Raw genomic sequence first — 271,725 nt, forward strand, 5'->3', positions numbered from 1 at the left:
ACAATGCTTGATAACATGAGATAATATGATAATATGCTTGAGAATCACATATTTGAAAATATCATTGATTTCATATCTAGCTGGGAGATAATATGAAATAAATTGACTTGCAACATAAACTGATTGAATGATTTTCTAGATATGAGTCCTCAGATTTGAAACTTGGGCTCTGATACCATAATAGTTTTTATGAATATGGAGATTTTAGAGAGAAACCTGAATTTGATATTCTTGAATAATGAAGAGGCTGCTTCAGATGCTACCCTAGCTACTGTATCTCTTACAATATATAGTAGAGACTGACCAACTATGGAGGGACACGTGCAGCTGGTCTAGTGAACAAGGCGACACAGCATGCAATACAACATAATCTAGCTAAGTTGAACTAGAAGACACGGCAGCTAATTAATACAATTAAGACAACAAAATTAAGACAATGCTAATTTAAACCTTGTTCTCATAATAGCCCCGGCCTCCGTCATCACAACCCTTCCTGATGTTCAGGACATGCGACTATCAAGACCAGGGGATTTTTGTTTTCATCGTTTCCCTATTAATGCAAACACGACTGAGCTTTCACCTGAATCTGATGCCCACGTTGAACCAATCCACCAGCAACATCAATATCTCAACATTGTGCCTCCAGCAGAACAATCAGTAGATGATGATTTTTACGGTGATCTTCCCCCCATCATCGCAACCCTTCCTGATGTTCAGGATATGCGACAATTAAGAGCCGGGGGTTTCTGTTTTCATCGTTTCCCTATCAAATGCAATCATCACTGATCTTTCACATCTTGACGGTGGTGGACGATGGCGGTGAGACCGGTGACACCTAAAAAGTTCTTGAAATGTAGAGAAATGTAAAGAAAAATTCATATACCTGCCATAGACTCATAGCACTAGGAAGTCCCACTCACTAAATGTGTACAGAACAATGTTTTAAAAAGCGAAGGCGTACCCTAATACGTTTTCTTGAGAGTCTTGAGCCTTAAAACTTGAGGCGCATAAAACGTATGCCTTATGTTATAAAAAATTAGTAGTTAAATGTGTAAATATATAATTATAGACATACAAAAAAGAACAAATATACATAAGAACTTACCAATTTATTGCATTTAGATATAATGAAATTCATAATTCAAACATTTTAGATAGGTTTCATCAAATTAAACACATTATATAAATAAATATAAAAAGATACCTAAAAAGATTATTTTCTAAGGCGTAGTAAAATGCGTAAAAGTCATGAAAAACGTAACATAAGGCGTAAAAGACGAGCCTCGGTGTCCAGACCGAAAAATATAGGCATTATGTAAGTAGCTTTAAGATTTTTAAGCCTCAAACAAGCCTTGAGGCGAACTTTTTAAAATATTGGTACAAAACGATGTAGCGCAGAAGTGTTTTATATAACTTTCCACAGTCTTCATAGCTGGAGTTTTGTCTAACTAGAATTTATCGTTGCAAAAATGACCAGCTAGTCGAGCCAATCTATAGTTACGTACATTTGCCTCATGTTGCATTTCAATGGAAATCATCAACAATGCGGCCAACCTCATAGCTAGCTTGCATCATTGTGACTAGGCAGTAGGCATTTACAGTAGGCAAGGGTAAAATCAACATAAAAGTGTGTAGCATAATCACTTCCAAAAGTTACCTCTAATACTTCCAAAAGTATCCATGTATAACCGCAAACCAAAGCAAGAAATATGGGAGCGAGCAATGTCAACAACAGCCGTGACCTCCTATCTTAATAACCCGTCAGGCCCCGTTCACATCAACATAAATTCTTTGATTTTTCCGGCTACCGGTAAAGTTGAGTACTTGACAACAGCAACAATGGAACAATGATGGGAGAAAATATTCCTTCTCCATAAAAAGTGATGGTTTTGGAATAATAATCTTGCCATTTCCACAAATCGCTGTACTTATTTGACGCTATATTCCCGAGTTCCTTCTACACTCGTTTGACGTTTAAGATTATATTCTCTCAAGGTAGATAGTTATGCCTGATCGAGTCCCTATTATTTTAACAGTCTGTCCCTATACTGTCAGACTAAACTAGCTACCCGTAATGCTACATTCCTACCCATACCCCGAGCTTAAGAAAATGAAGGGAAAATTACTTGCATGGTTTCTGTTGATGATTCAATCAAGCTTGGCTATCACAAACAGCTCTTTCAGGTTGGAACATCATCTTGACGATGTAAACGTCTCAATGCTACAAGGACAAGAAATTATTCATGGTAAGAATCAACTGTTAATTTATATAAGTTTGTCTTGATTTTTTGGAGGCAGATACCTAATGCCAATCAAAAATCTTAATAAAGGTGAGCATACTGTTGAAATCGTGAGGCTGACTGAAGTCAATGAACCAGAAGAACATTATGGAAGAGGAAGCAACAACAACGAAGGAGACTTGGTTGTTTTAGTAAAGGGACAGAAAGGGAATGGTGGTGCAAATGCTGCTAGTCGCCCCCGTCAAGAGAAGAGTAAAGCAACATTTCGCCCTTCTCTCTTCGTAAAAATCATGTTGAACGTAATTAGCTTCAGTTTGGTTCTTATTCTTTCCTTCAAAGTACTCTGAGATGTTCCTATTGATAGTCAGTGTGAGCTTGTTACGAAATTTTCTCTCAGTAGTCGATTGCTTTTGGAGCGATCTTAATAATTAAGCTGATCCCATTTTGGGTGTCCTTAATGAATCAACTTAGTCTTGGCCTCCTGGGATGGTCTGTTCATGTTTTGTTTTAGAGTTTTTATATTTAAATTCATTGAGGAAGCAGGACTGGCGTTTTGCTAGCTACTAGCTTTTATCTTGTGAAAGTTTTCTAAAAACTATTGTGGATCAATGTTTCCTGGCGATTTTGCAGCTTTGGCTATTCATGTATTTTCCATTAATCAAACCGATTGGTTGTGTGCATTTTGCCACTTTTATTGCATGTAATATTATGTACCCTCTCTCATCGAGAAAGGAAACCCTTTTCTTTTAAATTTTCCTGAGAAAGGAGAAAGTAAAATAATTCATTAGAAGCATTAGTTAAATATTGTAAAACTGAATATATAATAACTGATAAAGGATTACGTAGATGATCGATCGATAAAGGATTTCTCAGATTATTATCTGCAGGCTTATTTTCCAGCAATTTGGAATGGTGCATGGTTTTCTTCACTTTATTTTTGTTCTTCTTTTTCCCACTTTGGCATATATATCCCTAAGATTGGCATCAATTAATATACATAGCTACATATTGTGTTCTCTCCCCCCTAGTGACAGCATACTTAACTAACCTCGTGGAATTTCTCCAACAAACTAGCATGCGTCAGCTCTATCTCTATAGCTGGGTATTTCTCAATTACGGGCTCTAAATACTAAACCCACGGCCACATCTTCAAATTTCTCTATAGATCGTCTCATTATATAGTAGATCGACATGCATGGTGTTTACATATATATATGTAGATTAATTTCAACTTTGTACATTTATAAATATAAATTTAAGTAGTTATATTTATATATCATCTATCTAAATCACTCAAAATCAATTATTGAAGTTACTCACAACAAAGAAAAATTATAGAAATAAACCTTACATAATCTATTACAAAATATGGTAAGTTATATGTATATAAGATATGAAAAAGTATTTTAAAAAATCAATTAATAAAATGGCCTAAATTGGCAATATAGGGCGGGCTTTTAAAGTAGGGCCGGAAGGTAGGGCCGGATTCTATTTTTTAAACTCTAGCGCTACCCTATTTGAGAAAGGGTTGGGCCAGTCCTACCTTAAAAGAGGATCAGGCCAAGCTTTGGCCGTATCCGATAGGGCGGGTTTAGACCCAAATGCCAAATGATGACCCCTAATCAGGACCCAACAATGATGTGAGAAAATATGCCATCCTCCATGAGAGAAGTCCATCTGGTTTTGTAATATTTCTGCCATTTCTAAAATGCTACTTATGTTTAACGCTATCACTCACTCACTTCTACATTTTTTTGAATAGTGGCGTAGCCAATAATTATGTTGATACTAGTCCACTAAAATTTTTTTCATATTATATATATGTACTACCACTATTATGTTGATACTTGTCCTCTCTAAGATTTCACATGCATCACATTCAAAGGACAAAATAAATTAAAATTAATTATCTAGGATTTTATGTATCGAAAAAAATGTAATATTAATTTAGTCACTTTTAATAATAATAATAATAATAATGAAAATTATTGAGCATGTTGGTCCCACATTCCCACAAATATTCAAAAACCAAACAACTATCCTTGAGACAAGGAGGCTCGAACCGGTGAAGCAAATCAAGCTCACCCACTGGGGCAAATTGATGCATGTACATGTGTGCTAACTACGGAATAATTTTACTTTACTGGTGCACGGTAGGCTCTAACGTGGCTCCGCCCTTGCTTTTGGGAATGGAATTATACCTGAATTGTGATTGATGTGCCAGCTTGTTCACTTTTATGATTCTCTCAAGCTACAAAGTTATGCCCGATGCCCTAGCAAGCATTACTGTCCCTATCCTACCAAACCAAACTAGCCAAACTCCTACCCTTACCCCAAATTTGAGAAAAATGAAGAAAACATTACTTCCATGGCTGCTCTTGATGATCCTAACATCAAGCTTGGCTCTCACAAATAGCTCTTTCCTGTTGAAACATCATCAAGGTGACGTTAACCTCTCAAGGCTACAGGGACAAGAAACTAATGGTAAGATTCAATCCATGCTAACGTTAACCTTATACCATTCCAAGATATTATAACTAAAGTTAGGGATGCATTATGCATATGAAGGTGTGAAACTTAATGGATCAGAAGGAAATTATGGACGAGAGACAAACAAAGACCAAGGAGATTTGCTTGTTTCAGAAAAGGGACAGAGAGGGAAAACAGGAGTTTTTGGTGGTGGAAATTCTGCACATCGCCCCCATCAAAAGAAAAGTAGTGCAACACCCCGCCCTTGTTATATCATCGCAGAAACCACGCTGTACGTAAGCTTCAGTGTGGTTCTTATTCTTACCTACAAATTGCTCTAAGATGTTCTGTTTGATTCGGACACGTCTCTGTGTAGTCAGTGTGAGAGCTAGTTATGAAATTTTCTCACGGTGTGATGAGAGAGATCGTTTGTTCAGCTTCCGATTTAGAGTTTCTTTCATTGGATCAACTTGGTCTTGGGAAGGCCTTTAGAGTTAGTGTTCGTTTGAACTTTGAAGAGTGTTTATCTCTCTCTTTATTGAGGAAGCAGGACTGGCGTTTTGCTACTAGCTTTTATTGTGCAAATTTTCGAAATATTATTGTGCATGAACTGGTTACCTGATTTTTCTATTCATGTGTATTCCATAACTCAAAAGCGATTGTTTAATATGTAATATTATGTAGTCTCTCCCGTCGATAATGAAAACCGGTATGAAGAAAGTATCGTGAAAGTGATTAAATGATTAATACAGGAGCAGGACTTCATCATGCCCTATATTTTTACCAAGGGAACTTCCGTAGAGGGAGAACCCTATCTGCAATACTACTTCCATGAGACATTGGCACAGACTGATCAATTACTTAAACTTGGTTATCATCCATACAAAATTTCAGACATATCGGACCAAAATCCGACGAATCATGTAAACAACTAATACTACAACTGCTGTTGTAGCTGTAGCATTATTTTACTTAATGGAAACCCAATATCAATTAGTAACGCAACTGTTTTCAGAGTCATTAATATGTGCACAACATTTTCCCACTTCGGGTATAAGAAATGACAGTATCATACTGACTTGAACCAAGTATGAGGATAGAAACACTAGGAGAGGAACATAACCACATACAGAAAAATTTAGCAGACCTGAAGATGTCGTACAACAGCTTCAAAAATGATATCTCAGCCATTTTGTTACCTTATATGTCATACAACAGCTTCGAAAATGATTTCATATGTTCCGCTTGCAGGGAAATGGCAACTGATAAACTCCCATCATTAGTTGCACTTGGTAATACGAACGCCAACCCCTCGTATCCGATTCCCCCAGGTCCCATGAAAATTGGTCGACCCCAACCAAAATCAGCGTCATGGATAGGCAGCCTAACCCAGCTAGTAATACCAAGATTGGGACACCTAAAAGTATGAGCCCCACGGACAAGTGCTGATAGATCAGGCTGAAGCTCAAGGTAGTCAAGAGCAGACCTAAGATAATCATTGTCCATACGCACCAAAGCATTGTGAATCTTGCTTGCTGCATACCATGTTGGTTTTGATCGAAGATCCCCAGCTAAAGCAATCGGCGTGGCTGTGAAAATCACATTGCCAAAGTAACCAGGTGGGAGTGGGGGTTGCAATCTAGACCGACCATCAGTAGCAATATACAATTTGGTGTCTTGATCATCAGGGAGGTCTCGCGCCTTGCATGCACATCTCCAAACATGACCTGCCAACATCTCATATGAACTATAGTTGACAGTGTTGCCATCTTCCTTAGACTTGGCCTTCAAAGTGTTGAGTTGTTCACGAGTCAGTCTAAAGATGGCGATCAATGTCTCCTCCGCACCAGGTTTTGTGCTTTGCTGGGAATTTTTCATGGGGGGAGCAGGTTGATATTCAATGTGATAGAATTCAGGTTGGGGTGGGTCTCGAGCACGCAGCAATGTCCTGTCGATGAATGGTGGAATCGTAAGGTCAAGACCTCTAGCCATATCAGACCATGTATTCACAAAGTGGAGACCAGAAAATCCATCTGCAACATGATGTTGCATGCCAACACCAAGCGATACTCCACCACATTTGAAGTATGTCACCTGCACAGAAAAATTCCGGACCTAGTAAGCTTATCTATTTAATAATCCCCCAACGTTGAGTTCAAGGTATATTCTTTCAATTCACCCAGAAAATGCATAAGCACTTGAAATCTATGATGAACAACCTACTGTACGTGTAATTCTAAAACCCCATATATACAAACGTTACATCAACATATAATAGGATGACCATAGTTGGTGCCAAAGGATGATCTTATCGCAATGGCAAAATGCCAAACTAAAAGGCAGAATCCTGCTATGCCTATAATGAGCATGGCATTTCATCCATACCAACATTCCAAGTTCTAAGCAATGCCCTGAATATTAAACAATATATACATGTACTTCTATGCATATAACAAATAGAATAGTCATTAATCCTATTAGAAAAAGGAAAGAGGATGATAATCAGTAATTTTTGCAAACAAGGGCATAAGCTAATGTGTAAACAGATTAACATATGCAGATATGCTCACAGGTCATGAGTCATGACCATATGCATCAGCACCATATATATTTTGCAACTGGATGAAATAATGCCGCTGTATAAATTTCTGTCCCAGTACGCACACACAACAAACACCAAGCAGGTCAACTTCAATCATCTTAACATAGATGTCGATAAATCTTTTTATGACTCCAACCTAACTCTTTGTATCTGAACCAAACTAGCTAATTGATTGATATATTTGTAAACCTGAACTTTCATAATACTATAAATACCAAAACTTTCATAATACTCTTGCTGTTACACCATCATTTCCTAATCCAAACTGTTACGATTGACGTACATATTCTGATTCATCATTGAATCAAGACTGTATGGACACTATATGTAAACCATGTTCAAGTAAAGTGGTCATACCTAACGGTCTCTAATAATTAGATCTACAATAAGATTTAACAGTAGACTAAAGATAAAGAACTAATGATATATATATATATATATATCGTTGCACATACATATCTTTTTTTTATTTTTGTGGTTACAGACTGGATCAAAAAAGACCCAAACGCTGCAACAGATGTATATCGTTGCAGTTTTTTTTTTTGAAAGGGGTTTGAAACCCAGCTTAGATGGGAGGCTCATCCGTTCAATGTTTTCTTTTATCTTACTTGATTTGAATGATTTCTACTTGGTCAAAGAATTGAATTGATACACTGTCACAAAATAGTATCATCACCTGGAATCATGCAACAAAGTCCAACGTGTGACATATTCAAACTTAAAACATTCATTTAATCTAACCCCCGTCAATACAAGGCCGCTACTTAACGTTGAGGAGAAAAAATTGCTAGGTCAACTATTGAAATATTCAGAGAAGAGTTGAAATCAATAATATATCGACCTGTAAAAAGAACTTTGATCTGATATTGAAACTTTTGTTTGACTCGAAAAAATTGAATTTCTTTAGCTTACAAAAATGCAAGACAGGAAAAAGTCTGGTCCAAGTTTTAAGCTATTTCCTGAAAATTGAATGGAATGCATGACGTTCCAATAATTCTTCCCAATAATTCTTCCCATGTTGTCTAGAACTGACTCCTTAATTTAATCATTGAATTGCCAAACACATGTTCTGAAATGGTGAAACCATTTGGATAAGTTTCAGTAGTTGGCATTGTACATGTAATGAACTAATGACTAGTTTTGCAGCAAAATCTGGCCAAGATCAACAATAGTTCTCTACATTTAGAAAAGACAAAGATGAACCCAACGTCAACAGACCAATCAGGTCCTTTGCAGAAACAAAGAATAAACAAAAAAAAATTATTTATTTCATATATCACTATCTTCTAGTGCTTAGTTCTATATGATATTGGCTATTAATTACTTTCTAATGTGACCCGGCACTAGAGGTCACACCAGCATGCACACGATATTCTCTAAAGCAAAACGCCAATATTCCAAGAACATATTCTGAAGAGCCAAACGAAACTAGCGTGCTGATCAATCTCTATATATCTACCAAAGTTTCATGGATTTTAGCTTCTAATTAATTTAGGGACATAGAGTGTAATAGGCTAACATAATTTAGTAAACGTTCACTAAGAACTTATACTTCGATCAGAGTATTTAAAATTCATATGAATCTTCAATAAACTATAAATTATTCAGAGACTCTCAGTCATCATATTCTAACAGATTAGCAACAACAAGATTTAAAAAGCTAAAAAAAAACAACAAAATTTAAGAGCTTGAATATTAGAAAATCGACAGAACAAAAAAAAGTAATATAAAATTAAATATTAAAAGTCGAGTGCTTAAACAATATTCAATAGGTTGTGTTAAGCACACTTTGTGACTGCTGGCCAACTTTGTATGAAAATATGAAATCAAAATTAACTTGGTGACCAACTTTGTTCTACATTCTACAAAATTGAAAGTTTTGTAGTCAATAATATCAAAAGAGAAAATTACGATCAGAAATACGGAACACGTAAATACCTGCAAGACGAGGAGCGGATACGAAGAAATCCCAGCGGCGTAGTCAACAGTGGGGATGAGCTTCCGGAGCTCCAGCGTCGGAGAAAAGTCGCCAAAATCATCGATCACAGAGCTAGTCTCAGCGATGACAAACAGCACGCCGGCGCCATTACAATCGATCTCAATACGACCGTCGTCGTCGCGCTTCAGACGCCCCGCCATGGGGTAGAACGGCACCAGGGCCTTCGACAGCGCGTGTTTAAGCACGCGCGGCTCAAAGAAGTTGGATGCACCGTTGGGGCGATAGAAATAGACACTCGGGGTGTGAATACTGGGAATCACAAGGTCGACGTTGGAGTTCCACAGCGACCGCGGCTCCGTGGTCTCCTCCGCCGGCTTGACGATCGTCGACTCCTTAATTGTCACGTTCACCACCGCCATGTTGTTGGGTTCCGATCTGCTACCAAACATATTCAAGTGATCCAACATTAGTTACTATATCACCGGTATCATTGAAATGCCATTATGAATATAATACAAAACGTAGCCATCCACGAGGAAACCGTTTGATTACCGCAAATGATGGATTTGAAATTACCTGAGAGACAATATGGGAGATCAGGGTGGCTGTAGCAGAGGCAAGAATATAGAAACTTCAGGTGAGGGTGAGGAACACGAGGGAGAGAAGATAACGGGAGAAAAGAAGAAGAAGAAGAGGGTCAGAGAGAGAGGAATGGAGATAGAGTTGATATGAAGCAAGAAGCACTATCTAAAAAGTGGTAAGTGAATGACAATGCCCCGGAGCATATCTGTCACTCACCTACCGCGCCTGCCAACTTTCCCTCTCATCGGAATTATATATTTACTTTCCAAAGAGAAACGGTCTTCCCAATTTTATATTCTCCACGTACAATCAGATAATATAATGAAAATAATTGTATTACCCTAAACTCTACATATTTGCTATGCCTAAGTTGCACAAGTTTGGACTCAATTCCTAATCGACACAGCAATCCTGTACTGTACAATCTGTAACTGACAAATTTTCATGTGAAGTATTATAGAAAACATTAACAATTTCTTTAAATTTATTTAATTCATTCATAATCACCCTACCAAAGTACCAATATATAAAGTGTATTTAATTTAGGTAGCTAGTCGGTTATGTACGTGCGTTAATGAATTACTAAATTAGTTACACACTCAATTGAGCAATATTACAACTAAGATTCACGAGGATATCCCAACACAATTAAACTCCTGGCGTATAACTATTACCCTAAACGCATATGGGAGTTGAGAGTCAATATTTGAGGTTACACGCCAGGTTACCTTACCCGCTTTACCGCATCCGGATTACAAGATGTACGTTATACAAAATTCGAAGAATAAAAAAGTGGACAAGAAATTGAATTGCAATTAACAAGACTTCTCTTAATATATATGATGATTATGAAGAGAAAGGGAAGTGATGTGACTGATTAGAAAGAAGGGTATTCAAATATGAATGTATGATATAGGAAGCAAGAGAGAGTTGGTAAGAAAGGGACACGCGGCCTCCTGTGATCATTTCTTCAACAGACGGATTCTCCCCGGATGTGGTGTGGTTTTGTTTGCCTTAGTTGGTGAAAGCTTAGGAGCAATACAAAATGGAATGGAGGGAGAGAAAGATCAGAGAAAGTTGGTGAGATGGTGACCCATGAATCCCCCCCTCGATCTCGTTTTGTTTATTTCTACTGTAATCGTAATTAGTTGCACTAGAGATTAAGAGAGTAGAGACTACTCATACTGGTAGTAATAGTAGTCCACCAACCCTTGACCCGAAATAAAACTAAACGACTCGCCCACCTGACCCTGATCGGTGGGTCCCACCCGCGGGGCTGGTGAGTTTGGGTTTGATTACCATCGTATGCTGACGACATGCTGAAACGAGAAATATGGCTCGACGGTACGTTATAACGGCGGTAGGTAGAGGCCGTTAGTTCTGACGCCAGCGTGAATTTTAGGGGTGTCCAGGTGGCGCCTGGCTCTGGCTGTTATACTGTTATTCTGGTCTATTTCAAATTCTGGCTATATCTGAAACTGGTTACAGTTGAGGTATTTATGTCGGTCTGTAATGGCTAAAACATTATAGTTAAAACTAATTATTATGGCAAAAATTTGGGAACAGAGCTCTTGTAACGACCGGACCAGCAATAATTGAAAACCTAGCACAGTGAGCCATTTAAGCTACATCATGTCATCTCAATAACGTATATAAAAGGCCATTCTTCGAACAAGCACATCAAAAATTCACAATCAGAACCGAAGTTTGTGTCTCTTTGGTTTTGATAATGAATCTTTGATTGGATTCATTCTAAGAATTTATCATCAAAACCAAAAAAAAAAAATTGATCTGTGATTGAGAGTCTGTGGGGTAATTTACCCTAAAACATGACATGAATGGGCATATAATCGGGTAGATTGGATTTTATTACAGTAGTTCTTGCTTAAGTTAATTCATGACATGACCAAGTTAACCCACGAAGAGGGAAACTCCATTTCGCTTTAGATCATCCTCACTTCCTCATTGTCATTGTTCAATGTTCATACAATTACTATTTTACAATCAGGGATGGATTATGGATTTTCATAGGCAGGGTCGAGCCCAAGCAGAGAGGTCTGCATAGAGGAGGCCCAAACATAAAGCTCTGAGCTTCCACTCGATCAAAACTGAGAAAAGAAAGACGAAAACCTCACCGGGAAAGGTTAGTCAGAAACCCACTGATACGAAGAACCGATGATAGAGTTGTTGATCAATCGACCTATGTGGGCAGTGGCAGATCCAGGAGATTTTGACAGCCAGGGCAAAATTACATGTCATTTGGAAATGTAATGTACACCAATTAAAAAAAACAAAAAATTCAGTACCATTTAATCAACAATGAGAGGGTAATTGTCCACGACGTGATTTCATATTTTGAAAACGTTGCATTATAGCATAATTACTAACACTATTAAATACATCTATCTCAATATAAACAAGCATACTATCATTCAACCATTGATTTCCCATTTTATTACTTGACAATAAATTAAATCAATAGATCAGTAATCAAACAATTGCTATCGATCATATCAATTTAGGTTTTCATCTAATACTATACATCTAATACTGTAAAACGAAATTCAACAAATTCCATCAAATTAATCCAACTCATAAATCATTCGATCAATCATCAATGTGAGGCTGTGAGGCAACAAGTTAACATTCAAATAATATTAACTAACCAATGAATGAATCCGAAAATAAAATAAAAGAAGGGACAAAATATGATTGATCGATTCGATTCATTTGAAATTGAATCAAATACTTACTTGAATGAATCTAGGGACTTTGGCCTTTGTAGGAGAGATTAAAGTTGAGAAAGTTTTGTCTTTTGGGAATTGGAGTTTGAGATTCTAAGAAGGTGAGGACTGAGGAGGCAGATGAGTGAAAGATGAAACCAAAACTCCTTTTGAGTTCTGAGGAGTCAACAAGTCGTCATCTCCTTTCTTAAACTTGGGTTTTTTTCTTTTGTTATAGATGAAGAGATTTTGACATGTCGTTTTTAAAGAGAACCCAAAATGACATCTTTTTTTGGGCAAATAACAAAGAAAACAAGAAGGGGACTGCTCCGTCGTCTTTTGCCACCATATATTGCCGGATTCTGCCATTTTTGTATGGTTTTCTACAGAAAAATTTCATATTTTATGTCCAACATCTCGAACCCATCCTAGGCCTAAGCTCGCCCACACATGGATCCGCCGCTGCATGTGGGTACATCAAACTTCAAAGCTGTTTATCTTCATGGGCTACCAAACCTATTCCCAAACCAGGTAACCAAAAAACATTTTCTTCCATTTGATTTCATCAACAATTTGCGACATATATCAACTAACACATATACCCATTGAGTTCTGCTATGAAATTAAACTACATTATATTACAACATAGAAAAGAACAATGCATTACTCTAAGACTCTAAGAACAAGAAAAGCTCCTTGATTTCAATTTTCAAGTCAGTAATGTACCTAGGTAGAAGGCTCTGGGCCACTCTGCATCTACACTCGTTTCTGTAGTCTTTAGCAGCACCCTATTTTGTTAAATATATACTAGCTGTGATTCTTTTATTATGTATGATGATTTTGCTACTGTAAGTCTGTAACTGTCTAGCTATATATTATTTCTTTTGAAGTATGGTACTTAAAAGTAATTAATCAACTGGATGTACATTCCCTTTCAAATTCACCCCTTGAGTCAACTCGCAGACCAGTAAAATGTTATGTAATTCTACTTGCTATATAATCGAAAGATAGAAATACAGATTAAAGAAGTACAACAACACTTGGTAGGTGATTATTGAAGATATTGGATGTGTGTATGAATTGAAGACAATTAGTCCACATCCGTGTAATGCATAGTCCACATCCGTGTATTGTGTAGTCCACATCTATATATTGCTTAGTCTTAGAGTAATTATAACATTATCGTTTTGTGTGTATATATATATATATCAGTAAGTGTAGCTTTGCTTCATTCATGAAATATATCAAGAGAAATACAATTGAGTTAAAACTCTAAACTTTCATCTTCTTGTTTCATCTCAAAATTCAACATGGTATCAGAGCAGGTTTCATGGCCTGTCTCTTTTACTCTGCATCTTGGATCAAAGCAGGCTTCCTCATAGGACATGTTTCTACAATCCTGCTTCCGCAAAACTTCATCTTCATCTTCATCTTCCTTCTCCATTAATTCATAATAGTCGGAGAAAGTAACTCTATTTCCATCTATCTCACTCATTCCCGATAAGAAGTAGATTCAAATCGAAGTCATTATCTGATATCTTATTCTTTCATTTTGAAGAGAAATCAAGTTCGAGGTCATACCTCAATCATTCCTGATGAGGAGTAAGCTCAAATCAGAGTTTCTTTAGTTTCTCATCTTTAAACTGAATAAAAAAAAACCCTTGGAATATTCTCCATATTTTAGTTCAAAATCAAGTTCTGATCTTTCAATCCATTTTATTTTTGGAGGTGAGATTTGTTTAGGAGTTCATATCTCCACATTTCATTTTAGCAATTTTTGATTTCTTCTTTTCATGTTGAGAAGAAATCTGTTGTCCATAGTAAAGATTTGATTATTCATCTTATTTTTTTTCTCTTTGGTCGACGAATATATCTGATTCCGACCCCTCCTCTTTTCTTGCCAATGAGGCTCGGCTGATCAGTCCATTTTTAATTCCTGACCCTAGTGTTCTCCTTTGCGCTAACTCAATTTGATCACCTATAGTTCAACCTTGGTTCTGCGGTTTCTCTCGATCCAGCTTGAGGGGGAGAATTAGACCATTAAGGTGTTTATGATCTGCATGGTTATGTAGGGGATGCAAGCGGTGCTGCATACCCTACACAGAAACAAAGTTGCTGTCTCTTTTGTCATTCTGATTTCTTCATCATTCTCGATCGGTTAGGAGGTCATACCTCAAATCATTTCCGATAAGGAGTAGATCCAAGTCGGTCTCATTATTTGATTTCTTCTTCTATCATTGGGAGAGAAATCTATTGGAGTTCTTCCATATAATACTCTTCATTTGTTCATTGTCATTTCATGATTTCCATCTCATTCCATTTTAGAGGAGAGATCGGTTTAGAGTTCATAACTCCTCATTTCATATCTCCTTGGCCAATTTATTATTTCTTCTTTTTGAAGAGATTTATTGTCCATGGTCAAGATCTGATTTCTTTATCTTTCATTTAAAAGGAGAGATCTGTTTAGAGATTTTGTTTTAACCTCATCATTTCTGATGTTGGACTATCAGAGTTATATATATATATATATATATATATATATATATATGTTGGTTCCAATCAAATTTGTTCTCTTCCAGTAAGAAAGCCGAGGTCATATTCCGATTTGGCTTCAGGGGGAGCAATTTTGAGCAATTAACCATTTGAGCAAGCAATTGCTCTGTTTTCCTGGATTGACCTTGCTGCACTAAAACAGAAACTGTGATTGACTCCGACCTTCGAATCCAGTTATGTAAAAACGTACATAAACTAGACATAGAGAGCTTTCCTACCATATATGGCTCATGGTCTTAGGTTGTCAGAGCAGAAAATGGGAGCCATCTAAAGTGGATGGACAGAGCTGCCAGAATTTGTTTAACTTATTCCTATCCATCCTCTTATTCATAACTTCTTTAGCCATACTTTGAGTTTGTTGGTCAAGTTCGGCTATCGTTTTCCTTTCAGCCTTCGCTTGAGGGGGAGTATTGAAGATATTGGATGTGTGTGTTAATTGAAGAATCAATTAGTCCACATCTGTGTGATGCGTAGTCCACATCTGTGTGCTACTTAGTCTTGGAGTAATTATAACATTCTCATTTTGTGTATATATATAAGTAGGTGTAGATTTGCTTCATTCATGAAATATATCAAGAGAAATACAATTGAGTTGAAACTCTAAACTTTCATCTTCTTGTTTCATCTCAAAATTCAACAGTGATCTTCAAGGAGTTTAAGCTTCTTGCAGAAGCAGGCATTCATTCTAATTCAGTTTGAAGTAGAGGCAAAGGGATAAGGAGGCATACTTAGACTGTCACCTTCTCTCTCCAACATTTGAACAACAATGTTCATGGGCGGGCGATCTACTGGATGCCACTGAATGCACCATAGGCCGATGATTGCAAGTTTCCGAGCTACTTTAACATCTCCTTCGTCCTCAATATGGATTCGTAGATCGCTCCCTTGTTCTAAAAGGTTGTAAATCCATTCTGGGAAGAAGACATGACTGGTGGAGTCCTCCATAACCTTAAAATTTTTCTTTTCTCCAACCATTTCAAGCAGCAAGATTCCAAAACTATACACATCCGACTTATACGATACATTTCCGAAGTTCCTAGAGAACACTTCTGGTGAAATGTACCCCCATAGTCCCTCTAGCTGTAGTCATGGATATAGCACTCTGATCCTTAGAACACAACTTGGCTAGCCCAAAATCAGAAACTTTTGGAGTGAAATCCCGGTCTAGCAAAATGTTGTTAGGTTTGATATCAAAATGGAGGATCCTCTGGTCACACCCTTGGTGAAGGTATTCAATTCCTTTAGCTATACCTAAAGCAATATCTTGCAACTTTCCCCAACCAAGAAATGTGTTCTTATCATCTGCAGATGACAGGAAATTCTGCAATGAACCATTTGGTAAGTACTCATAAATCAGCACAAAAGCCAACCACATTGACATGGTAAATTAGACCCATTGTTCCCACTTCGTTAATAAAATCTCCCCCCTCCTCATCTCGAGAATTTTCACAGCAACAAGTAGTTCAGAGGAAAGCTTTCCTTTGTAGACAGTTCCATAAGCCCCCTGACCCAACTTGTCCTCAAATTGATTTGTTATCCTCCTAATATCATCATAGGCATATCTACTGGGTTTGAGAGCCTTGTAATCATCCAAAAACTTTTCAATTCTCAATTGATTTTCTTCTTGTGTTTTCTTAGAACTATACAAGTAGTATATCACGGTAGTCACTCCTATTACAGCCGTAACAAGTGCACAAATGCCTGCAGATATAAATGACACTCACCATTAACATTGACTAGCATCTTTTACAGAACAAATCAATATGAAAAGACTTTCCATGATAGACCGCAGTTCTGAAAAATAAGTATAATGCGTCCATAGACTTACCTAATATCTCTAAGACTCGTCTTCCACGATGAAAACCAGAGTGAGCGCTCAATCTATATAAAATCTCTTACTATCTTGTTGGTTATATATGTACGACCAGACAATTCTGTAAAAGTTAAGTTAGCTAGGAAGCAAGTGAAGAGTGAAGAGAAATGATTTTAGTACCTTTTGGCACATCTAAACATTGAATTTCTTCAGTGGTCCGGTTATCTGCAATTTGCTTCAGCAATCCACATATCTTGCCTATCTCTTCGCAACGTTTGCACGATGGTCTGGACCATTGAAGCTTCACAGGCTGCCACCGAATATCTGGTACTGACATGTAGTCTTCCACCTTGGTACACGACACCAGCTGAGGCATGTAATTAAGCTCTGAACATCCATCCTGAACAGCATACATCTTGCTGGAATTGCCAAGGCAAGGGCTCAAATTCGCCAGTTGACAAAAGGACTGATACTGATCAATGTTTTAAAAAACTCATTTTAAAGTTTGTCTGAGGCTTAAAAGACTTAAGGCTACTTACAAAACGTCTCTATTTTTCGATCTGGACACCGTGGTTTAAAAAACTTACGTCTTATGATACGTTTTTCACATCTTTTATACATTTTACTATGCCTTAAAAATAATATTTTTAGATATATTTTTATATTTATTTATATAATGTGTTTAGTTTGATAAAAATTATCTAAAACGTTTAGATTATGAATTTCATTATCTCTAAATGTAATAAATTAGTAAGTTCTTATGTATATTTATTCTTTTTATATGTGTATAATTATATATTTACATATTTAACTATTAAAATTTTATAACATAAGACGCCTCAAGTCTTAAAGCTCAAGATTCTAAAAAAAAACGTCTTTAAACATTGGTACTGATCCCTTTCATCTGATGTCGGGCAACTGAATATGGTGTAGTTAGTTTTCTGTTGGGCTTCTGAGTATTTGAATGAAGAGGAATTGAGCTCGAAAATCTGTCTGGGAAAGCAGATATCTTGGTAATCATAAAAAGAATCATAGTGAATATCATAAAGACTTATTTCAATTTCCTGAGCTGTGTAGTTAATCCTTTTCACCAAGAACCCATCAGCTGATGATGAATTGATCTGGAGCAGTCTGCTTGTCCTTGGTGCATGATAAATCAAAGCCTGGGTAGCCGCAGTGGGGTAGTTGCATTCCTTTCAGTCGAAATGAAAATCGGGTCACAGGGCCATGGCTTTTTACATCGAACCTCTGTGCAATTTTCTTGGCCAACTGATGCTCCACGCACGACGATATCAGCATCTAGAACTGTGTCTGTGAACAACAAACTGCATGACAAATTGTGAATCACTTCATGCATATCTAATAATTAACAATTTAGCTGAATTAGATACAAAGAGCAGCTCGCTTTTCTTGTTCTTCAGATCGACTTGTCTAATCGTGCTTCACTGATTGTTTCTTTATACCAAGGACCGAAATATCGATACTGCCAAAGTTTTCACATATGGATATATCCCTTATATATCAAATATTTCTTGATGAAATTTTTTGAATATCGTCACGTGTTAGGCAAATTTCAAATAAAATAAAAAATTATTGATTAGAAGAATTGAACCTCTGATCCATCCTTTATAAGAACAAAACTGTAGCCAACTATACTACACCAACTTGTTATATATGACTTTTTTTAATATAGTGCATTTCATGTCTTAACATTTCCCTAAAATTAAAAAAAAAACTGAATTAGTTGTTGAGGAGAATTGAAGTTCGTTCACCTCATTACAATCTTCACAAAGCTATGGTTATGGTCAAAAATGCTTAATCTGAATGAGAACTACCAGTACCACAACCCACAGTCAATTACTCACGACTCTTATGGTTGACATATAAGTCAGTACATGCAAAATTCTAAAATGTATATATCATTTAATGACTATTATTCACAATATACATAGGACTCTACTCATGGACATGATGAAGATAGTGAAAATTTTGTACCTCATAAATCTTCTATGTGGTTTTAAATCACTTATGTAATTTTTTGTTTAATGTATCATATATAAATAAGATGTGATAACCTAGTTTCCCTTTGAGTGCCAAGCCATAACAAATATTTAGGTAGAATTTTAATAATTCTCGACGATTATTTCACCTCAAATTACTACAACTCACTATAAATTTATAATTTTATAATAATTACTTATGACATATGGTAGATAATAATTGATTAACTAAACATCTCTCAAAATTTCATTCAAAATTTTCATGTTTTTATATAAATTTCCATCAATTTACTCAATTATTTTTAAAATCGAAATTTCTAATTTTCAGACTCTCTATATTTCCGTTGTCGCCGAAATTTTAGGTTTTCGCTTGCTTTGTATCCTACGGCTCTACTAAGTTCTGAGATGATGAATACGAATCATAATGTCATCATCTCTCGGCTATGCGAATGGAGACTAAAACCTTTTTTTTCTTATCTTTTTTCTACGGCCTAAATGGTTGATTCGTCAACAATTTGACTAGTCTGCATTTTCGTGTAAGAATTTTCTTTTCCGGGCTGTCCATCTTTAATATTGGATAGAGTCTCTGTAATAACCCGATTTTTCGGAATGATGTTTGGTTTGTTTAATTTCTATTAAGTTGTGAAATTCATTAAAATGAAATTTGGATTGCTTGCAACATTACGAAACTCGAACGGAAACGTTTCGGAACGTTTATTTAGAAAAAACGTTACGTTTCCGCAATATATATATATCGACTTTTATTTTGTCGCTCGGTTGTGAAAACATGCTTCACAAAAATTGTAGAGCTCGTCGATACGAGTTCGTGGACGCGTCACGCGTTCGATTCGGAAATCGTACATGAAAGTTATTAATGTCGGAAGTTAGTTTCCAATTTTGAAAACGAGTATAAAAAAGACTTTTTTCTGATTAGGTTTTCCATTTCTGGAAACCCCTCTCTCTCTCTCTCCTCTCACCGCCTCCCTCGGTTCTCTCTCTCCCCGATTTGCTCTCCCTCTCTAAAAACAAAAACCCAGCTCCGGCAATCTCATCCTCCGCCCGACCGTGTCGCACACCGCCGGCCTAGGAAGCTTCGCACGGACGTCCGCAGCAACCCTCGAGCTCGCCGCACCTTCCCGCGCTGACGTGAGTCTCTCCGCAACAACCCGAGGTCTGCAAGACCCTTCGCCGCTGTCGTGCTTCTCTCCGACGATCTCCGGTGACTTCAAGGCGTGGAATAGATAAGGGTGAGTTGAATTGATTGATTGTGTGGTTGTTTGGTGTGATTTTGTTGGAATTGGATGGATCTGGTACAGATCGGGGGAGGAGAAAGTGAGGGGGGATACCGCCGCCTTAGGCGGCGCGTGTGAGGGCATGGAGGGGTCTAGGGGCGGCGTGAGGTCGTGGGGAGGAAGAGGGAGAAGAATGGAGGGATTTTGGGGCGGCGGTGGCGTGCTACGCGCCGGCCTTAGGCTCGGCGCGTGAGCGCCACGCGCGGCCTGCGGGAGGTGGCGCGTGTACCCCACGCGCCACCACGTGCGGCGGCGTGTGAACAGTAAATTCAAACAGTAAATTGTAAAATTTATTTTTACGGCGGTGAATGTAAAAATGTGATTTACGTACGGTAAATGTAAATTTTATTTTACGTACTGTAAATGTAAATGTAAATGTAAATTACTTTCAGTAAAATGTAAAAAGTAATTTCAGAAGGATAATTTAGTAATTATTATTTACTGAGACAGTATTTACATTTGAATAGTATTCGTACATACAGAAATGTGTAAACAGTATGTACTAATTGATATGGATTTGTACAGAAATACGTGAACAGTAATTTCGTAAAACCAGAAATTGCTGAACAATAACTTATTATTACTGTTTCGGCATTTAAGGTTTACGAAACGATTCTAAATTCTTTTCTTATCTTTTTAAGGTGATCGATAAATCAAGAAAATGAATTATCTTCGGAAATTGTGGAATTACGCTCGAGTTGATAAGGTGAGTAAAATCTCACATATATACGAATCTACCCTAGCGGAGATTCAAGATTTTGCAGAATTTTAAGAATGAAATGTGACATGTATATGTTATAGTGAATTATATATATATTGTATAAATGGTAAATAGGTACATATATATATAGTTTACTATATAATAAACTGTTATGATTTTATCGTGATTATGTCATTTTGATGACGAGAGTTATATATCGAGCGTGTGATTTGATTTGTACAATATGAGGCGATGATTATCGTATGTGGTTTTAACATGGAGTTTGTTAAAACGTTGTCTTCAGACGAGTTTTGTCTTCGGACGTGTTTATGAAATATGACATGTATATGATATAGTGGATTATATATATATTGTATAAATGGTAAATAGATACATATATATATATAGTTTGCTATATAATATAATGTTATGATTTTATCGTGATTATGTCATTTTGATGACGAGAGTTATATATCGAGCATGTGATTTGATTTGTACAATATAAGATTATGATTATTGTATGTGGTTTTAACATGGAGTTTGTTAAAACGTGTTTATGTCTTCGGATGTGTTTGGCATGTCGGAACCTAGCTTTTGGCCGGGCGAAAGTTACGATACAGTTAGAGCTCTAGTCTGTCTGCCGGAGTACTGCATGTGAGGTATCAGATGGGTTATCGGCTCATGAATACTCATATTTTGGATATTGGGTAGCAAAAGGTTGCCCAATATCGGCGGTGTACTACGTGAGGGGTAACAGATGTGTACCACCGTTCATTAGTACCCGTATTATAAATGTATTTGGGTAACCAGAAGGGTTGCCCAATTTCTCATGAGCACTTTCATTTCATATTTTTTTGGGACAACCAGATGGGCCGTCCATTGACTCATGAGTGCATTTATATTTGTTGATTTGTGGATTTTCGTATATATTGATATGCGAGTTATATTTTCGTTTTACTCATACGAGCTGTAAAGCTTACCGGGTTTGTGTTTACATTCCCGGTGCACCAATTCAATGGTGTAGGGGATAATTCCGCAGGTGTTGATTAGTGGAGATCGAGGGACAACTCTGAAGACTCGAAGTTGTTCATTATCCTGCTTGTGGTGAGGTTTTTATTGTGGATTGTGTGAGAACTTGTGAGGATTTATTCGTGGGTTTTGTGAGAGATTGTGAAGATTATTACATTTCCATTTTTATGTAATGTTTGAGTATAAATTTGGTTTGTCTAAGTTGTATTGTGAACTCAGTAATGATCTGTTATGGCATTTAAAATAATTTCGATTCATTGAGATTGTTTAGTGTTTCACGACTTTGAAATTTTAAATTTTTATGCTCGAAATTTTGGGGTCGTTACAGTCTCGAACTTCCCTTTGATGTGAGGCATCGTGACCATCCCATCTGTTATTCGAATTGAACCACATAACCCCCAATAAAAGAAAGCTGACGGAGCTTGATTGTTTTCTGGAGACTCCATGTTATATATAACCATGTCATTTCTATTCACCCCTTATCTTCTCTGTTTCATTTGGCCTCCTTGAATACCATGTCTAGAGGAAATCCCATCTTGATCTCCGTCTTCCTCCTCCTCCCTTTTACAGTTCTTTCACAAACGTCTGAAAATCCGTTAGATAGCTGCACCTCTACTTGTGGAGATACATACATAAGCTATCCATTTCGACTGAAAGGAGACGCTCAAAGTTGTGGGAGCAATAGGTTTGAGCTCTCTTGTGAGGAGAATGCTACTGCTGCAGTACTATACTTGGATTCAGTAAGGTATTATGTGAGGTCAATCCATTACAATAATTTCACAATCCGAATTGTGGATTCCGGTGTTCAGAAGAAGAAGAACTACTGTTCAACCCCACTTTACTCTTTAACCTCCGACAACTTCACCCAAAAGTTTTATTCCGAATATCCCTATGGACTCTCTTCGTTTTACACTCCTTATTTGGACCAAGTGCCACTAATACTCGTGACCTGCGCAACGCCAATGAATTCAACTCTGCTTATTGAAACAGCTTCATGCCTCAACAACACCACCATCAATTCTTGCAAACATTCTTATTTCATGGTTGGCTCCGTAACTTCATTTGATTTGGGGAGAACCTGCGAAGTAACACAAATGCTTTTAGCATCGCCTGCTTCAACCTACAAAAGTTTCGCGTTCCGTAAAATCTACAAGAACATGAGGTCATGTGAAAGGATTTGTGATGAACTAGTGAACGGTTTTGAACTCTCATGGTTCGTGTATGGATGTGGAGAATGCAAAGGTGATGAAGTGTGTGATACGTCGTTCGACGAGCCTATGACTATCAAGTGCACGGGGCCATCGTCAGGTTTGTTCTTAATTAGTATGATTTAATTGATTTCACTTGTCAACTGCCCTATGCTAATCCTATATTCTTTTTTCATCTATTTAGGAGAACGCTGGTATGACCCGATAAAGAATGAGTTTGAAGGCAAGTGCTCTTTGTTCTGTATTTCTTGATGTTCATAAGTTTAACTGTTTATGCAACAAGTGGTTTCGATAAGCTCAATAGTACCAGTGTATTGATACATTATGTAGCGATGCATCAAATAGATTTAGTTCGATAAAATGATACACGAAGAGGATATAAATAGAGTTCCTTAAAAACTGTCTCGTAGGTGAGCATGCCTTGTGCTCTTATATATCTTACTAACTAATAGAGTCGGTCTACCTCTGAATTTAATTAGTATACTTGATGCGAAAGTACACTGATGCACTCTATCATAATGTTTACGCTCATTTAGAAGCTTTAGAGATACTATTCGAGTTAAAGTTTTCTATATCCATTCGTTCATCATTTTTATGATCCAATTTTCCTCAATTGCAGGGAAACTTTTCTTGTACAACTCTTAAGTTTCACGTTCAGCTCATTATAAATGCACCCGTTTATTATGGTAAGAGAGATGGATCTCCAAATCATATTCAAACGAATTAAACATTTGCAGTGACATTCAATAAATAGTTTGTGCTTTGCCTACAATGTATTTTTATTGATTTCTTTCTGTGAACAACAGCACTACCACAAGCAGCTAAGCTTGTAATTGGCCTTCCTTGTTTAACCGCATTACTAATATACATGTGGAGAAGAAGACACTTATCCATGTACGATAATATAGAAGACTTCCTGCAGAACAATAACAATCTCATGCCAGTGAGATACTCTTACTCAGACATCAAGAAAATGACAAAGGATTTCAAGGAAAAATTGGGTCAAGGAGGCTATGGAACGGTGTACAAGGCAACCCTTCGTAGCGGTCGGCTTGTGGCCATCAAGATTCTGGGTAAGTCCCAAGCTAACGGTCAAGACTTTATCAATGAAGTTGCAAAGGATTCATCATGTTAATGTTGTGCAACTGATTGGATTTTGTGTTGAGGGATCAAAGCGTGCTCTTGTGTATGATTTCATGCCTAATGGGTCTCTTGACAAGTACATTTTTCTTCAGCAAGGAGCGAGCTCCTTAAGTTTCAAGAAAATATTTGAGATTGCGCTTGGAGTTGCTCACGGTATCGACTATCTGCATCGAGGGTGTGATATGCAGATTTTGCACTTTGACATCAAGCCTCATAACATTATTTTGGATGAGGATTTCACTCCTAAGGTTTCTGATTTTGGGTTAGCAAGGTTATACCCATTGGATAATAGCATTGTGTCTTTGACCGCAGTAAGAGGTACGATTGGATACATGGCTCCTGAGCTATTCTATAAGAACATTGGAGGTGTTTCCTACAAGGCTGATGTATACAGTTTTGGAATGCTATTGATGGAAATGGCTGGGAGAAGGAAGAACTTGAATGGAGGGATAGATCAGTCAAGCCAGTTTAGTGAAAATCAATGTTTTCAAATGCGAAAGTGAAGGCGAAGACGACTAGGGGTCGCCTCGCTAAGGCGAAACCTCAAGGCGAAAAAGTGACTGTCTTTCCAACAAATATTTAATATATACATTACATTTATAAAAATATATCCTTATAAATAACATACTTAAAAATAACATGAAATTCATTATTTAGTTCTTTAAAGGTTCCAAATACGATTTCAATGACATAAAAGAGTTCAAACATAGACTCAAATTACATCAATGTAAAGAGAACTACACTTCAATCGTCCATATCATCATACTCAAATCTAGTCACACCCACATGAATATCATCACAATCATTGTTGTTGAATGTAGTAGTATGAGGAGGCAAAAAGATCTTCTATCTCATCTTCATCATTTCTAAGTAATGCAGCAAGTTTTTTCATTTTCTGCTTGTTTTTTCCTTTACCTAAAGAGAAAACTTGGAATTAAAAATGGAAGGATACATATATTCTAAAAAATTAAATAATATGCAGATTAGTAAGAAACTACTTACTTGAGCATTCATCACTCTTTCTTTTATTACTTTATCAGTGGAAAGTGGGTAAATTGGCTCATCAAGGCTCATATCTTCATCCAACACAAGCTCATCATCCATGACAGGCTCCTCTGATGGCTCCACAGAAATAGGAACTCGAGTTGAAAAATTTTGTTCATAACAATCAATAGGCATATTCCTTATAGCATCCACCTTAAATACATCCTCTTCAAGCCAAGAAATATCACTTGAGAGAATTGGATCTTCCACCTCTGATATCCATTCATCATCAGAATCAATTTCCTCTACTAATATAGGGTCAAGCTTCTTTGATCTTCTTCAAATATTTCTCTCCCTTAATAAAGAGTTGTACTTCACATAAACCAATGCATTTAATCTTTTGTGTTCAAGTCTATTCCTTTTTTGTGTGTGAATCTAAAACCAACATAAGAATAAACTTAGAAGTATGCAACTTATTATATAGTTGAAGTTTATAATAACAATCAAACACATGACCGTACCGACTCAAAGGTGCTCCAATTTCTCTCACATCCAGATGCACTACAAGTCAAGCTAAGGACACGGACTGCAAACTTCATCAACTCATGTGCTTCTTCTCCAAAACGCTCCCACCAACTTGCTACAAAAAATAAAAATAGCATTATTATTATCTACAAACACTCAAGTATAGACATTTGTATTATAAAAATAACATACGAGGCATTACCTGGATTTCTTATCTTTCTAGAGTGTATAGCAATCGGAGTTCCAAACTCTCCAAGGCATTTGTCAAACATCTCCAATTGAATATCAGCTTTCAAACGATCATCAAAAGACATCATCCGATCCATACATTCATACAATCCCTTCTTCACTTCCATAACATTAGAGAAGTTGTCCTCATAATGCAATTGAGGGTTTAGGTAGTAACCGGCAGCATGTAAAGGCTGATGGAGTTGAGGAGTCCACCTTGCATCAATTTTATTCCAAATTGGTTGATAGTGTCTGATGTTCTTCTTCAAACTAAATGCAATCTTCTCTTTGGCAGCATCCTTCAGTTCATATATGTACCCCATAGCAGGCCTTACTTCAGAATCAACCTCCCTCAAGACACACACTAATGGCAGCACACCTTTCACACAAAAAGTAACATCACTCCAAAAAGTATTCTAAAAAAGAATAATGACACGAACCTGTATTGCTTCATGGCTTTTAACAAAAGGGCCTTCAACCCACTGCTTGCTATTAAACATCATTTGAAGAGGCTGCTTCTGCTTATAGATGCTTTGAAGAGTGAGAAAGGCAGTTGCAAAGCGAGTCACAGCTGGTCGGATTATCTCTTTGTTGCTTGTGAATTCCCTCATCAAAGAAATGACCCATGTGTGACCATAGAGAAATTTAACCACTTGCTTAGCACTTTTAATTGATTTCTCAAATATCGTCATTTTGCTAATATCTTCAAGCATAAGATCAATACAATGTGTTGCACATGGCGTCCACCACAACTTTTCTCGTCTTTGCATAAGCCTAAGTCCCGCATTCTTATAATTGGATGCATTATCGGTGACTATTTGAATCACATTCTCTTCCCCAACTTCTCTCACCACATCATCCAAATATTTTAACATCAAAGATCCATTTTTCACACTACCGGATGCATCAATGGACTTCAAAAAGAAAGTACCAGCTGGACTATTCACAAGAAAATTAAGAAGCACTCTACCCTTTCCATCGGTCCAACCATCCGACATAATGGAACATCCATATTTCTCCCAAGCTTGCTTATGCTCTAACAAATACCTATCAATGTCTTCGACTTCTTCCCTAAGAATCCAAGTTCTTAATTCATGCATAGAAGGAGGCTTAAATCCTACACCATACTTAGCAATGCCCTCTACCATAGCTAACCAAAATGGATCATTAACCGTATTGAAAGGAAGCACTCTAGAAAACATAAAACGACCAACCATTCGACAAACATCTTTTCTTAACTCTTTTTTGTAAGCCTCATTCAATACAGTTTGTTTAGGCTCCGAAGCCACATATTTATCAATCGGTCCTATAACTTTTGGTTGGACAGTAGTACTCCCACATTCTGAACTTAGTTGGTGTTCAACGACATTACTCTCACCACCAATACCTGCCCCTATCTCACACAACATAATAGTTCTCTTATTTTTATCATCTTTAGCATCCTTAATAGCTATTTGAAATTCGTTCTTTACATCTTTAGGGACTTTATTACAAGCTTTCATGCCACCTGAAATGCCTGCTAAATGATGCTTAAGCCTAGAGATAGTGCCACTACATACTTGATTACAAAAAACACATCTAAAATATTTCTCCCATTCCGTTTTCTTTGTATACTTCCAGGCCTTATCTCTTCCATCTTCCCCTTTCCCACTCATCACTAATATAATTACCAACACAATCACACACAAACAACAAAAACCCAATAGTGAGTAAATCAACATAACCATTTACAGAAAACTAAGAGAACTAATAGAGAGTAGCAAAGATAACTAACTTGATAAATACCAAAGCAGGTAGACAAATTGAGGATGGAATTTGATGTGTGCAGACTGCAGAGGCAATGAAAATATTCGGGTTGATTCATAAGTAACAACAAATATTGACCGAATATGATTAGTCTAATTAAAGCATTATATCATCTACATACACCATACCTTAATTACTCTCAGTTCACAAATGTGGCAATAGAGCAGAGAGAATGGATATGTCCATGCGGCTGAGAGAATGGAGAGGCTGAGATAGGTCAAATGGATGTTTGTTTAATTAACATACCAAACGACGGATGATTATAGGTTGAAAGGAAGTTGGTTTAATTAAAAAACGACGGGTCGTTTAATGCATTGATTATATGTCTTCGTCTTCTTCCTTGAAACGAGTCGTTTGGACGGGTCGCGCCTCGCATTCGGATCTCAGCTCTGCCTCACCGCTCCGGGCGTCGCCTTTCCAGCAGCACGTCGGCGTTAGAGCCAACGAGGCTTTTCATCCCCGCCCCGCACTGAAGCGCGCATCGGCGTCGTCTCGGCGTCGCCTTTGACAACATTGGAGAAAATTACTTCCCTTCATGGGTATCTAACCAATTGAATGAAGGAAAGGACATAGAGATAGAAGATGCCACAGAGGATGAGATGAAAATCGTAAAGAAGATGATTTTAGTAGCACTGTGGTGCATACAAATGAAGCCAAGTGAACGCCCTTCAATGACGAAAGTGGTCGAGATGCTTGAAGGCGAACTGGAGAGCCTCCAAATACCCTCAAAGCCTTTCTTATGTCTCCAACAAATCCCAACTGAGGATAGTGGAACACTTCAACTTCAGCAGGTGGATCACTACCGACTGAATCTACAGAGATCAGTTCACTAATCTCATAAGAAAATGCAAGTTAGTTTACTAAGCAATGTTTTTTTTGGTGGACTTATCTACTGAGCAAATGTAGTTCATGCAAGCTTATTTTTGCGAATTATCTACCTTTTCTCGCTTAAGAAAAAGGGATACGAGAGGCAAGAAATGTCCTTACTGCCCCATATTATAGAAGAAGATACAGATACAACAACTGGCGAAGCCAAAACCTCACCAAGAAATCATAATTGAGAAAGACCCAAAAGATCACTATTACAAGACAAAACAATGAAAGGAGTCGTCGCATCCTCATCAAACTAAAGAGAACGAATAGGCAAATATACCATAGTAGTACCATAATTTGTTAGAGCAATCTCTGTTACATGTGTAGAACGAGAATCTGAAAACAAATAAGAGTGCAGACATGTGTACAAATAAAATGTGATTTATTGATAATCAAGCGCGAAGTTACAATTTTTGTGAACTCCTCTGATCCTATCTTCGTAGATAACTTGACTCAAGGGTGACATGCACTTGATCTTGAGAATTGGAGTTTGGATTTGGATTTGATGAAGAACGAGTGATTCGGTAGCTTGATGATTCTTTGTGGACTTGAGTTTGGATTTAGATTTGATGAAGAACGATTGATTTGGTAGCATGATGATTCTTCGTGGACTTGGGACACTTCGGGATTTCTTGAGAGTGATCTTGCTCAAGTGATTTTCTCTCTTCTTCTCCAAAATAAAAATCTACTTCTCTTTATGTTGGAATGAGTATTTATAGTGTCAAGGCTTCTAGTTTATAGAATATTTTTAATGACACTAAAATAATAATATTTATTTAGTTGTACAATTAAATCAATATGTATTTTCTGATTAATTTAAAATTAGTTATGAGAATAACTAAATTAAATAGATTCAAATAATTGATTTAATTATAACCGTAAAAGAATTTATTAATTTAATCAAATGTCCGATTACCATTTCGATAGTCAATGACATTCAATTTCCAATTGAAGTCGGACTCGCGTAGCTTCGATTACGATAATTCGTTTATGTACTGATGCGAGTTTTATTCGGATCCGTACTGATTTTGTTGACTTTTGGGTCACATGTGCAATTTTGTCGGGTTCTTGGTCGATTTAATCATTTAATGAAGATGATTTACTTCATTAAATTTCTTGTGTCTACAAATGCCCCCACTTCAAGTCGTGTTGCAGACATGTCGTCGTCACGTACCGAAAGCACAGCTTGAAGTATGCACTTTGATTTGGAGAATTTGTGGAGCTAGTTTCTGGGGCTCCGCAAATTTTGTAGTAATCTTTCCTTATGACTTCTGAGATTTAGTTTGACATGAAGGAAATTATTGACATCTCCGTCGATTTATTTGATTTGGTGTTGATTGGGTACGGCTTGAGCATTTATTGATGATCATTGATGAATCTCTTCTCTAGTATTGATTGCTAAGCAGTGTTGGTTTTTTTTCTGTCTTTATTAATGTAGCTGCATGTTTGTCTACTTAAGCATGCTTTTGCATTCTGCATGCATTTCCTTTTCACTTTATACAACTTAAATGTTTGACTAATGTCCCATAAAGTTTTATTTAATCGCCAGTGATCTTCTAGTTCAACACACAGAAGAAGAAAAAAAAACCATTTCATTCATTGCTCATTTTTGTTCAGTCTTCATCTTCATCCTTAATTTCTTCAGTTGTTTCTTCTCCGGTGGCATTATAGTACCTCCTCCTGAAAATCATTCATTGTGCTCCTTTACAATCTGCTCCCTCAAAGCCAGAAAATCATTCATCATCTCTCTCAACTTGACTCTCAGTCCACTAGTCACCGAAAGCCTCATCCGATCAACATGGCTTTCTTCCCTGTACAGAGCAATCTCTCGGTTAGCAATGTTAGACTGATCCAGTGATTCCAATCGTGCTTTAATATTCTTTGTTTCCTTAGGATACTAACTGATCGGTTCGATTACTCGAGATCAATATTAACCCTGTAAGCATCGTTAGTAGTATAAAGCAAGAGGGTATCGTTCACAAACCGGGGATCCAACCAGGGTAAAGAATCACAAACATTTAACAACGAATTCATAAGAGTTTAAAAGATTTGAGATATATTTCGGATCAAACATAAAATAAACCTAAACTAATATATACATGTGATCAACCAACCAACACATAAGAAATTACCAAACAAATAACATAAGAACAAAGGTAACAAAATCTACTCTCAATCTTGTTCATGCCGTAAGTATCATAGTTCATCTTAAATTCGATCATGCATCAAGTTCCTACTTGGCTCCTAATACATAGATATTATTGAGCTCAACTACTTGTCTTGTTACGAAATCTAACATACCAATTCATCATGCAATTACGTATCACAAAGAGAAATCAATATGTTTAAAGCACTTATCCAATGTCGAACTTAAGATCATAATCGGTGGAGGAACACAAAGGGGACAAACAATTAATCAACTACTTGTATCAAAATTGTTTTTAACTTTGAATGATTAACATATGCGACATCAACTACTTGTCTTAATCACACATGCAATATAAGAACACACCAAAAATGAATTAAGAACATAAATAAACAGAAACTCATGGCATAAAACCTAAAATCATTGAATAAAAATCGAAAACCTTAATTCATCATGTCATTCGAAAATTACAAATATCTCATAGACAAGAATAAAAATAACTTTAACAAAACCTAAACATAAATCATCCAAGAACAAGAACATAAAAATCCGAAAACTAAACATGAAGATCAAAGAGTTACACTTTATAATTCTCCTCCCAAGGTTCCTTACAGAGGTAGCACGAGATCTTCTAGAGTATGGTATCCTAGGCTCCCAAGCTTTGGACAGAAAATATGGAAGGGTGGTGAATTCGGATTCTATGGTTCTTGGTGAATGAAAGTGTTTGGGCAGAGCTTTGGCAAGTCTTGTGAGCAAGGTTGATGATCATTTTATGTTCAAATGAGGTGCTATATATAGAGGAAGAAACCCAAGGGAGGATGGCCACAAAGTCCACAAGTTGAAACCAAATTGGTTGAGGTTTCCTAGATTCGGCAGATCTGACCTTTGTCCCTTGTTGTGGCCATAACTTTCTCTAGAAAATAGATATTGAGATGATTCCAACTGGAAATTTCAACTAGACTTCCGTGGCTTTTCATCCATATATCATGCAATTTCTCAATCATTCTGAGCTGTCCAGGGGAGCTCGTCAAAGTTGGATGATCTGCAGTGCCAGAATTCTGATTTCTATAAGGATTGCATATCCTTTGCATTAATTGCATATCTTCATCCTCCTTTAATGCTGATTTCTTTTGCACAAATTTCTTCCTTTGAATTAGGGAGGCAGCAAAAGTCTTAATTGTTGCAGCCATGTTTGATTTTTCTTACCTCTCCTCATTAAATTTGCTGCATGTCTTCTTTGACTTTCTTGCCTCTTCTCATTTAATTTGCTGCATGCCTTCTTTGACATTCTTTGGTGCAGGGATTTATGGACATTCTGATACATATTTGTGATCTATATGCAGGAGGAACAAAGTCCCAAGTTTCCCTCATAGCCCTTGGATCAAAAGCAAATCAATGGCTGAGATAATTCCACCGAGTTCACTGGACCTCCGAGTAATGATTTGGTCATCTCTCCTTGTAGGAATAAGATATTGATTTGATTCCAAATCCTACAGAAACTAGACTCAAAATCCTTTTTATCCATATAAGGTACGTCTTCTAACGCAATCGGAGCTATCCAGGGGAGCCCGTCGAAGTTGGACTATGAATCTTGACAGCATTTTCATTCTTGCATTGATTGGGCTTTTAAGTGCAAATCTTCTTCTCCTTTTTCCTTGCGGAACTAGGAAGCTTTCCTTCTCAAATATGGATTGGTATTTCCTAATAAGAATAAGTACGTTAGAAACAAAGAAATACGAAAGCATGAATCCTACTCGAACAAGGAAACATATATCAACAAGGATTCTTAATACTTAGCACGATTTCATCATCAATTCACTTATAATTGATATAAGCTCTACCTAAACAATTATTCATACAAAAGAAACTAAAACATACTAAATAAGATGTAACAAAGAGTAAGAATAGGGCATAATCACATTAAGAACGTCACACTTTGTGCTCCTATCACTAACCATGTCAGCATTAATTCGGTCCCTCAACCCCCTAAGAAATTTAGCACTGTGAGTGGACTTTGTTTCTTCATTCAGATCCTGGAGATCAAGAAGCAGGTTTGTAATTTCTTCCATGTCAGCCTTGATAATCGTCACTTCTTCAAAAAACTTTGCGAGATTCTGTCTTAAGCAGGCTCAAGTTTCCCTATCTCTAATTCAGGCTCTGCTTCAATGTCTTTCATGGCATGTCTCTTCATATCAACGTAACTCAGGAACGACTTGGTCATTAGATCATTCATCTTGCACGCAATTATCGAACACGCACTTGGAACAAATCTTCAATTCCTTAAAATCCAACTTTAAGCTAGAAATGAAATCTCTCCAACTGTTTAGTCTCGCAGAAATCATTTTTTCCAAACGACTAATTTCTCCAGCTTTCTTGAATTTCCTTAAACTTGTAGAAACAGGTGATAGCTGCAACAAACTCGTCCTCTCCGAGTGAAGAATTTTGGGATTGATAGTTGAGGAGCGAAGAGAAACTGGAAGGGGTTTCAGTTTTGTTTTTGGGTTTTCATGTTTGAGATGGTGAGTTTTGTTTGGCTTCTGCGATCACTTTTGTTTGGACTCATCGTCTTCAATACTTGTTTCATGAATTTTTTCTGCGTCTATAATCAATATTATTTCCTGATTGATAAGACTGATGGAAAGTAGTGAGAACAGAGCAGACGCGTAGTACCAGTCATTACATTGACCAATCATGATTAGGGGTCATCCAATTATGTAGTACCAACATTGTTGAAAATGGTGGCATAGTTTAGCAGTATTAAGGCATACATATATACATACATGCATACAAGTAGTGGGTAGGACTATTGGAGCATAGATCTCAATCATTCATCACGTGTAGGCACATGCATACATAAAGGCTTAATTAATGATCTTTGCTTTCAATACTTTTTGTTAAATTTATTTAGGAGTATCATGGTCTGATTTTGACCCTTTTTTTTAAATATTTTTTGTAGGATTTTGACAATAATTTGAGAGTGGCGGTCGATCTAGCCATTTGACTGCTTTCGAAACGTGTTGATTTCCGGCAGATTTGAAGAACGTAAAAGACCTAATCGCTTGACTGCTCTCAATTCATAGACTTGACAGCACTCAATAAAAGCGTTTTAGGCTTTACGCATCACATTCAGCATGGCGGCTTTAAGAAGTTTCAAGGACGTGACGATTATTATCCTCAACGATGTTGAAGATGAGCAACATGATGGCACCACCTTAACTGTATATCCCTCTCTTACTGGGCCATTCGCTTTTAAAGCTCCATTCTATGGTAGCTCAACTCTCGTCTCAGAGGGAATTTAGTAGTGAACCGTCAAGTAGCCAGCTTCCGACCGCCTAAGTCAGGCAATGAGGAGCTAAGTTCAGACATTTTGATGCTGAAGTCTGTACATTGTGACAATGATGCTCCCATGGTGTCATTCAAGCTTCTCAACGACTCTATATCCAACAACTCTGTGCGATGGGGTGCATTTCGAACTATCGGCCGCTTTACCTATACAGAGTGCTACTAGGAGTGGGTAGAAGATGTTTTAAGCCGAAACAAAGACCACATCAAGAAGACGGGCCTCTATCAAGCAGTGTTCGCGTCATTATCCAGCTATGATCGTGTTACTTCCGTTGTGCGAGGTTTTTTGTGAATATTGGTGCCTTGCTACAAACACTCTGCACACATCGCAAGGAGAGATGTATATATCTCTTTTGGACCTTAAGCCTATTGGAGGCTTGCCTATCCTTAGAAGGTTTTATGACGAAATTGTTCCACCCATTGCTGAGTTTTCTGCAAAAAGTAAAGAATAGGATCTTCTCATCCCCAAAAATCTGTCGTTATTTGTTTCTTGTTTACCATAGATTGTGCAAGAGAGAGCGTAGCAACGTGAAGATAACTACATGGATACGGTATTGGTATAAAGGCTAGATGAGATACAAGAGACCTCCTACCAAGAGCACAAGAAAATAAGAGGGACGCGCCCGCTAGTACTTACGATCCATCTGACGCCGTTTTGGGGATTCGCCAGCAAACTCCGGAAGACCTTTCACCATTCGAGGATCTAGGCGTAGAAGAAGCAAACATGAAATATGTTTACCTCTCTGCCTTTTATGCGTGTTGGCTTTGTTTATTCGTATTCCCGAAGAATGATCTAGGTTTTATTCTTCCGGGAGTTTTTAAGATCGCTCACAGACTGGCCTGAGGTCAACACTAATGTCTAGCGGTTCCCGTATTGGCCAATATATATCAGAGTTTGAATACCATATTTGTCTCTAGTGATCCAGGAAGTTGTCCAACTACACTTCCTTTTCATTACTTGTATGGGTGGTTGGGCGAGTATTCCGGCACCCATTTCTTCTCTCGACGTCTAGAAAGCTTCAGGCCCTTGATGGTACATATTTCAGGGGAATTTTTGGCAAGTCATTTCGAGGATGGACATGCCCGTGCCTTGTTTATTGCTTGTGATGATGTTCGGATGGAACGATTTGCCAAAGTTCCAAGTGTGCACAAACTGATCGTTGACACCCACGGAGCCCTTCCTTCGGATTCTGCCTATCTCATTAGCCTTCACTCCAGATTTGTGTCCCTACGGCAAGATAGTTGGTGAGTAGTCGAACCATATAGCCCTCAACGATTCAGCCGACAATTCAAATATGTTCAGGGTGTTCCCGAAGGTTCCCAAAGAGATCGTCGACCCGTACCTTTGGCTCGGACATACTCGTTTTGGGATAGTTTGACGAAGCTTGGCACAAAGGGTGAGGCAATCTTGCCTATGAAAAGTGACATCACAAAGTTTATGGTTAATCTTACATCGAATGGTGATTCAAAGTTCATAACCATGTGTTGAAGAAGCCTATAAAGATAACCATTGTGAATTTTCCATAACAATAGTCTCCAAAAGCTAAAGGAGACGACCGTGTGACAACTCATCTTCAAATTTTGGTTTCTGCCAAAGCTTTGCCCCCGATTGATAACTATGAGGTTCCACCTCCTCCAGTTTTAGAAGAAATCGGAGATTCAGCACATTTTCGCCCCAAGTCGAAGGAGAATGTTGTTACATCCAGAAGGCGTAGCAGAAGCAGCAGTAGTACCCATAGTGACGTGCACTTCAAACGTCAAAAGAGTGATGATGCTGATCCTGGCCCTATTTACTACAATTCCAATGCCAACTTTGAACTTGGCGGCAATGTTTTTGAGGTATTCACTTAAAAATTTTTGTTGTATCTGCTTTTGTACTTGTCCCATTTAGTTATGTTGAATGTATCATATTCTACAGTTCACTTATTGCTGACTTGATCCAATTTTATTCCTCCCAGCTTGAAGATATCGGTTATTTTGATGAAGTCTGCTCAGGTGACGGCGTTCAATTTCCTTTTGAGGAGTGTGGAGCTAACATTCTCCCAGAAAAAGACGTACGTCGAAAGAAGAGTGAACCACAGCCAGTTGACCAGAGAGGTACACGCGAATTTATTTATATATTATTTTCCCGTATTTCTTCAATAATTTATGCTCATTTTTCACCCTCATATATGCAGGTTTGTCCGTGGCGACGGGAAGTACAAAGCCTTCAGAAAGAACAATATTTCCTGAAGCTTCTGTGTGCGATATTGAGGTAGTGGATACAAGTCAATGGCTTTGCGGAAGTTTGTGCAAAGATAGAAGGCGTGATAGCGACGTATTCTCTGAAGATGATTATTGTTGGGAAGAATGAGCTTGTTATGTTGACGAATAAACTTAGCAAATATGAAGTCGACCCATCAACCATAAAAAAAATTGGAGCAGTTGATGACAAGCGCTACCCTATATGACTAGGCAACACTTGCATGCACTCACAAATGCGCCATTGCACAAGTGCCCAAAAATTGGCAGAGACAGTCTGAAATCACGACAGCCCAAGAAATTCGACAAAATAGTTTTGATCGGCGTCAATCTACGCTTGAGTCCCTTGAGAACTTGAAGAAAGAACAACAGAAGATAGAGCAGATGTTGGACTCGCTAGATGCAGACATTTTTCTTCACGATGCAAGACTTGCTGATCTAGAACAGAAGAAGTGCCAAATCCGAGAGATTTCAAAACTGATTGCAACAGAGATTGAAGAGGCAAAGAAGCTGCGAGCCAGTTTTGAAGAACATCATAGTAGCTTCAAGGGTTTGACCTGGATGTGATAGCTGACTTGAATGATCAGGACTTGTTCTTTATTTTTCAATCATCTTGTAATCAATCGATTTTGAAATTCGACTTACTATCAGTGAAATAAGAATTTGCTTTATCATTTGACGGACAACCCCTTATTTTTTTTTATTTTGATGTGACTGAACTTAATATTGTTATTCTTAAGTTGCCTACGTATCATTCTAAAGAAGGAATCAAGTCATCACATAGTCCAAGGGTTTCTTTGTATTTTGTTTTTTGGTGCCTTGTGCAGTTTAAGCTCATGCAGGCGTGAAGCATATTTGACGTTTTCAAGCATGGTACTTTTTCACGAATTTGCCGTTAATGGGACCGATCCTCAAACCATCTTCCGCCACAATTTTGTAAGCTCCATTAGTGTATACTTCTCTGACGATGTAAGGACCATCCCACTTCGACTTGAATTTGGGGCCAGTCTTGTGCGTCATAATGATGAGTCTTCGAACAGCAAGAACTAAATCATCAACTTGACTTATTCTTATGCTCCATGACACATTACTTGGCCTCACTTTGTGTTTGTGAGAGAAAATTACACCTACAAGGAATGAGGAGATGCAAATAAAACTAACATAAATACTAAATACACGATATATCTACCATTAAACCTACCGCCTACGACCATTTTAATCTTTTTGTGCTTCGAATATGTATATACATTTGACACTTTTACTAGTCTCTATGTTTGCTCTTAAACAACAAACAAAAACAGCAAAAATCGCAATAAATAGAAACTAGCTCTTGAACCAAAAGTCAAAAACCCCAAACTCGGAAAGAAACACACAAAATAAGAACTAAAATGGGGGATTATGTGCAACACTGAAAACAGCCCTAATTGCTTCGATCTTCAACAAATTGAATAACAACATAATTCAAAATATATGAAAATAAAAACCCTGAAGAACAAAATTAGTGCGTGGGCGTACCTAAAATTGATTTTTCTCATCTGATCCAAAGCCTTGACGAGGGATTTCCGAACAAACTGCCCAGTTTCTCACGGCGGGAAATATCTGAATTGTGTTCCTCTCATCTAAAATTTCCCTCTTTTTAATTGACACCCAAACCCTGAGTTTGGGCCTAAAAGACAAACCCATTTTTCTGGGCCCATCACCTTCCTCAACCCTCTCTCTCGCTCTCATTCTCTGAAAATGAAAACCCTCTTCTTAAAATGAATATGGAGATTCACAAATTTAGCAATATACTTGGTGAGGTTATTACCATAGACCAAATCTTATAAACAACATGCCGATTAAGGAAGCACTTCTCACTTTTGTTTTATCAAGTGAGTGGAGATATGTAGGGTATGCTCTCACTGTCTCACATCTTTTGTTTGATAAATATTTTGCGTGTGACTCGATACTTCTACAGTTTTACTTAACACTGGCCTCGATCATACACAAGTTCAACTTTCTGATCAAGAACTTGTAGCCAAGAGTGCTATCGATCAATGGTTTCGTCATCTGCCAAGGGACTAAATCAGAGAATTCATACTGGATCATAACCTACGTACACTTCAAACTTGGTTTGTCAAGCTGTCTCTAAACTCTAGATAAAGCATCTAGTCGATCACCTGGTCAATAACCTACGATGCTCGAACTTGAGTCATCTACTCCTTCAACTCAAATACCAATGGTTTGTTTGATATAAACAAACTAAACACATGCAATATATAGTTTCTGACAGGCAATTCAACAAAAAAACATCGAACATATAAAAACATATCACTGGAAGGTGTGTTTATTACAAAGCAGACTGCTTTCTCAATCAGTCATTCTTCTTTGTTCCTCATATGGCGTATAACAACTCTCTGAACAATTCCATGTGTTCAAGTTGCAGACAAAGGGCCACTGATAAGCTCCCGTCGTCACTTGTACTTAAATTGTAGGGCTGGGCATTAACCGATTTGAAATTGATAAACCGACCGAACCGGACTGAAAAAATGGTCTAGTTAACCGAATCATATTAAACAATCTGGAAAATGGCTAAAACCGCACCGAAACCGAATATAACAGGTTTGAAAATGGTTTTGGGCTTCAACCCGACCGGAAAAAAACCGACAGACCGAATTTTTTTAATTACTAAAAAAAGTATAATTTTAACACTGGGGTTTCATTAACCCATTCTCACTCTCTTAGTCTCACTCGGCCGCTTGATCTCAGTCATCTCACTGTGCGAGACCAACTCCGCCTCCACTCAATCTCTTTCTGGCAACTATGCCTCTACTCTGCCTCCATTCCACTTCCTAAGGGTATCATTCTCCATCTCTGATTCTATTTCTCTCACTAGTTCTCTTTAAGTTGAGAGTATTAGTTTGGATTTGGAAATTTTAATGTTAGGGTTTATGAATTCTGGGTTTTCTTCTGTTAGATCCTAAGAGCTTTGCTTATGGGTTTATATAGTTTTTTTTTCGAATTAAGGTTTATGAATTGATTGAATTTTGGGTTTGCTTCTGGGTTTATAAATTCTGCGTTCTCAGTTTATATATATAGTTTTGATTCAAATTTGATTCCAACTGTTATAGTGTTGACGAATCCATCTGCTTGTGCCCAAACTATGAAAATTTGATGTTTGTATCATAATTGCTTCTTTATTTCAAACTATCCGATGGAGTCTCATAATGCTTTATATCAGTTCAATATGGTAATCTATATTGCATACTAGTTGGTGAGCTATACACTATACTAGTTCTCAAGTTTTGTCTCTGTTTGTTAATGCAGCACTGCAACATCTGCATCTATTTACTCATTACATGCTCTTGTTTCTGATTATAGATATGATAAATGATATTCTGATCTCTTTTATTTCTTCTCACTACATTGCTTCTGTTTAATTCTCATTTGAAGGATAGATAGCAACTCTGAGGGATTTGATTCTACTCCTTGTGGGAGCAGCACACTGGAACTGGAACACCATCAAGCACACCTTCATCAACCCAAGTGTCTCGGCTTCTTCCTCCATCTGTTGCTGCTCAACCTTCAGAAACCCAAGCACAAGCCACAACTAGTACTGAGACGCAAGGACAAGGGACTGAAACAAAGAAGAGGAAGAATACAAGTGTTGTTTGGGATCATTTTGTCAAGTTAACCAATCTTGATGGCTCGAGGATGGAGAAGCCGGTGGCCAAGTGTAAGTACTGCCCTACTACTTACCTTGTGCACTCCAAGGGGAATGTGACTTTAACCATGACGTATAACATGCTCAACATCTGCACCAAGTGTCCTCTGTATGCTGCCAATAAGAAACAGAGGTATCTCTCTTTTGATACTCCTGAAAATGAACAAGGTTGTTTGAAATCGTATGTGTATGATCCTGAAGTTGCTAGGCTGTGTTTAGCTAGGATGGTTATTAGGGATAAGCTTCCTTTTAGCTTTGTGGAGAAAAAAGGGTTTATGGATCTTATAAAATCATTGCAGCCACAGTTCACTCCACCTTCCCGTGGGCAAGTAACTAGAGACATTTGAGACTTGTATCAAAGTGCAAAAACAAGGATGAAGAATTTTTTTAATGCCTATGGTCAAAGAGTTAGTTTAACCACAGACACTTGGACTTCAATCCAAAATATCAACTATATGGTTTTAACTGCACACTTTGTTGATGATGATTGGAAGTTGCATAAGCGTATCATTAACTTTGTTGTCATCCCTAATCATAAGGGTAAGACTATAGGGCAGCTTGTTGAGACATGTTTGATAGGATGGGGAATAGAGAAGGTTTTTACAATTGTTGTGGATAATGCTAGCTCAAATCAAGTTGCACTTGATTATATGAGAGAGAAGATAGGAAATTGGAATGAATTTGTATTGAATGGATCATTTTTGCATATGAGGTGTTGCTGCCATATTCTTAACCTTATTGTTAAGGATGGCTTGGAAGAGCTAGGTGACTCAATTAAAGCAATTAGAAACTGTGTGAAGTCTATTAGATCTTCTTCCTCAAGGCTTGAGAGATTTAGGAAGTGTGCTGCACAAGAGAAGTGTGACCATAAGAGTGGAATTATCCCTTTGGATGTATGCACTAGGTGGAACTCCACTTTCTTCATGCTTGATGGTGGTTGGAAATATAAGAAGGCTTTTGCAAGGATGGAGGATGAAGATGAAAAATTTGATAGTTATTTCAGTGAGAAGGTTGGTGGGAAGAAAAGGTATTGTAAAATTTCTCTTTACTATTTTTCTGTTTGATTTTCACTTATATGTTGGTTTATGCAAATTATATATATGCTAGTTAATGGTTGTTACATGTTTTTCTTTGAAGGATTGGGCCTCCTACTTCTGTTGACTGGGACAAGGCACATAGACTTGTGAAACTTTTGAAGATATTTTACGATGCAACAATTCAGTTCAGTGGGAGTAAGGTGGTGACTGCAAATCAGCATGTTTAATGGATATGCACCATTATTGGGGAGTTAGAGAAGTGCATCAACAATGATGACCCTCTCATGAAAAGCATTAGGACAGAAATGAAGGAGAAGTATGATAAATACTGGGGGAAGCTAGAAGACATGAACAAGATATGCCTAATTGCTATTCGGATGGATCCAAGATACAAGGAGTTGTATTTGGAGTATTTCTTCCCAAAGCTACAAAAGGACAAGGCAAGAGTGAAGTTGATGGTTGAACAAGTGAAGCTTATCTTTGGGAAGATGTACTTGGAGTATGCTGATGCTGATCTAGAAGTTGCTCAAGCTTCAATTGAAGCCACAATGCCTCAGATGGACAGTGCGGTTGATAATACAAACCTGGAGGAAAATAGTCATGTTGCAAATATTAATGCATTCTTGAATTTAAGGAAAGAGCAACATGTGGTGGAGATAAAATCAGAGGTGGATAAGTACCTCTTGGAAGCTCCTGAGGATCCTACAAATGCCAAAGTTGATATTTTGGCATGGTGGAAACAAAAGGCACCTAGATATCCCATATTATCTCAGATTGCAAGGGATGTGTATGTTGTTCCTGTCTCCACAGTGGCATCATAATCTGCATTCTCTCTTAGGAAAATGGTGATATATTCATTTAGAGCAAGTCTAACTCCAAGAATGGTTGAATGCCTTGTATGTTGTAGTGATTGGCTCCGAGCTAATAGTGATTCATCTCTTTACAAGGAGCCCACAGACTCTAAGCTTGCTCTTTATGCGGAGCTTAAGAAACTTGAAATAGGTACCTTTCTGTTTACTTATGTGCCAAAACTTAATATTACACCATACACTCTAAAATATCAGTTTCTGATGCTTGTGTACTTTTTTTGGGACTAGGAACTGATGGTAGCACATCATCATCTTGTGTGGATTGATTGGTTGGGAGTGAAGGTCTGAAGTAGTCAAGGTAAGAAGTGATGTACATATGGTTTTCTTGTTAAACTTGAACTGCTACTTATGTTTCATTTGCTTATTTAATTGCTGGTTTGTAACTTAAGTACTTAACAATGATTATGGATTTATGGTTTGTAACTTAATTTCTAAATTGTTGTGTTGGACACTTGAACAATTAGTTATGTTGAATTGTTAATTTGTTATGGACTTAATGTATTGTGATATTCATGTATTGTTATAATTATGTTGAAATATTAAATTGTTAGCTAAGTATGGTAACATATACAAGGCTAAACTTCAAAAATATACATGGTATACATCATTGGGCCATAAGTTTCTGAAATCCCATTTGTTAACCGAAACCGAACCGGTCCGAAATTTTTTTCGGTTTCACTGAATATTTCGGTCAAGATTTCTGAAAAACGGTTATGGATTGAAAAAATGAGAAACCATTTAAATCGGTTTCGACTTCAGTTTGGGCCTAAAACCGACCCGAACCGACATATGCCCAGCCCTACTTAATTGGCAATATGTAACACAACCCTTCATATGCAATTCCACCAGGTTCTAATGAATTCGGGTTGACCCCAATCGAAATCAGCCTCATGGATAGACAGCCTAACCCAACTAGTTATCCCTAGTTTCGGGCACCTAACAATGTGAGCTCCACGAGCAAGGGCTGAAAGATCAGGCGGAAGTTCAAGATAGTCCATGCGCGCTAAAGTATTATGTATCTATAAAGCTTGCAGCGTACAATATCGGTTTGGTTTGGAGGTCACCTGCTATAGCAATCGCTGTAGCTGCGAAGATAACATTAACAAAATAAGGGATAGAGGGCTGCAGTCTGGACCTTCTGTCGGTGGCGACGTAAAGCCTTGTCTCTTGATCATCGGTGAGTTTGCGTGCCTTGGTTGCACATTTCCAGATATGAGCTGTACTTGATAGTGTTAAGTTGCCATCCTCCTTAGACTTGGCTTTCAAGTTGTTTAGGTCGTCTGAGGTCAGTTTAAAAATGGAGACTCTTGTAGCAGTCTCAGCATTAGAACTAGGGTTTGTGCTTTGAGGAGGACTTTGATGGTATTCAATGTGGTGGAATGCAGGCTGAGGTGGATCTCGAGCACGAAGTATTGTCCTGTCAATAAATGGTAAAATCGTAATGTCAAGGCCACGAGCCATATCAGACCAAGTATTTACAAAGTGCAGACCAGAAAGACCATCGGCAACGCGCTGTTCTATGCTAACACCAAGTGCCACTCCACCACATTTTAAGTACGTAACCTGCAAAGATGAATCCAGAAGCATACTCTATAAACCTCACTAATTAAACATCTTATTCTCCAAAATACGATGAACGCGATCTTATCCCCTTAAAGGAGTAAAGCAGTTCAAATACAAGATTTTAGTTATGTTGTGCTGGAATGCATTGATATCATAGCGCCATATCTTATTATAGAAGAAAACAAAATTAAACAACTGAGTAATCCTATATCGGACTTTACTTGGTCCCTCAAGTTTAGAGGCATCTTAAGGCTAATGATAAGGTGTAATCTGATAACATACTGCCTGTTTTGTGGACGGTAATATAAATTAAGATGATCAAAGAACGTAAAAAATAAATTAGCCTCTACATTATTAACTATCGAATGATATAGCTAGCAGAACATGCAACTAAATCCCAATGTTCATCAACCCAATGCAAGTATTAACAGTGCAGACGCCTAGATTCAACACACACTTAAAGGTGACAAGTGGGCCGAAAAGTCAAAACCCGTTATTTAATGAATCGGATTGGGCCTAGATATATTAGCCCACGGCCCGACCCGGCCCAAATCCGTTTTAAGCCTGGCACGGCTCGGACACAATAAATTCATGGGCCGGCCCGTTAAACACATAATTTTATATTATTTATATTAATATTTAAACAATTGTAACAATAAGAATTGAATATTAGACATTTTAAATCAAAATCTCTTGATTATTTCATTATTTTAGTTATATTATTTCACAAAAATCATCAAAGTAGTGATAAAAAAATCATCGTTTTGACATATGTAACGTTTTAGAAATAAGTTTATCAAATGTGTTGTAACATTTTATTTATTTTACTATTCTAAATAGTTAAATAAAATAAATATTCTAATTACACTTTTTTTATGTTAATATGTTAATTGTGTCTTATAATGCTAATGGGCTAGTTCGGCCCGCTTTTTAGCCTGGCACGGGCCCAGATCCAGCCGGGCTTAATGTCATGACCCCAAAATTTCGAGCATAAAAACTCAAACTTCGAGGTCATGAAAAACACTAAAACAATCTCAATGAATCGAAACCATTTTAAATGCCACAGCGGATCATCTCTGAGTTCAAAATACAACTCAGACAACCGATTATTACAAACCAAATTTATAATTCGACATTATAACAAATGGAAATGTATAATCCTCACAAAGAAATCCACACAAAATCCTCACCACATGATGTAAATAAATAACTCTAAGTCTTCTGAGCGGTCCGTCGATTCCCGCTAATCCACACCTGCGAAGTTATCCCCTACACCATCGAATTCGTGCACCGGGATTGTAAACACAAACCCGGTAAGCTTTGCAGCTCGTATGAGTAAAATAACAAATACCACCCGCATATCAATATATACGAAAATCACAAAACATCAATTATAAATACACTCATGAGTCAATGGACGGCCCATCTGGTTGTCCAAAAATATGAAAATGAAAGTGCTCATGAGAAATTAGGCAACCCCTCTGTTTACCCAAATGCATTTATAACACGGGTACTCATAAGCGCTGGTACACCTCTGTTACCCCTCATGTAGTACACCGCCGACATTGGGCAACCTCTTACTACCCAACATCCAAAAATATGAGTACTTATGAGCCGATAACTCATCTGTTACCTCACATGCAGTACTCCGGCAGACATACTAGAGCTCTAACTGTATCGTAACTTTCGCCCGGCCAAAGACTAGGTTCCGACATGCCAAACACGTCCGAAGACAAAAACTCGTCGGAAGACATCAATCACGTCCGAAGACAAAACTCGTCCGAAGACATCACACGTCCGTAGATAAAATCACGTCCGAAGACAAAACATGTCCGAAGACATCACACATCCGTAGACTGGTCCGAAGACACAAAATCACGTCCGAAGACAAAAACGTTTTAACAATCTCCATGTTAAAACCACGTATAATAATCATCATGTCATATTATATAAAACAAATCACATGCTCGATATATAAATCTCATCATCAAAATGACATATTCACAACGAAATCATAACAGTATATAATATCGCAAACTATATATATGTGCATATTTACCATTTATACAAATATATATATTCCACTATATCATATACATGTCATATTTCATTCTTTAAAATTCTGCATAATCTTTAATCTCCGCAAGGGTAGATTAGTAAATATGTGAGATTTTTACTCACCTTCTTTCATGCGTGCAACTTCCACGACACTGAAAGTAATTTCCTCACTCGTTTCGTCAATCACCTAATAGCATGATAAATGCTTAGAAAATGATACGTAAAATATCAGGTGACGATTTCAGTACAGCTAAATGTTGTTCATAAAACATTGTTCACAGAATACTGTTCATGTTTTACTAATCACTGTTCTGGTATTGTTTTTATTTTATTTTTAAACACTGTTCACATTTACCGTTTTTACCAAAATACTGTTCACAGTTACTGGTTACCATGACACTGTTCACAACATTGTTTTACCGAAACACTATTCATAAACACACTATTCAGAGTACTATTCATGTGGTGCCCTTATTCACCGACTGTCACCAATGATCACCAAATTTCACCACCATAATCTAAATGACATTCCTAACAACTTCCTAGTTCACCACAAGTCTAATTATGAGCCTAAACACTTCAATTTAACAAGAACTGAAAAGCCCCAATTTAAAAATCTAGAATTTCTTTTCTTCGATTCTCCTAACACACAACGATTGGGGTTAAATCTTTTGGAGGGTTTGTAGTATGGAAGGAGACCTTCAAAATGAAATAAGAATCGTACCGATTGGTTGCCGGATGAGGGAGATCCGACGAGTTGAAGTTCGGCGAAATATGTTTTTTTGGGAGAACTTCTGGGCTTCACCGCTCCTAAACGGCGGCGAGATGGCGGGTGACGCTACCACCAATCGGCATGGGATGCAGCAACCTTTCAAACGTGACCGGTGCGCCGCTCTATGGTGGCCGGACGGTAGAGATCCGGCGGCCCAAAGTCGGCTGCTCGGGAGAGAAATTTCTGGATTTTTTTGGGGTGAAAAGTGTCGACTAATTCGTATCGACGAGCTCTACGACTATCATGTAAGAAGTTTTTTAAGAATCCCAATGAGTCAAAAGTCAACTCTTAGACTCATTAAATTGAACGTTTCCGAACAACTAATATTTCGAACCCTTTCGTTTTCATTCTCGGCTAATAAAATTGGACAATGACCAACTTAATAATATCCGTGAACTCATTGGAAATTAGATATGAATTTTTTGGGTTATTACACTTAATATTTAAATAAATGAGCTAGCCCGAACCCAACACGATAAATAAATAGGCCGGCACGGGCACAGTTTTGGCCTGCTTAAAATTGGCTGGCCCGACCCGTCCCATTTGCCACCTCTCTACACTACTAGCTAGATATAGTTCCCCAACGGCTACTCTCTTCTACACCTAGTATGACACCATGATCACACTATATCTCTATTACTATAAAGTCAACACCCAAAAACTTCATCAAATTGTGAACTATTAATTTTACCCTTCTCTAACTTTATCCTCACACACAGACATAAGGACAATTATGTAAAATACATTATCAATGTGTTTTACCAAAACTATCTTTCATAAGAAACAAAATTACATAGAATGATGGGTTTTCAAGAATCAAGAAAACACTTCAAATTAAATTCTACAAACATGTGCAATCACAACACGTGCATCGCACGGGCACAAGGCTAATGTTGAATAATTTTGGTAGCTACTTAACACTTATGTTGGTGGTAGTAATAAGGAATACTTGTGTTCATACATGTACGTGTCTTTTATTTTCTTTTATATTATTACTAGTTTGGTTAACTCATTTAGCTATAGCCTTAAGATACATGTAAAACCAAAAAGGCAATAAGATGATATCACAGCAGAGTAGTCAACGGCAGGGATGAGCCGCCGGAAGTCTGTTGTGGGAGTAAAGTTGCCAAAGTCATCCACCTGACAGGACCGGATCTGAGATTTCAATACCTAAGGTGAGATCTAAAAATGGTTCCCGCGTGCTTTAGTACAAAAACAAAACACTATAAATAATCTTGTATTGAATCATACATTCATTCATCTAAATTCAAAAGTCTTAATAATTATTTTTATGTATCAATAATCAATTGCATTAGAGGAGAGAGAGTTAAAACCATTAAAAAAGCTCGGATATCATGTAGTTATTCTTACATTAAATGAATATTACAGTTTTATAGTACAAGCATATGGTTACAAGATCCACATGATTTGCATTACAACTATACAAGATCTCAGTGATTAGCAATCTATATTTAATGATTTGATTTCAAGGCTTGTCCGAGCGGTATGATCTGAGTTCTGATCGCTCTCATGGTTTCCGAAGCTTATGCGCCTATGAGCTGGGGTGTGGGGGCGATTTCGCTGATGGATGCGGAGAACAGCGACTGGGAGACAAATACAGTTGGTCGGATTGGCCCTAGTCGTAAGGGTGCCCCGGGTGTGGCCTACGCGCCCGACACCTGTACGCTCGAAGTGAGGAGTCGCTCTAAAGCAACCCAAAAGTTTTGTTGTTCTTCATATCTTTCAGACCGGAGGCTCTGGATGTCTTGGAGTGCCGCTTCTAGCGCAGTAGCGGGGCTGGGAAAAGGGACCCGAGAAGATTCCTCGGTGTCGTTCATTCGGTTGAACAGGTCGCCGGTTTCATCATCGTTGTCTCAGGGGGACCAGTTTTCCTTGTTCTCGTTTTTGAGAACCATTGTTGAAATTGGTAGAGTTGATCTGACGAGGACTCTCCTTCTAGCTCTAACTATTGCGAGTATAAAATCCAGGGGGTCTTGTTCACTCAGCTTGTATCCAATCTCTGGTACGTTTAATCTGACAAAAACCGGGGTTAAGGTAAAGAGTCAGTGGTGTGTCGGCCTATGACTCTCCGAAACTTAAGTTAGATTCAGGGGTGGAACTCAAGTTCGTAGGTTATTGAGGACTTAGGAATACGTTACCCTTTATAGGAGATTCCTGGTTATTTTTATAGGCGCATTCGGGAAAGTGTTGCTTCCATTTACCCGATTTGGGAAAGTGTGCATGTACATTGTGCTTGTATTGCTTTTGTGAGCCACTCTGGGCGACGCCTTTAGCACCGCCTGAGCCGGAGACAGAGTGACCTGACCCAATGAGCCAGCGCCTAGAACGAGGGGAAATCTCGTCGGGATTACCCCACCGAGGGGAGGTGATGTTTAAGGTAGAGATATAAGTTTTCCCCTATCTGTTAGGTTTTATTTTTATTACAACCTAATGATTAGGTATGTATCTATGTAGATGTTTATATCTCTTCTAAGGATTTATATATCAACTTGTTTGTTAGGTATTCTATTATTCCAAAAATCTCTTTCATAGATTGAATGTGAAATTTATACTGACATGCATGTTTATATCTATTAGGTAACAATACAAAAAAAAAAGTTGAAACCTAGAACAAAAGTTTACCATATCCTTTGTTCTAAATATCTCAATATATTCCTAATATATAGGTAAAATTAAGAAAACGATACGATATAGAGGATATCCTTTCAAGTTATCGGTCAACACTAATTTCATGGTCAAAATATAATATATTTAGTCAACCTAATTTTGACCCAATATATTGGACTTTATTTTATTTTATTTTAAAAAATAATGTTATCGTTTTACTTTTTCGAGAAAATGAAAAATGTTTGAACTTGAAATTGAGAAATCCCGCTTTCATTGGTAGAGGACTGGGGTTAGTTTAGAGGTATGAAACCCAGCCCGGCCCATAAAATCCCGTAAGGCCCAGCCCGTAAAAACCCACCAAGTAATCAAATATTATACATACATTCTATTAGGTTTAGAATAAAAACTATCGCATTATGAAAAGCGACTATATGAAGGAAACTTCTCGGCATCGTCGACACTAGCTGATATGATAATATATTTATTAACCTTATATAAGTTTCATCCAATTCGGACCTCGTCTAACCGTCGGAATTTCCGGAAAACTGAAAACACCACTAATATGTCCTAAGGGATGACCCATTGCCAAGATGCAAACGCCGAAAACCGTTTACATATCTAAAATCACCTAATTTTTGTCACCCATAGTGTGCGGTTGCACCGAGGAAACCTATTTGACGAAGCCCCAGTCAATGAGGTTTTAATATGTCAAAATGCCTCTTTTTTTTATGGATCGTAGGTACGAACGGTCAAACCATGTCCAAAACAGACGAAATTTTTACTGGATCCCTAAATATATATACCGATCATAACTGCTGGTGTCGATCGACATATTTCGAATTAGAGTTGTCGATCGCCGAACTATCAACTAATGTATCATATCCTTTATATTAGATTTAAAATAAAACTATTGCATTATGAAATGACTATATGAAGAAAACTTATCAGGATTGATCGATACCAGCCGATGTGATCGGTATATATATTTAGTGATCCTGTAAAAATTTCATCCAATTCGGACCTCCTTTAATCGTCAGATTTCCGATAAACCAAAAACACCATTAATATGCCCTAAGGGAAGACCCATTACCAAGATGCGAACACCGAAAGCCATTTGCATATCTGAAATCTTCTCATTTTTGTCAGTGATCGTGCGTGGTCGCACCGAGGAAACTCATTTGGCAAAGAGCTCGTCAATGAGGTTTTAATATGTCAAAACTCATCTTTTTTTGTTGACCATAGGTGCGGATGGTTAAACCATCTCCAAAACAGATGAAATTTTTACGGGATCCCTAAATATAATACTGATCACATTTACTGGTGTCGATCGACCATATTTCGAACTAGAGTTGTTGATCGCTAAAGTGTCCACTAATGTATCATAACTTTTACATTAGGTTTATAATAAAACTATCACATTATGAAAGTGACTATATGAAGCGACACTAGCCGATGTGATCGGTATATATATTTAGTGACCCTATAAAACTTTCATTCAATTCGGACCTCGTTTGACCATCGGAATTTCTGGTAAACCAAAAACACCACTAATATACCCCAAGGGAAGACCTATTACTAAGATGTGAATGCCAAAAGCCGTTTGCATATTTGAAATCACCTAATTTTTATCACAGATCGTGCGCGGTCACAACGAGGAAACTCATTTAGCAAAACCCCGGTTAATGGAGTTTTAATAAGTCAAAACGCGTATTTTTTTGTTGACTGTAGGTACGGACGGTCAAACCATGTCTAAAACGGACGAAATTTTTACAGGGTCCCTAAATATATATATCGATCACATCTACTGATGTTGATCGATAATATTTCGAAATTAGAATTTATTTGTGATTTTTTTTAGAATTTTTTTTAAGAATTTTTTTATTGTTCCAAACCCTTAAATAAGAATATTATTTTTTTTAATACAAGCCCACAAGGCCCGGCCCGCTTAAATAAGCGTGTTTGGATCTTTATATTTGTGAAAATACCCGGCCGGGCCGGACCTTACTACATTTAGATTGAACTGGAATTGGAATTGACTTTTGTCATCGTCACATCTATTGAGAAATTAATTGTTATGAAGTACGTAGTACATTATTAGCTCAACCCTTCTTTTTCCTTCCGAAAACGACCTTTGTTGATCTTTTACTTGCAGTAGTATATATGTAATCCAACATTCCTAAGGGCGTTTATATATACTGATATGAGTGATATCTTGATAGTTCAAATCATACATTCTTGAATTTTACTTATTTTCACAGATCGAAGCCCTTCTACCCGAGTACAAACATGCATGCGGTGTAGCCAACTCCAGACCATTGGTTTAACACGACAATTTCTTAAAAGAATAAGATAACAAAACAGACTTAATTAACACAACAACAGGAGATGGGAGAAACAAATTTCGTTAACGGAAAATTGAACTAGTAATTAACGAAGTAACCAAGTCTATCTGGAGTGGGACAAATATAGAGACCGAGACTAAGACCAAGTAAACTAAATAACTGGTTTTGAGAGTAGCTAGGTTGACAACGGCAAATTAGCAGAGGTTCTCTTTTTGTACCAAATTATGTAGGCTTGATGAATTGAGATCGTCTTAACCCTTCACGTCAATCATGCATATAAAAGAGCTCGATCAATGGCAAGCTTCGTTTTAAAGGAGAGTACTTGATATATTAGTCGTCATTCATTCTCAAAATAATAGGTGACTACTAAAATATGAGAGGCAGAGTGCAGGTCGCAGAACAACAATTTAAACAAGTAGTGGCAGTGGCCATAGACAGGGACAAAGGAAGTGAATATGCAATCAAATGGGTCATTGATAGTTTCTTAACCAGGGGCCAAGCTCTCACGTTGGTCCATGTTAGACATCCAATTCCTGGCCAATGTACGTGAATTAATGTCTATCTCAATTAGGTTTTATTGGTTTTAACTCTGAAGTTTTCAGCAATCAAATTCTATGCATGCTCAGATCACGCCTACTTCTCCCTAATATTTTTCATGTTCTCGTAACAATGATGCAGATGCGCCGGCGGAGAATCAGAAGGATCCCAAATCACATGAGTTTTTCCTTCCATTTCGTTCTTTTTGCGCGAAAAAGAATGTGAGTCATGCTTTTCTATAATCTTCTATAACATTTTATCATTATCCATTGTGGTGGCAATTTAAGGTGTACAATACGCAATGGTATAAGTAATTTTGAGTTATTTACATGTACTTTGGACTTGGGGGAAGAAAAAAAATATTTTGTTTAGTTATTTTTCACTATGAGATTGAGAATTATGAAATCATCCATCATTTCGAACTTAAGTTTAGATTGTCAATTTTTTTCACAAGTCTTAGATTCTCAATCGTATTGTACAAAAAATATTGATTAATTAATACTTTATGAATTGATCTACTCCATAGATGAAATGCACCGAAATTGTACTCGAGGACAATGACATACCAAATGCATTGATCAAGTATGTCAAAGCTAATTCAATTGAGATTTTGGTACTTGGTGTTCCAACAAGAGGTGGCATTTTCAGGTACGTACTACCTAAATCCCACTTTTCATGTCTTATGTATAGATAAATTGTAAATATCTTGCTTTTCCAACAGAAATATGAACACAGTTTATTAGGTTTATCCTTCATTTTAGGGTAATTATGCATGAGTTTTTGCTTTAATTTCTCTATCTTAATTGACTAATTAATTACACCAATATTGTTTTGTCAAAGATTCAAACTTACAGATGTTCCAAGCAATGTCATTAAAATGACGCCAGACTTTTGCTCGGTTTATGTCATCACCAAAGGGAAAATCTCATACATGCGAAGCTCCACTGTAGCACCGCCACCGCCTCCTCCGCGTAGTAATCATCAAATGCAGCACCATCCCAGCAAGGTTTCTGAACCAAGTGATTCACAATCCATTCGCACCGAGAGACCTAACAGCGGAGGTGTGCTTGTAGACTAATCAATCAAACTATTAGCTTCCTTACATGCTGCTCACTCAACTGACTGAATCAAGTTTTTCTAATTAATGTTGCATGATCAGAGAGGATGCTTTATCAATCGGGAAGCCAACATTTTGATGAGATCAGGTAATTAGTTTTCATAATAACATTTCATTAATCACTATAGATGAACAATAGGATGTCAACATGAACAATAGGATGTAAAAAGTGCATGATTACTAATTAACCTTAAGAGAGGATGCGCCATTACGCTTCATGTCATAAATGGCATGCTTTCCTATAGAGGAGGAACTCAGTAGTACTGACTGTACGTAATTGCACAAAAAATTATCACACAGGTCACCGTTCACAAGAAGAAGACCTTCGATGGACAGATCATATGACCTCTCACCAGATATTGACATATCGTTTGTGAGTGGTGGAAGACCAAGTGTGGATCGCATGTATCCTTCTTTCTTAGATAGCTTGGATTCAAGGAGGAATTCTCGACATTTGATTAGCGCAGAATCGGAAAACAGAAGCTCTTTGTCATCCAACCTGGCAAGCAAGCATCTTATGGAAATCACCTATCCAAAACCTGAATTTTCATCATCCTCAGTTAATGGAGGAAATTCTTGGTTATCACAAATTAATAATAATAATACTTTGGTAAGTTAGTTCAGCATTATAGATCGAGAGTCTCGAAAGAAACATCGCTTAAATGTAAATTTGTCAACAAAAGTAGTGAATAATTCTTCATTTACCATGCATGAAAATAATAGGAAGATGTGGAGCTTGAGATGAGGCATCTCAGGCTAGAGCTCAAGCAAACAATGGAGATGTACAATACAGCGTGCAAGGAAGCACTAATGGCAAAAAATAAGGTATATCTAATGTGAAATTTTATATCAGCATAAACATTGTTTTCTTAATTTTGGGTGTCGATCACCTTTTGAAAACTTGGTAAATAGTCTTGTGAACAATAATCATTACAGGAAAATGAACTAATTAACCGGTGCAAAATGGAAGAGGGACAAAGATTAGAAGACTTGCGAGTAGCTGAGGAAGCTACATTGGCGCTTGTAGAAAGGGAGAAAGTGAGATGCAAGGCAGCGGTTGAAGCAGCTGCAGCATCTCAAAGGCTTGTGGAATTGGAAGCACAAAAGAGGAGAAATGCAGAACTGAAAGCCCGTAATGAATTTAAAGAGAGGAAGGAGTCATATGGAGCAAGGTCATATGACGTTAGGTACAGGAAGTACACATTTGTGGAGATTGAAGTGGCAACAAGTAACTTTTCTCAAGCTCGCAAGATTGGGGAAGGAGGTTATGGGCCAGTATACAGAGGTGAACTAGATCACACACCAGTTGCTATAAAAGTTCTACGTTCAAATGCAGCTCAAGGACGATCACAGTTCCAGCAAGAGGTTTGTGAGTTTTCACATAAATAAACTTTAACTGATTAATTATCATCTAAAATCAAAACCCTTCTATATGTACATAGCACATTGAAGAGTTAAGCAGTTGCTATCTCGAATGCGATGAATGAATATAGCACATTGCACTAGGAAGACCGGAACGTCAATATCCTTAATAATTCACAGTTATCAAATTTTTACAAGTAAAAAGATGTATAGATCATGTATTGTTACATCCATTTGACAAGTACTTTTGGTTATCCAGATTGAAGTATTGAGCTGCATACGACATCCAAACATGGTTCTACTTCTTGGAGCTTGTCCAGAGTTTGGTTGCTTAGTCTATGAGTACATGGGCAATGGGAGCTTGGAGGATCGTCTATTTCGCCGAGGTAACACTCCTGTTATCCCTTGGCAGCTAAGGTTTCGAATAGCTGCAGAAATTGCAACGGGGCTCTTATTCCTTCATCAAGCTAAGCCAGAACCCCTCGTGCATCGTGACCTAAAACCCAGCAACATATTGCTAGACAATAACTATGTGAGCAAGATCAGTGATGTAGGTCTGGCTAGACTTTTGCCTTCATCAGTAACGGATGCTGTCACTCAGTACCACATGACATCAACGGCTGGAACATTTTGCTACATCGATCCAGAGTATCAGCAAACAGGCATGCTTGGAACTAAATCTGATATCTACTCACTTGGTGTGTTGCTTCTACAAATCATTACAGCCAAGCCACCAATTGGATTGACTCATCACGTAGAGCGAGCCCTCGAGGAGGGAAGAATCAATGAGATGCTTGATCCTGCTGTTCCTGATTGGCCAGTTGGGGAAACCTTAAAATTTGCAAGGCTTTCTTTACAGTGTGCTGAAATGAGGAAAAAAGACCGACCGGATCTTGGGAAGGTTATACTGCCTGAGCTTAACAGACTAAGAGCCATCGCTGAAGATAGCTTGCAATGTGTTATGTTTGGAGGAGGTGGATCAGTACTCTCACCAAATCCAAACTCGAATTCTACCTCACAAGTGAGTTGCATATTATGAAGCTATAAGTATAGTATCTGTATACCTTGAAATATATATATTTTTAATTATGTATGCATTCAAAAATATATGTATGTGTGTGTGTTCTTAACTTCTCGGTTTGTTCCTAGCTAGGATGTCATCAGTCGACCACAATCTGGATATGATAGCTCGAGGAGTCGTACTTCAAGCATATCATCGCATCCTGGAAGAATTAGATGATTCTCAAATATTCAGATATTTTTCCTTTGTTAATGGAAATTAAACTTCTCAACGTACGTTGTTGATGTATTTAAATTCAGATATTCTTCGTTTGACCAATTATTTGATAATCTTGAGAACTTGCTTACGCGAATTCGATTGTAGCTAGCTAGTACGTTCTTACCGCATTAGAAATGTTGGCTAGAGGTTTGCTTGTCTGAGCTTATATTATCTCGACATTAGAAGAAATGCAATTGAATCTGATTGAGTCGTACTATTAACACACATTTTTCCTCTATTGATACACCTTATATTCTTATTTATCTTTCTAATGTAGGAGAATGTTATTAACACACAAATTTTCTCAATTCACAGTTTCAAACACTAATTTAAAGCAACAAACCTTTTTAATTTTTTTTTAAAGAATTAAAGCATCAAACATTTGAAAAGGTATATCAATAATAATTCCTCAATATATATGATGTCAATATCCGCTCGCTCTAGCATCACCTCATAAACAAGGACTGGATTACCTCTTGATCAATAATCAAGGACGGAGCTATGATTTCATAATGGGATGAGTTAGAAAAAATTTACGATTATTTATTAATTATATATAGAAATTTAGGATGAATTAATATTTAAAATTTAAATTTTAACATTAAAATTTAACTTAAAAAATAGTAATTTGATATTGGCTATACTGTCTAACTACGTCCTTATTGATCTTTGCCTGACCTTCTAACCAGATGAGGACACGTGAAAATATTCACATCCTAAGGCTCATACTGCTTTTCAAAGGTAAGGTAACTTATAGGTCAGGAGAGGTTCCGGGTCCCATAAACAGAGAAAAAAAAAGGAAACTTTTATGTGTGACTAAAGTGACAAGAAAGCAGTGTCAAATACCTGCCGCGTGTCCGCCCGTTGGTTTCACCAGACCCATGCCTATATATATCCGATTCCACTTCTTCTCTCTCTCTCTCTCTCTCACTCATCAAAATCCAAAAGCCAAATCATTCATTTGCCGATCAGATCTCTCACTCTTCCTCTTCTCTTGCTGCGATCATCAACCACCGCTCACCCCAATCCGTAAGTTCACCACGAAACCCTATCCCCTCTTCTCTTCTTTCTTGTTTTTCACCCACTCCTTGCTTCTTTTGATTAAGTTTTATGTTTTGTATTGGATCATTTCTGGTTTGTTTGATCCGTTTGGTTGTTAAGAAAACGCAGTAGAATCGTTTGCTTCCGATTCTGGAAAGCTTCCAAGTGTCTGCGATTCAGTTAAATCTTGACAACCACTCGGAGTCTCTCTAATGTGCATGATTGATTGGATTATTAGATTGGTAGGTTTTGGCTCCTTGTAGTTGAATTGAATCGCTTCGGTTTCGCTTAATTAATTTTGCATTGTTTGCATTTATTAGTATTTGTTCTTTAGCTTTGTTAATTGCTTTCTAGAATTGAATATTGAAATCTGTTGAGGGATGTGAAATGACTCAAATGAGGGATTTGAATCTGTGTTGCAGCTGGAAATGGGAATATATTTGAGCGCTCCGAAGACGGAGAAGGTATCAGAAGATGGTGAGAATGATAGACTCCGGTTCGGGGCGTCCTCCATGCAGGGGTGGCGTTCCACCATGGAAGATGCTGTAAGTGTCCTATTTTTTTGTTAATTAATTTAACAGTTCAGCCGAATACTTTTTTTCTGTGATGATAATCGATACAATCTGATTAAGTCGTGGTTGAAGTGATTATCGAGTTGAGCAAGTGCCGTTTAGTATTGACGTAGTACAATATTGCTGCCCCATGGATGCCGGGTAGCCTTGAACCACACTACATTAGTGTTTCCTTTTTTTTCTTTTTCTTTTTTGGTTATTGTGTGTGCTTGCTTTCCATTTTAATCAATATTACTTTCAATTTATGAGGAAAGAGTTGAATCTTTGATAATTAGCATTTATACACATGGTAAATAAGGATTCCTAAGCGTATAAGGATTATTCAACTAGGGGTGGTTGGAGAAAGTCTCATTTGAACTTCTTATATGAAGGAGTGCTATATTTTTTATTCCATAAATGTATTTTCCAGTTCCAATGAGTAATCGATACAACTATGCTGGGGAGAGAGAGAATTTCACTCCAAATGGAGAGTGAGATTCAAGTATTACTCCAGAGTGAGTGAGAGCAAAGGTGTATACCGTGAGTTCCAAGTAACCAGAGATTGATACCAGAAAAAGAACATTAATAAGACTTAAACCATGCTAACTTTTGTCTTTCTTATTGTCTTTGTATTTTTTTGCCCCACTTTCTGAGTTTGTTTGATTTCCCAGTCTAGCGGACTGGGTCATGGAACTCATGGAAGTTGTTGGTAAAGTTGTTGTAATTGAAAAGGTTGGCCTATTAATGCCAAAGGTGCTTATCATGTTGCAGCATGCTGCCTATCCAGACCTCGACAACTCCACATGCTTCTTTGGTGTTTATGATGGTCATGGAGGTTAGCTTTTTAAGTTATGTAGTTGAGTAATGATATTAAAATATGATTATTGTTATTAACGTAGATAAATCATGATCCTTGTTTTGAGAACATATTTGCATTTATATTAAGATTCATTTTGGATTCCCAAGTACTTTATCCAAGGCCAATTCTGAATAAAAACTTACTGAAGTTCTGTGATGTTGAAGCGGCAGCGACTTACATTATTTATTACAATTTTTCTCTTACAAATAGAAGGTTTTGTTTTAGTTCATGTTAAAACACTTGGCTTTTGTTTTTCTCTTCACGATTGCTGACCAGGCATCAGCCTTTATTGTGTTTGAGATGATTCTTTAAAATCTGGTCCTTTTGGAAATAAAAAACCAACCTGCATTTAAATCAACTTTATGACATTTTTTTCTTCAGTTAGTAGGTTTGCTAATCTTAATTTTTGCTATCTTCTTTTGTGGGAGTTTATTAAAATAAACGCAGTCGATAACAATGTTAAGGCTGCTGTTGCATGTAGGTAAAGCGGTGGCAAATTTCTGCGCCAAGTATCTCCACTTACAAGTGCTCAACCATGAAGCATATCTAGCAGGCGATTTAGGCACTTCACTACAGAAATCTTTTCTCAGGTAATCTCACCCTTGTTCAACTACAATTTAGGCATTTCTCAGTGCATGCGTCTATCATGTCATTGCACAAACACAAAGCTGCACAGTGGTGCCATTCTCATGTGAGTAATAGTCGTTAAAAAAAAAATAGAACGCATCATTATATCATATTCATTTGCTTACAGTTTATATCCTGCATCAAATCCTATTCACTAAATAAGCTTTGCTAATGTACTCGATGCTGAGAACATTTTGGTGCTCAAGCTTTTGTTTTGTTTTTTTGTTTAAAAAAAAAACACATCATCTATTGGATGTACCTGGTTATAACAGTCCCAAAAAAAAAAAGAGATTACAGTGACTACGATTGGAGGGTACAAAAAATGTTTATGAAACATGACAGTATTGTGGTATATCCTGGTAGCTGTTCATTTGAAGTAGCTTTTAAAATTTTAATACCTATGATGCCAAGAAAAGTAAGCTCGCCATCTAATTATTAGGATTACATAGTATATTAGAGAAGGGTAGCCATGTAATTTCATTATTTCAGTCCTATATGTACTCTTGTAATCCTACACTTTCCAATCAATTTTGTCCACAATGTAGTTCATAATTCTCTCTGCGTTTCCTTCGTTCTTCTTCGTTTCCTTCGTTCAATTTCAATAAATCCATGAATGTTATCATGGTATCAGAGCCCATGGTCATGATCTATGGCCTTGTGGTTTCTGTATCGTATTGCTTCCGCACTTTTCAATTTCTAGTAGCTTTCAATTCTGGTTTTTCCCATACTGTAAAACCCTAGCCTTAATCCTCTCCGATCTTGTTGAATCTAAGTCAAGCAGCCCCAAATCGAAGAAGCCCATTCATTGCCTTCCGATTTTTGTTTTTCGGTAGTTGAATTCGGCGCTCTCCGTCCCCTTCTTCTTCGCTCTTGGCTGAAACTTCTAGAACCAACTCGGAGCAGAATCCATCACCGAAGAGCTTCCCGGTTATTCTCTTCCTTTAATTCCAGTTTGAGATTTTGGGATCTGCCATCGCCTTTCTATGATGGAATTGTACCGTCGCCTTCACCAGTTTCACTCCTCCATCACCAGCGCTGCCATCTTCGCCAGAGCTACTAGTGGTTGATGTAACCTACGTTGGAATCGAAAATCTCTGATTCAACTTTGCTTCTGTGCTTAGTTGCGAAGTGGTTATTTGCGCCTTCTACTTTGGTACTCTCTACCCTCTTTCTTAATTTTTGGCTATGTGAATTTCGAATTGGTTGAAGTACTTGACGGATGAAGTTAAAAATGGTGGACTGACGGTTGCATACTAAGATGGAATTCGGTATTCTTGAGTGCTATATATGTTTAATTCAGTAGCCCCTAATTCTTAATTGTCAAACTGTGGTCTGAGCACAACTTGTGTCAATCTGGTCTGTTCTCGTGCTGCTCACCCCTGCTTACATCAACTTCTTCAATTTGGTAATCTCTTCCCAATTTTATGCTTCTAGTACTTGAATTGTGGAATTGGAGGTGCAATGATGTCAATTTCAGTTTGATGCTATGATTTCCTTTGCTAGTTGCGTATCCATATTTGGGAGATATTTCCAATCCCATCTCTCTGTATTCTCGCCACATTACTTGTTAAATGATGAATTTTTGGGTGATGGCATAAGGTTGTTTGTTGTTGATTAGTATATTCCTACTGCTACATTGTTGTTTACTGGCTTCTGTATGACAAAAATATGTGGATTGAGGGAGTATTGCCTCTGTGTAGATGTGGATGAGGTAGTATAGCCTCCGTAGATGTGGATGGAGGTAGTACAGCCTCTAAGTAGATGTGGATGGAGGGAGTATTGCCTCTGTGTAGATGTGGATGGAGGTAGTAACCTCTTTATTAAAAAAAATTCACAGTAAGTCAAAATCTAAATAAGATGTAGATGGAGACATTAACTGCAGCAGCTATGTTGTTTATGCAATGTGGTACAAGGGTTGAAGACTAGTTGTTGGTAATCTGGGTTATGGAATAATGCTTTCTTAATTGGTTGTATTGGTACCCGTGGTGAATGAGGGATTGAGTGAGAGATTGGTAGTCTGGTGCTTATTGGAAACTATGTATCTGGCATATTTCTCAATGTTGTGCAGCTGTGTTAGGATTCATGGGTATGTGCTAGTTCTTGCTGTTTGGGAGATGGTATCAAATTTAGTTGTTCTGTTGGTCGAGGAATGAAGGATTTGGCAAGTTGCAGACTGATTTCTTATCCAAGTATTCTCAGTAAAGCGATGTTGTTGTTGTTGGTTATCAGTTAATTTTCATTCTTGCCTGAAGAATTAGTGCTTGAAATTTGTGGTAAAACTATATGGTTGCAACAATATGTTTGCAGTTGGCTTCAGCAGTGTGCAGTCAAATTGAGAAAGATCAGTTTCTAGCAAATACACAGAGATTATCCGAATTCCCAGTATTTTAGTTGATTTCTATGCTGCTCTTCTGCCATGGATTCTCTCTTCTCTGTTATATGATGTTGGTAGAGTCCTCTTGAATCATTGTGAAGTACAGTTTTAGCAGCCTTAATCATGCATTGCTTCTTGCTAATGGTAGCAGTTGAATTGAATATCTACCTTGATCTATGGCTTTCAAGAGATTGAAAAAAGGTGTCAGTATATATATATATATCTTGGTTTCCTGATGTGTGTGCCAGAAATGATACATTACTAGTATCCTACATGCTCTGCTAGGTGTATGGTGCTATATTGTACTCTGTTGCCTTTCAATTCCAACTTCATTAACTAATTAGTGTTGTTTGCATGATCACTGCTTGGTCACGATACTCCTGGTATGACTAGGCTACTGATGTTGAATATGTTGAGCACTGAAGAAGTATCAGTTTTGATGCATGTGGGATTTATATGTTGGTCATCCCTTTTGCTAATTGCCATTTTCTGGAAAGCTAATGCCGACAAGATTTGTGGATGTGCTCATATTGTTACATGGATGTTGGGTTTTGATTTTGGGATTATGTTATTGTTATGTTTTCTTGGTTATTAGCTTTTAGTTGTTCATTGATGCAACCATTATGCTTGATACCCAAGCATATGGTTGAGGGGGAGTATTAGGATTACATAGTATATTAGAGAAGGGTAGCCATGTAATTTCATTATTTCAGTCCTATATGTACTCTTGTAATCCTACACTTTCCAATCAATTTTGTCCACAATGTAGTTCATAATTCTCTCTGCGTTTCCTTCGTTCTTCTTCGTTTCCTTCGTTCAATTTCAATAAATCCATGAATGTTATCACTAATGCTGCTTGTAATTGATGCAGGATGGATGAGATGATGCGTGGACAGAGAGGATGGAGAGAATTAGCTGTATTGGGTGATAAGATAGACAAAGTTTCAGGCCTTATTGAAGGGTTCATCTTTACTCCCAAGGGTGCTGAAGCTAAGAGAAGTGCATTTAATAATCAAATTAATCAGTGGTCTTCCGAGGAGGTAAACCTTTTCTGCAGATAAAAAGTAACACGTAAGCTCTCAGATATATACAAAATTATTTCGTTTTCATAATAATACTCAAGTTTCACCATATACCCAATAAGTGGGCAGTGGAAGCATTGACCCTTTTACCTGAATTTCAGTTGTTATCCTGTAACTTTGTTTGGAAAATTAAAATGTAATTCAAATTGTTACTTAACTACCTTTTGAGTGTTAGGCAGCATTTGTGTGGTCGCTTGATTTTTATGAGAATATAATACGGTGATAGTTTTAGAATGGCATTGTTGTGGTATTTGGAATCAAACTCATAAGTACTTCTCAAAAACATAAAATTTTGTAAATGACTGTTTCGTATCAATTGGGGTAATTGCCTGGGATGGTTCAGTGCTAATTGATCACTTCCTAAATCTGCCTCCATGTATATCTAATAGAACTGAATTAGAGTTACCATCAGACTCATATGGCTGGTATGTATAGGTTTATATAGTGTACATTTGGCTGTGCACAATTACTGTATACTAGTTAATTTCCACGTATACACTGGTTTACGCTATCTAAGAGATGTATTAAGTTCATTACTAAGTTGCATCACAGCAAAGCTTTTCTCTGTGGGACTAGTAGAGGGTTTATAGAGGCATGAGCGTCAGAGAGTTCTGTGCGAAAGTTTAATGTTTTTAGCAAATCTTTTCCATGTATCAAATCTGAGTCCTGTCTGGTGCTCAGTGCTCATTCCATTCAAAAATTTGAAGGAGCCAATTGAAATCTTTTATGGATCATAGTAATCATCATGCAAAGGTTTGGTAAGCTTTTAGCATCTGCTTTGAAAACATCTTCTGCATAATGTTCTATTGAAATACGAGTTTGCTTACATTGCATTGATATTGATATAGTCAAATCTAATGTGGAACATGGTTTATGTGCTTTATGTATGATACATATTTTAAAGTATTCTGTATCCTTAAAAGAAAGCTTTACTCTTGTAATTAGGGACCTCACTCTGATTTTGATGGACCAAACTCTGGAAGCACAGCTTGTGTTGCTATCATCCGAAACAATCAACTTGTTGTTGCCAATGCTGGTGATTCCCGTTGTGTAATATCCAGGAAGGGTCAGGTAATTCTCCCTCTCTATGTAGCATTTCCAAAAAAAATAGTCAAACTTATTGCACTGGTTCAATTTTAATAAATAATGTTATTACCCGCTGTACAAACTTGGTATAGTTGTTATCCTGTTGGATTATTGTCAAAACTGTCTTTTAAAAATAAAAACAATTCTCAGAGCTGTACTGCAATTGGGCAATAATGATTTAGGAAATTTGACGTTTCTCAAAACCTCTGTAATTGTATCTGCCATGGTAAGATATTCATTTGGTGGAACATCCAAGATGCATCAGTACTGGTATTACATATATATGACACAACACACAGACTCATATGGGCCATAGTTGTAGATAGAAGAAGGTGATATGGCAATGGTTAGTTAGCTGCTTTGGTCTGGTAATGTGCTTATCAAGTTCTTTTGGGTTTCAGATTAACTGCATGTGAGCATGTGTTTAATCTGCATGAGTGGTTCTAGAATTTCACAAAGTTATTGTATGAAATACAGATACTCTTAATCTTGTAGAACCTAAGGAAAAGAGGTTCTTATTAATTTGAGCCTGTCATCTTTCATTTATTAAAAATTGCTGGTGTCATTCCTTCAATTTGTGCAAGATTTACTAATTAATAAATGTTTTTGTCCATCTTTACTACTCACCAACACTTCTGGGACATGAGCACTTGTAGCCAAGTGTTATGTTACATGTCCATGATTTTATGTTGATTGCTTTTTGTTTGGTAAGTATATGTCAGAGGTGTTGAACAAAGCGAGGAAGATACTAAAACTGGACAAACAAATTGAACAAATGAACACTTGAATGGTTATGATCCCCAATCTGCGAGGATTAAGTAACCACGATCACTCAGGCCCAAATGCTAGTGTCTAGCCATATATCAATTTGTTTGTTATTGTGGTGTTGTACTCATGAGTGACAATTTGAGTCAGGATGGTGTGATACCTTATTAAAGTTATAAATGCAGGCATATCCTTTGTCTAAAGATCATAAGCCTGACTTGGAGATTGAGAAGGAAAGAATTCAGAAGGCTGGTGGATTTATCCAAGTTGGACGGGTGAATGGAAGTTTGAACTTGTCAAGAGCTATTGGTACATCTGTTTTCTAATTTGGTGAAGAGAAAAATGAAAGTAATTTCCACTCGTTTATTGATGTTAATTTTTGTTGCTTACAGGAGATGTTGAATTCAAGCAAAACAAACAACTGCCTGTTGAAAAGCAGGTCGTAACTGCCTATCCAGATGTAACAAGTGTATGTCATGTTTATTTTTGGCTTTCAATAGTAGAAGTGGCATGAGTAATTCATCTATTTGAAAATTACCAAACTTCTGTTATTTAATTACATGTTTGGACTTTGATTAGTATTACATTTAGTATTCACTAAAATCCATTAACGATTGGGTAATTGTTTTTTTTTTTTTTTTTGGATAATGGATTTATAACTTCACTTTCTTATTTAACTAATTTTCAAAATCCACTTGATGTAGGTGGAAATATGTGATGATGATGAGTTTCTTGTCATAGCGTGTGATGGGATATGGTAAGTCAGCTTCTTGTTTTCTTATACTTACGTTTTGTTAACGTGTGTGCATCCGTCTTAATTGTCCTCTAAACAATGTACGGATAGTTTTCATTTAGTAAATGTCATGCGCATTTTGTGAAACCTTCTTTAGCTTCCAAGATGTTGCATGTCATTATGTGAGCTTCCATATCTGAAATCTATTGAATTTTATTTTGAAGGGTCATTTGAAGGAAATCTTTCTATTCTTAAGTTTCTTCTTCTTATTATCTGTTTACGAGTAGCTGAATCTGAATTGCTATATATCTATCAGTTAATGAAAAGTTTGATTTTGAGTTTGTCACATTCTCCAGAAATCTGAAGTCAATAGTTTACTTAGAGTTATATTTTTCGTTTGTTGAAAGTTATTTCTGGGGAACTTTGGTAGCAAGATGAAGTGAAAACTAAGCTAAATATGTTGCTCAGCAAGAATCATTGTGCCTTGTAATGCCTTTAATTTTATGCATTCTGAGAAACTTTATGCATGGTTGATTGCAATCTCATATATTGTGTCCCATTGTGCATGTCAATTATTTGTTGCCTTCTTGCTATTGTTTCTGGAAGTAGAGTGTTGGGGTAGCATGTATCTTAAACACAACAGTAAGCTATGCTATGTGTTTCTTTGAACTCTTCTTGGAAACTGCATTGGTTTCACGTCATTCTACTTTGTTGAAACTTCGGTGCAACTCTGTAGGGACTGTTTATCTAATCAACAACTTGTGGATTATGTTCGTGAACAATTGAAAAATGTAAGTTTACATTACATATTTTCCCTATCTTCCAACTTTGGAGTTGTTTGGGCAACATTAAATACCTTTTTAATGATGCAGGAAAGTAAACTGTCAGTGGTTTGTGAGAGAGTATTTGAAAGGTGCTTGGCACCCTCAACAGGTGGGGAAGGATGTGACAACATGACAATGATCTTGGTTCAGTTTAAGAAGCATGTTATTTCAACAAGTGTTTCTACTGAGAACAAACCCCTCCCTTCTGATCCATCACCTGAGAAGGCTTCTACAGGGAACAACCCTCTCCCGTCTGATCCATCACCTGAGAAGGCTTCTACAGGGAACAAGCCTCTCTCATCCGATCCATCACCTGCGATGGCTCCTACCGGGAACAAGCCTCTCTCTTCTGATCCTCTATCTGAGAAGGCTTCTACCGGGAACAACCCTCTCTCATCTGGTCCATTGCCTGAGAAGGGCAAAAGCTCGGGACAAGCTACATAGAGGTTTTGCCTAGCTAGTCATCTAATGGCCACTGAAAAACGAGGCATGATCTGAAAGTTTTGGCTTTGGTGATTCAGGAACTATAAATTCATTAGAAACGATTGAATCCTCGACTGTACATGTTCATGGTATTTTGTTTAGCTCGAGTTCTGTACATGTGTCCTGAGAGTGTTGTGTCTGGAACGATATACACTAGTCTTATAATCACTCTACGAAGAAGAACAAGCTTGAAGTGTTGCTGTATGCAAAATTGGTCAAATGATGTTTTTTGTGCCCCAAGTTTGTTCATATGAATCTTATGTTTAGACACTTGGTCAAAACATGTACAAGATTGCAACCGCGTAACTCGAACGCATGAGCCACAACATTCATCCAAATCAACGTTATTCTCACATCTGCAATGCAACGACATTTTCAAATAACAAAATCATTGTGAAACGCAAGAATAAAACTGTAAGAGACGAATAGAGCTAAAATACCAACTCATCAACATAGATCCATTGGAAGGGAAAATTCCTTTCAACTAATTATTATGTAGCCTCATAAACCTTAAGCACATGATTCATGCATCATGTAACCTACAATACTAAAATAATACACACGAGCATGTTTATTGTGTTCATATGGATTTATGGAATACTATAATGTAGCATGTTAAGGGTAACGTATCACACTAATCATTTCTCATTGTTGCGGACAATGTGGACCTTTCCCACGGAGGCCACCGGCACCCCTTATTTGAAGGACATCCCAAATTTGTGACATGGTACCCTCCTATTCCCACGTGCGTGCCACGTGTGAGTCACATATACACCCTAGGGAAACAAGTCCTGAATATTGTTATCTCTTCAAAAAATAAAAATAAATTCCTCAATATTATCCAACAAACGGTACGAGCCACGAGATAAACGCCACAACGCCTTTAATATCGCCACATACAATTCCCCACGTGTCATAGAGCTACGCCATAATTGATTTTGGGTTTTTAACTTCTGGATAAATAGGAAAATTTACGTGGACACGTGGTGAAAGTGAAGCTGCAGTGGGTCAATTTAGATAGAAGCCCCCTAGCCCGTAGATGTAGGGCTATTCTACTTTGATCCGCATAGGTTTCGCATTTTAGCCAACAAGGACACGATTGGGGGTAGTTTCGTCTTTTAATGAAATGACAAAATTTGTTTTGTGCGTAGTTATTGGGTTTTCTAATTAAGGCGGAGGATCGGTTCTTCCTTCTACGTTTCCTGGTGTAATACTTTGACCCAGACGTGTGAGAAAATTGTACAATAATAACTACGATGGTGAGAGTGAGATTTTGACATGCTAATTTTAAATTCTATGACTAATATAATTAAAAAATTATACATAATTGCGCGAATGAAATTACAACGTATGTTTTTGAGACATAAATTTAGAAAAAATTAATATAAATTATAAAAAAAATTATAATGTACGTCTCTTCGGTTAACCATACCAAGTTTACTCACCCTAAATAAAGTCTACTTTGAGAAACATACAAATATGAAATATGTGAGCATACCAAGTACCTGAATTGTTTGCTATCTCATATGACTATTTAGTTCAAATAGGATGCCAAGGTTAAAAAGAGTTACGTGTTTCCCTTGTGGCTTGACAATTTTGGAGTAAAACAAATTCTTCAGTTTGAGTTCAAACTACTTCTCATTCATTGTATTTTTTTTAAATTTAGTACGTTTTCGTAATTTATCTGTCGGTATTTGAAATTAGTTGTGTGAATTTCTCTTTTTTTAACAAATATAAAAATTATTATATGTACCTGATACAAAGTTTACGTAACGTACCATTTTAATGTTATTGGTCCATTTTTATTGTGTTTGTTTCTGATTAGTTACTCATATTTAAATATAGAATAATATAATTGGTTAGGTACATCACATGACAGTACAACGTAATGTTTCAAGTACACAGAATATTTTTCAAACATGGACCGGCTATGCAACTAAGGGAGGCATTTACACGATTGCATTGAACATGTCAACTTGGCTAACATGTCGTTCCCAAATAAGCAACCGAAAAACAAGTGCCAAATCCAAATTGGATAATTATTGGATGTAGCCATCTTGGTGCTAAGTGCGTGTAATTAGGTATATATTTCCTTAAATGGCAGTACCTATCGGTCCTAAATAGAATTTGATTACTACATTTGTTTTCTTAGATTCAGTGCGTGAAATGACATCGTTATGCGTAACGTGTTTATTTTGATTAAAATGGCAAAAACCATTGTTTCCAATGACCGAAGGAAAAAAGACTAGAACTATATGACCAAGAAAATATATATAAGTGATAACTTGAATCGAAAAACTATTCTAGTAAATTTAGATATAATCATACAAAATTCATAAAGTATAAAATTAATTGTAAATTTTAACATCAAATTCATTTACTTAAACCTAGGTAGTACAGACATGACTTTGCCCACATATCGCGTGTCCGGCACGGATACAAATATGAATATGCTCGGACACTAACAAATACGCCAAGACACGCGTATTTCGGATGGGGACACGCCATGGACACACGTATCCTGTTTAGGACACACAATGGATACTCAATTAGAGAAAATCCAAAATTGTGAGCAATGAGATTTGCAACTCCTTAACCACTCATGCAGAATGATTTTTGTTAACATTTAGGCACATTTTAATATATATAGCAAAGTAAATATTTTCAAATTAAATTTTTAATAGGTATATATATTAAAATTAATATTTAATTGACGTGTCTATGTATAAAAAAATTTTAATTTTTCATGTCCGCGTATCGTATTGTTTTTAATATGAACATTTGTGTTCGTACTACATAACTTAAAACAAAATGATGAATCGAGTATAACAACAGACGTATTAGTTTTAGGATGTCGTACCCCTAACATCGCGTATGAAAATATGGAAATATTAGTTGAATGCAACCTTGATGTTGAGACGATGAAAACGATCCATTACAATAACCAAAAAAATAATATCAAGGAGATGCAAGAATGAGATTGAGCTAAGTCACCCCACTATTAATAACCAGAAAAACAAACACCCGGTCAATGACCTCACCCTAACGTATTATGAAAATAATTAAAATTAAAGAAAGGCTGAATGAGTCCATCTCAAGGTAGGACCAAACTGCAAAAAAAATCAAATAGTATGGCCAAAAACGTAAATCTCGAAACATAAAAGATAGGATATTCTCCAAGATAAACCCAACGCCAAAGCAAAGGTCACCAGAAACCAAAACTGACTGAGGCCAAATGAGAAGAGCCAAACTAGATAAGCACTGGTCTGGTTTTCCAATCCGAGAAGGAGAAGAAGGAGACAAGGCACGCCACCCCTGAATCGGACCCGATTGGATAAGGACCTCATTAAACCCCCCTCTCTTCCTCCCTATAAATACACCCCTCTTTGTCTTTGAAAAAACCCCATGCTTTCCATTCTATTTTATTCAACGAATCATTGCGTTACCCAAAAACAAAGAGAAGACCAAACCCCGTCACTCCCATTGTTTATTTGCCTTCATTTGCCTGTTGTTCTGTAAAACCAGATCCTGATATAGCCATTTGGTTATATATAAACCTTTGTGAGATATATACGACCAAGTTGAGAAGGGTTTTTGGTGATTTGGGTTTGTGAGGTTTTGATTGATTTTTGTGAGATTTGAAATGGCTGCTGCTGCTGCTGGTGTTGTTGGGGGAAATGGGTCTTCTTGGATCAACTCGTTTAAGAATAAATCTTCGAGGAACAAGAAGACTGTGAACAGGGCTATGGTGTCTTGTGTTTCTTCTAATGTGATGGATCCGTATCAGACTTTGAGGATCCGACCCGGTGCCTCTGAATCTGAGGTCCGGAAGGCTTTCAGACAGCTTGCCTTGCAGGTTTGATCTCTCATCCCATCTTTAAATTTTTTAGCTTGTTTTTTTTTTAGTTTCTTGGTTTATTTTTTTTATGTGGATTTACAACTAGACGTGATGCTTGTTTTGGGGCTCTGTTTGATGGTTGTGTTTGCTATGTGGTTTGTGCAGTATCATCCAGATGTATGTAGAGGAAACAATTGTGGTGTTCAGTTTCACGAAATCAATGAGGCTTATGATGTAAGTATTCATGATCGTTTCTTCTTGGCATTTTCTTTTGTATTCTCAGCCTTGTGAATTATGATTTATGTGTCGAGCCTGCTGTTTTGTACGCATGCATATAATTCTTAGATATAAATTGCATCACAAAACAGAGGTTGGAGAATTAGGTTAGAAGGTTGTGTTGATTTGTTTCTCCTACTAGTATTTAACGAAAACCTTTGAGGGCATAAATTGGTTGCTGATTTAGAATTATCTAAGCAATTACTAGCTGAGTTTCTTTTAAATTTACATGATCAGTCTTATGTAGTTTGATCTAGTGGTACTCTAAAGGTCGCATCTTTTCGACATAAGTGGATTTTGTTTGTGAAGACGGCTTCTTTAACGAAATTTCTTGCTTAAAGTAGGATTCACCTACACCATCCATAGTTGAGAACAAATTTGATGTAGGATAAGGTTTGTAGCTACTTCTCTGAAAGTAAAGAGTAGGTGGAGTCACAGTAGTACTATGGGACTCATGATCTATATGATTAGAGACATGGAAAAAAGTTGGATTTTATGGACTGTTTTGAAGGAAATTGTAAACCAATGGAATATGGTGGTTTAAGCAATCAAATTAATCGACAGCATCTTTGTGAATGGTGGGGGATGATTAATATTCAATAATGTTAGATGGGACACCACTACATAATTCACAATCAACTAGCAGCATCTATATTTTTAATGTTTCAAGAATTTATTTGTGGTATTAGGTGATTAGGTTCCTGGATAAGTATGTGATTAGGATGTTTTAACAAATAATAGAGTCTGAAAGGAATATAGTGCTCCCTGATTATGATGTTTAACAATTATCTGATTGAAGTTCCTATGATTTGTTTTTGCAGACTGTTATGAGCAACTTGAGAGAAGAAACGACTCCATTACAAATGTATGAGACGTATGAGGAAGGAGAGGATGATTCGATGCGAGGAATGAATGATCCAGATTACGATATGTGGGAGGAATGGATGGGATGGGAAGGAGCTGGTATTAGGGACTACACTTCTCATATCAATCCTTACATTTAAAGAACCAATTGTAATTAATCAATAGATGGTTCAAATCTTCATCCAAATCCATTACAACCTGAACGGTTGTTCCTGTATATAGTCCAAGCAAGGATATAAATATCCTTTTTGTACATATCTCATGCTAGAGGTCTTACCCTGGCAGTTTACAAATGAATGAAATTCTCAAGAACTTCCTTTTACTTGAGTAGTGAACTTGAATACTATATAACTATTGTTCTGCATCACTCGGGTCATTTTCTCTATTTCTAAAAGAAGTTTTGTGTTGTGGGCATCTATCAATTCATCCTGTTCTACTAGAGAATCTTTACCTTAAATTAGTGATGGACATGGCTTATTTGTTTTGTCCTCCCCGCACGGCTTGGTTTTGTGCCCCATAAATTAGTGATACAAACCTGATGGATAAACCCAAGTCATTTGCGGAAACATCTTGTTTGTTCTTGTGAGCCGTGGCTGCAGGATTCACTGTTAAACCTTCATACATTACAACAATTATTTGTTGTTCTGTTTCTTTCATAGTTCAAAACTGGGTTAAAGTGTTAAGCACGGGGAAAATGGGCGTCCAATTTTTGTTTAGTTGTTGCAGATTTTAAAGTGTCTGCACTAAAGGCCATAGGGTGTATCATATACAGTTTTTCTTTTTAATAGAGGGCTTGTGCGGCTACTCTAACGCCTTAATAAATAAAACTGTCGAATACAAAAGGTGAACGTAAGTCTGACTTCCTAATTATAAAGATCTGAAATGATATCAGATCTCTCTACAAACAAATACTCAACTAGGCACCAACTAACAAAGAGTGCGTTGATGGCTACTCTATTTGCTTGAATGTAGCAAACTACTCAAGGGTTTTGAAAGTGTGTTATGGGAGAACAAGAAGGGGTTAATGGGCACATTAGAGTTACTTGCTGATCAGCCACAGTCGGACAAGTGAGGAATTTGTGATTAACCATAAAAGTTTGGGTAAACCCTCAATGCGCTTCCTTCTTATTGTTGTTCGATTTGCCGTTCGTACGCATCATACTGTTTTCTTGAGGCTATAGTGGTTACAGACAGGGTTCAAAAGGTTCCAAAACTTTTATCCATTAACAACCCTAACTAACTCACATACACAATTATATATTTATGCGAGTGAGGTTTGAAAAATTCCCTTCAACGTTTACCCAACATACATCATACACGAACTTGTTTCAGTTGTTCGCACCTGCTCTTGCCATTATTATTCCATCCCCATAACAATATTTCTCTAATCATTTAACCTGGCTATGACGCAAAATAGATAGCCAATCACATTTTGTTCCATTTGGAGGAGAAAGTTTAGAAATTTCTCTTTTTTGGTAATTAAATAGTAGCTGAGTAAGTTACTATCCAAGTCAAATTATGTTTCCTCAAAAGGATGTTTTCACAAGCTTGGATTCGAGCTAGAGATGTCCTATAATTACCAGGAGAGCTCCACTAGATCAAACCAAGTGTAAATTCTCAGAAAGAGGAAAATGGAGCTCGTCGAGTCGTCGATGCTAATAAACAAATAAAAATGTCAGTGAGGCCCAATTGAATGACTTGACCCATAAAATTGGAAAGCAGTCTGAGTGTACGACCAGACAAACCATGAAAGACTGTTATCAAAGACTGTTAGTTTTGTGTCATAATAATTATCAAAAATCAAAAATCAAAAATCAAAATAAAAAATAAAAAAAATATTATGATAATTGATAGGGGATTGCCCTTTTCCATATGATTCTTTGGTTCCCCTCTCTCTCTCTCTCTCTCTCTCTCTCTCTCTCTCTGATTCTGTAATCCAAGGCTGAGAATCTCCCAATCCCCTTGTCCGAAATCTGTTCAATTGAGGATCAGTCTTCACTCTTCAGGTAATGAATTGTATGTATTCACATGGCTATATGCGTATCTGGAGACTGCAATTCAGGTTTCGAAACCGGACTTGAGACGTTCTATTGAGTTTTATGTTTGTTTATGTGGATATTGTTTCGAATTGCAACTTGTGATAGCTGTGTTCTTGGAACATGGCTTAAGAGCTTAAGCAGTAGGTCTTACATTGGTTGGGCAAACTCATATCGTATATCCACATAATTAATGGCGAAAGCTTACGCTTTTACCAACTGTTTATGTCGAAGTAGGAGCGTTTTTCCACTCCCGGCTTGCATTAGTTGTCTTTTTAGGATGATTTCATAATGCTGCATCCTTTTCTTTATATTGTTATGTTTACTGTTGTTGTGTCTTACTTCCTTATGGATCACATAGTATTCTGCACACATTCACTATGAAATTGAGTAGTATTCTAGTACATAAAAAAAAAATACAGAAATTGTAGGAGGTATTTGAAATAACTTTTGTGTGTGTTGCAGCATTTTGGAGCTCATAAAAGATGGACGACCTCAAGGAGCGTCTGCTTCCGCCCAAAGTGCCGAAACCTGCATCAGCTATAAATCTTAGGGAATCAACTTACAGGTCACCGGCATTTGGAAGGCAACCTTTTCATGGAGTTGATGTTTTGGGGCTGAAGAAGCGAGGCCAGGGGCTTCGGTCTTGGATCCGTGTTGATACGTCCGGGAATTCTCAGATTATTGAGGTTGACAAGTTCACCATGATGCGGCGTTGTGATCTACCTGCCCGTGATTTGCGCCTGCTTGATCCGCTATTTGTGTACCCCTCAACCATCCTTGGCAGAGAGAAGGCCATTGTAGTGAATCTAGAGCAGATACGTTGTATTATCACGGCCGATGAGGTTCTGCTTTTGAATTCCCTTGATAACTACGTATTGCAGTATGTGGTGGAGCTACAGAAAAGATTGACAACAAGTGGTGTAGGTGATGTTTGGCAGTCTGATGGTTCTGACATGAGCAGGAGGAGGGGAGGTAGAAATTTTGATAATGTGTTTGGGAGCACATCTCCTGACTATCTGCCCTTTGAATTTAGGGCTTTAGAAGTTGCTCTGGAGGCTGCTTGTACATTCCTTGATTCTCAGGTGTGTAGAAGAGTAGTACAATAATTTAGGTTCTTTATCTCGCATCAGTCATCATTATTAGATAAGTGTGTGATGACTGTTTTTATCTTTAATAAATATCTCTGCCTATAAATTCTATGAATTTATTGAACTCTTCACTATAGTATTAAGCAGATAACAATTATCATCCAATAGCTCTATCATGACATCTGCTTGTTACTTGTAGTTTTGCAATTACTGTTCAGGTTTTAGGTGTCCAGTTTTGATGATTAGTTCGAGATAAATTGGTGCATAAGGTTGTGTGAATCCTTCAATTAAATGTCCAGAAAATTTTTCTGGTATAGGCAAATCCTTCAACGAGAGAGGGAAGGTTTTGTCACGGAACAAGAAGATGAGTCATTCTCTTTTTTTCTTTCACACATTCTACAACCCTATTACACACTTTTTAGGTACATGGGTAAATTTATTGGCAATGATATGCAGGATGCTGAAACATGTTATTGGGGGCAGACGTGCAGTTTCTCTTTTATCAAACGAGAGATTGTCTGCACACTATGCATGTTATTTTTTAAATAATTTTTTAAAATTTTGAGGATAATTGTTTTTATGCATTCTGAATTATTTACTGGTGAATATGTCAGAATCCGCATAGCATTGGCCAGCTTGAAAACCAAATATTGATTTGGGTTTTAGTAGTATTAGTGAATTACACCTGTGTGGAAACAGTCTTTAGCTTCTGCATATGTAGCTTGAACTCGTACATAATTTACTATATGGAGTGGGCTTTCAAATCAGTAGTGAAATTGACAGTCATGGTTTGGTACTGTGGATAGACAGAAGTAGGAGCAGTTTTGACCTGGGGGGAGGGTTGGCTGCGGCGGGGTCTGAAGGCTTTGTGCCAAATATTTTTTCTCTTCCTTGTGGATTCACATTAATGCTCTTTTGGAACTTGGGACATGATATTTTGAACTTAAATAATTGCTTGTTGGTTAAACACTCTGAGTTAGCACCTCATTGGTCAATCTGATACATTGAAGGCAGCTGAACTGGAAATTGAAGCATATCCCTTACTTGATGAGCTTACTTCGAAGATCAGTACACTGAACTTGGAACGTGCCCGACGATTGAAAAGCAGACTTCTTGCCTTGACTCGAAGAGTTCAGAAGGTATGGCATTTATCTCATAATTAGCACCATGCTTCTTGAGATCCAAAAGGGACCAACATTTACTTTAATCTCTGCACATCTGTTTAGGTTCGGGATGAAATAGAGCAGCTCATGGATGATGATGGAGATATGGCTGAGATGTATCTAACGGAGAAGAAAAGTCGTATGGAGGCATCATTTTATGGTGATCAATCTGTGATGGGCTATCGATCGAATGATGGTGCATCTCTTTCTGCTCCTGTTTCCCCCGTATCTTCACCTCCCGATGGTCGAAAACTTGAGAAAAGCTTGAGTATTGCAAGGAGTCGACATGAAAGCATGAGAAGTTCAGAAAGTGCTACAGAGAGTATAGAAGAGCTTGAAATGCTACTGGAAGCATACTTTGTTGTCATTGATAGCACCCTGAATAAGCTGACTTCGGTATGTATGGCACCTTTTCTATTGAGCTTTGGCATCACTATATGTAGCATCGGCATAAGGGTGGTGGAATCTTATGTTATCTCTTTTCATATTTCAGTTGAAAGAATACATTGATGACACTGAAGATTTCATCAACATTCAGCTGGTATGTACCTTGTTAATTTCTTTTCCTCTACAAGTTTTGTTTTTTAACTAATTTATTAGCACATTGGGTATCAACTGACCATAAAGACAAGTGAAAAACATGTCCGGATAAAACTGTGAGTAGGAGTCGTGCTAAATTAATTCCATCTAAAGAAAACATTTCAGGTTAATTGATGGATTAAAAACTCAAAATTACTCAGTAACTGGCATTTTGTTCTTAGTCCATCCATTAGCTGTCCTGCTTTGAACTGGGAATTAAATTTCAGCTTCTTTGATCTAGCTATATTATGGAAATGGATTATTAACATTATAGACTTTTTGGTTTCAGGATAATGTCCGTAATCAGCTGATTCAATTTGAGCTTCTACTAACGACTGGAACTTTTGTGGTTGCAATATTTGGAGTTGTAGCAGGAATCTTTGGCATGAACTTCGAAATCCCATTGTTTGATGACCCTGCAGCGTTTAAGTGGGTACTTGTAATCACAGGAGTAACTGGCATTTGCATATTTTCTGCATTTGTGTGGTTCTTCAAGAATAGAAGACTCATGCCACTGTAGAGATCTAAAATGAAACTTCAAATGAAGGGATCAAAATTAGAAGAAAAGGAAGTGATTACTATTCCCCTTCCACTTCCTAGATTAAACACAAATTCGGCTGGTTGGATCAATTCTTTCATTTTCATTCAAAAATCAACTGGCAGATATCTTCCCAGATATCCCGTCAATCCCTGTAAATTCCTTCAAATATATTAGCTTATAATATAAAATATTTGATTTTTCCATCGGTTTTGGTTTCTTGGACAACCTGTGTAGTGCTTCATTGTTTAAAGTTGCTAGTGGAAACTCAAGAATAAGCAGAATAATATTTATCTGTCTCAACAAGAAAATAACACTGAACCATCAATTGATGTTACTGACCATGTGAACACCATGAGACTTGAAGTTGGAAATGAGCTCCTAATTCATCTTGCTAGTAACCATGCAGAAATACTTGTGTAACAAGTTGAATCCTTCTTATTGGAGTAAAAAAAGTTGTAACCCGTTATCTGAAGGGATTTCCCGTCTCTTTTACTATGATAGATTTACTTCCTCTGTTTTTTGGGTCTGGAAGTAGTAAACATACAGCACGACTCTTCCATCATCGCCGATTCAGAAATTGTGGATACTGACTATTCTTTAACCAAGAATCCCAGTACACATTTCGCCATGGTCAAGTTACCTCATCCCAGTACACAGACTGTTCTTACAAGGAAACTAGCAATACCAAGTCTGTCAAGGCAACCTAAGATGCATTGTAAGACATGACAGTTCCGAACACTAATTGTGAAGAACTGAAGATGTAAAACCCATATAATTAAATTTTTCCAAGAAAATGAAGTGGTAGGCTATCTGAACATTCATACAATATTACCCAAAGTCACTTCTACTGCAGCTAAACACCAAACATAACAAAAGATGCTTGCTTAATTACTTTTAGCTGGTTATTGAAATATATTTCTCGGAGATTATAGTTATACCATAAACAAAAATAGGTAGTCCTTAAGGATTATGAGAAGCCCCTCTTCTGAGGAAAGTGAAGAGAAAACCAATGTACCCCGAACAAAAAGACCTCTTGCACCTTCCAACCACAAAAACTCAAGATGAAAGTTACATGTTGACAGAAACTTTCACATCATTTAGCAGAAGATGCACCACCCGAAGACAGTCGTTGGCTCCTTGCTTTATCAGCCTTTTCCAAGTAATCTTGGTGAGATTGATGCTTTGCCCCTACAGAACAAATTCGTAATAGATTTAGGCTTTACAAGATAAATTGCAACTCCAGATCACAAGTAACACAGATAGCCATAATTAGCAGGTAACTGAACCAAAAGGCTGATGGTGGAGTATGAACTCATAAAAGGAATAATTAAAACACATAATATCCAATAATTGTTTTCCACGGAGAAAATAACATTTGTTTCCATATAAAAAAAAAACCAGTCATGTGGAAAGTAACCGTGCAGAAGTCACTGGCTTCTATTCTTAGTTTGCAACAACAGAGACAAACAACTGCCGGCTTTCCAAAAGATTATATGACAACTTGCGTATCACAAACCTAGAAACATAATTTTAAATTTTATATGAATCATAAAGAGAAAGATTTAATATGTTGAATACTTTGACACAACTCTAAACAATACTACTTTCCTGAGGTCAGATGAACAAGTATGAAAACTCCATTGGAATGTAGTGACATCAATATTTTGAAACAAAGATCTGCATCTGATTACAACATTGAAAAACCTTTAGAATATTGTTTTTTTAGGTACGGATGGGGCCATTAGCCACAAGCAAAAGAGAACAAAGGAAAAACTAGCCAAAGCTACAGGCCATAAACTCCCTAGTTCTACAAAGACCAACAATGTCATCCAGCAAAGCATCATAAACCAACGTAGGAGGGTCATGTAAGATACAACCTTTAGAATGTATAAGATATGACGAGATTCAATAAACAACATGGATTTCGAGATTACTAATGCAAGGAGTCAGGTACAATTCATTGTTTTAGTCTTCTAACTCAAATCTACAATCTGATTGCAATACCCAGTCCCAATCTAAATTATGCAACCTCAATCCCCATGATTGAAACCAATCCCACCCAATTGAGGCCTAATGTAACTGACTTTCAGAAGGAAACTGATTAAACATAAAATCGATAGATAATTCGGATTGTGAAGCTTACTAGCACATGAATGCATCATAAATTCAGTTCAAACAAAAAAATTACATCTTTACCTAATCAAAGTTTAGTTCAGGAGAAACATAAACCCTAAACCCAAAAAAAAAAACCGGCAATTTGACAATATGGTCTAGATTGAATCCGTGGTTCTTTCATCAGTACAAGTAAATCAAGAATCAAAACGGTGCCGTTGAGATGGAAACATAAGAAGAATGAGTAGAGAAAGAGAAATGAAGAAATGAGACCTCGAGTCATGAAGTACCAAGGAACGGCGAAGACGGCGCTGATGAGAACGATGCCGGCGAAGACGTGCTTCTTATCACCGCTGTACAAGTAGTGCTCCATCTTCCCCCTAAATCCCTTTCCAGCTTTGGCCTCGCTGCCGCTAGTCATCTCCTCTCTCTCTCTCTCTAAAGTCTAAACCCCAAGTCTCAAAGGCCCTCTGTCTCTCAAGGTTTTGTTCAGTTTAGTTTGCTGCTGGGTTCTTTGTTCTTTATAAACCCACGTGTAACCACACTTGGCCGCTACCTCCCCCTCTTTTCTTTTATTGTTTTTTTCTTTCATTTTCATATTTTTTTTCGTGTAGATATCCCACACTCACAGGTGTAGAAGCAATCTGGTCATAGTTCTAAAAAGAAATCCCCGCCTAAGCACTAGATGGTCTCACTGTTCCGTTTATAGCCTAGTTTCCGAAGTTAGGCGCTAGGCTGAAAATTAGTCGATTAGTCTGTCTAATTGACCGATTATGCACTATGTCTTATATGTTTATGAAAAAAATTCTAAGAACTCGTTTTCTCATTGTTATTAAGCATTTATTTATATTTTGCGTGTTCTCACCATTTTTGAACATTATAATATCTCTAATATTGTTTAATGTATATAGTTATATCTAATATAAACTATAAATAAATAAATTAAATAAAACTGTCTGGTCCTTTGGGCATTAGTCCCTAGCTTTCCGCTAGACTAGCGCGTAACATAATTTAAAACCTTACTGCTAGCATACGAGCGAGCAAATATTTCGCGTTTGCTCAGCAGCACATAGTTTTCTCTTTTAAAGTGAGAAGTTGTGAAAAAAGACTGATGGAGGAGTGGTGTATACATTTTGAGTTGTTAATCTGATCGGACATCACTCCAAATGTGGACACATGTCAAAATCTTTCATCTTTTTTAATATACAGTAAAAACAACGGTACATGAACATTTGGCAGGGTGTGTGTGCTTACCATTATACCTATTCAGCAAAACTCAATGTAGAGTAAAAAATATACTCATTGTTGAATCTACTAATGCTCTTTGTAACAAAATAATCCAACAGTACTCTTTGGCGTCATCGTAGATGCTCAGCTCAATAAGAAGTCGAAAACAAAAAGGTGAAAACAAAAACCAAAAAGTCAGATCCATCTATCGATCTCAGATGGAATTTAAACCTAACATTGCCACAGTACACTTAAGTCCAAATATGAAAACGTGGTTAAGCCTAATTCCAATGAAGGAGCTGCGCTGCCATGACCATCATTTGCACCAAACCTGAAAGCCAAATAAAGAAGACAGTCCAGATGCACAATCCAGCAAAAATACCACTGAGACTCAAATGACTTGACAACAGGAGAAACTCTACTATTTACTAATGCTGATCAAATCCAACACCCCCTTCTACTCCAAGTCCTAACAAATTCATTTGCATTGATCAGCTATCGAGATTAGAATTACAATGCTATTTTAGTGGGTCAAACTGATAAGTAAACTAGTTACTCTTAGTATCAATAAGAGATGGGTGCATGATGTGTTCACATGTAAATACTTGCAGCAATAAGAAAAATATGAGAACATTCGTTGCAAAGCATGGCTAGCTAATTGTTTGAATGAAGAGTAGTGAAGGATAGGCCTTGATTTCAAAGATTTCTTACATGAAAGTAACTCCATATCTTGATTTCAGCGGGCTACATGTCCGTAGTCCTAAAAGTAGACACTGTGGAAGGTTATGGCTTTGCAACTATATTGCAGCAAAAACATGACCTAAGATGTTGATGGATTTGAGGAACTCGGTAGACGAGCTGGTCCTTGGGGTCTTGGTAAACTTGATTGAATTTCCTATTACATTGGTGAGCGACATAGAATTAATCAAACAAACTAATCCAAGACAAATGAAAGTTTGAAAATAGCATACAAGGCTATGTATAAAGATGGCAAACCTGTGAATACATAAATGAGCGATTGGATATCATCGGAAGTATAAACCGGTGGCCAGGTAGGTGATAAGGCATGGCTTGTCCACCAGAAGCGGTTGGAAACCCACCAGGAAACTGTCCGCCCAGACATAAGGATGATCTACTCAACTCCTTCTCTTTTCCTACTCCAATTGATCCCTATATTCTAACAAATGGTGAGTACCATAGCTAAATATGGTGCTGAACATTTAGATACCAGTACACAATAAGCAACCTGAACATTTTCAGGCACAACTGATGGGTCACTCATCTTATCAAGATGCGTATTAGGTTCCCTAGAATCTGTTAAAGGTGAAAAAAAATGCAATTAGGATAACAAAATACATGACTTGCAATAATCAAAATTACCAAAATAATATATTTAAACTGAAGTACTAACCTTTCCTTTCAGATGAAACTTGGTTTTTCGAATCCTTAGACCCTAGAGCATTCTTCATCTTACCTTTCCCCCGCCCTTTAGACTTCTCAGTTTCTGGGTCCTGCAACTTAATATGCACACCATCTTCATTTGAATGATTACCAGAACCTAAATCACCATTTCGTTTAGTATGGTCTTGTCCAGTATGTTGAAAACTCTTTAATTTTTCCTCCAACTTCAACAATTTGGCTTTGACAAAAGTGTATGAATGCCTGGTCTTTGCACCCTCTGATGTGATTCTATGTGCTATTTGACATAATTCACCAAACTGAGCCATGGGAGACGAGTCCCGATTATACAAAACATGCGAACTTGATGCAGGAGCAAGAGAATGAGTGTGTTCAGCTTCAAATTTAGTAACAACATACTTTTTACTCTGGTTAAGTCTGATCTCAAGCATTGCCTTGCATCCAAATCTTCTCTCTTCTCTCTTTTTCTGTGGACTTCTCTTTTTACAGTAGAAACCTTCGCAAGAGCAACAAAACTCTCTTTTACGAATTTCACCATGTTTGTTCTGATTTTGTCTAAGCTTCCTTACTTTAAACCCAACACTCCTAGCATATGAGCTGTAAAAATGATATGCATCATCATCAGTATCAAAAGTCATGCCTACTTCAGGCTCCCCATATAATACCACCGGTCTTCTGGCCATGTTGGTGTCTCCTGCAGTTTTCTCAGTATCCTCCGCAATATGAACATCCTCAGAGTCAGAGCCTAAGTTGACATGATCAGTAGCTTCTTCAGTGCCATTCGCACTACATTCACCCACTTGATTTTCCATGGTGACAGTGTACAAAGTCTGCGTAAAAACATTGAGCAAGTAGTCAAATACTACAGCATCCTATCTAAGAAAACTAAATTGAATTGACATGGACAGGAAGAGCTATGAACACAGCATAATGACAAAGACTGGCTCTTTTTTTGGTTTCTTTTCCTTCTTGAAGCATCAATTAGACAACAACAATATGATGATCCAAAACAGCAACAGAAATAATGATAAAAGACATGCGCACATTTTGGTAGACTATTAAAACAGAACATTGTGTTCATTAAAGTCTCCGAATAGCAGTGAAATTGGAATTCCAAGGGCCTAAATAAGAGCAAGCAAACGCAGATTATAGAAACAAAAAGAAAACCCAAACAGAAACGATGCCTTCCAACCGATTTGAACGCAGAAGAATACCCAGTACAGTATAGAGAAATCAATCTTGTTTAGTGGGAATTAGATATACAAGATAAAAAGACTAGAAACTGTTTACCTTCCCGTTTCAACTTGCAAAGCTAATTACAGGGAACTGAACTCGAAGAGGGGAGTAATTTGGAGCTTCGTTATTGAAATTTGGAGATGAAGCTCAAGACAGTCTCGTGCTTTATGAGCTTCTGTGTATTGCGAGTTTGGTTCAGCGTAGTTTTTAATCCCCGTTTCTTTGATACGCAGTGAAAATAATTAATTAGGATAAAGATCAGAAATGTTTGTATGCTCTGCTCGCCGTCTATAAACTTTGACCATTGTAAGTCCATATAAAACTCATTGACTTTTAATATGGGCGGCGAAATTTGCACCCTATATTATGAAAAATTAGATAAGTGTTCTGCAAGAATTATTATTCTACCTTTGTATGTGTCTTAGCCTTATTAGGTTTCATGTTAGAGATAAATTTACATCTCTGTAATATATTATGACTTTGAATCCTACGAAATTGTGGTTATGTAATACCTATATATATGCTCCATTATCAATCAATAAACGGTTACGTCAATAAACGGTTACGTTATGTTCCATTACGTTGTTATTATTCTCGTTTTGTTCCTCCTCCAACACGTTATCATGCACTTTGTTCTAAAGTGTCTGAGCGACGAGGCCACCACCAGAAATTCATCCCTAGCCTTGAATTTCTTTCCCCCCCCCCCCCCCCGGCAGCCTTTTCTTTATGGCATCGCTGGAAATTCATCAAATCCGACAAATTGTTGTTGGAAGAGAGAGAGAGAGAGAGAGAGAGAGAGAGAGAGAGAGATCCAAAATCGCAATTACTATGGGCACCCACGTCGAAGTTTTCTCCGTCCCAGCGACCCATGGAGCTCTGCTCCTTCGACGACCCAGCTTTGCAGCTCCCGTACTAACTTCGACACGGATATGCTCGATCCGACCGGTGTCTAACTCCCAGACCCGACCCAGCCCAGCTAGATCTTCTAGGCCTCAGGCTCTCCGAGCCCTATAGCCCCTTGAGTTTTAAACTCTATTTTTCCTTTTCCTATTTATTTATTTATGTTCTTGGCACGTTTTAGTTTCTAACTATATTTCATGTGCTCGTATAGGAAAAATGATCAATCGTCGTACCATTGTGATGACATGCATGCCAGAGATGGACGTTACTCAAGCGCTTTGTATGCCATCAATATGAAGATCGACAAGGAAAAAGAATTCATCAAGCAACTTTCCTACATGATGATCGATTTGCAGAGCAATTTAATTATATGCGGTCTATTTCGCAAACTAACAAGTATGTTTTTCTTAAAGTTACTGCTTTTGAACATATATATATAAATTATCGGGCGCTATTAGTCTTTTTCATGTCTATTTTCCGGCCTTTCTTATAGCGCCGATGAGACCAAAGAGGGATATCATTCCCCTCTTGGTCGATGTTTTTCGTGTGACGGTCCTGGGGGAGTCACGTTATTATTTAAAGGGAAGAAATCGATTTCGTGTGGTCGCTTGAGTGCACCGTTGTTTTGAGTGCGATCATGAGAATCGCCGATATGCATTGATTATTTTGTGACCATACACATCGCGACTATTATTGAATGTTTGAGTTTTCTTAAACTCATGTCTCTAAACAATAATCCCAAGGTTTCCGTACTCATTTATTTAAGTTGAAATCCACTACTATGAAACAACATTATTTGCTGACAAAAGATCCCAAAAATAACGAATTCTATGAGACACACTTAAAGTGATTCAATAACCGTCTATGATGTTGTATTACCAGAGTTGACCTTGATGCATGCTCCACATCCAAGAAAAACATGCCATTTTTGGCACATGTATCTATATCGATTGAGAGAATATTTTGAAATGGAAACACAACATTCTTCCATTATCCAATAAGCAATATTTTTTAGCCTCAGGCTACGGCTCCGCCCAATCCGATATGTAAGATTTTTGTTGCTACGGACTTTTGATTAGTCATTATCTTTTGATTAGTCAATATATTTTGACTATGTTTTCTGCTTACTATTTTTCAAGTATGACGTTGGCATTGCCATGTTTCTTGCTCGACTTTAGCTTAAGTCGTTTATTGGAATTGGAAGTTTGTTTGTGTTGTATTAAAGATTGGCATATTCAATAAAATTTCTCGTATTCCTCGTTTACAAGATGATCTCGTGAGAATTTTATTTTGCCTTGATTTAGCATGAATGGTCAACGTTTGTAACTCATGTGATTTTTAAATTGGTCGCTTTTGGGTTATATGAGACCCCAATTATGGGTGGACACGCAGACCCGAAAACCGAAAAAAACCTCATCCGAACCCAAATCGAATCTGAAATAACTGAGGAGCTTGTGATGCCTCTCATGTTTTCTAATGCCTCCATGGCAATCTCTAATGCCCATCGCTCATTTTGCAAAGCTTGTTCTTTTGATAGATTTCAAGAAAGTCTTTCATTTGCTAAGGCTCTAACCGAGAACAGTTCATTCTTACAAAGTATTTTAAGGTGACATTAGTGGACCCTATCCAACCGAATGCGGACATTTTTCGGTATTTTTATGGTATAGGTTAAGAGCATCGACGCGTTTGTCACACGTCGCTTTGCTTTCCACAAGGATCGATGCATTTGCTAAGTTTTTAGCTATGATCATCATATTAAGGGCTCACCACCCTTTCCATCCTCTCAAATCTATTCGATTGGATACCGTTGGAGAGTTCACCTCCAAGACTTTTGATGATTTCATTTTGCATATCTACTGGGATCGTCGTTGAACATATTATTCCTCATGTTTCTTCATTGCACGATCTAGCAGAGCTCGGACTTGGTTATGAGTACTAACATGCTGATCTTTGCATGAGGATATGTAATGATGTTGCATGCAACGACACTTATTCGTTTCAGACCCACAACTCACCAATGGTTTAGTGTGTACCAGATGGTTACTGGATACGATCCCAACGTTCTTTTCACATGAAACGATTAGGTATTTTGGTTGGTTATGATTTATGAATCACCAACACTTGTCCGCTATTTCCAATCTACAATCGTGGATCTCTATCCTGCGATATCCGCAGACGGTCACTTTGATGTGACATACTTCCGATCGTTAGGGGGAGATATGGAATGCTCCCATTCCAGTTTTAACGCGAGGAATTGACGTTGTGTGACACTATGTCTCATTCAGATCCCGCACTACTCAAAGTGAGTAAAAGTGCAACGCATTATCGACATCCTGAAAGTCAAAGATTCGATGCTCAATGACTTTACTGATATTGCGAAAGTAACGAGATCGCACATAAATGTTGTGATGTGCCGATAAGGTTGGAACTCTTAATATATGAGAGAATTTCATATGACCTGGTCCTAGGATCGTTGACACTATCCCTGACAGTGGTAAGGAAGCCAACGATGGCACCATTGTACGCTGTGGTGTTGTCAGCGCCCGTGGTATTGCACCATAAAACAAGGGCGGCAAACGCAAAGTTGGACTAGTAGGGGTCATAGCTTCGGTCTTGGTTCATACCTAGATGAGGGAGAGACCATTATTCTCTGGAATCAAAACCAGAAAGAAGCGCTGTGCATAAGCCCAAATATTTCGCCCATCATCAACATATATTCTCTAAACATGTGTATCAACTAAGTTTTGTGGGACGCTACAGACTCCTTTTGTTGATGTTAGAGAATAATAGAAATCTCTCAAAATGATTATATAAGTGCGCGCGTGTGTTTAATGGATTGATCTCCAATGATTGATGATGTATTCGCTTATGCTATTATTCCGTTGTAAAATATCAACAATGAACAACTTAACCGAAGTGGAAAGAATCATACAAGCTGAACTAGACTTGTTATATTAGTTATTGTTCGTAAGTGTAATGAGAATGATGAAGTCATGTGATATTTGCAAGACTTATGACGCAAATATTGTCTCATTATCCTAGTATTGACTACGATGAGTTATATTCTCTCGTTATGGAAATAATTATTTTCCCCTATTTGATCAGTAGTAGTGTCCATGAAAACTAATTTGCAGCATATGATAGTGGTCATAACATATATGTAAATGGATCTTGATGTAGATATGAGTGCGTGAGGGACTTTAAATGCCTCCAGACCACGAAGAGCTTATGTAATCAGATTACAACATTCGAGAGAACGTAGTACAATTGGTTGCAAAGAACTTATACCCATACGTGTTCATATGAAAGCCAATTTTGGACTCTATTCTGTCTAAGTAAAGATGATGAAGATACTCAATGAGTTATGGATTCATATATGTAAGTGTTGTTAGGACACTATTGCTTTCATTATGATGTGATTAACTATGCGCCTATATATGGTCATTGGACTTGCATTGCTCATTTGACATGGGTTTAGTTCTACACTTAGTGAACCAACACAAATCATATCCACACCAACGCCACCAGCAGCTCCAGCAACATCAACATATGCCTTGGTGTAGCAGCCGACACTGGTAGTGTAGAGGATGAGTACGGTTCCATCTCAGACCAAAATCAATCCTTCATTGGTCCATTCCCCCATTCCTTTGTGAAAGACACATTGAATGTGACAAATCTGAATTTGTTCAGTCTCTTAGGTCAACTTCAATGAGACCTACACGACATCTCACTCGATGAAATATGGTGAATTTGGTACCATTGGAAGGTCTATGTGTCTATTTTACAGAGACACTAATCATATGTTCATAACTATCGTATTGAGTGAGTTATGACCGTTTTAGCAAAGTATGACAGTTATGTCTGGGAATTTGCAAATCAGTCAACTTCGACAGACCACTGTGAACTGCTCCAATCGAACTAGGTTGTGAAATTTATGTCATTGGAAAGCCACGGGTGTGTATTTTCTAGAACATTTTACAGTTCGCTGATACCTATTATGATGAAGAAGTTATGGTCATTTAAGTGAGTGAAGGTCATCATACCCGAGAATCTGATTTTCATTGCAAACTCTTGTTTTGAGTTGTTATGCAATCTTGTTTCCTAAGATCTAAGTTTGGTTATGTATATCATGTATGATCTAAGGATGTGTGACTAGATTAATGATTAGCCCATGACTACTTTTGAGACGCATGTAATGAACGTTGTATACGTTGTTCTTTGTACTCCATGATTATGACACTAATCAAGGGGAGTTGTTTCGTAGACTTCAGGAGGAGTTTACTTCACATGATGCTATCAAATGTAGATGGTGTGTTGTGCTCTTTTTCCCTTCTATCAAGCTTTTGTTTTTACCCAAGAGGTTTTTATTTTGCTTGACAAAGTTTTTACTGAGGCAACGATGTATGCACCATGCAACCTAGGCATGCGACACAAGAGGGAGTGTTCCGAGAGAATTACTATTTCTACCATTGTGTGTGTCTTAGCCTTATTAGGTTTCCTGTTAGAGATAGATTCGCATCTCTGTAATAGATTATGACTTCGAATCTTACGGGATTGTGGTTGTGTAATGCATATATATAAGCCTCATTATCAATTAATAAACGGTTACATTCTGTTCCATTATGTTGTTATTATTCTTGTTTTGTTCCTCCTCCAACAAAGGAAATTGTAATTGGGAGTGCATATTCCCTTAAAATATTCACATTATTTTGTATATTTACACGTCGTGCACTAAAATTTTTCTAACGTAAACATCTATATATTGTCCTTTAAATGTGGTTTTCGATTTTTAAATTACTTCTTCGGTGAAACGATGACGCTTCACCCATTGCAAGAGTACGTAGACTTAAACAACCCCTCTGTCTCTGATATTAGTGAGTTCGTTGTTTGTTGAAATGATATAAGACATTATAGAGTTTTTGGTAACGTTTCTAGAACGTTTTTTTATATCAACTCTGATTGCCCGGAAAGTTTAGCTTATAAAGTTGAGGAAATATACAAAAACAAAAAGAGAATAAGAAAAAATCGTGAAATGTAGATCAAATGCTCATTTATAAACCAGCTTGTCTTCTTGAACACAAAGGTGAAGTGGAAGTGAGATGGCACTTCCCTCCTTAGCGAGAAGACTACGAACTAAACACCCCCTCTGTCTCTCAATCACTTTCCTTCTCCACCATCCCATGTCGGTGAACCATCTCCCTCACCCATTTCAAAGCCCTCGCCATTTCTCCGCCCAAGTCCTCAGCCACCCAATAGGCTTCAATGGCCAGCGATTCAACCCAGCAGTCACCCACAACTTGGGTCTCACCCACTTTCTTGAATCCCTCAGAAGTAGTGCCAGTTTGGCCAATGAGGCCGAGGCCATGACTTTTCTCGACGAGTCCGGCGTCGAGGCGAAACGTGATATGGTTGTGTTGGCCATTTGGGAGCTGAGGGCGGATTGGAAGTTGGCGTTTTTGGGTTTCAAGTGGGGTGAGAAATGGGGGTGTTGTGATGAAGAGGCGTGTAGTTTGATGGTTTGGGTGTTGGGGAGTCATAGGAAGTTTAGTACTGCTTGGTGTTTGATACGTGACTTGAATCAGGCTTTGATGGATACACGACGTGCGATGCTTATAATGATTGATAGGTCAGGCTTCCACTTTGCTTTCCGGCATTTGAATCAGTTCTGGTTTGTATGTTATATTGTTGAACTTAAACATGGATTATATGTTGTTTAGTTAGCTACATCATGTTCTATGTGTTAACATCATACTCTTGGAGCTTGAATTGTGCACCTAGTAGAGTCGTTATCTTTCGAAACAAGAAAGGCATACAGAACAACTATTTGAGGAATTTTTTTATGATGCTTACGATATAATGTGTGCGCATATCATGGTGTATTCATTTTATCGAGTCATATACTCATATGGAGTTTAGAATTTTAGGATTGAGGAGGTTCTTTTCGCCCCTAGTTTAGTGGTTTCTTGGAGTACTTAGTTTTTAGGATTTAGCATCTTTTATTTTGTGTATAAAAGCTCATGGGTTTCAGAAGTTTAAGTCAGACAATTTGATTTCCGTTTTGGTGTTCATCAGGTATGCATCTGCAAATCACCCAAGTAAGGCCATTAAGACATTTCAGATAATGGAGAAGTTCAGGTTGAGCCCTGATCGAGAAGCATTCCACATCCTCTTGAATGTGCTATGTAAGAATGGAAACATGGAGGAAGCTGAAGAATTCATGCTTGTAAGTAAGAAGTTCTTCCCGCTGGAGGTTCAGGGCTTCAACATTGTTCTTGATGGGTGGTGTACCGTATCTGCTGATATATATCAAGCCAAGAGAGTTTGGAGAGAAATGTCAAAATACTGTATCACACCAGATGCAACTTCTTATACACACATGATTTCCTGCTTCTCAAAGGTTGGGAATCTTTTTGACTCCCTTAGACTGTATGATGAAATGAAGAGAAGGGATTGGGTTCCTGATCTTAAGCTTTACAATTCCTTGATTTATGTACTAACCCGTGAAAATTGCTATAAGGAAGCTCTCAAAGTACTGGAAAAAGTGAAAGAAATGGGTTTGCAGCCAGATGCCACCACCTATAACAATATGATAGGTCCTTTATGTGTATCAAAGAAGCTAGAGGAGGCGCGACACATGCTGAGTGCTATGATAAATGATAATCTCAGCCCAACTGTAGAGACTTACCATGCATTTCTCCAGAGTGCAGATTCAACTGGAACTCTAGAAGTTCTTGATCGGATGAAGAAAGCTAATTTAGGTCCTAATGGCGATACATTTCTTATGATTCTTGAGAAATTTTTCGTATTAGAAAAACCTGGGAAGGCTTTGGAGATTTGGAATAAAATGAAGCACTATGGAGTAGTCCCTGATTCCACACACTACACAGCTATGGTACATGGACTGGCAACTTGTAGGTTGATAACGAAGGCCAAGGAACTTTTGGCTGAGATGACATCCAATGGATTTTCAGAAGATCCAAAGCTTAAGAAGCTCTTGAAGAAGCCAATTGGAGGTAGTGTACAAGGAAAACGGAGAGTAAGAAAACTCAAGCAACCAAAAAGGAATAATCTGAAGCAAGATAGGGTTGTGAGATAGTCAGATAGGAAAGACCAGTCAGTCAAGAAACAAGAACATATCAAGTAAATAGTCTTATCTTAGAACTTAAATTTTGACTGCATATTGAAAAGCTGCAAAAGGTTCTGTCTTGCAACTTGCAGTTACATTTTGCATTTTTTTTTTGGGGAAGACATGGACTATAGTTATTGAAGATTCACCGCCACATCCTCTCCTGAAAACTTTGCAGCTGGTGTTATTGTAGTTTCATGACAGCTGATTGAAGCCAAAGTGGTTTGGTTTTTTGAAGTGAACTCGACCTCTTTAACAATGTAAATCACTACTGAGGAGCATTTGGTTCAATATTGTAGTAGTCGCAGACTTGCAGGACCAATTTGTTTCTCTATGTTCCTGGTACGTATAATCAGAATCCCTGTGGTTCATATGATCATATTGCACTTCTGGAAATGCACTGCTTGTCAATTTGTTCACTGATGTGATTTCTTTGTGTTTGTTTACATGCTTGACGTATACTGATATTCCTTTTGAGCCTTCTTTTGTTGATCTCTCCTTGCTCATACTAAGGGATACTTATTTTGAAATTCTTTGCGTGTTTGGGTTCCCCTACTCCCCCTTGCCACAGTTTTTCTGGGACTTGATAAAAGTCATGAAAACTGAGCTTGACGTTCAAATTATTCAATTGTAACAATTACACAACTTGTAGATGAAGTCACATTGAAGATAGACTAAACCTAGTGTAGTCTGAGTTAAGTGGTTAAGAGTTGGAACAAACCTTAGGGTGGAATATATCATCTGGCGGTTCGCAGTTTCTTCATATTTAATAGGTATTGAGAGAAGAATGAAGACCTGTGAATTATAACTTGTCATTAGAAATGACGTGTTGATGTAATAGTATTAGGTAAGCTTGAACTAGAAGTGCAAAAAATTGACTGTGGTAAATGCTTTTTCCCAAATATATGAACTAGCAGTGTAGAAACTTGATTCTGCGAATTCCAATCTTCTACTAAGCAAGAGGAGAAGTTCTTACAGGCCAGTGCCTTTTCCCACCGAGTCACTGACTGGGCTACATGTTCTTTTTTTGACATGTGGAGCGTAGGAACATGATTATCATTTATATGTATGTGTTGGGAACTTTGTAAACGTTGAGTATACCACTTTTGTGCAGAAACATCATATTAGCTAAACAAATACAAATAGGATAATGCTGGATGTATATGGTTTAACATGTTTGGTTGGAGAGACTCTAGTCCAGTGTTAAAAAGAGTCTTGTTAGTTTCTCCTATTTAACCGTATTACTAACTATACATTTTGTTTATGCTTTACTTCAGATATGAAGTCATGATTACATTACGGTGTCAAAGTCACTAAATTAAGATGGCAATATTGGAAGGAGTACTTACTAGGAAACTGGCCACGCTACACAATGTGCTAATAGGCGGTTGAGCTTCCTTGAGATTCTTTAACTGGTTCACAGAGTCAGAAACCTGATATACTTGTAAGTTAATTCGTTAACATGACTCTAACTTGATGTTTGAACCACTCATTAGAATTGCCTGGCTTGACTTCAAAGTACTTATGTCCCTATTTGCTATGGTGAAGAATGAGTTTCCTTTGCTTTATTTTGGTTCCTCTAGTACAAACTTATAATCAGTTTCTTCTTTTTGGTCTAGTTAATTGATCAACTTGATCATGGAAAAGGGAAACAGAAAGCGAAAAATGGACTGAAAACTAGAAAAGAGAAGGGCATTGGAAGCTTTGGAGCCTCTAGGACCAATCCCACATGTTGCTGAAGGAGAAGGTTTGACCAACCATGAGCATGCATTGAGCCACTCATATGCCATAATTGATTAGTTTGCTTCTCTGTCTTCAATAAGTTTATACTATTTGGTGTGTCTTCATTTCCTATTTGCTTACTGGATTCCTATCCAACCACCGACATCAAAACCAAACAACCAAAATAATTCTGACCCTAAAAAAAGAAGAGAAACACCAAAACAGTGTCAGAAATGCATGGATCTATGATCTTTATAATACAGTATCATATCAAGCCACATCAAAGTAGATATCGTGTGCTGCAAATTGTCAAGGTGTATTATTCGACAGCCTTAAACTACCTATTAGGCATCATAAAATACATCCTCATTCTCTCTTTTCTCCTCTCATATCTGGATAACCTAGATCACAATTTCCTCTACCAACTCTCCAGAACTGGCCAGTCGAGTTCCCTTGATGCATCATTCTGCCGACAGTGTGACGAAACACTGATTTTGCTGTGTATCTACAATGTCGCAAGCCGGTAGTACTCTAGACGATGAAAACTTCGACATGGCAGTACTCAAAACGATGGTAAATTTCGCCAAAATGCGTTTGGTTTTCAAAGTTGAACTTCATGTGAGGAACTAGGAAGCACCAGAACTTCATGTAGTGGTTTCTGACCGCGACAACTCTTTGACCAGAGCTTAAATATGGCATTGGTCAGAAGTTCAATTGTTGGCAAAAGCATTACACACTCAAGTGTGTCTGATGGGCCTATGTAGCGAAAAACTCGGCCGTATTGGGTCCCTGGAGGCATTACTGTGGCCAGGACGTCTATGTTGTAATGACCTGGACTGGAACCATTTCACATGGGCCCCATCATGGATTAGTCCCATGCCGGAGGAATTACCTTCGGTTGTGGGGATACCGCTCGCGCTCGTAAGAGCCACATGAGACTACTATGATTCCTCGCCATGAAATAAAAAAAAAGGAAGCACCACCACTGAAGGACAATGAAGTGTAAAAACTTGCTACTAGTGGCAGCCCCCTCGTTGAAATTCAAATTAGTTTCCCCATTAGGAAATACAGCGCTTAATATATTGAGCGCGCCCAATTGACACTTTAATTCAAAACCAGAGAGCAGTGGACCACTCACCACTAGAGGAAGAACCTCTCTGTCTTCCTCTATCCTACATTATTGTTGTGGCTCCCCACGTTCCACAACCCTCCTTCCTCTTTTGAACTGCCCCCAGCGAATACCCAGTTCCTCCTTCCTTTCTTCAACCCCAGAAACCAGGGAACACAACCCTGCAAGTGATTCTAGTCAGGTACCAATGTTCAACAACTCAACCCACTTCCTCCTCCTTCTCCTCTTCGTCGCCGGCGTTGCCCTCATTGCTCCGGCCATCGCCACCGACCACATTGTGGGGGCTAACCGTGGATGGAACCCGGGGATCAACTACACCCTCTGGGCTAACAACCACACTTTCTATGTTGGTGACTATATCTGTAAGCTGCTGCCTAACCCTCTTTTGAAGTTTCTGTTCTCAGTTGGGACTTTTGTCAAACACCTTGTGTGCTTTTATGCTTGTTTTCCTTAACCCACTTTGGTTTTTCCCTGTTTTGGCTTGTTTGTTTATGTCTCTTATTAAAGATGGAACCTTTCATCTTAAGTTTTGATAGACTGTGTCATGCTATGTAGAAATTGAAATGAACACATTGATTGTGGGAGTTCATTGGCTTGTTTTTCTTGGTTCTTCGTATATATGTGCAGAATCGCTGAATCGGATTTAAAATATTAATCTTGTTGTTCTGTAGCTATTTTCAGTAGTTTATGCTTCATCCTATTAGTTGTGTGTGTATATCTCAGTAAGACACAAATTAACTGCACTTTGGAAGTGAATCGCGCAGTCTGCTATATGTTTTAGCATTTTGAATACTATGATAATTACTAGCTTGAAGTAATTGTTTGTTGAATGCAGCTTTTAGGTACCAAAAGAACCAGTACAATGTGTTTATGGTCAACCAAACTGGGTATGACAACTGCACCCTGGACAGCGCAGTAGGGAACTGGACCAGTGGCAAGGACTTCATACTCTTCAATGATTCAGGGAGATACTACTTCATTTGCGGCAACGGCCAGTGCTCCAATGGGATGAAAGTTACTGTGGTCGTCCATCCTCTGCTCACACCAACAGCTTCTCCATCTGCCAAGAATTCTTCGTCAAACTCCCCTGGCCTGGTGGCTCCCCGACTGGGATTTCGTGTTCTGGTGGCATCCTTGGCAGTGATGTGGTTTGGAGGTGCTTGGGTCTAGTGCTTGTGCCTGCGGTTTGTGTTGGTGAAGCTGTGTAAGTGTACAATTTATTCTTTCGTTTTTTGTTCTTAGATTTATGGTCTTCTCTGCTTGTGTTGTATGTTCTATGGATATTTATCTTATTTGTTTTGGTTGAACTCTCTTAGACATATATAACAATATATTTTACTACACATTAGGCTCATATTTTCCTGTCTTGCTTTAGTCAAACTGTGATGCCACTGTTCTTCAACATAGTCAGCTACTCAGCTTTGTCGAATTGCTTGTGTAGTTAGGGAGTCATTTAGTTGTATATGAATGCTGCTTTGGCAAACCCCAGCCCTGATGGTTAATCTGTTCAGTAAAAATGCGGCTCCCAATGAAATTTGCTTCCTGTAGAACCCTTTGCTTAAGCTTTGCCATAAATACCCGAGCATAAGCTTCTTATACAGGTTCTTAGTAAAAAACTAAATTGGCACACAAATGCAATTTTGTTGCAATATTTTCACCATCCATTGTTTTCTACCTCTAAAGTCTTAATTATTGTCCGTTTCAAACTTTGAAGCGTCGACCGTTTAATCAGCTCCAGTTTAGTGTTTTCTTATTTTATCTTCTGATTTCGACCTCATTTGTTAGGAATTATTTCCAAGTTTTTATTTGTTTTGTAAATCTATTTCACAGTTTGAACTTTGAGAGCATCTCCCACCATAAGGTAAAATTGGTAAGCTATAAGTGATATATGGCTTACCACTTTAGTATATTCCTAGCATCTTTTTTGCCTTTTATTTTTAAGCTCCCACCATAAGGTATAAATGGTAAGGTATACATAGGGTTTTTGGATGACAACGGCTATTATTTGAATCATGATTGAAAAAACGGCTACTATTTTTTTTGTCAACATGTATAACGGCTAGTTAACGGACATTTTTGAAAATTCTATATATTCTTTTAATATTTATGTATTATTTAGTTATTTTACTTTTATGCATCAGTGTGTATGGTACTTTTTCCGAGCTTGGAGGTCATCTCCGAGAAAGTTTTGAAGAGGCCGTTAATTATCGTTTATAAATCATAAGTTATTTTTATACATTAAAATAATTTAACTCAATCATATTCAATATTGGGATCATATGAAAGAGCTCACTGCTAGGTTCGTGATGGTACAATAGTTATTTGTAAAAAAAATAAAAATAAGTGGTATTTATGGAGAAAATTAATATGTAACTAAAATTAAAATGAATATAATTGGAATATTAGAAAAAGTATGAGGATAGATTGGGAAGAAAATGAAAAAATAATAAAAAATATATCTCATTTATCTTACGAAATGGAATGCCATAGATAGCATTCCACTATTCACATAAGGCAAAAAAAATTTTGGGGAAATGGGGGATACCTTATGGTGGGAGGTGGTGGTAAGGTATATTTATGGTTTTACCTTATGGTGGGAGATGGTCTGAAGGCTAATTATCCAGCTTCAATTTTTTCCCATCCCATGTCGATCGAGGAAACTTCCGCGACCAATCAATACAAACCAAAATGGCGTTTGAATAGATTTTCAAAGCTTGACTAACTTCAGTTTGGCTCTAGCGCTTAGCTTATACTTCAAACTAGCTTGACTTTAAGAGCCATATAAGCATTAACAATTGAAACGATAGGCGTTTGCCCAAAATAATTAAAAAAAAAAAACTATTGGTAGGATAACATCAATGGTAAGCTATGAGAATAGTATAGCATTTTTACAGACAACTTCAAACAAACCAAATTGATACAGAATTTCTGCTATATCCCAAATTCTGAAACACATTACAGATCATCTTTTGACCCGATCATAATCATGTTATCGACAACCTTAAACTCTGTCTTGCTTGGATTACTATGCTTGGTCACTACCTCTGCTATTTGTTGTCTATGTACTGTAAATCTGTAATCAGTCCTAACACTGGGTGCATAGCGAGTGAGAAAGCTGCACTTCTTCAGTTCAAGCAAGGACTCCTAGACGAGTGTAATGTTCTTGCCTCTTGGGAAAACAATAAAGCCTGTTGCGAGTGGAGAGGAATAGCATGCAACAACCAAACAGGTCAAGTCATCGTGCTCGTTCTCTACTATAATTCTTCTGATATTTACAATGTTGAAACTCCCTCAAGCGGTGTGCTTTCTCCTTCACTGCTTGAATTGCCATACCTAAGTCACTTGGACCTCAGTCACAATTACTTTGAAGGACTGATTCCCAAGTTTATTGGTTCATTGAGTCAGCTGAAAGTACTCAAACTCGCAGGTGCTAGTTTCACTGGACCTATTCCTCCCCAACTCGGGAATCTATATAACTTGCATACACTTGATCTTGCATGGAATGTTGTCACTTTCAAAAATCTTGATTGGTTAACTCATCTTACATCCTTGAGATACCTAAACATGTCGCGTCTGAACTTTTCTGAGGCTATATATTGGCCACAATCCATAAGCAAGCTGCCATCACTGATAGAGCTTCAGTTACCTTCATGTAATCTTCCTAATGTTGATTTGAAATCACTTCACTTTATTAATTCTTCAACCACTCTTGAAGTCCTTGAGCTCTCTGATAATCTTCTCAACTCTTCAATCTTTTATTGGACAGTCAATGTTAGCACCAAGTTTGTCCATATTGGATTCATGGCAGATCAATTACAAGGTACAATCCCAGATGTTTTCGGAAAAATATGGTTTCTCTAGTATCTCTTGATCTCTCTTATAACCTTCTGGAAGGTGGGATCCCAAAATCCTTTCAAAACATTTGCAGCTTAGAATCACTGAACTTGGAGAAAAATAATTGTCTGACAAATGGAAGACTCTGTAGGAAACTTGGCTTGTTCTACGGGTACCCTGAAGTCATTGTTGTTAAGTGGTAATCCATTTTGGGGGTCCTTTCCTGATCAACTTACTAGATTTGTATCCTTGAGAGAATTATATATTGATGGTACCAATGTGAGTGGATCGCTCCACAGTAGTTTTCAGCAACTTTCTCAGCTACAGTCCTTGGGCTTAGTTTTGAACCAGCTGAGTGGTTCACTGCCAGACTTTACTGGTCTTCCATCACTATGGTTGTTATTTCTTTCCGAAAATCAATTCAACGGATCTATACCTGAGAGTATAGGGCTTCTTTCCAGCCTCCAACATATGAGTAATGCTAAATGGACCACCAATTATGGAACCATTTACGGACCACCTGACGTGGCAGCTGATGTGGCATGCCTACATCAGCAAAATAGAATTTTTGGTTTTCATTATTCTTTAGTTTTTTTATTTCAAATTTTTTTTTCTATTCCACTTTTTTTTTCCTTATTTATCCATAAAACCCTATCTCTTTATATCTTACTTATCCTTTCACACAATACAAAATTATCTGCTTCAACAGACGTTGTTCTACACCCCATGTTCTCCTCTCAACGATTCATCTCCCCCCCCACCTTCTAGTTGATCGAATTCCCAATTTGATTTTGGAATTTTAACGAATACTTTTATCTATTCTAAAAGTTTGTTTTTTTTCTTTTTCATAACATGTTTGAACTTTAGGTTTTGACGGATCGGAACTGGAATTGAATTGGGATTTTCTTGTTTCTCAAAGGGCTAGGTTTTGAGAAACATACTCTTTACTTATTACTATCATACTCATACTTGCGTTTTTTAATTTCTCAAAGGCTTCGTTATGAGTATCATACTCTTAACCTCTTCGCTTAGCTTTTATCGATCATCTCTTTCTCAGTTAATTAGTTTATGAGTTCACAAGCACTGTTACAAGAATTATGTCTTGTAATCAGCCAAAACTTGGTTGGGCATGTATCATATCTTTTGTGGAACCTTAATCAATTTGACTTCAAAACTTTAATCAATTTGTTTGCACGATTGAATGAAAATTTATCATTTAAAGACATACATATATACTAAATGATCCATAATATCCGAAGGGAAGTGGGATTAGATTAAGGACTTAAGACTGCAGAAGATGTCACTATATAAAGTGCCTACCTTGAAACGGTGCAGCTAGACATGAATATAGACCATGAACTAGATATGTTTAGAGTTTTGGTTAATGACATTCTAATGTTAGCAATAAGCTCTTAGGACGTGTAGGATTTGGTACCAAAAGCCATTAGACAATATGAGTCATACAATATACACCTTGTATTGCAGCATGATCTTATTTATACTTCTTAATTCATTTTTTGACAGGTTGCAAACTTATTTTATCCAATGCAAAAATGCATATACATACTCAATACTCAGTGTCTCATGTTACTTACAAAATCCTTCTGTTTCGTATGTCAAAAGTTGTTATGTGAATAAAAAAGACAAAAAAAACATGAAAGAAATCTCTACTATAATCTGAGACAAAAATCTTTCAACTGGGATATAAGTTACACAAAAGAAAATGTAAAAAAAAAACATGAATTCCAGCAAGATCAATTGGAATATGTAAGCTCTGCTCCTGGTCAATGTTGTAATCAAACAAGATCACCTGATTTACCTGCATCAAATCAATTTCACAGCATTATATACAAAAACATTCACACAAAAATAACTTACTAAATAGAGCTTGAACACATATATACCTTCAGTTAGTTTTTTTTTCCATCAAAATGTTTCCAATAGTCTTTTCGATGGTATACGAACTCTTTTGGTATTACCACTTATGGAGGTTGAAATGTCCTATAAAAAAACAAGGACACAATGTTTCATAAGATAAACTATTTTCTAGTCTTAGAAACTACAATCTGACACTACAAAATAAAAGCTAGACATTTTACTTTCATTCTTTCTCCTTCATTATTTTGCTTTTTGCTTGCTGCAGACTTACTCCTTCCATTTTGTTTGTTTTTAACTCCTTTCTCTTGTTCTTTCTCAGAGTCATTCTTTTCTAAGGGTCGGCGACTTGCTATGCTTGAACTCTACAAAAACAAAATAACAATACATGATACATTATTATTCTTGGACAAACAATGTTCAACCTCTGTTTTAAAATAATAAATAAAAGAAATTAAACATTATAAGCTACATACCTTCCGTCCAGATTCTTCTTTAGCACCAGTCTCACTATTTTTCTTCTTTTGTTCTCTTTTTTGTTTCTTTCTTACCTCTTCCTCTACCTTAGACACCTTCCTTTTAGATGGTGGCCGGCCTTTTCTCTTCTTAACCAGTGGAGTAAGTATGTGCTGACTTGGATTTGAAATACCATCAACTTCGCACCCATTAGTATTGATAGGTGACCCAGGCACTGGTTCAACACCTCCACAAGCTTCAGTGGTGTTGGACTCGTGTTTGGATAGTTCATCTTTTATGTTGTTCAAGCAAGACAAAACTATCATACACTTATCTTCAGAATCATACGCTAATTCCTTAATATCGTCAAAGTTCTTTTGCATTTTGTCAAGCCTTTGTGAGTCAGGTCTAGCATCCCATCCGCCATAACTGATTTTAACCATTGTGTGACATCTCTTCACATCCTTTCTCCATCTTTTCATGATATATTTGTCAGGAATCATGGTTTTCTTATGACGAATCAAAACATATATCGCATGTCTGCATAGTATACCTCTAAACTTAAAGAGACAACAATTACAGTGAATATCATCACTTTCTTCGTTGAAACCTGAAAGTGAACAGTTTTCTTCATCTCTTCAACCTTGATATGTTCAGAAATTATGTACTCTGAAACTGAGTTATCCACTTCAACAGAAATGAAGTCACAATACATTTTACCAGTTAATTCATCTCGAAACTCTTTAAACTTTGAAATTGTGTAAATATCGTGTGCTTGTACCTCCATGTCATAATGAGTTGCACCAAGAACACTATATGAGAAACACTTAAAATCTTCATGGTTTTCTTTCTCCACCTTACTTCTCAGTGCATTTTTGTACTGCTCAACAAATTGTTTCAAGGTAGTCTTGGAATTGACATGGCCATCAAAGAATGAATTCATACTTTCACTTCTTTGTGTGGTAGACATTCCTGCCCAAAAATACTCTTTAACAAAACTTGGAACCCAACGAGTTCTCTCCTCAAACATGACATCCAACCAATCAGTTTTCTGCAACTCATACTTCTTAATCATCTCATCCCAACGTTCCTCAAACTCAATACGAGATAATGAATCATAAACTGTGTTTAACAAGGTTATTGAGATAGATTCATATTTTGCATATCCTTTTAACTTTTCAGGAAGTTTCTTTAGTATATGCCACAAGCACCAACGGTGCCTAGTATTTGGGAAGACAATCTCAATGGCGTTTCTCATAGCTCTATCTTGATCAGTAATAATTCCACCAGGAGCATTCCCAGACATGCATGCTAGCCAAGACTTGAATAACCAAACAAATGTCTCTGTATCTTCATTTGAAATCAACCCACATCCTAGCAATATCGACTGTCCATGATGTAATACCCCTACAAATGGAGCAAAAGGCATTTCATACTTATTTGTCAAATAAGTAGTGTCAAATGTAATAACATCATCGAATTCATGGTATGCTACCCTACTCCTTGCATCTGCCCAAAACAAATTTCTCAGTCGACCCTTTTCATATATATCAATGGCATAGAAGAAATTAGCATTTTTAGCTTGCATATCCAAAAAGTAAGTTTGAACTGCACTAGCATCACCTTCCTTCAGCCGTAATCTCCTCATTTTTTCAATGTGATTTCGAGCATCTTTTTCTAAAAATGGTACATTCTCATATCCCCGAGCTTTAACAACAATTGAGTTGTAACTCTTGTTTGTCCTTATTTTAGCAACATCATTCAACTCAAACCTCCTCTTGATTGATGAACTTAATCCACGATTGACTGCGAAATAACGAGACTTTCTTGGACTCAAACCATGATTATGCTCAAGCTTTACAGAATTAATTTTCCACTTTCCATCAAGGGATTTACCAAGTCTAATAAGTGCATTACAATCAGTCTTCACACTTGGACGAGGCTTTAGAGAGTTACTTGTTGTACTTTTAAATTTCCCGGCTCTACCACATGAAATAGTAACATATCTTGTACTCCCATCATCTCCCTTTCTTGATGTTCTCTTTTTGACCGGGAATCCTGATTGCTTCCTATATTTTCTATGGTATTCAAATACCTCGATAGAACTAAAACTCATTTCAACATTGGGCTCTTGCATTGTGTCTTTTCCCTCTTCTTCTTGATTATTGTCTAAGCTCTTTGATGAATCATCTATTTCTGTTCCTAGATCATATATAAATGATTTTCACAAATGTGCCACTAAAAAAAAGACTGTATATTGATAGAAACGTTTTGGTATAGATAACATACCTTGTTCATTAAGGAGATGAATGTTCTCCGATTCGTCTGACAATTGTTCCATTATTTAGCACCTGAAAGCAAGTAATATAATATAAACATAGTGAATACGTACAATAACAATTAATCATATCATGAATGATCACAAATGGACACATTATGCAATTATCTATGATCAGTTTCTAGAGGACAAATGCATAATTTGATCAACCCGTGTAATTCATCTTATGTGTACTTATTTACTAAACTTAAATCATTGGGGTTTAATTTTGCTGTTTTTCTATTGAATGTGAATATGTAGTACGTCTTTGATGCTGGGTAAAAGTCTGATCTAATGATAGAACAAAGCAGTTGATGAAGGCAAGGGTGGAATTAAACGCAGCTATGTTTCATGTAAATAAGAAGGAACAAACCCTAATTATTCAGATTTGAAAAAAAAAGAATCGCATCTATCTATGAAAATAAACGCATCATACATGGAAACCCTAACCATTCACATATGAAAAAAAACGCAGCTATGACGACAAGAACAATTGAAGATGTTTACATGTATAATGAGAAACCTTGCAAGACATAAGAAAAAACATTAAAACCCTAATTCACTTCCACTTTTTCCCGCAAACCTAAATTCCTGATATGTTTTAATAAAAGAAAGACAACTAACCACGTTTAGAATAGGCAAATATGCTATGATCCAGAAAGTCAAAATATTCAGATTACGAAGAATCGATGAGGAGGTGGGAGGATGAGTAAGATTGTTGCTTGAGCGGATAACAGAGAGGGTTTGAAGAAGTACGTACATAAGAAAAAGAGATAGGGCTTTATAGATAAATAAGGAAAATAAAAAAGTGGAATAGAAAAGAATTTTCGAAATAAAAAAAACTAAAGAATAATGAAAACCAAAAATTCTATTTTGCAGGTGGTCCATAGGTGGTTCAATAATTGGTGGTCCATTTAGCATTACTCTCGAACATATGGCTGTTTCTTGGAATTCTGACCGGTTTCCTTACTGAAGCTCACTTCATGAACCTGTTTCGTTTACAGTCATTGTCCTTTGTCTTTCAAGCTGAGCTCCAGTTGGAATCCACCTTTTAAACTTAAGGTTTGGATGTGTCTTCTTGCAAGATAGGTCCAGCTTTCCCTAGGTGGGTTCAAAGCCAGACGGAACTCACTTCTCTCTATATGTCCAATGCAGGCATTTCAGATTCAATACCTAATGAGTTTTGGGATCTATCTTCCACCTTGTTTGAATTAAATCTCTCCATGAACCATCTACATGGGAAGTTACCTGATCTTTCATCAAAAAATTGCGCCTACTTTATATTTAACTTGTCATCTAATCACTTGTCTGGTGCACTTCCCCCATTCCCTCCAAATGTAGTCATCCTTCTTCTCTCCAACATGTTTTCAGGGTCCTTGTTTTCTTTTTGTCCAGCAGAAGCTCAGAGGTAGTCCAATCTCGACCTTTCTGATAACTTGCTATCAGGGGAATTTCCTAGTTGTTGGGTCAAGTATCCAGGATTGCTGTCCTTGAACTTGGGAAACAATAGCTTCTCAGGAAATATTCCACGAGCAGTAGGCTACTTAGAGAGTCTTTGTGGTCTACCTGTGATTCATGTTCTGGATCTGTCTCAGAATAACATATCTGGAGCATTGCCACATTGCTTCCATAACATACCAGCTTACACTTCTATGTCTTCTCAGTAGGAGGATCTCATTACTCTTGGGTTTTTGCAACTGGTCTGGAAAGGAGTAAATATTGAATGGGGAGAAAATCTGAAGCACTTGAGAAGCATTGACATTTCAAGTAATTATTACTTAAGTAGGGATATTCCGGAAACTATGACAAAGATGATGAGGTTAATTTCTCTGAACCTTTCGAGAAATAATTTGACAGGACTGCTTCCAAGTGACTTTGGACAGCTGAAGAGCTTAGAATCTCTTGATTTGTCACGAAACCAGCTATCTGGTAACATTCCTGCAAGCCTTTTGCGCTTAAACTTTCTCAGTGTCTTGAATTTTTCATACAACAACTTGTCAGGAAGAATTCCACTAGGTACTCAACTTCAGAGTAACAACCATGAACTTTGCGAACCACCACAAACTCCACGGTGCCCTGGAGATGCAACAGATCAAGATTCTGGCACCGGTGGAGCTGAAGGGGATAAAACAGAACAAGATGAAGATGGTCTGATAACGTTGGGGGTTCTACATTAGCTTTGTGGTTGGATTCATCATAGGATTTTGGGGATTGTGGCCCTTCGTTACTTAAGCGTTCTTGGAGATATGCCTACTTCCGGTTCTTGAATAATATCAAAAGTTGGAACTGCCATGTATGAGGGCCATTTTACAGAGAAGATTCATATATAAATGGTGAGTTATATTTTTTTTATCCGTAATTATCTGTAGTTATCTGTGTTTCTTACTGTTATTGATTAGGAAAACCGAAAACGTAATATATTTGTATATTGGATTTGATGTAAAATATACAGTATTGAAAACCCTTTTATGATTGTCTATACATTCCAAGATCAATCTGTAGATCGAGTGTCTATACACGAATGATTCCTGAAGTTTGCTTGTCTCCCTTTATAATTGGACATTAATATAGGAACTTATATAATTATGTTTTTTTTCCTTTTTTAAAGATCGGATGATATCTTGGCTTAAATTAATGACTTGTATTATGCGACTGATGCAAGCTTAGGAATTGATACAATTAGTCAGATGTGGAGAATGAGAATGTTTTAATCTGTGGATTTTATTTATATGTTCGGCAGTAATGGCTTCAATAATGTGGACTGCTGGTATATTTCTACTAAGACCATTTGTTTCAGTAGCTAATTTCTGTGCATGCTTTATGATTTATATGAAGCTTTTATCTTATATTTTGGTGTATGAACAGATTTTTAACTTTGTAGTCTCATTTTCGCACCTATATTTTGCAGAAAAGCAAGGATGGAGAAATTAATTCATAACTGGTATGTTTCCGACCTCCATAATGCTGATGACGCTATGGTAGGAGAAAGAGGTTCAACATATTAAGGTTCAACATTCTAGCTGAAGAATCATATAATCAGAAGATATGAAAGAAAATAATCGGTTCGTCCAATCAATAGACCAAAAGAACAATTAAGTTTTATTATAATACTTATTATTATTCAAGATTGTTTACTTACAGTTATCATATACTTCAATTAGTAGGATGATGCTTGAACGGGCCAATTATTCACTCCCAAGTCATGACAAGAGTAATTCATTGGCTAATCTAATGATATCACTTAGAACTAAGCTCAGTTTTCGTCAAGTACATGACTTAGTTCGCTAAATGTAATGATATCAGATGGAGACAATTAAGCCATCGTTATAACTTATTGTGTCATAGAGCTAACTAAGTAGGAAAAACAATGAGCATTATAGAACATATATTTTTTAAAATTTTTGGACATAATCATAGGCAGTGTAGTTTGATTCTTCTGTGAGAAGGGTTTGTTAATTTGGGTTTGTATTTGTTTTCCGCAATTGGGTTGTTTATGAATTGAGTTGATAAACAGTCAATCTTGGTATGTTTTTAACTTCTGTTCTCCGCTCCATTTTTTTTTATAACTACCTCTGCAATTGTTTGTTCCCTTACTGTTTGCTTAGCTCTTTAAGTACAAGTATTTTTTTTTTCTTTTGTACCAGAAAGATCGAATCATACCCCATGACAAGGATAGTGATTTGAAGCCTAAAAATGATAGTTTTCGAAGTCTTAGTTACTTATTGATATTGAGTACTAATATATTTGCATATAGAGTTTTAATGTAAACTTCCTTTATATCAATTAATTATGATCCTTTGTCAATGATAGTTGGAGGAGGAGCAGGTTTAGTTGGAGTTGGGTATGTTACTTTGTTGTAGCTGTAGGTTTAGAGAACTATGGATCGGATTTTTCGTCACTGAGGTATGTTACTTTGTTGTAGCTGTAGTTGTTAACATTTCCAGTCCATGCTTACAACCTGACACCAGAGGGCTGTAACAAATAATGAATAATGTGTAATAATAAAAAAAGATGACATAAGTTCCTATATAATTACATTATCAAAGGCAATTCACATAATAATACCTCGAATTCAAGGTTCACAAAGTGAAAGAAAACTTACCTACGGTATGATTGATTGTGTTTTTGGAATCGAGCCAAACATATCTCAACTTACATGATTTACACCTGGTTACAAAGAATATGATGATTATTATACATGCATGTGTAATTCATTCAGAAAGACGATTATACATATTATGAATATGCTGATGCACATATGTGTGTTCATAATTCATAGAGATTATGAAGTGTTTAATAGCATGCCTTCATTAAAGAGAGAACTGACAGCTATATGTGAAGTGAAGTGTAAAAATTTAGAAGTTCAATTTTACAAATGAAAAAGGAGTTCAGTTTTAATGTTAAACAAAAATCCCTAATGCATTCATCATCTATTACTTAGTTTATATAAAATAGTGTTTACAGATTTTTGGTTTATATTCATAGTCTCAATTTTATTTGGGTGTCCATGAATCACAGATATAGAAAAGGAGAAGCAACACCCTCGGCAATAGAAGAACCATCTCATAAAGAGAAAGTTGTGGATGCAAGTCCAACCATTTGCACGTACAACATTTTTGAAGGTATTGAATACTGGAACATAAGATGTCAAGCAGCATAATGGATTAGTGTTTGCGTGATAAAACAGTTGTGACTGTTTTTTTTCTTTTCTTTTGGATTGACAATCAGTGTATTGGCTACCAGGCTAAGGCATTACCTGACAGTTCCCACTCTCAATTAGCGCTACAGTACCTAGATTAACATTGTCATGTAATAATATCATCATGAAGACAACACGAAGGATGCTATGCTGCATATTTCAATTGTATGCATTTTTCCCTTTTATTTTTGTTATTGTCAGTAGGGAGCAGTTGTATGTAATTAAGATCTGTATAAGTATTTGTTGTTCTCACTTTCAAATTGAGATATGAATTCAATTGTGGGTTTGAAACACATCTGAATTTGTAATTTTAATGGGTCTTGGTTTTTATATATAATTACAATGACACAAGCCAGCGCAAAGCGTGGTCGCCCAACTAGTATTAATCATATGAAACACTACTTTACGATAAAATCAACTTGAAATTTTCTTACATGTCCAAATGAGTCATCTGACAAATTAAAAGCATAAGTCAATTTGAGTTTACCAAACACTCTGTCATTATTTCTGTTATTAACAGCCACTTATATCAGCCAGTTTACCAAACAGTCAGCTACTTTAATTATCAGCCTCTTATTTTAAAAAATCAGCATAAGCTAACTTTTTTTATAATCTCAACTGCACCGAACACAGCCTCTATATGTTGAAAAGACAAAACTAGAACTACGTACAGGTATATGAAGCGCGTGTTTTGTGCTTGAGGCCTCAATCTGACTTCTGCAGAGAGATCAAAAGAGAGAAATACAGTATTTTATCGTGCTTTAGAATCGGAAAAACAAAGAAAAGGAGGGGGCCGGGCTTTCTTCCTGAAGAATGGAGCTATCATGTTGGAACAGCTCATACATGACTTCAATGGAAATTGCAACCCAATTCGGATGTACTCTGTTAAAGAGGTTAGAAGTACAACAAATGACTACAGCTGGGATGGTCTAATCACTCTATTGCGCATCCGGACTAACCGACTAACTCTGTAAAAATCGTACAAAGGAGTGCATATATGAAGGCCAAGATATCCTGGTGAAAACTTTTGAAAACTTCTCAATGCGTAACATGGATCTTGTAGCCTGTAGGGTTAATAGCAAATTAAGTTGAGATTGCTTCGAATATGAGCAATCACAAAAATTTCTTGCAGGTCTTAGGCTGTTGTCTCGAGACTGAGTTGCCAACACTGGTTTTTGAGTTCCCAGCAAAAGGTAATCTCTCTAATTACATACGTAGTGTGAGTGATTCACCAACATGGCCACTTAAGTTGTAGATTGCGATTCAAGTAGCGGATGCAGTTTCATATCTCCACTATGGCACGGCCAAGGTGATCATCCATCGAGATGTCAAGCTGTCGAATTTTACTCCTCGATCTGAGTTTTCCGCAGGCCGATTGTATTAGCTTCAATTCGACGAAACCAAGGGTATAAATGGATTGGGTTTACAAGATGATGGCATGGCTTACCAAGAGAAGACCGAAGAACCCGCCAAAGGTGATGAGATCGCCGGAAAATTACCCAAGGCATCCCACTGTTTCCGATTCGATTCCACCAAATACGATGGAGAAAGGATGATCGAGGTACAAGGTTGTGGAGGAGAAGAAGAGGCGGTCAAGGACCGTAGTGCATGCTCCAGTCTCGCCGGAACGACGGCGGTCAATTAAGGTGAAGGTTTTTGCAGTGGTTCGGTGCGGTCTTGGTGAGGAGGAAGAAACAGAAGAGGAAAAAGAAATGAGGGAGAGAGAGAGCGCGAGGAAGAGAAGAAAAGGGAAGTTGGCCTCGGCCCGGGTCAAGATATTTTGAGTTTTTTTTAAAGCCTGAAAATAAATACCTAAAAACAGAAAATTATTTTTTTAATAAAACACAATTTTAGAAAATCGTTAAAATAAAACCAAGCGTCGGAAAAATATTCCGAAGACATTTCCGAATCGTGGCGACATGTAGTCTAATAACTATATAATAAATTACGTTTTCAACACTTAATATAAATGTTGATTAATTAATCTTAATGTGTCGGGAATCGAGATTAAAAATCTCAGGTCTTACACTCCTAATCGAGAACTACCAATTTGCCATACTAGAGATAATAAATGTTGATAAACACCTCATACAACCCTACTATAGACGGTATATGTTTATACTTTATACACACCTCCTAGAACCCTATAGGAGACTATATATGATTATATATAATAAGTACTCTACTAGCTGGCAAAGAAAATCCCAATTGTCACAGATTTAGATACTAGCTTTTAGGTTTTAGAGCTTAGAGTTAAGCTGTTACGGTTTAGGAAATTTTCAAGGACTCAAAGTTTAGGGTTTACATTTTTTTTTTCTTCATCGAAAGACTTCAAAGGCTTATTTTTCTCATAAATTAAGTAAAATAAACCATTATCATGAGGATAGGTTAGGAAATGATGAAAAAGGATATACATTATTTTGGAGAAATGTTTTGTTTGCATTGTAATATTTAGACCAAATTGAGCATATGTCTTCGTTCACGTAATAGAGCATCACCAATTGTGTCATCGGGTGTTATATTGTGTAATGTTTCCATTTAGAAAATAGTTACATCTCTCCAATGCTTATAACTGATACAACAATATTAATTATCAATTATTTACTAAAATGTCATGTATCTAGTAATACATCCATGAAAAAATGTACAGATTGATAAACCATTTTATAAAATTAATTAATTTTGTGGCTAACATCGCAATGTGGTAGAATTTCGAAAGAAGGGTGAAATAGAGCATGAGTTCTTAATGTGCATAAAACTGAGTGCTCGGTTGTGTATTTTTATTGATAAATTGATTATATTTTACAAATTAAAGTTATTACAAATACAAGGAAATTTGATAGAATATTTTGTAAGTTATATAAGTTGTAATTACAAGAGGATAATTGAGCAACTGTCAAGCGAATTTGATAATAAGTTTATAGAGATCTCAGAATGAGTGTTCGCAATACTAGCTAAAGATGTGACAAGATGATTGAAGATGGTTGCCCATGTCAAAATACACGTGTTTAACGTTTATACATACATGGATCGATCTTGAACGCAAATATAAGGTCATGTCGCTTGGAAGCAAATATAATCTTAATATGCAAACACAACGTAGAAGATGAGATGATAACATCAGTGTTCATGGATCCTCACTTTGATGGAGTTCTTAAAGTTATATCTTAGAGGCATGGGCTTCTCCCTAAGTTTGAGTATGCAGGATCCTTTATTCGAGAGCTGCTAAATCCAGAAAAGCCCAAATATGCGAACATGGTTTTTAATGGGAAGACCAGGTTTATTATACTTCATAAGGGATATGAACGGATCTTGAGTCCACTACGGACATTTTAAAACCACTTTTAATAACTACATTTAGACTCTCTTCATAAAAATAAAAAAACCAGGGGTTTTGAAACGAGTGAAAAATGACTTCTTGAATGCTATCAGCCTAAGCGTCACTCGTAGCAGCACACGGGGCGATGCTTGAATCGCAACAGATTTCTCATATCCATCTCTAATTTTCTTCATTTTACACTTCATAATATGTGCATGATTCAAAACAAAATGTAATAAATATTTTATGGTGATTTGTACTAAAGTAGCCCAGACAACGCCTAGAAATCTCAGGCACCCTCCCTTGTCTCATTACGTTTCTTTATTTGATTGAACTGCTCTAATTTTCATATGTCTATTTTGTCCTTACAGAAACCTTACACTTTGTGACAGTCGACCTGTGCGAAAACTAAATTAGTAGAATCTTAGGTAATGTTCAACAACCGAGCCGTCGAGTGTCCAAATCCAGGCCGAGAAGTAGGGTGATGACATAGATGTTGTAGAGATGAACCAAAAAACAGGAATAAGAGAGAGATAAGGTCTTGAATATATTCGACTTAATCGAGCTTGGAGATGAATTTGGAGTTTGAGAATTAGCATAAGAAAATAAGGGGGGTCACGGGAGCTTCGATTGATACAAAAAATCACTTACACAAAAGAGTTTATGTATCCTCATTCATGTAAAGAGTGCTCAGTTGTGTAATTGGGTGGTATTTTTTTATAATATTCTTTATTGAGAAAATGATTACATGTTTAACAACGTTATTATGAATATGAGAACAATTGATAAAAATATTGTAATAAATGTTCTATTAGTTGTAATTAGAAGGCCACGATCATTAATATATTTTTGTATGTCTATGACTCATTTTCATATTTGAAGACAACTGTGTTGTAAAGGTGGTACAATATAAATAAATAAATATATATATTTGTAACACAGTGCTCGATCGGATAATTTGATGATATTCTTTGTAATTTCATCATTGAGACAATTATTATATCTTTTCATATTGTTACTATAAATATGAGGACAATCAATTAACTTTTTTGTGGTAAATATTCAACAATGTGTAATTACAAAACCATGAATATACCTACATGTTTGTGACTCATTTTACAAATTTGAAGACGAATGTATTGTAGAAATAGTAGAGTGCTAGGTTGTGTAAAAATGTCCTAAAACTATTGTATTCACGTGTTTACCAAATGAATTATGAAATTAACAATGATCATGATCATGATCATGAATGATAATTTTTATCTCATAGTTAATATGTTCATGCTCTTTTTTAAACAAAGTTACTAATAAATGTCAGGAGTGACAACACATGTATTGTTAAATTTGTAAAAAAAAAAAAAAAAGGTGACACGTGTCATGATCTAAATGGATTACCTGATGATTAGTTCCTTAAGTTACAAAGATTATATAAAAATTAATTCAAAATAATGAGCATGTGATATGGTTGTGTGCTACAGCTTATCTCAGCTCGAGAAACTCATTATATGAAATTGCATCGTTCCACACATGAATTAATATTGAATTAAATTATGACAAAAAGATAAGCTACGGACTCATATCCTCTCATCATGAGAAACTACCTCATATTACCTCATGTTTCAATCATGTCTGTCTATAATTTCAATCTAGCGGCCAAGATTAACTTCTCCTTTATTAATTTGTCACTTGAAAATGTAGGAGATCAGCTCTCTAAGCATCTCACGTCTCCCTCCATGACTCTGAAGAGAGAATGTGTATGAACTCAACCAGTCAACCCTACATTCCCAAAAACCATTGCAATTTTGCATATATGAGAAACATGGCCTTCATTTTGAGTTCTATTCATCTTTTCTTTTTTATTGAAGGTTCACCAAAAACAAAACAAAAAAGAGAAACATGGCATTTGAATCAAGGTAGTGGGTTTATTAAATTTAACCCTAGATTTAATCAGAGATCGAATAATCCTTCCATTGGTATAGTTAGACAGTGGACACCATTTTGAGAGAGATCGAGTAATATATCCTTCAATTGGGCACTTGTAGAGTTATAGTTAGTTGTGGGATGAGGGTTTGAGCGATTTCTTCTTTAGGATAAAAGAGCATTGACCAATTTTGTGTTTATATTGATTATTGAGGACAATGCGCGTTTCTCTGTAACGGTGAAGAGATGAGGGAGGAAGAAGCTTGGGATCGTAGTTTGTTGATAGAATTGCAGAGAGAGAGAGAGAGAGAGAGAGAGACCTAATCGCCTATTTCCTCAAGTAACAAATCAAAACGGAGAGAATTGAATATAGGGTTTCTCACAAAAAAAAATCATATTTGAGTGATCTAATTATAAAAAAGTCACCAACAATTTGCAAATTATAAAAAAAGTCATGTTTAAGAAACCCTTAAACCGTTACACACACAATTCACAATAATTTAATAATTACACGAATGTCATTTAGAACAATTGAAGATCAATTCAAGATTTCTGCCATCGCAGAGAGAGGTGTAAGCTAGAACCAATCTGAATCTTTGAGGCGAGGATTGAAGCATGGCTCAGGTTTTGCTACTTCAACATCGTCTGGGCCCGTTCCCAAAATCGCTGCTACTTCATCACCGGTGTCATGCTCACTCGCGTCATGCCCTTGGACTTAGTCCGATGGTGGGAAGGAAATTCAAAAAGGAAACCGAGAACTGGATGGAGCTACAAGTAAATCAAAGATCTCAAATCTGGGCTCTCTATTTTCCTTTTATTGGTGTTCGCCCGGAAGTGTGGAGGCTATCAATCACCGGCGGAACCGACACGGGCTCGTTAGCACAAGGACATGATGACGTCGAGGGCGCGACACTCTTGCTTGTTGGAAAAGATGCGAGTGAGCTTGTCCTTGGCCAGAGAAGATGTAGACTTGGGTGTCCACTGCCGCACTGGAGATGATGCAGACTCTGGGTGCCCATAACAGTTTTTTTTCTTTTCTTCTTCTTCTGCTTCTTCGTCTTCTTCTTCTTGTTCTTCTTCTTCTCACAACATAGTCACATAAAATAGTGTGACATGTTTGTGACAAGTAGTGTGACAGTTAGTGTGATAGGAAGTGTGACAGGTAGTGTGACATGTGGTGTGACAGCGGGTATGACAAGGGGTGTAACAGTTAGTGTGACATGTAATGTGACAGTTAATGTGATAGGTAATGTGACATACGGTGTGACATCGGGTGTGACAATTAGTGTGACAGCGGGTGCGACAAGTAGTGTAACATGGGGTGTGATATGCAGTGTGACAGTTAGTGTAATAGGTAATATGACATGTGGTGTGACAGTGGGTGTGGCAATTAGTGTGATGGGTAATGTGACAGCGGACGTAACAGCGAGTGTGATAGTTAAAATTCAAATGAGAGAAAATGTTGAGAGAAAATGTCTAAATATGCAAAATGATGTTAAAATTCAAAGGAGAATGATATGAGTATGCTTATAATGAAGAAAATAACTATAATTGGAGAGTCTTAAGCTTTGATTTTGCCGGAATAGTTTGGAGCACTACCATAAAAGGCGGCAGCCCCTTGCAAGGGTTTCTACGCCTTGTACAGTGGTCGGTTTGAAGTGGGTATGGTATCAAATGAAAGAGGGGAGAGATATTTCCAACGGTACCAACCACGCTCAAATCTATTATTGGATGACAAAGTTATGGCCAAAATTAGAAGAATAAATAAAAAGAATATTATGATGAAGAAGAAATGACAAAACAGTTTGAAAAATATTTAAAAAGTGACTATTTTCTAATTTTGTTCCAAGCTTATTGATTATTTTCTAATTTCTAGTTAATTGGGATGACATTTTTATAATTGAGAAATAAGTGGTGATCTTTTTGTAATTTATGATGGGAGATAGTATTATTGTATAATTTGCTCTTGAATATAAACCATTAGATTGAAAAAAAAAATAGCCAAGATTGAAGCATGAAACAATATGAGGTACTTTAACATGAGGAGAGGATCTGGAGTCCTATGTGCTATAGCCTATCTGAGCTCAAGAAACTTATTATATGAAAGGAAAATATTTTAGCGTCATAATATGGCGCCAGATCCGGCACCACAATCTCAAGTGGCATGTTACGTCACATTGTTATGTCAGTAATTAAAATAATCACAAAATGTCATTTTTGAATGAAAAGACAATCATATACTAATTAATCCAACGGTTCTATATTATTATAAAAATAATTTATAGTTCTTTTCTATATCATTTATTTTTTCAAAATCATTTTAAAATGTAATAAAATACGTTATATACAAAGTATGCTTGAAATATATAAATATATATGTGTGTGGGGGTGTTTATATGGTAATTGTATTAATTAATTATAGTAATTAATTAATCTTAAATATAAATTAATTAAATAAGAATATCATGAATCTTAACATATTTGTCACTAAAAAGATTATCATAGACATAATTATATTAAATATGGTATTAATTAAGATATGTATACTCTAGGAAAATAACATTTGTTACCTTATATATCCCTTAGATTGATCATACCCTAACAAAAGAGTACTATATTTCAGAAGAAAAAAACAAAAGAATCTTACAAAAAGTTTTTTTTCTGTTGAAGGAAAAACATTATTAGTGTGCATTCGTTAAAGCAAATAAAAAAATGAGTTAATGACGTTTATGGTCAATGGATGTAACGGATCAATCACCATTATGTAGCCTTAATTGCCATTATAATTATCATTTATTTCTATTGTAATCTTGACCCCTATATAAAGGGGATTATCAATGAGATGAGTAGATCATTCCATTTTCTCTACAACACGCTATCAGCACGTTACTTTACCTTTGAGTTTTCAGGCAAAGAAGACTAATTCCCCTTTTGCTTTATTCTGAGTTTTTAGTCCAAAAAAAAAAACTGAAAACCATCGTTTTTTTTCCCGCTCGTTCTGCGACCTCGTTCCGGCCCATCCCGCTCGGCGACCCAAACAACCGCATCCAATCCCTGCGGCGACGCAGCTCGGCGACATCGACGCTCCGCCTCCTTCCCTGCGACGACACAGCTCGGCGGGATCCACTCGCCGCGATATCCGACGCGACCCCTGACACACGCCGTAATCAAGACCGGCGACGCAACCCCCACCGTCGCTTCACCATTTCCGATCGGCCAACACCGCACCGGATCTTCTCTGTTGCAACGGATCTAGCGATCCAGCGACCCCCAACCCTCCACCCACGACCCGCAACCCGCGACCCACGAAAATAGACTTTACCCATGGTAAATCGGAATTTACCTCATTCGGTAAAAAACAAAATTTTGAAGGTAATTCTAGATATTACCATACCATTAATTTTAGTTTATTATTTAGAATTTATTGTTTCATAGTAAGATAATTTACTTTTCATCGTTGATTAATTCAATTTATAATGATTAAACTGACTAATCATATAAATGTCGTTTTTTTATATATTATTTATTACCTTCATTGAATATGGTAAATTAAATGAGATTAAATCACATATATATGATTAAAGTGACTAATCATGTAAATATTGTTGTTTTTGCATGTGATTTATTCATAACTATGTGACGAGCAACATGGAATTATGAGATCGAGACTCATTTGATATGCAGTTTATTTGGCAAACTTACAAGTAAGATCTAAATTAGTGTTGCCGCTTTTATTAAATTTCATTCATATAAATGAAATTATATATGTTACGTGAGTAAAGTAATCTCTGCATATCGTGGTATGTTATATGATATGCAGATTTAAATTTAAATTTGATTGATTAGCATGTAATTGTATCGTAATGTTATGATTTACGTTTTACGCATTATATTTATACATGGTATTTGGCACAAGTGTAATAATTGCCTTAGCCTTGTATATTATGTAACCATGTTACATGCTATGCTTATTATTAAAATTTAATTACTTAGCATGTCATTAAATCGTGATGCTATGATTTAAATTGTTAAGCATTATATATTTATACATGGTCATTGGCATGTATCATGAATACGATAATTGCCTAAGTTTTTTAAAATTACTTAACCATGTTAAAAGATATGCTCTATTTGCTGCATATGCTATATTTATATAATTTTTATAATTATGTTATTTAGCATATTATATGAGCATTGCCATGATAACGAAATTTCATGAGAATTTTTAATTTAAAAACAAAGAGATGACAAACATATTCTTGTGATAAAGTATTTTCATGAAGCATCGAAAAATACGACCATTTCAATTCTTGGTCTTGCAATCCGATTTGTATTTCTTGGACATTCATTAAATTGTATATATTAACTATGATAAAGCAACTTCATAAAGCTCCAAAGTGGCCATAATGTATTTTGGTATGTTTAATTTTCGTGTAAGTCAATTTAGATTTTTAGACTGCGAAACTAATTAGTCACATACTCTATTTATAGTTGGTTAAACCCACACAACATATATTGGACTCTAAAGAATTTGAGTACCGACCTTCCCTACAAGCCAACCAAGGCTCAACTATGATCAGATTATGCAAACATGTTTTCCTGCACGTAACTTGGAAGCATATTTAAAATCTTGAATGACAAAGAAATGTCTCTCAAGACAAAAAAATGTCTTTCAGAAAAAAAAAAAGGAAAATTTCTCAGAACAAACTATGGATAATAATGAAGAAATAACCCTAAAGCAAAAAACAAATATTATGAACATGTAGGTTCATACAAACCGATTCATGACAATTGATAACAATGTACCATTTAAAAAATGCATAGGGAATATGATATGAGCAATGAAATGCCCTCTTACAAAAAGAGTATAGAATAATGAGAGTACGACAATTTGAAAAATTATATTCAATATCAAACTACGAGGAGAAAGCTCCTCAATTTTAAGAGGGACACAAATCTATGTCAATTCAAAATGTTTCAGACTTCGATTACAGAATGTCACTAATTTTTCAAGATATAATTGTAATGGCTATTATATATGCCTAAAATTTCGGTATTGAAGTACTTTTGGATTGGAAAAGACTTTGATGCAATCGTTGACATATAACCAAAGTAATGAATTTTTCTCAATAAATTGAGAATATTCGAATATTAATCGAGATATACGTGGTTCGATTTTTTAATATTTGACTTTGCGAAGTAACGCATAAAGTAAAGCAACTTCACAAAATATTAGTATGACATGAATAACTGAATGCAAATAAATACATCATGCGACCCCCACAATAATAGTACTAAAGAATAATCGTACTATATCCATGGGTATAAATAATAATATTAATAATGATAGCTAATTATAATCCTTCGGGATTCATAATGTACATACCTTATGGAATGGAAATATCGTTTTACGATACTATCAAATACTCTAAAGCATTTGAGTTAATATTCCATTTCTATGTCTTAACTATATACCTCATTGACATCTTATGTAACAAGAGCCCACGAGAGAGAATCAGACCTTTAAATGTTTGGAGTATTTATGTCAACGGCTATTTCATGTGAAAATAATAAGTGAGATTACAATTTACTTCTTTTGCACTCTAATGACTGCAGATGTAACCGAGTATTAGAGAAGTTCATATGTCCATTTAGCAAGTATATATGAAACTGCTTAATAAATCCAACAACGTCAAAAGAAATTGACCTTTAGGATTTTGGCATATTTGGGCTTTGACACGATTTACTGGGGTACCCAGGTCGTGCTATATGTGTCCGTATATGAAATGAGTTACACCAACACACTCATATTTTTTTGGCTAAAATAGAAGTAAGAACTACGGAAACAAAGTACTGTCAAAATCCTTAAATTTATTTTTATGGAGGAATTGAAGATATAATTTCATCCCCATATTTTGTCGCTTCCCTAAGACGGAATCGTGAAATGTTTAATGCACAAGTATATGCACTAACACTATATTATGCTTCTTATATCCATTGTGATTAGGTATGAAAAGCTAATTATTCAGAGCTCATCGATCTCTTAAAGAAATTTGGATTGAGATCATCTTATGCAAAGGACATGTATTGTTACTATGTTCAAGGATTGAATCAAACGAAAATTATGTGGATTAATTCAACCAACTTGCGGACACTTTCAATAATTTATGATGTTGGTTGATGTGTCGACACGCTGGTCACGTGTCATCACACCATTCACTACTAAAACTAATGTTACTTATGCTAGTTACAAACCCACTTGGTCTCACGAAAAATGACTAAAGTACTAGTCTTGATATTTGTAAATGGTAATGCGCACCAATATTTCTGTTTAGGGTAATGTAATTTTTGCATAAACAACTTATTACTCACTAGTTTTTGGCTATCACCTTAATCATTGTAAAAGGAATTACAATCGATAACATCGAAGGATCGAAATACTTGAGCTCTCTAGAATTGACACGGATCTACAATCCTTGAGCTCAACTAGTTTAACCTACGTGCCAAATTGCGAAGCCACATCGCATAATGGTGAAGCCAACTAATGTGAATAAATGTTTTTACTGAAGACGAGCATCCAGATAGTTCGCTATATTGCAACTTTGACAAGCGATCTCCTTTTCCGCTAGATATGTGGAATATCACTTTGATGAGACAGTCTTCCCGTCGTTAGGGGGAGATAAGAACAAAGAATGTTCAAGTGGAACGACAAGAATTGTCGTGCTTTGTCCCCACTGTGTCTCATCTTGATCCCCACTATTGCACAGAGTGATGAGATCACAGATATTAGCTGCAAATAGGCTTGCAAGGTTCAATTTCCTAAGAAGAGGACATGACCCCACCCAAAAGGAAGTGGGCATTGCGTTGCCACCATAGATGGTGGCATGTTGGCACCATAGAGTGGCATAAATGGTGTCATAGGCCGTGACTCTCCAAGGAAAAGAGGGAGACCACCTTATGTTCGATATATACTCGATTAAAGGAAGAAAGCGAGTTTGGCACAATTGGATCCATTGATCCATAATCTCAAATCAGCCTCATGAGAATTCTTGGATTGTGGTTATCACTAGGGGACGCCTCAGATGTTAGAACAAATCCTTAAATATATAGAGATCTCTACCAAATACAAATCACATGAGGATGTAGGATATTGAGTCTTCATATCGAACCATACGTCGTTGAGAAATAGCAACGTAGTAATTTTGGCCCAATGGAAAGAAGCGATCCAGCATAAACTAAAGTTCACTAACAAAGAGATAGATATTTGGGCAGGTGAAGCTGACACCGCAAATATAAACCCTATTATATATCTTTGTTATGATGCGTATGAGAATTAAGAGTATAGACTCACCTGATGACGCAATGTCTCTCACTAAACGCACTGGAATCGACTACGAGAAAATATTCATTTGTAATGGACCATAATGAGATATTCGCATAATGGATGTCATTGCACTCCACTACCTTATCAGTTTGGTAGTTTCCGAAAAACTGATAAATGCAGCTTATGAATATTGTAACAAGATATCTCTATGTGGGATCGAAATTAATAGATATACATGAAAGTCATAGAACAGACTTTATCCACGCAAGAAATGGTTCTAGATCATGTAGCGTTACAAAAGGAATCGAAACGTTCATGAAGTAAAATACTTGATTATGAATAGGGATCAGATGTGTTATGTCATTGCGTATTCAATATGGATTTGCAGAGTCTTTTGATGAACTAAAAAGATGTAGCCATTACAAATCCCAAGTCGAGAATGAAAAAGATCATTGGGAAGACACAGTCTCAAAATGGATATTGAGGACTGTAATATTGATGATTAAACCATCAATCGGCTTTTAAGCACTTTCAAGGTTAAAAGTAAGGCTTCCATAGCTCCTATGATAAGTCGAAGTCTTTAAAGTTAGATCCGTTTTTCGTCTAATTGAAAGATGACGAATAAGTGTTGGGAAATGAGATTACCTATACAAGTGCAAAGACGCATTATTGCACTTAACACAATATACTTGACTCGACCTCTCATTCGTTGTATAGCTTAGCACCTACGCAACAACAATACCTAAAGGTTTAGGTTTATAGTCCCTATAAAGAAAAGATAAAACTACATGATGAGAATGAATTCTATTCACGTCGTTACACATTTGGCGGAAAGAAATACGTACCAAATAAGATGCATCATTAAATATGAAAAAGTTATCAAAACTCTCATGATCAATGTAAAGATCAGGGGGAGGTGCAGACATCAGGGGGAGTCTAGCACATATATGTTAATCTTAAATGTAATAGGTGTGTTGTGCTCTTTTCTCATTCGACCAAGGTTTTATTTTCTCCCATTGGGTTTTGTTACTTGGCAAGGTTTTTAATGAGGCAACACCTTATGCACCATTATATCTTTAAACTCGGCATAAGGGGGAGTGTTGAAGGAAAAACACTATTAGTGTGCCTTCGTTAAAACAAATAAATGAATGAGTTAATGACGTTTATGGTCAATGGATGTAACAGATCAATCACCATTATGTAGCCTTAATTGTCATTGTCATTGTAATTACCATTTATTTATATTGTAATCTTGACCCCTATATAAAGGGGGTTATCAATGAGATGAGTAGATCATTCCATTTTCTCTACAACATTTTCTAAATATAAATGTTATAGTTACCTTACATCGTCTTAAATTAAAAAATAAATATATTTTATGCATATATATATTGAAAAAATATTTTTGTGCATATATATATATATATATATATATATATTTGCGAGTGCAGACACATATTTCAAGCATATTTTCGTAAATTTCAATTTTTTAAATTGTAGTTTAAAAATATTATTGTGATGAAATTGAAAAAAATGATAAAAAGAACAAAAAATATATTTTATATAATAATTTAAAATCTTTGGATTTATAAGAATATGATTGTTTTTCATTTAAAATGACATTTTTATATAATTTTAATTGTTGATGTAGCAATGTAACGTGGTATGTCACGTAGGATTGCGGCGTCGGATTTAGCGTCATATTATGACGCCCTAACACTCCTCTATATGAAATTGCATCGTTCCACACATGATTAATATTGAATTAAATTATGACAAAAAGATAAGCAAAGAAACAACTACATGCACATCTTCGTATCTGTCTAATGAAAAACAGAAGCAGGAGCCAAGTAAGAAAAAGCAGAAACCATTTTAGCTAGGAAGAACCAAACTTGATTTCACACTTGCGCGCGCGTTTTGTGTCACTCTATTTTCAGCTGTTTCTTCAAGTACTTGCATACAGCATCGCAGGCACAGGGGGGAGAACTGATCGAGTACCAAGTCTGAATGCCGCTTAACCCCAGAGCTGCTAAAACACCAAGGAAAGCTATTATAGTCCAGGGACTACTGAAATGATCGTGACAGAATTGCGCCATCCAAGTTTTCCACTTGGTTTTGTAGTGCTTTTCTAATCTGGATGTGACGTTGCGGTATGTTTCACTGTTAGGCACCAAGTCAGTACCTATCTCATTGAAAAGTTGAGCCACCTCTTCATCACTCCCAAGCAAGTTGTGTAGTACGCCTGCAGACCTAAGATGTTGAACATCTTCTGCATGATCTATCAGTGAATCGAGGAAGCATATGTAAGAGGTGACCCCAAAGTCATTTTGGAAATCAGGACACAATTCATAGGCTATCAAATTCAAGAACTTAGGGCCCAGGGAGTCGTCTACAGATATTGGTGGAAGATGAAGGATTCCTGCAAAGCATCTAGAATCAAAAGATATGTCTCTCAAGGTGTTTGTCTTACTAGGCTTTAAATGAATCCCTGCTGCTTTAAGCTCTTGTATGTTGCGGAATGATTGCCGGAGGTGTTTAGATTTGTTCTTCTTGGCCTCAGATTTCTCGGGACCTAGCATTTCTGTCCGGAGAAGCTGGAGAAGATGAGTGGGCTCTTCCACATGTATGACTGTACCTTCTGGCTGAGGAGTTTTTTTGTGTTTGCTGTGTTTGTTCCTTTTTGAGATGTTCCTTGTAACAAAATCATGGATTGCGTCATTCAACACCTCCTTTTTGGCACTTTGGCTCATCAACAGCTTGAGCACTTCATAAGGGAGTTGGTTTTCTAGCAAGAACAAATCTTGTTCTGCAAAGGCTACCTGATCTCTCTTGATCTTGAAACTTGCCAACTCGTTATTCATGAAGGAGTATATGAACTGTAAGGTCGAACATCCATCTACAAATAACAATTGTATGAGGGCCTCGTCGGTGTAGAACCGTGTTGCTTCCTCATCATAGCATTCCTTTAGTGTCTTGATGTTATCCTCAATGATCTTGTGCAATACTTCAGCTCCACAGCCGCTCTGTTCGATGAATTTCGCTGCCAGTGCAAGCTTGAACTTCTCAGCTAGCTGGCACCTTGGTTTATCATGATGAATAGGACCAATAGCTACTGCCCTTGGCTCATAGTACTTCTCAAAACTTTTGTGTTCTCTGAGCATGTAGGGAACCCTTTGGATCTTTGGTTTTGAGCATTGAAACATACTGAGCTTTCCTTCTGCTTCCTTAATGTTTTTGAACAGCTCCTCCTTAGGTAACTCTTCATGGATTGTGATACTCTGTTTCAGAGCTACATTCATGGAAGCCATTTCTTCCTTCTGTGCCATTTTTGAAGTGCCTGTCGAGAAAAAAAGAAAAGAAAAAAAAGTTGTGCCTGTTTTGGTACTGGCTCTAGTGTTGTGTAGTTCCTAAATCCTAACTGCGTATGTATATAGTATAAGGAAACTATGTATATAGGGTTAGAATGTGCTTGATTGTTTAAGATATGAAACTTGGTATCATATGCATGTAGACACTCTTATGAGTCTTATCACTCTTATGTTGATCTGTACGACTTTGAGTGCATCTCAAGTCACTAATTAAAATTAGAGAACTCCTTTATCTTTATTCCCTAATCCAGCTGAAACCAGCATCTTTGGTACCAAACCCACAAATCATTCTACCTTTGTACCTCATGATTAGATTAACCTTCAAACTCACATACCCAAATTACTATTAATAATTAAACCCAAAAGAAAGAAAAGTAATGTCTTGTAAAAGGTTTATCTTATGTTCTAAAACCCCGAAAATTCTTTAGTGCTCTGAGTATCAATACTCTGCCACATTATTATTAATTGTGGACCATTGATTACATCTTGTGATTCTGAGACATTTCATCTCCTCTCATTTTTTAAACAAAAATGTCACATGAAAAATGACATAGCAGGTGTCAGGTTACCAGTGTCATCCACTTAGGTTATTCAAAATCGATCCCAAAGATTAAATTGTTTTTTACTAATATGATAAGTAGATGAGGGTTAAATTAGACTATTTTTCTTAAAACTATTCCATTATTTTTTACACTCTTTAAAGAAAATATTTTATTAATTTGATGTCATATATATTTAATAAATATTGATAAATAAATGGTTATAGTTGGACCACATGAACAATTTTGAATTTGTAACAGAATTTTAAATATTAAGATATCAAAAAAATTATAATTAATACTTTAAGTATTCAAAAAATTCCACAAAAATACATACGCGTTGCTAGTATCGCGCTATCAATTCATGCAAAACATTTTGGATAATTATGTTTGTTTAACATAGCTCTCCTTAGGAGTGTATGGGGTACAAAGAGCTAAACATATGGATCGAAAACCAAACATTACCAAAAGTTAGTGAATTTTCTACAACGGTCATAGTACTTTAGCGATGATATCATACGGTCGATTGTTTTAAATTTTTATTTCTCAGTATAGTTAGTTTATAAACAAACGCATTTACATATAACTTAATATGAATGTTTTGCAACATTAATTGGCACGTCGTCATTCACGTGACTAAAAATTATAAAATAAAACGTTAATGGTTGGATGTGATCATTTTATAGAGATATAGATATGGTTGGATGTGATCGTTTGGGTCTCGATCTACGCGGTCAACTCTAATTTAAACACTACCTCCCTGAGGGCAGCCGTGTCCCGCGATTAAAATTATTTTAAAGTTTTTACATGGGTAGATAGAGCTAACTATCCTGATTACGTGGTATTTTTTTGGAAAATTCTAACTATTTTTTTTATTTTTAGTTAATTTTACATCCTTCAAAATTAACTAAAAGTCAAATCAAGTGATACGTGGCGCAATTATGGTTGCTCGTTTGTACATGTCATTTTGTTTTTGTTATTTTAAATGATTTCTCAACTCAAAAAATATTTAAAATATCATAGGCACCGGAACAATTTCGCACAAATTCGTACGCGTTTCCAGTACCATGTTCTATCAACTCATGCAAAACATTTTGGATAATTATGTTCATATAACATAACTCTCCTTATGAGGGTATTGGGTACAAAGAGCTAAACGTGTGGATCAAGCACCAAACGTTACCTAAAAGTAATGGATTTTCTATCACGGCCATAGTACACTATAACAACGATATCTTATAGTCGATTTTTTCAAATTTCATTTCCTCAATATAGTTAGTTTATAAACGGACGCATTTACATATAACCTAATATGAATGTTATGCAACATTAGTAGGAACGTTATGATTTACGTTACTAAATTTGACAAAATAAAACTCTGACCATTGGATGTGATCAAATTACTATATTGATATGGTACGAAATTCACCAAATTTCGTAATCGTTTGAGTCTCGATCTATGCGGTCGAGCCTAATTAACACACTACCTCCTTAAGAGCAGTCGTATCGCACAATCAAAATTATTTTAAAACTTTTACATGGGTAGATAGTATTAAGTATCCTGATTGCCTGGTAATTTGGTGAATTTTTAGAGGGTCAACACTATTGTTTATGATTTTTATATGATGTTAGATCCTTTATAATTAAGTAAAGGTCAAAAAAGGGACACGCGGTGCAATTCTAGCCGCTTATTTGTCTATGTCATTTTGTTTTTATTATTTTCGTGATTTTGCAACTTCTAAAAACCTTTTAAAATATCATAATTTCTCGAAACATTCCGCAAAAATTTAACGCATTGTTTTTACTGCCCTTTATCAACTCTTGTAAAGAATTTTGGATAATTATGTTTGCATATCATAGCTCCCCTTAGGAGGGTATAAAGTACAAAGAGCTAACCATGTGGATCGAGAACCAAACTTTACCGAAAATTAGTAAATTTTCTACCACAACTATAGTACACTATAGCGACGATATTCTACAATCAATTTTTCTAAATTTTATCTCCTCATTATAGTTAGTTTATAAACGGAACATTCACTTATAACTACTATGAATGTTACATAACATTAGTAGACACGTTGTCATTCACATGAGTAAAAATTATAAAATAAAACTTCGACCATTGGATGTAATCAGGTTTATGAGATATTGATATGGTATAAAATTCACCGAATTTCGTAATCATTTAGGTCTCGATTTATGCGGTCAACCTTGATTTAAGCACTATCTCCCTAAGGGCAGTCGTGTCGAGCGTTTAAAAATTATTTTAAAATGTTTACATGATAGAGCTAACTATCTTGATTGCGTGATAAGTTTTGGAAAATTCTTAGAGCGTCAAAACTATTTTTTATAATTTTTATAAGATGTTAGATCCATCAAAATTGATAAAAAGTCAAATAAATGAATGTGTGGCGCAATTATAGCTGCACGTTTGTCCTTGTCATTTTCTTATTATTTTAAATGATTTCACAACCCAAAAAAAAATTAAATATCATAGATTTCCAAAAAGTTCCTCAAAAAATCATATGCGTTGTCACTACAGCGCTCTATCATCTCATGCAATAAAATTTGAATAATTATGTTTACGTAACATAGCTCTCCTTAGGAGGGTATGTGGTACAAAGAGCTAACCATGTGGATCGAGAACTAAACGTTACCTAAAATTAATGAATTTTCTACCACAGCCATAGCACACTATAGAGACGGTATCCTACGGTCAATTCTTAAAATTTTTATTTTCTCAGTATAGTTAGTTTATAAACAAACGCATTTACATATAACCTCATGAATGTTATGCAACATTAGTAGGCACGTTGTGATTTACGTTATAAAATTTCAATAAATAAAACTCCGACTGTTGGATGTGATCAAATAACTAAGATATTGATACTGTACGAAATTTACCAAAATTTGTAATCGGTCTCGATCTATGCGGTTGAACATAATTAACACACTACCTCCTTAAGGGCAGTCGTATTGCGCAATCAAAATTATTTTAAAACTTTTACATTGGTAAATAGAGCTAAGTATCCTGATTACGTGGTAATTTTGGTGAATTTTTAGAGTGTTTGAACTATTTTTTACGATTTTTAGAAGATGTTAGATCCTTTAAAATTAACTAAAAATCAAATAAAGGGACATGCGGCGCAATTCTGGCCGCTTGTTTGTCCATGTCATTTTGTGTTGAATAATTTAAATGATTTTGAAATTTCAAAAGATATTTTACATGTCATGTGGTCCTCTCCCCACGTGGTCTTCACATCTTCTAAGGTTGAAGGGTCAAGCTGGTCATCAGCTATTAAATCACAGCCACAATATTAATATTGTGAGTACTAAAGACGTTGCCCTAAAACCCTATGGGAATATGAACAACTAAGGAGCTTAGAGGAAACGTCGATGGGTTACCAATGATGTCGTACTCCGCCAGCAAAAGCATGCCATTATTGAGGAACTAAGGTCCTCCTTGAAGCACCCGACATTTTTCTTCATGATCCTTGAATTGGAACACAAAGATTCCGCCCTCCTCTTCGTAGATCGATACCTTTTTCTTCGATCACCAAAGATTGGAGATAGCCACCATCAATGACGGAACCACCACGGGTTTCTACACATAAACCTTCCTTTTTTTTTTAATATGGCAAATGCCCTTAATTTATTGAAATCAAGCTAACAAAAGAGGGAGACAAAATAACCTGACCTCCTATGTCTGATAAACTTTAACAAAGAGGATAAACAAAAACTCAATCCGACATGTGTACACCCACAAATGCAAAACCATATATATATATAACTCCTAGAAAATAGCAAAGCCTGAGCCAAGAAACTCTCAGCCAAGAAACCCTTAACTAAAGGACGGGCAGACAATTGTGAGATACCAAGAATAGAGAAAATAGACATATCGTGATGCTTCTTGTAAGAATGAAAAGAATGCATAGCAAACTCTTTGAACAATTCCAAATGATGACGTTGGGCTTTCAACACATTAAAAATCTTACATTCGAAACGCACTAGATTCCTAGTGATCCAAATGAACCAAATTAGATTACAGGAGACTAGAAACCAAAGTTGATGTTTAGGTTTTGGGAACACATAAACCTTCCACGCATAAACAAACTTAGATCATTGAGCAACTCGATTCCCCTGTCAAGGTTGACCGCAACCTCGTCTGATGGAAGAGGAGCCGTTGTCGATCCCGCCTCCACCATTCACACACGAACAATCCAACCGGCTAGGGGAAAAACCCTAGTATAGCTAAAAGTCATTTTTTTCGTTAAATCACTTGAACGATTCTCGTTGTAAATTTAAATTGAAAACTTGAGTCGATAAAATAATAATATTAGTGAAGTGAATATAATTATAAGTCTGCTGATCTAATGGCTTTGCTTATCTAATGGCTTCGCTCTAATGCAAATACCAAGAGGTCCCAAGATCGACCGGCATCTTATTCTAATTATAATACCAAATCTTTCACCAAAATGAGGTATTCCAAAACACCTTTGTTAAAAAAAAAAAAGGAGATAAAACTGCCACTTTAAATATAAATATTATTACTTTAATGCCTCAGGTGATAAAGAATGTTTTTATAACTTTAAGGATTCAAATACAATTTTGAGAACAATATTACTACATTTGTGACTAATTTCACAACTTCAGAAAAAGCTGAAGCACATCAACACACCCTAATGACCTAATTTTACCCTATTACTAGGAGATTTTTCTGTCAAAAACTTTTTAATTTATTTTTATGTCAAGAATTACAAAGCCACTCCATGAATCTCTCATAGATTGCATTTGTCAATCTCTCAAAAATAGACATTACAACTGGCTAGAGTCCCTTCTCCTTATAACTACCGATCACCAATCTCTTGTCTTAAAAAAGATTCATAGTCTAAAGATCTGCAAACTAGTTAAGAACCTTAAAAGAGAGGTAACACTAGCATAAGTTTTCTGGTACCTCAGACTCGTTGAGTTTCCTAATAAAAGTTTTTGAGAGACAAGAGACGGTGTGCATGTTTTGGTTTATTATGAAGAAAATGGGAGTCTAAAACAGTCTTCATACTTTATAGCATGTAAATGGATTGTAGAACACAAGCCATATAATTGAGCAAAAAAAGAACACAAGCCATATTGACTGGAAACGGGCCGACAGACTAATAGCAACGCCTAACAAGCCTTTAGATTGGATCGTCACGTCCTTTATGGTTGCACATCTCAATAGTCCTTTTGCAGTGTTCTTTTACAGTTGTCCCTTGGCAATGTAAAGGAGGGATGATCAACGTTACAAGTAAAATTAATGTAGTAATTTCTGAAAATGAAAAAAAATAGTACCAGAACCACATGATGATTTCCAAGTGTTGGCACAAGGGAAAAAGTTTCCATAGTGCAGTCCCAATTGTCTGAGTCTGAGATTAATAGAACCTCTTTTATGACTCAGAATGGTACAAAAATCCCTTACTCTTTTGTGGTCCATTTCAAAAAAGAAGGGCACCATATGACAATGTCACCCTTCAAATTCTCATTGCCCGGGTAGGGACATTTCCTTTCTCTTCTTTCTAGAAAAGAAACTAGGATAGTGATAATTCATCAAGGGAACCCTGATGAAAATATATTCACCCTGGACTTTGTGATTCATACTTTTCTATGGAGTGTTAACCTCTCGTGGCCTAATAATTCATACTTTAGTAGTGATTATCTTCGGCCAGTGATTAAGGCTTCAGTGGTTCGTGACTGGTCTAAAAGAAACAAAAACTCCCACCAGAATTTAAGGGTCAATCATAATTTGTGTTTGCTAAAGTTATAGAAATGGCAAAGAAAGCACCTTGAAGTGGACTTGAACATGAACCCAGTAATGGCAAAGAAAGCAAAATCATCTAGCTACCATACACACGGCAAGATAATGCCCCTGAAACACAACTTTCAGACCCCAAATTCTGGACTAACTCTTGTATGATCAAATAAAAGTGAAATGAGGCATATGTCTCGGCCGCAGCTACTCTGCAGTTGTCTGTTTTCTCCTTGACCTGCTCCTGCTGTATAACCTAGAAGGAGGGGAAGGAGAGAACTCGAAAGGGAGTAGTGGAAGATCCATCTCTCCTTTCAAGATCTTAACAATCTCCCCAATGTCCGGCCGCAACTCTGGCATCTTTTGCAAGCACGAAAGAGCCAAATTTATACACAAACTTGCCTGGCCTTTGTTGTACTCATCCTTAAGTCTCTCATCTACAAGTTCTAGTATGTTTCCGGCTTGAGCTAACTGCCTGCACCAGCTTTTTAGATTTGCCTTTTCAAGCTTCATGGGCGATGCAAGAACATGTAGTGGTCGTCTACCAGACACAACCACAAGGATTAGCACACCCAGACTGTAAATGTCTGCCTTCTCCATCAAGTATCCACATCCACCGTATTCGGGAGCAACATAACACAAAGTCCCTCTCATGCTTGTTGTGCTGCTTAGCTCACGGCTAAATAGATCACCACTCCACATGTCGCTGCCAACAGAATGAGCATTATTTTTCTTCCATCCCCTTCTGAAGCTGAACTCTCCATTTTGATCACTCTTTTCTTGACTTTGTTCCCTCAATTTCCTTTTCCTGTGAAAGTGAGACCATTTACCGATATCAAAACGCGGCATTTTGAAGCCTTTCTTCCACTTTGCTTCAAGATTTTTCTGATTGCTACCCTTCTTGCTAATCTCTGCAAGGTGCTCCTCCTTCCACCATTCTTGCATCTTCCTTGGCTTCCTCTTACGATTTTTCCTGCCCTTTGATTCATTCTGCTCAAACTCCTTTCTGAGATTTCCAAATCCAAACTGTTGTACATGGGCTCCATTTCCATTTTCAAGTTTATCAACTGGAGATGGCATATCTAAATCGGACTTCTGATCAGGAATGCTCTTCTTGTCATCATCCCAATCTGGATTTGAAGAAGGGCAAATCTGACTCCCAATCCACTCTGTAACATAATCTTTACTACACAATTCACTACTTCCATCTTGCTTCCACCACCAGTCCTTCCCCCATTGCTTTGCATCCTCTGCATCATCTACAGCAGAACCGGCAATAAAACCCAAATCCTTACTATGATCAACACTACTAAGCTCATCATCATAAGGCACAAACCTGTTATTCCATTCATCCCCACCAAAATCTACACTTGAAACCTCTTTCCCCTTTGCATCACTACTCTTCACCTCACTCTCATAGGTAACGTTAGCATTATAATTCACAGAATTCAAGTTCAAAGCTTTAACATTACAGCATTTCCTACTATTTTTCGATGTAGATGCTTGTAAAGCAAGAGCAAAATCTACCTCATTAGCACTCTCCACAGGTGTACCGATGGCAGGAGAAGTATCCACAGCCAAGGTTCCAGACAGCTCTTGACTCTTCCAAAGCTCCTGACTCTTCCCCAAGTCCTGGCTAAACATGTCAACCCCAAACTCACCCTCCACCTTAATCCTTGACAACCCAAAATCCGATATCTTTGCTCTGTTGTCAAAATCAAGCAAAATGTTGCTTGGCTTAATATCACCATGTATAACAGGAGGATTACATCCCAGATGCAAGAACTCAAGTGCTCTAGCCACGTCTGTAATAATCTCAAACCTCCTCTCCCAACCCAAACTCAAAACACTATCTCCAAAAAGTGACTCTTGGAGACTTCTATTAGGCATGTACTCATAAACCAGAATCCTATGATCCTTTTCAACACAATAACCCAAAAGGGTCACCAGAAAAGGTGATCTTAACCCCCCAAGAATCTGCAACTCACTCTGAAACTCTCTCTCAGTCTGCAAATTCAAAGCATCCAACTTTTTAATAGCAATCAACTTACCACACTTGAGTATACCTCTGAAGACAGTCCCAGAGCCACCCTTGCCTATGACATTGGCTGAATCAAACTCATTGGAGGCATTCTTGAGCTCCTTGTATGAGAATCTCTCAAGCTTCAAAGGTGCACTTGAATCATATGGGATTGTCTTGGCTCTGTCCACAAGGGAATGCCACAGGTGATAGACAAAGTAGACAATGGATGAGACTATCACTAATGAAGCTGAGATTGTGAGAGCCAAGAACAAGACCCTGGTCTTGGTTAGGAAATTGGGTGGGCCTAAAATGGGAAGTTGAGGACTTGAAGGAGGGAAAGGTCTTGAAGGCATGGTTTGGTGAGGTGGGTTCTGGGACTTAGGATATCTGGGGTAGTAGTACCAAAGTTGGTGATAGGCTGAAGGTTGAGGAAGACTGGGGTTTGGGGATTCTCATTTGCTCCATTGCTGCATTTTTTTCTAGTTTGTGAGTTTGTCTTTGAGTATCCAATGTGGATTTGCTTTACAGATGAGTAGTCTGTACAGAGATTGTTGCTAATCTCTTTACCTTATTTTAAGTTTTTGATGATTGGGTTTTGATTATGGATTGTTTGTTGTTTTTATATTTGGTTTTGTGATCCTAATCTCCAAATTATTTGTAATTAGATAAACAGTACTTACAGTAGTGTGGAGGGGAGGCCGGGAGGGTCCCAAGGTGGAGGCGCTTTTGACTAAAGTGAAACAAGGCTTTGCAGACAAAAGTCTTACATGCGGATAAGAATAAAGAACCAGAACTCCAGGAGCAAATAAAAATAATAACTTAGGAGGGAAACTTGGGGTCCAGTTGGGATAGATAGCAACATTGACTTCGAGTGAATGTTCAATATATTCGGATATATCTTTATATTAAAAAAATGATACGATCAATTTTTTATTTTTAATTTGAAAAATTAAGTCAAATAGCGATATATTTGGTCAAATTTGATATATCGGTGCTTTTATTTATTTATTTTTTTTAAACCACGTTGTTTTGAAAAAATAATTTTAAAAAAATGAAAATTTTGTCAATAACATTCAATGATGAGAGAGTTTATGATTAATTATCACCTCTATTTTAATTAATTAATATTATTTATGTATTTTAATTGTCAAAACAATTAAATATTTTTTATGAAGTTTATTTAGTACATTTACTTCTATAAGTTTTAATTTCTCAAATTTATTTGGTAAATTTTGATATATATGTTTATAAATATATTAAATTTAATTAAAAATTAGCAAAAACGATAAATCCGATATATTTTGATATATCCTTGTTTTACAAAACCGATACGATGACGATAACCGCTATTTAGACAATTGGATAGAGCCATCGAGGTTTACCGTTTACCTACCAAGTGAAAACAGTAAAGCTTAGTCGGGGATAAAAATGACGTCTAAAATAGGCCTCAAGTTTCAGAATTCAATTTTCAGAACTTGTTAAGATCTTTATAATAGCAACATTTATATTAGCAATGAGGTTTATCCATCAAACCTTTATCTGATGTTAAAGTGTCAGAAACATGCACTACATGTCTACTTGGCATAATTTAGTAATTAATTACCTTGTGGTTCATGATATCAAAAAACGAATCGCTTCTTCTACCAACAATCCACTCCAAAATTATACTTGAAGAATTGGAGCTACACTAGTATATATTGTACTCCTATAGCAGCAAAGTGGCTTAAACAATTAACTGCATGAAGCGTCCAGTTGTATATATACCTTAATTAATCAAAAACAGAGTTAGATATTCGAGATTTTGATAATACATTTGTGTTTTGAAGATACATGCAATTAGATTAACATAATAACTCATTCTCTAACACAAAGGGCTATTTGTACTCTCTGGACTACTACACTAAATCGACATTATTCATTGATTTGTCATCAACTATTTTTAACCCAAGTGTGTTACAATGTAGCCCTTTAATATGTTTTAATGTGTTTTATACCTTTAATTTATATACTATCATTTAATTACAATTTTACTCTAATAATTATATAGCCAAAAGACTATGAAAACTAAAATTAATTAAAATTAAAATTATCTTATAATAAACGATTACTTTTTATCTTATTTCATAAAATTTTAAATTAAAATTACATGACAACTTAACTAATTTAAATTTTATAAATTATATTTAATGGTTAAAAATACTAGTTTTCATGATTATTCAGTACGTGTATCAGTCGATATATCCGAATAATAATCATTTACATATATTTTTAATTATACTTATTACCGGAAGCAAAGTTGGAGATTATTCATTCTATTTTAAATGATTATTATTTGTCATTTTTATTTGTAATTTAGTTATTAGTTTTAATAAGTGATTTTTCTTGGTTCATTAGAAATTATTAGTTTTATATCGGTAATGTTGTATATTTAACGAGTTATTATATTAAAAAAATACAATTTTAATTCAAATTTAGTGTTATAATATATTATTTAAACAAAGAAAAATACGGTTTTCTTTTTTCAAATAATAAAATATATTTTTTCTAAATAATGTTAATATGTATTTATGAAATTATTCACCAAAATAATAATAAAAAAACTTTTTTGAGGCGGGATCCACGTGTTCTAGTGTGTCATAAAAGTGTGTCAAAAATAACGCAAACAACTATTTTTAGACATTTTGAGCTACTTCTTGTACACTTTTATGGCATACTAGCAAATTATCCTATGAGTTAGACGGAGTGTGCCACAATGTGAGAATTGTTGGAGAAAACCCAAGGTGGAGACTAATCAATGTAGGGGTTTAGAGTAGTGTCATTTTATATAACAGAGAGAGATGGAGAATAATCAAAGAGTATAGAGCCTCACATGCTTTGTTACTCTGTAGTCTTTATAGAATTATATGATGTAGATTCCTTCTCTCATTTATAACCTTAAAAAAGAATATTCATGTACCATAGAATTTCTGAATTTGTGTCATCAACTTACTTAGCGGCCCGTCTCATATATTACATTGATTTCCATCATTTATTATTCTGTTATGTGAAGTTTGGTGATTGATGTTATTATGTGAAGTGCAAAATGTTTTACTATCGAAGATTTCAAAATTTATAACAAACCATTAACATATTGTACTTTAACAAAAAATTACCAAACAAAAAATAAGTGTGGTTATAAAACGAGGAGTATGGATCGAATTTCATTTACATGAAAATATACCATTTGAGCACTTTTTGAAAACGATTAGGTTAGATTGTGACATGTGACATTTTCACCGACCAAAATTCTAAAAAGACATACGGCATACCTATTCTAAAGTTGGCCCGAAAATGTGGGCATCACTTCACATATCATATTTGTTACACAAAGATTAAGAATAGGTACATTCAAGCATCTAGGCTATGCCCACACTCACAACGTACTACGAGGTCACATGTGACGCGCAAATTCTATATGTAGAGAGAAAAGAGAATGTGCTCGCTATGATTTTTACATACTATGGTCACACGTGAATGGTGCGTCCGGAAGAAAACCAAAAATATCTCTTGGCAGTTGTTGATCCTGTCACACTGAATTTCTAATCGAGTTAAAGCGTGCACTGTGCAAACCATGTTTGTGATGCTACAAGAGAAGAGAGGGAAAAAATGGAGTTACTGGAAGTTATGATAATGCTTGTCTGGTGCACAAAGTTGTTACTTTTGTATAGAGACCAGTTTGATTATGAGCACAAAAAGAACATGGGGTGTTTGGTGATGATGTATGGGACCTGTCCACCGGACGGGAGGTGAGATTTCATGGTCACACTTTTCTTTTGGATATTATCCTTCCAGTTTTGTTATGTGGAACCATGGTACCATACCAGTTTTGTGGCCTGTTTCTTTCGCATGCGTTCACATGGGTATATGCAAGTTGCAGCATAATGTCATTTATATCAATGCAACTGATTGAATTGTAGTGAGTTTTTGAATCAAATCTTGGATCTCATCACGTACTGCAGCTCATATCTAGGCACACCTCGCCCTTCGTTGATCGTGCATTCAGAAGCAGTCGTCGCTCCTTCCGCCATCACTTTGTAAACTCGATTAGATTTCGACTAGAATAAGACTGACAAATATTTATTTATGCTTTGTCCAAATAATTAAGTTTATTAAAAGAGAAGAATTAAGGAACAAAATCAGCTAATTAACCGTTACGAACTTACGATGGTCTGACTCTCCTCAAAATCAGCTTTCAATTCCTTATCACCCGTCTCCTCTCTCGGAATCGCACACCTTCATCTTTATCCTATTAATATTCAAACTCTAACCTTTTTTTGTTTTTTGAGAAGGATACTCAAACTCTAACCTGAACGTACACAACCTTCATACAAAAACATAATCACATTATTGTCACAGCATCAAGCTGCATTTACCCACGTAAGCCCTCTCTTCTTCCTTGTGTTATATCTCGTGTATCTTCTCTGTTCTTGTCGTCTCAAACGTTGTAGGGAAAACAAAGTTGCGTTTTCATTTGATTCTTTGCAATTTCATTTATGATCATGATTATATTGATTTTGAAGATGGGTCTGCCATAATCTCCATAATCTGACAAGGGGTATCAAGCCGATGGCGCAATGCATATAGCAGTGCCAACGACGGGAATCATGTATAAAAAATGAAAGAAAAAATAATGATAACAAAAGAAAGCTTTTTATCAAGGTGAAAGTTATTTAATATATGAATAATGGATTTCTTGGATCAAGTCGTCCGGTATGAAAAATGAACCAATGTAGCGGGATGTTTTGAGAAAGAGCTAGGCCTGAATTTATAAGCAACCTGAAAACACTATGCCTTTTCTGGAGATATACAAGTAATATAACTAATCAGCACGTTGTTGAATCAGGTTATAAATAAGCAAGAGCATCTATTTTGTCTGCTTTATTTGATTTTCCTGTTTAAACAACATAGTATCGATCATCCCTGCAATACATGTTCTGAGACGGGAATTTGCAGTTTCACACTTTCACATTTTTGTGAAATGTAGTGTCTGCCATTACAGCATTTTCATTTTTGTATTTTGTTGGCATAAATTGTGTTGAAGTCTGCCCTTTGTTATGCCACTCAGCGGATGAAGCCATACTTACCTGCGGGTTCACATTCTAGTCTGACACCTATATGACCGATTACGCAAAATGTACAAGTCGCAGTATATTGGAGGTCAGAAGGAGAAATTTGTGAGGTATGCGCAGGGTTTGTACATTTTCTATACTAAAACTCAGGCATCAACTGGTCTTTAGCATCGTTCAAAGACCAGACTTACTGTATTCATGGCAAAAATTCTATGTCTTTATGCATATGTTGGACTCTTGTAGGCTAGATGATTTGGATACAATGTCAATGAGTTCAGATACCGGTAAAGTGAAGAAATGTGGATTTAATATAGAGGGTTTGGCTTTCACTGATCGTAGAAAAAGAAAATCGAGGTCAGTTAATTTCGGATTTCCGAGGGGATCAGATGGACTAATGACAATTGGTAGATCAATAAGAACTGGGGTCACCCGAGCAGTGTTTCCAGAAGATCTTAAAGTTTCGGAAAAAAGGATATTTGATCCACAAGACAAATCCCTCCTGCTATGGAACAGGCTGTTTGTCATATCATGTATCTTTGCGATAGCCATTGACCCTCTGTTTTTTTTTCTCCCTATATTCAATAAGACACAGGATTGCCTCTCTATCGATAAAAGTTTGGCAGCCACAAGTATAACTCTGCGTACTCTGATAGATGTTTTCTACCTCTTCCGCATGGCTTTACAGTTTCGTACAGCTTATATTGCACCATCGTCTAGGGTGTTTGGAAGAGGAGAACTTGTGATAGATTCTGCAGAGATAGCGCGGCGATATATTCACCGTTACTTCCTTGTTGATCTTTTGTCTGTCATACCGGCACCCCAGGTTAGAAACACCAAGCTCAGTTTCTGATAGTTTGCAAGCACTTTTAAATTAATAGATGAAGCTCTATGTTAATTTCTTTCTCCAAATCTGAGAAAGTAGCCTAAGAGACATGATTGATATACAAAGTCTTTGATGAAGGTCACCACGATACCAGCCTTTATTGATTAAAAATCATCAGTTATTGCCTTGTCAGTGCAATTGTAATGGTGTCACACTATATTTAGTTCATAAAATTATTTGATATAATAGACCAACATTTATCTTGTCTGTTTCGTTATCTGCAGATTGTGGTTTTTATATATTTGCATGGAAATGGCGCAGCTGTGCTGACTACAAAACAAGCATTGCTATACATTGTCTCGTTTCAGTTAATTCCAAGATTTGCCCGCTTATTAGCTTTGAACTCAGACCTTAAGAAGAGTGCAGGTTCTTTTGCTGAAACTGCTTGGGCCGGAGCTGCATACTATATGCTTTGGTTTATGCTTGCTGCTCAAGTAAGTATTACTCTTTTGCTTACATCATTCTGTTTTACTATAGTACCCTATTAGATAGTTCGCGCGCGCCTTGCTGCGCGTTGATTATATTGTGAATTATTCTAATATCTAAGATGGAATAGACTATTCCGTACTTAGATTATTATACGTAGTAGTAATTTTGGAATGATGCTTACAATTCAGGAATAACTCAGTGTAATATTCTCAATGATCGATCGAATAACACATCAACACACTTTCTACCCATCCAGTGAAAAACCTACAAAGTTGCATACAAATGATGAAGACTTGAAGTGTGTACTGCTCTGTACCTTTGAGGAAGAGAAAACACAAAAATTCCTAGCTTGTGATTTGCTTATATAGAACAACGTCAAATAAATATCGAAGTATTAGGAGAACGAATATCTAAACTCTAAAGCATGCAATGGAAGTCCATGCTCATAAGTTTTCAGGAATAGTTATTAGAAATATAGATTAGGGATCTTCTTATACAGTTCTCACTATTAGACTTAAATCAGACATCTTAATCATAAATGCATAATATCTTCCTACTGGAAACCATAATATATATTCCTACCTAAGGAAATAACCACAACGCGTACGGGCCATGTTAATTTTACTACACAAATTCTTCACCAAAAGATTTTTGAGGTTTACAAAACCGCAAGACACTTTAATTTTAAGCGGAAACATAGAATCATATTTGGGAAAAACTTGCGTACAAACTAGTATGTATGTGTGCGTCCGAACTTTCATTTATTTGTACACTTTGGAAATATAAATACATAATTTTAACCGTTCAAAAGTTTAGTTTATTACTAAAGATCATTTCTATAAAAGATCAACATAAACAAAAATCGTTTACTTTGTCGATTGCATCAAACAAATGAACGGTTATGGTGAAAGTTAGTAGTCTCATGATCAACCGTCAATTTGTTTGATGCAATCGACTATGAAGACGATTTTTGTTTATATCAATTTTTTGCAAACATGATCTTTAGTAATAAATTAAACTTTTGAACGGTTAAAATTATGTATTTATATTCTCAAAGTGTGCAAATAAATGAAAGTTCGGACGCACGTGTACATACTAGTTTGTACATACTAGTTTGTACGCAAGTTTTTCTCATCATATTTCCTCTCAAAAAAAAATATCACAAAAGATCTTTTCATAACATGAGATCAAAGACGACCAAATATTTGAGCTCATACTTCGACCAGAGAAACAAAATTTTACATACAGATAATCAAATACTTCGAGCACCAAGGAGCAGGAACAATAGCAAACGGTTCCGGTTGTACCCGATACTTCTTATCTTAATATTTGCAGCCATTTTTGATAGTTTTATCTTCTCAGGCCGAAAAGCTCGGTAGCTTTCTGGGCTGTATAATTCGACATCACCGATTCCACCGAAGTAAATTGAGTTTCCTTCACATCCTAAAATGTTCTGTCTAGATAAAGATGTCAAATGATTGCTGTTACAATATAGACCTTGGCTGCCTAAACCTTCTACTCTCTCCCACTGTTTCAGTGTCAAGTTTAACTTCTCCACCAAAAATGGCCTCTTCGTTGGGTAGATATCAACTCCTTTCAAACGTAAAATATCATGATGTCACCAAACGATCATGGAAATTAGGGGCAATATCAGAATCTTGAACATACATGGTTTTAACCGGAATGGAATCGGTACAGTCCCAAACATCAAGCGAAACACCAGTCCGCCGCCAGCAGGTCAGCCCAAATAGTTGGTTATTATGAAACATAATATCAGCGTAATCGTAGTCATGGATTGCCGCAGCCCCCAACATAGTCCATGCTTGGTCGTCTTGCTTAGAGAAGAGAATTGACCCTACAGGTAGGAATGCAACTAAAGCATTCTTGTTTCTAAATGGATTGGATGAAATAATAGCTTTCGAATTCGGATTATGATGATAAACATAACTCGAATAGTTGATACCGTCCCAAAGATTTGGGAGTGGAATAGTAGCTCTTGAAATCGGATGGAATAGTTGCAGAGGCTGATGGAACTGACCTCTGTCTACAATGATCAGCCACCCATGTGAGGAGCCCAGAATCTTGGCATCTGGATAATCGTCGTTAATGCTCTTGATTTTGTAAAGCTTTTCCTCTACTGGATCAAATAGGTGGGTAGCAGGTACGTCATTGTGGTTACGTTTTCGGAAGACACGAAGCATCAGCCATGCGAAGAGGAAGCTTTTTCAGGATCAACTCTAGGACTTCTGTTGGGAGCTCAAGCTAATCTAATGGTTGTCTGTTTCAGAGCGACCTCCTCCTCCGTCTCAGGCTCAATCGTTTTTCTTTTTTCGGCGTCAAAGATACTTTGATGATGATGCGTGAATTCTGACGTGGTTAGGGTTAGGGTTTGCTTTTAAAAGTGTTTTAATACTTGAGCATTGTAAGAAAGCAAACGCATCTAAATAGAGAAAAACAACATTTTATCCATTGACCTTATGACATTTTTTTTTGTCGGAGACCTTATGACCTTTATATAGGCATCTTAAGTTTCATGTAGAATCATGGATTATAAATACTTGATACACATTAAAATGGCCTAAGTTGCTGACTAGCTAGGGTGAGAAGCACCGGAGGGCTTTGGTGAGTTTCTTCTCTTTATTAGAAGAGTACACGAACTAATCTTTACAGCTGGGAGTTAAGACTTAAGATTACTTAAGTTTTGAAACTATGATATAAGTACATGAAGTATAAAACCCCATCTAACTTAGTTCGCACCTGTTGGTTTCCACTCCCCTCCCTCTGTGTTACAATGCCTTGAAGCAACTTGTTGAATTCATAGATAAATCTTTGCAGGTCACCGGGGCTGCCTGGTACTTGATGGCTGTAGAACGCTATGATACATGCTGGCGGAATAAGTGTGAGGAGACTGATAAATGTCAAGTAGAATTTTTGTACTGCGGCAGTGAGAACATGCGGGGTTACGCTGCGTGGGACAAAATCAAAGATGAGGTTCTAAATAAGAGCTGCAGCGGGGGAGAAGATAACACTGACTTTGATTTTGGAATCTTCAAAACCGCTGTATCTTCTGAAGTTATTTCATCCACCAACTTTGGAGAGAAATTTTTGTACTGCTTGTGGTTTGGATTGAAAAGTTTAAGGTATGTTATCGATTCTGAAAGTAATTGTATTACCTGATAAGTATTTTTAATTAGTTGTAGTTCTTTGGTACGTGTGTGCTGACTGATGAGTGCTAGTTAGCACTTAGCACCAAGATCAAAATAATGTACACTTGAAGTTCCTAATTAAATTAAATTCTTAACTAAAGCGTTTCCATATATATATATATATATATATATATATATATATATATATATATATATATATATATATATATACAAGTCTTTATCCAGAGTGAAGCTTCACTCTGAAATTACATAGTGAAGTTCTAATTTTAGCACACTTTTCGGTCAAATTTTTTCACCATAAGTGATTCAATATTTAGGTATGTTATTCAAGATCATCTCTACAAAATTTCATCTAATTCAGACATCGTTAAGGTATTGAAATTAGATTAAATCAATGAATGAATTAAAACTGTTCAACGTGAACCGTTCTTGTAAATCTCAATTTTGAAAGCTCAAACCATTGTCAAATTGAATTAAACTTTGTATAGATGATCTTGAATAACATACCTAAATATTAAATCACTTATGGTGAAAAAATTTGATCAAAAAGTGTGACAAAATTGGAACTTCACTCTGTAATTTCATAACTTCACTCTGTAATTTCAGAACTTCACTCTATATATATATATATATATGATGAAACCAGATTCATTACTTGAATGAGCAAGTCATTAAGTTTGTATTATTATGTTATTCATTGAATTTTAATTTGGAAATAAATATAGAGAGTTTGAGACAGTAAGGTACTACTTAGTGGCGGAGCCAGAAATATAAGTTCACTGGTGTACAAAAAATAATTTAATCTAAAATTATAGATGTATATGTAAATCATATTACGATGGTAATTCTTGTTGGAAGTAATTTAAGTGTGACATTTATATTTATAAAAAAATAGATTTGATATAATTAGTAAACGAGAAAGCCTAATTTTTTTTATCTTCTAATCTTAGCTAAAAAATTGGAGGAATTAATCTAGGAGTTGAAAGTTAAAGCTCTTGGGAACAAAAGGAACAAAGCATAATCTTAGAATAGAAAGAAAAAAAATTCTAGAGCACAGTCATCTACAAGAATCGAACCAAGGAAGTGTTGGACCAAGAGATTGTAAAAAAATCACATGACTTCACTACGCCAAGTTTGCTAGACTTTTCATGATCAAACTAAAACAACTTTATAGTGTACTGGTGCACAGAAGCCAGTAGGCTCCTTAGTGGCTCCGCCCTTGCAAGATGGAATGATGAGTTCTTTCAGAATTCGGAGTAGTACGTAAACCTTTGCTGTAGAAAGATGGATGTTCGTTGAAAACTGTGGAAGCCATTTACTATTTTATAGCAGAGTTTTCGGCTTTTCGCCCAGTTTAACACTACTTACTTTATTAGCATTTAGACTATTTACTTCTGTTATGCTCTACATCCCACAGCTCTTTGGAGAGTCTTATAATACATAGGTGTATGTATCTTTTGATAACATGCAATTCAATAAATCTGCACTATATGTCACGTTTGCATATTACTGTTGAAAATTGCTGGGTTTCTTCTTTGGATTATGAAGTTCTTACTGCTGTTGTATCACTTTCTACAGTACCCTTGGCCAGGGCCTTGAGACCAGTACGTTTCCTCTGGAGAATATATTTTCCATAGGGGTAGGCGTTTTTGGCCTCATCCTCTTTGCCCTTCTGATTGGAAATATACAGGTGAGCTTTAAAACTAAATCATCTCTAGATTTCTACAATGGACTGTGTTTATAATTTGGTTGAGGATACATGTAGTACCGATCATACTCCTTAGAGATTACATTAGTGCTACATGATTCTTTTTCCTACTATTGTGTGGTTGCAACTTTAAGCTATATTGCTGACTTTTATAGCTTAATGAACATTGTACAGACGTATCTTCAGTCTCTCACAATTCGCCTTGAGGAGATGAGAATTAAAAGGCGCGACTCTGAGCAGTGGATGCACCATCGCTGGCTTCCACAAGATCTTAGAGAAAGGGTTCGCCGCTACGATCAATATAAATGGTTAGAGACTCGAGGTGTAGATGAGGAGAACATTGTTTCATCTCTCCCGAAAGATCTCAGGAGGGACATTAAACGTCATCTCTGCTTGAATTTGGTCAGAAGGGTAAGTTTATATGGTTTCATCTCTCTGCTTACCAGTGTAATGTTATTGTGCCAAAATGGCAATAAGCTGTATTTGTTGAACTATACAAGTGAATGTTTGCATTTGGAGAACTTATTAGATGAATCATCCTTCATCTGGTTATGTCTGCAGGTGCCTCTTTTCACCAATATGGATGAGCGGTTGCTTGATGCCATTTGTGAGCGTCTGAAACCAAGTTTATGCACAGAGAACACTTTTATTGTCCGGGAAGGTGACCCTGTAGTAGAGATGTTATTCATCATCCGTGGTCGCCTTGAAAGTGTAACCACAGATGGTGGCAGGACTGGATTCTACAACAGAGGTTTGCTTCAGGAAGGTGACTTTTGTGGAGAAGAGCTCCTAACATGGGCACTGGACCCAAAAGCTGGCTCTAACTTACCATCATCTACTAGAACAGTGAAGGCTATAACCGAGGTTGAGGCATTTGCTTTGGAAGCAGAGGAGTTGAAATTTGTTTCCACTCAGTTTAGGCACCTTCATAGCAGACAGGTACAGTACACCTTCCGGTTTTACTCGCAGCAATGGAGGACTTGGGCAGCCTGCTTTATCCAAGCTGCTTGGCGCCACTATAGGAGAAGGGTGGCTGCAGAAAAACAAAGAGAAGAGGAGGAAGGATTTGGATACAGTGACGGAGATGATGATAATGGTGGTGGTGGTGGTGGTGATTCCAAAGGCGGTACTCGTAAACATGGGCTTGGTGCCGCACTGCTTGCATCTCGCTTTGCAGCAAATGCTCTTCGTGGACACAGGCTTCGCAGTTCAGGCAGGAGAGAGCTACTGAAGCTGCAGAAGCCCCCCGAACCAAACTTCTCGGCTTATGATGATAAGTAATTTGTAATTCAAGTCTTAAACTTGATATTGTAAATCCGAGAGCTGGGGAAAGCCAGCTCTGGTGTGTACATACAACTTGAACACTAACACAATGATGTCGTACAGTATATACAGCCATAGTAAGTTTTTGGAGCGTGGAAATCAATAGAAGTTAACATTGCATCTCCAACAGTGTTTGCTATATACATAGCTAAAAATAACTAAAAGTAGCATTGAGCTACCAAATATCATCGTTATACTTAAGCAGTAATAACTATTCTTAAACTAATTCAATTTTCAACACATAAACATAATTTAGCTAGAATTATTCTCTCTCATCTCTAGTTATATTTAACTAGAATTTTTAACTAAAACTAAATCTAACTTTTAAATAACTATGCCCTATACAGCCAACATCAGCCCACACAAACGTGTGGAAAACTTTTTTTTTTTTTGCAAAATTAACTGTAAAATGTAGTTACTGTAAAAAAAGTTAGATATGTAGGATAACTTCCTGATCTTTTTTTTTAATTTTATTATTTTTAATTTGACTTTTACTACGATATCCTTCATATATTAAATTTTGTTTTTATTTAACATATAGTCTAGAGTTATTAACGTATTTTCATAGGGATTTTGGTTGATAAAACATGTTTTGGTTATAATAGTATAGCAGAAAGCGTTAAACTCCAAAGTTGAAAACACAAAAAATCACCATCTAGTAATGAACACACAGACACACAATTAATGAATCTTCAAGCCACTCATTTGGTTTCATCCATGTTATCACCAAGCCAAAGAAAGAGAACTAGAAAAAAGTTTCAGACATATAATCCGTGAAATTCAAATCAGGGAACTGTATGACCAACAACTTTATGACTCCAGTCCATACATCAAAAACTGGGCTGCTCTTTCTCTCACTCCTAGATTGTGATTCAAATTCTAAACACTATGTTGATGATTAGGGATGGGCAAATAGATTGCTTCCTGCAGGGTCATTGGCAGGTACGCAGAATTTAGGAGTTGAAACAAGCAGTGAAGGATAACCAAAGCAAACTTAAAAGGTTGTGATACGTACTATGACTCAATGATATTGAGCTGCTCTACCACAACAATTGCTGTGCCAGCTTTCTGGACTAGCAATGGTTACAATCTACCTCAGCAAGCAGTGAAGGACAACCAAGCAGTGAAGGTTGTGATACGTACTATGAACTCAATGGAGTTGAAACAAGCAGTGAAGGACAACCAAAGCAAACTTAAAAGGTTGTGATACGTACTATGACTCAATGATATTCAGCTGCTCTACCACAACAATTGCTGTGCCAGCTTTCTGGACCAGCAATGGTTACAATCTACCTCAGAGCTAATTACAACATGTAACCTATGAGGGAATTCTAGAGACGGGTTAATAATATCTGGACCAAGTTTCTTATACACTATCCACTCTCAAAAGCAAATCTAGTAGCCTCTTCACAAAGCAGAACTCAAATTCAGCCAAAAGTGATCCGAAAGATATTCAAATGACATAAAAAGAACAAGCAAATCGTTTTCCAAAAAATAAAAAAACATGGGTTCAATGGTCAAATGAACCAAAAATGATATCACTATGCACAGAATTAACTCCTTTTGAGAAGGTTTTTTTTTTTGTTTGAGGGGAGAAGTTTTTTTTAACCTCTGAGAACTCACCATTTTTGTACAATCATTTTGATGAGCATCATAGGATCACAGCACCATCAAATTCCATAGAATATTCATGCCCAGATTTCATTTGAGCACTGATCTGCCGGTTGAGTCAATAAAACACTGGCCCCCCACGGCCCCACCCAATCCATTGGAACAATGGCATTCCCCATCCATCTCTTTTCGCTGCTCAATTACGCCAATCAGAAGACAATTCGAGCTCAACATCCTCTTCCCACCAAGTAGCAGACTGCGATATCAGAAGTTCAGACCACATAAGTAGATGCAATTTAAAGTTGCCATTCTTTGTTTCACAATATGCTTTTGGTTTTGAATTTATAGGTTTATAGAAGATATTCAAGAGGATAATTGTAATTACTAAGACTGGTTGCATAAAGAAAGAACCTGAGATACACAAGGTAAATAGTGTACAACTTATTAATAAACAAAGAGATGCCAAAGATTCATTGACTTGACTGGGCAAGTATAAAGGTTACATCCAAATTTTAAAAAAAATTTGTCGAATTCTTATCTATCACCAGGTCCTAACCAGATAATTGGGAATGAGCTGAAGCACCTAATATCACAAACTCTGTTATTCTCATTATAATCAAGTTACAAAGATACCTTCATTTTCCTCCAAAACCTGGAGTATTCCGTGTTCTAATGGAAAGGAATAGCTTATGCTATAATACACTAGAGTCACAGTTCTGCAGAATCAAGTATTATACTACTTTTTTCTCTTTTTCGGTCGGAATTATATAATGAGACCAGTAACCGAAAGGGTAAGTAAAAAACATGTCAAATTGTGAGATTGGCTATTCAGAAAGATGGAAACTAATGACATAAAAATTGAACTCTGAACAGCGATAAGAAACCGGTTAAGGTAAGGAGAGGGTAACCTTGTAGCCTCTACGAAGGAATTCCAGCGAGCTTCCTTCTTCCTCTTTCAGTCCCAAAACCCTCAACAGTTCTTCTTTTGTCTAAGAAGCAAACAAATAATGAGCCTGAAAGCATAACAACCATATCTAGCATGTATAAGTCTAAGAAATGGTTGGAGTTTCAGATAGATGTATACTTCTCCCAGAGTGAAGCGTGTTGCACTCTCTGCTACGCAAGCAAAAGAACTATCTGCTTGTTTAAGCATTACTTGCCAAGGCCCTGAACTTGAAAAAAGATGAGAGAATTCCCATAAGATGATGATTAAGCAGCATTGTAATCATATGGAAGAAGAGTGTATCAGACAGTGCAAAATAAGAACCAACAAGCAGATGAGAAGTGTAAGAAAATCATGGTTACTACAGACAAGCTGATCGTGTAGTACTAGCCTTCATGAGGCAAGACTGGGTTATAGAACCATATCATAAATGTAAATGTATTCTTCATCAAGTCCAGACACAGGTAATAGAACTTATATAAATCAGTATAGCACACTAACTCCTGATTATTCTCTAATTGCTCCTCCAAGAAGAGCAAGATACTTGCAAAATGTAAAGAATCAAGAACTGTGCTCCAGTGTGAACTATAAACCTTAGTCATTAATATTGAAAGTTAAACCAGGAATGAGCGATAATCAGGTATCTAACACAGGTTTGAGAAAAGTACTACATACCGGGATATTGACGAAATAATGCTCCATTGTAATTCACTATATAAGGCGCTACTGCTACTGTCTTAGAGGTTAACAAATAAATGGTTACCAAAAAATTGAAAATAAGAATGAAAAACCAGTTAAGTAAATAACTTTGTTTTACCTTCGAGTACTCTCTTATTCGAATGTAGAACACTGGAATAAATTGTGAAAGAAACCGATAATGCAAATCCTTCGGTGGAAACCCCACAAGGCCCAAGTCAGCACTGCACAATTAGCAGCTTCTAATTCGTAGTTGAGAATTATATTCAGCAATAGCAAAATGAAATTTGATAAATGATCAGGAAGGCAATTAGGATTACCGCAACGTGTCGAGTTCAAGATTGAATAGAAGTGTCGGGGTTGACGTAGCAAATTGTTCCTGTAAACACCAAGGGGTCAGTGGAAGTGTCACAATACTTTTACATATATTGAAGAATTCAATTCCACACATTTACTCTTATCAACATGTGACATTGTTAACTTTGGGCTGCCCTTAATACAAAATTATAAGATTACTAAAATACTTATATGCTATTTTAAGATAAGCTAAAATCTGGAAGGTTATATGATTGGAAAACAGTCGAGACAAATGAAAAACATTAATAAGGTCACTAACAGTAATTTTCTCAGTCAGTGCATGGATAGTTTGTGGCAGCCAGCATATGAATTTATATCATGCACAGATTTTTTTCTTTTGCAAGTATTTAATTAAATGAGTAAAGTAAAACACAGAAGAACGTAATGAAATTGCTAGCTATTATGTCAGACTCCGGATCTCAAATAGCATCAAACACGAAAACAGTACAGTCCAAAAGTGTTATGACACAGAAGCATTACAATTTAAAAACAATTCTGAGAAAACAATGCACATTGAGATCCCCAAATGAATTCCTTTCCCAAGAACCAACATTCTCAGAATGTATCATTTCTATGTTCATCCAAATGTCCCAGAATACCACCATTACACCAGCATCAATTCATTTTTATCTCTCCCAAAGACATATCTTTCATCAATACAGACCACAGAATCCCCTGGATTGTCCACACTGAAAGATTCACTTAAAACCCTTCCCCAAAGAGCTAAAGCAAATGGTTCAGACAATCAGGGCATCTTACACATTAGACACCAAGGACAGACAAAAAGGTCGGTCTCTCCTATGTCACAGGTATTAAAATGTCCATGAGTGAATATCAGGAAAAAAGTGGAGCACATATGTATTGGAACTAAAGTTGGTCAATATTTGAAACAAGACGTGGGTGAAACACAGTCAACCTTTGCCTCAGTAACAGTCCACAGATTCAAGATGAAAATGATAGCACATAGTCAATAATTACTAAATAATTACCATTGGCAAATTCAATTTTGCAAGCCGCATAACTAATTTGAAAGTAAATAGCCTTGAATTGGCTAGTATGTTTGACACCAAGTGATGCTAGACAACCTGCTCTAGGATTTGTTAAGTACACTCTTATGGAAAGGGGAATTATAAATGGGTATTAACAAGAGGATAGAATTACTAGCATTGCACGAGTGGGTTTCTAGGCATCACACCTAATGTTAGGCTGCATCACACAAACCTAAAAATAAGCAAAAGCTCTCAAAAGTTTATTAACTCCAATATCCCAGCAAAAGACTACGAACTTACGAAGGCTTCCTCATACAGAGGTTACGATCACGTGATCCATACGATTCCCTAATCATAAAGCAATATATAAAGCAAATCCTAGTAAGGAAGAAATCATAAAACTTTCCACAGCTGGACTTAAGAAATACTGTCCCTATTCTTCATCACCAAGTTGCACAACCCATGCATGTAACTGATGTAAGTACATATTAATATACATACAACCACAAGTCTCCCTATTTCTAGACTTTCTAGATAAAGCAACTGTATTTTTTAGATTCTGATGAATAAATGTACAGCACAATAATTCAGCAAGCTGATAAGTATTTGCCGATATATAACAGAAATCTGATTTATATAATTGACATCCAGAAGTTATCACACAGAAAGAATGATAAATTCAAGTACTCTAGATATACAAGTGTAGTACTCAAGAAAGATGGAAGAAAAATTGATGGATTAAAACAGGTGAGAGATAAGTAACAATGAACGGACCATACCACAAACTTCTCAATTCCAGCAAGTTCGCGTGTGCTACAATTAATGAACATATAGAGAGAAGGAGGCTCAGTAGATGCCCAGCGATCTGCAATTTAAGAGATAACAAAGAAATAATAGTTAGTTCTTTCGTTTAAAGATGTATTCTGTGCATTGAACACATAGATAAATCAAATTGGTGTAACTTCTGTTGAGAAGAAAGTTCTTATAGGAAAACAAGAAATCAGAAACATGAAAGGATTAAGTCCTGTAAATAACCTTCATTTTCATCTTCGAAATCAAAATCAAGTGTGTTCCTTATGGACCTGAAGAACATGGTGACTGGACCACCAGGAACATCATCAAGGGAACCTATGGTTATACCTCCAATCTGAAAGTAAATAATAGAAAAGAAAACCCATTTAAGGAGTTTGAAGTCAAAGGGCACTCTAGCTACTAAAGAGTACCAGTGGAAGTAGCATGCCAGTTGTATATTCTTAAAATATATAGTTTGTATTATTGCTTGCATATGTCAGTTGTTATATTCTATTCCTTTTCTTTTACAATGATTACAGAACCTAAGCCAAACCACCAAAGGAATTCTATATACATATGCTGAGGAGTATGATGCATAACATGCAATTGATTAAGGAAATGAACTAAAGGATGGTATTTTTAGTTATATTTTACCGAGTCAATAGCTGTTCTAAACAGCTCAGAGGCCCTGCGCCTTTCTGGCTTATCTGGAAACACCTGATTATAGGAAAAACTATTACATACTTCCAATTGAAACGTATAGAACAAAACACCAATATGAAAAGAACGATTCTTCTTACAATACAAGCTCTAGTCTCCTTTCTTTCTTTTAGCTTCCGTACAACAGCCAACGCAAGTTGAACATTGGCATCAATGAAGTCATCTGAAGACCCCTTTACATGTTTTAGGAATTTGAGAAAATCAAATCACAGGTATTCCAACTGCTATGTGTTATGAACAAGCAATATAATGAGAAGTACCTTATAGGAAGATATGTTGCTAGGAAGAGGCCTGGAGACACACAAAAAATCCCATGAAAAAGAAAGGAGGTATTAGTAACAAAAAAAAACATCAACCCCACATAAAAGCTTAAACGAAAGCTAACTAACCAAATTCATCACGCACATGAAGAAATGGACAATATATCTGTCTACAATTAATCAAATTGTACATTAACTTAACACCATTTCCAAAATAATGTATCAACACATAAAATTAACTTCCTATAAAGATCTAATCCTCAAAGCCTGTAACATTATAAGTTCATGTGAACATTGATTGGAAAAGCAATGCATTTCAGTTTTAGAATCATTTCTAAAAGCCAAGAACATGCTCAAATGTCAAAACTCAATAATGGGTTGTGCTCAAAAATCATATCTTGATCCAAATTTATAAGCTTTGCCAGGTAAACCAAAAAATGCAATAAACAGAAGTACTTACGGGAAGTCAATCTCCAAGCGGGTCTTGCCATCTTCAAGAGCAAAGGCAAGCGAGGTAGCAGCGTCAGTAACAAGAACCTCATACGACTTAGGCTTGTAGACTGCAACTCCTGTCTTGGGGTCAGCACTTGAAGCTTTGTCGACGCATTGGATAGTTCTAGTGGCGTTGTTGAGTGGAAGAGGCCGGAATGATGATGATGGGGTGGTGAGAAAAGTGGCGGTGGTGGTTTTGGGGAGTGAAGAGAGAGGAGAGAGGGAGAGAATGAGAGGGTGGTGGGTGGAGGAAGAGGAGAAGGCCATGGTGGTGGTGGCCATCTCTGGTTTTGGGTGGTGGGTTTTTGGGAGGGAGAGGAGGAGAGACAACAACACGAAATGGATGAGGTTATGATAATTCTTTTTAAGAAAAAATTTCAGCTCTGGTTCCAAACTGTGTAATAAGGTTAAAGTACTAACCAGATTTAAAACTCATCATTTAGCCCGCGGGTTTTTTACTTATCCGACCGAGCCTTTAAGAAAATCCGCCAAAATCCGTTTTTATTGATAAATGGTTGTGTTTGGTTTAGAGATGTGAAATCCGGCTTGACACGTAAAAACCCGTCAAATAAAATATTATACATGCATATAATATATTATACATATATCAATTATACATCTTTTTTTAATAATTATAAATAAAATATAATATATGTTAATAATACTAAATTTAAAATTTTATATTTCTTTATATTATGACTTTATCCTAAATTTACAATAAAATTGTAATATTATGAATCAACTATATGAAGTATATGAAGTAAACTTCTCAGCATTAATCGACACAAGCTGATGTTATCAGTACTAATATTTATAGACCATGTTAAAACTTCATCTAATTCGGAACTCGTCTGACAGTCATAATTTTCGATAAACCGAAAACACCACTAATATGTTCTAAAAGATGATCCATTACCAGGATGCGAATGTCGAAAGTCGTTTGCATATATGAAATCATCTAATTTTTGGTACCGATCGTGCGCGGTCACAATAAGGAAACTTATTTGAAAAAGCCCTGGTAAATAAGGTTTTAATATGTTAAAATGTCTTTTTTTTACCGTAGGTACGGACGGTCAAACTATATTCAAAACAGACGAAATTTTCACAGGGTCCCTAATCCTGGTGTCGATTGACCGTATTTAGAACTTGAGTTGTCGATCGTCAAAGTGTCCACTAATGTATCATAACTTTTATACTATGTTTTAAAATAAAATTATCGCATTATGAAGTGACTATATGAAGAAAACTTCTCGGGATTAATCACACCAGCAATGTGATCAGTACTTATATTTAGTGACCTTGTAAAAATTTCATCCAATTCGGACCTCGTTTGACTATCAGAATTTCCGGTAAACCGAAAACACCACTAATATGCCCTAAGGGATGACCCATTACAAATATGCGAACGCCGAAAGCCGTTTTCATATCTGAAATCACCTAATTTTTGTTACCTATCGTGTGCAATCGCACTAAGGAAACTTATTCGGCAAAGCCGCGGTCAATAGGGTTTCAATTTGTCAAAACGCATTTTTAGTTGACCGTAGGTACGAATGGTCAAACCATATACAAAACGGACGAAATTTTTACGGGGTCCCTAAATATATATACCGATCACATCTGCTAGTGTCGATCAACCATATTTCGAACTGGAGTTGTCGATCGCCTAAATGTCCACTAATGTTTCATAAATTTTATATTAGATTTATAATAAAACTATTGCATTATGAAGTGATTGTATGAAGGAAACTTCTCGGGATCAATCAACAGTAGTTGATGTGTTCGGTATATATAGTGACTCTTTAAAAATTTCATCAAATTCAGATTTCATTTGACTGTCATAATTTCCGGTAAACCAAAAACACCACTAATATGCCCTAAGAGAAGACATGTTACCAAGATGCGAACACCGAAATCTATTTGTATATCTAAAATCGCCTAATTTTTATCACCAATCGTGCACAGTCGCACTGAGGAAACACATTTGGCAAAGCCCCGTTCAATGTGGGTTTTAATATGTCAAAACACATATTTTTTGGTTGACCGTAAGTATAGGCAGTCAAACCATGTCCAAAATGGATGAATTTTTTACGGATTCCCTAAATATATATTCTGATCACATCTGCTGGTGTCGATCGATCATATTTCGAACTAGAATTTTTGATCGCCGAAATGTTCACTAATGTATCATAACTTTTTGTATTATGTTTATAATAAAACAATCGTATTATGAATCGACTATACGAAGGAAACTTCTCGGAATCGATCGACACCATCCGATGTGATCAGTATATATATTTAGTGACCATTTTTTAATTTCATCCAATTCAGATCTCGTTTGACCGTTAGAATTTCCGGTAAATCAAAAACACCACTAATATGCCATAAGAGAGGACCCGTTACCAAGATGCGAATGGCGAAAGTTGTTTACATATTTGAAATCACATAATTTTTCTCACCAATCGTGCATAATCGCAACGAAGAAGCCCATTTAGTGAAGCCCCGGGCAATGAGGTTTTATTATGTCAAAACGTCTCTTTTTTGGTTGACTGTAGGTACGGACGGTCAAACCATGTTTAAAACGGACAAAATTTTTACAGGGTCCCTAAATATATATATCGATCACATCTATCGGTGTTGATCGATAATATTTCGAAACTATAATTTATTTGTGACTTTGTTTTGAGAATATTTTCTAATAATTCTTTTATTGTTCCAAACCCTTAAACAAGAGTATTATGTCTTTTTTTTCTAATACAAGTCCGCAAGGCCCGGCCCATAAAAGCCTGCAAAGGCTCGGCCCGTAAAAGCTCGCAAAAGCCCGCTTTAGGTGGGCGGGTTTGGATTTTCATATTTGTGAAATACCCGGCCCGGCCTGGCTCGTCACTTATTTAAATGTACCAAAACCCGGCCCGACCCGTTGACAAGCCCTAAACCAGATGTACATAACTACCAATGTAAAAAGTAAAAACTAAACTCAAGATTCTCTATCAATGTGATGCACGAGAGCTTTTTCCGTGACGACGTCGTCATTGTGGCTCTTACAAAAGGTCATTACTAAAAAAAAAAAACTACAAATGTAGTGCCTAAACTTAGAATTTCTATCAATGTGACATCAACAAGTATTTTTCGTCATGACGTTTTTTTGTTATATTCGGCACACGAGCTGTTTTTAAAGAAAATGTAGTTATCAAAATCTACACTACTATAATTGGAAGCCCTCTTTTGGTGTCAACAACTTCACCAATTTTATGAAGTTCCTACAACACCCATGACATGTTTAAAATTTACATTAATAAATGAATCAACAAGAGTTAATACTGTAAATTAATAAGAAAATAATAGTAAATATAACAACCGATGCCCACGATCACAACACAAACTTGTGCAACGTTGCACGGGCCGGATACTAGTATGAGGCGCACAAACCTTTCATCTCAACCTAGAAGCCATAATTGAAACCTTTGTATGGCTGTAAATAGGCTCGAGTCTCTCGTGTTTAGCTCGCTTTTAGCCCGTTAAGCTCGAGCTCATAAAGTTAAATGAGCCGAATTTGAGCTCAATAATAAGCTTGACCCTGAAAATGAGCCAAGCTTGAACAACATGTATTTGGCTCGTTCAACTCGTTCAGCTCGCGAGGTAGCTCGGGCTTGTTAAAAGTTCGGCTCATTTATTAATTAAGTTTGACTTATAAACTTTTATAGTATATATACAATATAATTTTTATATAAGAAATAATATTAAAAATATTATATTTTTTCAAAAGAGCTAAAAAACTTCTTTCAATAATAAGTAGGTAAAGACTTTAAGTTAAATAACGATTTTGATTTGTTATTTTTAGTTTATTACAAATAAAAAAGTTTTTGTATGATGCTATGACATTAGACTTTGAATTTCCTGTTTAATTTATTAATTTTAAAATTTTAAATTCATATAATTCAAACCGGCTTGATTCGAGTTCGACCTTGTCTAATAAAATGAGTCGGCTCGAGCTTTTTCAAGTCGAGCCGAGCTTGAACATAAAAAAAAAATTTAGCCCGACTCGAGCTCAGTTGAATGAAAACGAGCCAAACATTTACATCCATAGTATTCATCTCGGCTCGACTCATTTACATCTCTAAACCTTGGATTTGGTGTCGTTGTTTTGTCGCTCATCCTCAAATCTTCTATTTACGCACAAACCTTTTCTTTTAATTTTTTTTGTACGAAACTTCTATTCATACCTCCTCATTTAGCATTTACACCTCCATGGATTTTTGTACAATTTAAAACTCCAAAATTTACCCCTATACCAAAATAATAATTTTAAAACATACACCATATCCGAATCTTCGATCACACGAGACTACAATAGACCACAACTTCATCAACTTCATATTGCTTGTTGTCCACTGATCTGATTTTCAATACTCAATTGATGTTTATTAGTTTGTAGTCTATTCAATAGCTGAAGAGCTCTCTTAAAATTCAAACAATTTCCCAACCAAAGTTTCTATTCAATATGATATTATGATATTGATGACCTGTTGAAATAGAGAACACAAAATTTGATGAAAAAACTCGAATCTGCATGTAATCATCAAACCAAAAGATTTTGGAAGCCCAGAAAGCATGCTAAATTGCTAATCGAAGAGCTGTCATTTTGATGGCATTTACCTTGGTCAAAGCAATTATCAAAGATTCATCAAACACCCAACAATGATATTTAAGAATGTTATTAGCATCCCATTTTGTTTAATCTACTCTATCCATTTTGTTTGAGTCAATAATCATGGAGTAGATGGTGTGCAGAACTGAGAACTTGTAGAAAAAAAAAACAAGAGGGTAAAACTGGAAATTTTGGGCAGAAAAGATGAAGAGAGGTCTGTATACCAAATTGAGAGGTAGGATTGGTAGGAAATAAACACTTTTTTTTTTGTATTTTTTTTTCCATTAAGAACAAAAAATAGGGCCGAAGAAAACAAAGTTTAGATACGACAAAACCAAAGAATAAGAAAGAGAAGCCTCCATGCTCAAATTTCAGATTCGCATTGGAAATTAGAAGTGGGAGTCCACGTGAGATCACACTTCTTCTGATCACTTGTGCATGCAAATGGCGCACTTCGCAGCTTTACTCCCTTGACTCTCTCTCTCTCTCTCTCTCTCTGCAAACTCAAGCAGCGTAGAAATGGACGACTTCAAGAATATGATTTGCCCCAATTCCCCCTCTGTAAGGTTTTCACTTTCTTTTTTCCCGCAATTTTGATTTTCTCTGATTTTGTTTACATGATGATAAGTACAGAGAAATGAGTGACTGAGTTGTTTATTTCTGATTGTGGATTTTGGTGATATCTGATTCAGGTGTGGGATGGGAATGGACTTTCCAAGTGCTACGGGGACATATATCCTTTTTCTTGGACTAGTTCTGTCTGGTTTATATTTATGTTTTATATAATGAAATTCTCGTGGACTGCTTCTCCTTAATTTACAATCCCCTACTCTGTTAGGTTTCGGTGCGAATGTAGTCACTCTTGGTGTGATTTTCGTGCTAGGGATCACTCAAAAGACTGGCAGAAGAAGCTGGAGGGTGGGTTTTGTATTCATTTATGCGGTGAAATCTCACTTGTTTCGTCGTTATGCTTTGTTGTAGAAGAGCTTGGTTTTATGTTTTTGTATTTGAACTGTCAATTTACCCACTTTGTGTTGAGGATTGTTACATGTAATACTGATGGTCTTATGACATTTACTCAGATGAACTTTTTCGAGAGGCTTTTCTTGCATGTGCTTCCTGCCATTGGAGCTTGTTTAGCATTTTTCGACTTTGCTTTGCTGTTGAAGAAAGATAGTACTGGTGTCTTCATTGCACGACATGAGTGGTTTCTCAGATGTTCCCAGTTTACAGTCTGGGTAAGATTTATTCGGGTTATAAAAGTTTGGGAATTTACATGGTAATATTGTGTTTTTTTTAAATAGAAATTTTTATCTTATTTATTGGATAATTTAAATATGCAGACAGTTATCATACTCTTTCCAAGGTGTTTCAGTGCTTGCCACATTTTTTGCAACCGCATCTTGTGTTTCTGGTGGCTTGTGAAAATGATTTTGGCAATGCTTCATATGCTTGCAACATATCCATCATTCAAGGTACATCGTGTTGCTGAGGTTTCTATTGGTTGTTTGTTCAAATTCCAGTTCATGGCGGGCTGTAAATGCCAGTAAATTTAAAGGAAGATATTACGTAACTATAAAGTTTAAACGGTGTCATCTGAAAACTTTCATTTTGTAATCGGTAACTTTGAATATTATATCTATCACAACCAGGCAATTGGTTTGTGTGGTTGAATCTAACTGGACTCTGTAGTACATATGTTCATGAATCTGGGGTGTGTATTTTTTTTGTGGGGGGTTTGGATTAGATGCGATTTTATTATATTTTGTCAATAGAATTGTAATTTATGAACTCTTTTTTTCTGGCAGGTCTTGTTTTTACTTAAAGAGATTTGTACTGTATTATTGGATGTCATTTTTGGTATATCAATTAACATCATCAGAACAAAGAGGGCATCATCCATCAGAAGGTGTGAGCTGTTTAATTTGTACAACTCCCTCCAATGCTTTTCTTTAAATTCATAGTAACACATGAAATATTGATAGTCCCCGATATATTGGAGAAGATCATGGACAGTTCATACCTCTCAGCTCCTGATTGAGTAGCGGTTGATTGAGATCTTATTATATAATTGTGTCATCCAGATAGTGGATTAACTCACCTGTGTAGCGTGTGTTATTGGACAAAGAATCTGTCTGGATGACCTATATATTGATGTAATTGCAGTCAATGAGTTAGGCTATGATTATACCATCTCTGGGTTGCTTCAGTGTTTTGTTTATTTATATTTTAGCTTATTGCAGAAAACTTAGTGTCCTTTTTATAGAAGCATATTTATTATTAATCTTTACAAAATTTGACTTATTTTATTCAATCTTGTTATATTTCCTGATAAAATGCAAGTTTTTTTGGGGGTAAACTAATAATTGTGATATATCATTAGTCAAACATTTGCTATTGCATGGATTGATAGATGTATTTTGTATAATTTTTAATATTATGTTTTCTTTGGTTTTTGTGTAACGTAACATATCATATTTACATTCTCTAATTGATAAACTTCAACTAAATGCAGTTCTATGGAAGATCCACTGCTTTCTTCTAACATGGACCTCGAGGAAGGTTCTCGTAAGGACTCTGTATGTTATATGCTACCAACTTACTAAATCTCATTTTCTGTTTTTTTTTTCAATTTTGTCTTATGGTGTTAGAATAACCTTTTATTCTTTGTCTGGTAGTTCGTAAGTGGATACAAGTGATATAATTTCCTTTTGGTTTCTTTCTGAAGCTTTTCTTTGAATTCCTCAAGTTTTTGATCAAGTCCGTAAGTTTTAAGGATTTGATTTTTCCTTTTGGTTTTAATGATGTTTTCTTGTACTGCTTTACAGTTGGGTAAGTACAAAGGTAGATGCTGATATGCTGTTGGCACAAGTTCTATAATGGTGGCTATTTTTTGCTGAGTACTTCCTTGCTTTAGTACTTTGTAAGATACATTCTAAGTCAATGCGTAGAAAACAACAAATCAGCCATAGCCGCAGGGGTCATTCTATATACCACAAATTTTGCTTCTCCTCTATCAATTATCAGTGAGCATAAGATATAATATGATAGTCAGAAAAATGTGATTTCTTCCTTTTTTGACAAACACTTGAATAAGAGAAAAGTATCAATTACTCTTATGGACTAAAAAGAGGAGAATAGAAACCAAGAAAAGTTTAGTACTTCGGTCAACTGTAAAGTCAAATTGGTAAACCAAAAAATACATTACATTCTGGACTTCCAGGAAATCAAGAAATATAAATCTGAAATGCTGTTCTTGCATTTCAATAGCTGTTTGATATTAAAGTTGAAATTGTTGAGAGTGAGATGCCTCCTCTTTAGTGTTTTTTTTGTCTTCATCTGTAGCAAGTCATACTTACCATCTTTTCATTTTTTAAAGGGAGACGGTCAAAGCTATTTCGATCTTATGACATTCAGAACTATCACTTCTGTGATGAATCACGGTGTCACGAAGCAGCTTGAATTTGGAGATTTGCTTCAACTTCCCACTGATATGGACCCAGGTTCCTGTCATGATGCATTATTTAGCTGTTGGAAGTCCCAACAGAGTACTCGCTCTGAGCCATCCCTATTTAGGGCAATCTGTTCTGCATATGGGTGGCCTTATGTTCATCTTGGCTTGGTAAAGGTACAATCTTTCTGTGAATGAGATTCTCCTCTATTTGCTTTCCAAGTATCATAATAGGTGGAAGTTTATATATACAATTTATGGTGCTTTTAGTCCATGAAAAGTCTTTCTTTATGTTGTTACCTTAAAGTGAGGTGTACTTTTTAAATGGTCTTACCTTTGGAAATTGTTTTCATACTCAGCATAACTATGTTATTTGCATGTCTTAGTTGTAAAAATAGGTTCCTACTTATTTCTCTTTTCCAGTGTTGTTTGAGCGACACTGCATTATAAATTTCGACAAATTTCAAGACACTGCACTTGTGTATTGGCCTTCCTTTTGTTCCTTACTGGGATTCCAAAAGATAGGGTTTTTAGGTCTTACAAACTTTGTCCACATTGCAAGAAAGAAAAGACCAGTATATAGGGAATATACATGACTGCTACTTCATGCAGCGAAATTTTAGAGTGAAATCAGTGACTGCAATTTTGTATGAAATACTTAAGCTTAATATCTTATTGTTGTCAAATTCCTACGTATGTTCATAAGTACTTAATGATTTGGCTTCGTAAAAATATAATATTCTGAATCGTCAGTCTCCAGGTACTTAATGATTCTGTTGGTTTTGCTGGACCATTGCTTCTCAATAAGCTGATTCGCTTCCTTCAGCAAGGTTTTTCACAATTTGTTAAATTTACTTATAATATCTACCTTGGATGCAAAACATATATTGTCTTAAACACGTTACTCTATTGTTTACAGAATTTCTCACTTTTCCATCTCTTTCAGGTTCTCAGAATTTTGATGGCTATGTACTTGCAGTATCTTTGGGCCTGATATCTATCTTTAAGTAACACTCTGATTCTTGAACTTTAATGATATGGTTAATGCAGTTTTTATTGTTTCCCTCTTCTTGTCCCCCCACCTTTCCAAGCTTCTTCCATCCTCATCCCACCCACTACATATATGTTTTGATATTGCAGCTAGTGTGAGTTCCCTATACCTATAGGATATACATGATATATAGCTCTTTTCTTGCATATATTTTGTTGAAACAAAGTCTGGAACCCAGTCCAGCAGGAATCTGGACTGTCTTGCGTAAATGAATTTTGGATTGAAGAGATACCAACATGCATAATGCCAAAATCCTAGGAATTAGAGGGGTGACATTATCTATAACATTCATGAGTGAATCAGGCACCTCCTCAAGCCAAAAAAGGATCTCTCTTATGTCGCATAAATGGAGCGATTGTATGAGTAATTCTATTAGATTTGAATGTAGTTAATTGTATATGGTTAGTGATATATCTCTTTTCTTGATTCATGGTATCACATCCATAGAGCAATATGTGGTCTTACTATATACTAACTTTTATAGAACGAGACAGTAATCAACCTCTACAAGCTGTAGACCTTCATTTTTTTTTATCATGGGTGAAAAGAACACCGATTTTAGTGGTTGTGATAACATTCAAAGGTTGAACTTAGGTTTCCGTGAAGAGCCCTCCCTTATTTGTTAAGTCTCCCATCTTGGTGAATGGAGGTTAAAATCTTTAGATTGTTATTGACACAATTTACCTTTAGTTAAAATCACTTTCTATCCTAGCTCAAACAAATTAAATTATTGTTGAACGTCATATATAGTTAATTATCACCAATTAAAGTGACATGTGGATTTTACTAAACCTAGTATGTTTTTCCTATTCTCCCTGTTCACCTAGTTCTTCGTTCTGAAACTTGTTCCCGAAGAGTGATTGCTTTCGATGTCTTTTACTTTATTAGATATACTTATAGGTGATAATACCTTTTTGTTTGTAGGAACAACTAATTCAAACAGTAGAATTGAATACTTTCTCTTTTCCAACTTTTCAGATCGTTTCTGGATACACAATATACTTTTCATCTTTCAAAACTGAGGTTAAAGCTACGATCTAGTATCATGACAGTTATCTATCAGAAGGTATGTGTTCTCTCTGTCTGTTCCATGAATTGGGTGGACATGCAATTATGGTAAAAATGGTTGTGCACTATGAAAATGGTATGCATTTATTATGTTTCTCATCTTTGAAGATAGACAATTTAATCATGATATAGAAAAGTGGACAAGGTGGTGGCAACAGAAAAAAGATAACCCACTCATCATTTAAGTTACTATTAACGTCTCCATTGACCCCAAAGTGATTTTCTGAAACAGATTCTATTGTTGTGTTATGCAATCTTGATAGTCTTAAAAGAGTTATGATAATACTTAATTGTCCGAAAATCATCTGTAGGATTTCAGAAACAAAGAATAAAATTGTTTATGATATGTAAGGCAATACAAAAGATGGTAAACTAAACACCATACCAACCTTTCTCATAGCCAATTCTCATGAGAATTGTATATAGTAGCTTACAATACTTAGTAGGGTCTTCCAGGTTGAAATAATGATGCATTGCAGTATCCAGCTTCTCTTTCATCTACTTGTCAAAGATTTTATCCGTTAAATAACACTGTGATTCATTTCAGTTATACGATGCTCAAGTATGTTCTAATTTGAACTATTGTACTAAGAAATGTTGTGAGCTTCTAAAATTGAAGCACATTCATCTGTTGCGTTTGTTTTTCCTTCTGCTTTTTACCAATCTAAGTATTTTACCTGCTGTACTCCCTTGCTATGTCTCAACTTTATATTCGATACGTTCAGTTGGGAGGATTGATTTGTTAAGCGTGAAACAGACTGGGTGGTTTGGCAGAGGAGATAGGCTAAAGTTCTTTAGTTTGGTGGGGTATTAGCGCGTTATGGGTGGTTTGGATGAAAGAAATGAGACAATTTTCGAAGCTTATATTGGTGAAGAGGTGTTGGGACTTGGGAGAGAATTGAGTTCTGGACTTCTCCTTTGGGTTTCTGTTTCCAGGGAGTGCTAAGAGTTTTACTTTATCCTCTTTTGTTTAATTTGAAAGCAGCCGTACTCTAGGATAGGCTGGTTGTTTAGCTTTTCTTTTGTGGACTCCTTGTCTTCCTGGTTCTACTGTGCTTTTTCTGTGTTGTTTCAACAAAGCTGTTTCTACAGAAGTTTATTTTGTCTTCTAGTGCCTCTGTATCAACCTAGCAGAGCGATCAAAGTTTACTGAGGGCGAAATTCAGACATTCATGGCAATAGATTCTGATCGTATTGTCAATTTAAGTAACAGTCTCCATGATATGTGGAGGTAAGATCTCATAAATTTCATTTGTTACATATATTATGTCTTTACTTTCTAGATGTGCACTGCACTTTCACGTAACTACCGTATCATTTATTTAATTATTTATGTTTAATCATTCCTTGCTTTTTTTTTTATCTATTTTAATTTTATAATGGTCTTTGCATCTCATAAAGTCGAATATCCCCATACCGGAGGATTTAAATACGTCACCTACAATAGTGTTAATTTCCACTCTCTATATATGCATTTCAACATTCTCCATTAAATACATCCTTCTGTGGGGATTGTGAACTAATGTATAATGTGCATGTAGATTCTTAGCAACAAGATGTTATGCCAAGGAAAGTAATTACGTGGATAGGCTGTGTTGTCTTTACAATCGATTGAGATTGGTCCATGGCAAAGAAACTTGAAAGTGGGAACACAAGTTGTCATTGGAGTTTGTGTAGGCTTACTATAAAGTGACAATCACAGTGTATTAAGATAACAAAAGTCTACTCAATTGTCTACTATAAAGGACACTAGACAACTGACATATTATATGATACTGGCTATAATGAGTAATGATATTTTGCCCATATCACCATGCTGATCAGAGTATCACTTATGCTCAAGTGTTATTTTATATTCTTTCTGGTCAAAGATTTATGACGTAATTACCCTAATAGCACTGAGAAAAGCTGAAAAGGAGAAGAAACCAATGAGTTGTAATCACCACTCCATAAAGGTCAAAATGTAGACACTGATATGATACCCTTTTTAAAAAAAAATTAATAAATAAATTAGTATTGTAGCTTACCAGTGGTAGTTTTGTTCAGTTAATAACGATGCTCATTTCTGCAACTCCTAAGATCAAATTACTAAGGCTCTTTAATTGTTCTTACGGAGATGAAACAATTAGGCTTTTGTGTTTAACAGTTTCCTTGTGAGAAGTTTTGGAATTAGTGGCCTGATACCCTATGTATGGTTTACTGACCACACTTCTTCCATGAATGTTTCAGCTTGCCTTTACAAATTGCGGTGGCTTTGTTCCTTCTGTATACACAAGTCAAATTTGCATTTGTTTCTGGGCTTGCAATTACCATAGCATTAATACCAGGTATCATTAGTTCTTGCATGGGTTTTGGAATGATCGGGCCACAGTTCTGAATTTGTGTAAGCATTTATGTTATTAAATCATTTCAGCTGACGCAAAACATTTATCCAACAGTGAAATTAAAATACCGTTTATGTTTCTTTAAAAGTATTAAATGGCGTGTGTGGGTATAAAAGTTTTATCAATGTAAAGATTCAGCTTGCTTTATATTGTAGTAAGAGTTATTTTATGTCTAGGTAGATTATAATTTAGGATCGTAATCTTCATTATATATTGGACCCTAATCCTGTTTGCCTGTGGATAAAACTTGAATTACCTGGAGTCAATCACTAGGTGTATTTTGGTCTGATTGAACAATATTTTTTATTTGTTTTATTTTTTCTTTTGTAGTAAATAAATGGATATCTACACTGATTGCAACTGCTACAGTAAAAATGATGAAGCAGAAGGATGAGAGGTAAGTGTACTACTTTTTTTTTTTATTATCTGTCTGATTTATGTGACAGTAAACTTGCTCAGAACATCCCAGTTGCTACAGTAAAATCAGATTTGTAGCATGAAGTATTTACATAACTTAATGATATAGGAAGCAGACAACCAGTGTATGTCAAACCAACAAGGAAAGGCTACTACCACTCCCACACATCTGTGGGCTTGGAAATGGATGTGTCTTGAGACACACCTGAAATAGAAATAATATATTAAGCTCAGATAGTTACCAGGATGATTAAATCTTAACATCTGACAACAATCCTGGTACTAATCTAAGTTTTTCCCCACCCTAACTAAAGAACAATGCATCTGAGCCTCTTAGCCAACACCAATTACTTGGTAAATTTCATGATCGGTTTAATATGATATCTCTTTTAATTATGAATTAGGTTACACAGTTTTAAATAATGGTGGTTAAGCCTGCTATTTTGATTATTGAATTGAATACAATATTCATAGATCCTTTCACGTGCTGTATCATATTTTGTTATATAAACTCCCAATTCTGTTTGAAATACCTTTATTCACTTTAAAATAAAATGACTCAGAAACCTATTTACAGAATTCGTTGTGTAGTTTGGAGAAAAGATTGCTGTGTCACATTATTTACTTTTCACTTCCATCCTTGTAGTTCCAAAGTTGTATTAATCTCACTTGACCCCAAAAGTGTACGCTGTTAGAGCAGCCAAAGCTACTTCTTAGGTTAATGTTAGTATCTGGGCTCCTTGGCAGGATCAGAAGGACGGGGGAACTTTTGACAAATATCCGCACTTTGAAAATGTATGGATGGGAGCTCCTATTTTCTAGCTGGTTGATGGAGACAAGATCATCCGAAGTTACACATTTAACTGTATGGTTCTACTCTCTTGGAGTGGCGAAGAGAAATACACTTGATGAATTATTGTTCTTTTCTCTTCATCCTTGAATTAGCTGCATGAAATAATTCTTGATTTCCTTAAAATTTTCAGACGCGTAAGTACTTGGATGCCTGGTGTGTATTCTTTTGGGCCACGACACCAACTCTATTTTCTTTTTTTACATTTGGACTTTTCACATTGATGGGACATCAACTTGATGCTGCAACGGTATTGACTGTTCTGCTAAGCTTATATATACTCGAATCTTATATTTTCTATGCATTTGATTTGGAGCCAAGTTTTGATTATTTAAGTTAATTACTAATTCAGATATAATTTAATTTTTCCCTTATTGACGAAATGCCAACTGCAAATGCAATTATAGGTTTCTTTTAATTCTAATTTTTTTTCCTGTTGTTGAATGATCAGTGTGAATTTCTATCCTTTCTGTATTTTATTATTGTTTCGACAGTGATAAGCACTATTAGAAGGAACACTTATCTCTGCAAAATTTCATCTGCAGGTCTTCACTTGTGTTGCTCTGTTTAATACGTTGATATCTCCTCTGAACTCATTTCCTTGGGTCATCAATGGGTTAATTGATGTAAGTTAATTTATTGTCTTCAGTCTGAAGTGAAGATTTTTTAATATATATTATCTATTATCCTCTTACTATTATTATTGGTTTTTTTTTCATTCTTATCTCTCATAACTTTTCCAATTGTGTACTGAGTTCATACTTCTTTTTACATTTTAACAGGCAGTCATATCTGTCAAACGGTTGAGCAGGTTCCTGTCTTCCTCTGAGCGCAAGTCAAATCTCGAAACACCAGCTGATTCCTCTTCAGCACATTTGTCCAGTGATCAGTCTGAATTGACCTCTGAAGATATGGCTGTTGTGTTTGAGGATTCATCTTGTTCCTGGTCAAGCAGCGATGAAAAGGAATTGAATTTGGTGCTAAATCATGTGACTTTTGGTATTCCAAAGGGTTCCTTCGTTGCAGTAATTGGAGAGGTCAGGATAATTGAATAAATTAAATATCTTCGTATATAATAAATGGTTGGAATGCATTAAACAATCTATTTATAAACTTAAATATCTTATATAAGTCAGACATGATTAATTCTATGAACACTTAATTAAATATCTTATGTTTTTAATTTTCAGTATAAACATTTCTTCTGGTATATAGGATTTATTTGATATTTATTACCATTTATCAGGTTGGTTCAGGTAAATCATCACTGTTGAATTCCATATTGGGGGAAATGCAACTTGTCCATGGATCAGTATATTCTTGTCAATCTATAGCATATGTACCACAGGTTTGTAGACTCATCTAAGTGCTGTTAGTGGGTCCTCAATTCTCGTGGAATACAATTTCAAAAAGCTGCCTGTGTTATGAGGTTGCAGGTGCCATGGATTCTGTCTGGAACAATCCGTGACAATATACTGTTTGGAAAACAATATGATCCCAAAAGGTATAATTCTTTCCGAACAATGAACTTCCTTGATATACGTTCTTTTTAGCCAAAATATATCAAAATTTCTAACTGTATGTTCCAGTAGTCTAATTTCATTTCCTTATATTTTACATTTTTGGTGTCCTCAAATCAGAATCCTGCTCGTCGTTGATAGTTCAATTTAATATCAGGATGCTGCTGAACTTTTGGGACTAATGCAATAAAATATTGTGATACTTTGCTCTATGTTTCATAGAAATAACTTTTGATCAGTTAAAACCACAACAAAGGAGGTTAAAAATAATACTGTGACAATTATTTAAAAAAAAGACTAATCATAGATTTGAATTGTTGAATATAAAGACTCTAGAGATATTGTTGATTCCCTTGCATGTAGCTGAGCTCGAAAATAGGTATTCTCAAGAGATCTTTGACTCAAAAAATGTAGGGTAACCCAGCATTCACTTCCTAATTAGGAACATGATTCTTCATTTTTCTGTGAAGCACAGATGATTCCATACTTTTTGTTCAACGGGTGTGTTTATCTGATGTAAATACTATGAACCTTCTCCTTTTGTGAATAGATACTCGGATACTTTAGAGGCAAGTGCTCTAGACGTTGATATTTCAATGATGGTTGGAGGTGACATGGCTTACATTGGAGAAAAAGGAGTCAACTTGTCAGGTGGTCAGAGAGCCCGCATTGCTCTGGCAAGGTTACTTCAACTCTCTATAACAAATGCATCTATCTAGGAATCAGCTCCACGCCCCCATTTTCCTTCCTTCTAAGCTCTTTCCTCAACTCATTGAATTAGTGCATTGTGGAATCGCAGGGCTATTTACAATGGCTGCGATATGTTTGTTCTTGATGATGTCCTCAGCGCGGTTGATGCAAGAGTCGCTCGTTATATTTTATGCAAGGCAATTTTGGGCCCACAAATGAAACGACAAACCCGAGTTCTTTGTACACATAACATTCAGGTTATCTCTGCTAATTGTTTTTATTGTTTTTTTTTTCCTTTTTCCCTTTTATATTTTATTTTATTTATCTTTTTAATTTGTTTTTAGTCATCTTGTATTATTCAGTAAGCTCAATGCTGAGTAGGTGAGCAAGTTTAACAACTTGTATTAGTCTGTGTATACTTCCATTATTTGGAACTTTGAAAAACTGTGTTTTAATTGTACAGGCAATATCTACTGCTGATACAATTGTAGTTATGGAAAAAGGATATGTAAAGTGGGTGGGACATTCTGCGTGTTTGCCAGCTTCATATTCAGCATTCTCTCCACAGAATGAATTTGATAAAGTCTTACCCAATGAAGGAAAAGAGTGCTATGTAGCTGCAGATACTCTTAGAGTAGACCAACAAAACCGTCCTTTAGATAAAGATATTGTGCCTGCTTCGGAGGGTAGACAAGATACTATTGGAGTTGAGGCACGGAAAGAGGGAAAAGTAGAACTTTCTGTCTATAAGTATGTAAATCATTTGAAAATTAATACTTCAACATCATATTTTCACCATCTATTAATTTCTACTTTCTTTCAATAAGTTCTTAGTAATTTTCATTTTAGGATACTTTATTTACCAATCCTTCTTGTCAGATATTACATAAAAGAAAAGATTGCTGTGGATGTGGAGTTGGATGGCTTTTTTCAAATTCAAGTTTGCATTATTTTCTTGCAGGAATTATGCCATGTTTTCTGGTTGGTTCGTTACTGTTGTAATATTTCTGTCAGCAATCCTAATGCAAGCTTCTCGTAACGGAAATGATTTGTGGCTGTCATATTGGGTTGATGCAACAAGAAGTAGTCAGGATGGATACTCGACATCCTTTTATCTGGTATACAGTTTCCCCTTTTTTCTATATTATGGCACAGTTTCTAATTTTGATGGGACAGATATATCAGAATCTAATCTATAATTCCTGTTCACTTTTTCATATAGTATTTGGCTTCAAAAGTTAAATTAACAGGCTTTTGCTACAATTTTATCAAATGAACAGACTTGTATCATCAGAAGTTGTATGAGAAGAATGAATGCGTAATATAACCAGACACTAGTCACAATTTCTCTGCCTCTAATTTTTTTTCTTGTGATTTTGGCTATTAATGACTTGGGTCCCTGTAGTCCCACTTTTTGGAATCAATGATAAACAACAAAAGTCCAACTATTGATTCCAAATTTATCATTCTTCCGCTAAAAATTACGAATCCAAAAATTAGAAAAAGTTTTTTTTAATGCAATTGGACCTGTCTTCTGATGATGTAGCTTCATTTTTGGTTGAAACACTCAAAACTATATCAAACACTTAAAACCGTAGTTACAATCAAAAGTAGGAAACATGAAAAGCTCCTAAACAAACTTTTATGCAAATATTCTTTCAGTGGTTCTCCATGGTTCTCTTCCTATTGTTTAGCACTTATATAACAATAAAATTATCTGATGAAATTGTTTTTCTTGCATTGAGTAATTGTGATTTGTAATGTAAATTTTTCATGGACATAGATGCAAGATTTTATAAAACATATCCCTCAACTAAGTCGTATTTACTGTGTTACCTTTACTGTTAGTGGTTGAAGTTTGAATGGTGATCTTACCTTTTATAGAGATAATCTGGATAGTAGATCATGCATTTATTTGAAATAAGAATGTGGAACCTGAATTGGTTAGTTCTTTTTTGTTCTGAAATTCAGGTTATACTGTGTATTTTTTGCACTGCAAATTCACTTCTTACATTAATGAGAGCCTTCTCATTTGCATATGGTGGATTAAGAGCTGCAGTTGAGGTGCATGATACACTGCTAAAAAGGCTTATCAATGCACCTGTTCAATTTTTTGACCAGACACCAGGTGGAAGGATACTAAACAGGTTTAAAATACTTTCCACTGTTTCCATTTATCATCTGTACTTGAATTATCTACTTAATTCTTTCTATTGTGTAGGTTATCTTCAGATCTATACACAATTGATGATTCTCTTCCCTTCATGCTTAACATTCTCCTAGCCAATTTTGTGGGCCTTCTGGGAATTGCAATAGTTTTGTCATATGTTCAGGTATATAGTGTACAGTTTTGATGATCAAAGTTAATGTTCTTTTATAATTCCATTTCATCATTGAAATGTGGTTCTAAAGCGTTTATGCCATTGCCAACTCTAGGTCTTCTTCTTGCTTTTCCTATTGCCGTTTTGGTATATCTACACGAAACTCCAGGTATTCTTCATGCCTTTTACTTAATTTCATTGACAGAGCCAGGTGCATATATAGATTTTTCTAACCATGAGAACCCTATGAAGTATGAACACTTAATTAAAATATGAAACTTTAAGCTCAACACCTGGAAAGTTCCGTGTGTTATAGCAGAACTTCCATGTGGCATCGATTATCCAAATGGCATTAGAATTTGGAACTAGAGTTTTCTAAACAAGTCTGGGAAAGTTCCTTGCATCAGAGAACAATTACCGGACTCTGATAGGTGTAAATAAATGAATTTTAGGAAGAGTCGTATATGAAAACTTAATTACTGACTTTCAACATATTCAGAAGCTTCTGTTTATACTGCCTAAATATGACCCTTGATATTCCCAAATTGTCTTTTATTACTTTTACTCTAAAGAAAAACACTTTAGGCAACTGCTTAATAGTAAGGTGCAAATATTTAAACCAATTTTTTTGTAGAACTGTTTGTTTTCAAGAATATGAACCTTCATTTCTTGGTAAATGGAAATATAACAAAAAAATAGTTCCCAGATATTGATTGTAAATGTTGACTTGGCATTAACTATCCATCTGGGAAGTATGTAACCCAGCATGAATTCACTGGTTAGACTGACGGAGCATAGATTTAGCAGTTAAAGCTCAAACTGCCCATATTGGAACTGATTAGACCTACAAATGTGTAGATTGCATCTCTGATTTTCAAGTTCTTATCAGTGTCTGAGAATTTTTTTTCTTAAACAAGAATAAAAGTAGCTATCTGGTGATTCTGGTCAATGAAAAACTCTACTTGTGTAACCAGAAATTTTTTACAGTTCTTCTACAGGTCAACATCTCGAGAATTGCGAAGGCTGGATAGTGTGTCTCGATCTCCCATATATACATCCTTCACAGAGACACTTGATGGATCATCAACTATACGGGCATTCAAGTCTGAGGTAGATCATGAACTGGCTGACAAGGAATAACTAACATTGTTTACTGACAGATTTCTTGCTTAGATTGTACAATGATAGAAAAATCAAGGATGCCCATGCACACACAAAGGTGCACTACCACCACCTTAAATTTGATATGTCTTTAGAAGACATAGCTTATTACTTTAATTTTTGAGTAGTTCCAAGCAATGAGCCTGAGAAAGAAGAAGATTGACCGGTGATCCAGAGACAAGGTTGAGAGAGCTCGTAATGGCCCTAGTGGAAGTAGTGAAAGTGTTAACTGCACATGTTTTGGTTCTGAGCACTGTATTTTCTCATATCATGTATTCATTTCCACGTATTCATTTTCACATATCACTAAAACAATCTAGTTCTTCAGTATAACAATGTCAAGTGTACCTCCTTGCCTCTTATTGTTTAGCGTGGACAGTGTACCTTTGTTTGCAATCTGCCAACGTGGCCTTGTTTGTTTCTTTGATTCTTTGATAGTGATGAATAATATTGGCTTGCGAAGAGCTAGAGCTTTTGTGGTCTAGGGGTTCTCCGACATGGTACAAAATTTCAGGTGGTAGGAGGTTGAGTTGGAAACATGGGGTCCTTACCACTTTCTTCCTTTTGTTGATTTACAAGATGCAGAGTGGGGTTTTAGGAGGATAATACCTTGACATACATTGTTGATTCACATCCCAACAGCCTAGGCTTCTTGGATTTGGTTTTAACTTTGCTTCTCATTGTGGACAGGACTACTTTCTGGCCAGATTCATTGACCAGGTGAAATTGTATCAGCAAACTTCTTACACAGAATTAAATGCAAGTTTGTGGCTTTCCCTACGTCTTCAGGTATAACAATTATATCTAATAAATACTATACTAAGCTAATTTTGAAAGCACTACGCACTTAAAGTATGAAGCTTTATTCCTTTAGATCATCAAAAGAAAATTGGATACAGATTTGGTTGCAATTCATAATTGTTTCTAAGAGCATATGGTTGGTTATAATGCTTGAGCTCTGTTTGCTTAGAACAAGAGTGATACGTACAGACCTTTAACCTTCAAGAACTAGAATAAATATCACCTGTTAAAAGCAGTGGTAAAACCACAGAAATCGTTAAGCCTTGAAGATACAAAACGAGTTGATCCCTATGGTCAGCTCTAGTAGTGGAAGTCTCAGGAGGAGCTTTAGACTATACATTAATTTCTGTGCACATCCTAAAGCAATAAGATTTGGGTTACAACAATTTTAACTAACACGTGCAGTTCTTTCAGTTGTTAGCAGCATTTATCATCTCCTTTGTTGCTATTATGGCTGTTCTTGGATCTCATGGTGAATTACCAATCGGTTTCAGTACCCCGGGGCTGGTAAGCTCTTGTGAAGTTCATACTTTTGACATAAAGCATGTCCTATCAAGAAAGAGGGGTGAAATTAAAACAATAAATAAGACCGACAGGGCAAACCTGAAGTCTTATAATCATTTTCCCCCTGTATCGAAATTAAAATGAGAACTAATGGATATGCATTTTCTTTTGTAGGTCGGTTTGGCTCTATCTTATGCAGCTCCAGTTGTTAATTTACTGGGAAGCTTTTTGACAAGTTTCACTGAAACAGAGAAAGAAATGGTTTCCATCGAAAGAGCTCTTGAGGTAAAAAGATGAACCTTTGCCTCATATATGTTCTTATTAATTACTTATGTGTTATGACATATAGTTAACTTAACAGTATATGGAGGTTCCTCAAGAAGAAGTTCATGGACTTCAACCTTTAAACTGCAATTGGCCATTTCAAGGACGGATTGAATTCCAAAATGTTACTTTGAGATACAAGCCATCTTTTCCCGCTGCACTTTGTGATATTAGTTTTACTATTGACGGAGGAATGCATGTAAGAGCAGACAGTTAGCCTAATATTGTTAATCATGTCAAAATATTTCAATGAATGATATGTGCTTGGCTGTCAAAGTCCATTTGGCGGTCTATTAATTTTCACTTGATTATTAATCAGGTTGGTATTGTTGGAAGGACGGGAGCTGGAAAATCTAGTGTTCTGAATGCCCTTTTCCGCCTTACACCAATATGCACAGGATGTATTCTTGTGGATGATATAAACATAGCTAATGCTCCTATTAGAGATCTTCGTGGGCATTTCTCTGTTGTTCCTCAGACCCCATTTTTATTTGAAGGATCATTAAGGTACTTGTAGCGTCATGAACTTTGGGCCACTTGTAATGTCATGTACTTTGGTTTGTTATTTTAATTTGATTCTGAATGCTGGGTCTTATAATTTCTTTTTGCTAAAAGCGTATGTGCTGTAATACATCTTGTTTGGATAGAAGGCTTTTCTACTATCAATTTGTAAATCTGCATGTATGTCTTCCTATTTTGTAGGGACAATCTGGATCCTTTCAGGCTGAGTGATGACTTGAAAATTTGGAATGCTTTGGAGAGGTGCCATGTCAAAGAGGAAGTAGAAACAGCAGGAGGTTTGGATATGCACCTAAGCGAATCTAGGATGTCATTTTCTGTAGGGCAACGACAGCTTCTTTGCCTTGCACGTGCACTTCTTAAATCTTCAAAGGTAAGATGTTCCACAGTTTCTGCACTAACGGAGAGTGCAATAATGCTCGAGGAATAGAACAATAAAATATCCATACTGTGAATTTCCAGTTATATACGCTTTTCTTTAAATTTCTTAAATAATCAATTTTACTCGAAAGTTTTCTTGTTTCTAGTCAGTACCTTCCTTATTCAAATCTGTACAGATCAATCAGGGCATTTGTTACACCAAGGATCATTTAACATAATCAGTGGTACCGCCCTGAGCAAACCGAAATTTCTTAAATTGGACATAATTCAGATGGAAAAATACTTTTCCAAATCTCTAATCAGTCCACAAATTTTGCTGTAAATAGACAATCTGGCATTGCCTTATAAATATTTAAGTGGACATAATTTGGATGTGGTTGGGGGAGCAGTTCTGTTTCATGGTTCTTGTTGGGAACTATTTAGTTTTATTACAGATGAAAACTGACACTAGATTTTCAGGTCCTCTGTCTGGATGAGTGCACAGCTAATGTTGACAGGCAGACAGCATCTACCTTACAAAAAACCATATCTAGTGAATGCAGAGGCATGACAGTTATCACAATTGCTCACCGTATTTCCACTGTTTTGGATATGGACAATGTCATGATCCTTGATCATGGTAACCTGGTAAAGCCTCATGGATATTCAGTCTCATAGTTTTTCCATTATTATCAAATTTTGCATGAAGAGATAAATCTGTATGACACGAAAGTGAAAACCTTCTTTTGAAATGTTTATGTGGCATGTCAGCATGTGTTTGATAGTTCGATTTCGTCACCAATGGTGAATACTTCCTATCTCTATAATTATGAGCAGACATTTAATGAAACAAATCTGTCATACTCCAATTGAGAATAAAAGCTATGTGATGACTCAAAGTATATGTTTCCAACTTCCAAGTCCTTTTACTTACAAAATGTGGAAAAAGACTAAGTACCTTGCTTGCCCCCCTGTAGGTTGAACAAGGAAATCCGCAGGCTCTCCTACAAAACGAGTTCTCCCGATTCTTCAGTTTTGCTACAGCGTCTACAATGTGATTACACAACAAGTACGCTGCTGTTCTCATTGCTGACTTCTTATGATCGGGCGAGTTTGACGTACAATAGAAGCTATATTATTGCAACGTAGTACCTCTGCATAACACTGTAACGTGTCTTTGGAACCAATTAATATCTTGTTGGATATAGATAGCTACATGACTAATATGATATTAGCGTCATCTGATGATTTAATATGTATGTGACTTATCAACTGACGCTGATGGCACAAAAGTGGATGTGACCCTTTTCTTGGATTAAAGCGCATCCGAGAACGATAAATTTCACTTAGAATTTACATTATTAGTGCTTTAAAAGCCGTACATATTGATATCTGGATGGTCATCTGTGAAAAATTTGATGTTACAAACCACATGACAAGTTATCATTGATAACAAAATGATGTTATATAGTGGCCATATTCTAGTACCACGACCAATTCCATCATCAGCATGCAACTGGAAGCTAACAAATCTAAGTTACCATCTTTGCTTTATAACAAAACGTACACACAATATTGGCTAGAAATTACTTCGCTCATGTTGCTCATGTCGGTGTCTTATTATTATTATTATTATTATTATTATTATTATTTGTCAATGCGAGAATTTCATTAAAACAAACCTGTCAGTGTTTTATTTTACCCGCTTCAGCTTTGGTGCCCAACAATCTCGTCTGCCCCACAGATGTAATTTCTGTATAAATTATTGTCTAGTTTCATCATTTTTGGATAAAATTAGATTACCACTTCCGGATTAATAATAAGATGTAAGATTATGAACAACTGACATCCTGTGTAGTTCAACCATACTAAGAACATCACAAGTCCTTATTTAAAACTTAAAAGTCACGAGGGTCGACAAAAATCATCGTCGAAGAAGGTCGAGAGTTAATCCAATCCGATGGTTGCTTGGCTTCTGTGAGCTTTTTGACACACCACATGTCCTCAGCCCATGAAAACTTTCTCCAGTGTGGGATTGCTTCTCTAACTGGGTCTCTCTGGCTCACCTCCGCCAGCACGGCAGCACATCCATGGTCATCCCTACCCACATTGTGCACGAAGTTACACAAACCCTTCATCAACCGCAACCCCTGCTTGCCCTCAGCATGTAACCCGTACATAAAATACACCCCAAACTGCTTGAAAACGTTTGGAAATGAAGGCAGTCCCAGGCATGGCAGCCATGCATCAACTAGTCTACTTCCCACGCAACATGCCTGTGTCAACTTCGACACTCCCTTCAGTTGTAGCTTGAACACTTCTCTGGTGTTCCAAACGCTCAGGATGGCAAAAGCACTAGGGGGGAATGTGCTCATCTGTGGGTTCCATTTCGGAAGATGTTTCCTGGGCAGGGCCATGAAAGTGCCCAAGTTTAGGGCACTGGATAAAATGGCATCTATATCTTCCGGGAAGAATTCAGAGTTGGCATAGATTTGACGGTATATCGACTCCGCTAGGCAGGCTGGCAGTGGAACTATGGTAATGGTTGAAGGTATTGGCTTGTAGTGAGCGTGCACTGGCTGGACTAAGATGGTGGGTGTCCGAAATTTTTGGTATGAGCATTTCAGGGTGAACAAATTGATTGAGGCCTCGTTGGTGCAGTCTGTGGCCATGTATGCATATTCTGCTCCCTTTCGCTTGCACCATTCTTCCAAATGTCTGATTAGTTTTGTACCAATACCAAGCCTCCTGTGTACGAGTAATTTTTCTTAAAATAAATTAAGTGTTTAAAAGAGAAACCCGTAGAAGTGTTGTTATCATTCTCAGACCAAAAAACTGAGAGCAATATTAGTATATTATGGAACATTCAAGATGCTTTATCTAGTAATGAAGAAGACAAGGGGAACCAGAATAAGTAAAAAAGCAGTGGTGGATGGCACTGTGTGGATGAGGAACAACGAAATTTATAAAGATTTTTTCTTTTGTTCCCTTACAGTCTGAATAATAAGAATTGAATAACCACATATATATGCGACGATACGAATTGATCTATTGAGCTAAATATGTCTACAAATCCCAAATTGACTTGTTTAGTTCGAAAGGGAACGTCAGTGGACAGATGTGTCAAAGCCAGGTAAGCTAGCTGCATGGTTTTATATTTTCCATGATACGAGATTACGAGCAACATAATATTTCGTTTCTCTTTTATCTGAGAATCTAATCTCTCTGTTTCTCTGAACAGTTCATTTTCTGTGGGGGTGGAATGAATGGTATTAGAATCCTTTATCTTTCTAGCTAGCTTTCACTTTCGTTCGGCTTCTTCATTGCATGAGAGAGAGAGAGAGAGAAAGAGAGAGAGAGAGAGAGAGAGAGAGAGAGCGACCGACTGATCGAGTAACATAGTTAGTCGATCAGAAGTTCAGAACAAGCACGTACGTACAGTGTGTAAGTGATCAAATGAACTGCTGTTTTTAACTTCGACTGGTATGTTTAGGACTTTACGCGCTAAGCTGCTATAATAGTAATATAACTACAGAACATGCAGTACTGAGAGAGAGAGAGAGAGAGAGAGAGAGAGAGAGAGAGAGGAACCGGTGCGTGGGAGAGACCCTTAGTCCCAGGATATAAGCTAGCTTTACAAACTCTGAATTTCCTCTTGTTACCTTTTTTACACAACCCCTGATGACACCCACAATTTCCTTTTGTTCTCCGTACAGCAGTGCAACCTGCATGTTCAATATCATATCATTTTTTGTTCTCAACATTCGAAACCCTAATCGATTGTGAACAGATATCAAAGGATTATAGTAGTCTGACCAGCATTATGTGGGTTGGAAAATGCCGGATGCGACATTTTGGGTCACCCAAGAGATCAGTGACAAGAGAAGGCTTTCCCCGCTGCCCAACCATTTCGCACAGCCTCTCCATCTTCTCCACCGCCACCTTATCACGTTCTTCATTGTATTCTCTCACCCTCACCACCTCATCAACTGTAGCTAATGGTGAATCCTCTGCGGCTACCTTTAGCACCATAGTACTTTAACCAAGTATTAGTGTTATCTTCAGTCTGTTAACTGTGCTTCCCTATGCTTCAATTCTCTTCTATTTATAAGTAGAGGTGAGCTGTTCTCTTCTATATACAAGTAGAGGTGAGCTGATGTAGCACGCACCCACCACTATATCGATCGTCCTTTCCTTTCGTGAGTTTGACCAGATATATATTGTTTCAATTATTGGCTCGATCATCAGGTATGTGTACGTATATATCCTCTTTTCTAAAGTTGCAATAGTATAAAAACATAATACACAACCAGATATATAAACTAATTAAAAGATAAATAAATAGTTCATGGTATCTATCAGCTCGATTGCGTCAACATATGATCGATCATTATATCCTCATTATACATGAAAAAGACGATGTTGATGGTGGTGATCAGATTGATCATACAAATGACTATTATATGGTCGATGATCATCAGGTCATAAAATCATTGCAGCAGCGTATTGTCAATATATTTGATTGGGAAAATGCCATAAACATTAATTAAAAGCTAATAATTAATCACCAATTATAAAATTTGCAACTTTGATACGGATATGCAGCGATAATTAAACACATTAACGATATAAGGATTCCATTCATGAATTAATGGATAGGTGCAAAATACATCTGATTTTTCCAGAGTTGGTTGAACTTTAGTATATAAGGCAATGCTGCCCAATTATGTAAACTCTTTGACAAGGCTAGCTCTCTGTCCGTAAGCCATATATATCTCACTTAAATATATATAACCTAGTTGGGGTTATCTATAAGTCAAAATTAACAAAAGAGCTGAGAAACATGGAGAAGATTTCTAATTTCTTACTAGCTAATTATCTCATTTTACTGTACACAAGATTCTTGTGCAAAGCTTTATAAAATGCCCAAAGAGCATGCATGATTGCAAAACCGTGTGACTCTTATAGAGACTATTGTTCCTATAAGCCATGTACATATATAAAACTAGTTTCTTTTCGTACCAATTATCGGTTGAGGTAGTGAGAAGAGCATGCGAGAACCACTTGATTGTGGAGCATGTGAATGGTCATGTGTGTGTGATCATCACCACCAAAAAGAGATGACGCTCATCCACTCCACAAATATAGTACGTGTATACTTACAATTATATAAATGAATAATTTATATAAACGTCGGAAACGAAAAAATTCATTATTTTAATGAAATTATTATTTTATTGATAAATAAATAAATTATTCATTTATTGATAAATTAATAAATTATTATTTTATAGAGAGTTTTGTTCTTATTTCAGCTGAATTGATGATAGTCATTTAGTTTTAGTTTGATTACGAAAGTAAATTTGTCGTACACCCTATTATGCTCATCTCATGCCCACCATCTTAAGTAAATGTCAAGTGCTTTTTCTTAACAAATTTATAACTATAGTATATAAAAGACACTTGACATTTACTTAGGGTTGTGGGCATGATAGGGGTGGGAGACAAATTTGCTTAATTTGATTATTATGTCTATTTTTAGCTAGGATTCTATATTTATTAACTTTCCAAATTTTTTATAATTCCATGCCTATAAATAAATTTAAAATGGTAAGTTTAAATAATTATTTTCCTTAATTTGTATTATGAAATTTATTCACTATTTTTTTAAATATTTGATCAATTATTAATCATTTTAACTATTTTTTTAAATTCTATTAGATTAATTATTACTTTGTATATTCGATGAGACCTAAAGAGATTTCAAAAAAATTATTATCTTATGCATTTAGCGAGATTCTAATAATATACACTAGTTCCGAGTTAAAATTGGAAAAAAATATTATTTAATTGAAGTTATTAATTTATCTAACATTCAACTATACTACGTTTCAATTGACCAAGCCAAAGGGGGCTCCTCCCTCTCCTCCGCCAAAAGATTAAGCTCATGGATGTTGTCTCCTTATTTGGAAGCTATCTTACTTCGTCCTTTAAATGCCAAACATGTTATTTTACACAAAAGCATTTGGACAAGAAGGCACGTTCTGAAAGGAGAGGCTAATATACCCTAATTTGGGAAAACACAATTTGTATCTGAAATTGATGGTGAGCTGGGTATCAGATTGGTTTTTAGCTAGGATTGTTGTGGACAGTGGTTCAAAAACAGAAAAGAGACACTATAACATCCAATTTCAGAATGTCGAAATTGAAAAAGGCCGAACTGATCAGAAGTTGACGCATGATGCATCCACCAAATTGGAAAGACAAATGGCACAAGTTAGTCCCGCGCGCTCCGTTTGCTTTGGATGAAACCAATGTGCATGTGCCGTCTTGCAAAATTGAAGAACATATGAAATATATAGCTAGTCACAAATAGCATCGATTCGAAAGCTTCTAGATATGTCCTTCTCCCTTGAATGGATAAGGATGCAGCTAAAACATGTTATACATGTTCACTTTGCTGCCAAAATGATGGTCATTTGGTTCCTATTTAAATTTAGGTTGGATTGAACTAAAAATTGATCGAGAAAATGGAAACCTTGACTAGTTGGTGATTATAGTTTCCGATCCATGCATATACACCTACTTGCGACGTACGTAGAGTATTGTTTTGAAATTAAAGTTTCGATATATATTTTCCATGTAATAGGTACACTTTGAGAGAGAGAGATAGAGAGAGATGCCATTTCAATTTTTTTTTACTTTTATTTTTGTGAACTAGTGATTTTTCAGAAGTTATTTTAATCTGAATAGGAATGTATCGGACTATCCAAGCTTCGTTACCTTTATTATTAAGTCCTATCTAAGTATTATGAAGTAATATGACACCAATATGGTGGTGTATCGGACTGGTGTTCGATCAATTAGCCCGCAGCTTAGATATATTAGTACAAATTAATTATTTCCTTCTGAAAATAAAGATATAATTAAATGTCTGATTCTAAGATTTCATGACGTACAACCAAAGAGTTATGGTAACCATATCTTAGACACTTCATAATATTTCCACATTAGCTAGAGGCAAAGTGAAAGAAATGGTGTCCTTCTAAAAAAAAAAAAAAGTGAAAGAGTTGGTCTGTTGGTGTAAGGGAATGATCCTCATTACTGATGAACATAAAAAAAGACCATCAAAGCTGAGAATGAAGTTGATTGATGTTACCGATGGCGACGAGAATTATTAAGTTAATATATAAGGGAAAGGCAAGATACCCGGGAATTGATTCATTTGTCCTTTACTCCTTTACATATCACCTCTAGCTATGTTTCTATCGATCGCATGGTTCTAATTCCTCAAAGCAAATGATTGGAGTAGCTAGTCGGAGATTCCAAGTGATATGATAATATATATATTATTTATTCGAAATTTTATTTTGAAATTACAAAATAAATTTATTTATTTTTTAGTTATATTTTTACATATTTTATAACATAATATATTAATCACTTCTGTAAAATTTCATTAAATTTATGTATATATAAAGGTTCATATCATTTTAAAATTGCTCTAATTTTTGTGTTTTCTCAATTAATGGCAGCTCACGTACCTAATTGTATCTTAACGATATGCTTCATGGAAAGTACAGGTCGCGTATAAACCAAGTTGCAAAACTCATGAATCATTTTATCAGAAGATGACGGTACACATTCTTATAAATCATATATAAAGCAGTTAGATGGAGAATATATGTTTTCCAACAACTCTCGATTTTCAATTGCAGCTCAATACTGCTTAATATAGATGATTATCAATTTGCCATGTAAATTATGATATCCATATTGGTTAAAACGGAAATTTGTAAAGCCCCTCCTGCGAATAATATAAGCTAGAGTAGCCCGAAAAGCTAGTTGAGATAAGCGTTAGCCGAAGGCTGATTTTAATGGTGCATCAGTGCATGCATGAGTCTGCGTGCTTACTTTATTGAAAGTTTGAAACCCAGAACGCATGCAGTGTTTATAATACACTCCAAAGGGGGGAAAAGGGTAAGGCATTTTTCTTGGCACCTGGGATCACATGGGACAAGTTGTCCATCACCTGAATAATGAAGTACTCCTGCCGCCGATCAGTAGCAATGCTTCCTGCATCGAACTTCAACGAAGGACAACTACATCAGCATCTTTCATGTGAACTATTGGATATAGCATATATAACATCAATTAGTCTTTGATATATATATATATATATATATAGTTCTCTTTCATATCGGAGCGCTGTAATGAAATTACATATTGGAGTTCCTTATTCGTAATGCCACTTATTTTGTTCGTTTTAGGCATTTGGTGATGTTCTGAGTGAAATTGGATGTAATATATAAAATCTCATTATTTTCACTTAGGCTTAAGCAAATTGCTAGCTTTACTTATATTCTTCCCTTCGTTCCTTCTACCACCTTGCTTATTGCAATGTAGCACTGTTACTTTGAGGAACGTATTGTTATACGTACTCTTCGATCTAATTAGAAAATTTTCCCAAAGACAATGTAGCTAATTCTTATTACTCTAAGGGCAAACTTCTTGTATCTTACATATGGCCTTTAGTTCGTGAGATTACAAGTCAGACGATCTTTTGACCAAAAAAAAATTAAGTGGTGCTAAATGTACAAAGTAAGTTTCTTATTATACCTAACAGATTTTGTACACCCGTATAATTACTTACTACACCTAACATTTTCTAATAATTGATAGATTCGATTACTCGAGATCAATATTAACCCTGTAAGCACGTTAGTAGTATAAAGCAAGAGGGTATCGTTCACAAACCGGGGATCCAACCAGGGTAAAGAATCACAAACATTTAACAACGAATTCATAAGAGTTTAAAAGGTTTGATATAGGTTCGGATTGAGATATAAAAACAGAAAATAAAACCTAAACTAATATATACATGTGATCAACTAACCAACGCATAAACATCACTAAACAAATCGTCACAAGTAGCTTCAAAATCATAATCTCATCCTATGCAAACACCGAGCCTTAGCGGACAAGTATTGAGTGAGCAAACAACAACCTAATGCCGAACTAGGTTACTTAGCGCATCCCTAACTCGAAACATGGCCTTGTAATCCTATCTTAGCGCTTAGAAATTACAAGATAACATGTCTTTCTCAATCTTACCACTTCATTGATTCATCTCTTATCTAATTACTTAGCGCATCTTAGATAACAAACGGATCATGGTTAATTCCTAGTGATTACTAACAAGTCAAGCATGTCACTTACTTTAACAAGTTATCAAAAACACTTAAGAATCCTATATGCAAAACTAACTTAGCGCCTTGAATCACATATAGTTAACGCCCAAGAAAGAGAATCATTAAATCATTGAATTATAAACTCACGATATCTACATAGAAATCATAGACAACAAAATCAGAACTACTTTATAACATCTTGCAAAATCGTAAACTACATGAGAGTATTCCACAAATTCGGAACTAGCCAAAAACATAAACACAACATCACACAAAGAATCCAAACCGAAAACATAAGTGTGAAGAAGTAACGAGTTACACTTTGTAAATCTCCTTAGCGGTATCAAAACAAGGCAGCACGGCTTCAACTTGAATGGCAATCCGAGGCGTAGCGCTTTGGATCGAATGGAATGAAGGGAAGATGGTGTTTTCGCCTTGAATGGCTTTGAGGATGATGAGTAGTGTTTAAGGCAGAGCTTTGGCTAGTCTTGTGAGCAAGGTTGATGATCTTTTTCTGTGGAATTGAGATGCTATATATAGAGGAAGAAACCCAAGGGAGGATGGCCACAAAGTCCACAAAGTTGAAACCAAATTGGTTGAGGTTTCCTAGATTCGGCAGATCTGACCTTTGTCCCTTGTTGTGGCCATAACTTTCTCTAGAAAATAGATATTGAGATGATTCCAACTGGCAATTTCAACTAGACTTCCGTGGCTTTTCATCCATATATCATGCACTTTCTCAGTCATTCTGAGCTGTCCAGGGGAGCTCGTCAAAGTTGGATGATCTGCAGTGCCAGAATTCTGATTTCTATAAGGATTGCATATCTTCTTCCTCCTTTAATGCTGATTTCTTTTGCACAAATTTCTTCCTTTGAATTAGGGAGGCAGCAAAAGTCTTATTTGTTGCAGCCATGTTTGATTTTTCTTACCTCTCCTCATTAAATTTGCTGCATGCCTTCTTTGACTTTCTTGCCTCTTGTCATTTAATTTGCTGCATGCCTTCTTTGACATTCTTTGGTGCAGGGATTTATGGACATTCTGATAAATATTTGTGCTCTATATGCAGGAGGAACAAAGTCCCAAGTTTCCCTCATAGCCCTTGGATCAAAAGCAAATCAACGGCTGAGATAATTCCGCGGAGTTCACTGGACCTCCGAGCAATGATTCGGTCATATCTCCCTGTAGGAATAAGATATTGATTTGATTCCAAATCCTACATAAACTAGACTCACACAGCTTTTTATCCATATAAGGTACGTCTTCTAACTCGATCGGAGCTATCCAGGGGAGCCCGTCGAAGTTGGACTACGAATCTTGACAGCATTTTCATTCTTGCATTGATTGGGCTTTTAAGTGCAAATCTTCTTCTCCTTTTTCCTTGTGGAACTAGGAAGCTTTCCTTCTCAAATATGGATTGGTATTTCCTAATAAGAATAAGTACGTTAGAAACAAAGAAATACGAAAGCATGAATCCTACTCGAACAAGGAAACATATATCAACAAGGATTCTTAACACTTAGCACGATTTCATCATCAATTCACTTATAATTGATATAAGCTCTACCTAAACAATTATTCATACAAAAGAAACTAAAACATACTAAATAAGAGGTAACAAAGAGTAAGAATAAGGCATAAACGCATTAAGAACGTCACACTTTGTGCTCATATCAATAATCCCCTTCTATCAAACCCAGCATAAACACACACCGCCCCGTTCTTGTAACAAGCCCAGAAAAAATCAATTACACCCGCCTCTTCCTCAATCATCAATTATCCTACTTCCAAGTTGAAAGGATACCCTATTTGTTTCCATGTTGATTTAAAACATAGCAAACCCTTGAGCTCCAACACTACCCTTCATTCTCATATCTCGAAGCAACGTCGATGTTTCTCCACCCTAAAATGAATCCCTATTGTTTTTGTTCATCCTTGTTGCTATGTTCCTAATATCAGAATCACAACTAAATGGAGAACCAAAGCTTATTGCTCATGTCAACAACGGTGAATTAAGGGATGCAGTAAATGATATGAGATCAAAGTCTCACTACGGATTCGCAATCCTCCTAAATCATATACTCTTCCATTGTAAATGGTGGACTAAATCTAGATGTACAAGGTAAGTAACAAATAAGTTTTACTATTCATGTTCTTCAGGTGCACCATGTTCAAGCACTAACTCGTAACTTCACCTCCTCAACCATACACTCTTCCACTATATATGAGGGATTAATTCAATATATATTGTGCTTCTTGCTTACGGTGATAAGAGAAAGTGCCTAACTAATATGAAGAAACAAATAACAAATGATCTAAAAATAATTACGATGGGTTCGATTGCCATATATATGTTCGTAGAGCATCACTAAAAGAGGCGGGTGTGATCGAATTTTGCTGGGTTTGGTACAAAAATGGGATGGGGTGTGATTTTGTTGGGTTTGATAAAAAAATGTACTATTGGAAAATACTTAGTGTAATGAGTAATTATGCAAGTGTTTAAAGTTTGTCGAGTCTACTAAGAAGTTTGCTAAGTACATTTAGCAGCACCTAAAAATAATAATAAGTCGGTCTTTGTAAACAGCTCTTGCAAACCACAAAAACCTTCTCCACATATATAGAAAATAATAATTAAAAAGTGCTGGAGGGCCATTAGGAAAACTTGCTTGGCAAGAGTGCATGCGATTGCTACTTGAAAGAGAAGCAACACAGTTCGACAACCTCGATCCTGACAAGGTCGACTTGGCTTGCAAGAGATATGTTATGGAAAGTTGGAAACCCTGTCTTTTCATATATATAGGTTGCTTGACCATGTATGTGTTACAAAGTTGATAGATGAAGACTTTGTAAAGGGAATGATTGATGAACTAAAATTGTAATGTGTTGCACGTACATCGTCAAGAAACTTAGTATGAAAAGATATGACATATATCCTAACAAAAATTATCCCAAGTGGCGGAGGTAATGCTAGCCCATCTAAGGTTGGTCCTAAACATTTTAAAGGCCTAGTGCAAAATTTGAAATGAGACTTAAACACCTTCATTTTTAAAAGTTCAAAGGTAGAGATGTGAAAATGTAAGCGAAAAGTTGGTAAAAAAAAGAGGATCCATCTCTAGAAGATTGTTTAATTCTTTATTGGGAATTTTCTCTAAATTAATGTCTTTATTGACTATATTTTGTGGTTTCTTGTTAAGAAACTATCTAGACCTCCTTTTTGAGATTGAACCAATTCATATGTTCTTCTCTTTTTATAAGTTTAGCTAGCATACCTTGATAGATATTTCTAGTATGAGCCACTGAGAATTGTATATGTAATTAACAAAAAAAGAATTATGGGTGGGTTAGAGTGTTTGGTCATCACCCCATTTTGTTTTGCGATTTATAAATAGGGGTTTCTAGTTGATTTAAAAACAAAAAAGTGAGTGTTAGCCTGTGAATATGTGATGGGTCTTGAATCCGAGGTGTTTGCGAACTTAGCGAAGAATAAGTAGGCTCCCTCACCAACTGAAGAGAAGTGCTTAATGCATCTATCTAAATTGATTTTAAAATGTATTTATTACAATTTTATTTTTTGTAAAATCTCACTTCAGGGCTTTTGCTGGGTTGGAGGCCTTGTGCGACCGCACCAGTGGCACTCCTCCGTGGCCGACCCTGAGTCAATCTACAAACTAATAATGGTTTGTAAGGACTTATAAACTAACTAATAATTATAGGCCATATATACATGGTGTCAGTATTTTTCTTCAAAATAAAAAGCTGTATAGGCGATGTAGATAGAGAGAATTGAGATAGATGATTTATTCAGTAATAAGAGTCTATTCATAGACGATTACAAACCCCATTCCTATTAGGGCTAGACCAAGGCACACAAAAGGATAATTACTTTATTTTATTTTTTTATAACAAAGGATAATTTACTTAAACAATAGAAATGTGATTTTTAATAGGGAGACATAATAAGCCTTCTACTCATTGGGCTGTATTAATGGGCCTGTGCCTCAGATGGATCCCCACCAAGCTCACACATAGAAAGAGCACAGATTCGCTGTGCTTCTGCTACTGAACCATTTCCGTGAGAGAAAGAGTGTGACAAATTCAGGTGAAAAGCAATGGGAATAGCAGCAGCAATAGGAGTTCTATCACCTTTCCCGTTCTACTATTGGCTATGGACTTACCCACAAATATGGGTTGCCCTATGCGGGAAAGGGCGTGACCCTTGCAAAGTCATGGCTTATGTAGCTCACTTCCTGAAGCTGATTCAGTTCCTATCTCTCTTTTCAGTCTCAACCGTCACTTGGCCTCCTCCTCTTTACTTCTGGCCCCTCTTTGCTTTTGGCCAGTTCCTCAACTTCAGGTCAGTAGATTTTCGTGGATTGGTGTTTCCTTACGCAGATACGTTCTTCTTTCATGTCTTTACACGTTTGATTGCTGTGGTGTTGGAAACTAACTCGCTTAGCATTTAGTGTTGCTTTCACATGATTTTGGGTCATGGGAAGCTTTTAATTTTGTTTACGTGTGAAATTTGTGAGGTACTTGGCAGTTGTTGAAACATTGTGTTTCTAAGTGCTGGAATTAGTTGAGCTTAAATGACACTTGCCTAGAACTTTAAGGTTTCTTGAACATTAGGTTCTTGTTCATTTTTACAGCTAGCTCTTAGACTGGCATTCTTTGATCAGCTCTTGTTCTAGATTTAATGGTTTCAGGGAAATGAGTTAGATCCTCTTGAGTGAATCTTCTTGATTGAAATCTAATAATGCCCAATGTTATGGGCCGCATTTGTCAAGCTTAATTGGACAAGCATGGTTCTGTTTTAAGTGATATTTATTAGATTATAAGTCATCATTCTTATGAACATCTTCCGTTAGGATGTTCTTTTAGCTTCCAGTATAGATTAAAAGCCTTTCCTTCTTGTTTGGATCTTAATGGAATCAGCTCTTCCCAGTTAGTTACTGGGAATGAGGTTCTTCTGTGTACCTGGGACAGGAAATAAGACATCATTTAATTTTATGAAATCATATATGTCAAAGGAATGAAATGATTCTGTAAGGCTAGTGAAATGTATCAGGGTGTGTAAAAATTTCAGACAATATTAATGCACAAATTCATCAATAGGATTTCCCCTTTATAAGTATCTGTTACAAAAACCAATGTGCTAGTAACGGTTCTCAGTCCACAGAATGTATTACAGAAGCTGGCCCATATAGTCTGGTTTGATGTTCCTGTGTTTCAATGCAGCCGAATATTTGAGGGTCCTTGTCAGCTAGGCTTGTAGTGTAGAAATATATTACGAGACAAGGAGGAGGGAGTACTGAGAATTGCCATGCTAAACTTATTTTGATCCCTAAAGATAATACCATATTACAAGTTTTCCACCTCTACAACCAATTACTGATCTCTTTCCATCTTTAATAACACACAAATTTACTAACAGATGAAGAGTAACACATATCTGATATTCCATCAAGTATATAGCCTGAGAAAACTTGTTTACCATATTATTCTCAGTGTAAGGTGGATGAAATGAGAAGTTGTGTGATGGGAGGCATATTGAGAATAGAAGAAGGGGATTTTGTAAGATTCACAATATGCCAATTAAGGATAAGCAATGATTGTGCTTGATTTGAAGTTTTATTATGAAATTTTAGTTCTCCATCATATGAATTAGACCTAACTGAGCCTAAACTATATCTCAACCTACAACTAGAGAAAGTAATAAAAAAAATTAGTCTGGGATAACATAAAATTTTGCCATATGATTGGGTTTGCTTTGTGTGTTGCTCCTCTTTAAATTATACTCTTTTCAGGTTTCACTTCTAATGGTTGGAATGCAGCTGTGACTTGTTTTTGGTGTTTGTATGCTTTTTTGTTTCTTTTCTTCTTTTCTCTGTAAGTTCGATGGACTCCCAGTCCTGCATTTATATATACGCTGCTGTTGTTAACAAAAGTTTGTTTTGCAAGAGCTCTGTTGTTGGAGATTTAGGGCTTAAAGTTCTTTCTGAGGTATCATAAAACTAATCATGTTTCTGATATCTGTTTTTGATGATTCTGAATTTGTAGGGTTTATCAATTATTAGGTGAACCTGGTACTTACTATGGAGTTCGTTTTGGAAAGAACATTCCCTGGGTGACAGAATTTCCATTTGGGTATATAAAAGATCCGCAATACGTTGGAAGCATCTTAAGTCTTGTAGCATGTCTGTCATGGACACCGTTCCTATACATTTTCTTGTGGACGTTGGGATATGTGTTTATGATGCATGTTGAATCAAAGGAAGATCTTGCAACTCGTGCAAAGCCACTGTCATGATTCAGGAAATGAGTTACTGAGTTAGACCAGAGAAGCAGTCATGTTTACAAATACCAACCGGTGTTCAATTGAGATTGCAGTACGATTTTCATTTCCACAGTCCAGCCTTAAGTCATGTTGAATTTGGTTTCTCTTCATCCTCTGCCATAACATTTTTGTAGTGATGTAACTTAACGAACCCTGCATGGTATCAAATTTTCAAGGTATTATGTTTCTGATACCTCTCACATCAATTGCAGTGCATCCAATTACAGTAACTTGCTATTTCTGATATCCCTACAAGACTCGCTCTAACAGAACTTCCATCGTTTATTACAGTTTACACATGTTACATACGTTGTCATAGGCTCATCGGCACTCCTCGTCTGCATCTGGTAGTATGTACTCTTGCGTTTCCCGCATCGACCACATTTGAATTGGTCCGTTGTAGCTTCTCGTGGGCGTTCGATCTCTCAATCAAACAATGCCTTTTCTTTGAGCTTCTCAATCTATAGTTGCCTCTCATCACTGGCCATTTCAGCTGTGGACATGTCTACCAGCCTCTCTGCCTTGATATCTCCCATAAGAACTTTTCTGCGAAAGTCTGGGTTATTTTGGTCCCTGAGGTTAAAAATTAGTGATCTGTACTTATGTTTTTGAGACCCATTGGAACCACCCCAGCTCCCAAACAGCACAGACTCCACTGTAACAGCAACTCTGATAGGGTCGCATGCATTCACCAACTTCGCAAATCTTTCATTTTCCCCGGACTCCTGGGCAACCTTGGACAATGCCTCATGCAGGAATCCCCTTACTTTGTCCCTTGCTTGATCATTAGACTTCGGCATAGATGTCAACTTTGGGGGACCGGACACATGTTTCTTTTTCACTTCTCCGGTTACCTTTTCAAGGTTGACATTCTCCGGTGAGGAAGCTTTCTCAAACTTTTCAGCCCTGGGGACCCTCTCCATCTTCACAGCTCCTGATTTCTGAATCTTCTGAGGCCTGGGGCTGTCGGGAGCCGAAGCCTCACGCTTTACAGGACAATCTTTCCTATCATGCTGGCCATTCTTCACGTTGTTTTTCGTTGTTTCGTCGATGACGATCTTTTTCCACACCTCCATCAGGCCAAGCGCAAAAGTCTGGATTTTCTTCCTAGGATGTTTCGTGAGATTCCTAAGACGCTTCCCAACTTGGGTTGAGACGAGGAGTTTATAAGAGATGGGAAAATTCTTGAGGCGGTCCGAGGCCTCAAGGCACCGACTTTCCTCGGCGCCACAGTCACCCGATTTCGCGGCGTCGGAGGCCTTTGTGACGTCTTTGAACGCCTCCAGCAGTTCCTTCTCCATGGCCTCCAATATCTTGGAAACCCTAAATCAAATCCGACACAGAACAAAGCAAAATCGAAACTTCGAATAAAATGGAAGAGAGGAATGGAAAGCCCAACAGAGATAGAGAGCGGGTTAAGAACCACGAGGAGAGAAGGAGACCACCAGATCTGTGTCACAGTGTGAGAGGCGCCTATGTCGGTTTATAGCTAGGCTGCACGGAATCGGATACGGATACGGGGAAGCGAAACGTTTGGAAACGCGGAAGCGTGATTTTCAAAAAATTTAAGAAGCGGCTACGTTTTAGAAACGTCGAAATAAAAAATAAAAATATATAAATATATAAATTATACAAAAAAATAAATATAATAATAAATTTTTAGTTTAAGTAACTCAAAATCTTAAATAAAAAAAACATAAAAAAACCTTTATATTTTGGAAACTCGCGTTTTCAATTCGGAAACTCGCGTTTCTACCGCGTTTCCAATTCAGAAACTCGCTTTTCCACCGCGTTTTCAAAACTCATTTTTCTGGAAACACGTCTCCGGGCGTTTCCGGCACGTTTCCGATACGTTTCCGAACGTTTCCGGACGTTTCCGGAGTGGTTCCGCTTCGGAAACGGGAAACGTGGGTGTATGCACGTTTCCGTGCTTCCTAGGTTTATAGCCCGTTTAGAACTACAATGATATATATAGACGCAGGCTTTATCGTAGTTCAGTACTCCTAGATTGACTAGGTCTAGGACTCAATTTAATAATTACAAAATTACAGTCAAATTACAAATACACAAAATTCTTTAGTAATACTAGATTACATTTGAATTAATTAAAAACTCATTTTTTTATTTCTTATACAAACTAGGACATAAACCCAAATCTAAAAATAAGTGGATCAAAACTGATTAAGTAATTAATGCAAAAATGTCTAAAATACCATTATTTTATGAAAATTACCAAGCTGTCACTTCTAAATCTAACAAGTTGCTTTCTCCTCAATTTTTAGTTCTTTTCCTGCAAATTTAAATTTTCCGACCAAATCACCGGCAATTTAAAGATGAGCAAATATATAAAGTTGTTCCTTACTTCATGAGCTTTCTTTAAGTACCATATTGCATATTTTTTTAGAAGTTTTGAAATTTCAAATTTTGCTCACCAAAAAACCATAGTAGTAGTCAGGATCTTAGTCGACAGTAGCACATTTTAAGTCGGCAGTAATACGTTGCTTAATTAGATAGTAGCAGTTAGTTCCATAGTCGACTGTAGCAGCTAGTTTATCAGTCGACAGTTACATGTAGCTTCTTATAGTCGATAGTAGTAGGTACGCATATATATGTGATGTGTGGTAGTAAGAATAAATTTTAAATTTCTTAAATGTGATGGGCTAAAGAGGAGCAAAAAAGTAAAAAAATCATATGACATGTGACAGTTTGCCACTTTGCCACTATTGTCCATATTTGTAATTTTTAATTCTAATTTGCTCTATCAATTAGGAAGTGAGTTTTTTGTAAACCAAATTATTGTCTAGTACATATTAGTAATTTGTTTAAAAAAATCTCACTCCCTTTAATTTTTAAACAAAAAGTGGCATGAGCTCAGGCCAAAAATTGATTACATAACTGAGGTGAAAAGAAAATTAAACAGCTCTCCAGGAAAATTGTATAGAGCTGTCTTAGGATTGAACACTGACAGTTTTAAAGACAGAATAGGGGAGTCTGACCAGGCAATTTGCAATACTTAGTCCAATTCTTTCTCCAATAACCAGGTCTTCCCATGGAATTTCGCTTTCACGTACATCAGCACCATCAAATACTTGCTCAACCCTACTTGAAATGGAATCAAAGGATGAGTTGCAACTCTCTAGATCCTTCAATTTGGAATTGGTCTCCAAGAACTACTTCAGTGGAATCAAAGGCATCAGTTATAAAGTTGTCCAAGAAGTACAAAGTCTGAAGCCTCAGTAGAATGGCAACCTCCTATATTCGAGGAATCACATCTCTGCACCTAGTACAAGTGAACAGATTTTATGGTTAATAACCCTGCAAGCTAATTATATAAGCAACTGATCAATACTGCCTTAAATTTAAATGACCACAAGGTATGGCCATGCATCAGGTACTTGAATTAAAATCTAACAAGCACTTGACCCCAAGAATAAGTCACACACACTCCTACTACGACACTTGAATAAAAATCTAACAAGCACCTCTCCCTAAGAACAATTCACATACTCCTGCTATTACAGTATATTTTGACTCTAGAAATGCAATCTCATGTTTCCAAATTGGCTGGCTCCATTTTCAGAGTCAATAGAATAGATTCATAGACCATATATATATATGCCCTCAGTGACATATGTTGAGTATGTTGAGCAAGATATCTAGTGTACGCAACGTAATGGCAATGTAAAACATTGTAATTCGTAACGAGTCCGATTTAGATTCCAAGGTTAGCATAATTCAACATGTCATGTTAGATGAGATAGCAAATCAAAAGAGTAAAGTCACTGAACCTTTATTTAAGAAGTTAAATGCAGACCTACAGTACCAAATTGCCGCCGGCATGTGTACTTGAAGGCTTCATTATAGTCCTGCTCATGCATGAACACATTCCTGGCGACCATCCTCAGAATCGGGTTGTTACCGATCACTGGATCCGCCAGTAACTCCTTAAGATTCGAGATTGCCGATTCCTGCACCGCACACATTATTCAATTCTCAATTTCCAATTCAAATCAAAATGCGAGGATTCGAAATCCTAGAGAATTTCACTTCCATACACAGAAATCAAAAGTAAACCACGCGCTGACTTAGACCGAAACCCTAATAACAGTAAATAGCCTTAAATCCTAAGCCGATCTGTTATCTGAGAAAGAGGGAATATATGCCTTACCCTAGATGCAAAGGAATTGGAATCACCGCCGTATTGAGTGGCCTGAGAAGACATGAAGCCTACGCCGGCGAAGGCGGAGTTGGCGTCGAATTGGCTGCCGGAGAACATTTCTGAAACTCTTGGAAAGCGAAGGGAAGCAGGAGAGAAGAGAAGAGCGTCGTCGCCATTGCTAATGGTTGGAGGCCGAAGACAAGGGAAGGGCGGCCGCCGTCGGGGGTCGGATATTGGAGGTCGCAGACGAAGGAGGTAGAGTTGGTTGGGTTTAAGGTCGGAGTTAGAGCTCGAGAGGGAATTAGAAAATTAGATCTGGAGGAATGAACCGCTTCCTATTTAAGTATTTTAACCCCTCCACGTCTTTTTTTTAAGTTTTGGATGAAAAAAATTAACATCGATTAAAAATGTAACTGATGTATCTCTAATATGAGACATCAATTACTAAAAGATTGATGTTAGATAATCATTTAACATCGTGCGCTTTTCCTTACCGATTTAAATGACGCGATGTCTATTAACATAATTCTAGTACTGAGATATTTTTCCAGTCCACTGAGTTGCTAGTACTAGGTAGCTTCCCAATAGACAATAATGCATTTTAAGTTAGTAGTAACAACTAGATTCATAGTCGATATTAGCAAGTAGCTTCCCAGCCGATAGCATTAGCTAGCTAGTTTCATAGTCGGCAATAGTTGGCAGTAACACCTAGTTTCATAGTAAACCATAACAGATAGCCTCCCGATTGACGTGTATATCAGCTTGTATACATATAGTTCGGTTGGTACAGTATACTGCACATCAATAAACTATAATACCATAAATATACCATGATTTTCTCTTTGGCTCGGTACAGCTATACCAACAGCTCGGCTTCCAAAATAGTCAGCTACCAAATCCAATGGCTCGGCTCAATTTGTCTCTGCTCATTTTACCGGGCCTAACTAGGTTCACTACTACACATATAGCCTTTCATGGCATTTTACTCATGGTGTTTTTCAAAAAACGCAATTAAAAGTTGTTTCAACGGCATTTTGGTGTTTTTTTTAAGAAAACACCATAATTTTTTTGAAACCTTAAATTAAAAATATATTTATGACGTTTCACAAATGTCATTAACTTGCGGAGATTTTAATGGCGTTCTACAAACGTCATAAATTATTTATGGCATTTCTAAACGCCATGGTAATTCATGGCGTTTATGGACCTCGTAGATTTTGGTTGCGGTTGGCAGAGTTTATAAGGTTGCATTTGGTGCAGCTGTGACTTATAAGAAAATCTGACTTATACTTATTTCTGAGAATAAGTAACTGATAAGTTAAGTAGCTGAGTGTTTGGTAAACAAACTTTTTATAAGTAGCTATCAAGGAAGAAACAATATTAAAGTGTTCGGTAAACTCAGGCTGACTTATGTTTTTGTTAATAAAATGACATATTAGGACATGAAATAATTTTATTTCTTTATTTTTTTAAATAGATTTGATACCTTATTAATTTGCTAATATATTATAATTTAATCATTTCTTCCTCATTTAATCATCATAATACAATCTTACAGTTATTTAAAAAAACTTACATAAAAACCTTAATGACAAACAATTGGGCATTTTTTACACAATCTTTACACTCCATGGATTTTTATAGATTTTGTACAATATCAAAGAGCATAAAACTCCATGAATGTTAGTATTATAGTTACAATATAAATCTTTATATTATCTTTACAAACATGATAAAAGTGGTTGAAGTCTTCACATGACTGCAGCAAGATTCCAATAATTTTCTTCTAGTGCACCTCTTTGCAGCAACCAAATAAAGATCATCACTCATGAACCAAAGCAACAAAAATAAGGTTAGATATAGAGTAAATAACCATAACTCTGGTTTCAATTCCTTCACATGCTTAACTGCTCTCGGCTCATCTATACAACTTACACCATTGACATCGTCTGAAACCTATCATGAAGGAGACAGATTATGCGAAATGTCATAATTAAATGTATACAACTCTTTTTTAGACAATTTACATATAATAACACTGAGTAGACCGGTTAATGCATCCAAATAGTTGGTGTCATGGACATATCAATTGTCCCCCCCCCCCAACAACAGTAGGCACTAGCTAAAGCACACATTCACATTATACATGCAAATAAGTATAAGGGCAGTGAAATAATGATCTCTTTTATGCTACACCCAACCTAAACCTTAATTATGATCACAACAATAAGTAGTTTCTAACTTACTTGATTAGTAAGAAATTATGATCACAGAAACAAGAGGTGGAAAAACAAAGCATATTAATACAAAGCAAAGGTACAAGACAACAAAACAAAGTGTAAATGGCTGAATGTGATCTTAAATACAAACACAAATTGAGAGAAAAAAAAGCTTCACAATCGTATTATTACACAACAAAGGTACAAGACAATTATCAATACCCAATTCCATCAAAACTCAATTTCATTGCTACCACAATACCACTATTAATATTTAACTATGCAGACATATATCAATAAAAATTAACCAACAAGTAAATTAATTCAATCTGATCAGGATTTATAACCAACTAATACCCAATTTCAAGAAATCCATGAGTTTGTATACAAACATACATCAAGACCAATTACCCAATATGAAAGTCTGAATCTAATCAAAAGGAAAGAAATTAGACATATGATTTCAAACTCATAAAATCAAAACCTCCTTACCAAACTCATAGCCACATGTGAGAGCAATGTTGGAGGCACCGGAGGAATGAAGTTGACTAGAATCCCGAGAGCATCCAGAGAGAGAACAAAGAGAACATGGACTCACGAAAGACGGAGAAGAGTTGTCGAAAAGAAAAGAACATGGGTCTTGGGTAATTGTTGAAGTTTACAAGGGTACCCAATGATATTTTGAAAAGATCATTTAATCGTTACGGTAGCCTGTGTTTTTCTGACTTATGCTTATAAGCCAAAGGAGGGTCCGACTAACTTATTATTTTCCTTTAGAAACCACCATGTCTTTTAAGAAAAGTCATTTCCTTTTGTCTTTACCAAACAACCAAACCTCCTCAACTTATAAATGAAGGAGCTTATAAGCCCCGCCAAACGCGACCTAAGTCTCTTATCTTATAATTTAAGGAGATTTTGTTGTTTGATAAACATAACGTAAGTGGCTTTTCTTAAAAGTCAAGATGGTTTTCTATGTACAAGGATAAGTCACCCGACCCTCTTTTAGCTTATAATCATAAATCAGAAAAACATGGAATATTGTAGTGATTAAATGATATTTTTAAAATATCGTTGGGTACCCTTGTGAACTTTAACAAATTACCCAAGACCCATGTTATTTCTCCTTTCGACAACTCCTATGTGTCTCTCTCCATGTTCTCTCAGAATCTCTCTCTGGATGCTCTCCGCCTCTCCGGAGTCCGGATAAGATCGTTCCTCCGACGCCTCCGATGTTGCTCTCATCTGTGGCTACGAGTTTGGTAAGGAGGCTTGATCTGATGAGTTTGAAATTATTTGTCTATTTTCATTCATTTTGCTAAGATTCAGACTTTCAGATTGGGGTTGATGATGTATGTTTGTATATAAAATTGAGGATTTCTTGATATTGGATAGTTGGTTCAAAATCCTGATCAGATTTTCAATTTACTTTTTGGTAATTTTCTATTGACATATGTTTACATTGTTGAATTGAGTATTAATAGTGGTAGCGATAGACTTGAGTTTTGGTTGGGTGGCAACACCAGCCCCGGCCTTTGTGGATGAAAATTCTAAGATCATGTACTTTGTTTCATTGTCTTGTATCTTTGCTTCTTGAAAGATAAAGATAATGCCAAATCCTCCTCCATGTAATTTACGTGCTACTGCAGTGCCCCTTTCAATAATAAGATGTGTTTTTAACAAATATTACTGATTAACACACCTGAATTGGTTTTGACTATGAACTTTTATTTTGGCAGTCTCCAGACGTGTAAGGATGATCTTGCAAAGTGCCAAACATGTATCAATTCATCCCCCCCCCCCCCCCCCCCCCAAAATCCTTTTTCAATTAGTGATATAAATTTTCTCTAGTTGGAAGCTAATGCTGACTAGTGTGTAATCTTAATGATCAAGTCACATCTAATTCCTAGTCACATGCTTAATTCAGGAATCTTCATTATAGAGGTTATATGGCTGTACTTGTACCAAATGTTCTCTCTTATTTTGAATTATGATCTTCTTGGTGACAGATGGAACATGATGCTACAAATCTGAGGTTCAAAAGTGGCATTCTGCATTTCAGAATGAACCCTTCATAAGTTCGAGGACTTCTCCTAGTTAGTTTCACTATACCATGAGGTGTTTTTGTTCATTGTATGCCATTATTATATATGTAATTTCCGTGATACCTTTTCTTTTACTAGAATAACTTGCTTTTTCATCATTGAACATATATCTTTTGCGTTTCTAACTAAAACTTATTCAAACCTTTTATTGTAGATCCTACATTAGTCATCAATTATCTTCAGACCCTGAAAAACTTAGAGGAGTCGCTGAAAGAACAAGTTTGTTGTTAACGTAGTGAATTATGTTGATGCAATACGCTACACTCTTTGTTGATGTGATACGCCGTGCTCCTTATCTTTTTCCTGTCACAAGTAGCACGAGTCGTCAAAGTGGAGACCACGGTGGCGTGGTCTTCAACTCTCTGATGCTCAAATTAGGTTTGTAACAATTTATACAGAGTAACAGTGGGTAGTTAAGTGCACTTACCTTATGAGGTCAAGGGTTTGACCTTTTATTATTGAGTTGAGGTAGATCATGCATTCATCTTCTGGTGTGGGACAAAGTCCGATTAAAGTGTTCTCTTGAGTCTTCTTTGGGATACGCGTGGGGGGGGGGCGTCCGTAATTGGTTTGGGCCGCGGGGCGGCCCAATGCGCATCTGGTGCGGCTGGCTTACTGCTGGTATTGCGAGACTGGGTTATTTATTAGCCTTAGTGCGCTGATAGTTGTGTTGATTATGGCGGGCATAAGCCTATGCCAACAAGTCCCCCAAGTTCACAGTCTAGGGAGGCAATTTCTTGACTGGGGAGTTAATATTTAAGAATTTTGCCATAATCAGCAGTGGGTCCCACAGACCCCCTCGGAGTCCCCCCACTCCCCGGTTAAGGAATGCCGAGTTACTGATGGTGTAATGGACTGTGTCGAGTCTCTTTCGGTGTTAGTTGGTCTTAGTGTCCGTCGTAGCGTAGTAAGTCTTTTATACGTAGGACGTATTTGGACGCTGTCTTTTAGCGCGGTGCGTTCATCATAGCGTAGTAAATGTTTACAAGTACGACGTCTGATCGCTATCTTTGATGGTAGTGCGTTCGTCATAGCATAGTAAAACTTTACGCGTAGGGCGTCTTTGAGCGATATCTTTGAGCGTAGTGCATCCGTCATAGCGTAGTAAACCTTTACGCGTAGGGCGTCTTTGATTGCTATCTTTGAGCGTAATGCGTCCGTCATAACATAGTAAAACTTTACGCGTAGAGCGTCTTTGAGCGTAGTGCGTCTGTCATAGCGTAGTAAAACTTTACGCGTAGGGCGTCTTTGATCGCTATCTTTGAGCGTAGTGCGTCCGTCATAGCGTAGTAAAACTTTACGCGTAGGGTGTCTTTGATCGCTATCTTTAAGCGTAGTGCGTCCGTCATAGCGTAGTAAAACTTTACGCGTATGGCGTCTTTGAGCGCTATCTTTGAGCGTTGTATCGTGGGCTGAGAGCGGCGCGATTCGTGCTATGGGCAACACTTGTCGTACTTGCATTGGTTGGACGTTTCAATTTCGGGGGAGGTGATGTTATCCAAGGAGGCAGTTATTGCATGCAGTTAATGCGTGCGTTACTGAAGCGTTGTCTCGGTAGCTCATGCCACGTGGCGGGATATGGGGCGATGTCTTTTGGGTCAACGAATAAGATGTGAGTAATGGTTTTCTGTATCCAACGGTTAGGGAGCGTTTTTGAGAAATCAACGGGTGAGATGTGGTGTGAACTTTACTATAAAAGGGTGAAAGGGATATGTGGACTGTCATTATCGACAGTTCCAAGCTTTTTGAATTTCAAAAGCTCTTTGTTCTCTCGTTCCCTCATTTGTTCTCCATCATATTCTTCAAGCTCGGACGAAATCCTACCAGGATTGTTTGCGCAAATCGATCTTTAAGGTATGTTTTGATCGGAATCTCCTATATGCATTTTGTGCTTTTGGTTGTTTGCTGGTGATTTTGTGGTTATAGGGTAAAGCAATGGTTTTGGGTTTGGGTTTTTCCGTCAAAATTGGTAGGTTTTGGGTCTGTTATATCTTTGGATAAGTGTCTTCCGGCTAGGTGGGGTGTTTGTACGGGCGGTTGTCGATGAGTTTGGCCGGTAACTAGGTTTGGTGTTTTTCGTGTTCTTCGTTTTCTTCATGTTCTTCATGTTCTTGCGAGGTTCAGAGGCTATATCTAATTAACTCTCTAACTTCTAGGTTTAGGTTGTTCGTCTTTGACTGCGGTGTTGCTTGCTGCGGCGTAATGCCTAGGATCAATATACTAACTGACAGCGATTTCGCGTCTGTAGAGGGAAGTTGGTTCACGTCATCATCCTTGGAATCGTGGACGAGTGAATTGGAGGCCAACTATTTGAACTTGGTGCGGCGAAGCAGTTGTAACGATTCACATTGTGAGGATCGCGTCGCTGTCTTTGCAAGAGTGCTGGCGAATTGGGAGAGTAGCGAATCGTCAGGCACCATGGAGCCGAGGCACAAGGAGGTTGGAGAAAGTGAGATGGGCCATGTTCTGAGCCAAGACAAAGGTGTGCGCGAGCATATTGCGAGCCCTTCGGGGACTAGCACCTCGAGTCCGGCATTGAGTCTAGCGCCTGTGAGGCGCTGGTTAGATGGCGGAGTACAAAGGTCGGAGGTAGAGGAACCACATGGAGCGGACCCCGCCACAGTACTTGGTTACGTGGAGGAGTTCAAGCTGCCTGCTACGATCGTGGCCCTGGCCATTGAGTTGGATGAGTACGGGTCAATATTACCTGAGGGATACGCGTTCGTTAGTCCCTTTGTATGATGGCTCGGGGTGGAGTTGTCGTTGGATCCACGCCTTCAATGCTTGGTGGCGGAGTTCGGCTTGGTTTTTGTTCAAGTTAGTTACAATATGTGGTGAGTTATTCTCCACCTGTCGGGATATTGGTTTCCCACTGCGGCAGAGGTACTCTATTTCTTCAAGATAGACTATAACCAACAGAATAAAAATGGAGGGACTGCACGGTTCGTTAGGCGGGACGAACGCAATGAGTTCCAGGTCTTAGAGAATTGGCCCTCCTCGGAAGTTAACTGGCGGAAGAATAGCTTCATTGTAGAAAGCGGGTGGGAATATGGGCATATTAGCGGGGAAGAGTATCTCCCGGAGAAACGTATCCCCTCGCGTTTTCAAGCCATTAACTATATGTGTTAATTTCTTACCAAATACTTGTTGCGGAATAATTGTTTGCTGACTTTATTGTTCTTTTGTTGCGCAGCGGGAAAGAGGTTAGTGATGTCGGAGCGGGAAGTTGACCGCGTGAATCGTGTGACATACTTTTAGAGGTGTCAATGTGAGGATTTGGTCCACGATTTGAAGGTGTTGACGAACCCGTATCTGCTATTTGAGCAAGGACTACTCCGCTGCCATCTTGAGTGAAAGCACTACGCTCTCATTTTCCGTCTATTTATACTTTTTTTTTACGTACTGATATGTGATTGCGCGTGCAGCTACGACACCTTTGGTGAACAAAAACTTCGTGAAATCGGAGCGTGTCTGCTACGTGAGGTTCTTGCAACAAGAAGACTCCAACGTAACTTCGGACACCGAGGATCTAGCCGTAACCATGCTGCAGCGTGTGATGACAAAGAAAGTGGCGGTGTCCACTAAGGCAGTGAACACGACCACGAGGCGGGTTGAAGATTCGGCGCAGGTCGTGGATCTGCCCGTACCATCCCACACAAGCTTGCCAAATGAGCAGGGTTTGCCTAGTCGGAGTGATACATAAGGTGTAGGTCCCATTGACGCTGATCCGCGGTTGGCTACACCGGCGGAGTCTCTAGAGGTTGGGAAGAGGAAGAAGGTGCAAAAAATGGTCGCCTCGTACCGAAAAGCGAAGTCTTTTGCCGCTCCTGAGGACGTGGAAGACATGACGGTCGAAGTGCCGCCGCCCAAAAGGTAAAATGCTGCGCATAAAGGACCCATCATGTTCACCGATTCCCGAGTCTATGAGGATTTTTTGGCCCTAGACCGTAGTCCATTGAGCCAACTGGGCCCCGCGGAATTGGAGAAGCTGGTCTTGCTAAGCCAGGGTGCCAGACTCGGGGGGGGGGGGGGGGGGCTACGACGACCTGAGGGGTCCGTAGTGGAGTTGCATAGCCCACTCGGTCTTGCTGCGACTAGAGCAGCAAAGATGGTTTTTAACCTTCTCGACGCGGAGTGGTATGCCCTGGAGGAGCGGCGTCTTCTCGCCGAAGTGACTGAGCGGGATAGCAACCACGCCACAAGGGTGTTGTTTCTGGAAAATGACTTGGCCAACGCTAACGCCAAGTTAGAGAATGCGGCGAAATTGCAAGAAGATCTCTGTCAAGAGGTCGCCCGTCGGGAGATGGCTAAGTCGTTGGCATAGGAAATAGCCGCGGAGAGAGATGTGGCGTAATCAGCCCTTATGGAGGCAGATGAGCTTGCTAGACATGCGAAAGAGGAAGCGGAAGTGGAGAAGGCCCGCGTGGCGGATGAGGCTGCAGCTAGCGCAGTGGCCGCATTCAAAGCATCTCCGGAGATGACGGAGTACTTGGAAAGGTACTACGTCACAACCGTGGGTGATATGATCGCGCAGTTCTAGGAGCTGGAAATGATGGATCCTGCGGACTACGAAGTTCGGCTAAGGGAGAAGGGTTTGGAAGCGCCGCCGATGCCGCATGAGGTGGTCCCGCCTTTCTCGCAGCCCTCTTCTGCTGCGGAGGCCGAAGTGCAGGGAGAAGATGGTAATAAAATTTCTGACTCTTATTTTTCTTGTTTCTCTTGTGATAATGACATGTCTGATTCTATGCAAACTGGTGATGCGGCCTAAGCGGCGCCAGCGTAGTAAGCTGCGGGGGAGGAGCAGGATGGGAGTTACAAAGACTTGGCGTAATGGAAGAACATACCTCGTCCCCGAAGTGCTTTATCATCTTGTATTTTTATTTCGTTGTATTTTTCCAGTTTCCTTCCTTTTGTTTTTTTATAATGGGCATTGTGTCGTACTGGTTATCTTTAATGAACTAAAGCCCTTTGGGTCTTTCAAGTAATGTCTCCTATGTTATTGCCATAGCAACGTTGTGTGATTGTTATTTTATACTTTTGGCTACATGCTTAATATTATCTTTGTTGTGCGCAGAATGAAATAGTCTGTCAAAGGAATTTAATTGTCGTGATACGCTAGCGTGTTGGCGTAGTAAGGATCAATGGTTTGAAAAATTCCTCATTTCATTGATAGCTTAGCCGTAGCCGTATGTACAAAGATAGCTTTCGCAGTTTGCCGTAAGTACTTAAAACAGTCCAAGTCCCTATGTGTTGCGCTATGCGTGGACCTTTACTTGTAGTAGTACTTAAGATATTCCATGTTCCAAGGGTGGGCTATTCTTTCTCCGTACTTGTCCTCCATGTGTTTGGTGCCACGATTTCGACGACTTTGTATGGTCTGTCCTATCTCGGGCATAATCCGGTGACCCTTGTTTAGACCTTCTTTAGGACCCAGTCGCCGAGCTAAAGTGTCCTGCTCTTTACTCTAGAGTTATAGAAGCGTGCCACACGCTGTTTGTTTAGAATGTTGTGATGGTGCGCTGCGATGCGTTTCTCTTCCAAGAGATCTTTATCAAGTTGCATATTTTCCGAATTGGTCTCGGGGTCAAACAGCGAAACCCGTTGTGTTGGTTGGATTACTTCGATGGGAAGTACTGCTTCCATGCCATACATTAGGTAGAAAGGGGTCTCGCCCGTGGCCTCTGTTGGCGTGGTGCAAATTGCCCATAGTACCTCGTCGAGCTTCTCGGGCCAAAGCCCCTTTGCTTCATCCAGTTTTTTCCTAAGTAAACCCTTGATTAATTTGTTGGGGGCTTCCACTTGCCCATTAGTCTTGGGATGTGCGACGGAGGCGAACTTGAGTGTAGTCCCTCTTGCTTTGCACCATGTGATGAGGTGGTCGTTATTAAACTGTGTGACATTGTCTGTGATGATAGACTCCGGCGTACCGTGGTGGTAGAACATGTTGCGTTATAGAAAGTTTTGGACCTTCTCAGTTGTTATTGCAGTCAAGGGTGCGGCCTCGATCCATTTGGAGTGATAGTTGATGCACACGATGACCCACTTAAATTGACATTTCCCGACGGGAAGCGGGCCTATCAGATCCACGGGCTGACTATGTAAGATAGTGGTTATGAGGGTTGGCGTGGTATAGGCCCATGTATTTGACATTTATGGCAAGATCTGGCTAGCTCTTGTGCGTCGGCAGCAAGTGTGGGCCAATAATATCTTGTCCTCAGTATTTTTCCGGCTAGTCTGCGGCTGCCGTAGTGGTAACGCATCTTAAAATGGCGTTCAGCAGGCCCTGGCGATAGAGTGTGTCATTTCGCAAGTGGTATCTCACCGCGCGCCTCATTAGTTATCTTGCGGCATCCTTATCTTCGGGTAACTTGCCATCACGCTTAAGTGCTATGATCTTATTCATCCACGAGCCTTGGTGTCGCTCTATCTGGCATATCTCCTGTAAAGTTTGGGAGATTGAAGGATGGTGGAGAACTTCGACCCTTGTATCCTTATGGAATTGATGTGGCTGCGCCGTTGCAAGTTTTGCTAAGAAGTCCGCCCTTGCGTTACTGGCCTTCGGGATCTGGATGATGTGATAAAATTCAAATCATTTCAACAACGTCGTGACGTATGCCAGATAGGCTGCTAATTGCTCATCTTTGGCTGTGAAAGATCCGGTGACTTGATTGACTACCAGCTGAGAGTCGCTGAATACGTTGATACTAGTTGCGCCAGTGCTGAGGGCCAACTGTAGTCCTGCAATCAATGCTTCGTACTCCGCCACATTGTTGGAGGCAACGCAATTGAAATTGAGAGCGTACTCAAGCTCGAGTCCCCCCGGTTCGCTCAGGACGATACCCGTGCCACTAGACTTGGCGCAGCTGGAACCACCTATGTGTAAGTTCCATGGAGAAATTGTGGTAGGGGTTGTGACATCATCTAGGGATACTTCCACCGTATCCCAGGGAGTCATTTCTACAATAAAATCAACTACGGCCTGACCCTTTATGGCGGGTCATGGCTTGTATTCGATGTCAAATTCTGTTAGCTCGATAGCCCACTTATTGAGTCGCCCCGAGTGTTCTGAGTTCTGCTATACTTGTTTGAGGGGTTGGTTTGTAAGTACGTGGATACTGTGGGCTTGGAAGTAGTGGCGTAGTCGTCTAGCTGCCATGATAAGCGCAAGGGATAACTATTCCAACGTTAGGTATCTTGTCTCCGGACCGTTCATGGCTCTGCTTGTGTAGAAGGCTGGTTCTTTAGTTCTATCTCGGAGAACTAAGGCATTTCTAACTGCGGTTGTAGATACTGCAAGGTAAAGATACAGTGGTTCTCCTGGCTGCGGGGTTGACAATAATAGTACAATGGCTAGGTAGTGTTTTAACCCCTGAAAGGCTTCTTGACAGTCAGGTGTCCATTCGACCAGCTTGCTCTTGAAGCGTTTTAATAGTTTGAAGAATGGTTCACATTTGTCGGTCAGCCTTGAGATGGATCGAGATAACGCCACGAGTCTGCCTTGTAGGGCTTCCACATCCTTCTTCGATACTAGCTGCGCCATGTCCAGAATGGCCTGTACCTTTTCCAGGTTTGCCTCTATGCCACGTTGACTAACGATGTAGCCCAAGAATTTACTTGTTGTCACGCCGAAAAAACATTTTTCTGGGTTCAACCGCATCTTGTATTTTTTTAAGCACGTTGAAGATGGTTCGGAGGTTGGCTACGTGGTCCTCGGCCTTAACGCTCTTGGCCAACATGTCATCCACGTACACCTCAATCTCGCGGCCGATGTTTTTGTCAAACATTTGCGTGACGCAACGCACATACGTAGCCCCTGCATTTTTTTAACCCGAATGGCATGACATTATAACAGTAAACGCCTCTGTTAGTAATGAAAGTTGTAGCTTCCTGATCTGCTGTTACGTGGATTGATTGGTCGATTCTTGTTAGAGGAAAACTATCTTTAGGGCAAGCCTTATTTACGTTCTTGTAATCCACACACATCCGCCATTTGCCATTGGCTTTACGGACCATGATGCAGTTTGAGATCCACTCAGGATACTGGACTTCCCTACTGAACTTCATGCCTTTCAATTTGTCGACCTCCTGGCGTATTGCCATGCTTTTCTCGTCGTCGAAGCTACGACGCTTTTGTTTAACCGAATATGCGAAAGGTTTGATTTGTAGTTCGTGCATGATGATGTCAGGCGAAATGCCGGGCATATCCTCGTAGGATCATGCAAAGACTTCCATGTTTTCTCCCAAGAAACTTGTTAGGTCACTCTCCACTGTGGGGCTAAGAGTTGTGCTGACCTTGATCTTTCGTTTAGGATAGTGCGGGAACGGTATGCTGCTTTTCAAGGAAGATTCGGGATTCACCGAAGTTTTGACTTCGTAAGGCGTAGCCTTTTGCTTGTTCTTACTTTTTGGTACTTCATCGTCTCGCACGTCGACGACCTTGTCGGTCAAGTTTGTTGCAGCATGTACCGCCAAGATTTCGTGTCGGTTGCGCGTGCGCCTAACTGCACGTGTTGGCAATATTTTGCCACGGACTGTGTACCCCGGACCTGTCCTGTCCCATTTGGAGTTCGGAATTTGATTAGCATCATGTATCCGACGATGAAGGCTCGCATCCGGTTGAGGGTAGGCCGACCGATGATCCCTTTGTAAGAACTGTAGGCGTTAACTACGATGAACTCACCTTCGAAGCAGACTGTGCATGGTGCAGTCTTAATGCATACCGTTATGTATTCTGAGTCTAGAGGTTGGGTTACGTCACCAGAGAAGCTGATCAGCGGTTCGTGGTCCTGCACTAACTTCTTGCCACTACGCTCTATCTTCTCGTAGCATCCATTGAATAGGACGTTGACTGCGGATCCCGTATCGATCATCATCTTCCTTACGTCCCACTGTCCACCCAAGACTGCGTTAATAAGGAAGGCGTCGTCATTGGGTAAGGAAATGCCAATTTCCTCCTCTTCAGTGAAGGTGATCTGCTTCCATCCTTCCTTCTGTCTCTTCACGTTTCCCCATATGATAGCGTACACTTGCCTTGGGTGGTTGCTGCGGCTGAAGCGCTTTTTTGCATGGTTGGACATGTTTGTCATTGGGGCTCCGCCCTCATTTACTTTGATACGGCAACCACGTTCTGTTGCGCCCTTGGTTGCGCTGTTCGAACCCTGTGTCGCCGTTGGCTCTCAGTGTGCGGAGGGTTCTGCAATCATTCGGGTTGTGGCTTCCATTTTCATGAAACCTGCACCACTTACCAGTTTCCACTTTTGTTTGAAGGCGTAGTGGCCTTGGTGGTGTGTGGTTACCGCGGCGACCCATCGCGTTAACCTGACGAGGATCTCTGTTGTCGCGACATTCGCTGCCGAGTCTCCTATTCTTATCTCGGCCTTTGTGCCGATCGTGGTTGCGCTTGTCATGGCGGTTTGACTGATGTCACTCTCTTTTCATTCCTTTGCCGCGGTTTTCTGTGCCAGGGAAGAGCTCGCGTTGTAAGGGGATTGTGCTTGTAAGTACAGATAACTGTGGCGCAGTGCTTTTGTCTGATGGTACTGGAGTTCGCTTTTCCCCGTATGTGACATATTATGCCTGAGCGTACCGCACCGCCTCAGTCATGATGTCATCGTAGGTGGCGTCGTGCATTCGAGGGTCCACGTTGATATGGAACAGGAAGTTTTCCGACCACAGTCCTTCCTTGAATGTTGCTAAGGCGAGTGTTTTGTTCAGGTTCCGGCATTTGGATGCAGCGGTCTGCCATCGCATCACAAAGACACCCAACATTTCCCTGCTTTCTTGCTTTACTTGAAATAGACCGTCAATTGTGTGTGCTGCTCCAGCCATGAGGATGAACCGATTGAGGAACGCCGTTGTCAACTGTGCGAAAGAATCCATGGAATTCGCCGGTTGTTCGAAGAACCAATTCATAGCATCCCCGTCTAGTGTTTCGCTAAACAGGTGGCAGAGTGTGGCGTCGTCAAATTCTCTGTTGGTAGTAACTTTTTGAAGTTATCAATGTGCCGGAATGGATCACCCTCGCCCATGTATGGCGTAATTTTTGGACTTTTGGATTGTGAAGGGCGTAAGGTATTCATTGTTCGCGTAGTGAAGGGGCATGGCCTGGCTGTGAACACTGGTTGGCATCGCGGATTGGCGTCTTGCTGCTCTATTGCGGTTAGCCGCTGCAATATCAGAGCCAGTGTGGGATCCGTGCCGTGGCCAGTTGTGTGGGGTCTTGAGCGGGAGGTTACACTCGTGTTTCCCTCTTAACGGTTGTGGATACGCCGTGGTGATGGTGGCCGCTTCCTGGCGAGTTCGGAGGGGGTTAAGTTGATGCTCAGGTTAACCTGTTCCCGTCCTTTCGTTGGCGCGCTGCATTCGCGTTGCGATTCACCGTGTTGATGACTGCTTTTGGCCCGTTCAAGATGCGCTCGCATCCAGTCAAGCTCGGCTTGCAAAGCCGCGGCCTTCTCGCATTCAAGTGCTTCGCGCTGCTGGCACTCGACTAGGTCTTTGGCCATGTTTGCCATTCTTGCGGCGATCGCCGGAATAGGAGTCTCTAGTGCTGGCAACCGTTCCGGGTGTAGGGGTGAGGATGATAGGGTCATTGGCGGAGGGTAGGGGGTGGTTGAGACTGAGGTCCGTTACGTCTTCTACATGACCGACTGCCGAAATGGGGGGGGGGGTAGGATTGAGAGTGCTCATGTCGAAGTGCAGTTACTTTGCTAAATGATGCATGTGTTTTACGTGAACTTTTCGTCGCGTTTCCCACAGACGGCGCCAATGTTAACGTAGTGAATTATGTTGATGCTATACGCTACACTCTTTGTTGATGCTCCTTATCTTTTTCCTGTCACAAGTAGAACGAGTCATCAAAGTGGAGACCACAGTGGCGTGGTCTTCAACTCTCTGATGCTCAAATTAGGTCGGTAACAATTTATGCAGAGTAACAGTGGGTAGTTAAGTGCACTTACCTTATGAGGTCAAGGGTTTGACATTTTATTGTTGAGTTGAGGTAGATCATTTACTCATCTTCTGGTGTGGGACAAAGTCTAATTAAAGTGTTATCTAGAGTCTTCTTTTGGATGCGCGTGAGAGCGCGTCCGTAATTGGTTTGGGCCGCAGAGCGGCCCATTGCGCATCTGGTGCGGCTGGCTGACTGCTGGTATTGCGAGACTGGGCTATTTATTAGCCTTGGTACGCTGATAGTTGTGATGATTATGGCGGGCATAAACCTATGCCAACATTTGTGTTCATTGTTCCTTATATTAGTCTTTACTCTTTAGTAATCTCCAGATTTTGTTAATCTTTATTTTCTTCTCCACACTTGGAGAAAGCAAAGAAAAAGGAAGCTGCATTCATAGTTACATTTGCAAAACGGGAGCAGGAGATTGCAGAGCTCCCTAATGTCTTTTGATGTCTTGTCTTATTAAATCCCAGTCTATATGTAATACATTATCAATATGTACATCTCTCATGTATGTTTATTTTAGCATTGTAAGATGTCATTGTTCTAGTAGGAATAAATATTGAAGCTCTTAAGGAGAAAAAAGAATTTAAAAATAGCAAATATGTACAAAGATGTGAATGATGAACCCATAACCTGATTTTAAAGAAAAGAAATTAAAGAGCTCTGGGAACATATTTGATCTTGGTTGTACACAGGTATGCAGACTTCATACTCTAAGGCTTAATTGTGCACTTTTTTGATTTAGTCACATCATTACATTAGATTTAAGCTTATGTCATGGTTATACTTAATTGTATGCACTGTAAGTTTAGGGTTTAGCAATTACATATTAGAATTTAAAGATTCATTGCAATCAACAAAGTCAGTGATGCATGTGTATTTGTGAATTTTGTATGGTTAGATTTGTATAAAATGTCTGATTGTTGGTTGGGTTTGTGCGTGGTATTATATAGCTGCCAGATACCACCCCAACACAGATTAAGAAAGCTTAGTACCATTGTATGAAGGCTTGTCATCCTGACTTGAGTGGTGATGATCCGGAGACAACGAATTTCTGTATGTTCATCAATGAGGTCTATGAGGTGGGTTTCCCTACAAAGCTTAATGCTTTGGGCTGGAAGCGGTTAAATTGTTTGGATTTTGCTTTGTTCTTTTGAGATTTCACTAGAATTAAAGCTTTAAGTGCAGGTGCTCAGTACGTGACCCTGTGCAGCGAATGGTTTATGATGAAATTCATGGTTATGCGTTGACGGCAATCAATCCTTTTGTAGATAACACCGGTCCTAAAAGGATCACACATTCGTTGATGAGTTAAGCTGCATAGGTATGCCCTAGTTAAGAGCCTAATGGATTTACATGTATGAGTTTAATTGGATCTTGCTTTCTAGGACATTAGTTTAGCAACGAAAAAGAAAAAAGAATTCTCTCTACTATGGAAAGTAGCTGCTTGAGCTCATTGCTGCCTCGGAGCAATGACCATCGATAATAGCAATGTGAAAAGGCCATGGAGGCAGCTCTTGGTAATAGCAAGGACTATTCACTCAAGCAAATGTTGTTTGCTGAGAAGCTGCAGACGAAAGCCAAGGTCAGTCTTCTTACTCATCACCATTACAGACCATCTTTACTGTTGAGATCAGTCATTTCTTGATGGGGGCAGAGTGTACTTGCCCCGTAATCATCATAGATGTGCCAAGTTTGTAAATGCATATGGTCTCTTTGAGAGCTGCAACTAGAAACATTGACATATTTTAATCGTTCATTGTTTCATATATAGGAATTGCTAATCTCCACCAAGGCAGCAGTTGATAATCACCGCCGGTTTGGACATACTGTGCCATTAAGGTTTAGCTAGCCAAAAGCATAGTCTGTTGTATTTATTTTTGAATTAATTTCAGTTAATTCCTCTAAATTTAACACCCAAAATCAGTTCACTCCTTAAATTTTTATTTTAATCAGTTCACCCCCAATACTTTCAAATAACATCAAAGAAATACAAAATTCAGATTTTCTTATTTAAAATCCGATAAAAACTATTAAAATAATGCTTCAAATCATATATGCAAGACCAAAACAAAATTCCTAATAATTTTACAACAACACTAGAGCTTTAAAATTATGTTTCGTAGCATAATTATCGATATAATTCATATAAACATCTGAATTTTGTTCTTCTTTGATGTCATTTGAAAGTATATGGGGTGAACTGATTAAAATAAAAGTTTACGGGGTAAACTGATTTTGGGTATAAAATTTATGGGGATAAATTAAAATTAATTTTTTCTTTTTGTTTCTCTAAGCTTACATATACCTAGATGTGTACTGTAGAGAAACAATAAACCTTACATAGATGAAAGTGTTGCAGATTGAGCATAATCTTCATTTGTTAAAGATTTGTCATGGGGATGTATTACAATTTTTACCATACCCACAGATAATAGATTTTATGTATTAAATTAGAAAATCATGATCAATATTTTTTTTTTAATTGAAACAAAATTTCATGGCGTTTGTAACGCCATGAAATCAATGACACTTCAGAAACGCCATGGAAATTAAGTTTCATGGCGTTACAAAACGCCATGAAATCTATAGCGTTTTGAAATGCTGTGAAATCCATGGCGTTTGTAACAAACGCCGTCAAACTGATTTACAAAGCACAGTGTCACTTTCAATGACATTTGACCATGGCGTCGAAAAACGCCGTGGAAGACTTGATGACGTTTTTCAAACGTCATTGATGTGTCTTTGTGTACTGGTGGTTTCAGTCAACAATAGTACCTTTCAAACAGGGAGTAACATCAATTGGGACCCATATTGTTGTGACATGTAGCAGTGATTCGAGATTTTGAAGTCTCTTGGTATCTCAACTTCGTGTTTCCAGTTTATTCTCATATTTTTATATTATGTTAATTTCGATGTACAACGTGGTGAACTGAGATGTTGGATTAGATTGGAACATATAATATATATAAGGGCATGTGCTTTCTAATATCACGTACTTAATCAATTTTTTTAGCGCTCCGTCCTTCTCGAAGCAAAAGTCAAATCCCTCCTAGGGTTTATGGAGGGAGTAGTCTGCTTGCTTTGGCAACGCGATGCTTGTGGTCTACTAGGGCGGCGGCGCTCCTGCTCTAGTAGGCACTGGATCGTGGTTTCGAGGCTAGGGAAGTGGGGAACTCTCATATCGTCTTTATTGATCTGAATCCAAGAGTTTGGCCGAATAGAGGCGGTGTCCGTCCTACTCTTTGGTGAGTGACAATTTGGGGGTCGACGAGGCAATGATGTTCAGTGGTGGTGAGTGTGGACTGCCGCGACGATTTTCTTACTCTAGATCGTTGATAAGTGTGTTCGAAGCTAGATCGATGTGCTTACAGTTGTACCGGGCCCTTCAGGAGGCGACATTGTGATCTAGGTCTTGTTCATTGCTATGGTAGAAGGGTAGGTTCGTCCACCAAAACTTGTGCAATGAAGGGATTGGTTGGCGAACTCTCTCAGTCGGTCCTTACGACGGGTCTGGGTGGAGAATGTTAGGCTTGGGCAATGGGCTAGCCTATTGAGCTTTCCGTTAAGGCCTAGTTAGGTTGGGTTGTTTCTCTCTCTACATACTTCATTTGGGCCTTGCACGATGTTACCACCCATGCTCTAATTTGGAAGCATCCAATGTAGAGTACCCAATTGTTGACATAAGCTCAAGTTGGGGACTTTGATAATTCTAGGGTTTATGGAGTTCTATTTTGCTGTTCTTGCATTTGGTTTCCAATTCTATCAACTTGTTTCAGATACTTTTTAGATCTTTAGTTTGTTAAATAAGCATTGTGCGCTATTATTTGCTTTTGTAGTTAAGGCTAACCCCAACCCTGACCAAGAGGTGTATATAGACCCTCAAATTGGCATTTTCCATCTCCAATAGTAAGGGTCATGCCAAACTAAATAAAATTAGAGGGGTCATAGTGCCAAGGGTTGGCTGTGCAAAATATGGCCCTGGACTATTTGCTTCGTGGGGCACAGTTTATGGTTTAAAATCAATTTCATTTAAAATTACAACTGAAATATATTATACAATATTATTAAAATAACAATATAGCTCTATGCTTTGGAGATGACCATAATTATATCCCATACTATTCATTCCAAAGATGATTTTCAGGGGCCAAAATTTAGCTCGATAACTATTTATGGCCCCTAGGGTTTAAGTTGGCCTAAGTAACTTAAAGTGACTTGTCACTCTATTGCTTGACCTTTGTGGTCGTTATGGCGCTGTCGCAAATGAATTTGATCCATTTTCCTTTAAAAAAGGGTCATGTGCTTACTAACATTACAGATGTGTGAAACATTTCATTAAATATATATGGAGAGTTTCTTTTTAGGAAAAAAGTGTGTTTAGTTAGTGTACTTTTAATTGGTCGTCTATTTAGTCCATAAAGCCTTGAACTTGTAAATTTTAATCTAAAAAGTATGTTCCATAAGCAACTACAACAAAAGCATAGGTCCAAAAAGGACTAGCTTCATGCCTACCAAAGCTTAATGAAGGCCCAGGCCCAGAAGCCCGCATTCTAACCCAGCCCAATAAGACCCAAAATGTACCTCCCAATAGTACAACACAACTACTCAGCGACTAGAATTGCAACTTCCTCCGATGGAAACACCTCTGACTTTCGGTCATCTGCTTGTCCAAGGCTAAGCTCGATGAAATCAAACCAAAAGTGTCAAATCCAAACCCAGCCCAGAAAGAGCATCCGCCTCTTCCGCACAGTTGGCATCAGCCCCTGATGAAGGACTGGATCTTCCACAGGCCCACAACCAAGTCTCGGATGCCATTGAAACCCAACGCATGTGCTTCCCTATGCACGATTAATGCCAAGCAAGGCCGCGTTGTCGCCGAAATCCAAAAACTAACATGGCTGGAAAACCATTAGGTCAAAGTCTCGCTGCAAGACAATCAACATCAAGAACCTTCCCGCCATTGTCATCATACACAACCTAACCACAATCACCGCCTTGCCAAAGTGTAAGTCGCCACCATCTAGTCTCACCTAGGTTTTAAAAAATGAGAGAACTCTGAGGAGCTCGAAGCCACTCTCTCATTGTCAATCTCTTATTAGGCTATACTATTGAACTCTTTAGCGGTCCAAGAGAGATATAGTAACAAATGGTGCACAAATGGTTTGCATAATCAACTTGGGGAACTTAAGTTTAAAAAAAAAAAGGGACTTGGTGTGGCTGCCCTTAAGCCTTTATTAATGAAATTGATGAATACATGGGGGGACATTGAGCATGAACCCCTAATTATAAAGACCTGAAAAACTATCAGAAATCTCCACAACAACCATATACTCAAATAGGTACCAACTAGCAAAGTGTGCTCTAACGACAACTCCATTTTCTTTAACAATAGAATGACACAATGGAAAAATCATCAGTTGAAATGTAATGCAAGTACATATCCTAATGTCTACTAAACTAGCTTTCCCACTATGTTGCCAATAGAAGAAAGATCCGACGACACTTAGGTTCACCGTACCACTAGGCGGCAACGGCCATTTAACAAAACAAGGAACTCTCTGCCTACCTAGAACAGACAAGGCACTAAAAGTGCACACACCAGGACAATGCCTCCATCTTCTTATTGAAAACAAAAACTTAAATCCTAATAACATAAGATAACAAAACAATAAAAACATAAATGCCCTAAATGGGCTACTTTTATTGACCTAAGTCAGGCCTAAAAGAATGGGTCCAACCTAGATTGAGGCCTCATCCCCAGGAATCCGAAAACCACAGGTTGCCAAAAAAATCCATCAAGCCCTAACCACCGCCACCCTCGCCGGATCGCCACCGGTGCCAGCCCTTTGATCTTGATAGCCCACCGCCAACAATCATTCCTCAGTGTCGTGAAGGATGACTGAAGATTCTAGTCTTTCCCTAGATTGGATCGGAGAAACATGATCCAGATCTAGGCCATAACCTCTGATCTATCCCCTACCACCACGAGTCTGTCCCCTACAGACGGAATTCGACTACACCACACCATTCCCTGCCGCCAACCAAACTAGAGATGGGCAAACTGATCTCTAAATGCCACCAGGTCCTCTTCCCCCCTCGATGCGAGAGCCTCTAACACATACTCGACATCGAAAAGATCGATGCAGACACTCATCAACCTCAACAGAAGCAACCAAGGCATGTCCGATGACGGTGAAGAGGCTCGCCGCCAGACAGGGAGGTGGAAACACTTTGGCAAAGTCGAGCTCGTGAGGGCGTGTTCTACGGTAACTGTTTTTTCGATGGAGGAAGTATTCCTTTTTATATCAAGGGAAATCCTTAGTTTGGTAAAACTGCTTCGCATACTTTCGTACTTTTGACTCATATGATACGGGGCAAGACAATATCTTTGAAAGCCTACTTTGTCTATCATTGACCAATATAATCAGCACCACCCACCCCCGTTGATTTCGATTACCAAAAGACTTCATAGTTGTTAGGACTTGAGACCTAGTGTGGTCTTAGTCACACATTATCAACCCTTCTAAAGTCCAAAACTCAATTCCTATTTTGCAACTCTAGGAACAGCCTCCACAAATATTAACGCCAAATTGGGTAGGACATAAATTAAGACAAGCAGCAGCAAGTGGAGAGTTTAGGCTACAAGTCACATACGTGGACATCTTCCTCGCGCAATATTTGCAAAACGAAATGGTTCACTTGTTTAGACCACGGGAATTGATGTGTAACATCAGTTGTATGATTGCATCGCACTCCATACATACGAATGATTGTTTTGTAGAATTGCGGTATCTCAATCAATACAGGTTTAATGATTACAAACATTTTCATCACTACCTCTCTGCTATATCAACACCTATGGATCCATATGTAACCAAGCACTGTTGTATTTAAGCTTCAGAATACAGTTCAAGTTTGGAGAAAATCTAGCCGTATGAGCTACCTGAGTGAAGTGAATTCGGAAATTTGGGTTCCTCTTTTTCAATGTTTGTATTTACAAATACACCTAATCTTCAAAATAGTCTAACGAGTGAAAAGAATCAATTTCTTAATTGACCTCTACACCAGTTCTTCTATTTTAGTAAGTATTGTGCTGAAGAATTCTTCCTGAAATGGCTGCTGCAAGTGCCTTTGTGAAGTTGGGGTCTTTAGTCAAGGAAGACGCCATTTGTTCCACCAAGAACTTTCGAACTTCTGGTGATTCAGTTTTTGTCTTGGGGCTCTTAGTATCAGTACCATTGGACTTGGTTTTTGTCATGTCAAGAGTAATGGTTGGTCCGGAGCCAAGAGAGGTTGAGCAGGGGACTGATCCTAAGGTCATGCCGCGGTTTGAGCCTGATGATGTCTCAAGTTGAGAAGGGTGAGCATGGTTGTGTTCACCTTCATACGTTGCCACGAGAATTAATTGGTCCTCAACACTTCTCTGAACCTGATAAGAATTAAGAACAACGAACACCTTTAGTAAGACTGATCGATACAAAACAAAGAACTAAAGTTAAGAAGAGAAGGCGACAAGGATTTGAACACATTTAGTAAGACTGATCGTGTTTGGATTTGAACTAAACTCACCTTCTTTTTGACAGGGCAGGCTGGAGCGAAGGAGCACTTGAAGTAAGCTCTAGGACAAGGATTGTCCCTTGTAACCTTTTGGCCATATTTTCTCCATTGATATCCATCCTTCACAACCTATACAAATATACATACAATTGCTCAGCATACACCTCAACTGAACTGTTAATGTATGTTCATCTCTAAGTACGGTAATGTAACGCGAGTGGCGATAGATATGTAACGAGAGAGAACATTACAATGAGAGATGGAACTTACCAAGCTTGTTGTATCGGATGGTTCGGTCCTGACATAAGACCTATAAATTTTGGCCTTGATGGTCTCTTCCCTTGGCTTCTTGCATGATTCTCCATCACTGGAGCTGCTCTCAGAGTTTCCATTGTTGATGCCATTGAGGATGTTGTGACCACTATTGTTGTTGTTACTGCTTTCGGACTTTCTTTTTTTTGAAGTAGGGCTAAGTTCTTTTTCTGGGTTCTTGCTCATGTACTCCAACAATTGGCTTCTCAAACCGTTGTAGCTCTCACCCATCACCGTCAACATTTCAGTTAGCTTCTTGTTCTCGGAACTCACCCTATGCAATTCCTCTATCAAAGCACCACTCTGTAAATCAAGCAAAAGAAAGCTTTAGTACTAAGTTTACTGCATCTATATTTCATTCACAAGTGAATTTTTAACTTTATTATCTAAAGTTCTAAACTAGATGAAAGAACTATAAGTACTACAATGATGGAGAACTATCCACAGTTTTATGTATAAGCTCTGCTCATTAGCATCTTTCCCTATTTAAAGTACGCATTTTTTACCAAAGAAAGACATCCAAATTTCATTTTATCAAATCGTTAACCAAAAGTGAGCTAGCTTTGATTGACAGCCACAGAACCAAGATTGAGAAGCTAAGGGAGAATAAAAGAACGGATCTTTAACAAAATAACAGAAACACACCTCTTCTTTTGCTGAAAGCTGACTCCCAAAGTCGATCAAAATCTTGCTGTGCACCTCTTTCTTGATCTGAAAATGACCAAACAAACCAAACCCATTTCAGAAATCTAGCAAAGTGATCGGCACACGACTCACAACTAGCTAAGAACTATACATGTATATATCATTTGAACCTACCGGAGGAGAATCATCGAAAAGCCGGAGAGGCCTGGTGTTAAGATTAAGAGAAGTATCATAAGCGGCAGCTGATGAGTAGTCCATATCAATATCCTTCGAAACACAAAGCAAAGCTTTTGAAGCGGAAAATCTCAGCTTGACTACGAAAAACAAATGGCAGGGGTCAATGGGGACGAAGGCTCTTCCTATCCTTAAGCAGAATGATGAAGCTAGACAATAGCTGTGTGAAATTGGTTGAATGAACCCGAAAGCAATCAAGATAGATATATATAAAAGAAGAGAGACAACACCAGATAATACCAAGTTGGAAAAGGAAAGAGGGACGAAAGAGAGGAGAGGAAGATAGAGATGTAAACGAGTAGTGTCAGTGTAGAGCTGGAATGAGCTTTCAGTTCAAAGATTATATTTATAGTAAAATAGCAGGAGGAGAAGAAGAAGCAGTACAAGACAAGACAGGGGCCTGGTCATGGGAGTTTATATAAGAAAAAAGTTCACCATCAGCACCTAAATTATTGTGGCAAGCTCAATGTAATATCTCAATTCTGAGTTGTACCAATGTAGTACTCAAACTTGTAATTCGTTATCAACGAAGGGTCTGAGCCCAATTTGTGTTACGGCTCCGTTATCTCAATCACGTGTCCTACACGTGACCACAAAAAAAAATTCAACAACGGTACCCAAACTCTTGTTGTAAGGTCAATGTAGTACCCAAATTTTGAGTTGTACCAATGTAGTACCCAAACTCGTTTTTCGCTATCAATGAGGGGTATGAGGCTGATTTACGTCACAGTTTTCGTCTTATGGATCAAAATAAAAAGGGTATTTACCTAAATAACTTTATGTGGGTTCTGAGGCCCTAAATAAGAAACTCTTACAATAAATATCTAGAATTAAGAAACAACTTACAAATTGGGCAAAACACCAACCCATTCTGATTATGCTCCGGACACCTCACCACCACAGTGTGGCATCAAGGAGCTCCACCTCCTTTCATTCCCACCACCACCTCCTCCTTCACCACCAACACCATCTTCGAGCTCCTCCACCTCTCTTTGGAACCCTCGATCTATCGACACGTCACGATCACAGATCTTCACTCTGAGATTCTCGACCACCGACCGCACCACTTTACATGCCTCGAATGTCGTAGGTGGAGGGAGAGAAGGTCGTAGGTGGAGGATGTGAGGGAGACGATGTTGTGGCTCAAGGCGGAGCTGCCGAGCTGGGAGAAGTCATCATCGTGATTGAAGAGTTTGGAAGAAACACAACCCGTAGTGTTGCTTTGCCTCGAAATCTAAGCTCAGAAATACAGTGTGGAAAGAGTGAGAGTGAAGGAGAATGAGAAGAAAATGAGAAAATATAAGAAGTTATGACACGTAACCCAGAAGATAGAGTTGTGATAGAAATTGGCTTCAGAACCCTCGTTGATAGAGAAAAATGAGGTTTGGTACTACATTTGTACAACTCAAAGTTAGGGTACTACATTGATCTTACCACAAGAGTTTGGGTACCGATGTTAAAATTTTTTTTGTGATCACGTGCGGGACACGTGACCAAGATAACGAAACCGTAACGGAAATTGGGCTCAGACCCTTCGTTGATAGCGAATTACAAGTTTGGGTACTACATTGGTACAACTCAAAATTGAGGTACTACATTGATCTTGCCACAATAATTTAGGTACCAATGGCGAAATTAACTCTTTATATAATAAGGACTCGATTGGTGTATGGGACATATCGGTCATGGATGTTGAATTTCTTGCACAAAAAATCAAAAGTCAAGCACGGCGCACGCACGCCATATGTAAAAATCAAATGATAAAAAATATTAGAGAAATTTGAACAGTGATGTGTTGTGATTCAGGAAATAATGGGAAGGAGACAACGACGAAGAAGAAGTTCTAAATTGACCCGACGCTGTCTCTGTCGCCGGAGGAGGTGGATGAGGAAGAGGAGCCAGCCTTAGTAGGAAAGTATGGTTCTTTTTTTTTTAGTCGGAGTAAGTTAAACCCCATTTTGCTTTTCTCTCACGTTTTCAGCCAAGGAGCATTTTGCACGTTCCATTTCTTTGGATATTATTGTCTGTCATGATCTCATCGAAGCGAAGAGTCTATTTTACATGGTTTCATTTAGAAAGTCTTAAGCTGTCAACGCGCTTCAAAATTCCTTTTCATCCCAAATGTAAATTAGATACGTATCATTTGTTGCAATTTTGGTTTCGTAAAAGAAAAGGTATGATAAAACTTTAGTCTAAAAAGTTCTTTGTGTTAATAACACTCTTATAATGAGTATCTGACGCTAGCTTAACCCTTAAGTGTATCTTGTTTACAAAAGTGAACTTAAAGCAGTGAGCTTACTAAACTTTTCAAAGGAAAACTCAACAACGTGCTAAACCCTCCAGTAGCAAGTACATCTAAGAAAATTCAAGGTACATTTCCTGAAAATGTTGTCTCCGTTGATCCGTTATTTTTATCATTTCTTTTAGTCTTCTTATGAGGTACGGAGGTACCATCCTGAAATTTGAATAAGAAACCGACGGAGCTCACGCGCTTCCTCAGTATTCAGTTTCTGACAGATAAATCATTAATCATATTGTAACATGATTATTCATTTTTCAAATAATTACACGCAAATATTGAGAAAAATTAACTAAATCGACAAACAATGGAGAGAAAATAAGAAACCTCCATTCGGTCTAATCACCAACCCCAGCTAATTACATATTCGAAATAGGTAATTAACTTTTGTTAATCACCATCTGGTCTTATTAAAAATGATTGATGAATAGACAAGATGCTTATTTTTGATTCGCTATCTGTCCCTAGTGGCTTTAGCTAGATTTTTCGCAATTACACACGTTTAATTATTTTAATAAAAATATGTAATTATGTTACATGTTAAGTGATAATCTTTCCACTTGTCATTGTAATGTTAGAGTAAACGGACTAACCGCATATTTTTGTTAGTTGGTGCATGTTTGAGTACACAGTTGTTGTAGAAAATTTTTATAATTATAAATTTATAATAATGAGTTTGGACTCATGTTTTGTATTCATCAATTTCGTTAATCGATAATTAAGCCATTCTTTTCAAGAGTTATTTTTAAAAATGAAAAATTATGTTAGCATAGATTAATGACTTTTTATTGTGCATCCAATAAATACGTACTTTGAAACACGATGAAACTCATGTAAAACAAACAAGTAGCAAATTATACAATCAAACAAAAACAAAAGAGAATATTAAGAGAATTCGGACGTCAAAATTGGCTGCTGGCTCAACTGGGGTTCATATATAACTCGCAACTTTAATTACAAGCATGTAAACATAAGAAGATGGCGACCGGATTCCGTACCCCCATGTCGGAAAGCCAATTTACAGAATCGATTCATTTGAATACCAAGACTGCGAATCTGCATAGCTCGAACAATGCATGTGTGGTGGGTGCCGTACATTAATTCGATCTGTAGCCGACAATTTTTTACTTCCTCGATCAATATTGTTCTGCAACAAAATGGGAGACTGTTCTCTGATCCAGAAGAGAATTCATCATTATTAATTGGTAATACTATAAGTAGAAGTTGCACGATTTTATTTACGAGATACATATATATAGTTGATGACGATGATGCTGATAAAATAAGAACATGCGTGTCCTTTTCCGGATAGTAAATTATTGTAGAATTAATTGTTTATTTCATGTGAGAAATTATTATATATACCCGACACATATCTCACGTGACGTACCCCTTAATATTATTGATCCATTTTTTACTGTGATTGTTTCTGATTGGTTCTTATATGTAAATAAACTTTTGTCATTTTCACCGCATGTATCTTAATTATACCATGACGTAATATGATTGATTAGTTACACCACATGACAGTGTCACGTGGTGTAGCGGGTTCACATAATAATTACTCATGCATGCAAAAACATGGACCTAACAATTGTTGCAACTATTTTTTATTTCCTTAATGACTTGTGAACACGACTATGTATAATATTCAATTTCCTAATTGAATATATAGACAAGAAAATTCTAATTATGATCTCGGGAATCTTATAAAATCGTTCTCTGAATATTCATGTTTAGTGTTGATCGAACTTTTGTGTCCCTTTGATTTGAATTAAGACTTTAACGAGGTCTTTGTCCTGCTATTAATTTGCCATGTTGACAACTTGGTCATGGACGTAATATTTATTTATTTATTTTTATAAGAGGGTTAGTGCGGTCACCCCACCCTCAAGTCTTCATTAATGAAACTGTCGAATAACATAAAACCTAAATCTCTGATTTCAAAGACCTGAGATAATATCAAATATCTCTATAAACAATTACTCAACAAAGCACCAACAATACAGTGTCACGTGGTGTGGCGGGTACACATAATAATTACTCATGCAGACAAACACATGGACCTAACAATTGTTGCAACTAATTTTTATTTCCTTGATGTCTTGTGAACACGACTATAGATAATATTCAATTTCCTAATTGAATATATATACAAGAAAATTCGAATTATGATCTCGGGAATCTTATAAAATCGTTCTCTAAATATTCATGTTTAGTGTTGATCGAACTTTTGTGTCCCTTGATTTGAATTAAGACTTTAACGAGGTCTTTGTCCCGCTATTAATTTTCCATGTTGACAACTTGGTCATGGACGTAATATTTATTTATTTATTTTTATAAGAGGGTTAGTGTTGTCACCTTAAACCCTTTAGTAATGAAACTATCGAATAACATAAAGCATAAATCTCTGATTTCAAATATCTGACATAATATTAAAGATCTCTATAAACAAGTACCTAACAAAACACAAATTAGAAAAGAGTACTGCACTAAGAGACTCTATTTGCTTTAAAACAACAGTGACATAATGGAGAGGACAATAAATATGAGACCCTAACAACAATAAACCAGCAGTTACATATCCTAACATCCAATACAGCAGCTCTCCAACGATGTTGCCGCCGGACGATCAATCCGACGACACTTAGTCTCACCCTGCCACTAGGCATCAACGATCATTTGACAAAGCAAGAAACTCGTCGCCTACTTAGAGCAGACAAGACACAAAAAGTGCACACACTGACACGAAGCCCAACTCCCCATACAAAACTCATGTAGGGAATTATTAAACAAAATAAATAAATAAATAAACAAGCTGGTTAAAGCTCACAAATGAAGCCCAACCCTTATTATGAGGCCAAGTAAGGCCCAACAGAAGCCTCAAGGCCCACAACCAAAGAAGAGTAAAGAAGGCCTAAGGGTTGGCCCAAGATTTGCCCCATCGGTGCACTGAAACCACCACCTCTCCACCACCCAAATCCTTGCACCGCCACCGCTGCTTTTGGCCTCTGATCACCAATCGAAAGAAGGCACTAGCAAAGAACCGGCAACTAACACCCTCCACCACCACACCCTTGAGACTCAAGCACACAGATCTTGGAGACCAAGGTCCACCACATATTGGAGACACAACATCCCTCCCCCTAGATCTATCATCAACCTCCCTTCCCGCTGTCACAAGGAAAAGCCACCTTGTTGCCGTCGCAAGACCGATCCACCCCTGCTACCACAAACCCCCTCCTGTGCAACCTAACCTCAGCCCTACTCTGCCCTGACCTCCGATCACAACCCCAAAGCACACCACAAACGTCTCATCCGACTGTACATGCCTCACTCCAGCGAGAGACAGCTCAAATCGCAACAACCTTCTCATCATCCCCGAGTGTGTGCGACGCGTACTAACTGTGCGAGTTTTTCCCTCAACTATGTTGGACGCTATATTTATATATACAATATAATTTTTCCAAGTAAATTTTAATTATTTGTTTCCCTAATCAAAGTTTCACAACCAACTTAAGTTGTGAGCGGATGTGTTTTTTATTGCTTAAACATCGGCCGGAAGATACATTACAAAAGAAGGAAAAATTCTGTCACGTAATTTTCCTAACACATAAACTAGCTAGCTACCTACTTACACTTCAATTCGTTTACACCCTAGAAAACCATACTTAACTAAATTAAATTCACATTGTACATTCATGTGCAAAAATGAAAATTAAAGAAAAGTTTATTAAATTTTGCATAAAGAAGACTAGGGACAAAGCCAGAAATAATATTTGCATGCAGATCTAGTGCCTAACTCAAACGTGCACACGTGATTCACAAAATTTGCAGATTACAGAAAAACGTGTGACCTACGTTGTGATCTTATGGTTCACAAAATTTTCCCCGTGTGGCAGTTCTTGCCGGACCTAACAAACTCATAACGTTTTTATTTCCAGCCTTCTACCAACACTGTTCCTATTTCGGCTCGATTGAATATTTGAATATAATAGTTCATCACAGTCTCACCCATTTTTTTGGTAATGTAAATGCTTTGGAATTGAATATACTTTTCTTTTCTTTTTTAAATTTAGATCCATGCATGTTGATAAGATTGAATTTTGTAATGGCCAGGCATCAGTAGTGAGTGAGGAAAAGACATGCACGACTTATTATTTGATTTGATGTCTAGACCATAGCTTCGAATCTTCGATTAATTTCAAGCATACTACAACGAATAGAAAGAAAAATTATGTCCAGAATTGACATATTTTGTAGTTTTGCTAAGGAAAGTTGACAAATTTGGGACCATGTCAAGATTGTGACAGGGCAACTCTATGCATCTCTGATCTCCCAATTGATGCTGATATCATGCATTGCGTCTAAACATCAGAAAATAAATGAAAAGTTACCCCACGAAGACACGGACTTCTTTTTTCTTTTTCTTTTTTGTTCAAACGAAGGCACGAACTTCAGTGTGACATATCTTTTCTTTCATGGGATTAACAACTCATATTCTACAATCGGTTTATCTTTGATTGAAACCTATATAGACATATATCACTATATTGCTATCGAATTTCAGTAATTGTTTCTTCTATTTAGTTTATTTTCTATTTTTTTAAGTGACTTGACACATGCATAGAAAACTAGAAACAATCGTATCCCTCTAGACAATCAGTATTGTTTTTGAAAGTTGAACATTCACTCATATATTATAATTACATTACTATCCGACTATAAACATGGTATTTGGTATGATTTAATTTTTTTATAGTAATCAGTAATTACAAGTAATATATGTTTCTTGATCGGGTAAACAACTGAAATACAACAACAAAAGTCTTCCGTGAATCGTACTCACAAATGGATCAAATAGATAAATGAAATTTGTTATGCAAACTATATTTCAGATTAGAAAAGCTTGCGGTAAGAATGATTTTTTAAAACTGATGAATTTTGCCAAGGTTTGAGAACGACTAAAATCTCCAAATCTTTAATGTGACGAAAAATCTTTCCAACATTGATGGTTGTTGCCACCACTAGCCTTGTGGCTGGATGCCTTTCCTCACGGCTTACCATTGTCATGAGTAGAACAAAATTGGTTTTGTTTCTGTACGGGGTGCCATTTGATATTTTGGTTGTGCAGCAGTGCCGCGGAACGCTCGGTAGAGGCGGAAAACTGGTTGAGAACGCCTTTACTCTAGATGTGAAAGTTGGGTCGACGACCTGTTACTTGTTCCGGGTAACCCTGTTGCTGATGTATCTTTTGACAAGGTTTAAAGCTATCGTATGTGGATAGGGTTCTCTGACGGGCTCTGGTCTCGTGATTACGGAGGTGCTACTGGCAGTCTTGGTAAAGCTTTAGTCGGCATTGATGAAGGTCCTAAGGTCGGCGGTGATTGTGGTGGTGGTGGTGAGGGTAATCTTGGTGGATGCTAAAGAGAGGTATTGCTGGTGTGGAGATTGAGGTGGTGTTGGTGGTATTTCTCTAGCTAGTTACACATAAAGTTTGTGGTATAGTGTTCCTTCCCGAATGACATATGCAGTGTAGTTTGATGTCTTTTGACATCTAATCATATCTTGATTATTATTTTTTCATTTCAGATGACATCGTAAATATTGTCACATTCCATTCTATTGTACACTATTCCCTTTAGGTCCTGTTTGTTTAAATAGAAAGTGAGAAAAAAAATAATTTGATTTTCTTTCCGGGTTAATATGGAAATGAAAAATATTTCTTAATTTTATATGAGCATTTGTAGATATCAGAATTTAAAATTAGAATTATTTTAGTAAGTAATTAAAATGTAATATTTAATTAAAATTTTCATTAAAACTCATTTATAAGGAAAAAGATACAATTTAAAAATAAATTAGTTTTTGCTGATGAGAATGAAAATATAATACCACCCTTGGGTATGTAATTCATTTCTGGTTTTAAAAGGGAGTCAATTTCCAGTCAAAACACATTTTTTTTCAATTTAAATATTCAATTACAACCAAACAACACTTAAACATGAAAATTGAAATGATTTTTTTTTCCATAAACGGGACCTTACTTCTTGAATTCATCCTTCTTTTTGAAAGAGAAAATCGTTTATTCTTTTGTTTATACTTTATAGCTTTCTAGTTTTTAAGCCGCCCTTCGGTTCATGTATATAATCGTGCTATATATATAGTTTAATGATTAGTGAATTAGGCTCATTGCCTTATAAAGCAATGGCCGACACAAATGAGTGACAACATCCTCCAAAAGTCAATGTCAGGCTATGTTGCACGGACACGCGAAAATGGTCGCGTATTGCGTGTCAGACACGGACACGCGTATTGGACACGCGGACACGCGCAAATACGCTCGGACACGCGTGTCTGATTTTGGACACGCGGTGGACACGTGAGTGTCCGAGTTGGACACGTGTGTGTCCGGACTGGACACGTGTGTGTCCGGACTGGACACGAAAATAACAAGGACACGCAGGGGTATAATTGAGATTTAACAGAAAAACAGAAAAAACATAAACATTAGGTCATCCAGCCTTCACAACCGCATTCGTTTTCCTCCGTTGGAAGTTTCCGAGAATTGGGTGCCTGGTGATGAACATTTATCAAATGATGAATATTTATTGGAACTTAGAAACTTAATATCTGCAGATAACAACATTCAAATTAGATGACAGGAAAACTAGAATTATGTCTAGTTTGAATGTGGATTGACTAAGTTTTAATTTTAAAAACTATATTATTAATATAAAATTTAATTAACGTGTCCACTACGTGTCCAAGTCGGACACTTGAGATTTTGACGTGTCCGCGTATCGTATCGTGTCGAATACGGACACACGTGTCCGTATCCGTGCAACATAGATGTCAGGTCAAATAATCCTCTTCGTCTCTTTCTTTGGTTTCTTTCTTATCATCGATCATTCGATCCCATTCTACAGATCAAACCCACAGTTATATTATTCGGCGGTGGTTGAGCTGTTGAGCCTCCCCCGACGTACATACCTTCCCAATTCTCAAACACAAGCTTTTGAAGTAAGACCAATATTTTGCTATCTTTGAATTCCGAAAAACCCTCTTTCTCCTCCTATCGTCTTCAAATTAATTGGATGTGGACGTAATCTCGATCAAGATCGAATAACCCATTCGTTCATCAATGACAAAATTACATGCGTCGACATAGTTTTGATGCATGCTCCATTTGCTACAATCCAGTGAGTGACCACATACTTAGTCTTCATTAAATTTTAGGTCATGGTCTATGGTTTAGTGCATGTTTATTAACGAGGAATAGAATTGAGAATTGACAAATTAATTACGGGTTAAGAGAATTTTGTCGTTTATTAATCTAGTGACCCTAAATTTTGAATAGTAAAATTTCAAAATTAGAATACTAACCCTCTACAATAATCTCAATGTAATTGAAATTACAATACAGTTGTTGAATATCGATTTGAGTTCAAACAAACAACTCCGTCACAACTAGAATCTAAACTCATTGTTTACATTTATGTAAGTAAATACAATCGTAGGATTCTATCGAGCCTCACCAAGACTAGAAGAACTGAAATCAAAACAGCAAACTGCTAACAGCTGCTCGACTCTCCAACTGTAACTACGTACTACCTGCAACACTACCCTCTGCACCATTAGTTGGTACACCGTGATTACAAATACAAATCCGGTCAGCTTCACAGCTGGTATGAGTAAACTCTAACTAAAAATACTCAACAGATAAACAATAACAATTTATCTCTACGTATCCTGCAACAGTAGCTATAAAATCATAACAGCAACAACCAACAACAATACAATCAACTCAACCTCACGTCATTACCCACAACCAACACAATGATATCACCTGCCACTTAAACACCGTAACAAACACACAAACACAAAGTGATATATAACAAACAATTGAGTCATTCACGAATTCTGCACTTTGCCCCATGAATTATGCCCACACAATAAAACTATACATGAGTTCTACACCTTTCCCCATGAATAGCTGACACACTAAAAACTAATCATGAGTACTGCACTTTGTCCCATGAATAGTTGACACTGATATTGCCACTTTGGCCACCATGAAAGCACATCAACAACCAACTTCACACTCTCCAAAAACTCACCACTCAGCACACAACTCATAACCCACAATGCTCACTCACACCAGAAATTCAAGGAAGAAAACAGATAGTGAATCCTGCATGAAAGCATAATTCAAGAATTCACACATAAAGAAGACAATCACAGAAGAAAGATTAGTGATTCTCGCATAAAAAGCGTAGTTCAGAAATCACTTAAACACACATAGATATATAACGTATAATCTCTGCATGAATTTTAGTTCAAGAAATTCCACGTAAAAAGAAGCACATAGTAAAGTTTAGTAATTCCTGCATAAAAGCTTAGTTCGGAAAATCACTAAAACACATACAAGACTATAGAATAGGAACCCACAAACATCAATTACACTACAACTTAATGTTTAACATGACCACTAACCATTAACCATTGAAACCATTTTATTTAAATCTTGTTTTACTTACTAATGAGCCGTAGTCTATCAAATCCATATATTTTAAAAACAAAACATATATGAATAACGATTTTATTGGTTAATAATCATAGAACTATGTTAACTCACCCAATACTACACATCCACAACCATACCAACTCACCCACACCAAACCAACTCACTCACACTTTTTCATTGCAAACATGGCCGCCAAAAAGGCAAAAAAGTTTGGATTCAACGCACACCACTCCACACACCACAACTGAATTCATTAATATTCATCAATATTGCCGGAATGTACATTTTATTCCATTCCGGTCAGACAACACAAACAACCACTAAAACTTACAAACATGCACAACTCACAACAATAACACCGAGAAGTACATTTTATCCCCCTAAGTCAAACAAACACAAACAAACATTTCGACTATACAATATCCTCCACAAATCTCCATTTTACCGAGAGGTACATTTTATTTCCTCTCGGTCCCGTCCACCACACAATATAATCTAACATAAATGCACAATATCTCAAAACGATAAATAAACATAACTTAACCATAAATATCATCAATAATAATATATATACATATATTTTTTTACCAAATAGATATACATATATATATATATCACCAAATTATAACCACAAAATCAAATAAACAACGACAAACATTTAAAATGAAATACGTCTAGTTACCAGTAAGGGTAACTTGCTTAAACGTAAGATTTACTCACCTTAATGCTTGCTTCCACTTCTAACTCAACAAGTCGAAAACTTGTCTCCAACTCAAACACCTAAGTCGAACAAAGCTCCACTTGGTAAAAAGGAACCAAAACAAACATCAAAAACACTATGGACACCCAAAACACCTCCAAACAAAGACTTCACCAAAACAGTGACTTAACCACTACTAAACACACACCCAAAACCAATCTCTCTTACACTTTAAAACTTACTATGGACACACTCCTAACACACCAAGGTCGTGCTTCCGGCCTCCTCTACAACTATCAACCCTCGGAACCACAAAAACAAACCCTCACCTAAAACAACATAATCACACCACACCACTAATAACACAAAACAAACTACCCTCCACTTCTCCCAATCTCATTCTCACTACCTAGAACACAAACAAAACAGTGGCGCTACCACATTCACTCACCTCCACTAACTAACCTAATTTTCCTATAAAACCAAACACTTTCACTCTCCCTACACAACCAGCCCTTTGATGCCAAAACTGAACCCATGAATCTAAGGCTGTGCGAAACCCAAGCGGCGGTGGAAAGATGCAGAAATAACAGCTCGTTCGTGCGGCTTCCAGGCGATGGAGGGAGGTGTGCTACCACCCTAGGCTTGTAGACAATGGCAGTGCGACTCCAAAGAGACCAGCAGTGGTCAGAGGAGGGAGATCAGAGGCGATTTTGGGATAAGATGAACAGTAGCTCGAGAAAAATGGAATTTCTGATTTTTATGAAATTGGAGTCCTAAATTTGCCCTTTATACTATTTTCAAAATCAGAAACTAAACTTTCATTACTAATAACTTTCACATACGACATCCGATTTATGCATGTCACATGTCTACGAACTCGTATGGACGATCTCTACAACTTTCGTGAAGGAAGTTTCCTGAAACAAATGACGGATTAAAAGTCAATTTTTAAGTCAATCGAATTTAATAGAATCACGACTTATTGGTTCTCGAAACTAATTTATACTTCGAATAAAAGCTAATTGGATGGCGTAGAATAAAATTATAACCAAAATGTCATTTCATTAATCTATAAGGAATTACAAGAAATGACAATAGAAATTCGGGTTATTACAACTAATACATATGACTGATATGAGGATTAGAATGAATGTGGGTCTCACCTTCTTATCAGAAATCGATTTTTGCCAAAACAACTTGATACTCAAGAGAGGAGGTGGGTATCAAAATCAAATTTTCAATCAGTTTGGGTATCAATTTTTATTACCTAAACTACCCTAATTTAATTGAGAATATTTCGAAACTGTCCAACCCAAATTGAAAGTATATATATAATGGTGATTATGTAGCCTTAATTACCAGTCACTTCATCTCATTGATAATCCTCTTTATATAGGGGTCAGGATTACAATAGAATTAAATGGTAATTAAGACTACATAATGGTGATTGATCCGTTACATCTGTTGACCATAAACGTCATTAACTCATTCATTTATTTGTTTTAACGAAGGCACACTAATGATGTTTATCCTTCAACACTCCCCCTTGTGCCGAGTTTAAAGATATAATGGTACATACGGTATTGCCTCATTAAAAACTTTGCCAAGTAACAAAACCCAGTGGGAGAAAGTAAAACCTTGGTCGAAGGGGAAAAGAACATAACACACCTATTACATTTAAGATTAACATATAGTGATAGACTTCCCCTGATCTTTGCATTAATCATGGGATCTTTGATAACTGTTGCATATTTAATTATGTGTTTTATTTGGTACGTATTTATTTACGCCAAAAATGCAACGAAGTGAATAGTATTCATTCGCATCATGTCAATTTCTCTTTTCTTTATAGTGACTATAAACCTAAACCTTTAGTTATTGTTGTTGCGTGGGCGTAAGCTATACAACGAATGAGAGGTCGAGTCAAGTATATTGTGTTAAGTGCAATAATGCGTCTTTGCACTTGTATAGGGAATCTCATTTCCCAACACTTATTCATCATCTTTCAATTAGACGAAAACGGATCCATCTGTAAAGACTTCAACTGATCATGAGAGTTATGGAAGCCTCACTTTTAACCATTAGAGTGCTTAAAAGCCGATTGATAGTTTAATCATCAATATTACAATTCTCAAGATCCATTTGAGACTGTGTCTTCCCAATGATCTTTTTCATTCTCGACTTAGGATTTGTAATGGCAACATCTTTTTAGTTCATCAAAAGACTTTGCAAATCCATATTTAATACGCAATGACATAACACATATGATCTCTATTCATAATCAAGTATCTTACTTCGTAAACGTTTCAATTCCTTTTGAAACGCTACGTAATGTAGAACCATTTATTGGGTGGGTAAAATATGTTCTATGACTTTCATGTATATCTCTTAATTTCGATCCTCATAGCGATACCTTTACCATAAGCTACATTTGTCAGTTTTTCAAAAACTACCAAACTGATAAGGTAGTGGAGTGTAATGACATCCATTACGAGAATATCTCTTTGTGGTCTATTACAAAAGAATATCTCCTCGTAGTCGGTTCCATTGCGTTAGTGAGAGACCTTGCGCCATAAGGTGAGTCTATACTCTTCATTCTCAGATGCATCCTAACAAAGATATATGATAGGGTTTACACTTACGGTGTCGGCTTCACCTACATAAATACCTATCTCTTTGCTAGTGAACTTTAGTTCATGCTAAATCGCTTCTTTCTATTGGGCCAGAATTACTACGTTTCTATTTCTCAACAAAGTATGGTTCGATAAGAAGACTCAATATCTACATCCTCATGTGGTTTGTATTTATAGAGATCTCTATATATTCAAGGATTTGTTTTAACATCTGAGACATCCCCCAATGAAAACCAAAATTCATGAATTCTCATGAGGGCGGATTTGATATTATGGATCAATGGATCCAATTGTATCAAACTCGCTTTCTTCTTTTAATCGAGTATATAACGAACATAAGGTGGTCTCCCCCTCTTCCTTGGAGAGTCATGGCCTATGACACCATTTATGCCACTTAATGGTGTCAACATGCCTCCATTTATGGTGGCAGTGCAATGGCCAATTCCTTTTGGGTGGCAACATGTCATCTTCTTATGACATTGAACCTTGCAAGCATATTTGCAGCTAATATCTGTGATCTCATTACTTTGTGCAATAGTGGAGATCAAGATGAGATACAGTGGGGACAAACCATGATAATTCTTGTCGTTCCACCTGAACATTCTTTGTTCTTATCTCCCCCTAACGACGAGAAGACTGTTTCATCAAAGTGATATTCCACATATCTAACGAAAAAAGAGATCGCTTGTCAAAGTTGCAATACAGCGGACTATCTGGATGCTCGTCTCCAATAAGAACATTTATTCACATTAATTGGTTTCACCATTATGCGATGTGGCGTCACAATTTGGCACGTAAGTTAATCTATTTTAGCTCAAGGATTGTAGATCCGTGTCAATCTTAGCGAGCTCAAGTATTTCGATCATTCGATGTTATGGATTGTAATTCATTTGACAATGATTAAGATGATAGCTAAGAACTAGTAAGTAATAAGTTGTGTACGCAGTACTTTGCAAAGTCAAAATATTAAAAGTCGAACCATGTATATTAATATTCGAATATTCTCAATTCATTGAGAAAATTCATAACCTTGGTTGTATGTCAACGATTGCATCAAGGTCTTGTCCAATCCAAAGGTAATTCAATACCGAAGTTTAATGAAATTTCTAGGCATATATAATAACCAGTACAATTATATCTTGGAAAATTAGTGGCAGACTGTAATCGAAGTCTGAAACATTTTGAATTGACATAGATTTGTGTCGCTCTTAAAATTGAGGAGTTTTCTCCTTGTAGTTTGATATTGACTATATTTTTTCAAATTACCACACTCTCATTATTCTATACTCATTTTGTAAGAGGGAATTTCATTGCTCATGTCATATCCTCTATGCATTTTTCAAACAATACATTGTTATCAAATACCATTGATCGATTTATAGGAACATACATGTTCATAATATTTGTCCATTGCTTTAGGGTTATATCTTCATTATTATCCATAGTTCGTTCAGAGAAATGTTTTTTCCTCTTTTTTTTGCCTAAAAGACATTTATTTGTCCTGAGAGACATTCTTTGTCATTCAAAATTTTAAATATTCTTACAAGTTACGTGTAGGAAAACATGTTTGCATAATTCGATCATAGTTGAGTCTTGGTTGGCTTGTAGGGAAGGTTAGTACTCAATTTCTTTAGAATCCAATATATGTTGTGTTGGTTTAACCAACTATAGATAAATTACGAGACTTATTAATTTCGCAGTCTAAAATTCTAAATATACTTATACAAAAATTAAACATACCAAAATACATTATGGCCACTTTGAAGCTTTATGAAAAAGTTGCTTTATCACAGTAAAGATATACAATTTAATGAATTTCCAAGAAATACAAATAGGAATATAAGACCAATAATTGAAATGGTCGTATTTTTCGATGCTTTATAAAAATATTTTATCACAATAATATGTTTGTCCTCTCTTTGTTTTTAAATTATTAAATTATCATGAAATTTCGTTATCATGGAAATGCTCATATAATATGCTAAATAACATAATTATAAAAATTATATAAACATAACATATGCACCAAATAGAGCATATCATTTAACATTGTTAAGTAATTTACAAAACTTAGGCAATTATCGTATTCGTGATACATGCCAATGACCATGTATAAATATATAAAGCTTAAAAATTTAAATCATAGCATCACAATTTAATGAAATTCAATAAAACCTACAATACTAATGTAGATCTTACTTGTTGGGTTGCCAAATAAACTGCATATTTAAGCGATTCTTGATCTCATGATTCCATGTTGCTCGTCACATGGTTATGATTAAATCAGATGGAAAAAACAACAATATTTACATGATTAGTCACTTTAATCATATGTAATGGAATTGTATTTAATTTTAATTTAGCTTATATAATGAATGTAAAATAGATTTCCGATTTGCCATTTTCACACTAAAATTGCTAAATTGTAGATCAATAATAGTGAATAGTAAATATGATTCATTGATCGTTAAAGTTATAAAATAATTACCTTTGACTTTTTACCGTTAGAGGGAAAATTTGAATTACTAATGGTAAAATCCTCTTCTTTCCATGAATCTACGCCGCGAAGTAACTTTCCTCATTCGATCATATTCATCGTGCAATTAAATGTCATCAAAATGAAAAAAAAACGTATGATTAATTACGTTAATCATATATAAAATCAGTGAAAGTAAAATTAGGTTACTGGAAATAAATACATGGGGTTAAACCACTTTTAACCTGGAGGCAAAATTACCGTGCGTGCCTCTCTTTTACCAATTCATTGAATTACCAGAAGAGGTAAAAACCTCTATTGCAGATCGAAACTAGATCGGGTCGGGTCGAGCTCGTGGTGCTGCGTCATCGGGGAGGCTGCCATGGATTGCCTACCGGAGCTGGGCTGCAGGTTGTGTGGCGCATGCTTGCACCGTTGTGGATCTTCGATCCCGACGGATTGGGGTGACTTACAACCATAGATCTGTGCACCGGCCGGAAGAAAGAGACGCTGGGGTATTGAGACGCCGGTTTGATGATTGCTCGATTACTCGACATCAATATTTAACCCTGAACACATCATTAGTAGTATAAAGCAAGAGGGTATCGTTCACAAACCGGGGATCCAGCCAGGGCTTAGAATCACAAACATTTAACAACGAATTCATAAAGATATAAAAAGTTGATATAGGTTTCGCATCAAAGATAAAAACAGAAATAAAACCTAAACTAATATATACATGTGATCAACCAACCAACACATAAGCAATCACCAAAACAAATCATACAAAGCTAACGAAAATCAGATTCTAGTCCTCCTTTAAGAATCATGCCGAGACACTATCATGAATAACTAAGGTTGGATCATGCAATTAGGGTCCTAAGCAGTAACCTAAACACATAGACACTTAACACATTTGATTCATTCCAAGCGGTCTTAATCGAAATCTAACATACTTATCCTACTATGCAACTTCAAAGCCACGCATATTGAATTCATTAAGCATGTCACCTACTTAACCCCCAATCATGCAATTTCGAAAATCACATAGAAAAGATAAACATGTTCATAGCATAAGTCATAAATCCAACAACCTAAATATCATGCTGCAAGCGTATACATAACATAAAGATATCGAAATCATTCAAAGACAAGGCACGGCAGAAACTAAAATTCATAGAACTAAAAACCTAAAATCGCAACATTATATAAATTGAATCAAGTAACTATCTCATAGACAAAATCGAAACAAGATTACTCTACACAAATCGCAACCTCATCCTAGAACAAGAAAAACCAAAAACCAAATTAGACATAGATAGAATCATGGTTACACTTTATCAATCAAGCGATCTCACAAAGTATAGCCGTGACTTCTATGGATGAAACCTTCTTCACAAGCGTGCTTGAAGGCTATTGATTGGTGGGGAATGATGGAATCAGTTTTAGGATTTCTTGGAAGGGTGAGGGATGAATTCGGCAGAGCTATGGCTTGTGTTTGTGTGTAAGGCTGATGATGATCTGAATGGGGAGGCCGAACCTCTATATATAGGAGTCTAGGAAGCCCTCTTTGCCGTCCCTTGTAGGAGATAGAATCCAATTGGGAAGCTGAAATATTCTTTGATATGGATTTTGATTCATGTACTCTAAATCCAACTTGATGTAGGAAACCAAATCCAATAGGGAGACCACATAAGGGCTGCACGGCATCTCTCCATGTCCAACTAGGAATAGCTAGGTCGGCCTCTTCTTCTCCTTCTTCCACTTGGACATGATTTCCTTATCTCACTAGGAATGCATCACGGCATCTCTACTCCTTATCCAAGTATGATTTGTCTTTCCTGAAAAGAAATCGACGATTAAGGAATATGAAAGAATGACAATAGGAAAGTAGAGTCCTAGTCGAGTAAGGAATCCTAGCTCAATAAGGATTTCTGACACTTAGCACAATTTCATCATCAATTCATCTAAATTCGGCATAGCTCTCCTTAGAACATACAAATATCAAATATGAACCTAAAACAACTAAATAAGAAGTAACAAAGCATAAGAATATGGCATATAAACATTAAGAACGTCACACTTTGTGCTCCTATCACGGTTATGGGTTGGAAAGCTATCAAGCACTGTCGTCGAGATGCGTCGTTGGATCTCGCCCTCGATGCAGCGTTGGCGATAGTGGTCTGCGCACGAAAGCCGGAGATCTAGGCTGCATCATCAAATCGGGTCGCCGACGAAGATGAGCGGGGTCGATCACGATCCGGTCTCACGCCGGAACTAATCCGGTTGAAATGAAGTAGCGCCGGTGATCTGCAGTGAATGAAGGCGACAACGGCAAAGGTTGGGGTCGTCGGGAAAGGTAGCCTGATCATGACAAATCGAAGGACAGTGCCCAGATCAATTATTTGGGTGTCCGGCAGGAAAACTATTTTCTGCTGCTTTTTTTTTTATGTTCTTCTACAATTTTTTTCTACACAATTTTCTAGGGATTTGATCTCTGTTTTTTTTTTTGGGCTAAAAACACAGATGTAAAGCAAAAGTGTTGATAACGTGTTGTAGGGAAAATAGAATGGTCACTTCATCTCATTGGTAATTCCCTTTATATAGGAGTCATGATTACAATAGAAGTAAATAGTAATTACAATGGTAATTAAGGCTACATAATGATGATTGATCTGTTACATCCGTTAACCATAAATGTCATTAACTCATTCCTTTATTTGCTTTAATGAAGACACACTAATGATATTTTTCCTTCAACACCACATATTTTACGGGAGTACTTAAGGTCAGTTCTTCTATTTCTGTAATAATATTCTCCAATTTGTTTTCTTTTTATTTATAATTTATGATCGATAAATGAAATTTAATTGGATTGTATTTGTCTTATTGGGTATTAAAGGAAAAGAAAATTGGTGTAGCGACATTTTTATGTCTTTCTAATGGTAAAAATTGGTGTAGCACAATAGCACTATGAATAAGTATAGCAAATAAGTGACTTCATCGATATATATGAGTATTTCAGTAATTAAATTAATTTTTATTTTGATTGTGATGGTAAGTAAAACAACATTAATCGTAATTAGTATTGTTTATGTTCTAATTTCATGTCGTAAGTAAACATTTTAATAAAATTGAAATCTCTATATCTAAATTTATATTAGTCTCTCAATCCTAATAAATTCAATTCTTGATGAGTTTCATTCATGTTAGCAAATATGTCATTGGTGTACTACTTGTAGTTGTCTAGCTAGCTGGGATTAGTAATTTGACATATCGGGCACTATGTGATCAAGCTAATGACCTCATTTTGTGACGCCACTGTCCGACTAAATTAGTTAATTCGTAGAAGTCCAGCTTTAACCACCTTTTAATATAAAGTTAAGGATCTTGAAAGACTTGATCCCCATGACTTGCAAGTTACTTTAATTTTTCTCAAAGTGGAATCATGCGTGCCTCCGTTTTCTTATATAACTAATCAAGTTTTGAGCACATGGGCATTTAGCATTATAGCCCATCTTATAGGCAGTATAATATGATTTGTTTCTAGAGTGAACCTATTATATAATTGATTAGTACGCACTGTGTATTTGATTTGAACATCTTTTACAGAAATCTCTATTATAGTTTTTTAGTTGTTTTATTTTAGGTGTCCTTGTCGGCGATATGCTCTCTCTCTCCGAGAGCTGTGCGATCGCCACCATGGCATGGAAACAACAACACCTTCCTCCATCCTCAATGGAGCAACATCCTGGGTGACCTTTGTGGTGCCAACATCTGTGGCGGTAGGAGTCCGCGGTTTTGCCAGTCGAGCATCAGTAGGCTAGTCCGATGGCGACATGAGTGTGGACTTATGGAGGAAGCCAACCATTGATGAATTTGTTTTAGATCGAGTTGGTGTGATTCGGATGCAGGGGTATTGTTGTTTGGACATCGGCGACTTGCAATGGTTTTTCATGGCAGATCTGTGGTGGGTTTGAGTCATGCTCTATATCTTGTTTTTTTTAATTACATACTCATGTGCTATTGTGGTGTGCAGTAGATAAAATGACTTGAGTCGAAATTTAAATTTACTATATAACATATGACTATTTTTCTAAAAATTATATTAAAAAAGCAACAAAAAATAAAAAAGAATCATATTTTACTATTTATAGAAACATAACAATAGGTTAGGAAACTAATCTAAACTGTGTACTAGGCCCTAGGACAAGCTTCTTTGAGCCCAGCAACCCGAGACCACTAAACCACCTAGGCTCAGCCATGTGTAGCCTAAGAGCCCAGCTGCTCCTCTCAAACGTCGACTTGTTTGGAACATCTTGCGTCGCTAGTCCATCTCTGGCCAGCTCTCGGTCCATCACTTCCTTGGAGATCTGCAACCAAATCCGAACCGCCGATGCTACAATCACCGGTGGCCCCGAGTTTATCTGATCTCTGACATACCGAGCCCCATTAGCAGGCAACAAACCCACCGATGCAAAAAACCTTGATCCAAACTCTGACGCCGTCTCTCAAGAGGTGCATCGACGTCATCCCACCATTTACTGGTCTAGAGGTCTTGAGAGCACATGGCCCACCGCCAACTTATTCTTACCACCCTGTCGAACCAACAAGAGCAAAGCCACGACTTCATGATCAACGACGAGTCCTTTGCGCTGCCACCAAAACATCAGCATGAACACCACCTTTGGAAGGAGAGCAGCGCCGCCAAATAACCCTCGGGTTTCCATCTTCATTGCTCTGTAAAACCCGGAGCCCCATCTCAACTGTTATTATCCTGCTTATTTCATAATTGCGTGTTTTTTTCATCTAATGATTGATGCAGCTACTCTCAAATATTCATTAATTGCATGTTTATGACAATTGAGATTTAGAGGATGTAATTTAGTCTTAGGAAAGAACATCACTAAATGAAAGAAAAACAGTAGTGAATATGCATGAGTACAAGACTAATATACACTGTTCTAAAAAGCGGCTACCTAGGCGGCCTCTAGGCGCTAGGAGGCGGGTAACCACTACGCTTTTTGCTTTTTCAATCATCTGTAGCGTTCAAAGGATTTAGCGGCCGATTAGGCGGTCCTAGGTGGTTAAAATTGGTAGATTTTTAGAAATAAAAAAATTTAAAACGCAGTTCGGCGTAAAATAACTTCATGATGAAGATTTTATTTCAGATGATGGCACGGAAGATTAGGAAAGAGAAATAGATATTAAGTTTGAGTCCGATACCAAAGAATTTAGTGAAAGATTTGAGAAGAAAAACTTGAGATTTATCCTTGCATTTGTTTTACAATTTACCTTTTGTTTTAATATTTTTGTATGAACTTTAAATTTAAGTAAGTTTAAGTTTAAACTACTTTGAAAATTAATATTAAACATTATTAAATATTTTTAATCATATAAATAGTTTAAATAAATGTATAAAAATAAATAAATATTTAATAATTTGAATTCACCTAAGCGCAGCCTAGCCATCTAGGCATTATGAGGTAGTTGTCCACCTGCATACCGCCTACTGTTTTTTCGAAACTTGCTAATATATATATATATATATATATATATATATATATGATGTAAATTATCAGTCTAAAAAATGGTCGGAATTTTAAAATTAAATAAAGCTTGAACTACGTACTCCGCCGATGAATAGATCAAAGAATAAGAAAAAATGGCAAGTGCTTCAATGAAAACCTAAACTCGGCCGGATGCTATTTGTTTGAAACCACTCAATATCGGAAGAGTACGTGTTGTGATACGTCATAATAAGATTGATGGGTTTCAGAAGTTGGCTGGGAAGGGTCAAATTCAACTGGATTAGTGAAACCACAATTGATGACGGGTCACGTTTTTCATCAACATCTGAAGACTGAAAAGCCAATGCATGCATGCAACTAGCCAACTAGCTCCCACTACTTGGATATCAAGTTGATCCACGTTCAGTGTATTTTGGTTAATTTGTCGATCAAGAACAACAATATTCCATGATTATTTCTGCAAATGGATGGACCAAGTAGTCCAAATCGAATAGTACAGAGACTGAATATGTTGTACCACAGGACCTGAAAGTTAATAGAATTGCCAGATACCGAATTCCAGAAGCATAAAAAAATAAAAAAAGTAACTTGTGAGTCGACAATGATCGATGACCGAATAAGACTTAAAACAATGGCTGATTATGGTCAATATATGCACCTAACCTGTAAAATTAAGTCTACCTTGTTCCCATTAATTCATTAATAGGTTAGGGGGTTTTTTTTTTTTCATTCCAGCGTTGAACATAACAATTATTTACGACCATATATATCTGAGTAATCACGAGCCCAGAAGAAATGACTTTGGGGACCAAATTATCTGGTCTTCTTCTCTGCACGTGTGTGAGACTTATGACTGGATCCGGAGACTTGAGAGTTTAGAATTATTGTCGATTTTAAATGCATCTGGCCGGAGAAGGCAGGTTGCTCTACGTTTCGTTTAATAATATAGCTGGACTTGATTTTTTTTTTGAAAAAACATTTGTTCCTGAAAATGACTAAATCCCTTGTTTTGTTACAGTTAGTGGATGATTGCAGCTGGAATACATCAGCTTCGATAGACTTCGATCGATCACTAAGACTATAGAGTACGTGCTTATCAACACACGAAAACTGCAAAATGATTGATATCCATGTATATGTTTCTCTAATATAATATCTTCTAGCTAGCTGACTACCCCTTCAACATTTTCCCATCTCGATTTCTTTCTTCAGTTTCCTTTTACTTTTACGTACTGAATAAGATTAATATAAACTTTTTGAATGTCCTAAACTTATAAATAACTAAATTCAATTTCTTTGTAACTTCGCAACAGATCGATTAACTAAAACAATTTACCGCATGGGTGGTGCATAATTGAAACCCTCATGTCTAGTGTTCATTCTTAGATCTCAGGCTGGCAGGCTCCCATGGTCATGAGGGCTTTTGGATATTTGTGCCAGCAACGGGGGACTAGTCTTCATAGCTAGATCTGAATTTATCTAATTAACATATTAACGTCATCTCGAACCCAAAAAATTAAAAAAGTCTTGGGATAAATTTTTAGTCCAAAAAAATTAAACTATTCATTAATGTGACATCAACCGTCTCTAACCCAAAAAGTTAAAAAAACCTTAAAGCTAAAATTGCAGCCCTAAAAATATGAAATTCATCGATGTGATGTACATCAACCGTCTTCAACTCATAAAATTAACTTTTTAGCCTTAAATGATATATTACGATTTGAGGTTATTATTATATGTTTAAGTATTATAATTTTGTAATAGATTCTTATTTCAAGTAAAAAGTTGTTTTCATAATTAAGAAATTAGTTTCGAAATTTTTAATTAAAATTATTATTGGCTTTCACACCTCTCATTCAATTATATTTGACATGATAATATATTTAACAAAATAAAAATAAATGAAGGATGACATTGCGAATTCATCTACCTCTTATGTCGAATAACTTAAAGATAAGAATGATCAATGAAGTGTGTCGTAAATGTATCAAGAGTAGTTGTTTGCTTCAAATATATATATATATATATATATATTATTTTTTAATCTATTTAAGTAGAGACCATTCCTAATTTTAGTCTTTAAAATTAAAATTTATTGTATTAACTAATTAAAATTTAATTTAGTTATACTAATCAACAAAAAATGAAATTAATTGTACTAATCATCAAAATTAATATTAATTTTATTAATCATCAAATAACTAACTGACCAGTTAATTTGTTGGTGAATGCGCCAAAGAGTAATCTGCAAACATGCATATTAACTTTCTAATCAGTTTGATTACTTTCAACATTGTATAACGAGCAATTGGCAGTTTCAGGTGTTTGGTAAAGTATATATACATCATTAATATGTACTAATAATTGGATCGGATGTGTATACTATATTACTAGTGTTTCCGCAGTTTAGTTAAGTTAGAATACATAAAGATATAACAGTTTAGTGACTTACTATACTGAGCAATTGTGATCAATATATACTTGTCAAGTTCTAAATCTGCGATCACGTACTGCAATATGAAAATAGTTTCATTCGCAGTACGCTAGACTGATGGTATTCATTTTCACTCTCTACATTTGACTCAGTAATTATTTGTGGAAAACGAAAACTTTGTTCGAAGAACGAAGAAAAATAGCAGAAGAAGGATCGATCTTTAGGCCAGATTAGTCAAGAAATTAGGCCATGAAAAGTCCAAAAAAATGACTTAAGCCCATGTAAGAAACTTAAAAATGTGGGGAATTCAGGCCCAAACTCCAATCTTTGAATTACCGTATATATTAGGCTAGGGTTTCTGTTTTGAAAGAAACATATCGTTCACCCTTTTCTTCATATATATAGACATTCCCCAATGTATGACATTCCCCAATGTATGACATTCCCATCGCTATGATCATGTGTGCTATATATGTTTATCTAGAGCGAGACATTAAGTTGTTAGGTAGGCAGGAATGCCGTTGCTTACGAATACTCGATCAAATATGGCAAATAAGCAGATATCTCTACATCACGCTCACTAATCTTTGCAGTACGTAGTCTCTCCAAGGATGGCGGTTTTTCCCCACTAGCTAAGTAGGAACCATATTCCACATTTGAATGGTATGATAGTGAGGACGTGTGTACTGTGTAGAATAATTCAGCCTAAACACTTTCTTCATCATGTGCCCGGTACCTCAACTAGGGAGAATATATCGTTGCTAAAGTATAGGACATACGATCGAGTTGTTATCTGCAGAGTAATTATTGGCTACTAGTCGTATAAATTTCCACAGATTAATTACACAATCACTTCAAAAATAAAATTAGTTAGTTCTGGTTTATCTATTTCCGACTATCCACAATCTTTTCCTAATTTTCTATATATAATTTTTTAATAGTTTATCATATTATCTCTCTCACATATTATTTTATTTTTTTATCTTATTCATCTTAACATAGTCATTTGCGGATTTTAAAAATTGAGTGTGTGAAGCTGTTGACACTAAAGTCATGTTTCACATTATAATAATGGAGATTTTATTCATAATTAATTTCCAATTCCCCTCGTTGGCTTACCGTCAGGACTAACATGAAGGACTTGGAGGAACTGGCAGTGACGTACAGATCTGAAACTTCATACTCTTGGTCTAATTAAGGCACTTCACTGCGAGATCGAAATGGATCAGAATTTTTCAGAAAACTGTACTACTTTGCTATTTTAGTGTATTTGGCATCATTCGATCCTCCGAAGTCTGAACATGCACAGGAAACCCTAATTAATTCCCCCAACGCGTACACATTCTTCTAGCTCTAATGCAAGAATTAATGACCACCGTAGTAAATGATATTGAAACAACCTTGTATTCACTACTTTAGGGTCCCAGTTCTCTAAAATTATAGATTTTTTACTCAGGACCATATCTGCAAGAACAAGTTTCTGAAAGAAAGATGGATAGATTGCCTGAATCTTCCAGACTCCGTGTTGTGCTGTACTTTTCGACCAAAATAAACAAGAAGCTTCATTGCTCGTTAAAACAGCCAACAATGAGTCGCCAACAGTATACGAAGTCCGATTCTCGTGGAGTACGATAGCTTCCAGCCCCATTATCCTTACACTTGTCAGGCTCGTCATGGATCTAATTTCCAATTATCAAATTTTAGATATTTTCCAAAAATATTTTCATCCACGTATGGAGTCTTGTGTTTCAATAATGTCTATCGTTATTATCAGCTTTGTTTTTTTCATGTCATAACTTGCCCATAAAAACCTCAGTATTTTATCAAACAGAACAACAAGAAAACAAAGCTTCTCATAAAAAAAGGTAATTTATTGTCATCGATGTATGTTATATATTTAACATCCAGCAGTTGACGACATATGTTGCAACTTGTACCGATTCCATTTTAGTTGTATTTGAATTAACTTACTTTTATTTTTCTTAGACAAAAGTTCCTAGATAAAATCCCACCCAATCCTCCATTGCCAATACTAGTGTCCACTCAATTATCTCCGGCTCTCATGCACAGAATTTCCGGGTGGAATCCCATTGTTACTTCGGATATCCATGAAACCGACTCGTATACTTGTTTCTGGGGTTTCACCTAAAACTCTCCATTATGCTTAAGTACTAGGGGTCTCTGACCATTTTGCAAAATGTTAATTTTGATCTATAATCAGTAGCAAAAAAATTCTTCACCTCCCCTACCCGGAGGCTGGGGCTTGGCCATCTCTACCAAATTCCATTGTTTCTTTGCTTGAAACTGATCCAAAGTTGTTCATCATATTGCTTTATAGTTTATACAAATCAACAACCTCTGAGCTATGGAATCAGGGCAACAACAACTACAGCCTCAAAACCCCGACCAACGTTCGGCGCCGAGAAATATTATATTTGACAAGTATGAGATGGGAAGGCTTTTGGGCCAAGGCACCTTCGCCAAAGTCTACCATGGCAAGAACCTCGCCACCAGCGAAAGCGTAGCCATCAAAGTGATAAACAAGGACCACATCAAGAAAGAAGGCCTTGTTGAGCAGATCAAGCGTGAAATCTCCATCATGCACTTGGTTCATCACCCCCACATCGTCGAGCTCAAAGAAGTCATGGCCACGAAGACAAAGATCTTCTTTATCATGGAGCACGTTAAAGGCGGCGAGCTATTCGAAAAAATCATCAAGGGAAAGCTCAAAGAAGATGTTGCACGTAAGTATTTTCAACAATTGATATTCGCCGTGGATTTCTGCCACAGCCGCGGCGTTGCGCACCGTGATTTGAAGCCGGAGAATCTTCTTCTGGATGAGAATGAAGACTTGAAAGTCTCGGATTTCGGGCTGTCGGCGTTGCCGGAGCAGCATTGGAGCGATGGCATGCTGCATACGCAGTGCGGCACGCCGGCGTATGTCGCTCCGGAGATATTGAGGAAGAAAGGGTATGATGGGGCCAAGGCGGATTTATGGTCTTGTGGCGTCGTTTTGTTTGTTTTTCTTGCTGGGTATTTGCCGTTCCACGATGAGAATGCTATGAGGACTTATAGGAAAGTTTTCAAGGCCGAATACCGATTTCCGCCATGGATTTCTGGGGATGCAAGGCGTTTGATACGAAAGCTTTTGGTTGTTGATCCAGAAAATAGGGCTTCAGTCTCAGAACTAATGAAAGACCCTTGGTTTCAAAAGGGTTCTTCCTCCAATTTAACCAAGCTCAGTCTACATGAAGAAAATGAGACGGAGAAAAGTCAGAAAACTGGGGAAAAAATTGCTAGTACAACTACTACTACTGCAAATGATACATCCGAATCCCCACCATTTTTCAATGCGTTCGAGTTCATATCCTCCATGTCGTCCGGCTTCGACCTCTCGCACATGTTTGAGAAAAAGAAGAGGACCGGGTCCATGTTCACTTCCAAATGCTCTGCTGCGGGGATCAAGGCAAAGCTGCAGGTAGTGGCGGAGAGGCTTAATTTCAGAGTGGTGTGTGAGAAGGAATTCAAAGTGAAATTGCTAGGGAAAACGGAGGGAAGAAAAGGGAAGTTGGCGGTGGTGGCGGAGGTGTTTCAAATAGCAGAGGAGGTGGCCGTGGTGGAGTTTTCAAAGCTCTCCGGCGACACTCTTGAGTACACAAAGTTTTGTGAGGAGGATGTTAGGCCTGCGATTAAGGACATTGTGTGGACTTGGCAGGGTGAAGAAAATAAATATGCACGAAATGTAGTCGGAAATGTTTTATGAATTAGTTGAGGTAAGCTGTTACGTACCTGTTTGTTAGATCCCTAATCTTAATTAGTTTCAGTCCGATTTTCAGTTATTATTACTATGGAAATTGTGACATCTCTTGTTTTGTTTTGTTCTTCGTTTGGAAGAGAAATTGGTGCGTTGGAACTGGCAGGGAAAGTAGTATCCGTAATGACTAAATGAGTTTTGGATAATTCTTATCTTCTTGATGAGGCTTAGATAATAATTCTTGTGCTAACTCTTAGTCGTGATTTTCCTCCACTCGTGATCATGCAAAGAGCAATCAACCAGCCCATAACCGTCATGCAAAGAGCAATCAACTTTCATATACTCTTTTTTCGACTTTGAATCAGAGGTTCATTTAATTAGCAAGAGCGAGTTCAGTGTTTGGAAATATGAACGAAAACTCCATTTTAGAGAACATGATAATACAAAGGCAACTAATGACAATTTACGAGAGTTGTCTGGTAATATTTGTAGACGTATCTTTTTGTAAGTGACATGGGAAATTATGTGCTCGACTCACGAAAGATTAATTGCAGTATTTTTGTTGTTAATCTGATCAATTATTTTTTTTAACAAAAATAAATTAAGGAGCTCATGGAACTACGAAAGGCACTTATTTATTCATCACACCATGAAATGATTGAAATCTCACATAAGAACCCAAATTCGGTCCATTTACAAGACTAGTGGCCACCCTAAAGAATGTCTATTGAAGATAAAAAGAAGAGTTATTTTCACCAACAGTCCCTTAATTCTGGTGTACTTACCAATGTGATACCTCAACTCTTAATCGTACCAATGTGATACCCAGACTCTAGTATTGATATCATTGAAGTACTTCCGTCAGTTTTTTTCAACTTCTCCGTCATCTTGGTGACGTGGCAAGTACGTGAGGCCCACAAAGAGGGTTAAAAGACAAAATTAACCCCATCTGAGAGGAGCAATGTTTTTCCTGCCCTTTACCTTGAGAAACACACCCAACAATTCCAATTTTGGCGCCAATTTTCCCTTCCTACTCCTTAATTTGTGTATCTTATCTAAACTAAAGAACTACCGCCAACCAGTCGACCACAATCTGATAAAATCTAGATCAATCTCATTTTCTATTTTTACCCTAACACTTGTTAAACTAACAGAATAAATATAGAAATTTATATGGAACATCTCATTTCCACAATCTCATAAGAATATAGAAACACATAACTTAACGAAATTGAAATACAGGTATTTAACTAATGGTACTTAACACCTGTATTTCAATTTCGTTAAGTTATGTGTTTCTATATTCTTATGAGATTGTGGAAATGAGATGTTCCATATAAATTTCTATATTTATTCTGTTAGTTTAACAAGTGTTAGGGTAAAAATAGAAAATGAGATTGATCTAGATTTTATCAGATTGTGGTCGACTGGTTGGCGGTAGTTCTTTAGTTTAGATAAGATACACAAATTAAGGAGTAGGAAGGGAAAATTGGCGCCAAAATTGGAATTGTTGGGTGTGTTTCTCAAGGTAAAGGGCGGGAAAAACATTGCTCCTCTCAGATGGGGTTAATTTTGTCTTTTAACCCTCTTTGTGGGCCTCACGTACTTGCCACGTCACCAAGATGACGGAGAAGTTGAAAAAAACTGACGGAAGTACTTCAATGATAGCAATACTAGAGTCTGGGTATCACATTGGTATGATTAAGAGTTGAGGTATCACATTGGTAGGTACACCAGAGTTGAGGGACTATTGGTGAAAAAAACTCTAAAAAGAAACAAAAGATGGTGAGAACGTTATGGACCATTGAGACTGAGATTGGGTTTTTGGTTGGTTCGCGTTTCTGATCACTCCCCAGCCATATTAACCAAAAAAGATCACTCGCCAACCATCCAGCCTTATTGACTACTTAAAACTTTTTCTTCTATTTGATTATGAAGAATATGCATGCGATTACTAATTGCTACCTGTGTATCTGCTTTCATACGAACGTAGTCATTTGGACTATGTAACAGTGGAGAAGAATGAACGATGCACGAGTTGACACTAGCTGCAACTGGCCAATCATTCGTTCAAGGACACTTGGGAATATTAAGATTCACATAAACCCAATAAAAGAAGGATCGTAGCCTCTTCTTCAAAATTTCAAAAAGGTTGGGAGTTGGGACCTGGTGCAAGGGAAACCCAAACAGAAATTAAATCTAGAATTCTTCCGAGATGGTAACCTCCACAGTTCCACCGGACGGCCGAATTGTTGGCGGAGAAGGAATACTGTCAAAGGAAAAATTGTTGTCGATCAACCCATCTTTGTGAACTTAATGAGTCTATTAGTTTCTACCTAGCACGTACAAGGACACTGATTCTCTGATTATATAGGTGAACACTACACTTGGGTTCAGGCAGTTAAATATTTCTATTAACAGAAACCACGCAAGTTGTAAGGTTGATAACTACATAATTTTTTTTTAGAAGAATAGAATATATGAACATAGAATCCAAAGAATACAATCCAAGGGAGATTACAGTGGTGAACATAACAAGTCACATACCCCTCTCTACCAAAGCCTGCGATTACAGTGGATAAGAACCTAAAAGATTCAACCATAATCTGAAGAATTCCAGAAGCAATTGACACTATATACTAAAACATTCGGCATATATGCAGAGACAACTCTCCCAATTACATTGACAAAAAAAAAATCAATGATTAAATAGTCAACCTTAGAAATAATATGCACCATATATATGGCGCACACGACGACACGACCGACAACCCAAACTTACATACATTCTAAACCCTCGCTCAAAGAGAAGGGACGACATAACAAAACTAAAAGAAAATATGCCAAAGTCAAAAGTGACCCAAGCCCACCTTAAAACGTAATTGACCCATCTTTGGCCCATTGAGCCCAAGCCCACCATTGTATCTCCAAAGAGCGACCAGCCATGAATACGGCCAGCATGCCACCACTTTCTGGGTGCAGTATAATCACCTCGTTGCTGCCAATAGCTTCCACCCATCTCACCACCTGCAAAATTCAACCCAACAACAAGGTGTCTAGAGCTGACTTGAAATTGCAAAACAAGCCAGGTCAGTCGCCGCCTTCTCCGCTTCCCCATCTCAGACCACCGCACCGCACCAGCTGCACCCACCGACAAATCCAACTAGCAACTGAACAACGTCGCCACAAAATATCACCTTCGAAAACAACCTCAACACTCGAAGTCCGAGCAACATCCCGACCAGAATCAAACCCGCCTCCCTCTTTCGATCCACCACCAGCAACCCGCCAAGCTATGCCACCAATTGAATAGCCAGAAACTCATGTCTGATGGTAGTGTCAATGAACGCACCGTCAGACAGAGACAAAAATTTTACAAAAACACGAAAGTGTTACGACTTTCACGGAGCTCCCAAGGAATATATAGAAGAAAAAGTACCGATATAAAATGGTTGGTAACTACATCATCATCTAGACAGAACTTCAAAAGAGAGAAAATGAAAATGGTTGGTAACTACATCATCATCTAGAGAGAACTTCAAAAGAGAGAAAATGAATCATCATAGTAGCTAGCCTAATCACTTCTTCAGAAAAAATAAATAATATAAAAAAATACATATTTTATGCAACATGATGAATACGAGAATAATTCGGATAATAACTGTCTTTATTAAATGGTATGAGGGCATATATATATATATGCATTACATAACCACAATGATGTAGGATTCAGAGTCATAATCTATCTCTAACAGAAAATCTACTTGCCCGGAACACTCCCCCTTGTGTTGCATGCCTAGATTGCATGACGCACAATGTTGCCTCGGTAAAAACTTTGCCAAGCAAAACAAAACCACTTGGGTAAAACAAAAGCTTGAACAAAGGGAAAAATAGCACAACACACCAACTACTAATGATCTTAACATGTGATGTAAACTCCCATTGACGTCTGCCAAACTCTAAAGTTCTAATAAGCGATGCATGCCAATGCTCTTCACATGTTTCACAAAAGTAGATTTAGGCAAAAATTTAGTGAATAAATCCACAACATTGGATTATGAACTCACTTGATTAATCTGAACATTCAAGAACTTCTGTTGTTGATCATTATAGAAGAACTTAGGCGAGATATGCTTGGTATTGTCTCCATTACTGAAACCTAACTTAATATGCCCTATGCAAGCAACATTATCTTCATAAATGGACGTAGATTGATCGGTTCTAGAGACTGATCCACAAGAATCACGAATATGACAAACAAGTAACCGAAGCCAAACACATTCTTTAACTGCTTCATATAGAGCTATGTTCTCGGCGTGATTCGAAGAGTAGCAACACGAGATTGCTTAGTGGATCTCCAAGATATCGCAGTATTCCCAAATGGTAAACACATAACCGGTTTGAGAATGAGCCTTGTGAGGGTAAGAGAGGTATCCTGCATCAGTATAATCATGTAGGAGGTTATTTGGAGTCTTTGCATTGGGGGAAGAAGTAGGATGTGACATATCTTGCTCGGTGGCACCGTGCACGGTCTCCACACCATGGCGGCCGGCGGCGTCGCTGCGGCGTACGACAACAATGCCAGGGCCTTCTCCGACGGTGGTGTGGGGAGGTACCGTGGCGGTGTTCTCTCTGCAATAGGGGTAGAACAATCCCATGTCAAAGGAACCTTTCAAGTAACGAAACAAGTGCTTGATATCATTCCAATGACGTAGTGTAGGCACTGAGCTAAATTCAGATAATAAGTTCACTGCGAAACATATGTCTGGTGTAGTACATTGAGCTAAATACAATAGTGCTCAAATTGCACTAAGGAATAAGGATAGCTTCAGGACCAAGAACTTCTTCATCATCTTCTTTAGGATGAAATAGATCCTTCTTGATATCTAGACTTTGGACGACCATAGGAGTAGACAATGGACTGCATAGATCCATATTGAAATGTCAAAGCATTTTATGTGTGTAATTTGACTGGTGAACCAAGATGTCGTCGGCCATGTGCACAAGCTCTAGGCCGAGACAAAATTTCATCCTCCCTAGGTCCTTCATCTCAAATTCCAACTTCAAATGAGACAATGTCTCTTCAATCTCATCAAGAGTACCTATTATATTCATGTCATCAACGTAAACCGCAACGATGACAAATCCAGAATTTGTCTTTCGTATGAACACACATGGCCATAGTTCATCATTTTTATAACCCTTTCTCAACAAGTATTGATGCAACCGATTGTATCACATTCTTCCGGATTGCTTCAACCCGTACAACAAACAATGTAATTTGACTGCATGAGCACTCTGTAGTTTGGAGGCACTTGATGGAAGTAAAGGTAGTCCATCTGGAGCTTCCATGTATATCTCTGCGTCATGATCCCCATAGAGATAAGTGGTGACCACATCCATAAGCTGCATGTTTAGTCTTTTGGACAATACCAGACTAATAAGGTAGCGGAAGGTGATGATGTCCATAACATAAGAATAAGTCTTTTCATAGTCAATGCTAGAACGTTGTGAGAAACCTTGCGCCACAAGTCTTGCCTTATAACACACGACCTTGTTCATCTCATTACGATTATGAACAAAAACCCATTTATGTCCAACAAGTTTGACCTCTCCGAAGACTTCTCTCTTCTTTAATGAGTTAAGTTCTACCTGGATTGCTTCCTTCCACTTCGGTCAATCTGCTTTGCGTTCGCATTCAGTTACAGAGTGAGGTTCAATGTCGTCATCAAATATGATCTCATGTGCGATGGAATAAGCGAAAACAGCCACTACAAAAATTAATTGAACGTGCGACGGCGAGCTTCTATCGCCAAAACCCGTTTTGCTGTCGCAAATCAACAACGACAACTATGCGTTGGAAAATCGTCTATTGCTAATATCGGCGACGTCATTGCTCCCTGCAACTGTTTTCAGCCGTTGCTATTGGATTTACATAAAACGCGACAGAAAATTTGCCGTCGCTAAGTATATTTTATGGAAAAAATATTAAATTAACGACGGTGAAATTGCTGTCACAAAGTTTATTTAAGAAATAAAAAAATAGCAGCCAAATTCGGGAAATCCATAAAAATAATAATAATCTCCCAAATTCTGGAAATCCAGAATATAATTTTATCATTCATGAAATTGTAGGCCAAAATTAATACTATGTCATTGCCAAATGCATCTATAATTGTTCTAAGGAATAATGCAATCTAACTTCACTTAAAATTCTATATAAACCTAGTGCCAAAACTGATTTATATCATTGTCCAAGTGTAATTCGCAACTGGCTATAAGAGCCAACAACTTCACCAGTCTTTCACTTCCTCTGTCACATCAGGGACAACCTTAGTAACCTACAAACACATGCAAGGAATTATAAGCCATATGCAGCCAATGAACACAAGGAACCATGAATGTAATCCACATCGAGTACATAAAAAATGCAAGCTATAACATCCGTGTAATCCTCTTAATATGTCTTAAGAGGCAAAACCTTCCTACACCAACTGACTAACATAATAGCATACTGAATAAAGACATTGATTTCATGAAACTAACTTGTTATTTACACCTATTTCTAGTTATATAGCCAATCCATGACAAGCTCCAGTATCAAAAGTTGGATGAAAAAAGTTGGTAAACACTCACCAAGAAGGATGCAAAATGTTCGGATGTCATGACTGCATTAAATCCAACAATAGGCACCAAAGCAGCTAATAATGTTCCCAATACAACCTGGAGCTTCCTTGAGTTCTCCTATGAAATCTTACTTCTAACTCAAAATTAAACCAAGTTGTCATTATTCAGTTAAATTTCCAATGCATGGCCTGTTTAAAAACACCTATTGGTAGAGCAGAAGTTACAGCCTCCAGTATGTCATATCTAATACACTGTCAACAATAAGCCAGCAAAAAACAGAAAGATAACAAGATTAATCAAAAGGTGAAATGTAAGAAACGAGACTTAATATGCACAATTACCACCAAAAGAAATAGTTACTATTGAACAAAGATGGCATTGTCAAGTAATTCAAAGGCATCAGAACTGTAGAAACTTTATGGTAAGTTTGATACCAAAACAAAGATTCACCTCGTGAAATCCAAGAAACTGTTTGGTTTCCAGCCTATGTGTTTTTCTTAAGATGGTTTCTTAAAGTATGATGCTTCGGTAAGGATATGAAATCCTTATTGATGATGGTTTACCTGTAGAAGAAGGAGGCTTTACAACCTACCACTATTAGGAATATGATTCCTATTTGGTGAGGAAACATGTTTGTCCTTATGGCTATATAAGGAGGGGTTATGCTCTAGGTTTAGACATCACAAAGACAAAGAACAAATTGTGTTCCATTCTCAGTTAGAGGGCAGAGAGGAGAAAGATAGGAAGAGAAGAGTCTTTATTTTCTTAGTCTTTCTTGTGTACCCATTATTAATATAGTGGAAGTGTGTTTCTGTCCGGTGGATGTAGGCAAAGCTATTTGCTGAACCACCTTAAATCTGTGTTCTTGTGTTATTTTCTTTGTGGTTGTTTCTCTTGGTTTGCTGTGCTTGTTCTGTTTCTCTGACTAACTTGTAAACCATCATCAATCGGTGTCATGGTCACGACCATATAAGGAAGAAAAGCGTTCTGGAAAAGTGGTCCCAAATGTCATTTTCCAATGGGTTTTCTGACCAGGGTGAAGATGGTCAAGAGTTGTTCCATTAACAGGGACATGGTGATGAGTTGTTCGATCAGGGAGAGCTTGATCAGGGGGAGCTGCATGCTCCAACCACATAGTTCTGCATCAAGTCAGCTTGGGTGGACTCCCGGTGATGGAGTTGCGCCGATGTACCTCCCTCATGATCTGGAGGAGGAGATTGTTGGGTTTCCAGCCCATGTGTTTTTCCTAAGATGATTTCTTAGAGTATGGTGTTCCGGTAAGGATATAAAATCCTTATTGATGATGGTTTACATGTAGAAGAAGGCGATTTTACAGCCTACCACTATTAGGAATGAGATTCTTATTTGGTGAGGAAACATGTTTGTCCTTATGGCTATATAAGGAGGGGTTATGCTCTAGGTTTAGACATCACAGAGACAAAGAGCAAACTGTGTTCTATTCTCGGTTAAAGGGTGAGATGGTAGAGAGGAGAAAGATAGGAAAAGAAGAGAGTCCTTGTTTTCTTAGTCTTTCTTGTGTACCCATTATTAATATAATGGAAGTGTGTTTTTGTCCGGTGGATGTAGGCAAAGCTATTTGCTAAACCACCTTAAATATGTATTCTTATGTTATTTTCTTTGAGGTTGTTTCTCTTGGTTTACTGTGCTTGTTCTATTTCTCTGACTAACTTGTTGACCGATTCACTACAGAAACAATCAACTGTTTTTTTTTTAATTTCCACCCTCAATACTCTCCGGCCCATGGTGCCAATGAGTAATGGAAGAGATATGTATAGAAATTCTTAGATGCAGACGTTCGCTGATGATCCCCTTGTATCGCTCCATATGAGCAAACCTTGCTGATGATGCACTTGTATTGCTCCAATGCAGCATAGTTAACCTATAGATGAATATCATGCATCCAAATTCAGTCCAAACTCATGGTGTGATTGGTGTCCACTTAGGATTCATCAGTATAGTGCTCTAACATGAGGAACACATTAATGCAATTGTATTCAACTACAAGCTCCAAAAATAAAGGAATTAAATTTAAACATCACACGCTGATGGAAGTATTATGATTGCAGGAACCTTAAAAGATTAAGTTAACGCCTGTATGAATCAAAATACCTATCTATTTAGATTTGATTAAATTGCATCCTAATACACCAATTGCATGAGAAACACACACAGTCAAAACCAGACTTACAGTTTCACTAAGTCCATCAAGCAGCTCTTTTGGCATGACTTGATACCAATCTATTCCCATTCTAAATACGCTGACTCCAGTATCTTTAGCCAGTTTTAGCTCTGTGTAAGGATCGGACCAAAAGTTTATCTCTCTTTAACATTGGTTTACCTTCATATCTATAACAGAAGTATAATATCTTCAAATATTAAATTCATTACAAATCTATAAGAACATCATACAACCAGAACAAACCCTAAATTTGGGGATTTCACCAAAACAAGTACTCAGAGTAGAAGGGTTGGAAAAACAAACCCCAATTTTGAATCCGTGATTCAACCCCAAAATTAATTCGGGTGGAAGAATGATGTTTGCTAATGCATCCTTCTAATACTTGTCGGAGGTGTTGAGATCATTGTCTAGCAGTTCACCTCAATTGTGGAGACTGTGGGTCAGCAAGTTAGCAACCGTCACGTTCTTTTATCTCTATGCCTCTCTCCTCCGCTCGGCGCGAGAACACTCATTCCGGACTCGAATTGTTTTTTTTTTTTGGGTTTTTTCTATATCGAGTTACAATTATATCCCTCCAATATTTACGTATGGTTGTGATTAATAAACTCGGTGTAAATTACGTATTTTAAAATTTTAACTATTTGATTTTTTTGACTTCTCTTATGGCTTCATTAACATATAGAATATATTTAAAAATAAATATTTAGAAAATATCAATCCAGAAAACTTGCAATTTAGCTCACTTGGCAAGGGCGGACTTGAGGTGTATCACCCACACATGTTTAATCACGGTTGCCAGCAAGCCTCGTCGGCTCGTGATCTGTAAATTCTCATGCGGAAATCTATATCTAAGGGTTGTGTGACAAATACGTGTCCGTCGTAAGTCCTTTAGGATTGAAGTTGTGGGTATGCCCTGGCAATAGTGGTGTAACGTAACCAAGTTCTCACCAAAACTTTTTATAACAAAAAAAAAACTTGCAATCTATCATCTCTTGTCTTATCTGGTTGAAGCAACTATCGATATCCAATTTGGACCCTTATTGGATCACTCTCTTTCTCAATGCTCTTAAGGTTAGAATGTAAGTCTGCCATTGCTTTCTCACTGAAGTACACTAATGAGGAATGTACCTAATTCGATCACTATCAGGCTCAATTCTTTAACTAAAGTCGCCATGCTTCACATAAACAAGATAAGATAAGCTAGCTTGATACTTTTGGAACCACCTAGATGGAGTGACTGCAATTCCAGCTATGTAGTCATACTATAAGTCTATAATGCCACATTGCTGCTTCGACTATTTGAAACTATATTCAAGTGAAGAAGATTAGAAAATAGATGAACCTTCATAGGCTCATATCCTCTCATGCATACTTCACATAGCTAGCCAATGTTGCCAATATTCAGACGTACTATTATTCCGCACACCCTTCACCTACTCCTGTGGACCTGTAAGTCTATCTATCTTAGCTCAGCAATGTGATCACTCGCATGACTTTGTGTTCCTTGTGAACCTCCAGTAATGGAATAGAGCTTCCGTTGAAGTTTGTCGGTGCAGTATTAAATCGTAATCCAGTAGTAGACCTCAATTGCAGACAAATGTTAATTTAGTAGTATGACATGTTGTTAATTGTGTATTAAACTTTAATTTTACTAGTTGCCGAAAAAATCAGTCATGTAATTGTACTTGCTTTCACAGATATAGCTTTAATAATCGAACTGCAAACAACTCCTACAAATTATGACATAAAATTTAAAAGTACGATATCCATAATAAACAAAGATTTATACTGCCCCAAATCACGATTGGAGTTTGAAAGAAAACGAAAAACAATCCCCCATTAGCCATGGACAACGAAACACTAGCAACTTTTCATTGTCTTTCATTAACAAACAGGTCATATATTCTGATCGCTACCATCATACTGAGCAGAGCCAGCACCCAAGATAAGCCTCACTTAAGATTGGATCTTAATAGATTCGTCTTCTTGTTTTGTAGGAACTTTAAGGTGACCCTTCTCCTGCAAGCTCTTGACACTGTCATATAGACTTTGTTTCGCGGAAGTGAACTCCAAACCCAAGTCGCGTAGCTTCTGGTTTGAGAACTTGTAGGGTTTTGCTCGGGGTTTACCATCATCTTTCAACCTGCACAAGTAGAATATGATGCACTTCTTAACATATACGTACACATGCATGCGTATATTTCAAAACTATATATTCAGTAAGTTCCTTTAAGAAAATAAGGACATGCACGCACATAATATATAGTCTTCATGGATGAATATTAATTCATTTGCTGAAATTTTTATTGACTGAAAGACTTAATGAAGAACCAATGATTGTTGACTCGGACAATGATATGCTACTCCACGATTGCAAGAAGTGGTGCAGGCCAGGTATTTTGCAATTTCTCCAATCCTCCCTAGTTGGATAATATAGACAAGTCAAGCTTGGCCGGTATACAGTATACCTACACCTAATGCCCTCACCACCCACCAGAAATTAAGAACTGAAAAGGCATACACATATCTTGGATTCTTACTACAAAATTTTATATATCATTGATGGTTAGGTTATTAGCTTAATTGGTCAAAAACATAATATGGTAGATGATATGTCACCATTGAGCCCTTCAATTTGTTGTAAAAATCCTGAAATTAATTATATGTACTTCTAATTTTTCGTTCAAAATTGAGGTAATAACCTATCATGAGACCTTTAGCTAACTGGTTGGCATTGATATCTATTCAAAGAGATATCTGGACTGTGTTTTAGACTTTTAGGTATTGTAGACCTAATCAACTGCTGGTATTAAATTAGAAAGTCAATGGTATTTCTGAAGGTAATGGTCAATTATACAAAATACTACTTGGGATGATAGGGATATGTTGTCTATTTGTCTACAATCCCATATGGGGGACAGTAATGAAGAACTAATACGTACTATTTTTTCTTTCAGTAGCTAACTTGTATATGTCATGAGAGTAAACTAATTTCCTTGATTCCGACATTAAGCATTTCTTTGCCTTTTGGTAGAATGTCACTCACATAATTAATGATACTAATTAACTTCATCGATAAACAGAAACCAACAACATGATATATTCTATGTTAGTTTAGGGTCTGCTATGTGTTCAACAGCAATTAACTATCCGTTTACTCAATACCATAAAATGTTAAGAGTTATGTGTTTGAGTAGGTAACCAAAACAGTGGTGTCGCAGTGATGATGATGATGATGATGATGATGATGCAGAGGGGTGCAGCTAGCTACTTACTTGGTGGGTATGGGGTACTCCGGGAAGAATTTGGCGAGGATTTCAACGACATCTCCACGGTGAAGGACGCTCTCGGCGCAAATATACCGGCCAGATGCCGAGGGAGTTTCATACACAAGTAGGTGTGCTAATGCAACGTCCTTAACATGCACATAGGCCTGAACAGAATTGGCATAAGTCTTGGCCGAGCCAGTCAAGTACTTGAGAATGTGGATGATGCTGGCGTTGATGGTTGGTTGGAGCAATGGTCCTAGCACCAAAACTGGGTTCACCACCACCAAGTCTACTCCTCCCTCTTTGGCCTCATCCCACGCTGCTTGCTCCGCCACAGCTTTCCCATAGCAGTACCAGTTCTGAAAGTTCGTTTATGCATCTAGGGTTTAGATTACAGCTCCGAAACATGATACAATATTCCGATCAGTTGAAAAATGACGTGATGTTTTTAGGGCTAAGTTACCTTGGTGTTCTTGCAAAACTCCAGGTCACTCCAAAAGGATTCATCGACAACCTCATCGGGACCTCTGGTGGGGTCCATGTAGACGGCACCGATTGAAGACGTGAAGACGACGCGTTTAACCTTGGCCTCAGCAGCGGCAACGATCACATTCTTTGTTCCATTCACTGCCGGCTCCACCATTTGTTCCTGTATTCACAGTATTGTTAATTTAAGATATGCTCATAAATCACTAAGATCTTACTCTTTTAATCAATTTTATGGCCTTTATATTTTGATAAAAGTCACAATTACACTGGAAACTCGATCAAAATAGCTGAAATGCTTAAAATTATCCCAGTTCGACTCTGCTTCATGCAGTACTAGTACTGGCATGGAGTAGCGGACAACTATTTTCTTTGAATTCTTCATTTATGTTCCCTTCCAGGATATGCTCGTGTTGAATTGATAGACTTTCATTAGGTAAAAACGAACATATGTAGCAGGCTAATGACTAGAATCATTTGTGTTTGATTAGATTTGGTAGGGGCAAATCATTTTCAAATTTTTTGGAATTAGTTGTAATTTTTGAACAAAATTGTAGACTATCAGGCTCTAAATTTTGAAACATATATATGTAGAAGAAAGTTTTCAGGTGCGGACGTCCGCACCGTGCATATTTTGCGATTCCGGCGACTGGCGACGTGCAACGACGGCGGGATAGTGCCGGTCGTACCCCTTCTCCCGGTGCTCCTGTATGTGTTGGCCGGAGCTACAACGTCGACCCATAGTGGCCGGAATCTCAAAATTTCCGCACGGTTCTGAGAAACTTGAAATTTTTAGAAATTTTGAGATTTTGGTCGCCATGGGTCGGCGTTGTAGCTCCGGCCGGCACAGACAGCAGCGCCGGGAGGGGGGAGCACGGCCAACACTATCCGCGCCGTTGTTGCGCGTCTCTGGAATCGCAGAATCCGCATAATACGGACTTCCGCACCTGAAACAGCCTATATATACCCATTAAAGAAATGAGAAAATGAGATCTCAACCTGCCAGGGAGCTATAATCATGCATCCAAATATTCCTTTCTTGTCCCATTTCCTTTTGTTTTCAAATCTAATCATGACTATATTTTTGTTGGGTGCGATCACCATATCCACTACGAGAATTGTTATGGTTCTTGTACTCCATCTTTAGTAGGAATGAGAAAAATAAAAAAAAGTCCACCACATAATAAAAATATGCTTTTGTTTATAGAATCAATCCAAACAATGATAGACGACTACGTTCGAGGATAGTGCTTTGGTTTGGTACTGGTAAAGAAACTTGTGTATGGCAATCGGTCATTTTCTCACCAACCAAAACGTAATGGAGGAAGAAAAGAAAGAAAGTAACGGAAGCAAAACGGGTGGAGAACTCACCGGATCATCAGTTACAGGCGATGCTGTGTGGAAAACGCCATCACATCCGTTAATGGCATCTTTCAGGCTTTCGAAATCGAGAAGATCGGCTTTTCGCAAGCTCAGCCGCTCTCTGGCGCCTTCCAGTTCTCTCAGATGAGCATTTTTTGGGTCACCTATGTATCCATGAAAACCTAAATTAGTAAAAACAGAAAACAAAAATGAAACTCTTACGTATTCTTGTGTACATATATGCACACAATGGTTTCATTTCTTTCCCGTATCAGAATTGGGAAATTTGATTCCAATAATCCATGGCAGGTTTGTTCAAAATAATGACGCGAATGCTCCAAAGCTTTATACATTGCATGACACAAAGCAGAAAATAGAAAGCGATAAACTTGAGCTCGGGAAAGAAGCTAGGTACTATTCTCGATGATCTGAATTGTGTACCTGGGTTTCTCACGGTTCCTCTCACATTATAGCCTCTCTCCAGAAGGAGCTTCACTAACCAAGAAGCAATGAAGCCTCCGGCCCCGGTGACACAAACAGTTTGGCCATGGCCGGAAAGCGATGAGCTCTGATCAGCAGGCATCTTGGCTTAGTTGGTATTTTTTTTCAAAGAGACAAAGACAGAGGAAATCGAATTTTGATTAGTAAGTTTGTAGTGTGATGGAAGAGGTACGAATCAACAAAGTGAAGAGTCTGGTTTTATAAACCTACCAGACTCACCTACCGCGGGTGAAGTCAGTCTAAAATAAGAGACATATATGTGGCTTTAACCATTGACTTGTGACCAGGAAGGGGCTGCAATGCCCTATTGGCTGTCCGGGCTCCCGATGGATTAGTCCTTAGGTCTAGGAAGCCTTTGGGATACCGTTGAAAAATCCGAAATGAGGGTGTCAATAAAACCATTGTACTTGTGTTGTATTAAAAAGATAAAAAAATCATTTCTGGTCGAATACTGAATGCGCAAGTATTAATATTGGTGTGACATGAGTCACATGACAATGACACTTTCTAGTTTGTGCACCTTCTTTATTTTTGGTGTATTTGTGTATTACTACCATATATATTGGTCGACGTTTAATATGAGATTTACGTGTATGAGTGCTAGTTCATATTTATAGAGATAGAAATAGACTAATTGCATGTCCTCTATTAAGGTTGCAAATTCAGAAACAAGAGGATGTCACGTAATAAGGATGGCATAAAATAGAACATACGGTCCTGAGCTTCTTATGGATTTTTGTGGCGCTACAAATAAAAGGCATCTAAAAGGCATATTTGATACTATCATGTAAACTCGTTTACCCTTGCGTTCACCAAACTATTTATTTATATTTACTTCCACATATATGCTTAATTATCCAATGATGCTGCTCTGATCCGAATTTATTTATCCTACATCATAAAGGGAGTTTGATGTGTGGGATGTTAATTATTGTTTCATGCTCATCAATTCTCGAGTTTTAGTTTTTGTTCCTGTCATCCACATTTACCAAGGAAAATTGTAAGCAATTATAGTTTATTTTTAATAATATACTCTCGTTGTATTCTCACTTTACATCATGTGTATGAGTGTCCAATGGATCGTCTAGTTAATTTTTTTTAATTGAAACGACAACAGTTTATTAAATATAAATGTTATGACAATACGATGTAAGAACTCAGAGAAAAAACAAATATAAGAAAAAAGATATAAAGATTAAATATGTTAGGCAAGGAAAAGTAAAATTTGCGATTGTTGTAACACCTAAGCGTCGACCTGGGTGTACACTACAGATTGCAACCGAATAGTGAAATGAATAGTCGGTGGTATATATGACTACCCATGCAGATCCTACGCACGAACAAACACAAATAAGTCGAACATATAATTAAGGGTAATCTTGCACCTAAAGTATCGAAGCCGACCAAGGGTGATGTCAAACATGACCGTATTCACAGACGATCCTTAACAAATAGGTACCAAAATTGTGGGTCTGTTAACCAACAACAGCGGCCAAACCAAATTAAAATGACAAAAATCCTAAAGAGAACTTGGGCCTGGTCCCAGATCCAAAATGCACCTAGGTCCCAGACCCACACTAACTCCAAAAACGGAGTGCCAGATCTAAATCGAAATCCAGACGAGATATCTCTAATCCATAGTGATCAATGCCACCATCCCTTGCCGGAAAAAAGACTGAATGATGTCAAAGTTGAAGCCGTCATGCGGCAAGAGTAACACACCAGCCCCCTGCCTGACTCACCGGAAAACAGTCAGCAAGGTTGCATCTTGCCCAACCATGCCTGGCGAAATCTGATCCACTTCAGATCTACAAAACCCCAAATTCGACGCACCCACAACTGAATTGTTGATCCATGGCCGCTCAACTAACCATTCTCCCTTTAATCAAGCCTGGATCAGATAAAGGTTCCTGACCCATGAAATCGACCTCAAATAGACCACGCCTAAAGATTAGAAACTTCACCAAGAGAAGACAACGAAAGAGAAAGCTGGGTTTTAGGCCTCGAGGCTAAGATCGGAGCCACAAATTTACCCCATTGAAGATGGAGATCGATACAGAGACGCCGAACAATAAAACAGGCAAAAGAATAAAACAACGCTCTCCCAACCCCAGCAGAGTGCTAGGCTAGTTAATTGTTTATTAACTAACCATATAATGTAGTAAAATTTATCAATTCCAGACTATATTTTACAGATATAGTTTATGTTAGAGAAAACAGTAAGATTCATTCAATATAGCGATTTTGGAAGGAAATAAATTTGTCGCCCACCCCTACCGTGCTCATTTCATGCCCACTTCACATAAGAAAAGGTCAAATTCTTACAGAAAAATGCAATATGCATCAAATAGGGAGAAACATCATCTTTATTCATTGATAATGAGGCCTTATATATATGCATTACATTGAGTATCTCGTTGAATAAAAGATTATATATACTTCCTTATCTAGACTAACCTATACTAATTAAGACAAGATACACCGGAAGATTACAAAGAGTAATTCTCCTACAACACAAGTACTTTTTTCTAAATAAATTTATAACTATAGTTATTATAAAAAATCACTTTTAATTTATTTGTAAGGTGTGCATAAGGTGGGTACGGTAAGAATGAGCAACAAATTTGTTTCCATTTTGGAACATTATACAGCTTAGTTACTTGATTATAATCTGCCTCCATGTAAACTCCCCAACGTATATCCAAGGATGTCACTAACGGACCTCATTCTGATATGTAACATGCACATCTTTTCTGGTCTCTATTGATCTCAAGTTATAAATAAAAAATAAAAAAACATATTCTGACCAATTCCCAACTGTAGTCTGCGTACTGCAATTTTTCAACGGAACGTGGCCTCTAGATGTTCATGCTTTCAAAAATTCAACCCTCCACGAACTTATGAAGACCTTGTCAAGTTCAAAGTACGTACTCCTTCAGAGTTTAGATACGATGAATCGAAATAGAATTCACACTTCTAGGTCATTCTTATATTGCTTGACTTGTTAAACGGTGAGTCCATGCCATCGGCGAATAACAGTGAATTTGATTATAGAGGCGGCCCTGAGTCATCAAAGTCTTTAGGATCCGAGTTTGTTTCTTCCCGCCCATTAATTTTTTAAAATCTATTCTTTTATTTTGTTTGAGGACGAAGTCAAAACTATTTTATTCAGTAAGTAAGAGAACAAAAATAACCCACAAAGAGAACAAAAAGAATCATTCTATTTGACCATCCAAACTTAGAAGAAACTACTAAGCTTACAAAGCCAAAAATGTTCACCTACCATGAATATGATTTATAACACCATTATTTTCAGAGCACAGTGAAACTTAGAAAATTGAACAAAAGATACAACCAAGCCTCTCTTAAAGACTATGACTAGACTCTTAATCCATTTTAGTCGGGGAAGTGACAGACTGCTCCTTCCCGACTTTCGCCCCAGTTGGGTATACTTCCACATCATGAGAACTCATCATCTTCAAGCTAACCGGAGACTCATTATGAGCTTGAACTTCTCCAACAGACCCCCAAGTTTTTTTTTTTTCATCCTCCTAACAAAAGCCTCCGACTCCGATGATGCAGTCTTCGGCTTACTCTTACTACCTTTCGAGCGTCCCAATTTCTTCTTTTGGGGAGAAATACAAAGAGTGCCATCCTTATGTTGAACCACAATAGCCATATAGTCCTCATCTCCTAACTCGGATTGGATATATTTCTTCCATGGGCGACGAGGATCCTTAGTAGAACCACGCTTCAAAAGCCTTACTTGTTTAATTTCCTTGGGAAGCGAAGTAAAATTAAAGGACTTACTTGACTTACCAAGGAATTCGGTGTCACCCAGGTGTAGAGACCGGCACAACCTCCGAAAAAATATATGCCTCTATACCCGTGGACTCCATCAAAGCAAGAACAACCGGAATAGATGAAGAGATAGCTCCATCATCCACTACCATATCATCCTTAGCCACTACCCTCTCAAGTAGGGTTTCTGACGAAACTGAACCAATTGGTCGCAGAGGATTTAAAGCAGGAATGTCGGATCTCGCCGACCCATCATTCTCACGTCGACCATTGAGATCCAAGTCTGCAAACTCATCTGCCGGCGTCGGGTCCTTCATAGCTGCCTTCTCCTTTCTCAAAAGTCCATCGTATCCCATGGCATCGTGCATGAAAAGCCCACATGCACGACAACAACCTTTGATCTTTTCATATTCCATATCTACCTAAATAGAAACTGTAGTAGAAAAATCAAAGACCATCCAACTTCTGAGCCGACGACGAACGTCGAACTTCACTTTAACGCGTTGCACCTCTTCCTTGCGAGACACTGCCGCTGAATCATGATCTGTAACCAAGCCAATCGATGATCCAATAGCACGTACCACCGATCTTGTACGCAGCTTAAAAGGTAACCCTAGAAATTTCACCCAAGTTTCCAACATAAACTGTCATAACCCTAAATTTCAATACATTATTTGGTTCAATTTGAATTCTATAAATTTATGAATTTCAGTTTAAATGAATATAATTGTTTGCAACTTTACGGAACGGAAACGGAAACGTTATCGAAACGTTCGACTCGAAAAACGTTACGTTTCCGAACGATTATATCGACTTTTATTTCCGTCGCTCGGTTTCGAAAACTTTCTTCACGAAAGTTGTAGAGCTCGTCGATACGAGTTCGTGGATATGTGACGCGTTCTAATCGGACGACGTACGTAAAAGTTATTAACGTCGGAAGTTAGCTTCCGATTTGGAAACTAGTATAAATAGATATTTATGGGATTAGGGTTTCCATAATTAGAAACTCTCCCTCTCTCCTTTCGACCCGCCTCCCTCCTTCTCTCTCTCCCTCCCGACTCTCTCTCCCCTCAAACTCTCTCCCTCCGAACCTCCTCAACACCGGTGATCTCTACCTTCGGGCTGCCGTGGTCATCACCGCCTAGCCCAAGAGCACCGCACGGCTCTCCTCTACGAACCTCGAGGTCGTCGCAGCACCTCGTGACGTCGTGAGCCTCCACACTCCAACCCGAGGCTGCAAGCTCCATCGCCACCATCGAGCACCACCTTGGCGACGTGAGGGCACGAAGAGAGCATCACGACGCCGATCATCGCCCTTGGAGCTTCTGTCATCGAATTAGGGGCAAAACCCCACGATTCAAGCCCTCCCCGAGGAATCGAAGAACCGCCAGCGATCCAAGCATTCCGGAGCCAAATTGGAGTTCGTGGATTCGATTTAAGGTACGATTGATGTAATTGATGGATTGTTTGTGGTTGTGGATGAATTTTTGGATCGATTGGTGAAGATCGGAGGTGTGGGAGGAGGAGGGGTTACCGCCGCCTAGAGGCGGCGCGTGGCAGCAAGTGGGTTGGCTTAGGAGGGGTCTGAGGATGTGGGAAGGAAGAGGAGGAGGAGGAGAAGAGTTTGGACCCGGCGGTGGCGTGATGCTCGCCGTGGTTGGTGTCGACGCGTGGGCCCCACGCGCTGCCACAGTGAGTGGCGCGTGAGCGCCACGCGCGGCCTGCCGGAGGTGGCGCGTGTATTCCACGCGCCGCCACGTGCGGCGGCGTGTGAACAGTGATTCCGAGAAGGGTATTTTGGTAATTTACTTAAGTACGGTAAATGTAAATGTAAATTTTATTTACGTACGGTAAATGTAATTAAATTTTACCTACAGTAAATGTAAATATAAATTACTTTCAGTAAATGTAAAAAGTAATTTGTAAAAGGGTAATTTAGTAAATTTTATTTACTGAGATTGTATTTACATTTAAACAGTACGTATCCGTACATAAATACGTATATAGTATTTATACGTACAGAAATACGTATATAGTGTTTATACGTACAGAAATATGTATATAGTATTTATACGTACATAAATACGTATATAGTATTTATACGTACAAGAATACGTATATAGTGTTTATACGTACAGAAATACATATATAGTATTTATACGTACAGAAATACGTATTAATTGTATATTTGTACAGTAACTGTGAATAGTAGCAGTGAACAGTAACACTGAACAGTAACTTCGTAAAACCGAAAATTGCTGAACAGTAACCGATCATTACTGTTTCGGCATTTAAAGGTTTACGAAACGATTCTAAATTCTTTTCTTATCTTTTCAAGGTGATCGTTAAATCAAGGAAAGGAATTATCTTCGGGAATTGTGGAATTACGCTCGAGTCAATAAGGTGAGTAAAATCTCACATAATTACGAATCTACCCTTGCGGTGATTCTAAAATATTTGCAAGAGTTTTTAATATTAAAATACGACATGTATACAATATAGTGGATTCTATATATATTGTATAAATGGAAATAAGTACATATATATATAATTTGCTATATTATATACTGTTATGAATTCATCTGGATTTGGTTAATTCAATGACAAGCATGTGAGCTTAATATGGAGTTTGTTTAACGTTTTGTCTTCGGACATGTTTATAGATTATGACATGTATAAGATATAATGGATTATATATATTTCGTATAAATGGTAAATAAATACATATATATATATATAGTTTGCTATATAATATACTGTTATGATTTTATGGTGATGATGTCATTTTGATGACAAGATATATCGAGCATGTGATTTTGATTTGTACAATATGATGTGAGATTATTGTACGTAATTTTAACATTGAGATTGTTAAAATGTTGATTTGTTTTCGGACGTGATTTGGTACAATATGATGTGAGATTATTGTACGGGTTTGGCAAGTCGGAACCTAGCCTTTGGCCGGGCGAAAGTTACGATACAGTTAGAGCTCTAGTCTGTCTGCCATAGTACTGCATGTGAGGTAACAGGTGGTTATCTGCTCATGGGTACTCAGATTGTTTTGGATGTTGGGTGGCGGGTGGCTACCCAATATCGGCGGTGTATTACGAGAGGGGTAACAGATGTGTACCAGCGTTCTTGGTACCCGTATTATAAATGCATTTGGGTAACCAGAAGGGTTACTTAAATTCTCATGAGAGCTTCTTTTCATATTCCTTTGGGACAACCAGATGGGCCGTCCATTGACTCATGAGTGCATTTATATTTGCTTGATTTGTGGATTTTCGTATATGCATTAATATGCGAGTTTTATTTTCATTTTACTCATACGAGCTGTAAAGCTTACCGGGTTTGTGTTTACAATCCCGGTGCACCAATCCGATGGTGTAGGGGATAACTCTGCAGGTGCTGATTAGTGGAGATTGAGCGACGACTCCGGAGGCTCGAAGTCGTTCGTATCCTACTTGTGGTGAGGTTTTAGCGTGGATTTGTGTGTGAGAATTGGTGTGATTTTATTTGTGAGATTTGTGAGTGATTTGTGAGGATTATTACATTCCCATTTTATGTATGGATTATAAATTTGGGTTGTAATAATTGGTTTGTCTGAGTTGTATTGAGAACTCAGAATTGATCCGCTGTGACACTTTAATGATTTCGATTTTACTGAGATTATTTTGTGTTTAACGACTTTAGAATTTTGAGTTTTTAAGCTCGAAATTTTGGGGTCGTTACATAAACAAAGGCATGTCCTCCATAGGTCCGACGCCATCATATTCATTCAGTACAACCATAGTATTGCGATAGAACTAAGGACCCCCAAACAAAGCCTTCCTTTGATCTGCTTGATGTTGGAATTGAAAAACAAACCAGTCACCCGCATCATTAACGGATAACCCTCGCTTCATACGCCTTATCGTTGAAATTGTCCCTTTGAAGCCAGGGAATTTTGGACCCAGGAGGCGTCCTACAAGGTAGAAATGAGGAACAAGAAGGGTTGTCTGCCCCACTGCCCCAAGGTTGACCCGAGCAGTCGATGCCAAAGATAGATCACTACACCCGGACGACAAATTGGAATTGGTTCCTGCCATAGCAGCAATTTTGGATATTTGGTCTCACTGAAACCCTAGGAAAGTGGTTAGGTCAGAGAGATTGGGTGAAAAAAAATTGATAACTCGGAGAAATTAAACCTTCTCAATTCATGGTTTTACAATCAATTCTTTTACTGATACAGTGGCCAGAAAAAAAAATTTGCTTCTATATATCTAAATGCAATAGAGAGCTACATGTATCAAAACCAATACCCTCACTATTATTAAGATACACACTATTATAAGAGTCTCAAATAAAGAAAATAAATTAACCTCATACAGTCATATATACCTAATTACTACCTAACTACTAGCTAGTTGTCTAAGACCTCAAGAGAAATTACTCACAATAATTACTTAAGACGTCAATTGGCCGGTGTACATCTAGTAGACCATAAATCTGACACGACCCGCCCTAAAATATATCTTAATATCGAGGCAGATCGTGCGGAGATCACTGTCAAAGGAGATATACCGAAAATTTCGGCATAGTCTCTCCTGAAAGTAGCCAACCATACCTGCACAAAAAGACACTCTCAATATCTCAAATCCAACCTCAACACCTAGAGCCACCATACTCCCCAAAATTTCCTACTCCACAATCACATTTAAAAAATATAATTTAAAAAGTATGACGAAGTATGCAATATTCGTTACCTAATCTCGTTGGACCCCTAGAGCTCTAGCTCGTTTTAGTCCTCAACCGCCCAACCCACTAAGACGACGGGGTCAATAACAACCATACAATATTCTAAAAACATCGAACCGTGTAAATTATATTTAAAATACGTCCCCTCGAAAATCAAACACGAGACCACCCAACGCTCGATGGGTTACATGTTCTCTCCTTTCTAAACCTCTATTGGGAGTCTACTAGTACATCTCCTCTCTTCTAACGGCTCGGTAACATCAATACCGGGGCTTGTTCATCCCCTCTCTTCTGATTCCATACTCTCACTGCATTGTCAGTTCATCCCCTCTCTTTTCGGTTCTATCGGTTCATCTACTCTCTTCTCGGTTCTACCGGTTCATCCCTCTATCTCGGTTCTACCGGTTCATTTCATATCTTCTCAGTTCTACCGGTTCATCCCCTCTCTCTTCTCGGTTCTACCGGTTTATCCCCTCTCTCTTGTTTCTACCGGTTCATCCTCTCTCTTCTCGGTTCTACCGGTTCATCCCTTTCTTCCAGTTCTACCGGTTTATCCCCACTCTCTCGGTTCTACCGGTTCATCCCCTCTCTTCTCAGCTACCGGTTCATCCTCTCTCTTCTCGGTTCTATCGGTTCATCCTTTCTCTTCTCGGTTCCACACACTCTCCTCAAAATTATCCGACACAAGCCCCATAACATAACCCCGAGTCTCACTCGTAAACAAATATATAGTCACCGTGCCAGACATAACATCAACCCATCACAAAAACATCATCACGTTCATAAATAACTAACTAAACGTTTAAACACACCATTCCACTAGTACGCTGTTGATACCCCTATGATAACCCAAGTTAGAGGATTTGAGAACGATGGGTATTTTATAATAAATGTGACTGCACGCAAACCTTGTTCGGGCTGCCTACGTACCCTTTTGAAAGAGATCAAGTACTGAAACCACAGAACCCACAACCGCCAACTATCAAGGATAAATGTCAGTATCATGAACCCTCACATTTACCACAAACCTACAACATTCATCATAACAACATAAACCTATAACCATTCAGATTCATATCACAAATACAACATCACAACCGACACACATAATTAATATCATAACCATCACCCATCAAACACACCACCCCACATCTATTATCAATCAAGACAATCACATAGTAGCAAACATTAAATGAATACAATGCTTACATAAATAACACATTATTCCTACAAACAATTATCTAGATTAACAACATCATACGATAATCAAATTTGTCAATTAAGATGTCGATAAGTTCGTATCGACGAATGCTACTCAATGGAGCAACTCACTGCTCCAAAAACTATCACGTGCCGCCACAGTGGCTGCATGTGGGCCCCACACACAACTATTCTCCAACCACTCCAAAACGACTCGAGTCTAACATGAAAGTTATAAATCATCATAAAACAAATATTTTTCACAATAGCATCGAAGCCCAGATCGGTCGGGAAGTGGCCAGAAAATGCAGAGGAAGATCAGAACAATGCACTGAATTTAATTTCGTGATACAACTCGAATCGGCGTCCAACTCTGGTCGAATCATGGCCAGAAGGGAGGATCACACCAACTTGCAGCAGCCCCGAGCTCCGGAGTCGCCGGAAAAGGTCGCACTGCGACAACAAAATCTGCAGAAACTTTCGGCCCTTACTACTCCTCACATGGCGGTCGACGTGGTGCAACTCTGGTGTAGATCGACGGAGAACAGCGAGACGAAGATAACGGAACCGGTGGCGTCCCGTTTCATGGCCGGACGGCGGAGAACGGAGAGAGAAGATCCGGCAAAACGGAGGAGAGAGAAAGTGAACAGTGGCGCCGAATTTGAATTTCGGGTATTTCTCATTTTCTCCATTTTGACCCCCTATTTATACTAATTCCAAAAATATCTAAATACGTTTTTTGATTCATAACATCTTCATACGAACTCCGATTTAAGCGTGCCACATGTCCACGAATTCGTATCGACGAGCCCTACAACTTTCGTGAAGGAAGTTTCATCGGAAGATTAATGCATCGAAAAGCCAATTTTTAGAGTCGTCATACTTATTACGACTCTCGTTCCGAGTAAAAGATAAAACTATAATCACAATGAATTATAAAAGATTCGGGGCGTAACAAAATCAAGCACAAAGTATGAAACAAGGCCATGACTCGGTGATCCTGTTCCGCAAAAAACGGATTGAGAGAGATGTGGAGGAAAATGCTGAGGAAAAAAAATGGTTTTCCGGGTCTTAGTTCTATGAAAGAAAATGCCTATATATTCTTCTCTAGAAAATGTTTTCAAAAAATACGTACATGAGAATTCTTCTTTAGAAAATGTTGTCAGAAATACATGGTCAAAACGTATATTTGACGACATTATTATAACAACCAGTTGAAGATATAGCATGCATTATTTTAGATCGTATTTGTCACCATCACGTACCGATGAGAATTTTTCGTCAAAATACATAAATCGTACCAAAAGTTACATGTTTCGATAAAATTTATTCGTCAAAAATACGTTAATTCGTTGTTGTAGTGATTAAAGGTCAGATATGTGGCCATTGGTCCAACGCATTAGTAATTGTTAGACATTGACCGGTCGGACACCATTATTGACGGTGTTTGAAGCCAAATTTGTGGTTAGTGAAATATATAATAGGAAAACAAATACAGTCCACGGTCCAGATCGACTACGTACGTACAGTACTTAACCATAATGCGGTCCATTTTCTCAACTAAAATATCGGAAGGAAAGTAAAATGTTGACATTACTTGATTAAGATGTGGCTCTTCATAAATTCTTTTAAACGCCAATCTTTAACCTACTTCTTTTTTGAAATATATATTTTTCTAAAAAAACCTTACTAATTATGTAGCATGTTACGTTACCTAGTCATGTAAGTAATTAAAATAATAATAAAATGTCATTTTCAAATGAAAATACCATCATATCTTTATTAATCTAACTGTTTTAAATTATTATAAAAAAGGCAAATTATTGTTGGGTAGATAAAAAAAAGTCAATTTATACACACCTAATTAGAAAAAAGTTAGACAAAATTTGGAAATTAGAATTTAGTCACTTTTCTAAAATTGATATAGTGTTGCCCATAATAACTTCAATTAATGTAAGAGACATTCTATTGACTTAAATCTAAAACAGATCTCATATACCTTCCTTGTCGGTGCTCTTCTCGGTGGCAACACCCAGATCTCGCAGACCTCTATCTTTGTGTGCTCTTCTCGACGGACACACTAAAACTTAGTAGAGACTGAGCTGGATCTCCTTCGTTGAAACTCAAAACAGCGGCGATGCCTTGGACGACTCAGATTGGAACTCAGCGTGCCGTGCCGCGCTGGTCCTTCTTCGGCGGCGTTGTGTTGTTGTCTCTAGGCTGGGTTAGTAGCTTTCCAAGTCGACGGAGATGGAATCAACACTGCTACTAGTCTTCATCTCGGGTCGAAATCTCCTCGGATCGATTTGATTCGTCAGGGAATCAATCGTCGACTTGCCGGTGTATCTTCTTTAACTTTTTTATAATTAAGATTGAATTTGGTACTAATGATCATCACATTTAATTGAAAATTACAAAACAGTCAACAAGCTAAAAAAATTAGAAAAAGTCACTTTTTAAATATTTTGCTGACTATTATGCCTTTTCTCATTATTTTTCTTCATCTCATTCCGGCCATAATTTTGATGTCTGACAATGGATTTGAGTGTGGTTGGTATTGTTGGAAATATCTCTCTTCCCTATTTCATTTGATATCATACCCACTTCGAATCGACCACTATATAAGGCGCAAAAAACCCTCAAAAGGCAGTGCTCCAAACTTTTCCGGCGAAACCTGAACCCAAGGCTCCATAAATCTAGCTATTATCTTCATTTAGAACACATTCATACCGTTCTCCTTTGAATTTGTACAGAATTTCATGAATTTATAATTTTGTCTCAGCATGTCACACTTGCAGTCACACCGCAAGTGACACTAGGTGTCACACTGGTAGCTACAGTATCGACGCTATGACTGTCATTGTATCTGGTAGTGTAACTACTCATGTATCTGGTAGTGTGACTATGTTGGGATAAAAATAAAATATGAAGAAGAAGAAAAAGAAGATTGAAATAACGAACTTGTGTTTGTTATCATGTGACTTGTACTTCTCAAATCAACTATATGATTCACATATCGATTCTTACGTTGTCATACTAGTACCCACACTAGTAGTCACACTAGGAATCATCGATAGTCATGCTAGGAG

At 37.2% G+C, this 271,725-nt stretch overlaps 24 protein-coding genes, 1 long non-coding RNA gene and 4 pseudogenes across 33 annotated transcripts; 13 read left to right on the plus strand and 16 right to left on the minus strand.

Moving 5' to 3' along the window:
* The first annotated feature begins 4,560 nt into the window (after positions 1–4,560).
* On the plus strand, positions 4,561–5,183 carry LOC126798498 (uncharacterized). The gene is made up of 2 exons (XM_050525494.1): positions 4,561–4,724; positions 4,809–5,183. Exons 1-2 carry the CDS (start codon positions 4,589–4,591, stop codon positions 5,048–5,050), a joined length of 378 nt encoding a protein of 125 aa, XP_050381451.1. The 5' UTR covers positions 4,561–4,588; the 3' UTR covers positions 5,051–5,183.
* A 445-nt stretch (positions 5,184–5,628) lies between these two features.
* On the minus strand, positions 5,629–10,228 carry LOC126798492 (shikimate O-hydroxycinnamoyltransferase). 2 transcript variants are annotated; one of them, XM_050525489.1, is made up of 3 exons: positions 9,827–10,228; positions 9,250–9,688; positions 5,629–6,803 (listed from the first exon to the last, which is right to left on the minus strand). In XM_050525489.1, the coding sequence occupies exons 2-3, from the start codon at positions 9,667–9,669 to the stop codon at positions 5,910–5,912; spliced, it is 1,314 nt and encodes a 437-aa protein (XP_050381446.1). In that variant the 5' UTR covers positions 9,670–9,688; positions 9,827–10,228; the 3' UTR covers positions 5,629–5,909. The 2 variants fall into 2 exon arrangements, with proteins under 2 accessions (XP_050381446.1, XP_050381445.1); XM_050525488.1 differs by having other exon boundaries at positions 9,250–9,685; positions 9,827–10,046.
* A 5,539-nt stretch (positions 10,229–15,767) lies between these two features.
* Positions 15,768–17,336, minus strand: LOC126797057 (rust resistance kinase Lr10-like; annotated as a pseudogene).
* A 6,437-nt stretch (positions 17,337–23,773) lies between these two features.
* Positions 23,774–28,669, plus strand: LOC126797058 (rust resistance kinase Lr10-like; annotated as a pseudogene).
* A 1,653-nt stretch (positions 28,670–30,322) lies between these two features.
* On the minus strand, positions 30,323–33,088 carry LOC126797059 (syntaxin-112-like; annotated as a pseudogene).
* Positions 33,089–38,812: 5,724 nt separating this feature from the next.
* Positions 38,813–47,697, minus strand: LOC126797060 (shikimate O-hydroxycinnamoyltransferase-like; annotated as a pseudogene).
* Positions 47,698–51,801: 4,104 nt separating this feature from the next.
* LOC126797061 (U-box domain-containing protein 35-like) lies at positions 51,802–55,666 on the plus strand. The gene is made up of 10 exons (XM_050523745.1): positions 51,802–51,952; positions 52,089–52,168; positions 52,474–52,595; positions 52,788–53,016; positions 53,109–53,152; positions 53,365–53,674; positions 53,788–53,889; positions 54,001–54,429; positions 54,686–55,447; positions 55,580–55,666. The coding sequence occupies exons 3-10, from the start codon at positions 52,474–52,476 to the stop codon at positions 55,664–55,666; spliced, it is 2,085 nt and encodes a 694-aa protein (XP_050379702.1). The 5' UTR covers positions 51,802–51,952; positions 52,089–52,168.
* Positions 55,667–56,623: 957 nt separating this feature from the next.
* Positions 56,624–66,381, plus strand: LOC126798491 (probable protein phosphatase 2C 21). 3 transcript variants are annotated; one of them, XM_050525484.1, is made up of 12 exons: positions 56,624–56,734; positions 56,876–56,988; positions 57,169–57,291; positions 58,069–58,132; positions 58,638–58,746; positions 62,029–62,197; positions 63,185–63,310; positions 64,276–64,399; positions 64,483–64,559; positions 64,795–64,847; positions 65,560–65,614; positions 65,696–66,381. In XM_050525484.1, the coding sequence occupies exons 2-12, from the start codon at positions 56,959–56,961 to the stop codon at positions 66,089–66,091; spliced, it is 1,326 nt and encodes a 441-aa protein (XP_050381441.1). In that variant the 5' UTR covers positions 56,624–56,734; positions 56,876–56,958; the 3' UTR covers positions 66,092–66,381. The 3 variants fall into 3 exon arrangements, with proteins under 3 accessions (XP_050381441.1, XP_050381444.1, XP_050381440.1); XM_050525483.1 differs by having other exon boundaries at positions 56,653–56,734; positions 56,867–56,988; XM_050525487.1 differs by lacking the exon at positions 56,876–56,988 and having other exon boundaries at positions 56,630–56,734.
* A 2,960-nt stretch (positions 66,382–69,341) lies between these two features.
* Positions 69,342–71,430, plus strand: LOC126798496 (chaperone protein dnaJ 8, chloroplastic). Its single transcript, XM_050525493.1, has 3 exons — positions 69,342–69,986; positions 70,134–70,202; positions 71,066–71,430. Exons 1-3 carry the CDS (start codon positions 69,774–69,776, stop codon positions 71,246–71,248), a joined length of 465 nt encoding a protein of 154 aa, XP_050381450.1. The 5' UTR covers positions 69,342–69,773; the 3' UTR covers positions 71,249–71,430.
* A 1,571-nt stretch (positions 71,431–73,001) lies between these two features.
* LOC126798490 (magnesium transporter MRS2-1) lies at positions 73,002–76,721 on the plus strand. Of its 2 annotated transcripts, none has more exons than XM_050525482.1 (6): positions 73,002–73,114; positions 73,610–74,229; positions 75,246–75,374; positions 75,462–75,794; positions 75,892–75,939; positions 76,267–76,721. In XM_050525482.1, the coding sequence occupies exons 2-6, from the start codon at positions 73,630–73,632 to the stop codon at positions 76,495–76,497; spliced, it is 1,341 nt and encodes a 446-aa protein (XP_050381439.1). In that variant the 5' UTR covers positions 73,002–73,114; positions 73,610–73,629; the 3' UTR covers positions 76,498–76,721. The 2 variants fall into 2 exon arrangements, with proteins under 2 accessions (XP_050381439.1, XP_050381438.1); XM_050525481.1 differs by having other exon boundaries at positions 73,030–73,124.
* A 729-nt stretch (positions 76,722–77,450) lies between these two features.
* LOC126798500 (uncharacterized) lies at positions 77,451–79,117 on the minus strand. The gene is made up of 2 exons (XM_050525497.1): positions 78,904–79,117; positions 77,451–77,706 (listed from the first exon to the last, which is right to left on the minus strand). Exons 1-2 carry the CDS (start codon positions 79,049–79,051, stop codon positions 77,612–77,614), a joined length of 243 nt encoding a protein of 80 aa, XP_050381454.1. The 5' UTR covers positions 79,052–79,117; the 3' UTR covers positions 77,451–77,611.
* Positions 79,118–79,948: 831 nt separating this feature from the next.
* LOC126798494 (uncharacterized) lies at positions 79,949–82,716 on the minus strand. Of its 2 annotated transcripts, XR_007672524.1 has the most exons (6): positions 82,567–82,716; positions 81,269–82,106; positions 81,104–81,171; positions 80,854–81,027; positions 80,569–80,752; positions 79,949–80,188 (listed from the first exon to the last, which is right to left on the minus strand). XR_007672524.1 is itself a non-coding variant. In XM_050525491.1 (5 exons), exons 2-5 carry the CDS (start codon positions 82,086–82,088, stop codon positions 80,678–80,680), a joined length of 1,137 nt encoding a protein of 378 aa, XP_050381448.1. In that variant the 5' UTR covers positions 82,089–82,106; positions 82,567–82,716; the 3' UTR covers positions 79,949–80,677. The 2 variants fall into 2 exon arrangements, 1 of the variants encoding a protein (XP_050381448.1); XM_050525491.1 differs by having other exon boundaries at positions 79,949–80,752.
* A 5,760-nt stretch (positions 82,717–88,476) lies between these two features.
* Positions 88,477–90,916, plus strand: LOC126798488 (pentatricopeptide repeat-containing protein At1g80880, mitochondrial). Its single transcript, XM_050525479.1, has 2 exons — positions 88,477–89,038; positions 89,485–90,916. Exons 1-2 carry the CDS (start codon positions 88,512–88,514, stop codon positions 90,506–90,508), a joined length of 1,551 nt encoding a protein of 516 aa, XP_050381436.1. The 5' UTR covers positions 88,477–88,511; the 3' UTR covers positions 90,509–90,916.
* A 2,477-nt stretch (positions 90,917–93,393) lies between these two features.
* LOC126798495 (mavicyanin-like) lies at positions 93,394–94,732 on the plus strand. Its single transcript, XM_050525492.1, has 2 exons — positions 93,394–93,751; positions 94,225–94,732. Exons 1-2 carry the CDS (start codon positions 93,577–93,579, stop codon positions 94,557–94,559), a joined length of 510 nt encoding a protein of 169 aa, XP_050381449.1. The 5' UTR covers positions 93,394–93,576; the 3' UTR covers positions 94,560–94,732.
* Positions 94,733–100,074: 5,342 nt separating this feature from the next.
* Positions 100,075–101,895, minus strand: LOC126797062 (protein FAR-RED IMPAIRED RESPONSE 1-like). The gene is made up of 2 exons (XM_050523746.1): positions 101,844–101,895; positions 100,075–101,756 (listed from the first exon to the last, which is right to left on the minus strand). The coding sequence occupies exons 1-2, from the start codon at positions 101,893–101,895 to the stop codon at positions 100,075–100,077; spliced, it is 1,734 nt and encodes a 577-aa protein (XP_050379703.1).
* Positions 101,896–105,741: 3,846 nt separating this feature from the next.
* Positions 105,742–106,863, plus strand: LOC126798502 (uncharacterized). Its single transcript, XR_007672530.1, has 2 exons — positions 105,742–105,774; positions 106,390–106,863. It is a non-coding gene; the product is annotated as an uncharacterized LOC126798502 (long non-coding RNA).
* Positions 106,864–120,890: 14,027 nt separating this feature from the next.
* Positions 120,891–122,459, minus strand: LOC126798489 (UPF0481 protein At3g47200-like). The gene has a single exon (XM_050525480.1). The coding sequence runs from the start codon at positions 122,457–122,459 to the stop codon at positions 121,056–121,058; it is 1,404 nt and encodes a 467-aa protein (XP_050381437.1). The 3' UTR covers positions 120,891–121,055.
* Positions 122,460–128,800: 6,341 nt separating this feature from the next.
* LOC126798486 (putative receptor-like protein kinase At1g80870) lies at positions 128,801–131,385 on the minus strand. Its single transcript, XM_050525476.1, has one exon. The coding sequence runs from the start codon at positions 131,196–131,198 to the stop codon at positions 129,030–129,032; it is 2,169 nt and encodes a 722-aa protein (XP_050381433.1). The 5' UTR covers positions 131,199–131,385; the 3' UTR covers positions 128,801–129,029.
* Positions 131,386–136,016: 4,631 nt separating this feature from the next.
* On the plus strand, positions 136,017–143,421 carry LOC126798487 (putative cyclic nucleotide-gated ion channel 8). The gene is made up of 7 exons (XM_050525478.1): positions 136,017–136,063; positions 136,197–136,776; positions 137,061–137,270; positions 140,101–140,405; positions 142,011–142,122; positions 142,315–142,551; positions 142,702–143,421. The coding sequence occupies exons 1-7, from the start codon at positions 136,017–136,019 to the stop codon at positions 143,419–143,421; spliced, it is 2,211 nt and encodes a 736-aa protein (XP_050381435.1).
* A 1,470-nt stretch (positions 143,422–144,891) lies between these two features.
* On the minus strand, positions 144,892–150,659 carry LOC126798493 (protein LPA3). The gene is made up of 12 exons (XM_050525490.1): positions 150,292–150,659; positions 149,832–149,862; positions 149,652–149,744; positions 149,506–149,568; positions 149,095–149,206; positions 148,839–148,924; positions 147,034–147,092; positions 146,835–146,937; positions 146,693–146,753; positions 146,159–146,241; positions 145,983–146,063; positions 144,892–145,330 (listed from the first exon to the last, which is right to left on the minus strand). The coding sequence occupies exons 1-12, from the start codon at positions 150,603–150,605 to the stop codon at positions 145,271–145,273; spliced, it is 1,146 nt and encodes a 381-aa protein (XP_050381447.1). The 5' UTR covers positions 150,606–150,659; the 3' UTR covers positions 144,892–145,270.
* A 4,705-nt stretch (positions 150,660–155,364) lies between these two features.
* Positions 155,365–173,782, plus strand: LOC126798484 (ABC transporter C family member 13). 3 transcript variants are annotated; one of them, XM_050525472.1, is made up of 36 exons: positions 155,365–155,529; positions 155,661–155,701; positions 155,799–155,886; positions 156,051–156,206; positions 156,312–156,443; positions 156,777–156,877; positions 157,484–157,547; positions 158,348–158,596; positions 159,180–159,249; positions 159,366–159,426; positions 160,449–160,536; positions 161,651–161,769; positions 162,768–162,865; positions 163,253–163,319; positions 164,087–164,204; positions 164,323–164,439; positions 164,735–164,815; positions 164,972–165,226; positions 165,436–165,537; positions 165,626–165,693; positions 166,260–166,391; positions 166,509–166,656; positions 166,863–167,149; positions 167,361–167,517; positions 168,371–168,546; positions 168,621–168,732; positions 168,836–168,889; positions 169,708–169,830; positions 170,572–170,670; positions 171,097–171,189; positions 171,361–171,471; positions 171,548–171,709; positions 171,830–172,017; positions 172,213–172,402; positions 172,870–173,037; positions 173,367–173,782. In XM_050525472.1, the coding sequence occupies exons 1-36, from the start codon at positions 155,488–155,490 to the stop codon at positions 173,445–173,447; spliced, it is 4,398 nt and encodes a 1,465-aa protein (XP_050381429.1). In that variant the 5' UTR covers positions 155,365–155,487; the 3' UTR covers positions 173,448–173,782. The 3 variants fall into 3 exon arrangements, with proteins under 3 accessions (XP_050381429.1, XP_050381430.1, XP_050381431.1); XM_050525473.1 differs by having other exon boundaries at positions 155,449–155,534; XM_050525474.1 differs by lacking the exons at positions 155,365–155,529; positions 155,661–155,701; positions 155,799–155,886; positions 156,051–156,206; positions 156,777–156,877 and having other exon boundaries at positions 156,360–156,443; positions 173,367–173,781.
* Positions 173,783–174,204: 422 nt separating this feature from the next.
* LOC126800057 (probable N-acetyltransferase HLS1) lies at positions 174,205–176,421 on the minus strand. Its single transcript, XM_050527339.1, has 3 exons — positions 176,206–176,421; positions 175,981–176,114; positions 174,205–175,137 (listed from the first exon to the last, which is right to left on the minus strand). Exons 1-3 carry the CDS (start codon positions 176,419–176,421, stop codon positions 174,288–174,290), a joined length of 1,200 nt encoding a protein of 399 aa, XP_050383296.1. The 3' UTR covers positions 174,205–174,287.
* A 9,159-nt stretch (positions 176,422–185,580) lies between these two features.
* Positions 185,581–188,322, plus strand: LOC126799427 (phosphatidyl-N-methylethanolamine N-methyltransferase). Of its 2 annotated transcripts, XR_007672620.1 has the most exons (3): positions 185,581–185,931; positions 187,635–188,087; positions 188,203–188,322. XR_007672620.1 is itself a non-coding variant. In XM_050526629.1 (2 exons), the coding sequence occupies exons 1-2, from the start codon at positions 185,687–185,689 to the stop codon at positions 187,882–187,884; spliced, it is 495 nt and encodes a 164-aa protein (XP_050382586.1). In that variant the 5' UTR covers positions 185,581–185,686; the 3' UTR covers positions 187,885–188,094. The 2 variants fall into 2 exon arrangements, 1 of the variants encoding a protein (XP_050382586.1); XM_050526629.1 differs by lacking the exon at positions 188,203–188,322 and having other exon boundaries at positions 187,635–188,094.
* Positions 188,323–188,367: 45 nt separating this feature from the next.
* On the minus strand, positions 188,368–189,308 carry LOC126799426 (transcription elongation factor TFIIS-like). Its single transcript, XM_050526628.1, has one exon. The coding sequence runs from the start codon at positions 189,210–189,212 to the stop codon at positions 188,373–188,375; it is 840 nt and encodes a 279-aa protein (XP_050382585.1). The 5' UTR covers positions 189,213–189,308; the 3' UTR covers positions 188,368–188,372.
* A 1,551-nt stretch (positions 189,309–190,859) lies between these two features.
* Positions 190,860–195,531, minus strand: LOC126797064 (uncharacterized). The gene is made up of 4 exons (XM_050523747.1): positions 195,392–195,531; positions 192,080–192,359; positions 191,730–191,879; positions 190,860–191,191 (listed from the first exon to the last, which is right to left on the minus strand). The coding sequence occupies exons 1-4, from the start codon at positions 195,529–195,531 to the stop codon at positions 191,105–191,107; spliced, it is 657 nt and encodes a 218-aa protein (XP_050379704.1). The 3' UTR covers positions 190,860–191,104.
* Positions 195,532–201,833: 6,302 nt separating this feature from the next.
* On the minus strand, positions 201,834–202,334 carry LOC126797065 (uncharacterized). Its single transcript, XM_050523748.1, has one exon. It carries the CDS (start codon positions 202,332–202,334, stop codon positions 201,834–201,836), a length of 501 nt encoding a protein of 166 aa, XP_050379705.1.
* Positions 202,335–214,207: 11,873 nt separating this feature from the next.
* Positions 214,208–216,360, minus strand: LOC126799339 (probable WRKY transcription factor 40). Its single transcript, XM_050526524.1, has 5 exons — positions 216,037–216,360; positions 215,863–215,928; positions 215,176–215,520; positions 214,918–215,034; positions 214,208–214,777 (listed from the first exon to the last, which is right to left on the minus strand). Exons 1-5 carry the CDS (start codon positions 216,118–216,120, stop codon positions 214,427–214,429), a joined length of 963 nt encoding a protein of 320 aa, XP_050382481.1. The 5' UTR covers positions 216,121–216,360; the 3' UTR covers positions 214,208–214,426.
* A 26,339-nt stretch (positions 216,361–242,699) lies between these two features.
* Positions 242,700–244,622, plus strand: LOC126797877 (CBL-interacting serine/threonine-protein kinase 25-like). Its single transcript, XM_050524620.1, has one exon. The coding sequence runs from the start codon at positions 243,065–243,067 to the stop codon at positions 244,460–244,462; it is 1,398 nt and encodes a 465-aa protein (XP_050380577.1). The 5' UTR covers positions 242,700–243,064; the 3' UTR covers positions 244,463–244,622.
* A 10,386-nt stretch (positions 244,623–255,008) lies between these two features.
* On the minus strand, positions 255,009–259,057 carry LOC126797888 (cinnamoyl-CoA reductase 1-like). Its single transcript, XM_050524643.1, has 5 exons — positions 258,839–259,057; positions 258,407–258,561; positions 257,013–257,198; positions 256,556–256,908; positions 255,009–255,423 (listed from the first exon to the last, which is right to left on the minus strand). Exons 1-5 carry the CDS (start codon positions 258,978–258,980, stop codon positions 255,237–255,239), a joined length of 1,023 nt encoding a protein of 340 aa, XP_050380600.1. The 5' UTR covers positions 258,981–259,057; the 3' UTR covers positions 255,009–255,236.
* Positions 259,058–271,725: the final 12,668 nt, after the last annotated feature.

The sequence above is a fragment of the Argentina anserina genome, chromosome 6 (genome assembly GCF_933775445.1).
Source record: "Argentina anserina chromosome 6, drPotAnse1.1, whole genome shotgun sequence".
NCBI classification, from domain to species: Eukaryota; Viridiplantae; Streptophyta; class Magnoliopsida; order Rosales; family Rosaceae; genus Argentina; species Argentina anserina.

Bases quoted from the DNA above. Each gene is read 5' to 3' on its own strand.
- LOC126798498 (XM_050525494.1), top strand. From the start codon at position 4,589: ATGAAGAAAACATTACTTCCATGGCTGCTCTTGATGATCCTAACATCA. The intron at 4,725-4,808 runs GTAAGATTCAAT...ATGCATATGAAG, and splicing joins ACAGGGACAAGAAACTAATG to GTGTGAAACTTAATGGATCA.
- LOC126798492 (XM_050525489.1), bottom strand. From the start codon at position 9,669: ATGGCGGTGGTGAACGTGACAATTAAGGAGTCGACGATCGTCAAGCCG. The intron at 6,804-9,249 runs GTATTTACGTGT...TTTTCTGTGCAG, and splicing joins ATCCGCTCCTCGTCTTGCAG to GTGACATACTTCAAATGTGG.
- LOC126797061 (XM_050523745.1), top strand. From the start codon at position 52,474: ATGAAATGCACCGAAATTGTACTCGAGGACAATGACATACCAAATGCA. The intron at 53,017-53,108 runs GTAGACTAATCA...GCATGATCAGAG, and splicing joins CTAACAGCGGAGGTGTGCTT to AGGATGCTTTATCAATCGGG. The intron at 53,890-54,000 runs GTATATCTAATG...TAATCATTACAG, and splicing joins CACTAATGGCAAAAAATAAG to GAAAATGAACTAATTAACCG.
- LOC126798491 (XM_050525484.1), top strand. From the start codon at position 56,959: ATGTGCATGATTGATTGGATTATTAGATTG. The intron at 62,198-63,184 runs GTAAACCTTTTC...TCTTGTAATTAG, and splicing joins ATCAGTGGTCTTCCGAGGAG to GGACCTCACTCTGATTTTGA. The intron at 64,848-65,559 runs GTAAGTCAGCTT...GCAACTCTGTAG, and splicing joins ATAGCGTGTGATGGGATATG to GGACTGTTTATCTAATCAAC.
- LOC126798496 (XM_050525493.1), top strand. From the start codon at position 69,774: ATGGCTGCTGCTGCTGCTGGTGTTGTTGGGGGAAATGGGTCTTCTTGG. The intron at 69,987-70,133 runs GTTTGATCTCTC...TGGTTTGTGCAG, and splicing joins TCAGACAGCTTGCCTTGCAG to TATCATCCAGATGTATGTAG. The intron at 70,203-71,065 runs GTAAGTATTCAT...TTGTTTTTGCAG, and splicing joins AAATCAATGAGGCTTATGAT to ACTGTTATGAGCAACTTGAG.
- LOC126798490 (XM_050525482.1), top strand. From the start codon at position 73,630: ATGGACGACCTCAAGGAGCGTCTGCTTCCGCCCAAAGTGCCGAAACCT. The intron at 74,230-75,245 runs GTGTGTAGAAGA...GATACATTGAAG, and splicing joins GTACATTCCTTGATTCTCAG to GCAGCTGAACTGGAAATTGA. The intron at 75,375-75,461 runs GTATGGCATTTA...ACATCTGTTTAG, and splicing joins TGACTCGAAGAGTTCAGAAG to GTTCGGGATGAAATAGAGCA.
- LOC126798500 (XM_050525497.1), bottom strand. From the start codon at position 79,051: ATGACTAGCGGCAGCGAGGCCAAAGCTGGAAAGGGATTTAGGGGGAAG. The intron at 77,707-78,903 runs GTCTCATTTCTT...TTTGTTCTGTAG, and splicing joins TTGGTACTTCATGACTCGAG to GGGCAAAGCATCAATCTCAC.
- LOC126798494 (XM_050525491.1), bottom strand. From the start codon at position 82,088: ATGGAAAATCAAGTGGGTGAATGTAGTGCGAATGGCACTGAAGAAGCT. The intron at 81,172-81,268 runs GTTAGTACTTCA...CACCTTTAACAG, and splicing joins AGTTTCATCTGAAAGGAAAG to ATTCTAGGGAACCTAATACG. The intron at 80,753-80,853 runs GTTTGCCATCTT...CCAATGTAATAG, and splicing joins GCTCATTTATGTATTCACAG to GAAATTCAATCAAGTTTACC.
- LOC126798488 (XM_050525479.1), top strand. From the start codon at position 88,512: ATGGCACTTCCCTCCTTAGCGAGAAGACTACGAACTAAACACCCCCTC. The intron at 89,039-89,484 runs GTCAGGCTTCCA...GGTGTTCATCAG, and splicing joins ATGCTTATAATGATTGATAG to GTATGCATCTGCAAATCACC.
- LOC126798495 (XM_050525492.1), top strand. From the start codon at position 93,577: ATGTTCAACAACTCAACCCACTTCCTCCTCCTTCTCCTCTTCGTCGCC. The intron at 93,752-94,224 runs GTAAGCTGCTGC...TGTTGAATGCAG, and splicing joins CTATGTTGGTGACTATATCT to CTTTTAGGTACCAAAAGAAC.
- LOC126797062 (XM_050523746.1), bottom strand. From the start codon at position 101,895: ATGGAACAATTGTCAGACGAATCGGAGAACATTCATCTCCTTAATGAA. The intron at 101,757-101,843 runs GTATGTTATCTA...TATATGATCTAG, and splicing joins TCATCTCCTTAATGAACAAG to GAACAGAAATAGATGATTCA.
- LOC126798489 (XM_050525480.1), bottom strand. From the start codon at position 122,459: ATGGCACAGAAGGAAGAAATGGCTTCCATGAATGTAGCTCTGAAACAG.
- LOC126798486 (XM_050525476.1), bottom strand. From the start codon at position 131,198: ATGCCTTCAAGACCTTTCCCTCCTTCAAGTCCTCAACTTCCCATTTTA.
- LOC126798487 (XM_050525478.1), top strand. From the start codon at position 136,017: ATGTACAAGTCGCAGTATATTGGAGGTCAGAAGGAGAAATTTGTGAG. The intron at 140,406-142,010 runs GTATGTTATCGA...CACTTTCTACAG, and splicing joins TTTGGATTGAAAAGTTTAAG to TACCCTTGGCCAGGGCCTTG. The intron at 142,123-142,314 runs GTGAGCTTTAAA...AACATTGTACAG, and splicing joins TTCTGATTGGAAATATACAG to ACGTATCTTCAGTCTCTCAC.
- LOC126798493 (XM_050525490.1), bottom strand. From the start codon at position 150,605: ATGGCCACCACCACCATGGCCTTCTCCTCTTCCTCCACCCACCACCCT. The intron at 148,925-149,094 runs GTTATTTACAGG...CTTAAATTGCAG, and splicing joins TTTCGAAGATGAAAATGAAG to ATCGCTGGGCATCTACTGAG. The intron at 146,242-146,692 runs GTATGTAGTACT...TTTCAAGTTCAG, and splicing joins ATTATTTCGTCAATATCCCG to GGCCTTGGCAAGTAATGCTT.
- LOC126798484 (XM_050525472.1), top strand. From the start codon at position 155,488: ATGGACGACTTCAAGAATATGATTTGCCCCAATTCCCCCTCT. The intron at 161,770-162,767 runs GTAAGATCTCAT...TGAATGTTTCAG, and splicing joins AGTCTCCATGATATGTGGAG to CTTGCCTTTACAAATTGCGG. The intron at 164,440-164,734 runs GTATTGACTGTT...TTTCATCTGCAG, and splicing joins ATCAACTTGATGCTGCAACG to GTCTTCACTTGTGTTGCTCT.
- LOC126800057 (XM_050527339.1), bottom strand. From the start codon at position 176,421: ATGGTGCTAAAGGTAGCCGCAGAGGATTCACCATTAGCTACAGTTGAT. The intron at 176,115-176,205 runs GTCAGACTACTA...TTGAACATGCAG, and splicing joins TTCCAACCCACATAATGCTG to GTTGCACTGCTGTACGGAGA. The intron at 175,138-175,980 runs GTTCCTCTCTCT...ACTCGTACACAG, and splicing joins AGGGTCTCTCCCACGCACCG to GAGGCTTGGTATTGGTACAA.
- LOC126799427 (XM_050526629.1), top strand. From the start codon at position 185,687: ATGGGAATAGCAGCAGCAATAGGAGTTCTATCACCTTTCCCGTTCTAC. The intron at 185,932-187,634 runs GTCAGTAGATTT...CTGAATTTGTAG, and splicing joins GGCCAGTTCCTCAACTTCAG to GGTTTATCAATTATTAGGTG.
- LOC126799426 (XM_050526628.1), bottom strand. From the start codon at position 189,212: ATGGAGAAGGAACTGCTGGAGGCGTTCAAAGACGTCACAAAGGCCTCC.
- LOC126797064 (XM_050523747.1), bottom strand. From the start codon at position 195,531: ATGAGAGCAACATCGGAGGCGTCGGAGGAACGATCTTATCCGGACTCC. The intron at 191,880-192,079 runs GTAAGGCATATA...TGTGCGGTGCAG, and splicing joins CCAATTCCTTTGCATCTAGG to GAATCGGCAATCTCGAATCT. The intron at 191,192-191,729 runs GTAGGTCTGCAT...CACTTGTACTAG, and splicing joins GCCGGCGGCAATTTGGTACT to GTGCAGAGATGTGATTCCTC.
- LOC126797065 (XM_050523748.1), bottom strand. From the start codon at position 202,334: ATGTTCTACCACCACGGTACGCCGGAGTCTATCATCACAGACAATGTC.
- LOC126799339 (XM_050526524.1), bottom strand. From the start codon at position 216,120: ATGGACTACTCATCAGCTGCCGCTTATGATACTTCTCTTAATCTTAAC. The intron at 215,521-215,862 runs GTGTGTTTCTGT...CTTGATTTACAG, and splicing joins AGCTTTCAGCAAAAGAAGAG to AGTGGTGCTTTGATAGAGGA. The intron at 214,778-214,917 runs GTGAGTTTAGTT...AATTCTTATCAG, and splicing joins CCTGCCCTGTCAAAAAGAAG to GTTCAGAGAAGTGTTGAGGA.
- LOC126797877 (XM_050524620.1), top strand. From the start codon at position 243,065: ATGGAATCAGGGCAACAACAACTACAGCCTCAAAACCCCGACCAACGT.
- LOC126797888 (XM_050524643.1), bottom strand. From the start codon at position 258,980: ATGCCTGCTGATCAGAGCTCATCGCTTTCCGGCCATGGCCAAACTGTT. The intron at 258,562-258,838 runs GTACACAATTCA...ATGGATACATAG, and splicing joins AGGAACCGTGAGAAACCCAG to GTGACCCAAAAAATGCTCAT. The intron at 257,199-258,406 runs GTGAGTTCTCCA...CTGTGAATACAG, and splicing joins CGCCTGTAACTGATGATCCG to GAACAAATGGTGGAGCCGGC.